Source organism: Pelophylax lessonae, assembly GCF_965119305.1.
Source record: "Pelophylax lessonae genome assembly, chromosome: 8".
Lineage (NCBI taxonomy): Eukaryota > Metazoa > Chordata > Amphibia > Anura > Ranidae > Pelophylax > Pelophylax lessonae.
This window is the reverse complement of record NC_138775.1, coordinates 72,722,363-73,010,720: the sequence shown is the minus strand read 5'-3', so window position 1 is coordinate 73,010,720 and position 288,358 is coordinate 72,722,363.

Below are 288,358 nucleotides of genomic sequence, written 5' to 3'. Positions count from 1 at the left end.
AAGTACTCCAGGATCGACAATGTCTTCATTTCCCAAAACGCTCTTCCGACCCTGATGCACGCTTCCATAGATCCCATGGTCCTTCCGGATCACCACCCTGTTACCATCGCGCTCAGGATAGGGCCTTCGCTCCAGTACATGGCGACTGGACAATTCACTCCTGTCCGACCCAATCTACAGTGCTGAAGTTTCCACCACTTTACGCCAGTATTTTGCTGAAAATGACTCCCCGGAGGTGTCCCCAATCACGTTATGGGCAGCGCACAAGTGTGTAGTCAGGGAGAAATTCATTGCTTTGTCTGCAAAGAGAAACAAGGAACGTCGAATGCGTATCACTTCCCTCACTGACCGTATCCAAACCCTCAAACGTTCTCATAAGCGATCTCTTGCTGCACAAACCCTATCAGCCCTCACTCAGGCTAGACAGGACCTCTTGGAGGAATTGGGTAGGTCCACAAGACGTAAATTCGCCTTGATGCAGCGTGACTTTTATGAATGGGGGGCCGGATTTAAAGAAACTGCAGCTTCAAACCTCTATGACGTGTTTCAGTTTCGCCGCGTTCAAATCAATTAACTGGCGCTGCGGCGAATTGGCGAGTAAAACAGCAATAATGAATTCCGCCGTCAGCGGGATTCACTTACGATCGCGGCTTCGCCAATTCGCAAACTTATGTCTTCGTGCTTATAGCAGTTTCACATAGCGATGTGGGCTAGTGGATTAGTGCACACATCACATGTCTGTAATTCATCTCCCTCTGCTGTAGGTTCGAGGCTTACCATCTCCACCTACTTTTTTTATTTTCTTTTTTTGTTTATATTGCTAAAATGTAACGGATTACATCATATATATTGCTAAATAATGTTACACTCAGAAGCGCTTGCAAGCTTACACCATTTTAAGTGTTTTTTTGATCTTGTCTGTGTGTCGAATCGATCTTATGAAGGAAAGTACCAAAGGCAAGTGACCAAACCCCTACCCTACTTCAGGGCAAGATGAAACCTCACAATTTTACCATGGTCTTCTTCCCACATTCCATACAATGTTTAGTTCTTTAGCTATATGTGCTTTTTAGCCTTAACACACTCCATTTTTTCCACCATACAGCTTTATTCTGCACAATAGCTAAGTGCTTTGCAACTTCACTGCAGTTCACAACGTCATGGGTTCAAATCACATCACTACACTTGGGATCTCTTTTCACTCTCATTTTTTTAAACAGTTTTTTTAAACTATCTTGAATTTGGGGGGGGAGGGGGGTGTCCTACCCAAATTTCAAGCACATCAATGGAAACAACACAATTTTGATTTTATGAGTGTGGTCCTAGTTTTATCGAGATGCAATTCTTTACATATTTACCATGGTTCTTACAATTTCTTGACCAATAAACATAGGTGTCTGATATTGGACTCTCTCCATATTTCAACAACACAGGCCCTCATAGTCCAACACTACATTTGCCTCACACCTCAACACAACACTGTCACATCCCTACTCTACATTACAACCCCTCACATCACCAGTACAAGCAGCATGCAAAGTGCAAAACTCCGGCCTTGGCAGCTTAATGGGCCATACACTAACAATTTGTCTAGACTTTTTCCTGTAGACTTAACCAAACCATATAATAGAAGCTCAAACCTCAACACTTTCAATTTGGATGCAATCAGGCAGGCCCTTGCACTACATAGAAAATGTCAATCGGAAGGATAAAGTCTTCTCTAAATCTTACAGTGTGGATGGCCCTTTTGTCTGTAGGCACCCACACAAAACAAAAAAACACATGTTCAATTCTAATGTATTTATTTATTTGAGAATGACAGCAGAAGGAGGGATGCAGCAAAAGAATATTGTCACTCTCCAGTCCGTGTGCCTTTACAGCGCCAGACCACGATCTTTGCTCCATGGCTACGGGATTCTGATGTCTTCCACAACTTCCGGCAGAGTTCAGAATCCATTCTGCACCTCTACCAGCTCATAGGGGACAGGCATGGCAAGGTTGCTGGGCAGCTTCCAAGCCACTTTCGAAGTTCCAGGGTGTTCATGTTGGTCATTGGCCATGTGCCTTACCAAATATCCACTGACCACAAAAGAAAATGAGTGGAGTCCATCAAGGTGGGTTTCTACCACCTACACCCGCAAGCAGTACCACTCCTGGAAAAATAAAACAAAGGATAAGACATTTCATTATGAAAATCACATCTTAATGCCTGTTTGCTTCATTCTGAACTTCATTTAATTTCGACATCACGAGTGAAATAACACATTTTATGCCAACTTACACAAACCAGAAATCATTAATGTAAACATTTGAATACACACCTGTGACGCCAGACAGCCCATCACCACAGGCTTCCCATGGTACGTGCCATGATTCCAAGATGTTGATGTTCTGGAAAATTACAACACCATAAGATACCAAGCAGCCGTTCATGTTATCAATAACTACACAGGTGGCATAGACACAAATAAACACCTGCCAGCTCTTCTCAGCCCTTTACACTATTCACAATACCAACATGTTTATGGTTAGAGGTGCATGTTTTTGCTCAAGTAACACAATTTTACCAATGTTGACTACACTTTATCTACAATGGCAAGTGTCATTGGCAGATGATAATCACCCTCTGTCTCCCTGTGAGTGGCACCTCTGCTAACTAGCTAATTAATACACATGCCCTATCTTGACCGGTTACAGTACTTACATGTAAAGTGGCTAGCAACCAGGGTATTCCGGGTGGCCATACCGGCAGCGGTGCTCCGCCGCCTGGGGGCCGCCGGCTGACGGACCTCTGGCTCCCTCTCCTCCGTCAGCTCCCAAGAATCATCCCGGGCAACGCACATGTTGTGCAACACGCAGCACGCCAGGATGATCTTGGAAGCCTTTGTAGGAGAGTACAGGAGTTCACCCCCAGGCCGGGCCAAGCAGAGAAACCGGGACTTGAGAAGACCTATGGTCAACTCAATGATACTCCGGCTTCTCCGCAAGGCCCTGTTGTAATTCCTCTCTGCTGGGCCCTGGGGGTACCTGATTGGAGCCATCAGCCACGTCAGCTGCGGGTAACCAGCATCCCCTGAAAAATAAGAAAAATATACATTAGTTCTTCCTATCATGTGACTTTAGATGACTCCTCAAAATGGGAGACAATTAGGCATTTTACTAAACAACCTGCTCGTCTGTTTGCAAAAAATCATATGAAACATCTCAACTCTGTCTAACTGCCTAAATCACTAATACAAATGGGAAAAAGGACACACAAAGTGGTGGGTTTCTCTTGCAAGTTCCAACTTGGCCCCTATTTTGTTCCTATTACATTAGCCTAGGTCTTACTTCTGGAATATATCTGCAACTAGAGTGAGGAAACCAATATTGACTCACTTATGCAAAGTACTTTGGGGATATGGCAATACCATTGGAATCATTTGTAGGTTTTCTTTGGGTGGCTAGAGGACACCATTTACACATTGGTTAACCACCTTCATTGGACTCAAAGACAACTTTGCAAATCTTTCTTTTGTGAGCTGCTAAGCTGCTGATCTGGTTGTGTGTGAACAGCCTGACAACTCCTAACACATCCATTTTAGGTAGGCTTTGCTTAAATCAGGGTGTACACCGATGTAGCTTATTCCTATGTCTATGTAATCTTACAGTTTATGTTGTTAAGACAAAATACTTTACCAATAAGCCACCCTTCGGGCATTTGTCCACTTTCAAACACCTCGTACAGAGTACTTGTTCTTAACATACTGGAATCATGGCACGACCCTGGGTGACCAGTGTTGACACTCATGATGCGCTGTTTGGCGTCACACACTAATTGGACGTTCACAGAGTGGTACTGCTTGCGGTTCCGGTATTCACTTTCGTGGCTCCTTGGGGGCCTAATGGCTATGTGGGTGCCATCGATTGCCCCTAGGATTTGCGGCATGTGTGCCCGCCGGTAGAAACCCAACTTGACTTCATTCCACTCATTTTCATTCTGTGGCCAGTGGATAAAATTGGGCACTATATCCACTATGGCATTAATGACCAACATGAACACCCTTGAAACTGTGGGCTGGCTAATGCCCATGATACTTCCCGAAGTGGCTTGGAAGCTGCCACGCCCTAAAATATACAAAGTGGCCAGCAATCTGGCCATGCCGGGCACCGCATGGCCGCGCTGTGTGTCCGGGTCAATTTTCTCTGCTATGAGCTGGTAGAGGTGTAGAATAGTTCCTCGCTCGAGCCGGAACTTCCTCCTGACATCAGAATCCCGCAGCTTGTCCAAATAGATCCTTGGAGCAAAAATGCGTGGCTGGCGAGGTAAGGGCACACGGACTGGAGGTGCTGCTGCTGGAGGTGCTGCTGCTGCTGCTGCTGCAGCTTCCCCACCTTCTGCTGCCTCCTGTGCCAGGGCCTCCTCAAACAAGGCACCAATAAATGCCAGCATTGCACCATCTAATGCGTCTGGGATATCGTCCTCCATTTTGAACGCGCAAATTCGCGAATGCGCAGATATATATAGAAACGGCCGCTAATTATCACACCTGTGAGCCAGCTATAAAAGGAGCACATGGCCAATATGGCTGCTGGATGTTATAGATCGATGTTTCTTATGTGCTAGCAAGACCCTGTGACCCACAACCTACATTATCTGGAGGTAAGACAATTGTATCTCTCTCTCCCAAAAAAAAGGAAGGAGACAATTTGTACTTATCTTGGGTGTGCTTAAGTTGTCTATGGTGAATCCCCTCCAACCCACAATAGCTTGGGAACCCCTCAAGTGTCTTTTAATCATTGGCAGTTGGCCCCATGTGCATGTGGTTTGGACATGTGTTTTCTCATGTTTGTTAAAGGTGTGCAGTCTAGATTTGGCATCTAAACCTGCCCCCTTACCTTCCCAGCTTCCAAAGACACCATTTTTGCTTTCCTGATAACTGTAATTTATTATGTGCACGTATGTAGGTCATGCGATTTCTCATGTATGTTTAATGTTTGCAGCCTCCTTTTGCCTATAAAGGATTACACCACCACCACCACCACCACTGTGTTTGTGCCATTAGGTAAGTGTTTGGAGGGCCTCGTGTGATTTGTACCCCTATGCGTTTTCTTATGTGTTTTTTTTTTACATTTCTTTGCAGCCTCTTCTGCTCTTTGCCACCACCACCACCACCACCACCACCACCACCACCACTGTGTTTGTGCCATTAGGTAAGTGTTTGGAGGGCCTCGTGTGATTTGTACCCCTATGAGTTTTCTTATGTGTTTTTTTTTTCCATTTCTTTGCAGCCTCTTCTGCTCTTTGCCACCACCACCACCACCACCACCACCACCACCACTGTGTTTGTGCCATTAGGTAAGTGTTTGGAGGGCCTCGTGTGATTTGTACCCCTATGAGTTTTCTTATGTGTTTTTTTTTTCCATTTCTTTGCAGCCTCTTCTGCTCTTTGCCACCACCACCACCACCACCACCACCACCACCACCACCACTGTGTTTGTGCCATTAGGTAAGTGTTTGGAGGGCCTCGTGTGATTTGTACCCCTATGCGTTTTCTTATGTGTTTTTTTTTTCCATTTCTTTGCAGCCTCTTCTGCTCTTTGCCACCACCACCACCACCACCACCACCACCACCACCACTGTGTTTGTGCCATTAGGTAAGTGTTTGGAGGGCCTCGTGTGATTTGTACCCCTATGCGTTTTCTTATGTGTTTTTTTTTTACATTTCTTTGCAGCCTCTTCTGCTCTTTGCCACCACCACCACCACCACCACCACCACCACTGTGTTTGTGCCATTAGGTAAGTGTTTGGAGGGCCTCGTGTGATTTGTACCCCTATGAGTTTTCTTATGTGTTTTTTTTTCCATTTCTTTGCAGCCTCTTCTGCTCTTTGCCACCACCACCACCACCACTGTGTTTGTGCCATTAGGTAAGTGTTTGGAGGGCCTCGTGTGATTTGTACCCCTATGAGTTTTCTTATGTGTTTTTTTTTTCCATTTCTTTGCAGCCTCTTCTGCTCTTTGCCACCACCACCACCACCACCACCACCACCACTGTGTTTGTGCCATTAGGTAAGTGTTTGGAGGGCCTCGTGTGATTTGTACCCCTATGAGTTTTCTTATGTGTTTTTTTTTTCCATTTCTTTGCAGCCTCTTCTGCTCTTTGCCACCACCACCACCACCACCACCACCACTGTGTTTGTGCCATTAGGTAAGTGTTTGGAGGGCCTCGTGTGATTTGTACCCCTATGCGTTTTCTTATGTGTTTTTTTTTTCCATTTCTTTGCAGCCTCTTCTGCTCTTTGCCACCACCACCACCACCACCACCACCACCACCACCACCACCACTGTGTTTGTGCCATTAGGTAAGTGTTTGGAGGGCCTCGTGTGATTTGTACCCCTATGCGTTTTCTTATGTGTTTTTTTTTTACATTTCTTTGCAACCTCTTCTGCTTTTTTTGCCACCACCACCACCACCACTGTGTTTGTGCCATTAGGTAAGTGTTTGGAGGGCCTCGTGTGATTTGTACCCCTATGCGTTTTCTTATGTGTTTTTTTTTTACATTTCTTTGCAACCTCTTCTGCTTTTTTTGCCACCACCACCACCACCACCGTGTTTGTGCCATTAGGTAAGTGTTTGGAGGGCCTCGTGTGATTTGTACCCATATGCGTTTTCTTATGTGTTTTTTTTTTTCCTTTTCTTTGCAGCCTCTTCTGCTCTTTGCCCACTACTACCACCACCACCACGACCAAGTCTGTTTGTGCCATTAGGTAAGTGTGTTCTGTAACTGTTCACTAATTATACTGTATATGAAGAGCAATCTGCAAATCCTGTTTTTTCTGTTTTCTCTTTTGTCATTTCAGATTTAGGAGTTTGGGGCTCTTTGCTGCTGCTGGACAGCCAGATTCTCTGCCCACCTCGTGCTCCCATGGCCCCACCCACTGGAAGGATGAGAAGGGGCAGGGTGGCCAGGGGGGCCAGGGGGGGCAGGGGGGGCAGGGTGGGCAGATCGTCTGGCTCTGGTGTGAGGGAGGCTCCAGCTGTATCCATGAGGGAGTCCACCATCCCCATCCCGGAGGAGGAAGCCGGGGGAGGTGTTAACACACCAAGTGGACAAGCTGGCTCTTCTGACAGTAGTCCTGGAGCGGGTCCGTCCACCAGAGTCAGCTTGTCCACATTACCCCGGCTTCCCCGTTTCACCCACAATCAGTGCTGTGCCCTGGTCCACGCCTATATGGCCAGATATCAGGCGATACATGGGACCAGGGCCGCGTCTTACTCAGTAACAGAGAAGAACAGATTGTGGGATGAAATCCGGGATGCTGTAAATGCACTGGGTGAAGCACCTCGCCACCGTGACAGTGTGCGGAAGAAGGTCAACGACATCTGTGGGTCCGTTCGGAAGAAGCTAATTGCATGGGCTGCGGAGGGTCTTTATGACCGTCAAGGTCGGCTGGATGAACGTGCACGAAGTTCTCTCTGGGATTATCAATTACCTTTCTTGAACATCATAGGACCCGATACCATCTTTCCCAGAGAGGACTTAGATTCGGATGCTTTGCACCGAGGTAGGATATTATCTTGGATGTCAATTGTGTGAGTTGTTTGGAAAAGATTAACTACTATCCTATGTGTGACATTAAGAGAATGTGATACTTGCCCTTCCAATTGTCCTTTTTTTGTTTTCCCCAACCTGCAATTTGTTCATCTGTAGCACGGATCTCAGCCCCTCCACAGCCCATGCAGCTTGGCGAACCAGACGGACTCACAGGTGTTGACATCAGTGCTGACCCTCCTCCTGGTAGGTCCAATATCATACTGTGCCAAACAATGTAGATGTTTTTTTTTTGCCAAGATAGCTCATATTGCTATGTCCTTTACAGAAGATCCGCAGCAGGGAACACACCCAGTGCAGCTAGGCCTGGAGGAAGGTGTTGGTATGTCTAGTCAAATAATGTTTTTTTGAATCTTATTAACCCCATTAACACACATGTTTTTTCTTAGGAAAGAGTGTTGCCTTTTAGATGTTTACCCTGCAAAACACAGTTGACAGCATTAATGGGTGCCGTCATTAGTAGGCAGACCAAGCCTTCTTAACCTTTGGGAGGGTTTAGCAAGTGTCCTATGAGCCCAGGAAAGCACTTTTGAATGTTTGGCCTCAATGCTTCATTCATGAAGCTAGGAGGGCAATCTGGCCATAATCATTACTGACTAAGGTTATGTACTAAACATGTTTTTTTTTTTTTGTTTTTAAAAGAACATCAGGCCCCTCTTGACGTTGCAGCTGGAGTTGGATCAGGAGCTGGCGACGATTCTGCATCCAGTGCTGTGGTATGTGATATAAGGGAACAAGGTGCACATGTAACATTTCAATGGTAGCATTGATTTTGGACTAGATGTGGCTTACATTGTGTGTGTTAAATTAGTGCTATGACATTCTGACGATGCACCAGCACAACAAGAGTTCTATCTTGAACATCAGGGAATTATGTTATAATTTGGTGTGCCACTAATGTTCCAAAAACATCCAGGATCTTTAAAGTCCGGCCCGTCTTTGATTTTCCAGGTCCAAATTCATGGGTATCGTTTGGTTGGGTTGTCCTGTAGCCGATTGATGGCAAGATTTTAGACAACATACGTAGATGTATAAAGTCATTGGTGTAGTAACAGATTTACCAAAAGCATAAACAACCTACCACACCAGGGTTAATTGGGAACACCTTCATGTTGAATCTTTTTTGCCTTTGTCATATTAGTCACACCAATATAATATGTACCCATTATCAGAAGTGTTGCTAGCTTGGATAATCTTACAATGAACAAGTACTCATTAGAAGCACATCAAACTTTTCAACGTTCTGCTTGGGGTGTTAAGTTGTCAAACTAATCTGAAATATTTAGTCATGATGTTTGATAATGATTTGGTCTATTTCTTCTGCTTTCAGGTAGCCTTAGATGCAGAGGGATTGTCACCTACCCAACTTCGTCCATCTATGCTGGATGTAGCCGAGAGGCTGCTTAATGAGTATCAGGTCCAAAATGAGTTAAGGAGGCGTACTCAGCAATCTACTGAGGCAGTACGTCTGCTCGGGCTCATACAGGAATCTGTAGCAACAATGGTACAGGTTCACCAGGATATGTTACAGGTTCAACAGGATATGCGTAACAGCTTGGTAAGTTTAGCAGACCAGCATCAACGGGATCGGCAAAGTGTTGACACTCAGGTGCTGGCCACACGCCAATGCCTGTTTGGATCTGAAGATGCCCCATTGGCAGAGCCCTCCCAAACATCTCACTCACCTGCCACTGCAGGTTGTGGTAGTGGGAGGGTAATGCCAGTGTTGGCCACTTGTCAGGCAGCTGGGGATGGGACAATTCCTCCTGTAGCCACTCCTAGCACTTCACACTCCGTTCGGACTCCCACACCCCTCAATGAGCAATCCTCCTGCACAACCTCAATGCGCACTGGTTCCACAGTACCCCTTCCACCTGACTACATTCCCTCCACACCTTTATCACTTCACTCCTCCCCAGGCCGTTCTTCTTTTTTGTCACCAATGCGACATGTCGTTTGCCCCCGCACCGTGGACCACAACAAACAATCAACCACCACTCCCCACACATCTTCACAACCCTTGCACCACCAGCAGCATCAAATAGCCTTGGAGCAGCAACGATCCCATCTCATGGTAATGGCACACGTTGCCCAAATGCTTAGGCTGACCCCAGAGCAGATGACACTATTGGCCGAACATCTTCTGTCTGGGACATTTCCAACGTTCAACACCCTGCATCATCAGCAGCCTCAGACAGAAGATATGATCCTAATGGGCCACTTGAGCACAACTCTACAGTTAACCCCAGACCAGATGGAACTCTTGGCACACCATTTGATGGCAGGAAACTTAACAATGCTCACCACACTGCTTCAGGCACGACCACCAACTTGATTTTTTGTTTTTTTGTTTAATTTGGTTTAGTTTTGTTAATGATTTACATTGGCCAATTTTTTGGGCCATTTTTTTTTTTAATTTGAGGGTGGCACAATATGATTTATTATAGTGCTTCTTTTGGGGATGAAATAAAATTTTATGCAAAATGATTAGTTTGTGTTTGCTCTTTGGTTTTTTAGGAGTGTTGGTGGCCAAGTAATGGCCCTGGTTAATGTAGGCATTTATACACACGTGCTTCTCTATCTCCAAACATATGATTTCATGTAAATTTAGATAACTCAATGTTCACATAACGACCCAAGAAAAGGTCTCCCTTCAAATGTAGCTTCAAAACAAGTCTCAAGGCTAACATAAACCAAAGCCAACATACTAACAATTACAGACCACACCACTCAAGTAAACAAATACAACACAAAAGACATTCGATGTGTACACCAAAAAGAAAACTTGGGTAATAAAATAAATGTTTTAATAACACATGTGGGTGTCTACCAACTGTAGCGTACAAAAAATATATTACAATATATAATAGAATGAACTAAATTGCCAATGTAACATTTGTGTTGCAAAGAGCAACATACTTAAATTTAATTTAGATAAACATTTTAAACATTTTTTATGTTTTGACATCATTTTTTGGAAGGTTTTCACAAAAACAATTCTTTTTTGTAAACATTTTTGGATTTTTCCGTTGCCATAAAAACAACAAGGCTTATTTGTAAACATTTGTGGTTTTGTCCGTTGCCATAAAAACAACAAGGCTTTTTTGTAAACATTTTTGGTTTAGTTTGTTACCAAAAACAACAAGGCTTTTTTGTAAACATTTTTGGTTTAGTTTGTTACCAAAAACAACAAGGCTTTTTTGTAAACATTTTTGGTTTAGTTTGTTACCAAAAACAACAAGGCTTTTTTGTAAACATTTTTGGTTTAGTTTGTTACCAAAAACAACAAGGCTTTTTTGTAAACATTTTTGGTTTAGTTTGTTACCAAAAACAACAAGGCTTTTTTGTAAACATTTTTGGTTTAGTTTGTTACCAAAAACAACAAGGCGTTTTTGTAAACATTTTTGGTTTAGTTTGTTACCAAAAACAACAAGGCTTTTTTGTAAACATTTTTGGTTTTGTCGGTTGCCATAAAAACAACAAGGCTTATTTGTAAACATTTGTGGTTTTGTCCGTTGCCATAAAAACAACAAGGCTTTTTTGTAAACATTTTTGTTTTTTTCCGTTGCCATAAAAACAACAAGGCTTATTTGTAAACATTTGTGGTTTTGTCCGTTGCCATAAAAACAACAAGGCTTTTTTGTAAACATTTTTGGTTTAGTTTGTTACCAAAAACAACAAGGCTTTTTTGTAAACATTTTTGGTTTAGTTTGTTACCAAAAACAACAAGGCTTTTTTGTAAACATTTTTAGTTTAGTTTGTTACCAAAAACAACAAGGCTTTTTTGTAAACATTTTTGGTTTAGTTTGTTACCAAAAACAACAAGGCTTTTTTGTAAACATTTTTGGTTTTGTCGGTTGCCATAAAAACAACAAGGCTTATTTGTAAACATTTTTGGTTTTGTCGGTTGCCATAAAAACAACAAGGCTTATTTGTAAACATTTGTGGTTTTGTCCGTTGCCATAAAAACAACAAGGCTTTTTTGTAAACATTTGTGGTTTTGTCCGTTGCCATAAAAACAACAAGGCTTTTTTGTAAACATTTGTGGTTTTGTCCGTTGCCATAAAAACAACAAGGCTTTTTTGTAAACATTTGTGGTTTTGTCCGTTGCCATAAAAACAACAAGGCTTTTTTGTAAACATTTTTTTTTTGGTTGCCAAAAACAAGGCTTTTTTTGTTTTTTTTGGTTTTTTTGGTTCCCAAAAAAAGGGTTTTTTATAAATTTTTATATTTTTTTTGGTTGCCAAAAACAAGGCTTTTTTTGTTTTTTTTGGTTTTTTTGGTTCCCAAAAAAAGGGTTTTTTTTAAATTTTTATATTTTTTTTGGTTGCCAAAAACAAGGCTTTTTTTGTTTTTTTTGTTTTTTTGGGTCCCAAAAAAAGGGTTTTTTTTTAAACTGTTTTTGATTTTTTTGTTAGATTTTTGTTTATAATGGGCAACAATTACAAATGTGACATTTCTTTGTGTTGCAACGTGCAACATAAGTAAACAAACAACAAAAAAAAAATACTAGGATCTTTTTAAAGGTGTGACATTCCTAACGAATGGCTCCTTAGGGTCTGGATCCACGCCACAAAGGTGTTCCAAATAGAGAATTCGGTCTCCGCACCACCTCATATAATCCAGGAGGACCTCGTAGGTGAGGTGGGTGTGCCCTGGGTAGAAAAAAACATGACAATTAGTTTTAGGCAAAATGATCCAAACAAGGATTGTAATTAATGTGCCTCAACAAATATGCTTAGGAGTCTATTGGTTGGCTTTTATCAACACTCTGAAGCAAATATGCTAAATTGCTGTTGTAAACCTTAAACTCAAACTTTCACAGCAAATTGTTCAAAAGGTTACATAAGATGGCTTGGAATGTTAGTAGCAGTTCCACCAAAGCTAAGTAAAATGCTTTTCTGCATGTAAACACAAGCAATCATTTTGAAGAATGTAAGGTGTTTTGGGTTCAATTGGTCAACACGATACATGTGCACACATTTATCTCTATCACCATTGGAATCTGTGGAGCGTTCTCTCTCCCTCTTACTGTCTATAGATTGAACCTGACACATAGTAGAGACTCACCCTTAGGAATTTTGAGGGCCAGTTCTGGACGGAGCAGATGTGTCTGCTCCCCTGATCTCCTTTCCGCCATCCCAGCTGTGTTAAGAGAGAAGAAAAAGTTTATCAACAAATGGACTCACGCTAACTGTAGGTTACGCAGTCATGAAAACGCTCTAACACCCACTCATTACCCCTCCACATTTCCCTGAAAGTTTTATTTAGACATTGATATGGTGGTGATGCAGATTTGTACAGTGCAAGCGTCATTCTTCTGGGTGAAGCTTGTAGCGTTAAGGATACGTACTCCCTGCTTTTGTGCTGATTGTGTTTTTCTGATGTTTTTGGTGCCTCAGCCCTGCCTGTTCTAAGTGTTGGAAACATATCATTTTGGGAGGGCTGCGGAAAACTAATCAGGTTAGACTTACACTCTCTAGGTTTTTGGGGACAAGAGAAATAACAATCCTCCTTTTTACATGGCCCCTGTACACACCTCTAGGCACCTCCCTCCTGTTGTTTGACCCCACAGCAGGCAGCTTGCTATGGAGGCACATGAGATGAAGCCAAGCACCCTGTGCCTGTTCAGGCACTAGGCTGTGAGCCAGCCTTGCCCCCCTCCCTTCCAATGGTCTCAATGATTAGGAGTGACAGCATCAGGAGGCAATATTGGCATGCTGTCACCTCAGTTAAGGAGGAGGGGGAGTCTGTTCCAGACAAGTATTAGTGCAAAAATTTGGACCGTAAAAAATGGTCCCAGTAAGTCTTAGGGGGAATATGCACACCTATCACTTGGAATACTAATGCATAGAATGCATTCACATAAAGAACCCGCTGCCTTTAGAACAACTTGAAGCCTGAGCGGGGACATACACAGTTAGCATTTCTCCACTTATTAAGTAGACACATTACTGGAAAAGCACACAACTTACCATCATCAGGTTTTTTTGGGGCCCCTGAAGTGGATGGCGTGGCTGGCTCTGGAGAAACTGCACAAAAAGAACACAAATTGTGAACTGGAATGTGGTACATTACCGAGGAAGAGTATTTATGAAAGATTGACAAACACACATTTTCAGTGTTGACTAAATCAGGACATGATTAAATTACAATGTCCCCTAAAAATTTACAAGTACAAAGCACACCATTTCCAATGTAGAGAAACTAACACCAATTTAGAATAGGGTGGCTTGAGATAACTTACAAAAGATAACATGTCCTGTAAAGCTCCCCAAAACCACCTTTCAAACATGAAGGTTAAGCAAGAGTGTTTCATGACCAACCTTCCTGTCACATATAGCAAAACTACACTTGCTTTGACTCCAACTTAGATTATCCTAGATACACATCATCCTAGCACACACAATTCATGTGAGAATCTAATTTTAGGTACTTACAGACTAGTTCAGGGGAGCCTGGAGTGGGGGAGGATGGGGGAGACCCTACATGGGGGGATGGTGTCCCTTCATGGGGGGATGGCGTTGTATCTCCTAGAAACACAAAGACACAAATACAATCCTTGAACAAAAGCTATTTGATAAAGGCACACAGAAAGTAGTCTGGAAACATTGAAGGTAGTAGTTACAGTGGACTGGGTAAGCAGTGGCCCCTCTTCCCCAGTCCTCCACAACAAACATCCTCAATGTCAGCTGCTACAAAACCCCAATGTCAAAATATATATATTACAGCCCTTATATTTACCAGGACACATTGAACACACAAACACATGTAGAATACTTACTTCCCCTTTGAGGAGAGCCCAGGTCCTCATCCGAGTCGGACCAATTGGCCTCTTCTTGGCCAACAGTTTGTTCCTGGCCCGGATCCAGGCGACTTGGCCCTGCCTGAGGCTCCTCTCTTGCTGAAGTTACATCAACCACAAAAGAAAACAAAACAAACAATCATTCCTCCAAGTTCGACCTAATACACAACACACCAGCACATCCACATTACTTACAGGGGGCCTGAGAAGGCTGAGCCTCCACATCCTGATCACTGGTTTCTAAAATAAAAGAAAAACATTATATATTATTTATGGACACAAATAGGCAGTAACCTCTCATCATGCTAGCACCATACTCAATGCCCCTACAATTCAGAACATAGAAGTGCACTTACACCAATGAGATGCATTGACCATGTTTTAAAACAGGAGGGCACCATGCAAATTAAGCGGGCGCCTAAGGCCTCGCACCTACAGGGGCCTTGCGGCCAGTGGCGGAGCACCAACATTTCGAAGGGCGCAGTCAGGGAAATCTCCCAAGTAAAAGATTGCTTTCAATCCTCGGATCAAAAAGTTGCAGCAGTGTGCTGCAGTCCCTTCACTGCGTCTGCCAGGTGTCTGTTGTCCGCTGACACTTACTCCTCCTTCTCTGCCTGGGGATTGGCCGTCTGATCATGTTATCCTAAGATGTGGAGGAATCGGTAGGTGTGTACCTGCACCAGTAGGAAGTGACTGGCCGGTCAACTCACTCTGCTATCATCAGTTGTTGCTCTGGGAGGAGAGCTCCGCCCTGGACCCGGAACATACAGGTAACCAGGCCCAGACTTGATATTTTGCAGGCTGGTCATAGATTTGTTGTGTCCACTATGCAAAGTGGTTGAGTAGCCCCAGGGAAGTTGGAAGAGTCTGAAAATGGTTGGTGGAGGAGGAGGAGAAGAAGGCCCTGGGTGGCTGGGGGACAAGGAGAGGGCCCCTGGGGGTTTTCTAGAGGAGGAAAGATCCACAATGACGCCAGAGTCAATTGCCAAGGAAGAGAGTGGAGCTGAGCAAGTCCTGCCTATCTGACATGAAAGCCAAACATGGTGTAGATGGAGCCCTTTGCCCTACACAATGACAGCACCAGAGGTGGAAGGTGAGTGGTAGCGGGTCTTTGACATTATAGAGCATATGGACTCTGTCCATTATTGGTAGTTTTGTTTGGAGTTGTCCTTTAGATGTTTAACTGTGTTGTTTTTGACCCGAGCTGTGAGGGACTGAGGTATGACAGCCCACTATGCTGAGACTTATAGTGCCCTAGAATGTTGAGGACTGAGGAATCCTTAGTCCCTAACAGAGGGCACTACAAGTCTTAGCATAGCAGGCAGTATTTCCTCATTCCCCTACAGAGAGGATTACAAGTCCAAGCAGGTAGCCTTCTGCAGTGGGACTTGTTGTGCCCTTGACTGTGGTGGACTGAGGAAGGGAAGTGTAAGAGGGTCTCTGTAAGCTCAGATGTATGGGGGAGCTTTGGGGAACACAGAGTTCCCTTTTACACCAGAGTCCCCAGCTTCCCCCCTCAAATAATGGTTCCCAAACTCTCCTTATATCAGAGTCTTCACACTTCCCTCTTACAGTGTAGTAAGTCTGGAGACTCCGATGTAAAGGGGGCTCTGTAAAATGTGATTAGAGATTAGAAATTTCTAACATTTTTATTTTCTACTTACGATCCACAATTTTCAGCTGCTCAAATGGCTCGCTGCCTCTGACTGCATATTGGAGTGTGGCCGTCCTCCTCCTCCCCTTCTTCACCAAAAGCACAAGAGGGTGCCGTCCGTCCGCTTTGGCTAGAAGCAGAAGAAAAAAAAAAAACATAAAAAATACGAATGTACATAGTAGTATTAAAGGTTGTGAAGAGACACTTGATGGAGGTAGGAAAGGTAGGAGCGAGAGGGAGGGGGGGGGGTGTTGGTATTAGTGTTGTTGCATAGCTAAACACATGTCCACCTACCCAAAAAATTGTAACCTATCTGGTCACATGTAATGTATATTTTTACTTACCGGAGATTTGCTCCACAGCCTTTAGCAGGAGCTTGGGTGAGCGCCTTTTGGCATCACTCCAGGCCCGCTGCAGATCCACTATCTCAGGCAGAAACTGAAATCTCCGCTGCAGCCTCATCCGGAGACGACACATCATCTTGTGCTTTTGGTGAAGATGCGTATAAACTTTATCATACCCCCAGAGGAGGAGGAGCTGTGGAAAGAGCAGTGTATGTTTGAGTCCAAGTATGTCCAAAATAGTACAGTCTTCAAATAACATGCTAGGTCGTCTTTGAGATATTGTAGAACAAAGAATTCCATTTCTGGTGATACATATACATCGATGTCCAAATCTACCTCCATGACATAGGTTGCCCCACACTGGTGATTTCCTCTACATGATATAGCCATTTTCTCAATTGGCCTTTCATGACACACCCAGGGCCGCCATCAGGGGGGGACAGGCAGTCACTGTATTTACAACCTTATTGCTGTCCATTTAGCAGGGTGCAAGTAACTTTACACACATGTAGCATAGGTATCAACTTTTGTCACCATGTTAAAAGGACAGCAGTATGGGTAGCATTACAGTGACTGTTATTAGTCCAGGCTCACTAAACTAGCCAATGCTTGGAAAAGCAAGCCATGCAGATTGCTTTTCAGGTCCCTTTTAACACGAGCTGTCTGATTGGGTGTGGCTGTTAATTTTTGACGCAGACCTGATAAGCCCCTCAATTCTCCTTTATGGAGTGTTATATGTAAATGGGATTGCTTCATTTGAGATGCAGATTTAAACTGTGTATGGCCAGGCTGAAGGTACCCAAGTTGATTGGTCGATCACCTGGAGGACAACGTACAACCAGTCTGTCAGATTTTACACACACTTATCGCTAGCATCTCTTGTAGCCACTAGCAATAATCACTGTGTTTTCCTGGCAGGGGCAGCACCAGGAGAACACAATGGCTCCGCAGGAGGGTTTCCCCTGTCTGTGTTGATGGTGGAATCAAGGCAAAATGTTTTTCCTGCAAGCCACGGGACAAACAAAGATAGTTTTTTAATGAATCCATGATTTTGCCAAAATGGAAAAAAAAAGATGTTTGCTTTGTATATTCTTAAGTTTGCTACATAACTAGAACATGTAACAGTGTTATATCATTGCAGGAGATTTCCCTTCACTTCCTGTCTTGGTGTCACCAGGACAGGAAGTGAGGGAATCTCCCGTGGGGATACAGCCAGCAATTCTTTCCTTTTATATATACTATGGACATTATAAGGCAACAATTGCAAGCTATTTCCCCACAGTGATATTCCCCTCACTTCCTGTCTTGGTGACACTAAGACAGGAAGTGAGGGAAAATCTCATGCAATGATATCACCCTACTAGAAATTGTAGTTCCGTCTAAAAAGTATACATAAAGTAAGCACTTGGTTTCCAAAGTGGCAAAATTATGGAGGAGTTAAAACCCCATAGTGTGATCGGGTAATCTGACGGTGTGTTCCTACACTCCTCAATGTGTCTGTTCATTAAGCTGTGCTGAATTATCCTTGATTCACAATTCCTGCAAGAGTTGCACATGGTATGTGGGAGATGCAAATTTAAGGTGGCATAATTATCCACACAATCACACATAATCCTTTTTAAAGGTCCCCAGCAGAATTTGATGGCATAGTGGTTCACAGCAGTGCCATCATATTCCAGTTAGATCTGTAAATTAACAAAGCAATGTGATCTGGGGGTGTATTTAACTTGCAATGGACACCCCCATTCATTATCATATGGCAGTGTGAGATGGGTGTGTTGGGAATGTGATCCATTGAGACAAGTGATTATACACTCATGTGTTTCTTTTAGAGGTGATTTGTTCAAGGCAATCCTTTGAAGACATGACCATTCCAGATTTTTGTGATCACTGATTCCATCTCAGGTGAACCAATTAGCTGCTGTGTGCAGATCCAGCTTATGATGGTAAGAGTGTCAGACAAGACAAACGGGGCCGAGCTTGCAGTGTGTATGGATGTATGTAAGGCAATAATTTTTGGCATTATGCATTTAGGGAATATAATGTTTCTAATCTTGCATATATGAAAAGGGTCAATACATTTGTCTTTATCTAGATAGATTCCAAAGCGTCAGAGCAATCTGTCACAGATAATTGGGTTTCATTTTGTGTAAAAGTTGAAACGAATCAAATCTATCTATATACAGGCATAGCCCACTTTAAGTACACAATGGGACCAGGGCATGTATGGAAACTGAAAATGTACTTAAAGTGAAGCAATCCCTTTTTTCTTTTCTCGATGCATGAAAATACACCAGCTCCATTGTAAATTTTGGCCACATTGACATAGCCTTACTCCCAAACCATGTGGGAGCATGTTAAGGGGATCCAGGACTATGACATGATAGATTACCTAGGCAAGCTGGCCAGCCACAAAATGGATATGGTGTAGTCCTGGGTACCTGGGTACCCTGTCGTTGCTCCCTAAGTTTGTTATCCCTGTCACTTATGGTTTGTGAGCAGTGTCATGGCAAGCTGAACAAGCTGTGTCCTTACTCACGATTGTATATAAAGTGAGTGTACTTAAAGCAGGGTATGCCTATCTATATCTATATAGAAAGTTCAGAGATGTGAACCTGTTCCCTATTATATACACTAATATATGGTATATAACATATTCTATAATGTATCTAATGTATATATATTGTATATAATATATACATAGTATATATATTGTCTAATATATATATTTTGTATAATATATATATTTTTAGATACACATACATATATATATATATATACATATAATATATACATATAATATATATATATATATATATATACATATAATATATATATATATATATATACATATAATATATATATATATATATACATATAATATATATATATATATATATACATATAATATATATATATATATATATATACATATAATATATATATATATATACATATAATATATATATATACATATAATATATATATATATATATACATATAATATATATATATATATACATATAATATATATATATATATATATACATATATACACATATATATATATATATATATATATACACATATATATATATATATATACACATATATATATATATATATACACACATACATATATATATATATATATATAGGGAACAGGTTCACATCTAGGAAGTTTCTATAACAGGAAGCTTTTAGATCACGTCTAATAGGCAGAAAGTGCATGCGCAGATCAGCAGACCAAAAGTTTCTTGCACACCCGCTAGATAAGCGACCCACCCAGCCACCATCCCCCATCCCCCATCCCGCACCCTGCACATTCACACCCCCTCCTTACCTTACACACAAATGCCACTATTTCGGCTGTAAACAGTGCAGGAGCCATGATGCACACTTACGACAGGGCCTGGACAATTTCCGGAAACGTGTGCACGCACCAAAAGTTTCGTTTCCGGTTTCATGTATAAATGTGAGAACGCGGTTTTGTATATTCGCGAATTCGCGAATAGTGAACATACACAACCATTAAGCAGATTTAACTTAGAAAAAGAAATACAAATACATACATTTGTGGACACCAGAAAACTTTATTTAGACACATGAAGACATTTTAAAAAAAAAAATTGGAAACATGCTGTTTATTACATTTGTATTTTTCAAACCAAAACAACCTTTGTACAACATTTAGACCATATACATCGACAAAGAGCCCATAATCAACAGATGCATGTGCAGATTGACAGAATTATGTTAACAGCAATAAATACTTACAGAGAGTCAACACACAACACAGCCAAATCTCACCTCCATAAATAACAAAGGGCCAAAAATGTTACCCATAAAACATGTGACACACAAATATATTGGACCTCTTCGTAGGTCAAATCTTTCCTGATGTCTGAGTGAGCTATATATAATCCAAGCAAACACACCCAGAATGGTAACGCCCAGTCCAAAAATTAACTGTGTGTATCCTGTGTGTTTTAGAGCATGCTCAGTTGCCAAAACAAGGGAAATAGAAATGAGGAATAGAAATGTATGTAGGTGTGTATAGTATATGTGAATTGAAAAAATTCTCTCTTGAAGTTTGCTAGTCATTATTTAGAATGTTTAGATACAGGAATACATACATATATATACAATTACGTGAGAGAGAGAGAAATATATATTTAGGGAAACAATTGAAACACACCTTTTGGGATTTGAGAAGTGAGATTGTGACGATTGAACAGATATGTAAGCCAACAATCTGACTCATCACTCATGAACATCCCTAAATTTGGCGTGGCAATTATATCAGGCGTTCTTATGTGCATTTTGGCTGGCGTTTTCACAGGCGTTTTGACATGCATTTTTTGGGCAGGCATTGTTATATGAAATCACCTACAAAAGCCCCAAAAACAGACCACAAACACGTACATGTGAACGTAGCCCGTTTGGGGGCGTTTGAGGGGGATTTGTCCAGCTCAAGGATCAGCTCCCAAAACAGGCAAAAAATCCAATCCTATTCAGTTCAATGGCCCCTGTTCCCATGTGAGCATTTTGACGGCATGAGGAAAACACCCAACGCTCACTGAGAAATAGCACAATGATTAGGGAGTCTGCCTTCCTGCTGTAGGTTTGTAAGTTCGAATCCGGAAGGTGCCCTCTGTATGGGCAACACTTGGATATCTCCAATCCTCCAAATGTTGACATCATTAATTTTGTTCATGTTTGAAAAAGGCATGTGTATCAGCAAACTTTTAATCCAAAGACATGAACAAAATACAAAAGATGCCCCATAAAGTCAATATGTAGCAATATTGTGAGCTAAAGCTCTATTTGTTTGTTGGGCATACTTTGCTAATTAGCCAAGTATAAGGGATATATATATATATACCTTCAGTTAAATGTGTAGTAAAATGGTAACACTTGGCCATACCCATATGGAAGAAAAGGTAGTATTTGCAATATATTTCTAAAAACATTCTTTGGAAACACATAAAATATTGTCAAAATTGTGACATTTCCTTGATATGTGTGAAATGCTAATAATCTTTCTTTGAAATATGTTTTACATCTATTTTTTTTCTATCTGACGACCAATTCCCCAATGTAATATTTTGTGGGTTTTTTCAGAGAATGTGGAGGTTCTATATAAACACTGTAGATTTGACTGCTATGATTTCGGAGTTAGCAGGAAAGGTGTATGGAATGTGATGGTGTTTACTAAAGGATCCCTTGTTGGAAGTGTGCATGTTTTTCCAATTCCGCCGGTTTTTGCCATTTTCTATGGGCGAGACAGCGGATTTGCAAGCGGTATTCAAAAAAAAATTGACCCAAAATCGCGCTGGCGAAATTTTTTGAGCCAATTTGGCGTTGCGCATGCGCACATTCGCGAGTTCGCAGCTCGCGGCTGGAGGAGCTGTTTAACCTTTCCACACTTTCGCAGATATCTCTCTTTCTAAGTCAGTTTTTGAGATTTTTTAAACGCAAGTCATCTCCAAATTGACTTCCACACCTTCCACAGTGATTTGGGATTTTTGGGGGTACAGGGGAAAATTTGGCTAAACTTTAGTCGAGCTTTTAGCTGGCGTGGTTTTAAGTCGCGCTCTGACCATATTGCATCTTAATGAATCTCACACTAGGCGCTATTTTCCGCCCGCCGTTCTTTGAATGCCAATTTCAGACTTAAATAATCGCCGCTTCGCAAAATCACGCCGAAACGCCAATTCGCCGTACTATGAATCAGGCCCACAGTAACAAATCAGGCAGCATGTTGGCAAGGGCGCTCGAGTCTAGGAGAGCCGCTAGAATGATCCATTCTATCACTGACTCGCGGGGACGTAAGGTTTCTTCCACTAACGACATTGCAGACCAATTCCTCTCTTACTATCATTCCCTGTATACTTGCCCAAAGACTCCACCCAACACTCGCCCACAGATCGCGCCGACCACATTAGGTCCTTTTTGCAACAATACTCCCCCTCTCCACTCTCTGCCGAGGATATTGAAACCATGGACGCCCAAATATCCTCTGAGGAAATTGCGGTGGCCCTCAAACAACTCAAACCGGGTAAGTGCCCTGGCCCAGATGGGCTCACTGTGGGGTACTATAAGTCCTTTCCGGAGCTCCTCTTGTCCCCGCCGCTGCACTCCTTTAATGCCTTCCCTGACTCCCCTGCTCTAGGCACTGACTTCCTGGAGGCCCACATTGTTGTGCTACCCAAGCCCGGCAAAGACCAGTCATTGGTGACCAATTAAAGACCTATATCCTTACTCAATGTGGATGTAAAGCTTTACGCTAAAGTCCTTGCAAACTGTCTCTTGTCTTTTATCCCCGACATAATTTCCCTAGACCAGGTGGGGTTTGTCCCTGGTCGCGAGGCCAGGGACAACACCATTAAGGCTCTTAATATTCATCACTGGCTCACCTCGTCTCACACACCCGGCTTTCTCCTCTTGCTCGACGCGGAGAAGGCATTCGACAGGGTAGCCTGGGATTACATGACCGCTGCCTTGGAGGCTATTGGCATCTCCGGAAAGGATGCTGAACTATGTCCGGGCCCTATACTCTGATCCCACGGCGAGGGTACGAGTCAATGAACACCTGTCAGATGCCTTCACCGTGTCGAATGGCACGCGACATGGTTGCCCATTATCCCCCCTCATTTTTATCATCACCCTGGAACCTTTACTTCGTAAACTCAACTCGAACCCAGATATTTAGGGAGTGACTATTGCTGCTAAGTCATATAAACTCGCGGCTTACGCCGACGATATGTTATTATTCCTCACGCAACTAATTACCACTTTGCCAAACCTCCTGAAGGACCTAGATATGTTTCGTTCACTCTCGAATCTTAAAATGAATTACTCAAAGTCTGAGGCGCTGAACGTTTCCCTACCGCTGCACCTTCAATCTCTCTGCCAACAAAACTTCCCTTTCCGGTGGAAATCTCAGGCCATTACCTATTTGGGCATTCGAATTCCATCTAAGTTATCTGAACTATTTGCCAAGAACTTCACCCCTATCTTTACAGAGTTCAAGTCTGATTTGTCCAAATGGGAATGGGGTTCCTTCTCGTGGTTTGGCAGACTGGCCATTATAAAAATGAACATTCTCCCTAGACTTTTATATGTCCTTCAAACGATCCCCATCAAAATCCCTCCCAAATTCTTTCATTCTTATCGACGTATATGCTCCACCTTTATCTGGCGTTCTAAGCGCCCTAGGTTATCATGGGATCTCCTAACGGCCCCGAAGACCTCTGGGGGACTGGGCCTCCCTCATCTACAACGGTACTATTAGGCTTGCCACTTATCTAGGATCGTGGACTGGCACAATAAACGCCTCACAAAGGACTGGGTGAACCTTGAGGATTCTATGTCTCCTTTTCCCATACGCTTCCTTCCTTGGGCTAGTCCCGCCTCCACTCCGGCACCCTGCTCGAAACACCCGCTTACACACTCTACCCTACTCATATTTCGTCTGCTTTGTAAAACAACGGGTCCTATGTGTTATACCTGAAGGGTTTCACATGTACTGTTTCTTTAAGGCTGGCTCCACCCAGGAGTGATGACAAGGGTCAAGGGGCAGAGTGGCCATCTTAGAGACATGTAGAGATACATGGATATACAGAGCTGCCCTGTAAGGCATGTTGTAGTGTACAGTGAGTACTAAATAAACATCCGTTGTTCCAGACCAGAGTCCTGTGTCTCTCACAACACGGAGAATATAACAGTGGTGACGAGGATGGGATTTACAAGGTTACTATCCGTGTGAGAAAAGAAAAGGAGAAAAAAAACTCTGGATTGTCACCTGGATACAAACACCCACAGAGCCCAGCAGGAAAATGTAATTGATCGGGACATTAAGTGAATTTGATGGAGAACAGACAACCTGGATTTCCTGGATTGAGAGACTGGAACAATATTTCTGTGCAAATGCCATCCCAGGCGACAGGCAAGTAGCAGTATTTCTGACACTGGTTGGTGCTAGGACATATGACACTCTTAGGGATCTCATTTTCCCTGAAAAACCAGCAACTAAGACTTTGGCAGAGCTCCTGACACTGTTAGGGAATCACTTCCAGCCTAAACCACTAGAGATTGCAGAGAGATTCCGGTTCTATCAGCGGCAGCAGCAGCCGGGTGAAGATATTAAGGCTTATGTGCTCGCTCTTCGCAGACTAGCCTCAACCTGTTCTTTTGGGGAGTATTTACCGACTGCACTGAGGGATAAGTTTGTCATGGGACTAAATAGTGAGTCTAGCCAAAAGAGACAGTTAACAGAGAAAGACCTTACCCTTACAAAGGCAATTGAGATAGCTTCAGTGATGAATGGCTGTGAAAGATACAGAGGCTTTGAACCCCCAGAGCAGAAGGGAAGAGGTTAAAGAGGAAGTTTTCAGAACAGCAGTCAAGCCAACTGCAGCTAACTGTAAATATAGACTCTCACCAAACCGGGAGTCAGCTTGCTACCGTTGTGGGAATGCAGACCATGATCACAAAGTCTGCCGGTTTATGGATCAGCTCTGTCATAATTGTGGTAAGGCAGGCCATCTGAAACGAGTCTGCCGTAGTAAGAAGGTGCGAAATAAACAACCTCTGAACACCAGGACAAAGGCATATATGGTGGGAAGATATACATCGTCATCGGAATCAGAGAATGAGGAAGTGCTCCACAGATTGGACATACATCATATGCATTCCGCACCCTCAGCAATGACTGTAGAGGTAACCGTGGAAGGAAAGAAACTCAAGATGGATGTAGACACAGGAGCAGCAGTTTCATTTATCACCCAGAAGCAATGGAGAAAACTTCTGATCCGAACAACTGTCCGTCCAACACCAATCAAACTGCAGACATACTCAAAGCAGATACTCCACCCACTGGGGTACGTGAAAGTACAGGTATCCTACAAGGGTCAGACGAAGAGAATGCCATTATATATCCTAGAACATGGGGGACCCCCTCTCTTTGGGAGAGACTGGATTGCTCTCCCTCTCTTTGGGAGAGACTGGACTGGATTGCCAGACATCACCATAAACCCCTGCAAACACCGTGACCATCCCATCAGGGGATGAAGAGGGATGGGTGGAATCCCTGAAACAGCGATTCCCACAAGTCTTTGATAACCATTTGGGGAAAATAAAGCATGACTGTGTGAGACTCAGGCTGAAACCCAACACCCAGCCTAGGTTCTTCAAAGCTCGGACGGTACCTTTCGCACTCCGAGCAGGTGTGGAAGCTGGACTAAGCCGGCTGGAGAAACAAGGTGTCATCTCAAAGGTAGAGCACAGCGAGTGGGCATCACCAGTTGTACCAGTAAAGAAAGCGAATGGGGACTTACGTATTTGTGGCGATTTCCGCATGGCACTAAATTCTCAACTGGAGATAGACCAGTATCCCCTACCCAGAGTAGATTACATTTTTGCCTCTCTTGCAGGAGGTCAAAAGTTCACCAAGCATGATCTCAGGCAAGCTTATTTGCAGTTTGAGGTCCACCCTTCGTCCCGCAAGTTTCTAACCATCAACACTCACAAGGGACTGTATGAATACAATCGAATGGTGTTTGGGGTAGCCTCCGCCCCAGCCATTTGGCAACGCAAAATGGATGACATTTTGGTGGACATTCCTTTCACACAGTGCCTGTTAGATGACATGCTCATCACAGGCCTGACGGACCAGGAACACAAGTGTAACGTGGAACTTGTGTTGGCGAGACTCCAAGAGCAGGGTCTAAAAGTGAACTTGGCGAAATGCCAATTCATGGTACCTAAATTGGAGTTTTGTGGCCACCTTGTGGATGCAGAGGGTATACACACCACGGAAGCCAAAGTTGATGCTTTAGTAAAAGCTCCAGCCCCAACCAACGTCCAACAGGTGCGATCATACCTGGGCTTGCTGAACTATTACCACAAATTCCTGCCAGATCTAGCACACACTTTGTTTCTGTTGAACAAGCTTTTGGAGAAACACTCCAGATGGAACTGGTCGGCTGCATGCCAACGTGCTTTTGAAGTTTCTAAGCGAAAGCCTTTGGCGTCACACATGCTCGTGCATTATGACCTCCAAAGGCCTCTCACCTTGGGCTTGTGATGCCTCACCCTATGGTCTAGGGGCTGTGCTATCTCACGTTTTACCAGATGGGTCAGAGAAACCTGTGGCATTAGCCTCCAGGGCTTTGACAAAAGCAGAAAGCAATTACTCTCACATTGACAAAGAGGCTCTAGCGCTCATATGGGCAATTAAGAAGTTTCATCTTTACCTGTATGGTAGGGAATTCACCATACTGACTGATCATAAACCACTCCTTCAGATCTTTAGCCCTGACAAAGGCATCTCCCAGACGACTGCGGCCCGTCTTCAACGCTATGCCCTATTCTTGGGAGCAGATAGCTACAAAATCCAGTATCGCAGCCATGATGCCAATGCTAATGCGGACGCCATGTCCCGTCTGACAAGGACATTAACAGACTCTTCTCCACCAGTCAAGAGTTGTCGTTACACCAGCCTGTCCTTTCTGTCTTCTGGGGAGGTAGCAGCCCATACAGCCAAGGATGCCTTCCTTAAGACAATACTCTCCTGGGTACAGTACGGTTGGCCTGCAACTGCCACACAGGATTATGAACCTTACTTCCGTAGGCGTCTGGAATTAACAGTGGCTGGCAACTGTGTTTTATTGGGAGACCGAGTGATCGTTCCACAGACCCTCCGGAGACACATTCTGGACTTGCTACATACTGGTCATCCCGGGGGCACACGTATGAAACAAAAGGCCCGAGGCTATGTGTGGTGGCTGAACCTAGACTCAGATATCACGACATATGTGAATGCGTGTGCTGGATGTGCACAAACTGCAAGAGACCCTCCTCGAGGGTGCGTCCAGCCCTGGACTTGGCCCACGGTTCCCTGGTTTCGCCTACACTTGGACTTTGTAGGCCCGATCAGAGGACACACCTTTTTGATCATTACTGATGCCCATTCAAAGTGGCCTGAGGTCATTTCTGTTACCCAGCCAATGACTAAGGCGACGATTTCCATACTGTTACATCTCGCTGCTACGTTTGGATACCCCAGAGAAATTGTCACAGAAAACGGTGCACAATTCACAAGCCAGGAGTTTCAGAGTTTCCTGACTGCCCACAACATCAAACACAAGTTGACCGCACCTTACCACCTGGCTACAAATGGTCAAGCAGAAAGGTTTGTACAGACCTTCAAACGCTATTTCAAAGCTACTGTGGCTACAAGTAAACAACAGTCCCTGTCACCCCAGCAGCTGGACTCCTTCCTTTCTGCTTACAGAACCACACCACATGCAACCACTGGGAAAACTCCAGCTGAACTTCTTTTGGCCATGGACTGTTTTGGACATGCTCCGCCCTCAAACGGTCCAGGAACATGTACGGCAGTCCCAAGAAAAGAGGGTCGAGCATGAAGAGATTCCCCGGTTTACAGCCCAGCAAAAGGTATGGGCTCAATCTTATGGCGCTTCCAACACTCGTTGGCTTCCTGCTATCGTCGCAGAGACTTTGGGACCCAAAATGTATAGGGTCTGCCTGGAAGATGGTTCCATTTGCAGACGGCATGTGGACCAATTGCATCCTTGTTCTCAGCTGCCCGAATCCCTGACATCGGCTGCACCTCCAGTGTCTCAAGGATCTGCTCCTACCGGATCAGGAGGCGGAGGCATTGAGACTGATGCTTGGGGGGACTCTGAACTTTTGAACTCAGCTCCAACAGAGCCCTCAAGCCCTGGTCCAGAGGTCAGTTCACCCTCTGAGCTAGGGGATCCCCTCTTGGGCCCGCCGGTGTCCATTCCGGCCAGCCCTGCTTCCTCCAGCCCCGAGGCCCTGGGTGCCCGTCCTCAACGACGCTGTCGCCCTCCTGACCGGTTTCAGCTGCAAGACCGGTTACGAGACTATCGACGGGCCCGCTGAAAGTGATCCGCTGCCATGTTCTCCCCATAGCTTCCCTGGAAATTGTTCTCACATCCGGACGCAGAAGAAGCAATGTAAATCTCCTGAGTTGGAGGACTGCATGGGACAATTCTTAGTTACTGTTTTATGCCTGTTCTCGTTTTATTGTGTTTTTTTTTTGTTGTTGTTTTTTTTTTAGGGATGGATGGAAGGTGTTATACCTGAAGGGTTTCACATGTACTGTTTCTTTAAGGCTGGCTCCACCCAGGAGCGATGACAAGGGTCAAGGGGCAGAGTGACCATCTTAGAGACATGTAGAGATGCATTGACATACAGAGCTGTCCTGTAAGGCATGTTGTAGTGTACAGTGAGTATTGAATAAACATCCGTTGTTCCAGACCAGAGTCCTGTGTCTCTCACAACAAGGAGAATATAACACTATGGTTCCTCTCTGCTATAATCCGGACTTCACTCTGTAACGCTCCTGCGTTTTTATACGGTGTGGATTTTCAGCTGCAGAAATAGTTCCACGTCAGCAGTCATGTAAGAGATATGCTGAGATACCATTCCCAACCTCAATGACTCATCATGTGTGGAAGGTCTTATTTCAGCCAGTAAATACACACAATTAGCAAGCTGGTTCCTAGAGTGACTTTATGCATGTGGTAACACAATGATGAAGGTTGAGGGATAGGTTGAGTGGAGGTGGTAGGTGATAGACACTTGAAGGTGAGACAGTAGCACATGGATGCAGGAAGGTTTAGCAATGTTGTATGATAGCAGATGATAGAATAGCAGGTGGACATACAAAAGAGATCAACCCAGTGCAGAAAAGTAGCAGTAGTCTCAAGAGCTAGCAATCTAGTTTATGCAGATGTGATAAACAGTCTCTACTATGCAGAGCTAGATAGTGTAAGCTTAGTATAAGTTTATAGAGAATTCCCCTGCGGGGTACTTAGCACTATTAGCGATACAGCCGAAGGGTGGTTCAGGAGAGGCGGATGATCCAGTAGTGGGATACAGGGATCAGCGCAGCGAGGTTCCGTCAGCGAAGTAAGCTTGCAAGCATGGAAGCTTCAAGCAAGGTTAGCATCCAGATAAGGGTGTTTGAACGAACACATGTGAGTGAGAACCGACGCCTTAAATAGCCATCTAGTCCAGCCCTGAGTGATGACAGCTCCAGTCTTAAAGGTGTATGCGCACCTTTCCAAAAGTAAATGGCAGGGCGCATACACTTGTGGAAAGTGTAATTTAGGGTACCAAAGGTACCGGAACATTACAATACCCCCCCCTTAAGGCCTGCTCCTGAAGGCCTCTGGAGCTGGTTTGTCTGGGTATCTCGCATGAAAATTGCGGATTAATCTAGGGGCATGTATGTCAGAGGTGTTTAGCCAGGTGTCGTCTTGGGGCCCATAGTTCTTCCATCTAACCAAGTACTGAAGTCTTCTTCTGTAGATACGAGAATCCAGAATCTCTTTTATCTCGTATTCTTCTCCACCTTCAACTTGTACAGGAGGGGGAGGTGGAATATTAGGCCTTATTCCTTGGTCCGGAACATGGGGTTTTAGTAGCGACACATGGAAAATGGGATGGATTTTTAGGTCCATTGGCAATGTAAGCTGCACTGCAGCTTTTCCAATAAGTTTCTTGATTGGGAAAGGTCCCAAGAACAGAGGTCCAAGCTTTTTGCTAGGGATCTTCAGTCTCAAGTTTTTTGTTGAGAGCCAAACGAGGTCCCCGATAGTATACTGTGGAGAAGGTCTTCTACGAAGATCATAGTACTTCTTTTGTTGACTGTGAGCGTGTGCAATGGTAGTATTTAGTAAACCCAGAGAATCCTTTATTTGGGAAAGATAGTCTGAGGCTACTGGGTTATTTGAAGGAAGGATGCGTGGAGGGAGAATAGAGGGATGGAACCCATAGTTCAAGTAGAACGGACTCTGCTTGGTTGTACTGTGAGTTGCGTTGTTGTAGGCAAATTCTGCCAGGGGGAGAAGATCCAACCAATCATCCTGTTGGTAAGAAGTGTAACAACGTAAATACTGCTCGATGCATTGGTTGACTCTTTCAGTCTGGGGATGGTAAGGAGAAGTGAGCTTCCGCTCAATCCGTAGTATGTGAGATAGTTCTTGCCAGAATTTAGAAATAAATTGGGATCCACGGTCAGACAAAAAAGTTTTTGGGATACCATGTAATCTGAAGACATGTTTCATCAGGAGTTCTGCCATTTGTTTGGACGAAGGAAGTCTGCGAATAGCAATGAAATGTGCCATCTTTGTCAGATGGTCCACTGACACCAAGATGGTATTAAATCCTTTGGAAGGAGGCAATTCTACGATGAAGTCCAATGACAGAACCTCCCATGGAGTTTGGGGTATTGGTAGACTGCATAGTAGACCGGATGGTCTCGTAGTGTCAATTTTGGACCTGGCACAGACATTGCATGAAGAGACGAATTTTTGTATAGATGTTTTCATGTCAGGCCACCAGAATTGCCGAGAAATCAAATTGAAAGTCTTTGTCATACCCATATGTCCTGCCATAGGCACATCATGCGATAATTCCAAGATCTTGGTGCGTAGGGTAGGTGGTATGTAAAGTTTGTCGTTGTAGTAGAGGAAGCCTTCTGCATCGGTAGTTAGTTGTGGTGGGGGTGAATCCAACCTTATACCATGCAGAACCTCTTCCTTCAAGGAATGGACAACTCCAATAATGCGTTTGTGAGGTATTATAGGAACGGAAGGAATTTCAAAGTAGTTTTCTTCAGTTAGTCGTGATAGTGCATCCGCCTTTTTGTTCTTATCTGCAGGTGTGTAGGTCACTAGGAAGTTAAACCTTAGAAAGAATAGTGACCATCGTACCTGTCGATGCGAGAGAGTTTTACTAGTCTGAAGATATTGGAGGTTTTTATGGTCCGTGTATATAATTATTGGTAATTGGGTGCCTTCGAGTAAATGTCGCCAATTCTCCAGAGCCAATTTTATAGCAAGCAGTTCCTTCTCACCCACTGGGTAATTTATCTCGGGACTGCTCAGGGATTTAGAAAAAAAGGCGACTGGATGAAGTGGTGAAGTGGGGGTAGGTCGTTGGGAGAGTATTGCTCCTACTGCCAGGTTTGACGCATCTACCTCCAGAATGTATTGGAGGGATGGGTCTGGATGGCGTAATATGGGAGCGGAAGTAAACCTTGTCTTTAACAAGTGGAAAGCCTTATTTGCTTCTTCTGACCATTTAAATGGTATTTTTATGCTAGTGAGCTGTGTGAGGGGTCTCACAATAGCAGAAAAGTTTTTTATGAACTTCCTGTAGAAATTTGAAAATCCCAGAAATCGCTGTAGCGCCTTGCGTGTAGTTGGTGTAGGCCAATCCTGAATGCAGGATATTTTACTCATGTCCATCTCGATTCCCGTTTTGGATATGATGTAGCCTAGAAAGAGTACCTCATCTTTATGGAACAAGCATTTCTTCAGCTTCACATAAAGATTATGTGCAAGCAATCTCGATAATACAAGTCTTACATGTCTTATGTGTTCAGACAGGGTCCGTGAATATATAAGTATATCGTCCAGATATACCACAACACAGACATCTAGTAAGTCTTTAAAAATATCGTTTATAAATCGTTGGAAAACTGCAGGGGCATTGCATAGGCCGAATGGCATCACAAGATATTCGAACAATCCGTATCTAGTTCTGAACGCAGTCTTCCACTCGTTTCCATCACGGATTCGAATGAGATTGTATGCTCCTTTCAGGTCTAATTTTGAAAAATAGGTAGCTCCACGCACCTGCTCAATGAGCTTAGGGATAAGCGGTAGAGGATAGCGATCTTTTATTGTGATAGCATTCAATTTCCTGTAGTCGATGATAGGTCTGAGACTTGAATCTTTATTGCGAACAAAAAAGAGTCCTGCTGCTGTGGAAGAAGTGGAAGGTCTAATAAAACCTTTTTCCAAGTTCTCATCCAAATAGGTTTTGAGATGGGCAAGTTCATCCTGTGAAAGAGGATAAACATGACCGAACGGCAATTTGCTATTTGGGAGTAGATCAATGCTACAATCATAGTCTCGATGAGGAGGTAATGCTTGAGCATTTTTCTCAAGAAAAACCTCAGAAAGATCCTGATAACATAGTGGTGCAATCTCATCTGTCACCACAGACAGAATCTTCCCGGAAAACGGGAGGTTACACGTTTCCTCGCAATAACAAGAAGGGAAGGTCAAGGACCGTTTCTTCCAATCTATGGTTGGTTGGTGTGTGTGCAACCAGGGAAGTCCCAAAACAATGGGAAAGTGGGGTGATGGTATTAAATCGAAGGTAGAAGTCTCCCTATGAGACTCGTTAATAGTGACTAGAAGTGCTTGTGTCTGATCGGTGATCGGACCAGAGGATAACGGAACACCGGTAATAAGACTTACTGAGACAGGTTTGAGTTTAGAAATAATAGGAATTTTATTTAAAGCAGCAAAACATATATCCATATAATTTCCACAAGATCCTGTGTCAATCATGGCCTTAGTAGTAATCCTGTTCTGGTCCCACTGTAATGTCAAAAAAACAGAAATGTAGGGGTTAGTGAATGAAGTTGTCAATCCTCCTAGAGAGACATGTGAACACTCACCCTTCTTTTTGTTGACTAGGGGACAGACGTTTATCTTGTGATCCGGGGATGCACAGTACAAGCAGAGATTTTCATTTCGTCTTTTGGCTTTTTCCATAGTTGATAGCGGTGGGCGTATGGTTCCTACCTCCATAGGAACGGCCAGACTCCGAGAGGAAACGGATAATGGCATTCCCATCTTTTCAGCCTTTCTTTCTCGTAGTCTTCTATCTATGGTAATACTGAGTTGTATTAATGCATCCAGGGTTTTTGGCAGATCCGCTCGGGCGAGCTCGTCCTTAACGGCTTCTGATAGGCCAAGCCTAAATTGGGTTTTCAGAGATGCATCATTCCATTCTGAATCAAGGGTCCATCTCTTGAACTCTGCGACAAAGTCTTCCACAGGCCTCCTTCCTTGTTTCAAGGATCTTAACTGAAGATCAGCAGTACTCTGCCTATTGGGGTCATCATATAGGCTAGTGAACTCTGCCAGGAACAAGGCATAGGAGTTGAGAAGCTGGTCGTTTTTCTCAAAAAGAGAATCTGCCCAGGCTCGAGGATCGCTTGATAGGTAAGAAATAATAGTACAAACCTTAATGTGATCAGTAAGGTAGGTACGAGGTTTTAGCAAAAAAAATAACTCACATGCGTTTTTAAATTCACGAAATTTTTTGCGATCGCCTGTAAATACCAAAGGGGGATTTATCTTGGGTTCAGGGGACTGAGCAGAGGTAAGTTGTGTCAGTCTAATTACCTGCTGCGACAGAGCCTGATTGTCTTCTTTTAATTCAGCAAGTGCGTGTATTAACGCAGATACTTGCTGTTTTAATTGTGTCACCTGAGTGGTTATTTCTGGAACTATTTCTGCTGAATCCATTTTTAGGTTCGTTCAATCTGTAACGCTCCTGCGTTTTTATACGGTGTGGATTTTCAGCTGCAGAAATAGTTCCACGTCAGCAGTCATGTAAGAGATATGCTGAGATACCATTCCCAACCTCAATGACTCATCATGTGTGGAAGGTCTTATTTCAGCCAGTAAATACACACAATTAGCAAGCTGGTTCCTAGAGTGACTTTATGCATGTGGTAACACAATGATGAAGGTTGAGGGATAGGTTGAGTGGAGGTGGTAGGTGATAGACACTTGAAGGTGAGACAGTAGCAGATGGATGCAGGAAGGTTTAGCAATGTTGTATGATAGCAGATGATAGAATAGCAGGTGGACATACAAAAGAGATCAACCCAGTGCAGAAAAGTAGCAGTAGTCTCAAGAGCTAGCAATCTAGTTTATGCACATGTGATAAACAGTCTCTACTATGCAGAGCTAGATAGTGTAAGCTTAGTATAAGTTTATAGAGAATTCCCCTGCGGGGTACTTAGCACTATTAGCGATACAGCCGAAGGGTGGTTCAGGAGAGGCGGATGATCCAGTAGCGGGATACAGGGATCAGCGCAGCGAGGTTCCGTCAGCGAAGTAAGCTTGCAAGCATGGAAGCTTCAAGCAAGGTTAGCATCCAGATAAGGGTGTTTGAACGAACACATGTGAGTGAGAACCGACGCCTTAAATAGCCATCTAGTCCGGCCCTGAGTGATGACAGCTCCAGTCTTAAAGGTGTATGCGCACCTTTCCAAAAGTAAATGGTAGGGCGCATACACTTGTGGAAAGTGTAATTTAGGGTACCAAAGGTACCGGAACATTACACACTCCCGGTCTGGCACACCTTGCTCCACACGACCCCTTGACTGATGTCCCATACAAGGCAGCTCACTTCTTCAGGGAGGGTTCCCTTCTCACACACTCGGACCTGTCACGGAGATTCCCCAAGTATAAACTCCCCTTTTTTAATTACTTACAAATCAGGGACTTTCTATTACACACTAATGATCTCAATGCATGGCACAGGGACCTCACCTCCTTCGAAGACCTTTGCGCTAGTTCGGAACCTCAACGACACTTAATTTCAGGACTATACTCCCTCCTCTCGCCAAGACTCCCCTCTAGGGTCGCACGACTTTGTGATCGTTGGGAAGAAGATCTATCTATCTCACTCTGTGGTGAGGATTGGGACAGTATCTTTACGCACATGCACAAGGGCTCCAGGAATGTGTACGTGCAAGAAAATCTTTTCCAAATGGTATAGGACCCTGAATATCCTGCACAAATTCTCGTCGGACGCCTCCCCTATGTGTTGGAGGTGCCACAAGCAAAAGGGCTCATTGCTCCACATATGGTGGAAATGCCCTCTTATACGACCCTTCTGGCGGGAGGTCCACACTCTTATTGGACATATCACCACTTATTCCCCGTTTTGTCCCCCGGCTCAATACCTCCTTCACCATAATTCTATTCCCCAAAAAGCATACAAGCAATCGTTGACCCTCCATCTAATTAATGCGGCGAGGATGTGCATTCCTTGCCGTTGGCTCTCTCTCTGCTTCGTAGAGTGGGCAAGGTGGCTGAGATGGAAGACCTGACCCATCAGGCCCACGACTCTCCTAACAAATTTTACACCACATGGGCCACTTGGCTCCACTCTTCCTACTTTACTGCTGAACATCGTAAATTGTTGGCTGCAACAGGTTGACTGGCCGTGTCTCTTTCTCCCTGGCCTCGCTGTGGCGAGTTCCCTCTCCTCACACCCTCCCCTTCCCCCCCCTTTTTTTCTCCTCTCCCTATTTCCTTCTCTTCTCTCTCCTTCTCTCTCTCTCTTCCCCTCTCTATGGCTGCCCCTCCTGTTTCCACCGCTCCGTCTCCCCCCTTCCTTTCCTCTTTCCTTCTCCTCCCTCTTTCCTTCCCCTGAGGAGCTATAGTACCATGCTATCAGGTGGACCACGTCCAGCACATGCAGTTGCCACTCTCTCGCCCCTCCCTGCTTGTGTTTACGCACGTTCCCCCTGTTCACTTTGTCCCCAACATGGTTCTCCCTTAGCCCACTCTGACGCACGTTTTGGGGCCTCGGACACAGTGTGATCCCTTTGGGGGGTGTCCGGTTCCCTGGTCGTGTAGCCGAGGGCCGCTTTTGTTACTCATGCATGGACCGCTTTCATCTGCAATATGGTCTATGGGGCCACTGAGTTGATTTTTTTGGGCGTACTTACTCTAGTCTAGCCTCACAATGGTACTCAATCGTTTTTCGTGTAGTACATAACGTTCTATTTCTGTTTTCCTTTTTATAAGCATCAATGGTATACTTGATATTTGTTATTGTTACTATTACTGGTGCTTGTTTATCTCACACTTTGTTTTTACGCATTTAGTGCGATGTTCTTTGTATGCATACAAAAGTTTTCAATAAAGTGTTTATAAAAAAAAAAAAAAGAAACATTGTCAAGTTATTATTGCTGTCTATGCCCCACTGGGAAAATATATCAGTTTTTTTATCGGAATAATGCTCAAAAACCACAGTAAAAGAAGGAGGTATCCTACTAACAATAGGGGGAAACACATGAATAAAAACCTCAATGGAAGGAAAAGAGAAAGGAACCGAAAAGGGGGTAGGGGGAGGGAGGAGGGAGAGAAGGGGAAGCAAGGCATCCCACTGTGGGCAGCACACCACCTTTAGTCCCCAACCATTTACCACCTCAACCCTCCAGTAATCTATTCATCACCAATTGGCGTGGGGCCAGGGCGGGGTCATCTATAATTTTTCAGTTGTCACCAAGAGGTTAAGGTAAGGATTCTAGTAGGGACAATCATTGGAATTAGGCTGGCCATTCAATGAGCAAAATTTAGACAGTTCCTCTTGGTTGGGCAGGAAAGGATTAGAAACATTGTGAATTTATTATTGCTGTCTATGCCCCACTGGGAAAGTTAATTCTATTTATTTATCATGGTGGCCATTCCCATCAAGTGACAAGAAATCCAAATTCTTTTCAGTTGTCACCAAGAGGTGAAGGTAAGTATTCTAGTTGGTACACTCATTGTAATTAGGCTTGCCATTCAATGAGCAATAGAGTTGAGCGGACACCTGGATGTCCGTGTTCGGCGGGTTCGGCCGAACTTGAAAAAAAAAAGTCCGGGTCCGTGTCCCAGACTTTTTCCGAACTTTACCCGGACACCGAACCCCATTGAAGTCAATGGGGACCTGAACTTTCAGGCACTAAAATGGCTCTAAAAAACCAATGGAAAGGGCTAGAGTGCTGCAAATGGCAGCAAAATGTAGTTAAGAGCATGACAAGTGCTCTGCAAACAAATGTGGATAGGGAAATAACTTAAAAAAAAAAAAAAAAAAAAAAAAAAGGCGGCTGCGCTTGTCTGTGATAACGCCCCCAGCCGTGCTAAATATAGATAGATCAGATAATACACTGGCTGCAGGGCAGGCCAGCACCTCCAAGGCGTAAAGGGCAAGCTCAGGCCATGAGCCCAATTTGGAGAGCCAGAAGTTGAAGGGGGCAGACCCGTCATTCACTACATGTAGGCGTGTGCACACATACTGCTCCACCATGTTGGTGAAATGCTGCCTCCTGCTAAGACGTTCCATATGAGCTGCTGGTGCTGCTGTTTGTTGTGGCGTGCTGAAAAAGCTTTTCCACATTTCGGCCATGCTAACCCTGCCTTCTGAGGTGCTGGCGATGCCCTGGTTGCGTTGGCGACCTCTTCCTAGTCCTCCTCCTCTGCCTTGGCCTTGTGCTTCCACTGTGGCCCCGCTGTCAGGTGGGAATGCCAGCAGCATCGCGTCTACCAGCGTGCGCTTGTACTCGCGCATCTTGCGATCACGCTCCAGTGAGTGAATTAAGGATGGTACGTTGTCCTTATAATGGGGATCCAGCAGCGTGGCCACCCAGTAATCAGTACAAGTTAGAATGTGGGCAACTCGGCGGTCGTTGTGGAGACACTGCAGCATGTAATCGCTCATGTGTGCCAGGCTGCCCAGAGGCAACGAAAGGCTGTCCTCTGTGGGAGGTGTATCGTCTGTGTCTTCTGTATCCCCCCCAGCCACGCACTAGTGATGGCCATGAGCTGGCCTGGGTGCCACACTGCTGTGAACATGGTTCCATCTCCTCCTCCTCATCCATCATCCAGCAATTTTTCAAAAAGGTATACAAGTGGGATAGTAACGCTGAGAACGGCGCCATAGGCACTGTCCATATTGGTGGAGTACTCAAAACAGCACAACAAGACGGCCCGCACTTTCTGCAGCAGCTCTGACATATCGGGGTAATTTTTAAGGAACCTCTGCACCACCAAATTCAGCACATGCGCCAGGCAAGGGATGTGCGTCAAACCAGCTAGGGCCAGAGCTGCTATGAGATTTCACCCATTATCGCACACCACCCGGCCAGGCTTGAGGCTCGCTGGCACCAACAACTCATTGGTCTGCTGTTCCATGCTCCTCCACAACTCCTGCGCGGTGTGGGATTTTTCACCCAAACAGGCAAGTTTTAAAACTGCCTGCTGTCGTTTACCCCTGGCTGTGCTGAAGTTTGTGGTGAAGGTGTTACGCTGACCGGATGAGGGTTAAAGGATGAGGAAGAGGAGTAGGAGGAGTTAGGAACAGGAGGCAAACTGAAGCGCCCTGCAATCCTCGGCGGTGGAAGGAGATGCGCCAAACAAATTTAAAAGGTGTATCTCACACGTACCGATACAGACTATGCCGCAATTTAATTTTTTTACCCCAAAAGGGTGTACATTGAATAGCAGAATAGAAAAAAGTATATAAAACAGTGTATCTCACACGTACAAACCCAGACTAGGCCCCGATTACAATTTTTTGTACCCTAAAGGCAGGATGAGGAGTAGGAAGAGTTCGGAACAGGAGGCAAACTGAAGCACCCTGCAATTCTCGGCGGTGGAAGATGCACCCAAAAAATTTGAAAGGTGTATCTCACACGTACCGATACAGACTATGCCGCAGTTTAATTTTTTTTACCCCAAAAGGGTGTAGATTGAATAGCGGAATAGAAAAAAGTATATAAAAAGGTGTATCTCAGACATACAAACACAGACTATGCCCCGATTACAATTTTTTGTACATTAAAGGCAGGATGAGGAGTAGGAGGAGTTCGGAACAGGAGGCAAACTGAAGCACCCTGCAATCCTCAGCGGTGTAAGATGCGCCCAAAAAATTGGAAAGGTGTATCTCACACGTACCGATACAGACTATGCCGCAATTTAATTTTTTTTACCCCAAAAGGGTGTAGATTGAATAGCGGAATAGAAAATATGATATAAAAAAGTGTATCTCACACATACAAACCCAGACAAGGCCCCGATTACAATTTTTTTGTACCCTAAAGGCAGGATGAGGATGAGGAGTAGGAGGAGTTCGGAACAGGAGGCAAACTGAAGCACCCTGCAATCCTCTGCGGTGTAAGATGCGCCCAAAAATTTGAAAGGTGTATCTCACACGTACCAATACAGACTATGCCGCAATTTAATTCTTTTTACCCCAAAAGGGTGTAGATTGAATAGCGGAATAGAAAATATGATATAAAAAAGTGTATCTCACACGTACAAACCCAGACTAGGCCCCGATTACAATTTTTTGTACCCTAAAGGCAGGATGAGGAGGAGTTCGGAACAGGAGGCAAACTGAAGCACCCTGCAATCCTCGGCGGTGGAAGATGCGCCCCAAAAATTTGGAAGGTGTATCTCACACGGACTGATACAGACTATGCCGCAATTTAATTTTTTTTACCCCAAAAGGGTGTAGATTGAATAGCGGAATCGAAAATATGATATAAAGAGGTGTATCTCACACGTACAAACCCAGACTAGGCCCCCGATTACAATTTTTTGTACCCTAAAGGCAGGATGAGGAGTAGGAGGAGTTCGGAACAGGAGGCAAACTGAAGCACCCTGCAATCCTCGGCGGTGTAAGATGCGCCCAAAAAATTGGAAAGGTGCATCTCACACGTACCGATACAGACTATGCCGCAATTTAATTTTTTTTACCCCAAAAGGGTGTAGATTGAATAGCGGAATAGAAAATATGATATAAAAAAGTGTATCTCACACGTACAAACCCAGACTAGGCCCCGATTACAATTATTTGTACCCTAAAGGCAGGATGAGGAGGAGTTCGGAACAGGAGGCAAACTGAAGCACCCTGCAATCCTCGGCGGTGGAAGATGCGCCCCAAAAATTTGGAAGGTGTATCTCACACGGACTGATACAGACTATGCCGCAATTTAATTTTTTTTACCCCAAAAGGGTGTAGATTGAATAGCGGAATAGAAAATATGATATAAAGAGGTGTATCTCACACGTACAAACCCAGACTAGGCCCCGATTACAATTTTTTGTACCCTAAAGGCAGGATGAGGAGTAGGAGGAGTTCGGAACAGGAGGCAAACTGAAGCACCCTGCAATCCTCGGCGGTGTAAGATGCGCCCAAAAAATTGGAAAGGTGCATCTCACACGTACCGATACAGACTATGCCGCAAATTTAATTTTTTTTACCCCAAAAGGGTGTAGATTGAATAGCGGAATAGAAAATATGATATAAAAAAGTGTATCTCACACGTACAAACCCAGACTAGGCCCCGATTACAATTTTTTGTACCCTAAAGGCAGGATGAGGATGAGGAGGAGTTCAGAACAGGAGGCAAACTGAAGCACCCTGCAATCCTCGGCGGTGGAAGATGCGTCCCAAAAATTTGGAAGGTGTATCTCACACGGACCGATACAGACTATGCCGCAATTTAATTTTTTTTACCCCAAAAGGGTGTAGATTGAATAGCGGAATAGAAAATATGATATAAAAAGGTGTATCTCACACGTACAAACCCAGACTAGGCCCCGATTACAATTTTTTGTACCCTAAAGGCAGGATGAGGAGTAGGAGGAGTTCGGAACAGGAGGCAAACTGAAGCACCCTGCAATCCTCGGCGGTGGAAGATGCGCCCCAAAAATTTGGAAGGTGTATCTCACACGTACCGATACAGACTATGCCGCAATTAAATTTTTTTACCCCAAAAGGGTGTAGATTGAATAGTGGAATAAAAAAAAGTATATAAAATTGGTGATTTTTCAATAGCACATGTGAACACAGCAGTGTCTTATGTTTTATGTCACGGTCAGCAGCAGGCTATGAAGGGAAAAAAAAAATTCCCCTTTAAATTTGTAATTTTTAAATAGCAGATTAGAACAGCAATCTGTAGTAAAATATAGCTGAACGCTGCACACAACAGACTGATAAAAATATATTTTTTTCTCCCTCCTCCTCCTCCTCAGTGGGCTCAAGTGAGGGCAAAAAGATTGTTCACTGCACCACCCCCCACACAGCAAAATCGATGAAGATCGATTGTTCTGTCCTGTGTCTCCTATCTGTCCCTGCCTAATCTCTCCAGCCTGTCCCTAAAATGCTCAAATATCTTTCCCTGCCTACACTCCGACCTGTCCCTGCATTCTTTTTGGGCACAATGTTGTTTTTCCCTGTCTGTCCCTAATCAGCAGCAGCCAGCATGTATGATGTGTGCTCTCTCCCTACACTACAGCAGACTGACGCACCGCGCTGTGTCTCTCGAGCTTATAAAGACATGGGTCACATGCTTCAGATGGCCAATCACAGCTACTAATACATTAGTTGGCATGGCTGGCATGGCTTAAGGCACACCAGTTAAATACTTGTTGATTGGCTGTTGAAAGCCCGCCATTAAAAGCGCGCCATTACATACAAAACAGGAAATAAAATTACCGAACACGGATTTTAAACCCGAACATACAGTAAAGTTTTTGGGTCCGTGTCCAGGTAGCAAAAATCCAATTATCCGGTACGGACCCGAATAATACAGTCCGTGTTCGCTCAACACTAATGAGCAATGTTTAGACAGTTCCTCTTGGTTGGGCTGGAAAGGATTAGAAACATTGTCAAGTTATTATTGCTGTCTATGCCCCGCTGGGAAAATTAATTCTATTTTTTTGTCCTGGTGGCCATTGCCACTAAGACATAAGACATAAAGTGACAAGAAATCCATATTTTTTTTCAGTTGTCCCCAAGAGATGAAGGTAAGTATTCTAGTGGGGACACTCATTGGAATTAGGCTGGCCATTCAATGAGCAAAATTTAGACAGCTCCTCTTGAAGCAGCAGAATTTCGCTTAGTGAGTGGCACTGTCTGCACCCTCCCACTCAACATAGTTCAATTTAAAAATGAAATGAGTCGGGTGGAAAATTTCCTGCCAAACAGAAGCAGCATCCAATCTCCAATCAGATGCAACCGCTGTATTCTAACAGCCGCTGCTGGTGACTTTCAGTATACAATAAGCAATGCAGAAGGGCATTGCCTGTGACGTCACTTCCAGCGTCTCCTTTACCCGAAAGACGGTGAGGAAGCGATTTGACGATGATTACTTTTTATCCATTGTACAAAAATAACTGAATGTGATTTTAGTAAATTTTTATTAAAGATTTATATCAAAAACATATTGTGCTATGAGCCTTTTTCTTTCATATATTTGAGCAACCTGGCGGAGCGGAATTTTATCCAAGCAAACTCTTAAAAAGGGGATAATACATTTGAAGGTCACTTAGTTAGATGGATACCAGGTCTGCAAGTCATAAAGGCACATATGCCTCGTTTCCACTGAGCGGATCGGTTCGGGTCGGTTCGGTACGGTACGCTAATTTGAGTGTTTCCATTATGAAAGTGGCCCATACAACCGAACCAAACCGCACCATTCCTGGTCCTGCTTCAGATGTAGGGCCATAGGAAATGGTACGGTACGGTTAGGGCGGAGCTACTGGCGTAACACAATAGATTCCACTGATTGGCGGACAGGAAAACTTCAGTGCTCACGTCAAATGAAAGAGCAAAACAAACCCCTCATTTGGTGTAAACCCCGCATGGTCCCTGGTGGCCCGACTTGCAGTGGAAACGCTCACCTGAATAGACCGGACCATTCTAACCCTTCCAAACTGTACCGACCCGAACCGTTCCGCTCAGTGGAAACGAGGCATTACTGACCTTTATTAGGTCTTCCCATAAGGTAAGTGAGCACTTCCCCCACAGGTGATTGGTGGTGGAAAGAAAAAATATTGTTTGGGTGTTCACCACAACACCAGTTTCTTATGCTTTAAATGTGGACATTTTGTGCTTTAAGGCTATTTTGTCAATGCTCACTGCAGGACTGCTCACATATGGTTTAAAAATTGACCTTTTTGGGACTTTCACTGTCATTATAAATTATGTGGTTTAATACGATCTGTTTACCAAAGAGGATTATTATTTTTTTGTGCACATTTTTATCAATCACTTCTATTGGCTGCCTATGAAAAAAACATTTTCTTGAAGTATTTTTAAAGGGGTGTATTATTAATTTATTTGGAACAGCACACAATTTATGTTGAATATTTTTATTTTTTGAAGTGATAGAGAGGTGGTTGCAGCAGTTCATTAATTAACTATGTATTGTTAGGTGGGGTATTTACCATAGCAGCTCATGAGTTTATTGTCACAATTGTCACAAATGCAGAAGATTTGTCCATCTGTGCTGCATAGTCTGAATGGAGGAATCTGTTTTTTTTTTTTTTTTTGGTTCGTCCTGCGGGCTTGACAAAGAAAGTCTAAAGTGAATGGCCAACTTTACTATACTTTGTGAGACTTTTCTCTAACTTCCTGCTGTGTCTAAACACAGACAGCATTAAATTAACTGTGGGTGGTGGTTAATTCTTTCCTACTCTATTAAAATTAAAAAATTTGGGCAAGACACCTTAACCGCTTCCAGACCGCCCCACATACATATACAACAGCAGGGCGGGCCTTCAGTGCTAAATCATGTAACGGTACATCATTTCCATTTCTGGGTCTGGGGGACGCATGTGCCCTGCCGGCGATCCGCTCCCACTCTGAATGGAAACAGGAGCCAATAAGCGGGACCGCCGGACCCAATGTTCGCCGGCACCCTGCCATTTTTCCCAAGAGAGACAGAACGGCAGTCTGCCTATGTAAACAAGGCAGATCGCCGTTCTGTCAGAGGGGAAGAATAAGATCCTGTATTTCTTCTAAGCAGGAACACAAATCTCTGTCTTCCCACAGTCAAAGTACCCCAACGCAGTTAGAAAGCACTCCCAGGAAACACATTTAACCCTTTGATTGCCCTGATGTTAACCCCTTCCCTGCCAGTGTCATCATTGCAGTGACAGTGCATTTTTTTTTTAGCACTGATCACTGTATTAGTGTCACTGGTCCCCAAAAAGTGTCACTCAGTGTCAGATTTGTCCACCGCAATGCCACAGTCCCGCTAAAAATCACTGATCGCCGCCGTTACTAGTAAAAAAATAAAAAAAATTTCATACATTTATCCCATAGTTTGTAAATGCCATAACCAATCAATATACGCTTAGTGGGATTTTTTTTTACCAAAAACATGTAGCAGAATACATATTGGCCTAAATTTATGACAAATTCAATTTTTTACATTTTTATATTTGATATGTTTTACAGCAGAAAGTAAAAAATATTACTTTTTTTTCAAAATTGTGTCTTTTTTGTTTATAGCACAAAAAATAAAAACCACAGTTGTGATCAAATACCACCAAAAGAAAGCTCTATTTGTGGGGGAAAAGGGCAAAAATTTTATTTGGATACAGCCTTGCAGGACCAAACAATTGTCAGTTAAAGTAACGCAGTGCCGTATCGCAAAAAAAAAAAAAAAAAAAAGGCCTGGTCATGAAGGGGGGGGGGGGGTAAAGCTTCCGGAGCCTAATGCGGTTAAAGCTGACCTATCATGACAGAACTTTTGCCTGCAATTTGCTACCTCTGCAAGAAATAGAGAAAAATAAAAAAATAAAAATGGTATTTCCTGCAGCTGTGGTTGTGTAGGAATGTAACATTTTCTACAGACTCTCTCCCTTTGCTTATAGAGTTAGGGAACCTTAGGTGAGAACTAGTGATGAGTCGAACACCCCCAGTTAGGTTCGCACCAGAACACCGCGAACGGGGGAAAAGTTTGTTAAAACATGCAAACGTCATTGAAGTCTATGTAACTCGAACATGAAAAATCAAAAGTCCTCATTTTAAAGGCTTAAATGCAAGTTATTGCCCATAAAAAGTGTATGGGGGTCTGAGTACTGCCCTGGGGGACATGTACCAATGCAAAATATTTAAAAAAAAAAAAAAATCATTTTTACAGGATCAGTGATTTTAATGATGCTTAAAGTGAAACAATAAAAATAAAAAATTCCTTTAAATATCGTGCCTGGGGGGGGGTCCCCTTAATGTGCCTGTAAAGTAGCACATTTCTATGATGTATATAGCCTGCTGCAGCAATACGAACATTTCTAAAGGAAAAAATGGCATGTATTGTCGGCTCCCAGCAATACTGATAAAAAACATGAAAAAAACAGCGTGGGGTCCCCCCCAGTCCTTACCAGGCCCTTCGTGTCTGGGAAACCCGCCAAAATTGAAAAAAAAAAAAAAAAACGGCGTGGGGTCCCCCCCCCCCAAAATCCATACCAGACCCTTATCCGAGCAAGCAGCCTGGCTAGACAGGATAAAGGGGGGACGAGCGAGTGCCCCCCCTGAACCATACCAGGCCACTTGCCCTTAACATGGGTAGGGTGCTTTGGAGTGCCCCCCAAAGCACCTTGTTGATGGGGACAAGGGCCTCTTCCTGGACAACCCTGGGCTGTGGTTGTCAGGGTCTGCGGGTGGGGGGCTTATCAAAATATGGAAGCCCCCTCTAACAAGGAGGCACTCAGATGCCGCCCCCCCCCCATGTGAATGGATATCGGGTACATCGTACCCGTACCCATTCACCAAAAAAGTGTACAAAAAAAATAAAGACAAAAGCCAGTTTTTGAAAAGTCCTTTATTAACCACTTAAGCCCCGGAAGATTTTACCCCCTTCCTGATCAGGGTTTTTTTTTGCGATTTTTTACTGCGTAACGGACAATTGCGCGGTCGTGCGACGCTGTACCTAAACAAATTTCATGTCCTTTTTTTCCCACAAACAGATTTCTTTTGGTGGTATTTGATCACCTGTGCGATTTTTTGATCGTGCGCTATAAACAAAAAAAGAGCATAAATTTTGCAAAAATAACAATATTTTTCACATTTTTTTATATGAAATTCCCCAAAAAATTTTTAAAAATCTAATTTTTTTAACATTTTCGGCCAATTTGTTTTATGCTACATAGGTTTGGTAAAAAAAAAAAAAAAAAAAAAATCGCAAAAACGTATTTTGATTGGTTTGCGCAAAAGTTATCGCGTTTACTAACAAAGGGAAAGATTTTTGTCATTTTTGGTGTTTTTTTTTTAACGAGTAATTGCGGCGATCTGCAATTTTTTTGCGGGACTGCGACATTGCGGCGGACAGATCGGACCCTTGACTGACATTTTTGACACTTTTGGGGTTACCAGTGACATTACTGCAGTAATCAGTGCTATGCATATGCACTGTTACTGTAAAAATGACACTGGCAGGGAAGGGGTTAACTGTATTGGAGAGGGAGGGGTTAAGTGTGTCTTAGGGGCGTGTTTCTAACTGTGATGGGACATGTGTACTATTGTAAAAACAGAGATCAACGGTTCTACATAGTAGAACCGTCTGATCTCCATTTTTACACAGGGGAGAATGACAGGCGGCTTGTTTACATAAGTTGCCCGCCTTTCTCCCGCTCTACCGACAATCGTAGTGTGACTGGCGGACATCGGGTCTGCCGGTCACACGCGTGGACTCTTCCGTGAACGAGCGGGGGCGGGCACGCGATCGCCCGCTATTGGCTCACAAACCGGTCACAGGCTAGTGACGTATATATAAGTCACTTTGCCTGGCCGGGGCTGACCGCCGCAGTATATCTACTTGCGGCGGTCGGCAATCGGTTAAAAAATAAAAAAATAGTGTCCGCAATGTAAAATCCATCATCAATCACGTCACCCGCCACACCTGAAAAAAAAAAAAGAAGAACCTGCCTCTTCAGACGCCTTCTGCGTAATGAGCTGTTTGAGTTTGACAGCTCTTTTATAGGAATTTGAGGTCACGAGCGCCGCATAATGCACTGCTCTGGTACAGTGAATAACACTATTTTTTTGATAAAGGACTTCTCAAAAACTGGCTTTTGTCTTTATTTTTTTGTACACTTTTTTGGTGAATAGGTAGGGGTAGGATGTACCGGATATCCATTCACATGGGGGGGGGGGGGATCTGGGGGCTTCCAGATTCCGATAAGCCCCCCACCCGCAGACCCCAACTACCACAGCCCAGAGTTGTCCAGAAAGAGGCCCTTGTCCCCATGGCTGCTTGCTCGGATAAGGGTCTGGTATGGATTTTGGGGCAGGATCCCACGCCATTTTTTTTTTTTTTTTAATTTTGGCATAGAGACAGTGCAGAAAAATGTCTTTCCTGAGCATGCAGACAGAAAAAAATAAAAAGAAAAGAGTCAAGCTTGGTACACATGGGTAAAATATCAGCCACTATTGCCCATTTCAACAGACATAGGCCTACATTTGCCCCATGTGTACATCAGCCTGTCCTGCAGAAGGAGACGAGGGCTGGCCAGTGTTTTTCTGGCAGAGGACACACAATGGCTCAGCAGGGAGATACTGTCACAGATCAAGAGCAAAGAAAACCGCTCTGGTGATAAAGCAATCCCAAAGGCATCCACAAACAGGTGCAGGCAAGGATCCGCAATCCAGACAATAGATTTGTGTAGGGAGAAAAAGCCGCACTCCAAGTTGAAGATGAAAGTGAATAAAAATCTGTTTATTTATGTCAAAAAAATGATAAAAACATCTCAAAGTACAGCCTTGTACTCACCTGATTGGGCGTCCTCATTACTGGCTCTCTTTCCCACCTGGGCCCCTAGGGGGTTTGAGATTCCCCCCGGGCGCCTGCTGTTACCTCCCCCCATGACCCTCTCCTACTTACCCTACTTTCTTTCCAACCCTGCCAGACCGCCCCCCCCCCATACGGCCCCCGGCGTACCCCATTGGGAGCTATACCTAGGTTTTGGTTGAGACCCCTTCTGTGTGGGGGTCCATCCACGCAGTGTGGCCTTGGCCACACCCACAGTTTGAGTATACCCTCATTGCTTTTCAGACTGGACGCCGGGTCGATCCCATTGATGTATCACCTAGTTATCTGTTATTTGAATGTTATATGCTGCAGTTTTATATTTTAAAACGCCTTGTTTTATCACGGCATGTACCTAATATTTTCACTGCATAATACTGTGCCATGTTTCTTTTGCCTTTAATAAAAACCGTTTAAAAGAAAAAAAGAAAAAAAAAAACATCTCAAAGTACATCCATGATAGCCAGAGACACAGGAGGGGTGCACAGCAGTTGACACGTTTCACGGAAAACGTCCGCTTAGTCGTAACCAGGTTATGACTAAGCGGACGTTTTCCGTGAAACGCGTCAACCGCTGTGCACCCCTCCTGTGTCTCTGGCTATCATGGATGTACTTTGAGATGTTTTTTATCATTTTTTTGATATAAATAAACTGATTTTTATTCACTTTCATCTTCAACTTGGAGTGCGGCTTTTTCTCCCTACACAAATCAGCAAGGAGATCACTGTACTAACATCACTGCATGTACCAGGCTTAAGAGCCATGCTTTTATCATAAGAGTTGATTTTGGGGTCTGGTTTCCAGAACAGGTAGTATTAGGTGTCGCATTGGGTTTGAAGTTAGGGTAAAGTGATATACAAGTGATATACAAGGCAAAGCAACAGGTTTACTTTAACCTCCCTGGTGGTATGATTCTTTTGGATTTTAGGTGCTGAAAGCTGTACCATTATTTTGCATGTAATTCTTAAGAATGAGCAGCCCAAACCAACTATTTACATATGATTTTATTTTTTACTGTGAATTCTTCTTTATAACATCTCGGGTATGATAAAGTTTGAAACAAAAAATCATAAATTATAATATAATAAAAAGCTATAAATACGTTAAAGTATGTATTTATACATATATATATATATATATACTGTATATATACGTGTGTATATATATATATATATATATATATATATATATATATATATATATACACACACACACCTATATATATATATATAAGTACAGTGAAACTGCAGGAAAGGGCACTAGGGGGCAAACTAATGTGACTATATTTTATTTTGCATTGTATCAGTGTGTTTGGTGTGTTTTACATTTGAATTTGCCTCCGGTTCCACCCCCCTGCGAACGTCACGTCGCAGGAGACGGAAGCCGGGGCACAGAGAGGATCGGGAAGAAGCTCCGCCGCCGCACACCGCCGGGATACATCGCTGGATCCCGGTGACAGGGTAAGTAACCCCTCTACCAGGATCCAGCGATCTTCCTAGTGGTACCCCAAGTGTGGCTCAGGGTTACCGCTTTTGGCACTGAAATTTAACCCCGAGCCACGCTCGGGAATACCGCTAGGAAGGTTAACCCAAGAACAAACATGTTATATTTTTCAGCTTATTGGTTCTTAGATGTGGTGGCTGCATTCATTTTCCTTTTTTTATTTTGTTTTCCTGTTTATTTTAACCTGGTGATCCTGTCAGTATCACACTATCTGCCCTAGGCTGACAAGACTATTACACTGTGGGGGAGATTTACTAAAACTGGAGAGTGCAGAATCTCAGAATCTGGTGCAGCTCCAATCAGCTTCCAGGATTTATTGTCAAAGCTTTTTTGAACCCATTGTAAAGTTGTGTTGTCATCCTAGGCTGCTTACTCTTTATTTGGACTGCAAAACACCTCCCCCTCCTCATCTCCATATTATGGGAGGTGTTCTGTAGTCTAGGTACGGTTGATTACACTGCTTAGGATTGCAGTGTTGTACAGATAGAGTATATGGGAAGCGAAAAGCCTATTGAATTTCAGCCATGATGAATGGGTGCTTTTCATATGTTATTTGCAGCATTTTTAAGGAGGCAAAACATGTGGAAATGTGCATGCAAGGGAAGAAGAGATGTAGTGATTTTTTTTTCCTGATATTCGCTTTAAATATTGCCCTCTTCTGCTTCAAATACCTACTTTCCTTTTGCCCCACTCATGGTATTAAGCTAGCACTGGCTGAGGACTTTCTTGCCTGTAACAGTGCTGGATGTCTGTGGGATCAGTTATCAAGCACCAGTGGTAGGCATATTTCACAGGGGCTTCAGCTTGTATAAGAGCACTGTAAATAGTAAGCTTTTACAAAACATTTGCAGATCTTTCAGTAAGCCCTGTTAAAGCTTTTAAAACACCCTTCAGCTCCAGTTTGTAAATGTTCAATTTAGATCATGATGGGGGTGCTGAACAAGCTTTAAACAAGCTGATAGCAGGCTTCAGCACTACTTGAGCTAGCAGTTTGTGACAATAAGCACTCCCGTTAAAGTGTTACTAAACCCACACCAGTAAAATGAGTCTGTATATGCAGTAAAGCATGCTTGTTATACCCAATGTGGAACCTAATGGGTTAATCCTGTTCATTGTGTAAAAAGGCTGTTTGATCCTGTCCCCCTTCTTCTGCAGTCCCCAATCCATCTCCTGATAGTAACTCTGCACATGCTCAGTTTAGTGTGTATTGCTAGAGAGTTTTTTTTTCTGGGAAGGTGCATGTGTTTAACACAGAGCCAATCAGCACTATCCATACAGAGGGTCAGGGTCCCTGCAGCCAAACAGGACAGTCAGAGGAGAATGAAAACTCCTCCTACAAGCTTTAACCAGTGCTCAGCTGATAGAAGTCACAAACAAGACTGTTATATACTGCTGATAAGAAAAGGTATTTAGCAGTTTATATTTACTAAAATAATTGCATTTCCATGTTCTGTGTACTGTGGGAGACCAGAGTGAATGCAGGCTCCTGGGTTTAGTAACACTTTAGGATCTGAGTATATTATTTCTAAAAAGTAGCTGAAGGATGTGTTAAAGGCTTAGAAAAAGCTGCTGAAAGCCCATGTGAAACAGGCCTTTAAAGGGAATAAGTAACCTGCTTCAAACACCTTGGAGCCATGAGTATTTCCCTTTGTTTCCAGCACAGAATGAATAGGCAAGGGAAGGAAACTAGGTAGAGTATGTGAACTTAAGAGGGGGGGGGGGGGGTCAGTAGTTAAATTGTCCAAAAGGCCAATAGACTGTACACTTTGCAGTTGCCCTCTGCAAGTTCAGTTGCTCCAGAGCTTAGTAAATGAGTAGATGTTCTGCTGACTTCCATCATCCAATCATGTGCAAGCAAAAATGCATTTTTTTTTATTTTTCTTGCACGTGATTGGGTATTTTTTGAGAAGTGTAGCTTTACCTAATTTACTAAGCTCTGGAGCAACTGCAATTGCAGAGTGCACAGTCTATTTGCCTTTAGTAAATCAACCCCCATGTGAATTCCCCCCCATGATGCAGTGCACTGGCTGGAGCAGTCAATCGCCGGGCCCTAGAAGGGAGTGGTAAGGCAATGCTGCCAAAGGTGAGAAGTGGATTGGGAGGATGGGCTTAACAAGAGTCTCTGTTACTTCTCCCTAAATGGGCAAACCTATAGTTACGTTATGTGTTAGGGTCACATCACATGATAACTGTTCATTTGTGGTTAGGTTACATGTCAAATGTGTTTTTCTGCTGTAAAACTTAAGACAAGCCTAGTCTCTAAGGCCTTCATTACTCTGTCCAAAATAAAAATTTACACTCTGGGGTGTACGTTTATGAAACTGTGATTTCTTTTCTCAGTTCACCCGGTTTATGAAGCGGAGAACTTCACTTCTCACAGGGTGAACAGAGGAGAAGTGTTTCCTCTGAGAACGGCCGAGATCTGTGTACAAGTGAATGGGCCGCCTGTAATCTCATGAGACAAAGAGAGATTACAGCATGACAAAATCACTGGTGCCCGTTGTTTGAGCAGTGATAGATTATCACTGCTGAGTACATGTGCATTCAACCCCCACTAATGCTAATAAAAAAATTAGTCCCCCTACATAAATATACATATATACTGTATACGCACACATACATTTTATATACATATATACAGTGGGTACGGAAAGTATTCAGACCCCCTTAAATTTTTCACTCTTTGTTATATTGCAGCCATTTGCTAAAATCATTTAGGTTCATTCTTCTTCCTCATGAATGTACACATAGCACCCCATACTGACAGAAAAACACAGAATTGTTGACATTGTTGCAGATTTATTAAAAAAGAAAAACTGAAATATCACATGGTCCTAAGTATTCAGACCCTTTGCTCAGTATTTAGTAGAAGCCCCCTTTTGATCTAATACAGCCAGGAGTCTTTTTGGGAAAGATGCAACAAGTCTTTCACACCTGGATTTGGGGATCCTCTGCCATTCCTCCTTGCAGATCCTCTCCAGTTCTGTCAGGTTGGATGGTAAACGTTGGTGGACAGCCATTTTTAGGTCTCTCCAGAGATGCTCAATTGGGTTTAAGTCAGGGCTCTGGCTGGGCCATTCAAGAACAGTCACAGGGTTGTTGTGAAGCCACTCCTTCGTTATTTTAGCTGTGTGCTTAGGGTCATTGTCTTGTTGGAAGGTAAACCTTCGGCCCAGTCTGAGGTCCAGAGCACTCTGGAGAAGGTTTTTGTCCAGGATATCCCGTACTTGGCCGCATTCATCTTTACCTCGATTGCAACCAGTTGTCCTGTCCCTGCAGCTGAAAAACACCCCAACAGCATGATGCTGCCACCACCATGCTTCACTGTTGGGACTGTATTGGACAGGTGATGAGCAGTGCCTGGTTTTCTCCACACATACCGCTTAGAATTAAGGCCAAAAAGTTCTATTTTGGTCTCATCAGACCAGAGAATCTTATTTCTCACCATCTTGGAGTCCTTCAGGTGTTTTTTAGCAAACTCCATGCGGGCATTCATGTGTCTTACACTGAGGAGAGGCTTCCGTCGGGCCACTCTGCCATACAGCCCCGACTGGTGGAGGGCTGCAGTGATGGTTGACTTTCTACAACTTTCTCCAATCTCCTGACTGCATCTCTGGAGCTCAGCCACAGTGATCTTTGGGTTCTTCTTTACCTCTCTCACCAAGGCTCTTCTCCCCCGATAGCTCAGTTTGGCCGGACGGCCAGCTCTAGGAAGGGTTCTGGTCGTCCCAAACGTCTTCCATTTGAGGATTATGGAGGCCACTGTGCTCTTAGGAACCTTAAGTGCAGCAGAAATTTTTTTGTAACCTTGGCCAGATCTGTGCCTTGCCACAATTCTGTCTCTGAGCTCTTCAGGCAGTTCCTTTGACCTCATGATTCTCATTTGCTCTGACATGCATTGTGATCTGGAAGGTCTTATATAGACAGGTGTATGGCTTTCCTAATCAAGTCCAATCAGTATAATCAAACACAGCTGGACTCAAATGAAGGTGTAGAACCATCTCAAGGATGATCAGAAGAAATGGAAAGCATTAAATATATGAGTGTCACAGTAAGGCTCGGTTTCCACTAGTGCGACTTGCGGTGCGACTTGACACATGTCAAGTCGCACAGCAAGTCAAAACCCATTGTTTTCAATGGGGCCCGTTTCCACTGCCGCGGCTTCAGTTGCCGCGACCTCAAAAGTAAATCGTGTACTACTTTTGAGCGCGACTTCCCTCTATATATGAGGGAAAAGTCTAACTGAAGCCACGGTTTACTTTTGCTACGAAGTCGTGCTAGAAGTAGCAAGACTTCGTAGCCGCACTAGTGGAAACCTAGCCTAAAGGGTCTGAATACTTAGGACCATGTGATATTTCAGTTTTTCTTTTTTAATAAATCTGCAACAATGTCAACAATTCTGTGTTTTTCCGTCAATATGGGGAGCTGTGTGTACATTCATGAGGAAGAAGAATGAACTTAAATGATTTTAGCAAATGGCTGCAATATAACAAAGAGTGAAAAATTTAAGGGGGTCTGAATACTTTCCGTACCCACTGTATATACACACATTAAATATATGTATATATATATATATATATAAAAAAAAAAAAATTATATATATATATATATATATATATATATATATACACACACACACACACACACACACACACACACACATGTATGTGTATATATACAGCTGCAAGAAAAAGTATGTGAACCCTTTGGCATGATATGGATTTCTGCAAAAATTGGTCATAAAATGTGATCTGATCATCATCTAAGTCACAACAATAGACAATCACAGTTTGCTTAAACTAATAACACACAAAGAATGGAATGTTGCCATGTTTTTATTGAACACACCATGTAAACATTCACAGTGCAGGTGGAAAAAGTATGTGAACCCTTGGATTTAATAACTGGTTGAACCTCCTTTGGCAGCAATAACTTCAACCAAATGTTTCCTGTAGTTGCAGATCAGACGTGCACAACGGTCAGAAGTAGTTCTTGACCATTCCTCTTTACAGAACTGTTTCAGTTCAGCAATATTCTTGGGATGTCTGGTGTGAATCGCTTTCTTGAGGTCATGCCACAGCATCTCAATCGGGTTGAGGTCAGGACTCTGACTGGGCCACTTCAGAAGGTGTATTTTCTTCTGTTCAAGCCATTCTGTTGTTGATTTACTTCTAAGCTTTGGGTCATTGTCCTGTTGCAACACCCATCTTCTGTTGAGCTTCAGCTGGTAGACAGATGGCCTTAAGTTCTCCTGCAAAATGTCTTGATAAACTTGGGAATTCATTTTTCCTTCGATGATAGCAATCCGTCCAGGCCCTGACGCAGCAAAGCAGCCCCAAACCATGATGCCCCCACCACCATACTTCACAGTTGGGATGAGATTTTGATGTTGGTGTGCTGTGCCTCTTTTTCGCCACACATAGTGTTGTGTTTTTCTTCCAAACAACTCAACTTTGGTTTCATCTGTCCACAGAATATTTTGTCAGTACTGCTGTGGAACATCCAGATGCTCTTGTGCAAACTGTAAATGTGCAGCAATGTTTTGTTTGGACAGCAGTGGCTTCCTCTGTGGTATCCTACCATGAAATCCATTCTTGTTTAGTGTTTTACGTATTGTAGATTCGCTAACAGGAATGTTGGCATTTGCAAGTGACTTTTGTAAGTCTTTAGCTGACACTCTAGGATTCTTCTTCACCTCATTGAGCAGTCTGCGCTTTGCTCTTGCAGTCATCTTTACAGGACGGCCACTCCTAGGGAGAGTAGCAGCAGTGCTGAACTTTCTCCATTTATAGACAATTTGTCCTACCGTGGACTGATGAACAGCAAGGCTTTTGGAGATACTTTTATAACCCTTTCCAGCTTCATGCAAGTCAACAATTCTTAATCGTAGGTCTTCTGAGAGCTCTTTTGTGTGCGGCATCATTCATATCACGCAATGCTTCTTGTGAAAAGCAGAACTGGTGTGTGTTTTTTATAGGGCAGGGCAGCTGTAACCAACACCTCCAATCTCATCTCATTGATTGGACTCCAGTTGGCTGACATCTCACTCCAATTAGCTCTTGGAGATGTCATTAGTCTAGGGGTTGATGATCAGATCACATTTTATGACCAATTTGTGCAAAAATCCATATCATTCCAAAGGGTTCAAATACTTTTTCTTGCAGCTGTATACATGTATATATATATCTATATATATCTATCTATATATATATATATATATATATATATACATAAATATGGCAGGGGGACATGTTTACTGTGTTGGGGGGTCTGATCGAGGAATAACAATGGCAATAATCTTCCTTCTTCTCCCTCAGTTCTCACCTGATTCAGTCTTCTCTCCCCGCTTCACCACCTCCAGGATAGTGAATCTGGGAGTGTGAATTCTGGCACAGATGGCCAGTGAAGTGCGGAGATCGCAGCTTCATAAACTGGCCATTTCTGTGTCAGTCAATGACAGATTCTCCGTGTGCGGAAATGATCAGCGGAGAACATGTTCTCCCCCGATCATCTCTGTTTCATAAACCAATAATGATCCAAGATGAGCTGCGATCAGCAGGATTACTGCTCATCTCAGTTTCATAAACAGACACCTAAATTGGCTCCTTTGAAAATGTGAACCCAATGCTCTCAAACAGACTAGTGTCAATGTTAGCATTTTGGAGTTGTTAAGCTGGGTATACACGAGTAGAATTTCAAACGTAAATTCAGGAGAACTCTCAGTACATTCAAATGTTGTTCAAAAACAGATCAAGATTTCATTTGTTTTTAACATTTGATTTTGGAATGAATGGATTTTACTGAACAAAATTCACATACAGTAAAACATTGGATTGAGAGTATCTTGGTTTGAGAGCATTTTGCAAGACAAGCTAAATTTTTTATAAACATTGACTTGATATACAAGTAGCGTCATGTCACAACTGAGTATAAAAGATAAGAGAGGTGCCTCTAAGTGTAGCAATATGGTTACATTTAATGAAGGTCCAACATTTAGCAACTCACATGGTTGATGATTAAAACAGGCCAATCTAAGTATGCAGTAGGCCTGCTGAATATAATCGCCGAATCGATGCATCGCGATGCGACCCTTCGCGAATCTGCATTGATTCGGGGTGATTGAATAATCGATTACCTAATGACGTCACTTCCAGGGGCGGGGACAGAAGTGACATGGTGGCGCTGGCCGGGCTTGTGGGATACGGAGCTCCTCCTCGTGGTGCGGGAGAGGAGGAGAGCGGAGCTATCAGTGCTCTCTCTGGTCCCGGGATACACACGGCACGCCCACTTAGCACGCTGCTGCCCGACCGCCCGCTCTGACAGCCCGGCCACCCGAAGTCGCGGCCTTCCCAGCTCGGTACACTTCTGGTAGCGGTGCGGTTCTCTGCAGACAGCCTGAGTTGACCGCAGGGGAGCGAGGAGGCCCTGCTTTCCGCCTATACCTTGCACTGCACTAGTCCGAGCTTCAAATTCCCGACATGAGGCTCATCACCCGGGACCTGTCTCCATACACCTACCGCTACTTAATCCACAACTGGCTGCAGCTCTGCTTCCTGGTAAGTCGGGGGCACTACAGGGCCCAGAATTCCTCCTTACCAGGGCCTGCTATAATACAACTAGGGGCACTACAGAGCCCAGCATTCCTCCTTAAAAGGGCCTGTTATACTACAACTAGGGGGACTACTACAGACTCTGTAGTCCCCCTAGTTGTTGTATAACAGGCCCTGGTAAGGAGGAATGCTGGGCTCTGTAGTGCCCCTAGTTGTAGTACAGTAGGCCCTGGTAAGGAGGAATGCTGGGCTCTGTAGTCCCCCTAGTTGTAGTACAGTAGGCCCTGGTAAGGAGGAATGCTGGGCTCTGTAGTCCACCTAGTTGAAGTATAACAGGCCCTGGTAAGGAGGAATGCTGGGCTCTGTAGCTCTGTACAGAGCCCAGCATTCCTCCTTACCAGAGCCTGTTATACTACAACTAGGGGGACTACAGAGCCCAGCATTCCTCCTTACCAGGGCCTGCTATACTGCTACTAGGGGGACTACAGAACCCAGCATTCCTCCTTACCAGGGCCTACGGTACTACAACTAGCATCAGGTAACTCTTCTAACCTGATGTGGCCTGCTCTAAAGGGGATCTATGGGGGGACCTGCTCTACTAAAGGGGGATCTATGGGGGGACCTGCTCTACTAAAGGGGGATCTCTGGGGATGCTGGCCTGCTCTAAAGGGGGATCTATGGCGACCCTGCACTAAAAGGGATCTATTCCATAGATCCCCCTTTAGAGCAGGCTCCCCATAGATCCCCCTTTAGAGCTCAGTTCCCCTGGATCCCCTTTAGGGCAGGCCCAGAGCTCCCCATAGATCTCCGTTAGAGCAGGGTCCCCATAGATCCCCCTTTAGAGAAGGGTCCCCATAGATCCGCCTTTAGAGCAGGGTCACCATAGATCCCCCTTTAGAAAAGGGTCCCCATAGTAATCGTGATGCATCGTGATGCATCACGGAATCGAATCGTATCGAATCGTGACCCTAATAATCGTAATCGCATCGAATCGTGAGGTAAGTGAAGATGCGCAGCCCTAGTATGCAGGCATCTGGAATAAAGCTGTCCACATAGGCTGTCTTTCGTCCTTACCACCATCTACATCATCTCTTCCACACTGCGCTCCACGAACGCTACAAACCTTGCTTTTAGATTGCTCTACTGCAGGGTAGTCTTCCTGGTCACGATTGCAGACTGACAGCGGTGAAAGCCGGCGGTGGGGAGGACGGTCTATGTGCATAGCTTTATCCCCGAATGCTTGCATTCTTAGATGTGCCTCATTTATTAATCATCAACCATGTGAGTTGCTAAATGTTGAACTTTCATTAAATGTAACCAAATTACTACACTTCGAGGTGCCTCTCTTCTCTTTTATACTCTGTAGCTCCTGCTGGATTTTGCTTCTAATCCCCTTGTGGATGGACATTTTATGGTTACACAACCTATCACATTGCTATAATCTTTTTATATAGACTGTAAACTGAAAGACTTATGAATAAATGGTTGTGGAACGAATCATCTCAAATTCCATTATTTCGTATGGGGAAATTCACTTTGATATAAGAGTGCTTTGGATTACAAGCATGTTTCCAGAACGAATTATGCTTGCAAGCCAAGGTTTTATGGCACACTGTTAGAAATTTATACATTCCATAAAACATTTCCACCTTGCTCCTTTGCATTTTCTCATCACTGTGGTTGAAAGGGAACATTGATTTGCCCCTACAACTGTAGAGAAAAATGGACAAATGTTCTTACAGCATTCTTCAGAAATAAAAATGTTGAATTAAATTCTATTAGTGCATGCCCAGCTTTATAGGCAAATTATGAGAGTAAATGTCCACAGAGCTTCAAGAATCAGCCACTGATAGGGTATTCAAAAAACTGTAACTTTTTTGAGTAGAGTTCCTAACTGGTGATGAAATAGTATTTTTGGTTTTCAATGGCATGTAAAATCTTTACCCAATAGTAATTCACCCCACTGCATCATATCTCACTACATCTATTTTATTGTGTTGAATTATTGCATCAAGCCAACATTTTCATTTAGTTTTCTGGAAAATTACACCTTTTTTGAGGCAGTGCTACCTAATTATTTCCAAGACTTTAGAAAATACTGGAGATTTACAAAAAAAAAAAAAAGCTAAAAAAAAAACAAAAAAAAAAACAGTGCATGTTTGATTGATCTTCAGGGTAAGTTATGCCTATGCCTATTGTCATTCATTTTAAATAGCACCCCTAGACACATATACAGTAAGAAAAAAATGTTGCTGTGCTATGGTGCATCACAAAAACAATTACTTATTAAACCCAAACAATGTGAAAATGAACTCAGCACTAGCAAATCCCATTATTATTGTGAATTAAAGCGGAGTTCCGGGCACAAAATCTGTATTTTTTTTTTGTGCCCCTCCGCTAGCTACACATAACCTGAAAAGGAATTGGATAGTTATTTTTTTTTTTTTGTATACTCACCTCGTAATCGAAGATCGTAAATACTCACCTCAGGGTACTTTCTCCTCCAGCGCCGAGGCTCACCCCGTCACTTCCGGCCTCGCAATGATTCCTGGGAGCTGAACGTCATCGCTCCCAGGAATCAATGCGACGGCACCGGCCCCGCACGTCACTTCCGGGCGACGCCGCATTCCCCTGCTAAACAGCTTCTGGGCATGCCCAGAAGCTGTTTAGGAATGCGGCGCCGCGCCGGAAGTGACGAGAGGGGCCGGTGCGGCGCATTCTGGGAGAAGAAGACGCGGAAGAAGACACCGAAGAGGACCACGCCGGCTTCAGCTGCCCACAAGAGAGATGGAAACGCTGTGGAAGAAATTTTCAAAGTAAGTATTTCTTCTTGCAGGTAAGTGCGAACCGGGACAGATCAGAGGCTAGCCATTGTGGAATGTGCTAGCCCTGACTGTCCCGGGGGTATGTTCATTAAAAAATGAGATCTGTGCCCGGAACTCCGCTTTAAAGAAGTACCTTTATTCTACATATATAAAAATGACACTCCTTAGCTCCCTCATGTGATCTGGAACCTAGGCAAAGCCATAAGTCCAGAGGCATAACTAGAAACTTCAGGGCCCCGATGCAAGAAACCTTGAAGGGCCCCCCGGACCCCTGGCTGGGGCCTTTCCCTTCAAGCCCGGGGCTCTTCCCACTGATTCTGGGGCCCTTTATTACGGTCCCGCAGCGGGACCCTTTCACAAGTTCTGCAGTGGGCCCCCTTCCTGCCATCTTGGGACCTCCCCACGGTGGTTGAATGGCAGGGCTCGGTTGCAAGTGTGACCTTTGCGATCCTGAAAGTTCACCCACTGGTGTCAGTAGTTTTAATTTTTTGGTATTTTAATTGTATTATTTTTTATCATTTTATTTTTTTACAATGTCACTGACTATGACTCTGTCCATCCAGAAAAGAAAGGAGCTGGTAAATTACATATTTACTGACCCCTTCCTGGTTCTCTATTGTGACACATCCCCTGCAACAGACAGCAGGAGAGGGAAGGGAGCACAGTGTAGGGGGGGGGGGCAGCACAGTGGGGGGGGGAGCACACAGGGGCCCAGAGACAGCAGAACACAAGTGAACTGGATAGAAGGAGTGGCGGGGGCAGCATACAGAGGAACCAATCTCCTCCATTTCCCTCCTGCAGCTACAGGAGAAAAAAAGAGGACAGTGATTTCTCTACATGCTGCCCCCGCCACCCCTCCTATCCAGGTGTACAGGGGAGCCGCACAGGCCCCCTGGAGCATGGGGCCCGGTTGCATTGCAACCCCTGTAGTTACGCCCCTGCATAAGTCTCTGGTTACCAGGAACATTGTGGCTAATTTTATGTCATTATAATTATGTTGTTGTAGCACCCTTCTAGGTAGGTGCTAGTGAGAAAGTATAGTTTTGAGCTCTGTCTGCTTATCAGAGGGGCTGTAGGTAAGTCTATATCACTCTCTGTCTACCAGAGAACAGAATCTGTTAGTGAGGTCAGCTCATTGTGCTTAGGATGCGACTCATTCTGTCTGGAGAGTGTTTCACACTGGTCCAATAGGGAGGCATGTTGGACAGTGGGAGGAAACCTGATGAATGGGTGCATGGGCTTTTGATACAGTCCTGATGATTGGCAGAGGGAAAGTGCCTTGGTGCATGTTGGGATACTGTTTATAAGCCAGGAGCACATGTGCTCGAGGCCTTTCATCTGGATAGCGGAGTCGCGGAGGGAGGGGGCGGCTGCATCCTCCTCTGTAGAGGTGCCATGCGGCCTCAGGGGGTCGTCCTGAGGGCCTGGAGAGTAAAAGTGAGGAACTGAACCTGGAGGTCCAGAGGAGCTGACTGAGAGGGGAGACACTGGAGGATCTGTCTCTGCAGTGCATTGAGTACGGAATCTCATGTCAAGGGGACTGACCTGAGGGGGGCCACCCCTGTGCCTAGGATAGTCAGTGGACGGGTGTCGGTTGAAAGGGATGTTTTTGAGAGTGTCCTGAAGAGAAGTTATCTGTAACGCTCCTGCGTTTTTGTAGTAAGCTGGATTTGCAGCTGCAGAATCTCCACTCAGTAGTCATGTAGAGATGTGTTGAAATACCAGATCCAACTCTCCAGACTCATCACTGTGGGCCTGTCTGCTTCAGCATACAGATATACACACACTCAATAAGATGTTCCTGGAGTGATAGGATGTATATAGCAGTATAGAGGTGATGTGCTGAAGGGACAGGTGTGAGCAGTGACAGTAATGGTAAGCACTTGATAGTAATGTTCAGGAGAGTGGTAGATGGTAGTAGGTAGAATGCAGATAGGTTAGTAATCATATATGGTAACAGGTGGTAAGGACAGCAGATGACATATACAGGATAGACTAACCCAGTGCAAGGATAGATGGTAGTAGACTCAAGAGCTAGCAATCTATGTAACAGTGCAGATGATAGAATTAGTATGCATAGATAGTAACAGTCCTTAATGTGCAGAAGTGGATAGTGTAAGTTAGTTATGGAGGATTCCCCTGTGGGGTACTTATCACTAGTATGGTTAGTAAGTAGAGGGGTCCAGTAGTGAGGGAGTGATCCGGTAGCGAGATACGGGATCAGTAGCGAGGTTCCGGTCTGTTCCAGGTAAAGGTAAATAGCTGGAGGCTCCGGGAGCGAGACGATGCTAGTGAGCATGCAGGCACAGTGAAGGGTGAAAGCAGCATGCCGAGAGTGATCGGGTAGCGAGATACAGGATCAGATATGAAACAAGTTCAGGTAGCGAGATACAGGAGCGAGTGACATCTGGTATGGCTGCTTTGCAGATGGCTTGAACGATCCATTGAACGAACAGCGTGAGAGAGAAAGCCGGCGATTGAAATAGCCGCTCTGCGGCGCTCGGCGATGACGTCATCCGATTTAAAGGTATATGCGTTCCACCTAATTAGAAAGGTGGGACGCAATATTGAAAGGAAAATGGAAAGTAAGGGTACCAAAGGTACCAGAATCTTACAGTACCCCCCCCCCTTAAGGCCGGCTCCGGAAGGCCTATAGCACTGGTTTCTCTGGGTATTTCGAGTGAAACCTTCGTATAAGCCTAGGTGCGTGAACATCAGAAGTATCCAACCAGGTGTCGTCTTGGGGTCCATTGTTCTTCCATCTTATGAGATATTGGAGTCTTCCTCTGTGGATACGAGAATCCAAAATCTCTTTAATCTCATATTCTTCTCCGCCTTCAACTTGTACTGGAGGTGGAGGCAAGATGGTAGGCCTTATTCCTTGGTTGGGAACATGTGGCTTCAGTAGCGACACATGAAAGATGGGATGTATTTTGAGATCTGCCGGTAAGGTGAGTTGCACTGCAGCTTTTCCAATGAGTTTCTTAATTGGGAAGGGTCCCAGAAATAAAGGTCCAAGCTTTTTGCTAGGGATCTTTAACCTTAAATTTTTTGTCGATAGCCAAACGAGGTCCCCAATAGCATATTGCAGAGAAGGTCTTCTACGAAGGTCGTAGTACCTTTTTTGTTGACTATGAGCGTGTGAGATAGTAGTATTAAGTAAACCCAGAGAGTCTTTTATTTGGGTAAGATAATCTGAGGCTACTGGGTTACTTGATGGTAGGATGCGTGGTGGAAGAAGTGTGGGATGAAACCCATAGTTCAAGTAGAACGGACTTTGCTTAGTAGTACTGTGGGTTGCGTTGTTATAAGCAAATTCCGCCAGAGGGAGGAGGTCCACCCAATCATCCTGTAGGTATAGTGTGTCACAAAGCAGATATTGTTCTATACACTGGTTGACTCTTTCAGTCTGTCCGTTGGTCTGAGGGTGGTAGGGAGAAGTGAGCTTTCGCTCAATCCGTAGTATTTGACATAGAGCTTGCCAAAACTTGGAGATGAACTGTGAACCACGGTCGGATAAAAGAGTCTTTGGAATTCCATGTAACTTGAACACATGTTTCATTAGTAGTTCCGCTGTTTGTTTAGATGAAGGTAGTCTGCGAATAGCAATGAAATGTGCCATCTTTGTCAGATGGTCCACTGACACTAGAATGGTATTAAATCCTTTGGAAGGTGGTAGTTCTACTATAAAGTCTAAGGACACAACTTCCCATGGAACCTGGGGTATTGGTAGACTGCAGAGTAGACCAGATGGTTTTGTAGTGTCAATTTTGGACCTTGCACAGATGTCACATGAAGAAACGAATCTTTGTACAGACGTCTTCATATCAGGCCACCAGAACTGCCTGGAAAGCAAATTAAGGGTTTTCGTCATACCCATATGTCCTGCCATAGGCACATCATGTGATAATTCCAAGATCTTGGTGCGCATAGTAGGGGGTATGTAGAGTTTGTCGTTGTAATAGAGGAAGCCTTCTGCATCAGTATTTAGTTGTGGTGGAGGTGAATCCAATCCTATACTGTGCAAAATCTCTTCCTTCAGGGAACGAACAACACCAATAATACGTTCATAGGGTATTATAGGAATAGAAGGGATTTCGGCGCAGTTATCTTCGGTTAATCGTGATAGCGCATCCGCTTTTTTATTTTTGTCTGCAGGCGTGTAGGTCACTAGGAAGTTGAATCTTAGGAAGAATAGTGACCATCGTACCTGCCGGTGGGAAAGAGTTTTGTTAGTCTGGAGGTATTGAAGGTTTTTATGATCTGTATATATGAGTATAGGTAATCGGGTACCTTCAAGTAGATGTCGCCAATTCTCCAGTGCCAGTTTTATGGCAAGCAACTCCTTTTCACCCACTGGGTAATTCACCTCTGGGCTGCTTAGTGATTTAGAGAAGAAAGCAACTGGGTGAAGTGGTGAAGTATTTGTTGGTCGTTGGGAGAGAACTGCTCCTACTGCCATGTTTGACGCATCTACCTCCAGAATATATTGGAGGGATGGGTCTGGATGGCGTAGTATGGGAGCAGAAGTAAAGCTTGATTTTAACAAGCGGAAAGCTCCATTTGCTTCTTCTGACCATTTGAATGGTTTCTTTATACTTGTAAGTTGTGTGAGAGGTCTCACAATAGCAGAGAAGTTCTTGATGAACTTCCTATAGAAGTTTGAAAATCCAAGGAATCGCTGTAATGCCTTACGAGTTGTTGGTATAGGCCACTCTAGAATACAGGATATCTTACTCATATCCATCTTGATTCCGGTTTTGGATATGATGTATCCTAGGAATAATATTTCTTCTTTATGAAATAGGCATTTTTTTAATTTCACGTATAGATTGTGTGAGAGTAGTCTGGATAACACAAGTCTTACATGTTTTATATGTTCAGACAAAGATCGAGAATAGATAAGTATATCGTCCAGATATACCACAACACAGACATCAAGTAAGTCTCTAAAGATGTCGTTTATGAACCGTTGAAAGGCTGCGGGAGCATTACACAACCCGAATGGCATCACAAGATATTCGAATAATCCGTATCTGGTTCTGAATGCTGTCTTCCACTCATCTCCGTCACGGATTCGGATTAGGTTGTATGCCCCTTTTAGGTCCAATTTAGAGAAGTAGGTAGCCCCACGCACTTGTTCAATGAGTTCAGGGATGAGCGGTAAAGGATAGCGATCCTTTATCGTAATGGTATTTAATTGCCTATAATCGATAATAGGTCTAAGACTTGAATCCTTATTGCGGACAAAGAAAAGTCCTGCAGCTGTGGAAGAAGTAGAAGGTCTGATGAACCCTTTTGTTAAATTCTCATCCAAGTATTCCTTGAGATGAGAAAGTTCATCCTGTGAAAGAGGATAAACATGACCGAAAGGCAATTTGCTGTTAGGGAGTAGATCGATAATGCAATCATAATCCCTATGGGGAGGCAATACTTGAGCATTTTTCTCAAGGAAAACTTCAGACAGATCCTGGTAGCATAGTGGTGCAATCTCATCTGACACCACAGACAGGATCTTTCCATAAGATGGGAGGTTACACGTAATCTCGCAATAGTGAGAAGGGAAAGTTAGAGTCCGTCTTTTCCAATCTATGATTGGTTGATGTGTGTGTAACCAGGGAAGTCCCAAAATAATGGGAAAATGGGGTGAAGATAATATATCAAAAGTGGTGGTCTCCATATGAGACTCGTTAGCAGTGACAAGGAGCGCTTGTGTCTGATTGGTGATTGGACCAGAAGATAACGGAATACCGTTAATGAAACTAACAGAGACAGGTTTAGGTTTTGAAATAATAGGTATTTTATTTAAAGTAACATAACGTGTATCGATATAGTTCCCACAAGATCCTGTGTCAATCATAGCTTTGGTGGTAATCCTGATCTGGTCCCACTGTAATGTTAAATGAACAAAGAGATAGGGATTAGAAAAGGAAGTCGTTAATCCCCCTAGCAAGACATGTGAACACTCACCCTCTTTTTTGCGGACAAGGGGACAGACGCTTATCAAATGATCCGGGGATGCGCAGTACATGCAGAGGTTTCTGTATCTTCTCCTGGCTCGTTCAGTAGTTGATAAAGGTGGGCGTATGGTTCCTACCTCCATAGGAGTAGGGTCAACGGCCGAAATCCGAGAAGGACTAGACAATGGCGTTCCCATTTTCTCAGCCTTTCTTTCTCGCAGTCGCCTGTCAATGTTGATACTGAGTTGTATTAAGGCATCCAAAGTGCCAGGTAAATCCGCTCGGGCGAGCTTGTCTTTAACGGCTTCTGACAACCCGAGTCTGAACTGAGTTCGCAGAGATGTATCATTCCACCCTGAATCAAGGGTCCATCTTTTGAACTCTGCTACAAAGTCTTCTACAGGTCTCCTTCCTTGTTTTAAAGCCCTCAATTGGATATCAGCAGTACTCTGCCTATTGGGGTCTTCATATAAACTAGCGAGTTCCGCTAGGAATAAAGGATAGGAGTTGAGAAGCTGATCATTTTTCTCAAAGAGAGAGTCTGCCCAGGCCCGTGGATCACCCGTTAAGTATGAAATAACGGTACAGACTTTAATTTGATCAGTAGTGTAAGTACGAGGTTTTAGCAAAAAAAGCAATTGACATGCGTTTTTGAATTCACAAAATTTTTTCCTATCACCTGTAAGAACACTAGAGGAGGGTTTATTTTAGGTTCAGGGGACTGAGCAGCAGTGAGCTGTGAAAGACGGGTTACCTGCTGTCTCAGTGTCTGATTTTCTTCTTTTATTTCAGTAAGAGCAAGTATTAATGCATTTACTTGTGTTAATTGTGTCACTTGAGTGGGAAATTCTGCTGAATCCATTTTTTGGGTTCGTTCAATCTGTAACGCTCCTGCGTTTTTGTAGTAAGCTGGATTTGCAGCTGCAGAATCTCCACTCAGTAGTCATGTAGAGATGTGTTGGAATACCAGATCCAACTCTCCAGACTCATCACTGTGGGCCTGTCTGCTTCAGCATACAGATATACACACACTCAATAAGATGTTCCTGGAGTGATAGGATGTATATAGCAGTATAGAGGTGATGTGCTGAAGGGACAGGTGTGAGCAGTGACAGTAATGGTAAGCACTTGATAGTAATGTTCAGGAGAGTGGTAGATGGTAGTAGGTAGAATGCAGATAGGTTAGTAATCATATATGGTAACAGGTGGTAAGGACAGCAGATGACATATACAGGATAGACTAACCCAGTGCAAGGATAGATGGTAGTAGACTCAAGAGCTAGCAATCTATGTAACAGTGCAGATGATAGAATTAGTATGCATAGATATTAACAGTCCTTAATGTGCAGAAGTGGATAGTGTAAGTTAGTTATGGAGGATTCCCCTGTGGGGTACTTATCACTAGTATGGTTAGTAAGTAGAGGGGTCCAGTAGTGAGGGAGTGATCCGGTAGCGAGATACGGGATCAGTAGCGAGGTTCCGGTCTGTTCCAGGTAAAGGTAAATAGCTGGAGGCTCCGGGAGCGAGACGATGCTAGTGAGCATGCAGGCACAGTGAAGGGTGAAAGCAGCATGCCGAGAGTGATCGGGTAGCGAGATACAGGATCAGATATGAAACAAGTTCAGGTAGCGAGATACAGGAGCGAGTGACATCTGGTATGGCTGCTTTGCAGATGGCTTGAACGATCCATTGAACGAACAGCGTGAGAGAGAAAGCCGGCGATTGAAATAGCCGCTCTGCGGCGCTCGGCGATGACGTCATCCGATTTAAAGGTATATGCGTTCCACCTAATTAGAAAGGTGGGACGCAATATTGAAAGGAAAATGGAAAGTAAGGGTACCAAAGGTACCAGAATCTTACATTATCATCCACTAAGTCATTTTGCTAGGAAGTGAAGAGCAAGAGACTTAACTCTTTCTAAACTTGTGGCAGTGTGGATTAAGCAGCCTAGCTGCTTCCAATCAACCTAGAAGGCTTAAAGATAGAAGTCCTCAACTAATGTGAATATTTCAAACTGGAGTATCCCACTATTCCCCTTCTCCTATACCAGTTCCATATAAACATAAAAAAAAAAAAAAAAAAAAACACCCCTAGACTGTTTATTTGTTTGACGAGCCATCAAGAACAAGGAAGGGATCCAGGAACTATAGCTCAAGGTAACTGTGTGCTGGTAATCAGGGGAGCCCATCAAGTCATTATTCAGCAGGCCCTGTGGGAACAGTGCTACTCTGTTAAAGACTTTCATTTGGGGAGATTTCACCTCACTTCATGTCCCAGGAAAAAAAAATAAGGGGAGTGGTTGTCACTGGATCAGGAAGACACAGACTGTCATTTTACTGAATAAAGTATTTGTTGCAATCTGTGCCCCCACTAGAGAGATTTTCCAATGGTGTCGCCACTGGAGAGATTTTTTTATTACTTTTTGTCCCAGCAGGAAGCAGAGGGAAATATCTTCAATGGGACACATACTATAACAGAAATAAAAGGTGGCATAGGTTTTATTTCTTCCCCACTCTGTTCAAAATTGAAAAAAAAAAGTTTGGCCTGGAGTGGGCTTCAAGTATAACTAAACGCAAAACTTTATTCTTTAGTTTTGGACAGTGGAGATTTATTAAAACACGTAAAAGGTTAATATTGCTGTCTGTGCCCCTGTTAGGGAGATTCATCCTCTGTTTCTTCCGTTTACCATTTTCATTGAAAGTAAAAGAAAATCATACATTTTGGGTTGTCCCTAGAAAAGTATTAGAGGGGAAATCTCCACTTCCTGTTTTGGCTCTAAGACCGTAAGTGATGGTAAATCTCCCCAATGGCAATGGGACATAGATTGTGAAGGAAAAAAAAACAAAAACATGGGGTTTTTAACCCTACCTTACTCGATCAAAAACAAAGTTTTGCCTATAGGTCTACTTTAACCCCTTAAGAAAAAACCTGGAGAAAAAGCTAACTAAAAAAAAAATTATCTAGAAAAAACTTTGCCAGGACCAGAGATCCCAGCAAGGAACTAGGTCCTTACTCCTAACTAGGCAGATTAAAACTGACATCCTATGCAGGAACAGAGAGGGTATACCCCCTGGGACTGCCCATAGGCATAGCCAGAACCTTTTTTCTGCCTGGTGTCCAATTCCTGTAGGGGGTAGTATAACCTACTGATATGCATCAGAGACTGCGCCCGTCAATGAATGATAGAGAAACAAAAGTGCGGTTTATTTACACTATATACAAGGAAAAAAAGTGGCAACAAAAACAAACATGAAAATAAACCCTTGCCAACTTGGCAACTTATTACGCACATAGGTTCCCTGGCTATTAACTAGGTGCAGCCTTGTGCTTCCCCCAGCCCCTATCTCCTTGTCTAAGAGGATTGCCATACAGGCTGGTATCAAGCTCCCCAGTTTACACAAGCACAAAACTGGTTCTAGGATGGAGCAACTCTTTAAGCATGCTGGGAGCTTTTGTAGAGGCTCTAATGAGCCAACTTACTTCAGCTGGGCTCATTACCTCTACCACTGAATGACTTCAAGCACTTCCCCCTAGTGGAACAAATCCACATAGAGCCTGAATCTAGGACATACATACCTGCCATCCTGGATGCAACCAGGCGATTTTACCTGCCTGCTGTCACAATATATATATATATATATATTATAATATAAAGCAAGGTACCGCCAATATGATAAAAATCAAAAACAATGAAAGTCTATAATACAGTTGAAAGGAAAATACGTCCAGCACCAGTGAATAGAGGTAGAATATAATGCATAGATCACCCCGTGGGTATTCCAAACTGCTTACCAGATGAACATGACCCTCAAATTATAGAGTGGTCATATAAGGCAATTGTAGCAGATATTCAGCAGTAGTGGCACCAGTCCAGATGAATGGGTGACTTTCAGCATTGATGAAGAGTGAATACCTCAGATCAAAAGGCAACTGGAATGGTGTAGTTAGTCACAAATCAAATAACATTTCTTGATAAATGCACTTACATAAAATCAGTTGAAAGCCGGCATGCAAACATATGTGGAAAGACTGCGGTGCAAAGTGTGATGTCATCCGACATAGGGTTCCGCCTTACGCATTTTGTCATTAATGTGACGTCATCAGACGCAATGTACGTAGGCATGCTATGACTGGGCGAGGTGGAGATTGTAATACCCCCACCCTGCCTCTCCACCTCACCCAGTTAGAAAATGCCTTGTATTCATTGATGGCTGTGCTGAGTGAGCGCCCCCTGTATTCACTATGCAGAATGCATGGGACATAGAAGACTGTGGTAGTTGTGATAACTACAGTAATTACCTGTTTCCACAGCAGTCCCACAGGTATGGAATATGTATACTTACATTGGTCTAAGCTGGATCATTGTAACCAAGCAATACAAACCATACCTGGAATTCAGTTTTGTTGTGTTACAGTCTTTTGTTAGAATAGTACATGTCCTAAAGAGAAATCCACTTCATGCGGTGAAATGTGTCAAGGATATGTATCTTAGGCAGCAAGTGGCCCTCTTTCCAGTCTCAAAATTTTAATCAGCTCTCTGCACCCTGTTAGACACCCTTACCCTAGACATCATTACACATTTCTAAGAAACCTTGCATAAAAACAGGGATTTTTGGTTCACATATATTGAAATACATGTTAAAGCTGACCAACTGCGTCAAAGTAATCCCTCTTTGGCCAGTTCCTACTCTACAAAATGCAAATGACTGACTTGCTTATAGCCTACTTCAACCACTATAGTGGCAATATGGGGCAAATAGAGTTAGACACAAGTTGGTGAGCAACAGGTTCAGGTCTGGTCACTGACCTGCACTGCAATAGAAATAACGGAATTTTTGTAAAATCTTACCTGTAAAATTCCTTTCTCTGAGTCCTCCGACAGTCGCCGCCTCTTCATATTCGTCACATATGGGGTATTAGACTTTGCTCCGAAGGAGTAGCTAGGCAACAGAATATGTTAACATTAAAGCTTTTAACATATCCCACCCTCAAGGGGTGGTCCCCTCAGTCAATACCCTCCTACTTCCTGCAACCATATCTCAGTTTCAGTGGAATAGCAGTAGAGTATACAACCAAACCCCAAAAGAGGGGCGGGGGCGGCGACTGTCGGAGGACTCAGAGAAAGGAATTTTACAGGTAAGATTTTACAAAAATTCCGTTTTCTCTTACGTCCTCCGACAGTCGCCGCCTCTTCATATTCGTCACATATGGGGACGTCCCAAAGCAGTGCAAACATGAGGGGTGGGAAACGCATCCGCGCCGAAAGGCAACGCAGTCTCCGCATCAAAGAAAGGAACCTAACCAAAGGAAGGAACCCAGCTGGGCAACAGGAAAAAACAGGTGCTCAACAGGAGCAACAACCCAGGAAAAGACAAATAACCAGGGGATAAAAAAACTTATCCCAACAGCCAGTGGTCCCCAACAAGGGACCCTAGGGAATCGCCGCACTAAGAACCTTGCGGCCAAAGGAAGCATCCGCCGATGCCTGAACATCTACTTTGTAGAATTTTGTGAAAGTGTGCACGGTCTACCAGGTCGCCGCCTTACACACCTGGGCTACAGAAGCCCCATGACGACAGGCCCAAGACGTACTAAGAGATCTAGTAGAGTGCGCCTTCACAGGCACAGGGGGAACCTTCCCCTGCAAAGCATAGGCCTGTTCAATGGTCTGCCTGATCCATTTGGCGATGGTAGAGGCCGACGCCGCCATGCCCTTCCGAGGACCCTCTGGAAGAACAAACAAGGAATCCGTCTTTCGAAAAGACTCAGTCGATTCAAGGTAAACCCTTATCGCCCGAACAACATCCAAAGAATGTAATCTCACCTCATTTGGATGTGTAGGCTTCGCGCACAGCGAAGGCAAGACAATATCCTCATTAAGATGGAATTCCGAAACTCGCTTCGGAAGAAAAGAAGGATTAGGTCGCAAGACCACCTTAACCAAATGAACAACCAGATACGGAGACACTCTGCGAGCCGAAGTGATCGCAACCAAAAAGGCGACCTTTTTGGACAACATAGACAACGAGATCTCCCTGATCTGTTCAAAAGGAGCACGTTGTAACACAGATAGAACGAGATTCAAGTCCCAAGGGGGCAGAGGATCCCTCCTAGGAGGAACCAGATGCCGCACTCCCTGAACAAAAGTGCCAACCAAGGAGTTGGAAGCCACGGGACGTTGAAACAGAACGGCCAGCGCAGACACCTGACCCTTTATCGTAGCCAGCGCCAAACGCTGATCGACACCCGTTTGAAGGAAGGACAGCACTCGGGAAACCGAGTACGTGCGGGGTGAAAACCCCCTGGACTCACACCAGGCAAAATAGGCCTTCCAAGTACGGTAATAAACCTTCCCCGAGGAAGACTTCCTCGCGTTGATCAAGGTATGAACGACCTCTGGGGAGAGACCCTTCTCCTTCAGGACCTCGGTCTCAACAGCCAGGCCGTCAAAGCCAGCGACTGTAAAGCAGGATGGTAAATCGGCCCTTGAGACAGGAGATCGTCTCGAAGAGGCAGACGCCACGGGGCGTCGACCGCCAGATTCACGAGGTCTGCGTACCTGGACCGGCGAGGCCAGTCCGGTGCCACAAGAATCACCGTGCTGCGTTCCGAGTGAAACCTGCGAAGGAACCTGGACAGCAACTGAATCGGTGGAAACGCGTACATCAGCTTGTACCGATGCCACGGGGCCACTAACGCGTCCGACGCGTCTGCCCGAGGGTCGCGCGTCCTTGCCACGAACCTTCTCACCTTGTTGTTGAGACGAGACGTGAACAGGTCCACATCTGGAAGACCCCACTTCGCGCACAACATCTGGAAGACAGCCGGGTGGAGAGACCATTCCCCCTGATCCAGGGTCTGGCGACTCAGATAGTCCGCCTGCCAGTTCTCCACCCCTGGAATGTGAACCGCCGTTATCGCCGGGACATGAGTCTCGGCCCAAGACAGAATGTCGGCCACTTCTCGAGCCGCTCCGGCACTCCTGGTGCCCCCTTGGTGGTTGATGTAGGCCACCGCCGTGGCATTGTCCGTCTGCACCCGAACCGGGCAGCCCCGCACACGGCCCGTCCAGCGATGAAGACAGAGATTTATCGCACGCAATTCCAGAATGTTGATCGGAAGGGAGGACTCCCCCTCCGACCAAGTCCCCTGGGCGGACAGAACGTCCAGAACACCACCCCAGCCCGACAGGCTGGCATCCGTAGTGATTACCGTCCACGAGATAGGACGAAACGACTTGCCCCCGGACACCATCGGGGACTGGAGCCACCACAGAAGGTCTCTTCTGGTGCGATGACTCAATGAGATTTGAAGATCCAGAGATTGAGGTCGCCCGTCCCACATGGACAGGATCTCCGCTTGGAGACCCCGCGTGTGAAACTGGGCAAAGGGAATCGCCTCGAAGGCCGAGACCATCAATCCCAGACATCTCATGCACGTCCGCAGAGACGAGTGCGGAACGTCCCTGAGGGACCTGACTTCCTCCTGAAGAGTTCTGAGTTTGTCTTCCCGCAGGAAGACCTTCGCCTGCACCGAGTCCAGAATCATTCCCAGGTAGGGAAGACGAACCGACGGACTCAGTGTCGACTTTGGAAAATTTATCGTCCAACCAAACTCCTGCAGAGTTCGCATCGTGACAGACAGGTCCTTCTCCAGACCCTGGCTGGTCGCAGACCGAACCAGAATGTCGTCCAGATACCCCAGGACAGAAATGCCCTGGGCCCTCAATAATGCCAGAACCGGTGCAAGCACCTTGGTGAAGACCCGCGGAGCCGAGGCGAGACCAAAAGGCAACGCCACGAACTGGTAGTGATCCTCCGCAATGGCGAATCGAAGGTACCTCTGGTGACCCTCGAAAATGGGGATGTGAAGATACGCATCCTTCAAATCGATGGAGGCCATGAATTCCCCCGGAACCAGGGCAGCCACCACCGACCGCAGGGATTCCATGCGGAACTTGCGAACCCGCACAGAGCGGTTCAGAGCCTTCAAGTCCAGAATTGGACGAACCTTGCCCTCCTTTCTGGGCACGGTGAACAGATTGGAATAAAACCCCCGAAATCTGTCCCGATGAGGCACCGGAACTACCACTCCCTGAGCCCTCAGGTCCCGCACCGCCAGGTGCAGGTCCCGTAAACGCTGCGGAGACAGTGGAAGATTTGAGGGAAAAAATCTGCTCTCCGGCCGAGAGAGAAACTCGATCTTGTAACCAGATCGAACGACCTCCTGAACCCATCTGTCCCGCACGCGGGCCAACCAGGGCTGAAGAAAACCGAGCAAGCGTCCCCCCACCCCAAAACCGGGTGAGGGCGCCCCTTCAGACCGCACTGTTATGGGCTGCGGATCCGGATTGACCGGACTTCTGTTTTCCAGACCAGGGCTTCTTCTGAGAGCCTTGACCTTTGAACGGTTTGCCCTTGTAGTGCGACCGAAAGGCACGAAAGGACCCCTGAGGGGGCCGAAAATTAGCATGCTTCTTCCCAGAAGCCCCCTTAGCCTTGGGGAAATGGGGCAAGAGAGTGCTCTTACCTCCGGTGATCTCCTTAATCAACACATCCAAGGACTCCCCAAAAAGGCGAGACCCATCATAAGGCAGATTGGCTAAGGTCTTACGTGAAGATTGGTCCACCGACCAACATTTCAACCAAACCAGGCGGTGAGACAACACCGCCACGCTGTGCACACGTGCAGCCAACGGGACTAGGTCCAAGTCCGCATCACACAGATACATGACACCCTGGTGGATTTGATCCACCATATTCAGGGTCGCCGGCGGGGCCGAATCGGCCACTAAGACGCGCCTAAGCATCTGCGTCCAACTTGCGACCGCCTGGGCCGCCATGAGAGAGGCAAACAGAGCCTTAAGCATAGAACCCGTAACAGAATAAGTATGACGGGCAAGAGACTCCAATCTCCTATCCGTGGCATCACGGAACACAGGGGAATCCTCTGCAGGAATCGCAGTGGATTTGTTTAAAACCGCAATTGCGTGATCCACTGGGGGTGGCACACACCACCTTTCATCAGTGGAAGGCAAGAAAGGATAACGCAGCTTGAACCTACTTGGTACAGCAAAAGGTTTGCGTAGATTGCGCCATTGTTCCTTAACAGCGCGCTGAAAATCATCATTGCAGGGAAAAACCTGCGGCGTCCTGCGTTTCCTCCGCGTCCCATAAGCCGCCAAGGCAGCGGGGGGACACACTTCATCCTGCAAACGCAGCGTTTGTTTTATGGAAGCAATCAATTCATCCATGATTGCAAGCTCTTCAGGCGAGCCAGGGGGAGAATTATCAACCCCTTCAACTTCAGCCTCCACCTCGGACCCCACTAGATCCAGGGAGGAGCGGGACCCCGATAAGGAGGCCCCCGCCATAACAGCCCCATCACCTTCACCCTCAGAATCAGAGGAAAGAGAAACTCTGGGTCTTTTAGCAGATTGAGCAGCCACCAGCATCTGCACCTGAGCAGCAAGGCCAGCCACAATAGTGGCTAAATCCCCCCCTGGGGGGGGAAACAGCGGTCCCCTGGCTTTCCACCAAGGCGGTAGGAAATTTGCCCTCCTGAGAATCCATTGCCCCTATTACAAATGCCGGATAATAAAGGGTTAACTGCCCCTTTAACAAGCGCGGCGAGCGCAGCCCACCGCACCACACACAAGCACAATGAGACCCCCACAGGGACAATAAAACTGACACAGGCAATGGATAAGAAGGATATAACCTGAGGAGACCCTCGCCGCTGCCTCGATCGGTGTTCCTGGAGAAGAGGAAGAGATGCGGCCAGGGCGCTCTATGAAAGCCTATGGGAGGCTACAAGAAAATGGCCGCCATGCATGTAGAACATGCGGCCGGAGCGAGTGTAGGCAAAATGGCGCCGTTTGGCGCCGAAACCGCCGCTCCACAGTACAGTAATGCACACATGTCATCCATGTATAAAAAAACATGTTAGATCGCCGCAGCGATCGCTGTATAGTGCCCAAACATGCCACAAAACATGCCCCACAGCACACAGCTTCTCACACTGACAAGGCTGACACACACAGTGTCACACAGCTCCCCCCCCCCCCCCTTGCAGCCCACAGCATGCAGCCGAGTGATAGGGAGACAAACAGTGTGAACAGAGGCAGGTTACACAGTCCCAGACTGACACCCCCCCAGACAGACAGGTCTTCACATAGATACACTTACCTCACAATGGCGTGGGGGACCCGCACAGGCGAACAAGCCGCTGCACATGAGGCAGGGAGAGTCGCATACAAGACGCACAGAATGGGGGTTAAGAAACCGCACAGCGTCCAGTGAGGTAGCCACCTCACCAATCATCCCTGCACCGAACAGGGATGGGTCGTTCACTGTGCCAGGAGCGTTACCTGGCTGAACGCTCGATGGCAGGCTGGGAAGCCACTGACCCACGACCTGCGACCAGGGGGATCAGCCCGAGACCCAGCCCGCATGATCCTCTTCATCCGAAGAACTAACTAATGCTGACAAAAAGAACAGCTAAGTAAAGGTAGAGAGAAAACTCAAACAAAAAATCAAAAAAGAAGAAAGAGTCTGGGGCACAAAGCCCCAGCACAGAGAGAGCCAGCCACTCCTGACAAGCTAGACATTGAAAACTGAGATATGGTTGCAGGAAGTAGGAGGGTATTGACTGAGGGGACCACCCCTTGAGGGTGGGATATGTTAAAAGCTTTAATGTTAACATATTCTGTTGCCTAGCTACTCCTTCGGAGCAAAGTCTAATACCCCATATGTGACGAATATGAAGAGGCGGCGACTGTCGGAGGACGTAAGAGAAAAGATATTTCTGTGCTCAAATCCACATAGCTTTACACATAAATATAATCTATCAGGTGCTAAAGGGGTGTGACCACATGTGGGGTGTGAATAACAAAAAATCTGAATCAACACTTATTCACCCTTACACAATTGTATCAAACTTTACATAAAAGCAGGGATTTTTGGCTCACATACATTGCAATACATGTTTAAGCTGGCCAACAAAGTAATCCCTCTGTGGCCAGTCCCTACTCTATTCAACTCTAATCTACCCATAGTTGATCCAGAGGAAGGCGAAAAAACCCCAGCAAAGCATGATTCAATTTGCTACAGCAGGTCCTTCCTGATCCCCTGAGAGGCAATTGGATATTCCCTGGATCAAGTTTATCTATAACTATTAGTACCACTTTATATTATGTACACCTAGGAAAGAATCCGGGCCTTTTTAAAGCAATACCAATTAAATCATAGTTCTCCTCGTGCACCAGAGCTTCCAACGCACCTATTTTGCTTGGCAGACCTCTGGCATTGGTGAACCAACACTTTTTAATTCATTGTCACTTACCCCCTTATTCCCCCCACTCTGTCCTCACTTACCCCCTTATCCTATCCTCACTTACCCCCTTATCCTATCCTCACTTACCCCCCCCCCCCACACTGTCCTCACTTTCCCCCTTATCTCCCCACCCTGTCCTCACTTACCCCTTTATCCCCCCCAACCTGTCCTCACTTACCCCCACCCTGTCCCCTACCCTTATTCCCCCACCCTGTTCTCACATATCCCCTTATCCCTCCCCCCATCCTGTCCTCACTTACCCCCTTCCCCCCACCCTGTCCTTACCCCCTTATTCCCCCCCCACCCTGTTCTCAATTACCCCCTTATCTCCCCCACCCTTCCTCACTTACCCCCCCCCCCACACTGTCCTCACTTTCTCCTTATCTCCCCACCCGGTCCTCTTTTACCCCGTTGTACCCCCCACCATGTCCTCACTTACCCCTTTATCCCCCCAACATGTCCTCACTTACCCCCTTATTCACCCCACCCTGTCCTCACTTACCCCCTTATCCCCCCCATCCTGTTCTCACATACCCCCTTATCCGACCCCCCCCCCACCCTGACCTCACTTACCCCTTTATTCCTCCCCACTCTGTTCCTTCTCAAACCTTTTCTTCTAATTTCTTCTGCCTGTCCCTCTCCTCCTCTGAGAAATGAGAGAGGCAGCATGCTCCTCTTTACTACCTTGCTCTTTCCTCTGCATGTCCCTTTTCCTCTCTGCTGCCTGGATCCTCAGAGACATGACGTAGGCAGTATTTACTCTCACACATTGCTCCTTCTTCAGTCTGTCCCTCTCCTCTTCTGCTGCCAGGGCCCTCAGATGTATGAAAGAGGCGATGTTCTCCTCTCTCCTAAATTGCTCCTTCTTCTGCTTGTCCCTCTCCTCCTCTGCTGCCAGTCTCCTCAGATAATTGATGCGGGCGATATTCTCCTCTCTCTGACATTGCTCTTCCCTCTGTATTTCCCTCTTCCTTTCTGCTGCCCGCATCCTCAGAGACATGACGTAGGCAGTATTTACTCTCATACATTGCTCCTTCTTCTGCTTGTCCCTCTCCTCCTCTGCTGCCAGTCTCCTCAGATAATTGATGCGGGCGATATTCTCCTCTCTCTGACATTGCTCTTCCCTCTGTATTTCCCTCTTCCTTTCTGCTGCCCGCATCCTCAGAGACATGACGTAGGCAGTATTTACTCTCATACATTGCTCCTTCTTGTGCTTGTCCCTCTCCTCCTCTGCTGCCAGTCTCCTCAGATAATTGATGCTGGCAGTATTCTCCTCTCTCTTACATTGCTCTTTCCTCTGCATTTCCCTCTTCAAGCTCTCTGCTGCCTGCATCCTCAGAGACATGACGTAGGCAGTATTTACTCTCATACATTGCTTCTTCTTCTGCTTGTCCCTCTCCTCCTCTGCTGCCAGTCTCCTCAGATAATTGATGCGGGCAGTATTCTCCTCTCTCTGACATTGCTCTTTCCTCTGCATGTCCCTCTTCCTCTCTGCTGCCTGGATCCTCAGAGACATGACGTAGGCAGTATTTACTCTCATACATTGCTCCTTCTTCTGCTTGTCCCTCTCCTCCTCTGCTGCCAGTCTCCTCAGATAATTGATGCGGGCAGTATTCTCCTCTCTCTGACATTGCTCTTTCCTCTGCATTTCCCTCTTCCTCTCTGCTGCCCGGATCCTCAGAGACATGAAGTAGGCAGTATTTACTCTCACACATTGCCCCTTCTTCTGCTTGTCCCTCTCCTCCTCTGCTGCCAGTCTCCTCAGATAATTGATGCGGGCAGTATTCTCCTCTCTCTGACATTGCTCTTTCCTCTGCATTTCCCTCTTCCTCTCTGCTGCCCGGATCCTCAGAGACATGAAGTAGGCAGTATTTACTCTCACACATTGCCCCTTCTTCTGCTTGTCCCTCTCCTCCTCTGCTGCCAGTCTCCTCAGATAATTGATGCGGGCAGCATTCTCCTCTCTCTTACATTGCTCCTTCTTCTGTCTGTCCCTCTCCTCTTCTGCTGCCAGGGCCCTCAGATGTATGAAAGGGGCGATATTCTCCTCTCTCCTACATTGCTCCTTTCTCTGCCTGGCTCTCTCCTCCTCTGCTGCCAGGGCCCTCAGATGTATGAGAGAGGCAGCATTCTCCTCTCTCCTCCATTGTTCTTTCCTCTGCATTTCCCTCTTCCTCTCTGCTGCCTGGATCCTCAGAGACATGAAGTGCCAGGCAGTTTTCACTCTCACATGTTGCCCCATCTGCTGCTTGTACCCCTCCTCCTCTGCTGCCTGTCTCCTCAGATAATTGATGTGGAGGGTATTCTCCTCTCTCTTCCATTGCTCTTCCCTCTGCATTTCCCTCTTCCTCTCTTCTGCCTGTCTCCTCAGATAATTGAGGTGGGCAGCATTCTCCTCTCTCACACATTGCTCTTCCCTCGGCATTACCCTCTTCCTCTCTGCTGCCCGGATCCTCAGAGACATGAAGTAGGCAGTATTCACTCTCACACATTGCCCCTTCTTCTGTCTGTCCCTCTCCTCTTCTGCTGCCAGGGCCCTCAGAGATATGAGGTAGGCAGCATTCTCCTCTCTCACACATTGCTCTTTCCTCTGCTTGTCTCTCTCCTCCTCTGCTGCCCGGATCTTCAGATAATTGATGCGGGCAGTATTCTCCTCTCTCACACATTGCTCCGTCCTCTGCCTGTACCTCTCCTCCTCCGCTGCCAGGGCCCTCAGATAATTGATACGGGCAGCATGCTCCTCTCTCACACATTTCTGCATTCTGCTTTGCTCGGCTATCTCCTCCCTCACACACTGGAGGAATTCTCTGTTCTCCATTCTTCTAAATTCCATTTTTGCAATTGTTAGCAAAACGTAAAAATTTTAAAATAAAACTTCTTTCAGTCTTGTGTGTAGTTTTTCCTCGTCGGAATAGACTAATATAAGACTATAGAGATTCAAGACAGCGCGCCAACGGTCAGCGCTGCTTTTACACGCACTTACTGGTGTGACGTCACCAAATCACGTGACATGTAGCCAATGAAATGAGACAAAAAGGTTGCTAAGCGACTGACCTAGGTGAGTGTAGTCCGGAGTCAGGATGGAGCGCCTGTGATGCGATCGGCTCCTAATGTCTTCTCCCTGCTAGAGCCGCCCTGCTGTCTTCTGTGTGCTGAGAGCTCCTCGCTAGAGGAGGGATGGAACATCTTCCTGGATTACTATTGGCTGGCGGTTTAGGGGGCTGAGCCTCCTCCATTTTATCTCTGCTGCTGTCTGAATGTTTTCCTGATGTGCCTCAGAACCTGTGCCAAGGTATGTTAGAGAGTACACTCCGCCCACACAGGGGTCACTCCGCCCACACAGGGGTCACTCCGCCCACACAGGGGTCACTTATCCCACACAGGGGTCACTCCGCCCACACAGGGGTCACTCATCCCACTCAGGGGTCACTCATCCCACACAGGGGTCACTCTGCCCACACAGGGGTCACTCTGCCCACACAGGGGTCACTCTGCCCACACAGGGGTCACTCCGCCCACACAGGGGACACTCATTCCACACAGGGGTCACTCCGCCCACATAGAGGTCACTTATCCCACACAGGGGACACCACACACACAGGGGTCACTTATTCCACACAGGGGCAGGGCCGGTGCAAGGATTTTTGCCGCCCTAGGCAAAATAAAAATTGCCGCCCCCCCCCCCCCCCCCATATGACCTACCTTCACTACATCAGCCAAGAGCCAGAAGATCTCTGCATTACGCAAGTGTGAGCGCAGTGGTTGATGTAGTGAGGTGGGAAGCAGTTTAAAGGAACACTGATGGGGGGTAATTTCTGCTGTGACCTGTGTACAGTCCCCACCAACCTCAGCTTCTCCTCCCGGTTGGTGGTTGGTAATAATGCAGCTTCACCGCCATCCATGTGAATAAGGTCATGGAGACAGCCAATCACAGATCACCATCAGTCAGACGAGGTCAGCATTTGGGTAGACGGGGACACTGTCCATTATACACAGCCCCCCCATATCACACAATACAGCCCCCCCCCCCATATAATACAGCACACCTCCCATATCACACAATACAGCCTACACAAAACAACCTCCCCATATCATACAATACAGCCCCTCCATATCATACAATACAGCCCCCCCATGATACAATGCAGCCCCTTCAATATGATACAATGCAGCCCCCTCCATATGATATATGGAAGGGGCTGCATTGTATGATATGGAGGGGGCTGCATTGTATGATATGGAGGGGGCTGCATTGTATGATATGGAAGGGGCTGCATTGTATCATATGGAGGGGGCTGTATTGTATGATATGGAAGGGGCTGCATTGTATCATATGGAGGGGGCTGCATTGTATCATGGGGGGGGGCTGTATTGTATGATATAGAGGGGGCTGCTATGATACAATGCAGCCCCCTCCATATGATACAATGCAGCCCCCTCCATATGATACAATGCAGCCCCCTCCATATGATACAATGCAGCCCCCTCCATATGATACAATGCAGCCCCCCCATGATACAATGCAGGCAGCCCCCTCCATATCATACAATACAGCCCCCCCCATGATACAATGCAGGCAGCCCCCTCCATATCATACAATACAGCCCCCCCCCATGACACAATGCAGGCAGCCCCCTCCATATCATACAATACAGCCCCCCCCCCCATGATACAATGCAGGCAGCCCCCTCCATATCATACAATACAGCCCCCCCCCATGATACAATGCAGGCAGCCCCCTCCATATCATACAATACAGCCCCCCCCCCATGATACAATGCAGGCAGCCCCCTCTATATCATACAATACAGCCCCCCCCCCATGATACAATGCAGGCAGCCCCCTCCATATCATACAATACAGCCCCCCCATGATACAATGCAGGCAGCCCCCTCTATATCATACAATACAGCCCCCCCCCCCATGATACAATGCAGGCAGCCCCTCCATATCATACAATACAGCCCCCCCATGATACAATGCAGGCAGCCCCCTCTATATCATACAATACAGCCCCCCCCCCCATGATACAATGCAGGCAGCCCCCTCCATATCATACAATACAGCCCCCCCCCTCCATGATACAATGCAGGCAGCCCCCTTTATATCATACAATACAGCCCCCCCCCATGATACAATGCAGGCAGCCCCCTCCATATCATACAATACAGCCCCCCCCCCCCCATGATACAATGCAGGCAGCCCCCTCCATATCATACAATACAGCCCCCCCCTCCATGATACAATGCAGGCAGCCCCCTCTATATCATACAATACAGCCCCCCCCCCCATGATACAATGCAGGCAGCCCCCTCCATATCATACAATACAGCCCCCCCCCTCCATGATACAATGCAGGCAGCCCCCTCTATATCATACAATACAGCCCCCCCCCATGATACAATGCAGGCAGCCCCCTCCATATCATACAATACAGCCCCCCCCCTCCATGATACAATGCAGGCAGCCCCCTCTATATCATACAATACAGCCCCCCCCCATGATACAATGCAGGCAGCCCCCTCCATATCATACAATACAGCCCCCCCCCCTCCATGATACAATGCAGGCAGCCCCCTCCATATCATACAATACAGCCCCCCCCATGATACAATGCAGGCAGCCCCCTCCATATCATACAATACAGCCCCCCCCCTCCATGATACAATGCAGGCAGCCCCCTCTATATCATACAATACAGCCCCCCCCCCCATGATACAATGCAGGCAGCCCCCTCCATATCATACAATACAGCCCCCCCCCCCAATATCATACAATGCAGCCCCCCATGTATGAAGAGTGAGGCCAGTGTCCGGGTGGGGGAGTGTACTGTGTTGTCTGTGTGAGGGGTGGGAGAGGACGGGACACACATCATCTCACCTTGCATGCTGTCCTCGGCATGTGATGGGGGATGGGAGACTGTCCGGTGTCCAGCAATCTGCTTCTGCCAGAAGTTGAACACGGAGCAGAGGGGGGGGGGCGTCTGGAGAGGCACAAGCCCAGCTCCCTGAGTGTGATTGGAGATCGGCTCCTGATCTTCTTCAAGCAGAAATCAGCTGGAGGGGCGGAGACCGGAGGGCAGTGAGCGCCGAGCTGGATCCCCAGGATTCTATGGAGGGCACTTCTGGCGCCCCGGCCCCCGACTATTCTAATGTGCGCTCTAGACAAGTGGTGTGTGCTGCCTGGGGCTCGCTTGCTGTAGCGCTCAGGCGGCACAGCATGAGGAGTGCCACACCGGCCGGTCCACTACTGATTCGGGGTGCAGAATGGCGGCGCCCCCTGTTAAGCTGCGCCCTAGGCAGCTGCCTTAGTCGCCTTACTGGTAGCGCCGGCCCTGCACAGGGGTCACTCCACCCCCACACAGGGGTCATTTATCCCACACAGGGGTCACTCATTCCACACAGGGGTCACTTATCCCACACAGGGGTCATTTATCCCACACAGGGGACACTCATTCCACACAGGGGACACTTATCCCACACAGGGGACACTTATCCCACACAGGGGACACTCATCCCACACAGGGGACACTTATCCCACACAGGGGACACTCATCCCACACAGGGGACACTTATCCCACACAGGGGTCACTCATTCCACACAGGAGTCATTTATCCCACACAGGGGACACTCATCCCACACAGGGGTCACTCATCCCACACAGGGGTCACTCCGCTCACACAGGGGTCACTCATCCCACACAGGGGTCACTCATCCCACACAGGGGTCACTCATCCCACACAGGGGTCACTCATCCCACACAGGGGTCACTCATTCCACACAGGAGTCATTTATCCCACACAGGGGACACTCATCCCACACAGGGGTCACTTATCCCACACAGGAGTCATTTATCCCACACAGGGGACACTCATCCCACACAGGGGTCACTTATCCCACACAGGGGTCACTTATCCCACACAGGGGTCACTCATCCCACACAGGGGTCACTCATCCCACACAGGGGTCACTCATTCCACACAGGAGTCATTTATCCCACACAGGGGACACTCATCCCACACAGGGGTCACTTATCCCACACAGGAGTCATTTATCCCACACAGGGGACACTCATTCCACACAGGGGACACTTATCCCACACAGGGGACACTTATCCCACACAGGGGACACTCATCCCACACAGGGGACACTTATCCCACACAGGGGACACTCATCCCACACAGGGGACACTTATCCCACACAGGGGTCACTCATTCCACACAGGAGTCATTTATCCCACACAGGGGACACTCATCCCACACAGGGGTCACTCATCCCACACAGGGGTCACTCCGCTCACACAGGGGTCACTCATCCCACACAGGGGTCACTCATCCCACACAGGGGTCACTCATCCCACACAGGGGTCACTCATCCCACACAGGGGTCACTCATTCCACACAGGAGTCATTTATCCCACACAGGGGACACTCATCCCACACAGGGGTCACTTATCCCACACAGGAGTCATTTATCCCACACAGGGGACACTCATCCCACACAGGGGTCACTTATCCCACACAGGGGTCACTTATCCCACACAGGGGTCACTCATCCCACACAGGGGTCACTCATCCCACACAGGGGTCACTCATTCCACACAGGAGTCATTTATCCCACACAGGGGACACTCATCCCACACAGGGGTCACTTATCCCACACAGGAGTCATTTATCCCACACAGGGGACACTCATTCCACACAGGGGACACTCATTCCACACAGGGGTCACTTATCCCACACAGGGGTCATTTATCCCACACAGGGGACACTCATCCCACACAGGGGTCACTTATCCCACACAGGGGTCACTCATCCCACACAGGGGTCACTCATCCCACACAGGGGTCACTCATCCCACACAGGGGTCACTCATCCCACACAGGGGACACTCATCCCACACAGGGGTCACTTATCCCACACAGGAGACACTCATCCCACACAGGGGTCACTTATCCCACACAGGAGTCATTTATCCCACACAGGGGACACTCATTCCACACAGGGGTCACTTATCCCACACAGGGGTCATTTATCCCACACAGGGGACACTCATCCCACACAGGGGTCACTTATCCCACACAGGGGTCACTTATCCCACACAGGGGTCACTTATCCCACACAGGGGTCACTCATTCCACACAGGAGTCATTTATCCCACACAGGGGACACTCATCCCACACAGGGGACACTCATCCCACACAGGGGTCACTTATCCCACACAGGAGACACTCATCCCACACAGGGGTCACTTATCCCACACAGGAGTCATTTATCCCACACAGGGGACACTCATTCCACACAGGGGTCACTCATTCCACACAGGGGTCACTTATCCCACACAGGGGTCACTTATCCCACACAGGGGTCATTTATCCCACACAGGGGACACTCATCCCACACAGGGGTCACTTATCCCACACAGGGGTCACTTATCCCACACAGGGGTCACTTATCCCACACAGGGGTCACTCATTCCACACAGGAGTCATTTATCCCACACAGGGGACACTCATCCCACACAGGGGACACTCATCCCACACAGGGGACACTCATTCCACACAGGGGACACTCATTCCACACAGGGGTCACTCATTCCACACAGGGGTCACTCATTCCACACAGGGGTCACTCATTCCACACAGGGGTCACTCATTCCACACAGGGGTCACTCATTCCACACAGGGGACACTCATCCCACACAGGGGACACTCATCCCACACAGGGGACACTTATCCCACACAGGGGTCACTCATTCCACACAGGGGTCACTCATTCCACACAGGAGTCATTTATCCCACACAGGGGACACTCATCCCACACAGGGGTCACTCATCCCACACAGGGGTCACTCATCCCACACAGGGGTCACTCATCCCACACAGGGGTCACTCATCCCACACAGGGGGTCACTCATCCCACACAGGGGGTCACTCATCCCACACAGGGGTCACTCCGCCCACACAGGGGTCACTCCGCCCACACAGGGGTCACTCCGCCCACACAGGGGTCACTCATCCCACACAGGGGACACTCATCCCACACAGGGGACACTCATCCCACACAGGGGACACTTATCCCACACAGGGGTCACTCATTCCACACAGGAGTCATTTATCCCACACAGGGGACACTCATCCCACACAGGGGACACTCATCCCACACAGGGGACACTCATCCCACACAGGAGTCATTTATCCCACACAGGGGTCACTTATCCCACACAGGGGACACTCATCCCACACAGGGGACACTCATCCCACACAGGGGTCACTTATCCCACACAGGGGTCACTTATCCCACACAGGGGACACTCATCCCACACAGGGGACACTCATCCCACACAGGGGACACTCATCCCACACGGGAGTCATTTATCCCACACAGGGGACACTCATCCCACACAGGGGACACTCATCCCACACAGGGGACACTCATCCCACACGGGAGTCATTTATCCCACACAGGGGACACTCATCCCACACAGGGGACACTCATCCCACACAGGGGACACTCATCCCACACAGGGGACACTTATCCCACACAGGGGACACTCATCCCACACAGGGGACACTTATCCCACACAGGGGTCACTCATTCCACACAGGAGTCATTTATCCCACACAGGGGACACTCATCCCACACAGGGGTCACTAATCCCACACAGGAGACACTCATCCCACACAGGGGTCACTTATCCCACACAGGAGTCATTTATCCCACACAGGGGACACTCATCCCACACAGGGGACACTCATCCCACACAGGAGTCATTTATCCCACACAGGGGACACTCATCCCACACAGGGGACACTTATCCCACACAGGGGACACTCATCCCACACAGGGGACACTTATCCCACACAGGGGTCACTCATTCCACACAGGAGTCATTTATCCCACACAGGGGACACTTATCCCACACAGGGGACACTCATCCCACACAGGGGACACTCATCCCACACAGGGGACACTTATCCCACACAGGGGTCACTCATTCCACACAGGAGTCATTTATCCCACACAGGGGACACTCATCCCACACAGGGGTCACTTATCCCACACAGGGGTCACTTATCCCACACAGGAGTCATTTATCCCACACAGGGGACACTCATCCCACACAGGGGACACTCATCCCACACAGGGGACACTCATCCCACACAGGGGACACTTATCCCACACAGGGGACACTCATCCCACACAGGGGTCACTTATCCCACACAGGAGACACTCATCCCACACATGAGACACTCATCCCACACAGGGGTCACTTATCCCACACAGGGGTCACTTATCCCACACAGGAGTCATTTATCCCACACAGGGGACACTTATCCCACACAGGGGTCACTCATCCCACACAGGGGTCACTCATCCCACACAGGGGTCACTTATCCCACACAGGGGTCACTTATCCCACACAGGGGTCACTCATCCCACACAGGGGTCACTTATCCCACACAGGGGTCATTTATCCCACACAGGGGACACTCATCCCACACAGGGGACACTCATCCCACACAGGGGTCACTTATCCCACACAGGGGTCATTTATCCCACACAGGGGACACTCATCCCACACAGGGGACACTCATTCCACACAGGAGTCATTTATCCCACACAGGGGACACTCATCCCACACAGGGGTCACTTATCCCACACAGGGGTCACTTATCCCACACAGGGGTCATTTATCCCACACAGGGGTCATTTATCCCACACAGGGGACACTCATCCCACACAGGGGACACTCATCCCACACAGGGGTCACTTATCCCACACAGGGGTCACTCATTCCACACAGGGGTCACTCATTCCACACAGGGGTCACTCATTCCACACAGGAGTCATTTATCCCACACAGGGGTCACTTATCCCACACAGGGGTCATTTATCCCACACAGGGGTCATTTATCCCACACAGGGGACACTCATCCCACACAGGGGTCACTCATTCCACACAGGAGTCATTTATCCCACATAGGGGACACTCATCCCACACAGGGGTCACTTATCCCACACAGGGGACACTCATCCCACACAGGAGACACTCATCCCACACAGGGGTCACTTATCCCACACAGGAGTCATTTATCCCACACAGGGGACACTCATTCCACACAGGGGACACTCATTCCACACAGGGGTCACTTATCCCACACAGGGGTCACTTATCCCACACAGGGGTCACTCATCCCACACAGGGGTCACTTATCCCACACAGGGGTCACTTATCCCACACAGGGGTCACTCATTCCACACAGGAGTCATTTATCCCACACAGGGGACACTCATCCCACACAGGGGACACTCATCCCACACAGGGGACACTTATCCCACACAGGGGACACTTATCCCACACAGGGGTCACTCATTCCACACAGGGGTCACTCATTCCACACAGGAGTCATTTATCCCACACAGGGGACACTCATCCCACACAGGGGACACTCATCCCACACAGGGGACACTCATTCCACACAGGGGTCACTTATCCCACACAGGGGTCACTTATCCCACACAGGGGTCACTCATTCCACACAGGGGTCACTCATTCCACACAGGAGTCATTTATCCCACACAGGGGTCACTCCGCCCACACAGGGGTCACTCCGCCCACACAGGGGTCACTCCGCCCACACAGGGGTCACTCCGCCCACACAGGGGACACTCCACCCACACAGGGGACACTCCGCCCACACAGGGGACACTCCGCCCCCACACAGGGGTCACTCATTCCACACAGGGGTCACTTATCCCACACAGGGGTCACTCATTCCACACAGGAGTCATTTATCCCACACAGGGGACACTCATCCCACACAGGGGTCACTTATCCCACACAGGGGTCATTTATCCCACACAGGGGACACTCATCCCACACAGGGGTCACTTATCCCACACAGGGGACACTCATCCCACACAGGAGACACTCATCCCACACAGGGGTCACTTATCCCACACAGGAGTCATTTATCCCACACAGGGGACACTCATTCCACACAGGGGACACTCATTCCACACAGGGGTCACTTATCCCACACAGGGGTCACTTATCCCACACAGGGGTCACTCATCCCACACAGGGGTCACTTATCCCACACAGGGGTCACTTATCCCACACAGGGGTCACTCATTCCACACAGGAGTCATTTATCCCACACAGGGGACACTCATCCCACACAGGGGACACTCATCCCACACAGGGGACACTTATCCCACACAGGGGACACTTATCCCACACAGGGGTCACTCATTCCACACAGGGGTCACTCATTCCACACAGGAGTCATTTATCCCACACAGGGGACACTCATCCCACACAGGGGACACTCATCCCACACAGGGGACACTCATTCCACACAGGGGTCACTTATCCCACACAGGGGTCACTTATCCCACACAGGGGTCACTCATTCCACACAGGGGTCACTCATTCCACACAGGAGTCATTTATCCCACACAGGGGTCACTCCGCCCACACAGGGGTCACTCCGCCCACACAGGGGTCACTCCGCCCACACAGGGGTCACTCCGCCCACACAGGGGACACTCCACCCACACAGGGGACACTCCGCCCACACAGGGGACACTCCGCCCCCACACAGGGGTCACTCATTCCACACAGGGGTCACTTATCCCACACAGGGGTCACTCATTCCACACAGGAGTCATTTATCCCACACAGGGGACACTCATCCCACACAGGGGTCACTTATCCCACACAGGGGTCATTTATCCCACACAGGGGACACTCATCCCACACAGGGGTCACTCATCCCACACAGGGGTCACTCATCCCACACAGGGGACACTCATTCCACACAGGGGTCACTTATCCCACACAGGGGTCACTTATCCCACGCAGGGGACACTCATCCCACACAGGGGACACTCATCCCACACAGGGGACACTCATCCCACACAGGGGACACTCATCCCACACAGGGGTCACTTATCCCACACAGGGGTCACTCATTCCACACAGGAGTCATTTATCCCACACAGGGGACACTCATCCCACACAGGGGACACTCATCCCACACAGGGGTCACTCATCCCACACAGGGGTCACTTATCCCACACAGGGGTCATTTATCCCACACAGGGGTCACTCATCCCACACAGGGGTCACTCATCCCACACAGGGGACACTCATTCCACACAGGGGTCACTTATCCCACACAGGAGTCACTTATCCCACGCAGGGGTCACTTATCCCACACAGGAGTCATTTATCCCACACAGGGGACACTCATCCCACACAGGGGACACTCATTCCACACAGGGGTCACTTATCCCACACAGGGGTCACTCATTCCACACAGGAGTCATTTATCCCACACAGGGGACACTCATCCCACACAGGGGACACTCATCCCACACAGGGGTCACTCATCCCACACAGGGGGTCACTCATCCCACACAGGGGGTCACTCATCCCACACAGGGGTCACTCCACCGACACAGGGGTCACTCCGCCGACACAGGGGTCACTCCGCCGACACAGGGGACACTCCGCCGACACAGGGGACACTCCGCCCACACAGGGGACACTCCGCCCACACAGGGGTCACTCCGCCCACACAGGGGTCACTCATCCCACACAGGGGTCACTCATCCCACACAGGGGGTCACTTATCCCACACAGGGGTCACTCCACCGACACAGGGGTCACTCTGCCGACACAGGGGTCACTCCACCGACACAGGGGTCACTCCGCCGACACAGGGGTCACTCCGCCGACACAGGGGTCACTCCGCCGACACAGGGGACACTCCACCCACACAGGGGTCACTCCGCCCACACAGGGGACACTCCACCCACACAGGGGACACTCCACCCACACAGGGGACACTCCGCCCACACAGGGGACACTCCGCCCCCACACAGGGGTCACTCCACCCACACAGGGGACACTCCACCCACACAGGGGTCACTCCGCCCACACAGGGGATACTCCACCCACACAAGGGACACTCCGCCCACACAGGGGTCACTCCGCCCCCACACAGGGGTCACTCCACCCACACAGGGGACACTCCGCCCCCACAGGGGTCACTCTGAATGACAATTGCGCGGTCACAGAACACTGCGGTACCCAAATTACAGTTTTATCAATTTTTTTGAGACAGATATAGATTTCTTTTAGTTTTATTTAACCACTTGCCCTCCAGGAGATTTACCCCCTTTCATAACCAGGCCACTTTTTTTTTTTGTTTTGCGATACAGCACTGCGTCTTTTTAACTGACAATTGCGCGGTCGTGCAATGCTGTACCCAAATAACATTTATGCTATTTTTCCCCCCACAAATAGAGCTTTCTATTGGTGGTGGTATTTGATCATCTCTGAGGATTTTATTTTTTGAACAAAAAAAGAACAACAATGTGGGGAAAAAACCCCAACACAATATTGTGTGCTTTCTGCTATAAAACATATCCAATAAAAAAACTGAAAGAAATCGAATTTCTTTATCAATTTAGGCCAATATATATTCTGCTACATGTTTTTGGGAAAAAAAGTTTACATTGATTGGTTTTAGCATCTACAAACTATGGGATATTTTTATTTTTGTTTACTAGTAATGCAATATGCACTGTCAATGTACTAATGACACTGGCTGGCAAAAGGTTAACAACAGGGGCGATCAAAGGGTTAACTGTGTGCTTAGCTGGTGTTTTCTTACTGTGGGGGAGGTGCTTGTACTAGAAAGAGGGATAGATCTGTCTCCCTTCTTTGCAGGAACACAGAATCAATGCCTTCTGTACTGACAGAACGGCGATCTGCCTTGTTTGCATAGGCAGACTGCCGCTCTCCCTCTGTCCTGAAGGATCAGCGGGTGGCGGCGGACATTGTGTCCGCGGTACATGCCGATCAGTTCCTACTGTGTATAATTACAGCTGGAGCTGGCTGCTGGTGGCGTGCATGCGCATACTAGGTGCAGGATCTGGCTCAGCCGTGCCACTTTGTCACCGTATATCTAAGTTATACGTTCGCCAAGTGAGTAATCACTGCTGGGTTTCTTTATTTTTGCTAAACAAATTACATTTTGAAAAAAAGTTATTCTTAAGCACTTTAGGACCGGAGGATTTTCCTGCTTTACGTCCAGGCCACTTTTTGCGATTCGGCACTGTGCGAAGTTAACTGACAATTGCGCGGTCATGCAATGCCGTACCCAAACTAAATTTATGTCCTTTTTTTCCCCACAAACAGATCTTTCTTTTGGTGGTATTTGATCACCTCTTCGCTTTTCATTTTTTGCGATATTAATAGAAAAAAGCGACAATTTTGAAAAAATAACAATATTTCTCTTACGTCCTCCGACAGTCACCGCCTCTTCATATTCGTCACATATGGGGTATTAGACTTTGCTCCGAAGGAGTAGCTAGGCAACAGAATATGTTAACATTAAAGCTTTTAACATATCCCACCCTCAAGGGGTGGTCCCCTCAGTCAATACCCTCCTACTTCCTGCAACCATATCTCAGTTTTCAATGTCTAGCTTGTCAGGAGTGGCTGGCTCTCTCTGTGTTGGGGCTTTGTGCCCCAGACTCTTTCTTTTTTTTTTGATTTTTTTATTTGAGTTTTCTCTCTACCTTTACTTAGCTGTTCTTTTTGTCAGCGTTAGTTAGTTCTTCAGATGAAGAGGATCATGCGGGCTGGGTCTCGGGCTGATCCCACTGGTCGCAGGTCGTGGGTCAGTGGCTTCCCAGCCTGCCATCGAGCGTTCAGCCAGGTAACGCTCCTGGCACAGTGAACGACCCATCCCAGTTCGGTGCAGGGATGATTGGTGAGGTGGCTACCTCACTGGACGCTGTGCGGTTTCTTAACCCCCATTCTGTGCGTCTTGTATGCGACTCTCCCTGCCTCATGTGCAGCGGCTTGTTCGCCTGTGCGGGTCCCCCACGCCATTGTGAGATAAGTGTATCTATGTGGGGACCTGTCTGTCTGGGAGGGTGTCAGTCTGGGACTGTGTAACCTGCCTCTGTTCACACTGTTTGTCTCCCTATCACTCGGCTGCATGCTGTGGGCTGCAAGGGGGGGGGGAGCTGTGTGACACTGTGTGTGTCAGCCTTGTCAGTGTGAGAAGCTGTGTGCTGTGGGGCATGTTTTGGGCATGTTTGGGCACTATACAGCTATCGCTGCGGCGATCTGACATGTTTTTTTATACATGGATGACATGTGTGCATTACTGTACTGTGGAGCGGCGGTTTCGGCGCCAAACGGCGCCATTTTGCCTACACTCGCTCCGGCCGCATGTTCTACATGCATGGCGGCCATTTTCTTGTAGCCTCCCATAGGCTTTCATAGAGCGCCCTGGCAGCATCACTTCCTCTTCTCCAGGAACACCGATCGAGGCAGCAGCAGCGGCGAGGGTCTCCTCAGGTTATATCCTTCTTATCCATTGCCTGTGTCAGTTTTATTGTCCCTGTGGGGGTCTCATTGTGCTTGTGTGTGGTGCGGTGGGCTGCGCTCGCCGCGCTTGTTAAAGGGGCAGTTAACCCTTTATTATCCGGCATTTGTAATAGGGGCAATGGATTCTCAGGAGGGCAAATTTCCTACCGCCTTGGTGGAAAGCCAGGGGACCGCTGTTTCCCCCCCAGGGGGGGATTTAGCCACTATTGTGGCTGGCCTTGCTGCTCAGGTGCAGATGCTGGTGGCTGCTCAATCTACTAAAAGACCCAGAGTTTCTCTTTCCTCTGATTCTGAGGGTGAAGGTGATGGGGCTGTTATGGCGGGGGCCTCCTTATCGGGGTCCCACTCCTCCCTGGATCTAGTGGGGTCCGAGGTGGAGGCTGAGGTTGAGGGGGTTGATAATTCTCCCCCTGGCTCGCCTGAAGAGCTTGCAATCATGGATGAATTGATTGCTTCCATAAAACAAACGCTGCGTTTGCAGGATGAAGTGTGTCCCCCCGCTGCCTTGGCGGCTTATGGGACGCAGAGAAAACGCAGGACGCCGCAGGTTTTTCCCTGCAATGATGATTTTCAGCGCGCTGTTAAGGAACAATGGCTCAATCTGCGCAAACCTTTTGCTGTACCAAGTAGGTTCAAGCTGCGTTATCCTTTCTCGCCTTCCACTGATGAAAGGTGGTGTGTGCCACCCCCAGTGGATCACGCAATTGCGGTTTTAAACAAATCCACTGCGATTCCTGCAGAGGATTCCCCTGTGTTCCGTGATGCCACGGATAGGAGATTGGAGTCTCTTGCCCGTCATACTTATTCTGTTATGGGTTCTATGCTTAAGGCTCTGTTTGCCTCTCTCATGGCGGCCCAGGCGGTCGCAAGTTGGACGCAGATGCTTAGGCGCGTCCTAGTGGCCGATTCTGCCTCGCCGGCGACCCTGGATATGGTGGATCAAATCCACCAGGGTGTCATGTATCTGTGTGATGCGGACTTGGACCTAGTCCCGTTGGCTGCACGTGTGCACAGCGTGGCGGTGTTGTCTCGCCGCCTGGTTTGGTTGAAATGTTGGTCGGTGGACCAGTCTTCACGTAAGACCTTAGCCAATCTGCCTTATGATGGGTCTCGCCTTTTTGGGGAGTCCTTGGATGTGTTGATTAAGGGGATCACCGGAGGTAAGAGCACTCTCTTGCCCCATTTCCCCAAGGCTAAGGGGGCTTCTGGGAAGAAGCATGCTAATTTTCGGCCCCCTCAGGGGTCCTTTCGTGCCTTTCGGTCGCACTACAAGGGCAAACCGTTCAAAGGTCAAGGCTCTCAGAAGAAGCCCTGGTCTGGAAAACAGAAGTCCGGTCAATCCGGATCCGCAGCCCATAACAGTGCGGCCTGAAGGGGCGCCCTCACCCAGTTTTGGGGTGGGGGGACGCTTGCTCGGTTTTCTTCAGCCCTGGTTGGCCCGCGTGCGGGACAGATGGGTTCAGGAGATCGTTCGATCTGGTTACAAGATCGAGTTTCTCTTTTGGCCGGAGAGCAGATTTTTTCCCTCAAATCTTCAACTGTCTCCAGAGCGTTTACGGGACCTGCACCTGGCGGTGCGGGACCTGAGGGCTCAGGGAGTGGTAGTTCCGGTGCCTCATCGGGACAGATTTCGGGGGTTTTATTCCAATCTGTTCACCGTGCCCAGAAAGGAGGGCAAGGTTCGTCCAATTCTGGACTTGAAGGCTCTGAACCGCTCTGTGCGGGTTCGCAAGTTCCGCATGGAATCCCTGCGGTCGGTGGTGGCTGCCCTGGTTCCGGGGGAATTCATGGCCTCCATCGATTTGAAGGATGCGTATCTTCACATCCCCATTTTCGAGGGTCACCAGAGGTACCTTTGATTTGTCATTGCGGAGGATCACTACCAGTTCGTGGCGTTGCCTTTTGGTCTCGCCTCGGCTCCGCGGGTCTTCACCAAGGTGCTTGCACCGGTTCTGGCATTATTGAGGGCCCAGGGCATTTCTGTCCTGGGGTATCTGGACGACATTCTGGTTCGGTCTGCGACCAGCCAGGGTCTGGAGAAGGACCTGTCTGTCACGATGCAAACTCTGCAGGAGTTTGGTTGGACGATAAATTTTCCAAAGTCGACACTGAGTCCGTCGGTTCGTCTTCCCTACCTGGGAATGATTCTGGACTCGGTGCAGGCGAAGGTCTTCCTGCCGGAAGACAAACTCAGAACTCTTCAGGAGGAAGTCAGGTCCCTCAGGGACGTTCCGCACTCGTCTCTGCGGACGTGCATGAGATGTCTGGGATTGATGGTCTCGGCCTTCGAGGCGATTCCCTTCGCCCAGTTTCACACGCGGGGTCTCCAAGCGGAGATCCTGTCCATGTGGGACGGGCGACCTCAATCTCTGGATCTTCAAATCTCGTTGAGTCATCGCACCAGTAGAGACATTCTGTGGTGGCTCCAGTCCCCGATGGTGTCCGGGGGCAAGTTGTTTCGTCCTATCTCGTGGACGGTAATCACCACGGATGCCAGCCTGTCGGGCTGGGGTGGTGTTCTGGGCGTTCTGTCTGCCCAGGGGACTTGGTCGGAGGGGGAGTCCTCCCTTCCGATCAACATTCTGGAATTGCGTGCGATAATTCTCTGTCTTCATCGCTGGACGGACCAGCTGCAGGGCTGCCCGGTTCGGGTGCAGACGGACAATGCCACGGCGGTGGCCTACATCAACCACCAAGGGGGCACCAGGAGTGCCCGAGCGGCTCGAGAAGTGGCCGACATTCTGTCTTGGGCCGAGACTCATGTCCCGGCGATTACGGCGGTTCACATTCCGGGGGTGGAGAACTGGCAGGCGGACTATCTGAGTCGCCAGACCCTGGATCAGGGGGAATGGTCTCTCCACCCGGCTGTCTTCCAGATGTTGTGCGCGAAGTGGGGTCTTCCAGATGTGGACCTGTTCGCGTCTCGTCTCAACAACAAGGTGAGAAGGTTCGTGGCAAGGACGCGCGACCCTCGGGCAGACGCGTCGGACGCGTTAGTGGCCCCGTGGCATCAGTACAGGCTGATGTACGCGTTTCCACCGATTCAGTTGCTGTCCAGGTTCCTTCGCAGGTTACACTCGGAACGCAGCACGGTGATTCTTGTGGCACCGGACTGGCCTCGCCGGTCCTGGTACGCAGACCTTGTGAACCTGGCGGTCGACGCCCCGTGGCGTCTGCCTCTTCGAGACGATCTCCTGTCTCAAGGACCGATATACCATCCTGCTTTACAGTCGCTGGCTTTGACGGCCTGGCTGTTGAGACCGAGGTCCTGAAGGAGAAGGGTCTCTCCCCAGAGGTCGTTCATACCTTGATCAACGCGAGGAAGTCTTCCTCGGTGAAGGTTTATTACCGTACTTGGAAGGCCTATTTTGCCTGGTGTGAGTCCAGGGGGTTTTCACCCCGCACGTACTCGGTTTCCCGAGTGCTGTCCTTCCTTCAAACGGGTGTCGATCAGCGTTTGGCACTGGCTACGATAAAGGGTCAGGTGTCTGCGCTGGCCGTTCTGTTTCAACGTCCCGTGGCTTCCAACTCCTTGGTTGGCACTTTTGTTCAGGGAGTGCGGCATCTGGTTCCTCCTAGGAGGGATCCTCTGCCCCCTTGGGACTTGAATCTCGTTCTATCTGTGTTACAACGTGCTCCTTTTGAACAGATCAGGGAGATCTCGTTGTCTATGTTGTCCAAAAAGGTCGCCTTTTTGGTTGCGATCACTTCGGCTCGCAGAGTGTCGGAGCTGGCGGCTTTGTCCTGCAAGTCTCCGTATCTGGTTGTTCATTTGGATAAGGTGGTCTTGCGACCTAATCCTTCTTTTCTTCCGAAGCGAGTTTCGGAATTCCATCTTAATGAGGATATTGTCTTGCCTTCGCTGTGCGCGAAGCCTAAACATCCAAAGGAGGTGAGATTACATTCTTTGGATGTTGTTCGGGCTATAAGGGTTTACCTTAAATCGACTGAGTCTTCGAAAGACGGACTCCTTGTTTGTTCTTCCAGAGGGTCCTCGGAAGGGCATGGCGGCGTCGGCCTCTACCATCGCCAAATGGATCAGGCAGACCATTGAACAGGCCTATGCTTTGCAGGGGAAGGTTCCCCCTGTGCCTGTGAAGGCGCACTCTACTAGATCTCTGAGTACGTCTTGGGCCTGTCGTCATGGGGCTTCTGTAGCCCAGGTGTGTAAGGCGGCGACCTGATCGACCGTGCATACTTTCACAAAATTCTACAAAGTAGATGTTCAGGCATCGGCGAATGCTTCCTTTGGCCACAAGGTTCTTAGTGCGGCAATTCCCTAGGGTCCCTTGTTGGGGACCTCTGGCTGTTGGGATAAGTTTTTTATCCCCTGGTTATTTGTTTTTTCCTGGGTTGTTGCTCCTGTTGAGCACTTGTTTTTCCTGTAGCCCAGCTGCTTTCCTTCCTTTGGTAAGGTTCCTTTCTTTGCTGCGGAGTCTGCGTTGCCTTTCGGCGCGGATGCGTTTCCCACCCCTCATGTTTGCACTGCTTTGGGACGTCCCCATATGTGACGAATATGAAGAGGCGGCGACTGTCGGAGGACGTAAGAGAAAACGGAATTTTTGTAAAATCTTACCTGTAAAATTCCTTTCTCTGAGTCCTCCGACAGTCGCCGCCCCCGCCCCTCTTTTGGGGTTTGGTTGTATACTCTACTGCTATTCCACTGAAACTGAGATATGGTTGCAGGAAGTAGGAGGGTATTGACTGAGGGGACCACCCCTTGAGGGTGGGATATGTTAAAAGCTTTAATGTTAACATATTCTGTTGCCTAGCTACTCCTTCGGAGCAAAGTCTAATACCCCATATGTGACGAATATGAAGAGGCGGCGACTGTCGGAGGACTCAGAGAAAGGAATTTTACAGGTAAGATTTTACAAAAATTCATTTTTTTCTACTTTGAAGGTTAAAAAATATCCAATATATTCAATTTTTGTCATATATTTAGGCCAAACTGTATTTAGCTACATGTCTTTGACAAAAAAAATCCTCAATGAACGTATTTTTAACCGCTTTAGAACCGGAAGATTTTACCCCATTCCTGACCAGGCCATATTTTGCGATTCGGCACTGCGTTACTTTAACGGACAATTGCGCGGTCACGCTGTACCCAATTTAAATTTATGTTCTTTTTTCCCCCACAAACAGATCTTTCTTTTGGTGGTATTTGATCACCTGTGCGATTTTTACTTTTTGCGCTATAAACAAAAAAACAATTTTGAAAAAATAACAATATTTTTCACATTTTTTTTTATATGAAATTCCCCCCAAAAAATGTAAAAATCAACATTTTTTAACATTCTAGGCCAATTTGTTTTCTGCTACATATTTTTCGTAAAAAAAAATCGCAATAAGCGTATTTTAAATGGTTTGCACAAAGGTTATCGCAGCTACTAACTACGGGAAAGATTTATGTAATTTATGTCATTTTTATTGTTTTTTTTATTAAACTAGTAATGGCGGCGATCTGCGTTTTTTTTTTTTTTTGCTGGACTGTGACATTGCGGTGGACAGATCGGACCCCTAACTGACATTTTTGACACTTTTGGGGGTACCAGTGACATTACTACAGTAATCAGTGCTATAAATATGCACTGTTACTGTAAACATGACACTGGCAGGGAAGGGGTTAACTTTTATTGGTGATCAAGGGGTTAATGTATAACTGGTGCATACTGACGTGTGTGGGGGGAGGGGACTGTGTGACACAGGCACAGATTGCAGGTTCAGCTATGCTGAATCCTGTAATCTGTCCCTGCCTGTCACTTAGGAGATCCGCCCGCTTTGTTTACACAAGCCGGTGGATCTCCTCACTCGATCCCCGACGATTGGGGAAGAGCGGCGGTGATCACCGCCTCTCCTCCCCTGGCCCGACTCCCTCTGTGTCTGAATACAGCGGGAGCAAGCCTCTGGCGGCGCGCGCGCGCCGCCCACAAAGGGAGGAGTCCAGCGATGTAGACCTACGTCGCTGGACGATAATGAGCCACTTCTACACTTAAAAGAAAAAAAATGGGCCCTTTAAGGTCGTTGGGAGGAAGTGACGTATGACGTCACTCCAGTCCCCCAAGGTCATAGAGTCGAGTGGGGGCCATCTTGCCCTCACTCAACTTCCTGCCTAGGACCCGAAAGGATCGGATCGGTTTCCCTGCTACCAATGTCTCCGTTAAGTGGGGAAAATGACCGGGAAGGGACAGGGGGGCACCTCTCCCACCGCCCATAAAAGTGATTCCGCTGTGAATCCGCCACTGGGACCACTTTTATGTGAAAGAGGACCGCCTGCCCTGTAAGTAAATACCGAGGTTATGGCAGCTATCTGTTGCCATAACCCCAGTATTTAACATCAAATCGCAAACGTAAAACTGTGGCGGGCGGTCCGTAAGTTTTAAATAAAGAAAATGACTAAATCTGTGTCTGTAGTGCATGTTCAAACCTTAATACCATAAATGATAGGATATTAGATTTTTCACTCCAGGAGTATGAGGTTGGAAATTGTAGAGAAACGCTTAAGGAAGAGTTCCAGCCACCTGTCAAAAAAATAAGTCAGCAGCTGACTTAAAAAACAGCCAATCACCTGTCTCACGGTCCAGCGGTGCACTCAGCCCAGCTGTCTTCATTCTCTGTCCCTCCTCGGCGGCGCCGGCATCTTCTCTATGGGCACCCAGCTGTGACAGTTTGCTCTTTTACAGCCGGGTGCCCACTGTGCAAGACTGCAGGTGGAGGGAGGAAGGAAAACTTCCTTCCATTGCCGAGCGCCACGGAACAGAAGTGGGAAGCAGATCCTGTCAAAATCAGGTACCTGCTTCCCCCCCCCCCCCCCCGCTCCTTAAAAGTGCCAGCCAATTGTGCAAGAGAGAGGAACGGGGGACGAGTCCTTAAAGCGGAACTTCCCCTTTTGAAGGAGTTCCACTGTAAATATTGCAATACAATTTAACTAAACCCATTCGATTTTAGACTAAAATGAGTTTTAGTCGACTAAAAAGATTTTAGTCGACTAAAATGTACTGGAGATTTTAGTCAATTAAATACGACTAAAACAATTGCAGATGACTAAAAATGGGGAGTATTCGGATTGGGCGGTTGTGGAAAGTGGGGTCCCCAAAGGATCTGTCCTGGGACCAATCCTGTTTAATTAAAATGACCTAGAGGATGGGATATCCAGCACAATCTCGGTATTTGCGGAAGATACAAAGCTAAGAAGGCCAATATCTTCTATACATGATGTGGAAACCTTACAGGCAGACCTGAACAAATTAATGGGGTGGGCAACTACATGGCATATGAGGTTTAATAGTGAAACATGTAAGGTAATGCACTTGGGTGTCAGTAATACGAATGCAAGTTACTTGCTAGAGGGGGAACCTCTGGGTGAATCTAAGATGAAAAAGGACCTGGGGGTCCTAGTGGACTACAGGCTTGGCAGTGGCATGCAATGCCAAGCTGCTGCAATCAAAGCCAACAGAATACTGGCATGTATAAAAAAGGGGATTCACTTCAGAAATAAAGAGATTATTCTCCCACTCTACAAGTAATTTTTCTTCATAAATTTTGGCCAAAATTTATACTGCTACATGTCTTCGGTAAAAAAGAACCCAAATAAATATAAATTATTTGGTGTTTGTGAAGGTTATAGAGTCTTCAAGCTATGGTGCCAATCATTGGAAATTGATCACACCTGATGTACTGGATGTACTGACTGCCTATCTCATTGCTTGAGACCCTAGGGCTTTTTCACACTATGTGTCCCTCAAACGGACTCCGTTTATCTCAGTGGGGGATCGATCCGCCGATCCCCCGCTGAGCAGGAGGATGACAGCTGTTCTCCGCACTATGTGCGGAGACACAGCTGTCAGTTCCCCATACATCTCTATGGGGGAATCGATGGGAACGGACCGTCGGTCCATTCTCATCCGATCCCATCCGATCCAATCCGCTGGGCGAATGGAAAATAGGGTTTCCATCCGTCCAGATTTGATGGATCGGATCGGATGTCATGTCAAGATCGGATGTCTCCGCTAACATCCGATGCCCCATAGGGGCGTTCAGATCCGCCAAAAAAACTGACAGGCGGATCTGAAAGGTCCGCTTGTGTGAAAGAGTCCTTAGGGTCCTTTCACACGACCATTCCGATCAGATCCACCTGTCAGTTTTTTAGGCGGATCTGATCGGATGCTCCATGCATCCCTATGGGGCAGCAGATGTCAGCGGAGACATGTCCACTGACACCCGCTGCCACCCGCATCCGATCCTGTCCGTGAAATCCGGACGGATGGAAACCCTATTTTCCATCCGTCCAGCGATCCAGCAGGCGATCCGCTCTCATTCGATTCCCCCATAGAGATGCATGGGTCTCTGACACCTTCCTCTCTACTCACAGAGCGGAGAGGGAGATGTCACCTTCCTGCTCAGCGGGGATCTGTGTTTACAATCCCCTGCTGAGCAGCACAGATCCGCCTACAGAGGCGGACCGTGTGAAAGGACCCTTAAGCATCATAGACAGGATCAGATTATCGGACGATCTTCGTCCGTTTTTTTTTGCATGCTAGTCTGATATGGAAAGTGAAGAGGTTACTTTCATACGAAAATTCCCGTGCGACAGAATTCTACTTCAGAAGTGATGTCATGTGTTGAATTGATTTGTATGTGTTCTTTCTTTGCTGAGCATCCCTAGTCTTGCTCTTACGATTTTTTTCGGACGAAAACTGTACTAATTAAACGAAAAACAGACGTTGTGTTGACGTACGATAAAATTTTTATAGCCTGCACATCCAGTTTTTGTCATCCGAAAATTCATAATCGACTGTCGAAAGCACTATTCTAACAATCCGAAAATCGGCAGATGGTTCGTCGGACAAAATTTTACTTCTGATTTTCGGATCGTGTGTACGGCCTTTAGGGTCCTTTCACACAGGCGATCTAATCCACCTGGCAGTTTTTCAGGCGGACCTGATCGGATGCTCCATGCATCCCTGTGGGGCAGCGGATGTCAGCAGTGACATGTCCGCTGACACTCGCTGCTCTCCGATCCGATCATGTCCATGAAATCCGGATTGGGTTTCCATCCGTCTGGCGGATCGGATCGGATGAGAAAGGACAGGCAGTCCATTCTTATCCGATCTCCCCATAGAGGATAGCGGGGATCTGACAGCTCTCTGCACACAGAGCGGAGACGGAGCTGTCATCTGCCTGCTCAGCAGGGATCAGCGGATCCCCCGCTGATCAGAATGGACTCCGTTGGCGGTTGTGCCCGTGTGAAAGGACCCCAACAAGCCAGTAAAGTACAAATACCCCCCCCCCCCAAACATCCCAAAACATAATCTAGAATTCATAATGCGTCTTTTGAACATGTCATTTTTTTTCCCACAAGTCTTTGGAAAATGTGGAAAAAAAAATTAAAACGCATTTTTAAAAAAAATGTTTACACAAAGTTGTCCATTTATAAGATATTTCTAACACATAGCATGTACATAGTAAAAACAATACCCCAAAATACATTATGCTACTCCTCCTGAGTATGGCGATACCACATGTGTGACACTTGTACACAGCCTGGCCACATACAGAGGTCCAACATTCAGGGAGCACCTTCATTTCCTGACTACCCATTACAATTTTGTGAGGCACTGTAGGGCACTGATAAGCACTCTAGTGGTACTGATGTGGCACGGATGAGCACTGATGTGGCATGGATGAGCAATGATGTGGCACAGACATGGCAGGGATGAGCACTGACGTGGCACAGATGAGCACTGACGTGGCACTGACATGGCATGGATGTGGCACGGAAGAGCACTGATGTGGCATGGATGTGGCACGTATGAGCACTGACGTGGGATGGGTGTGGCATGGATGAGCACTGACGAGCCCTGAGGTGGCATGGATGAGCACTGACGTGGCACGGAAGAGCACTGACGTGGCATGGATGTGGCATGGATGAGCACTGACGAGCCCTGAGGTGGCATGGATGAGCACTGACGTGGCACGGAAGAGCACTGATGTGGCATGGATGTGGCACATATGAGCACTGACGTGGCATGGATGTGGCATGGATGAGCACTGAGGTGGCATGGATGAGCACTGACGTGGCACGGATGAGCACTGACATGGCATGAATGAGGCACAGATGAGCACTGACGTGGCATGGATGTGGCACGGATGAGCACTGACATGGCATGTATGAGCACTGATGAGCCATGGATGAGCAGGGATGTGGCATGGAAGAGCACTAAGGTGGCATGGATGAGCCATAGATGAGCACTGAGGTGGCATGGGTGGGCATGGATGTGGCACGGATGGGTATAATTGGGGTATGGAGGAGGCAGAGGATGGGTGAAGCTGCAGTTTCTCTCCTCTCCTCACACACTGTACCGATCGTTGTGTACAGTGTGCGAGGAGAGGAGAGAAATGAACCGGACATGCGCTGTGAGTATAAGGGGTGGGGTGGGGGGAGCTGCATGCAGAATGGGGTTTACCATCAGTCAAGGTTTACACCGAATGCTGCTTTGAAATCATGCAACTTCATTTGAAATCGCACAGTCAGTACGACTTGGCTAACATCTGTGCGATTTCATGCATAGATGTCTGTGCAAGTCGCACCTGAAATCACCAAAAGTAGTGCAGTAACTACTTTTTCGAATCGGTGTAGCACCACAAAGTCGGCGTAACACCGATTTGAACAGTTCTATTGCCAACAATAGAGTGCGACTTGTCATGCAATTTGACCTGTGAAATCACATGACAAGTCACACCGGTGTGAACCCAGTCTCATGCATAACGGTAAAACACCTGCTGCCTTTAGAATCGCTTTAATCCTGATCCCTGAGCTCTGTATTACTTAAAGTACAGCTAATGGCAAAACTTTTTTTTTTTAGTTTTGGATAGAATGGAGATGGATTGGTGTCTGTGCCCCCATTAACCACTTTAATACGGGGCACTTCCCTCCCTTCCTGCCCAGGCCAATTTTCCCCTTTTAGCGCTGTTGCATTTTGAATGACAATTGCGCGGTCATGCAACACTGTACCTACACCAAATTTATGTCATTTTCCCCCCACAAATAGAGCTTTCTTTTGGTGGTATTTGATCACCTCTGGGTTTTTTCCTTTTTGCTAAACAAATAAAAAAAGACCGAAAAGTTTGAAAAAAAAAACGTTTTTTTGTTTTATGTTATACAATTTTCTAAATAAATATTTTTTTTCCTGCACTGATGAGCACTGATGAGACTGCATTGACAGGCACTGATGAGGAGGCACTGATGAGGAGGCACTGATGGGGTGGCACTGATAGGCGGCACTGATATGTGGCACTGATAGGTAGCACAGATATGCAGCATTGGTGGGCACTGATAGGCGGCACTGCTGGGCACTGATAGGCAGCATGGATGGGCACTGATAGGTGGCACTGATGGGCACTGATAGGCGGCACTGATCGGCACTAATGGGCACTGATAGGCGGCACTGGTGGGCAATAATGGGCACTGGTGGGCGACACTGAAAGATGGCAATGATGGGCACTGGTGGGCAGCACTGATAGGGAGGGCACTGGCGGGCAGCACTGAGGGGGAGGGCAATGGGGGGCTCCCTGAGCCCTGATTGCCATCCCTGGTGGCCATAGTGGGGATCCCTGGGATCATAGGTGGGCATCCTTGGGGTCATGGGTGGGCATCCCTGGTGGTTCTAGTGGCACCCCCCCGAGGGTCTGCACTGGTAATCAATGATCTGATTACCAGTGCTGACCCCCCCCCCCCCCTGTCAGGGGAGCCGCCGATCTGCGCTCCTTTACTCGTGCCTGTCAGGCACGAACTAAGGAAAGCCGATCAACGGCTCTTCCTGTTTACTATGTGACCAGCCATGATTGGACACGGCTGATCACATGGTAAAGAGCTACGTCAGTAGGCTCTTTACCGAGATCGGAGATGCAGAGTGTCAGGCTGACACCTCGCATCACCGATCGCCGCTCTGACCCTACCATCTGAATGTCGCAGCTGAAATCGAGACTTCTCAGACAAGGCAACGTTTTTTCAAATCTTATGTTATCCCTTTTGGTGAGTCTGTGTGACTTGTAGCCTCAGTTTCCTGTTATTAGCTGACAGGAGTGGCATCCGGTGTGGTCTTCTGCTGCTGTAACCCATCTGCTTCAAGGTTCCATGTGTTGTGTTCTCAGAGATGGTATTCTGCATACCTTGGTACCTTGGTTGTAACGAGTGGTTATTTGAGGTACTGTTGCCTTTCTTTCATCCGGAACCAGTCTGCCAGGTCTCCTCTGACCTCTGATATCAACAAGTCATTTTCGCCCACACAACAGCCGCTCACTGGATATTTTCTCTTTTTTGGACCATTCCCTGTAAACCCTAGAGATGGTTGTGTGTGAAAATTCCAGTAGATCAGCAGTTTTTGGAATACTCAGATCAGCCCGTCGTGCCGTGCTCAAATTTGCCTAAATCCCCTTTCTTCCCCATTCTGATGCTCGGTTTGAACTTCAGCAAGTAATTTTTACCACGTCTAGATGCTTAAATGCATTGAGTGGCTGCCATGTGATTTGGCTGATTGGCAATTTGTGCTACCAAGCATTTGAACAGGTTTACTAAATAAAGTGGCCGGTGACTGTATAAAGATCCAATAAAAAAAGACTTTCAGCCCAAATTTACAATAATAGCTTAACCACTTAAGCCCCGGAAGATTTTACCCCCATTCTGACCAGGGCCTATTTTGCGATTCGGCACTGCGTGACTTTAACAGACAATTGCGCGGTCGTGCGACGCTGTACCTAAACTAATTTGACGTCCTTTTTTCCCCACAAACAGAGCTTTCTTTTGGTGGTATTTGATCACCTGTGATTTTTTTGATCATGCGCTATAAACAAAAAAAGAGCGTCAATTTTGCACAAAAGTTATTGCGTTTACTAACAAAGGGAAAGATTTTTGTCATTTTTGTTGTTTTTTTTAACGCGTAATGGCAGCGATCTGCAATTTTTTTTGCGGTGCTGCGACATTGCGGCGGACGGATCGGACCCTTGACTGACATTTATGACACTTTTGGGGTTACCAGTGACATTTCTACAGTAATCAGTGCTATAAATATGCACTGTTACTATAAAATTACACTGGCAGTGAAGGGGTTAACTTTTTTTGAGAGGCAGGGGTTATGTGTGTCCCTAGGGGTGTGATTCTAACTGTGATTGGCTGTGGCTTGAGCTGTATGAACAGAGATCAACGCTCCTACATAATAGAACCGTATAATCACTATTCCTACACCGGGGAGAATGACAGGCGGCTTGTTTACATCAGCCGCCTGCCTTTCTCCCTCTCCACCGACGATCGCCGAGTGACCGGCGGACATCGGGTCCGCCGGTCACACGCGCAGGGGGGTCCGTGACCGCGCGGGAGCGCGCCTCTGGCGGCGCGTGCTCGCTCCCCAGAGCCTCACAGGCTAGCGACGTAGTACTACGTTGCTCTGCCTGTGAGGGGCTGACTGCCGCAGTAAATATACTGTAAGCAGGCGGCAAGTGGTTAAAGGTGTATTTAACCATTTAAGCCCCGAAAGATTTTACCCCCTTCCTGACCAGGGCCTATTTTGGGATTCGGCACTGCGTGACTTTAACGGACAATTGCGCGGTCGTGCAACGCTGTACCTAAACGAAATTCATGTCCTTTTTTTCCCACAAACAGAGCTTTCTTTTGGTGGTATTCTATCACCTGTGCGATTTTTACTTTTTGCGCTATAAACAAAAAAAGAGCGTAAATTTTGAAAAAATAACAATATTTTTCACATTTTTTATATGAAATTCCCTCCCCAAAAAAATGTAAAAATCAAAATTCTTTAACATTTTAGGCCAATTTGTTTTCTGCTACATATGTTTGGTAAAAAAAATTGCAATAAGAGTATTTTGATTGGTTTGCGCAAAAGTTGACTAACTAAGGGAAAGATTTCTGCCATTTTTGGTGTTTTTTTTAACGAGTAACGGCGGCGATCTACGTTTTTTTTTTTTTTTTTTTTTGCGGGACTGCGACATTACGGCGGACAGATCGGACCCTTGACTGACATTTTTTACACTTTTGGGGGTACCAGTGACATTTCTACAGTAATCAGTGCTATACATATGCACTGTTAGTGTAAAAATGACACTGGCAGGGAAGGGGTTAACTTTATTGGAGATGCAGGGGTTAAGTGTGTCCCTAGGGGCGTGCTTCTTACTGTAAAGGGGTGTGTTTTTCATGTAACCACAGAGATATACGATCCTACATCCAGACCGTATGATCTTTGCCTGCAGTTACACAAGGGAGAATGACAGGCGGCTTTGTTTACATCAGCCACCTGCCTTTCTCCCTCTGCAGCTGACGATCGCGGGTCACCCACGCGGACATGTTAGGTAACGAGCCAGGGCAGGAGCGCGCCTCCGGCGGCACACGCTCACCCCCTAGAGGCTCTCAGGCTAGCGACATAGTCCTCCGTCACTTTGCCTGTACGGGGCTGACCGCCGCAGTAAATAGTCGTGCGGCGGTCGGCAAGTGGTTAACCACTTGCCGACCCTATATACGGCGGCAGGTTTCCGCGAATCGCGGTACCTGTACAGCAGTTCGCAGGAGTCCTGGGGGGGAGGGGGGCGCGCACGCCCACTCGCTAGCGGGGAAGCCGATGCACGGGGCTGGCAGGCACCCGTGATCGCTCCACGTGAATAGAGTACAGCTGTCTGCTGTTGTAAACATAGCAGACTGTTTTTCTCTCAGGAATCACTGCAGAGCGCCTGTGTTACTCCTGTTTAGGAACAAAGGTTTCTGTATTGGTTCCATAAGCCCATCCCCCTCACAGTTAGAAAACACTCCCCTAGGCTCACATTTTAACCTTTTGATCGCCTCTGGGTTAACCCCTTCCCTGCCAGTATCATTATTACAGTAACAGTGCATTTTTTTTAGCACTGATTACTGTAGTAATGTCGCTGGTCCCCCCAAAAGTGTCAAAAATGTGAGTTAGGGTTTCGATCTGTCCGCCGCAATGTCGCAGTCCCACTAAAAATCGCTGATCGCTGCCATTACTAGTAAAAATTAAATAAGTAAAAATGACATAAATCTTTCCCCTAGTTTGTAAATGTGATTGCTTTTTCACAAACCAATTAAAATACAGTTATCTGGATTTTTTTAACCAAAAATATGTAGCAGAATACAAATTGGCCTAAAATGATGAAAAAATTTTATTTTTACATACATATATATTTTTTTTTTATTTTTTTTTTTTGGAATGTTTTTTAGCAGAAAGTGAAAAATATTGCTTTTTTTTCTGAATTGTCTCTCTTTTTTTTTGTTTTATAGTGCAAAATTATTATTTTATCTATTATTAAATTTCACACGTGATCAAACACCACCAAAAGAAAGCTCTATTTGTGGGGAGAAAAAGGACATCAATTTTATTTGGGTACAGCATCGCATGACCGCGCAATTGCTTGTTAAACTAACGCAGTGCTGAACCGCAAAAAATGGACTGGTCATTAATGGGGAAAATCCAGAAGTGGTTAAGGTACAATACAGTTTCTATTTTAAGGAGGTTATTTGACTACCAGCAATTATGATCATTTAAAGTCATTCTTTTTTCTCCCTAGAACAGATTATTGTTGTCTTGGATTTCAGCACCTCCTATAAATACCAGGGGAGTGGAGTGTTCAACCCTTGTGAAGCCGCCCCAGGCTGGACCTTCTTATATTCACCGTTAGGTAAGGAAATATCTGTATGTTCTCATGTACACTTTTTGTAGACCGGAAGAAATCAGATTCCAGTAGCTGGAAGGGATCTCGGTTCCTGGTGGTGGTTTCACCTGAGATTTCTTTAAGGCTCCTTTCACACAGCAGTCCGTCAAACGGACTCCGCTTTTCTCAGCGGGGGATCGAGCCGCCGATCCCCCGCTGAGTAGCAGGAGGACAGCTGTGTCTCCGCGCTGTGTGCGGAGACACAGCTGACAGTTCCCCATGCATCTCTATGGGGGAAATCGGATGGGAACGGACCGTCAGTCCGTTCTCACCCGATCCCATCCGATCCGATCCACTGGACGGATGGAAAATAGGGTTTCCATCCGTCCAGATTTGACAGATCGGATCGGGTGTCAGCGGACATGTCTCCGCTGACATCCGATCCCCCATAGAGATGCATGGGGGGACCGTTCAGATCCGCCAAAAAAATGGACAGGCGGATCTGAATGGTCCGCCTGTGTGAAAGGGGCCTTTCAGGGAAACCGTGTTTACTAAAAGCAATCAATCTTTATACCCTAACAGCCAACTATTAATTAATGTAGGCTGATGCAATATATTAACTGTTATTACAAGTTGTTTTCTTTTCGTACATCACGGGACACAGAGCCATAAATCATAACATATGGGTTATATAGCCACCTATAGGTGAAGGACACTGGCAACCAATCGGAATTGATGACCCCCTATATAACCCCTCCCATACAGGAAGTACATCCGTTTTTTCGCCAGTGTCTAAAAGGTGAAGGTCGCTGTGGAGAGGTGCTCCATATGTTTGTTATGTTTCAAAGAAGAAGAAAGAAGATTATGCTATCATACCCCAAACAAAGATCATTGAATCTAAGGGGTTAGCTATTGGATCCATCTAAAACAGTCAATGGACTAAATGGATGGTACCCGAACCTTGGGAAGCAGATACGAGGTTTTGCCTGTAATGCTGTCCTTTTGAGGCGCTGGACCCTGGGATTCGGACCCTTGGAATACCAAACCCCAAAGGCACTCCGTGCAGGTTGCACTACAGGTCCAAGGCCGTGGCCCCTCATATAGGGGACCCAGTCCTTGAAGGTCTTTAAGACCATGCTCACCGTGAAGAGTGAAAATTGGATTCTTGCTTATAGCAGTTTCCTGCGACAGGACTGGTGAATCCATTTTAAATATTTACACAGCAAACAAAAGACCTTAAAAGGTTAAAAATTGCAAAATTGTAAATATCTTATGCACTGTTCCCTTTAATAAGATTACAGAGACTTGTGCCAAGTGTATTTCTGCTTGTATTTACATTGTAGCAGGTTTATGCAAAGTATGTTTAAAGCATATTGTTACACTGTTTCTTACTCTGAGCTAATTACCTGAAAGGTTTCAGCTGTGACAAACAAGATTCAGCCTAAATTGCTCTCTGCCCCATTTGTTTGTTGTGTTAGCCCTGGCGCATAAGCGTTCGCATGTTCGCCTCTGCTGGATCCCGTGTCACGTGTCTATGGTGTACGCCTTTGTGCACAAGAAACTTTGCATTTAAGTACAGGCGTACGCCGCATGGTGGGCGTGTTCTAACGCAATTTGCCGTGCACAGGGACGCCACGCACCACGCCGCACATGCATAAAGTGGTATGTTCTGCGAGGAACTGTTTGCAACACACTAGCCTCTGTCACAGGCTGAAAGGGACACAGAGCAGCAGCAGCTGGGTTGCGTGAGTCACTGTGGGTGTATGTTACTGGCACTCATAGGTCCTGTATCTTAGGTAATCAGTGTTGTGTGCTTTAGGCTGTATAAGCTTGGCATAGACCTTGAGTACACTTTAAAGGTAGTACCTCAAGTTTGTCTTGCTATAGTTGGAAAGGGCACTGTGATGCCACTGTCAGGCCCTGAAGGTCCTAGTCGTGCTTCCACTACTCCTCCTGATAAGCCAGAGGCAATTAGCCAATCTGAACCATTACAGTTGTCAGGCATAGTAGCTACTCTGTGTACTTCTGCCACAGCCTATGTTACCAAGGACGATTTGGCATCGACATTAGCCAGCCTAGAAGGGTAGGAATGCTGACATGATTGCAGCACCACATGGAGGAAAGAAGTGGGCTAGATCCCCCTCTTCTGAGCCACCCCCTGAATCATTTCAGGATTGGGCAGAGGATGTGGAAGATGTAGCTGAGGGTGACCCTATAGAAGGTCAAGCTGAAAGTTCCACTTCTGGGGAGTCAGAGTTTAAACTCCCGCCCCTAGAAACAACTGAAACCTATTTTTTCCTCCCTATGCTCATTACGCCCTCCTCAGAGTCTTCAGTCATTTCCCAGGCATCCACTCTTGGAGCAAGAAGTGTATAATGATTGGGATCATCCGGATAGGATGTTTGTTCCTCCTAAAAGGTTTTCATTGTTATATCCTATGGAGGATAATTTAAATTCTATATTTCAGACCCATCAAAAGTTCCTTCGTTTTGCGATTGGAAACCATAATTTCCAGTTTGTGGCCCTGCCCTTCTGGTTGGCCACAGCACCAAGAGTGTTTACAAAGATCCTTGCTCCAGTATTGGCTGTTCTAAGGTCCAGAGGGATATCAATAATAGGATATCTGGACGATCTATTACTAATAGATCAATCAACGTCGGCTCTAAGCCAAAATGTCCTTCAGACTGTACATTTCTTTAAACGTCTGGGTTGGATACTGAACTTAGCAAAGTCAGCATTACAGCCAGTCCAGCGTCTAGAATACCTGGGGCTTCTTTTTGACACGGTGCAGGCAAAGATATTCTTGCCAGCAAGAAGGGTCTCGGACCTGAAGGGTCAGGTTCGGTCTATAGTAAGATTGAGATATCCGTCTATACGTCTTTGCATGATGTTACTGGGGAAGATGGTGTCTACATTCAAAGCAATTCCCTATGCTCAATTCCATGCCAGACCCTTGCAGAACAACGTTCTTTCTGCGTGGAATGGAAAAATTCAGTCCTTGGACCGGTTCATATCTTTGCTACCAAGAGTATGACAGAGTCTGAATTGGTGGTTGTTGACCAGAAATCTGGAGATGGGGAAATCCTTTCTTCCAGTGACCTGGAAGGTGGTGACTACGGATGCCAGTCTCTCCGGCTGGGGAGCGGTTCTGGAGGAAGCCACTGTCCAGGGGAAATGGTCTTGGGTAGAGAGTCGTCTCCCCATCAACATTTTGGAAAATCGTGCAGTCAGTCAGGCTCTGAAATTCTGGACGCCCAGACTTCGGGGTCACCCTGTTAGGGTGCAATCCGACAATGCCATGGCCGTGGCTTATGTCAACCATCAAGGAGTTACAAGGAGTCGATCAGCCCAGAAAGAGGTGGATATTCTCCTGTCCTGGGCAGAGAAGTTTGTGCCATGCCTGACAGCAGTGGTTATTCCAAGAATAGAGAACTGGCAGACAGATTTCTTGAGTCGTCAACAGATGCTTCCGGGGGAATGGTCTTTACATCCCAAGATTTTTCATTTGATCTGCCTACGCTGGGGGTCCCAGACTTAGATCTGTTGGCATCCAGGTTCAATAACAAATTGGAGAGATTTGTGTCCAGGACCAGGGATCCTCTCGCAGTCAGAGTGCATGCTTTGGTGACTCCTTGGGAGCAGTATTCCCTGATCTATGCCTTTCCTCCTGTACAGCTGATATCGCGTTTGTTGTGCAGGATCTAGCTGGAGGGGAAACCAGTAATTCTGGTAGCTCCGGCTTGGCTGAGGAGGATTTGGTATGCACAAATCCAGAGGTTGGCAGTGACGAGGCCTTGGGCCCTTCCACTGCGCCCGGACTTGCTCTCTCAAGGTCCAATATTCCACCCTGCTATACAGTCTCTAAATTTGACAGCTTGGCTATTGCAGCCTTAATCTTGGAAGAGCAGGGTGTGTCTAGCCCCACAGTTTATACACTGATAAACGCCAGAAAGTCAGTCTCTAGAAATATTTATTACAGGGTCTGGAAATCCTACATTGCCTGGTGTGAAGCCAGGAAATGGCATCTCCGGACATATATTATCGGGAGAATTCTATCCTTCCTGCAAGCAGGGGTAGATATGAAATTAGCCCTGAGCACGATTAAAGGGCAGATTTCAGCTTTATCGTTTGTTTTTCAGGAACCGATCGCTTCCCATTCGTTGGTTCAAACCTTCGTCCAGGGAATATTGCGTTTGCTTCCACCAGTGAAGCCCTTGGGACTTAAATTTAGTGTTGGCAGTTTTGCAAAAACAGCCTTTTAAACCTCTGGGGCAGGTTCCCCTGGTTCTTTTGATCAAGAAACTGGTCTTTTTAGAATAGCGATAACTTCGGCTAGAAAGGTATCGGAACTAGCAGCTCTTTCTTGTAAAGAGCCATTCTTGATATTTTATCAAGATAGGGTGATTTTATGTCCTCACCCAGATTTTTTGCCCAAGGTAGTGTCCACCTTTCATTTGAATCAGGACATTATGCCACTTTCTTTTTTTCAAGATCCTCACTCAGAGGAGGAAAGGTCATTACATTCACTTGATGTAATGCATGCACTTAAATTTTATTTACAGGAAACAGCTCAGATTCGTAAGAATCGAGAGCTTGATTGTGCTGCCAGAAGGCCCTAGAAAGGGGTTGGCAGCATCTAAATCTACGATTTCCTGTTGGATTCGCCAGGTTATTACCCAGGCGTATGGTTTAGTAGGAAAGGTTCCACCTTTTCCTGTAAAGGCACATTCTACCTGCGGAGTAGGTGCCTCTTGGGCATATCGCCATCAAGCCTCTATGGCTCAGATTTGCAAGGCTGCGACCTGGTCGTCGGTGCATATGCTCACTCGTTTCTGAAGAGTGGATGTTGGGACCCAGGACGAGTCTGCTTTTGGGCACAATGTACTGCAGGCGGCAATGTAATCCTTCTGTTAAAAGCCAGATGGCGGTATTTTTTTTGGTGTCCTCCCGCCCCTCAGATGCATTGCTTTGGGACGTCCAATATGTTATGATTTATGGCTCTGTGTCCCATGATGTACAAAAAGAAAAATGGATTTTATATTCATACTTACCTGTAAAATCAATTTCTTGAGATACATCACGGGACACAGAGGTCCCTCCCTTCTTCTATGGGGTCTTTTATTTTACTTCCTGTATGGGAGGGGTTATATCGGGGGTCATTAATTCTGATTGGTTGCCAGTGTCCTTCACCTATAGGTGGCTATATAACCCGTATGTTATGATTTATGGCTCTGTGTCCTGTGATGTACTTCAGGAAAAGTATGAATTAAAAATAAATTTTTCTGTGCACTGCAAGAATGTTGTATGTGTGTTTTGAAATGATCAGTCTTGACTGATCAAATATCTGTTGCCTTTTTTTCACCAGAATTTCCCCAAAAACACAGACTGGTTTATTTTATTTTCTTAGAACATAATGGGTGATAGTTAAATATATATGCTGAGCTCTTCATGATCGCATATCCAAATGTGCCTTCTGTCTCCTTATTACAGTGCTGATTGACCTGTGCTTTACAACCCCACTTTCTGCCACTTTCAAACCGCATATTGGATTTGTCTTCTTGTATCTCTTTTGTATGTTCATTTATAATTTTTAATAAAGCTTTAATGGAAAAAAAAAAACGAAAAAACTGACTGTGTGACATTTAATAGGCCACAACAGCCATTTCGTTAAATCCTGATAATAAAAAAAAAAAAAATTCAAAACCTTTACATTTTACCCATTTGGCCTCCAGAAAAGATTTACCCCCCTTTCTGACCAGGCCAATTTTTGCGATATGACCCTGCGTTACTTTAACTGATAATTATGCGGTCGTGTGACACTATACCCAACTACAATTTATCTCTTTTTTCCCCACAAATAGAGCTTTCTTTTGGTGGTATTTGATCACCTCTGCTGGGTTTTTTTTTGCGCTGTAAACAAAGAACGACTGACAATATTGAAAAAAAAAAAAACAATAAAAAAAACAATATTTGTTACTTTCTGTTATAAAAAACATCCAATAAAAAAAATGAAAAAAATCAAATGTCTTCATCAATTTAGGACAATATGTATTCTGCTACATATTTTTGGAAAAAAAATCCCCCCAGTAAGCGTTGATTGGTTTGGTTTGCGTCTACAAACTATGGGATATTTTTATCTTTTTGTTTCACTAGTAATGGTGGCAATCAGTGACTTATAGCAGAACTGCGATATTGGGGTGGACAAATCGGACACCTGACACTTTTGACACTATTTTGGGGGCCAGTGACACCAATACAGTAATCAGTGCTAAAAATATGCACTGTAGTGTAGTGTGGGAGGTGCTTTTACTAGTGGAAGGCATGAATCGTGTTTCTGCATTACAGAAACACAGGATCCATGTCACCTGTACTGACACTTTACATAGGCAGACTGCCATACTGTCAGTGTACCAAACGATCAGCGGGTACCGGCGGACATCAGGTCCACAGGTCCCAATGTGTAGATTCACAGCGGGAGTGAGCCGACAGTAGCGAGCACTTGCGCCCGATACCTGGAAGTTCAGGATCACGTGTACATGTATATATACCCGATCCTGCGTAGCACAGCTGCCCTGTAGCAGTAACTCTGCTATGGGGCAGTCGCCAAGTGGTTAAAGCAGAACTTTACCCATAACAACTTGATAAAAAAATAATTTCCTTTAGCAAGGAATATACATTTCCCCTTAATAATTATGCTACAAATAAGATTTGTATGTTCTTTAAATTTCCTCCAGCATTGCTCCTGTTTTTTCTTGCTGGGGGCATTCTATGCAGTAAAAAAACCTTCTGCATGCGGCTTTCACCGCAGCCCCCCTAAATACATGCCTGAGCCCAATCTTGATCCAGCGTTTTGCACAAGAACAGAGGCTCTCTCGGGTCTCTCTTTGTCCTTATTGGCTCAGATACAGCAGGGGGAGCCATTAGCACCTTCTGCAGTGAATCACAGCCAGTGATGAGGGGGCGGGGCCAAGCCTCGCTCTGTGTGTCTTATAGACACACAGAGCAGTGCTCGGGAGGGAGCACGCACGAGTGCCAACCGGCTTGCTATGAGGGCACTCGGCGGGGGGGGGGGTGGGGTCGAGCCAGGAGCGATGGCAGGGGACCCCAGAAGAGGAGGATTGGGGCTGCTCTGTAAAAAAACATTACACAGAGCAAGTAAGTGTGATATGTTTGTAATTTTAATAGAGAAAAAAAATATCCCTTGCAATCATTTTACGAAAATACAATATATATACAACCTTGCCAGAGGAATCCAAAAATTCCCCCACTGTGCTAAACAAAGCTGGTTATTTTTCTGCCTGGCTTCTTTGATTTCTCAATCGAAGTTTGGCAAGCCAGGTGCTGTCAGCAGATCAACCTACGGCTTGAACTTCAGCTGATTCCTGTGAATCAGCAGAAATTCAAGACATGGGTTGTTAGCGTAAAAGGTAACTAAGTTAAAATATAGCGAAAAAACAAAAATATAGCATTTACAATTGCTACACAAGCCATTATGCAAATTAATGGTACTCCTGCAACTTTTCTCATCAGAACAGTACACCAGGTGATTATAATGAATCACACCCTCCCAATCAGAATCGGAATCCGAAGCCCATGGTCAAACAAACAGCGATTTCTTCAGAGCAAAAACAGGTAAGAATCTGTAACAAACTTTGGTAAAAACCTTGCAATGTACATACAGTATCTCACAAAAGTGAGTAGACCCCTCACATTTTTGTAAATATTTTATTATATCTTTTTATGTGACAACACTGAGGAAATGACACTTTGCTACAATGTAAAGTAGTGAGTGTACAGCAGTCGTTATCATGTTGGAATACTGCCCTGTGGCCCAGTCTATGAAGGGAGGGGATCATGCTCTGCTTCAGTATGTCACGGTACATGTTGAGATTCATGGTTCCCTCAATGAACTGTAGCTCTCCAGTATCGGCAGCACTCATGCAGCCCCAGACCATGACACTCCCACCACCATGCTTGACTGTAGGCAAGACACACTTGTCTTTGTACTCCTCACCTGGTTGCTGCCACATACGCTTGACACCATCTGAACCAAATAAATTTATGTTGGTCTCATTAGACCACAGGACATGGTTCCAGTAAGCCATGTCCTTAGTCTGCTTGTCTTCAGCAAACTGTTTGCGGGCTTTCTTGTGCATAATCTTTGGAAGAGGATTCCTTCTATGACGACAGCCATGCAGAGCAATTTGATGCAGTGTGTGGCATATGATCTGAGCACTGAGAGGCTGACCTTCCACCCTTCAACCTCTGCAGCAATGCTGGCAGCACTCATACGTCTATTTCCCAAAGACAACCTCTGGATATGACGCTAAGCACGTGCACTCAACACCTTTGGTCGACCATGGTGAGGCCTGTCCTGTTAAACCGCTGTATGGTCTTGGCCACTGTGCTTGCTTGAGGAAGGAGCATGCATGCTCCGAACGCGAGCACCCGCTGCTACTATTGGATTTAAGCCTGGATACTGAACACTGCCAGAAAGACAGGTAGTGTCGGACTCCACCGGCACAGCCAGGACCAAGGCCGGCACAGTGTACTTCCCTAACATCCCTACAGTGTTGCAGATGAACCATCCCCATTTGCTGCTCAACTATTTCCTCTGTGTGTGTTACTACATTGTTTTTATGTAATAAATAACCTTTTAATCTACACTGAGGTGGCACTGCTTTTCTTCTCCTACCCCTTGGCCACTGTGCTGCAGCTCAGTTTCAGGGTCGTGGCAATCTTCTTAAAGCCTAGGCCATTTTATGTAGAGGAACAATTCCTTTTTTCAGATCCTCAGAGAGCTCTTTGCCATGAGTTGCCATGTTGAACTTTCAGTGACCAGTATGAGAGAGTGAGAGCAATAACACGAACTTTAACACACCTGCTCCCCGTTCACACCTGAGACCTTGTAACACTAAGGAGTCACATGACACTGGGGAGGGAAAAGTACTAATTGGGCCCAGTTTGGACTTTTTTACTTAGGGGTGTACTCCCTTCTGTTGCCAGCGGTTTAGACATTAATGGCTGTTTGTTGAGTTATTTTGAGGGGACAGCAAATTTACACAAGCTGTAAACTCACTACTTTACATTGTAGCAAAGTTTAATGAGACATGAAAGGATATAATAAAATATTTACAAAAATGTGAGGGGTGTACTCACTTTTGTGAGATACTGTAGATCACCCAGAGGGCATTGTCTTTTTCTCAACAAAGGTGACGTTAATCTTTATTTCGGGAAATATCCCTATGTTCACTCTCCTGCGCTGTTCGATAAGTCTCAACGTGGTGTCAAACTCCTATCTTGACATATTACTGCCTGTTGATAATGTGCTCCTCGCTGCTCTCAAAAGACTGGGGATATCCAATTGGACTGTAAGTATAGGAAACCAAGAAAGTGCGTAGGCCTAGCGCATTATCCTCAAAAAATGTTTTATTGAATAGTATAAAACTGAGGTGAATGTACTGACAAACCAATGCTTGCATCATAGCTTTGACATCACATCATCTGCTTAACTACTTGCCTACTGTGCACTTAAACACCCTTCCCATCCAGACCAATTTTCAGCTTTCAGCGCTGTCACACTTTGAATGACAATTGCGCGGTCATGCTACACTGTACCCATATAAAATTTTTATAATTTTTTTCACACAAATAGAGCTTTCTTTTGGTGGCATTTAATCATCTCTGGGTTTTTTATTTTTTACAAAAAAAAAGAAAAAAGACAGAAAATTTAGAAAAAAAAAAAAGTTTTTCTTATTTTTTGCGAGTAAATTTTGAAAATAAATACATTTTTCTCCTTCACTGATGTGCGCTGATGAGGCGGCACTGATGGGCACTGATAGGCTGCACTGATGGGCACTGATGAGGTGGCACTTATGGGCACTGCTGAGGTGGCACTTATGGGCACTGATGAGGTGGCACTGATGAGGAGGTACTAATATGCCGCACTGATGAGCACTGATAGGCGGCACTGATGAGCACTGAGAGGTGGCACTGCTGGGCACTGAGAGGTGGCACTGACGGGCAGCACTGATGGGCACTGGCAGGCAGCACTGATGGGCACTGGCGGGCGGCACTGATGGGCACTGGCGGGTGGCACTGATGAGCACTGATGGGCGGCACTGATGGGCAGCACCATCAGTGCCCACAGTCAGTGCCCATAGTGCTGCCAGTCAGTGCTCATCAGTGCCTAGATGAGCAGGCACTGATGGGCACTGACTGGCAGTACTATGGGCACTGATTGTGTGCACTGATGGGGGGCACTGATGGTGGGCACTGTGGGCATTGAAGGTGTGTTTGGTGTACCTCTAGTAATCAGGGCACTGGTGATCGGTGCCCTGATTACTTTTTTCTGTGTCCCCGGCGCTGTGCAGCTCTCCCTCCTTCCTCACACGCAGGCTCTGTGTGAGGAAGGAGCGCCGGCGATGAGAGATGATCTCATATGTTTACATATGAGATCATCTCTCATTGGATGGCTTGATCACGTGGTGAATGGCCGCTGTGATTGGCCATTCACCACGATCTGTGATCGGCTGTGTCCAAGGGACACGGCCGACACAGATTCTCCCCGATGCGCGCTCGCGGGAGCGCGCAGGGGGCGTGTCACTGGGAGGCCGTTTAAAAACGGCCTCCCGAAAATTCGAGTCCGCGCTGCAGCCGTATATAGGCTGTAGCGCGGATGGCAGGAGGTTAAGTACATATACATAAATTCACAATGCTTGTAGACACATTGGCTAACACAGTTCGAGGTTACCCTCTGTGGCGGAAATTAGTGGGGTTTGGAGCATAGAAATTAGCTCGGTGCGCTGAAAACTTCGCTGTGCTGAAAAGCGCACTTGTGGATATTAATACGCGCTAAGCGCCATTAATCCCTCGTACTGAAAAAGTACAAAGTACAGCTCTTTTGTATAAAGAAATCCTAGCGCGCTCACCATCCCCAGAGACACACAGGCTGTTTCAGTTTGGATGCTTTCAAGTTTGTCCTGTGTTGAACAATGGGCTTTGTTTATTTATAGGACAACAAAAGAACAAAGACAGGAAGTGATGGCTACACCACATCAGCCAATCAGTTCCAGATGTACAGTCACATGACATAAGTTACTCACAAAGAATCAACCAATGACTTGATTGACTGTTTGTGAAAAAACGCTCGCGCCAAGAATGGTTAAAACTATGTGTGCAAAGCTCCGTGTATATAAACGAAGGACTGCTGCTGTAGACAACCCACAGGGGTATACAATGGGAATAAATGTAATATAGATATTACCAACAGCGCATGTCTGAAAAAGAAATAGTATAGTATCTGTGGTGGTGGTCTATTGAGTCAAATCAAATCAAATACTGGAATGTGTTGCATATACAAGAAAACTATTATTCATATAAATGGTGCTTGGTAGCCTGTCAGCTACCAATCCCTGTTAACTAAACTTGCAACCTCAATCACCGTACATTTTTAAAGTGCATTCACATGTGAACAGTGCATAAAATTAGTGCATTTCTTTGCAACATATACCAAGGTTAGCATGTGATATTTTTAACAACAATATTTAAATACCAGAAAAAAATGTTTTTGTTTTTATAGAAATGAATGTCTGTAAAAAATGGACATATGTGAAATTTAAACTTCTTGGTTTCCTTAAAATTCGTAGAAAAAATGGCGAAGGATGGTGATATGTGTCCAAAGAGTCCAAACAATAAATACTGTGATAGTGTCCGATAGAAAAACGGTCAGAAGGGAATCGTCAATTGTGCAGTAGTGGTGTCACCCTCCGTGCTTGTGCAATATGATGTAAGCAATTCAAACTCACCAGAAGGTGTTAACCCCTAGTACCTTACGGCAAGTGGGTCAGTAAGGCTTAGTAGTAGATGTCCAGCGGGGTCCTATCCGTCCGCACCCAGGTCGTCCTGGATTTCTCCTAGCAATGGGTGCAATGGGGCAGAAAAATCGCACTTCTCACGGTGTAGTATGAATTAAAATTGTGTTTATTTAAAATGGCTTAAAACAAATAAACAAATAAAATAAAATAGATAAAGGTACGTTGGGGGTACAGCTAATGCAAGGCATAAAAATGGGAATCACTCAGAGCACTGTCAAGGAAGCCGGCTAGGACGCCAAACAGCCCGCTTGCCTGTAACGCGGAGCTTCCTGGTTAGTGTGCGGTTTGCGTTCCAAGTACCACTGAGAGTGAGACTACGTGCTTTTCAGCTTGACACGTTTCGTCATCAATGTGTGACGTCTTCGGAAGAATTACAACAGTTTGTATATGTGCCTCCCACTTTTTAAGAGACCAAAAGTAATGGGACAGATTACCAACCATAAATCAAACTTTCACTTTTAATACTTGGTTGCAAATCCTTTGCAGTCAATTACAGCCTGAAGTCTGGAACGCATAGACATCACCAGATGCTGGGTTTCATCCCTGGTGATGCTCTGCCAGGCCTCTACTGCAACTGTCTTCAGTTCCTGCTTGTTCTTGGGGCATTTTCTCTTCAGTTTTGTCTTCAGCAAGTGAAATACATGCTCAATCTGATTCAGGTCAGGTGATTGACTTGGCCATTGCATAACATTCCACTTCTTTCCCTTAAAGTCTTTGGTTGCTTTCACAGTATGCTTTGGGTCATTGTCTATCTGCACTGTGAAGCGCCGTCCAATGAGTTCTGAAGCATTTGGCTCAATATGAGCAGATAATATTGCCCGAAACACTTCAGAATTCATCCTGCTGCTTTTGACAGCAGTCACATCATCAATAAATACAAGAGAACCAGTTCCATTGGCAGCCATACATGCCCACACCATGACACTACCACCACCATCCTTCACTGATGAGGTGGTATGCTTTGGATCATGAGCAGATCCTTCCCTTCTCCATACTCTTCTCTTCCCATCACTCTGGTGCAAGTTGATCTTGGTCTATAGGATGTTGTTCCAGAACTGTGAAGGCTTTTTTAGATGTTGTTTGGCAAACTCTAATCTGGCCTTCCTGTTTTTGAGGCTCACCAATGGTTTACATCTTGTGGTGAACCCTCTGTATTCACTCTGGTGATGTCTTCTCTTGATTGTTGAGTTTGACACACATACACCTACCTCCTGGAGAGTGTTCTTCATCTGGCCAACTGTTGTGAAGGGTGTTTTCTTTAGAGCCAAAAGATTAGAATTGTGTCGATGTCCCAATATTTATGGACCTAACTGTATACAAGTGTGCCATTGGTTGATTCTATGTGAGTAACTTATGGCATGTGACTGCACATCTGAAAATGATTGGCTGATGTGTTGTAGCCATCACTTCCTGTCTTTGTTCTTTTGTTACCAATATTTATGGACCTGACTGTACATTCAAATGTACGATAGAAATGGGAGTGCATGTAAATCAACCAACTGAGCCGTCTGCAGGAGTCTCCAGCTGTTCTGTGACAATGAAACTAGCATGGATTCTCATGAACTTGGCCATGCCAATACATATGCAAGCACTCCCGTCATTCAGGAGATCAGACGAGTGGTATGCAATCTCCATTTGATGGAAGGTTTCCACAACTAACAGTCTTTCATCAATGCTAGTTAAAGCCATATTCGCTGTGCATAGCGACACTGGGAGACATACTGGCAATTTAAATAAAATCCTTCCCGAAAAATGTCCACACAAATATTATTAAAATTTTCACAACAGCCCCTCCTTATTGTCATATGCTCCCATGTGTCCCTCAATGAATCTTGATGATCTTCTTCCAAATAAACAGAACAGTTCTTCTCATACATAAAAACAATCCATTTCAAAAAGTAAAAAGAAAGATAACGGTTCAAAAGGAAACACATGTTGACATGTAGGTTCCGTTCTTCGGGAGGTGAGGGAGGACATGAGGTACTGGGACGTCAGGCTGGGATACTTGGCATCTGATGCAGGTTTAAGGTTTCGGGGCGTCTTGTCTCAGCGATAAGGATGTGGTCATCTGCTTCGGCTTGGGTGACTTGGACGACCAGACAACAGGATAATTTCACCATGGCATATAGGGGAAATAGAAACAAAAACAACATAAGTAGAGGATTACGTCACTGACTTCAGGCGTTGGAGTACGGTCACTCACTGGAACGACGCAGCCTTGCAACATCAGTTCCGCCTGGGTCTTTCAGAAAACTTGAAAGATGAACTGGCCCGAGTGAGTATACCCGAGACCTTGGAGGCATTAATCACCCTGGCCATACAGATAGACCGCCGGCTCCGTGAGCGTAGAGCAGAGAGGTACACGCAGCAGACCCGCCCAGTCTGGATGTTGCCACGGGTTCCTAATTCCGTCCACACCTTCTCCTCCGGTGCCCGTTCCAGCAACACTGCTCCGGTTACTCCTGAATCAGATACGTCAGAGCCGATGCAACTTGGGCTTATGCATCCTTTTTTATCAACAGAAGAACGCTCACGATGACGTCAGAACAACCTGTGTCTGTACTGCGGAGAGGCCGGACTCTTTGTACACTCATGCCCAGCAAAGATGCGTAAGTGTCTTTCTATATCCCCCTCAAGTTATCCAGTTTCTGACAACAATACCACTCACCTGGCTCTCTCTATCTCAATCCAGCTCCCAGAAGGCCCGATCCTGGTCACCGCTATTATTGATTCCGGGGCAGGCAGCTGCTTCATTGACCTTACCTTTGCTGCTCATCAACGCATCCCACTTCGACCCAAGTCGCAGGGACTCTCCATCTTCCTAGCGGATGGGTCCCACATCAAGTCTGGGCCAGTAAACCAAGATACCCCTCCATTGACTGTGGCCACTCTCGAAGGGCACAAGGAGTTGTTGTGCCTGGATGCCATCTCTTCTCCCTTGTTTCCTGTTATTCTGGGGTTACCCTGGTTGCAGGCACCCAACCCGCAGATTAATTGGACTTCTGGAGATGTCAAGTTCCAGTCCCCTTACTGCCAGAATCATTGCCTGCCGGTACGCCATAGTGCTCCTAGCACCCTACTCTGTATGGACGCTGATAAGGAGATACGTTCCTCTGTCCCAGTATCTTATCACAAATACAATTACCCCCCCCCCCCCCCACCGCCCCTATGATTGTCCAATTGAATTGCTTCCGGGGGCCGAGATCCCTTTCGGACATATCTTTCCTTTATCGGAACGAGAATTGGGTACCCTTAAAGACTATGTGACGGAGAATCTAGAGAAGGGATTCATCCGACCCTCTACTTCTCCGGCAGGAGCTGGGATCTTTTTTTGTGGAGAAAAAAGACCATTCACTTCGAGAACCGCCTCTTTATTCACCAAACTGGACCTGCGGGGAGCCTACAATTTGGTCCGTATTAGGGAGGGGGACGAATGGAAGACAGTATTCCGCACCCGATTCGGGCATTATGAATATTTGGTGATGCCTTTCGGGCTCTGCAATGCCCTGGACACCTTCCAGCACTTTGTCAATGACATCTTCAGAGACTATCTGGACATCTTTGTAATTGTCTACCTGGACGATATCTTGGTCTTCTCTTCCTCCCTGGCCCAGCACGAGAACATGTTAAAAACGTACTCCACCGACTCCAGCTACACAGGCTCTACGCAAAACCCGAGAAATGCGAATTTGAACAGCAGAGTATCCAATTCCTCGGGTTAATAATCTCCTCTGAAGGGGTCAAAATGGACCCTCAGAAGGTCTCCACCATCCTGGATTGGCCCGCACCGGTGGATAAAAAGGGGATTCAGCGTTTTCATAGGATTCGCAAATTTCTACAGGAAATTTATCAAGGGGTTCTCTTCCATCATCGCCCCTATTACCCTGCTCACCAAACAAGGTACCCGCTTCCACTGGTCTCCCGAGGTGCAAGTCGCATTTACAGCCCTGAAGGAGCTGTTTACTTCTGCTCCTATCCTCAGCCACCCGGATCCCGCCCTGCCTTACATCCTCGAAGTAAATGCCTCGGAAATCGCAGTAGGAGCAGTCATCTCCCAGCGTCAACGTCTCAAGGACCTGATTCATCTGGTAGCTTTCTTCGCCCATAAGCTTTCTCCTGCGGAGAGGAACTATGATGTAGGGGATCCGGAACTCCTTGCCATCAAGACCGCCCTGGAGGAGTGGAGGTATCTATTGGAATAAGGCAAAGAGATGTGGGACTTTAAATGAGGTTTGCAGTCATAGATAGATATTATCTAATAATATGAAATGTTATAAAAAATTGATAATTTATGGTCTTGGTCGGACACATATGATCACTATTATTATCTCACCTATTTCCCTTGATCCTTTTCTTCATATGTTTTATATATTTGAATACAACCCTTACTTAATCACATAAGAAATATGATAAGTATATAATTAAATTATTATTTTGAGATACACTCTGCAAATATTCTTTTTCAGTCTCCCCCCTTTTTTTTCAGACTTTTCTGGTCACGATGTGTCCCCTCATTAATATTTATTCAAGTGATGTCCATACCCATATCCTTTTTTTGGAACCATCATAGCTACCCCTTCATTTCTCCCTCCCCTCGCTCTCCACCTCGGTCAATTTACCCGCCTCAGCCCCGGGTGAGACAGTTTGCTGTGTGTTGGGAGATGACCCCCTTCCTTCTCAGAAGTCTCGCCTCTTTTAACTACTGTAGTAAGTAGGATTCTTTATTTATTCTGGAGCATTGGTTATTTTTTCGTTATTATTTATTTTTCCTGTTATTTTTCCCATATTCATTATACATTTAAATATCAATTTACATTTACAGACTCAAAGTCTCAAACTAGCTCCTGATGAGTGGACATAGAGCCACGAAACGCGTAGAGCCTATTAAATATGAAGATATACTATTTGAAGGCTGACTACATGTTGTTTATATATAAAATGTATTGACGGATTTTTTTATTCATTGATTATGATGTAAAGATATATTTTTATGAATTGATGTACTTCATGTCCAGCTTTTGATTTGTATAATGTTTATATTTATTTTGATATTGCTGTACCCTTTATGAAATATGTAATAAATTATCAATTTTTTATAACATTTCATATTATTATATAATATCTATCTATGACTGCAAACCTCATTTAAAGTCCCACATCTCTTTGCCTTTTTCCATATGTATACTAGGGATGGAGGTCCAGTCATTTAATTCATTGCAGATCATGAATTCCCCTCCCCTTTCTTTCTAGATATATTGGGTGGAAGACACCCGTTTTTTCATGATCTGTGGGTTACCTATTAGGTTAATACTCAACCTTGCTCCTTTTTCATAAATGTTTTTTACTATACACATTTAATCATCAACTATTACCCCCTTTTTAATTTGTTTTTCTTTCTTTGACAGTTACTCTCATTAGATTATAGATTATCATACATACAGGGAGGCTCCCTTGCCACCAGCCTGCCTACTCCCGGGGCTGCGATGCACGATTTTGACGCATCCTCCCCCGCCCCGTCTCTGATATCATCCGGGATGTCAGGTGGGGTGCGTCATAGGCTGCATCGGCGCCATGTTCGGTTGCCCCTCCCCGCTCTCCTTCGAGATCGGGTTGCTGGGGCAACCCTCCTAATCCACTCTGACGCTTGGCGGTGTGGGTGTGTCTCGCATCCGGCGCTCCATGCCGGATGTGAGATCATACCTCCCCGACCCATATAACGGCGTCTTCCACATGGCGTTGGCGGGTAACAGCCGATGATAGTGGGGTGTTGGGACATGGAGGGGCTAAGAAGCTACCCACTTGGTCATCTGTAGTTTGGTTCCAATCCAGCAATTATTTGCACGATACTGTCTATCATTCCATTTGTTTATTGGTAAGACACTTATTGATATATTCTTTACTTTCTTTCACCTTGTTATACACGTGGATTGTTTCCTTATCTTTTTAATTTTTTTAATTTTTCTTTCACTACTATTATTCCTTTTGGCAACATTGGTACTTCACATATCTTTTTTGTTTTCCTGGCACATGGCACTTTTATTTCATCTTTATTTCACATTATATGGGTTTTTGTGTTATTTTTTCTCTATATTTACTTTTTTCTTGGCACACTATAGCATGCTCTTATATCTTGTATATACCCAACACATAATTTGATACACTTTGGTTACCCCTATACATCTCCCTGGTATTCTGATAATATCTTGGGTCTTGGTCGGACACATATGATCACTATTATTATCTCACCTATTTCCCTTGATCCTTTTTCTTCATATGTTTATATATTTGAATACAACCCTTACTTAATCACATAAGAAATATGATAAGTATATAATTAAATTATTATTTTGAGATACACTCTGCAACTATTCTTTTTCAGTCTCCTCCCTTTTTTTTCAGACTTTTCTGGTCACGATGTGTCCCCTCATTAATATTTATTCAAGTGATGTCCATACCCATATCCTTTTTTTGGAACCATCATAGCTACCCCTTCATTTCTCCCTCCCCTCGCTCTCCTCCACCTCGGTCAATTTACCCGCCTCAGCCCCGGGTGAGACAGTTTGCTGTGTGTTGGGAGATGACCCCCTTCCTTCTCAGAAGTCTCGCCTCTTTTAACTACTGTAGTAAGTAGGATTCTTTATTTATTCTGGAGCATTGGTTATTTTTTCGTTATTATTTATTTTTTCCGTTATTTTTCCCAAATTCATTATACATTTAAATATCAATTTATATTTACAGACTCAAAGTCTCAAACTAGCTCCTGATGAGTGGACATAGAGCCACGAAGCGCGTAGAGCCTATTAAATATGAAGATATACTATTTGAAGGCTGACTACATGTTGTTTATATATAAAATGTATTGACGGATTTTTTTATTCATTGATTATGATGTAAAGATATATTTTTATGAATTGATGTACTTCATGTCCAGCTTTTGATTTGTATAATGTTTATATTTATTTTGATATTGCTGTACCCTTTATGAAATATGTAATAAATTATCAATTTTTTATAACATTTCATATTATTATATAATATATAAGTCCCACATCTCTTTGCCTTTTTCCATATGTATACTAGGGATGGAGGTCCAGTCATTTAATTCATTGCAGATCATGAATTCCCCTCCCCTTTCTTCCCTGTATCTATTGGAAGGGGTGGCACATCCCATACTCATCTACACGGATCACAAGAACCTGGAGTATTTGAGGACGGCCAAACGCCTGAGACCTCGCCAAGCAAGGTGGGCACTTTTTTTTTCCAGATTTACGTTCCATATAACGTACCGACCGGGTTCCAAAATACGAAACCCGATGCTCTCTCTCGAATGTACGACAGTTCTAAAGAAATCCTTGTACCTGACACCATCTTAACCCAAGGTAACTTTCTACTATTATAGTCTGACCTTCTCACCGCTCTGAGACAAGCCACAGTAAATGCTCCCCATCCTGCTGGAACTATACTGGTACCCAGAAATGGACTGCTATGGAGAGGGATCAAATTTTCATTCCAGAAAGTGCTTGTGTGTCGATCCTAGGACTGTGTCATGACCACCCGATGGCTGGTCATTTCGGGATCCATAAGACCCTGGATCTTGTGCAGCGCACGTTCTGGTGGCCCGACTTGGAGAAGTGTTGTAAACAATATGTTTCCTCCTGTACTGTCTGCACACGAAGCAAGGCAACCCGAAATAAGGCATGGGGCCTGCTCAGACCACTACCAGTCCCTGACAGACCATGGAAGATGATTATACATGTATGGTAAAAAGGCACTGGTAATCTCTAAAGTGCTGTGTATGGATGCTTATTTAAAATAATTTAAAACATTTTTCACCAGGTGTAAAGACTTCAATAAAAACAATTGTCTTAAATAATAAAGTGCAAGTGCTCACAAGCTTCTGTGCAAAAATTTAGATAAACCTTTTATAAACCAATACTACTTGTGCATCCGCAAATAATTATTATTGCATAACTGGTGCATCTATTGAATTAATAAATTAATGTGCTCACAAATTTTAAAGTGATTAAAGTGAAAATTGTGCTCAATAAATATTTATATTTTAGTCCAAGTCAATTCATGCAAAAAAATGGTATAATCGCTTGGATCTTTGGTGCTTCAGGTGTAGGGGAGTGTCACTCGTTGCCTCTTACCGGATAAGGGCAGGTCGCAAGGACCCCCAACGCCTGTGATCCCTTTCTCTAGGTGGATCAGACCATTAATCGGCTCCTGTCTCCAGAGTATCCTGCTCCTTACTCCTATTCATGCGTTACTCGTACATAGGGTATACGATCCGTATGTGCATGTATAAAGATATATAAGATAGCCGGACAATAGTGTAATACTGTTGGTTTTTTAATGGAAATACACAAAAAACAAATAGATGGCTTCTTACATTTTGTTGTGCCCTCCTGGCACTGGGAAATTTGTATGGATTGCTTGCGGGTATCAGGAAAAGAGTCCTCCAAGGATCTGCAGTATCCCCTTTGTGTCTCCTATTTCCCTGTTTGCATACAGCAATCGGCTTGCGTTTCAGCCAGTGTGTCAAAAAGCCCTTACTTCCTGTTTCCGGGTATCAGCAGTAACCACAATGCATTTCGCTTGTCTATGCGTCATCAGGCGGTGGGCGGCACATCCCATACTCATCTACACGGATCATAAGAACCTGGAGTATTTGAGGACGGCCAAACGCCTGAGACCTCGCCAAGCAAGTTGGGCACTTTTTTTTTCCAGATTTACGTTCCATATAACGTACCGACCGGGTTCCAAAATACGAAACCCGATGCTCTCTCTCGAATGTACGACAGTTCTAAAGAAATCCTTGTACCTGACACCATCTTAACCCAAGGTAACTTTTTACTATTATAGTCTGACCTTCTCACCGCTCTGAGACAAGCCACAGTAAATGCTCCCCATCCTGCTGGAAATATACTGGTACCCAGAAATGGACTGCTATGGAGAGGGGATCAAATTTTCATTCCAGAAAGTGCTTGTGTGTCGATCCTAGGACTGTGTCATGACCACCTGATGGCTGGTCATTTCGGGATCCATAAGACCCTGGATCTTGTGCAGCGCACGTTCTGGTGGCCCGACTTGGAGAAGTGTTGTAAACAATATGTTTCCTCCTGTACTGTCTGCACACGAAGCAAGGCAACCCGAAATAAGGCATGGGGCTGTAAGATTCTGGTACCTCTGGTACCCTTAATCACTACTTTCTCTGTAATGCGTCCCACCTTTCTCTTCAGGTGGTACGCATACACCTTTAAGAACGATGATGTCACTGCTGAGCGCCGCAGAGCGGCTATTTCAACCGCCGGCGGTCTCACTCACATGGTTCGTTCAACCTGCCTTGTGCATCCACATGCTTTCAAGCCTGACTCACGATCGGAACCTCCAGCTATTCCCTTTGCCTGGAGCAGACCGGAACCTCGCTACTGATCCCTGTATCTCGCTACCGGATCATTCCTTCTCTACTGGACCTCTCTACTACTAACATTACAAGTGATAAGTACCCCGCAGGGGAACCCTCCATAACCTTACTTACACTGTCTACCTATGTACATTAAGGACTGTTACTACCTATCCATACTATCCTATCATCTGCACTGTTACATAGATTGCTAGCTCTTGAGCCTACTACCATCTATCATCTGCACTGCTGCATAGATTGCTAGCTCTCCTGTCTACTACTATCTATCCTTGCACTGGGTTAGTCTATCCTGTATTTGTCATCTGCTGTCCTCACCACCTGTTACCATACTCGATACTAACCTATCTGCATTCCTAATACCATCTTGAACTCTCCTGAACAAACCTATCAAGTGCTTACCACCCTTGTCACTGTTCACACCTGTCCCTTCAGCACATCACCTTCATACTATCATATACATCCTATCACTCCAGGAACATCTCATTGAGTGTGTATATATCTGTAGGCTGAAGCTGACAGGCCCACGGTGATGAGTCCTGGAGAGTTGGATCTGGTATTCAACACATCTCTACATGACTACTGAGTGGAGATTTTGCAGCTGCAAGTCCAGCCTATAACAAAAACGCAGGAGCGTTACAGATTGAACGAACCTTAAAAATGGATTCAGCAGAATTACCCACTCAAGTGACACAATTAACACAACAAGTAAAAGCGTTAATACTTGCTCTGACTGACGTACAAGAAAAGAATCAGACTCTGACACAGCAGGTAACCCAGCTCTCACAGCTTACTGCTGTTCAGCCTCCTGAACCTAAAATAAACCCTCCTCTAGTGTTTACAGGTGATCGGAAAAAATTTTGTGAATTCAAAAACGCACGTCAATTGCTTTTTTTGTTAAAACCTCGTACATACCCCACTGATCAAATAAAAGTCTGTACCGTTATTTTATACTTGACGGGTGATCCACGGGACTGGGCAGACTCTCTCTTTGAGAATAATGATCAGATTCTCAACACCTATTCCTTATTCCTAGCGGAACTCGCTAGTTTATACGATGACCCCAATAGGCAGAGTACTGCTGATATTCAGTTGAGGGCCTTAAAACAAGGAAGGAGACCTGTAGAAGACTTCGTATCTGAGTTCAAAAGATGGACCCTTGATTCAGGGTGGAATGACACATCTCTGCGATCTCAATTCAGACTCGGGTTATCGGAAGCTGTTAAAGACGAGCTTGCCCGAGCGGATTTACCTGGCACCTTGGAGGCCTTGATACAACTTAGTATCAACATCGACAGACGACTGCGAGAAAGAAGGGCTGAAAAGATGGGAATGCCATTGTCTAGTCCTTCTTGGATTTCGGCCGTTGACCCTACTCCCATGGATGTAGGAACCTATACGCCCACCTTTAACGACTACTGAACGAGCTAGAAGAACATCCAGAAATCTCTGCATGTACTGCGCATCCCAGGATCATTTGATAAGCGCCTGTCCCATTGTCCGCAAAAAAGAGGGTGAGTGTTCACATGTCTTGCTGAGAGGATTAACGACTTCCTTTTCTAACCCCTATCTTTTTGTTCATTTAACATTACAGTGGGACCAAACTAGGATCACCACCAAGGCTATGGTCAACACTGGATCTTGTGGAAACTATATTGATACGCGCTTTGTTACCTTAAATAAAATACCTATTATTTCAAAATCTAAGCCTGTTTCTGTTAGTTTCATTAACGGTATTCCACTGTCTTCTGGTCCAATCACCAACCAGACACAGGCACTCCTTGCCACTACCAACGAGTCACATTTGGAGACCATCACCTTTGATATACTATCCTCACCCCATTTTCCTATTATTTTGGGACTTCCCTGGTTACATACACACCAACCAATCATAGATTGGAAAAAACGGACTTTGGTTTTCCCTTCTCACTATTGTGAGAATACGTGTAACCTCCCATCTTATGGGAAGATTCTGTCTGTGGTGTCAGATGAAATTGCACCACTATGCTATCAGGATCTGTCCGAAGTGTTCCTTGAGAAAAATGCTCAAGTGTTGCCTCCCCATAGAGATTATGATTGCACTATCGATCTACTCCCTAACAGCAAATTGCCTTTCGGTCATGTTTATCCCCTTTCACAGGATGAACTTTCTCATCTCAAGGAATACTTGGATGAGAATTTGACAAAAGGGTTCATTAGACCCTCTACTTCTTACACTGCTGCAGGACTTTTCTTTGTCCGCAATAAGGATTCCAGTCTCAGGCCTATTATCGATTATAGGCAATTAAACACGATTACGATAAAGGATCGCTATCCTTTGCCGCTCATCCCTGAACTTATTGAACAAGTGCGTGGGGGACTTATTTCACCAAATTAGACCTGAAAGGGGCATACAACTTAATCCGAATCCGTGACGGGGATGAGTGGAAAACAGCATTCAGAACCAGATACGGACTATTCGATTACCTTGTGATGCCATTCGGGCTATGTAATGCTCCCGCAGCTTTCCAAAGATTCATAAACGACATATTTAGAGACTTACTTGATGTCTGTGTTGTAGTATACCTAGCCGATATACTTATTTATTCTCGATCTATGCCTGAACACATAAAACATGTAAGACTTGTGTTGTCCAGACTGCTCTCACACAGTCTATACGTGAAATTAAAAAAATGTCTATTTCATAAAGAAGAAATATTATTTCTAGGATACATCATATCCAAAACTGGAATTAAGATGGATATGAGTAAGATATCCTGTATTCTAGACTGGCCTATACCAACAACTCGTAAGGCCCTACAGCGATTCCTTGGATTCTCAAACTTCTATTGGAAGTTCATCAAGAACTTTTCCGCTATTGTGAGACCTCTCACACAACTGACAAGTATAAAAAAAACATTCAAATGGTCAGAAGAAGCAAATCAAGCTTTCTGCTTGTTAAAATCAAGCTTTACTTCTGCTCCCATACTACGCCATCCAGACCCATCCCTCCAATATATTCTGGAGGTAGATGCGTCAAATATGGCAGTAGGAGCAGTTCTCTCCCAACGACCAACAAACATTTCATCACTTCACCCAGTTGCTTTCTTTTCAAAATCACTAAGCAGCCCAGAGGTGAATTACCCAGTGGGTGAAAAGGAGTTGCTTGCCATAAAACTGGCACTGGAGAATTGGCGACATCTGCTCGAAGGTACCCAGTTACCAATACTCATATATACAGATCATAAAAACCTTCAATACCTCCAGACTAACAAGACTCTCTACCACCGGCAGGTACGATGGTCATTATTCTTTTTAAGATTTAATTTCCTAGTGACCTACACGCCTGCAGACAAAAATAAAAAAAGCGGATGCGCTATCACGATTAACCGAAGATAACTGCGCCGAAATCCCTTCCATTCCCATAATACCCTATGAACGCATTATTGGTGTTGTCCGTTCCTTGAAGGAAGAGATTTTGCACAGTATAGGAATGGATTCACCTCCACCACAACTAAGTACTGATGCAGAAGGCTTCCGCTATTACAACGACAAACTCTACATACCCCCTACTATGCGCACCAAGATCTTGGAGTTATCGCATGATGTGCCCATGGCAGGACATATGGGCATGACGAAAACCTTTAATTTGCTCACCAGGCAGTTTTGGTGGCCTGATATGAAGACGTCTGTACAAAAATTTGTTTCTTCATGTGACATCTGTGCAAGGTCCAAAATTGACACTACAAAACCATCTGGACTACTTTGTAGTCTACCAATACCCCAGGTTCCATGGGAAGTTGTGTCCTTAGATTTCATAGTAGAACTACCACCTTCTAAAGGATTTAATACCATCCTAGTGTCAGTGGACCATTTGACAAAGATGGCACATTTCATTGCTATCCGTAGACTACCTTCATCTAAACAAACAGCGGAACTACTGATGAAACATGTGTTCAAGTTGCTTGGAATTCCAAAGACTCTTTTGTCCGACCGTGGTTCACAATTCATCTCTAAATTTTGGCAAGCACTTTGTCAAATTTTTTACGCATTGAGCGAAAGCTCACTTTTCCCTACCATCCTCAGACCAACGGACAAACCGAAAGAGTCAACCAGTGCATTGAGCAATATCTACGTTGCTACACATCATACCTGCAGGATGATTGGCTGGATCTACTTCCTCTAGCGGAATTTGCTTACAACAACGCAACCCACAGTACTACGAAGCAAAGTCCGTTCTACTTGAACTATGGGTTTCATCCCACTCTTCTTCCACCACGCATCCTGCCATCGAGTAACCCAGTAGCCTCGGATTACCTTACCCAAATAAAAGACTCTTTGGGTTTACTCAATACCACTATATCACACGCTCACAGTCAACAAAAAAAATACTACGACCTTCGTAGAAGACCTTCTCTTCAGTATGCTATTGGGGACCTTGTTTGGCTATCGACAAAGAACTTAAGATTAAAAATCCCTAGCAAGAAGCTTGGACTTTTATTTTTGGGACCCTTCCCAATTAAAAAACTTATCGGAAAAGCTGCAGTACAGCTCACCCTACCAGCAGATCTCAAGATCCATCCCATCTTCCATGTGTCGCCCCATGTTCCTAACCAAGGAATAAGGCCTACCATCTTGCCTCCACCTCCAATACAAGTTGAAGGCGGAGAAGAGTATGAGATCAAGGAAATTTTGGATTCTCGCATCCATAGAGGAAGACTCCAGTATCTCATAAGATGGAAGAACTATGGACCCCAAGACGACACCTGGCTAGATACCTCTGATATTCATGCGCCTAGACTTATATGGAACTTTCACTCGAAACACCCAGAGAAACCTGTCCTATAGGCCTTCCGGAGCCGGCCTTAAGGGGGGGGGTACTGTAAGATTCTGGTACCTCCGGTACCCTTAATCACCACTTTCTCTGTAATGCGTCCCACCTTTCTCTTCAGGTGGTACGCATACACCTTTAAGAACGATGATGTCACTGCTGAGCGCCGCAGAGCGGCTATTTCAACCGCCGGCGGTCTCACTCACATTGTTCGTTCAACCTGCCTTGTGTATCCACATGCTTTCAAGCCTGACTCACGATCGGAACCTCCAGCTATTCCCTTTGCCTGGAGCAGACCGGAACCTCGCTACTGATCCCTGTATCTCGCTACCGGATCATTCCTTCTCTACTGGACCTCTCTACTACTAACATTACAAGTGATAAGTACCCCGCAGGGGAACCCTCCATAACCTTACTTACACTGTCTACCTATGTACATTAAGGACTGTTACTACCTATCCATACTATCCTATCATCTGCACTGTTACATAGATTGCTAGCTCTTGAGCCTACTACCATCTATCATCTGCACTGCTGCATAGATTGCTAGCTCTCCTGTCTACTACTATCTATCCTTGCACTGGGTTAGTCTATCCTGTATTTGTCATCTGCTGTCCTCACCACCTGTTACCATACTCGATACTAACCTATCTGCATTCCTAATACCATCTTGAACTCTCCTGAACAAACCTATCAAGTGCTTACCACCCTTGTCACTGTTCACACCTGTCCCTTCAGCACATCACCTTCATACTATCATATACATCCTATCACTCCAGGAACATCTCATTGAGTGTGTATATATCTGTAGGCTGAAGCTGACAGGCCCACGGTGATGAGTCCTGGAGAGTTGGATCTGGTATTCAACACATCTCTACATGACTACTGAGTGGAGATTTTGCAGCTGCAAATCCAGCCTATAACAAAAACGCAGGAGCGTTACAGGGGCCTGCTCAGACCACTACCAGTCCCTGACAGACCATGGAAGATGATTACCATGGATTTCATCGTGGAACTTCCTCCATCAGACGGTTATTCTGCAATCTTCGTGGTAGTAAACTGTCTGTCGAAAATGGCTCACTTCATACCACTAAGAGGTACACCCTCCGCGCTTGAGACGGCGCACGTCTTCATCAGAGAAATTGTAAGACTCCACGAGGTCCCAATGAACATTCTGTCGGATAGAGGTGTCCAATTTACTTCTCGCTTCTGGAGAGCTTTATGTGATTCACTGAAAATCAAGCTGTCAATGTCCTCCGCATACCATCCCCAGACTAGCGGGCAGACTGAGAGGACCAACCAGACCCTCGAGCAATATATCCGATGCTTCACCACCTTTGTTCAAGATGACTGGGTCTCGCTACTACCATCAGCAGAGTTCGCATACAAGAACGCCAAACACTCGGCTACAGGTCAGTCTCCATTCTACGCTAACTATGGGTTTCACCCATCTTTCTTGCCCTGCTTTATTCCTGAACCTACATTGCCAGCAGTCCGGGATATCTTGGAGTTCCTTAAGGAGAACAACAAAGTCTTACAGGATGCCATGACCAAGGCTCAGACCTCCAATAAAGAGTTCTCTGACAAAAGAAGGAGAGGTGAGTTGGTTTTCCAGCCTGGCAACCTGGTATGGTTAGCCACCACCAATCTCCGATTGGCATGCCCTTCCAAAAAACTGGCACCCAAGTTTATTGGCCCGTTCCCTGTGAGGAGAAAATTAAATGCGGTATCTTACGAATTGACGCTTCCCGATTTCCTCAAGATCCATCCAGTCTTCCACGTTTCACTCTTGAAACCTACAGTACCCGATTCCTTTCCTGGAAGAAGTTCGGAACCACCTGCTCCTGTCACCATCAACAGGGGACGAAGAATTTGAGGTGGAGGCCATCCTATACTGCAGAAGGCGGAGGAACCAGCTACAATACCTGGTTAAGTGCAGGGGCTACGGCCCCGAAGAAAATTCTTGGGAACCAGTACAGAATTTCCATGCCCGGGACTTAATCCGGAATTTTTTCCGCAACCATCCCCACAAAAGGAACCTCTTGGGCACCCAGAGGTTGCCCTTAAGGGGGGGGGGCAATGTCAAGGACTCAATACCCGGCGCAGGTGCACTGGCGTCGCTAACCGGCGAACACCTATGCGCATGCGCTGAGGCTACCTTGGTAGAGTTCGGGGCTACCTTGGTAGAGTTCGGGGCTACCTTGGCGGAGTTCGGGGCTACCTTGGCGGAGTTCGGGGCTACCTTGGCGGAGTTCGGGGCTACCTTGGCAGAGTTCGGGGCTACCTTTGGCAGAGTTCGAGGCTACCTTGGCGGAGTTCGAGGCTACCTTGGCGGAGTTCGAGGCTACCTTGGCGGAGTTCGAGGCTACCTTGGCGGAAGTTCGAGGCTACCAAATTTGCGCCTATTTAAACACAGCTGTCACTCTAGGTGATTGCTGTGTTGTCTTCAGCTCTCCTGTATCCTGTGCCTGTTATATCTGCTGTTCCTGTTTACCTGACTCGGCTTGTCTTTGGATTCTGATTACCTGCTGCCCGCCCTGACCTTGGCTTGTCCTGACTATCCTCCTGTCTCGTCCTGATCTGTTTACCTGCTACCGGCTATTGGTCCTGGACCTGTTCCTGTCTCTCCCAGGGAATCGGGGGGGGGGGCGCGACCTGGTGTTAGCAAGCAGCCAAGTCCATCCCCACCATCTGGGGCCCTGGTGAAAGCCAGCTAACACTTAGACTCCACGCCTCTGGTGAACCTGTGCCACGCCAGTTACCCGGTAAGCCACTCCTTTTATGTCAGGCTCTGCCACGTTACCCCGTGACAGTGGTATTGGCAGTGTGAACAGGCCAAGCCTCTAGCCACCCAGAAAACATATCCACACAGACCAAGACATGCTCGCACTTTCTGCTTTTTGGCAAAGTGATGTAGTCTATCTGAATGCACTGAAAGAGATATTCTGGTTTTGGTGAGTGCCTTCTCGGTACTGTTACCCTTCTACTTACATTGTACCGTGCGCAAACTAAACAGGTAGTGGTAAAGTGAGCAGCTGCAGTAGTAAAGCCAGGGGGGGAAATCCAATGCTCCTCCACTTGTGCACACACAACCCTCTTTGATTGATGCCCAGGGTAATGAGCCGAGTGGGCCATCATTGGAAAAAGTTATCTGGGTAAACACCATTTACCATCAAGACCCCTGATGTCCCCTGGACCCTGTGTAGACCCCAAAGCCATCCATCTCTTTTCCTGCATTTCTGCTTTGGACTGCAGTTTCTTAAATTCCTCTAGCTACATGTCAGAGGGGATGGCTAGTATCAGGGTCTCTGCCACAGGGCTCAGTGCACCTTCCTTAGCAGCTCTATCTGCCAAGGCATTTCCATTGGCTTCCATAGTCCTCTCAGTAGTATGAGCCTTTACCTTTAGAATGGCTATCTCGTGTGGCAAGCAGAAGGCAATGAACAGTCTGTCTATTAACTCTGCATGTTTCACCGGCTTCCCCTAAATAGTCAACAACCATTTTGCCTTCCAGACAGGACCAAATCATGTGCCACCCCAAAAGCGTATCTTGAATCTGCATAGATATTGATCCTCTGATCTTTATGGATCTGACAGGCTCTTGCTAGTGCCCACAACTCTGCTTCCTGTGCGGACATATGGGAACCTAAAGAACCCTCTACCGAAATTGTAATGGTTGTAGACACTGCATAACCCATGTGTGGCTTACCATCTGGTGTTGTAGTAGTACCTGGAAATATTGACAAAAAGGTTCTTAACATCTGGAATTGGGTCTCCTTCACCGGAATGACAGCGGCTGATTCCCACTCCAACAAAGAAAGAAAGGTGTTGTTCCTCGTGTCCTACTAAAGTTGGAAATTGATCAGAGACAGAGATTAGTAAAGTTATGAAAATTGTCATTTTCCGCACCACCTTGTCCCCCCTTCTCTTCCTCCTTAACTGGAAGAAAAGATGCAGGGTTCAAAAATAGTGCATTGTTTAAGAGTGAAGTTAGTAGGTGTTAGGAGGGCCACTTTGTACCTAGTCAGTCTAGCAGCAGAGGGTTGTCTTGTTTGGACCTGATTTAAAATCTCCAGAACCGAATGGGGAGTATAGAGTTTCAACAGGGAGTTCAAAACAATGTCACCTACCTTCTGTAACAATACAGCACAGGCCGCCACAGCTGGTCATTCAGCTAATTGGCACCGATAAAGAATTATCTGAGAACCACGATGACCCATGAATAACTAGGTGCTCTGTGCCTACTGGCTGTCGAGAGGAGTGCCCTCAAGATGATACAGTTTGATGAGTTAGTTAAAGATTTTGCAGATGTTAAGTGCAGGAAGACTTTTTGCAAATATTGTAGTGTGATGCATAACTGTGATGTTTGACTTGCTAGTTCCAATTACCTGTGTAATGTGTATTCTTACAGTCAACAAAATTGAGAAACAAAAATCAAACAAGTATCTTCTTCGGAAACCTAACTTAAATGTATTTAGAACAAATTTAGTTTATTATTCATTTCAGTTTACTTTTTTATTTGTCATATAATTTAATTCCTGTAATAATTTAATTCCTTAATTAATGTTGAGGGGCCCCTGAACTTGAAATGCTCTGGGCCCCCCAAGGTCTGTATCCGGCACTAGTTATTTTTTTTGTTTGACAACAGCTTACTTATTAGCCCTATAAATAACATAATTTGTCCCCCTCCCTCGCATATACTTTAACCTCCCCCCGCCCGCGCTATAGCTGAAAGACGGGTACAGCGCAGGCTGAAATTGCAGAGAAGGCGTACTTTGATGTCCTCCCGTGCACGAGCGGCCATGAGACTCGCCTGATCACAGATCAGAGTAAGGGGTGATCCGCCCCCTTACCACACGATCAGCTGTCAGCCAATGACAGCTGATCATGTGACGTAAACAGCAGCCGGCAATCAGCTGTTTTTTTTCTCCTCACATTGTCAGTGTGAGGAGAAAAAAAAAAATGATCGCCTGCTGCTGTCAGAGGGGCATCGGTCTAGAAGAGGAGAGGGCAAATTGTGCCCACCAGTGCCACCTATCAGTGCCCACAAGTTTCCACCAGTGCCACCTACCAGTGCCCACCAGTGCCATCTGCCAGTGCCCACTAGTGCCACCTACCAGTGTCCACCAGCGCCACCTACCAGTGCCACCTATCAGTTCTCACCAGTGCCACCTACCAGTGCCCTTCAGTGCCACCCATCAGTGCCCATCGGTGCCACCCATCAGTGCCACCTATCAGTGCTGCCTTATCAGTGTAGCATATCAGTGTCCACCAGTGCAGCCTATCAGTGCCTAACAGGGCCCATCGGTGCCGCCTCATCAGCGCACATCAATGAAGGAGAAAAATTACCTGTTTGCAAAATGTTATAACAAACTCTAAAAACTGTTTTTTTCCCCCAAAAATTTCGGTCTTTCTTTTTTTTTTTTGTTCAGCAAAAAATAAAAATTCCCAGTAGTGATTAAATACCACCAAAAGAAAGCTCTATTTGTTTGAAAAAAAATGTAATTTGGGTACAGTGTTGCAGGACCGCTCAATTTTTTTTCAAAGGGCGACATCGCTGAAAGCTGAAAATTGGCCTGGGCAGGAGGGGGTTTTAAGTGCCCAGTAGGCAAGTGGTTAATGGCATTCAAAAACTTGAAACCTTGTGCAATATTCACAAAACTGTTTGCAAACTGAACCATGGTAGATTTGATCGCTCCCAAATATAATGTACAATATTTGTGTCTGTAATATCCTAGTTTGAAAAAATGCTTTTATTTGTGCCATTACTAATACATTTTCATCATTAAATAAACATAATAAAATTGATCATTAAGCATATTAAACTTAAACAACCTTGTAATATTTGATAGACCCAGAGGAAAAATGTCTACTAGAATATGAGTTGTAATTTATTTATGATGATGTAGGTGCACTAAATGCACTTACCATAACAGATTAGTCATTGGATGAAACTTTTAATGTAAGTGAACACAAGTGTGTAATGTCACTTTCCATCCCACCACTTGAATTTTCCTCTCTATGAAGAAGCACAGCTGTGTTCTTCTATCATGGACACGTATTTTCAGACACTAAAGAGGAAGCTGAACTGAGAAGGCCCTAGCAGAACTAAGCCATCTGTCTGCATGCAGTATCAGCACATAGTCCATTTGCCCATGCTGTCCACATAAAACTGAATGACATCCATCAAAACAATAGGATCTGAGTATCTGCTTGTAGTTGTTATCCTTGTGTACTGCAAATCCTACATAATTTCTTCTTTGAAATGGTGGTGATGGATTCCCTTCCATTAGCCGAGAGATTATTAATAACATTCCACAAACTCAGAGATAAAATGCTCCTAAAATGTTATGGTAATTGTGAAATTAATCAAGTCTCCCTGTGCAGTAAGTACTTTTGCACATTATGCATCTTGGCATTTTGTGTATAATAAAAGCCTAAATAATGGATTGTAAACTTTAATGTTTTGGGCGTACATCAAGGCTGTGCTTGGATTTTAAAACCTGCTTCCAGATTGCGTCTGGAGAAAGTTACTGCAGTCACCACTCTTAGAAATATCTGTATAATGTTTAAGTGGTAATTTTCATCAGAAATATATATACATTTATACTTTGCTACTAGTTATGCATGTTACACTAAAAAACAACCAGATACAGTAACTTGTTTACTTTGATGTTTAGATGGGGCAAAAATAATGATATTAAAAGTAATAACAATAATAATAATACGATAATTATTGATACTACTAGTTGTAGTAGTGGTAGCAGCAGTAGTAGTTATAGCATTAGTAGTAGCACTTGTTGTTGTAGTAATAGTGGTAGTAGAAGTAATAATAGTAGTAGTACTGGCAGTTGCAGTAGTAACAGTAATAGTAAAAGTAACAATGGCAACAACAGAAGAAATTGTAGTAGAAGTAGTAGCAGCAGTAGTAGTAATAGTATTAGAAGTATCATTTATATTAGAAAACGTAATAGTTGTAGATAAACATATGCAGTTCATTTTATTACAAAAAGAAATTCAGACTTTACTTTAATTTTTTCAGAGATTCCGATGTATCCGAACCTCCAAATCACAATAGTAATGAATTACAACTAATCTGAAATAAATTATAACGGAACAATAAATTAATTTGAATTAATTTGTTTCATTTAGATGACATGATGCAATAGTTTGGGCCTTTTGTTAATGTTTGAAGCCTTCAAAATAAGGTAACAACATGAATAATGATCCAGATTAATTTTCATTCATTTCGTTTTTATTTTGCATTAACATTTTTTAGTATTATAAAAAATGCAGTACAACTAAATTGAAAACTAACTGCAATAAATACAATAAAGTATAAAAGTGAAATAAGATGATTTGTGCTTATTTTGTTTGGGTTGGATGGAGGTGGATCCAGCAGAATTTCCGAATCATAACATTTTGTTCTGTTCATTACTTTCAAATGCACGCGGCTCCAGTTGATATTGTCAGCTCATTCCATTTCTCTTTGTAGGTTGGACTAGCATGAATTGCTCACAGTGCAAAAGTAATCTCCCGAAATAATGAATTAACACGTTAAAACAAATATAGCCAATCTTCCAACATAACTTCTGAAAATACGAATAGATTCAGAACAACAAATATTCAAAATGAATCCGAATATATGAAACTAATTCTGAAAATAAAAAAATTCTAACAACGGATATGACGAAACGAAATAATTTATTTAACAAATGAATGCAAAACAAATCTGTTTCCGTTTTGCACATCTCTAGTTGAACTGCCTAAAATGCTGTCTGCCTGGCTGTTATTCTGTTCCTTTGGTTTCAATATATTCTGAGTCACTTGCCTAGAATGAATATACAGACAAGGAAACTCCAAACAAAGTCAGGAAACCTGATCTGCATAGCTGCTCTAGCTTAGCTTCTAAAAGCACTGAAGCCAAGAGGGTCAACATTACAGCCAGGTAAGTTGTTTTGCAGAATGAGAAGTTATTATTGGCACTTCCATGTTTTTCTGAGGAAAGGTTTCATTTATATACAACATAGATAAAAGCAATAGACATGCTCTAATTCTGTCATTATCAATTTTGAATGCTTATATGCTGTGTCCAGACATGGAGTGCCATCAAGGGCCCCCAACTCTATACTAGAGGACTCCCCTCAAAATCAATGCTTTTTGAAGGGGACCCCTGCAACTATTTATTTTAAAGGTGGGTACACATTGTTTACAAAAATATGTATTGAGAAAATATACCAAGGTATATTCCCCGCGCCAGGGAGTTTGTGTTACCAATAGATGTAAAAAAATAGAAAATATATTAAAGTGATTGGTGCAGCAGCAGCTATAGAATGTAAAAGTAGGTGATAATGATAGCCTTAGTCCCGGTTCACACTTGTGCGATGCGGGAAGGCTGCGAATTCGCAGCCTGTTCCCGCATCGCAAACGCACCCCTGGCAGTTCACACTGCCATATGCGATACGCAGGGGGTGTCAATTAAATGTTAACGACACCCCCAGTTTGATCGCATATCGCAGTGCGATCTGACAGTTCGCACAGGATCGGATCGCACAAGTGTGAACCACTGTGCGATCCGATCCTGATGTGGCTGGAAAAAAGGGTCATGTGCGCGTTTGGTTCGGATACAGTGCGAATTCAGCCATACAAAGTGTATGGCTGAATTTGCATCCGCACCTCCGATGGCATGTAATGAAGGAGCAGTGCGCTCCGAATTACATGCGATTGGCGCACTCGCAAAAGTGTGAACCGGCCCTTAATAGTAAGGCCAGCTACAGTACTGAATATACCCCTAACATGTAAACAATAGTGGTTCAAGTATATATCAAATTCTTATAAATAACCAATATATAGATGCAGTAAGTGCCCTAATTGCATAAATAATTGATTAAAAAATTAAATCGCAGTACAAAATAATCGGTAAATATTGATAAAATAATGGAAGTGCACGTGATAAGTATGCAATGTAAAACAATCGAGTCCAAATATGTGACTGTTACACAAAAGAAGGGGTTTCCCTAAATGGGACTTTTTAGGCACAGAAAGATCTAATAACGTGATAATCAAAGATTTTAGATCAAAAGTGATAATTTTATTAAATGCGTGAAAACAAAATGTTTAAAAACATATACAAGCTGGACCAGATGACACAAATAACAACCAAAACATAGAACTTTGTCCTGACATGTTTTGAAGATAGTAATAACTTTTTCTTCTTCTTCAGGGGAAGCTCAAGTAAGTGTTCTATTAACAGAAAAATATGTATATAAGTATTATATATATATTGAAATACACAAGAGCATATTTAGAAAATATTCTATTGGCAACACTTACAAGGTTGGTAGTGTCTGGACTCAAATAGCTTGTATCAAGGATTAAAACCAAAGGAGCTGGGCTTAATCTGACTGGCGGTGTAAGCTGCAGATGTATATATGCAGATGGGATGGTATGGCAGGATGGGTTGACCTTGGGACTCTCACTGTGGGCATCTGAAGTCCAACAATGTTAGGAAGCCAGGAAAGGTGCCATGACCAGTCCCCTCCACTGGTGGTGTCTGAGCCAGACAGTTGATAAAAGGAATCAGAAAAAGGGGCTAAATTTGAGGTTCTAATGATACAAAATGTAACAAAATAAATGAGCACATAAGTGCTCAGACTTTGAGTTACCATCTAGTATTAAAGATGGTTAAAACAATGAATCAATAATTCAAATTTACCTTAAAGGATGTGTGGAACAGTATATCGATCCTCTCCAGCGAGCAGACAGCAGATACTGTGCTGCCTGGATGCTGGGAGGAAGTCTATAAGAAGGCCATAATAATTGGGGAATAAGCACCAGGTGGCGTCCAGGAATGGGCTTCCTGGATCGCCAGGGCCGGGCCCGCCCTCATCCAACGTATGTGCCGCATAGCGGCGTGACGTGGAGTGGGCGGAGCCGGCGCTTGCGTTCCACCGGCACGGCATACGAAAACCGGAAGTTCGGGGGAACATCCGGTCTTCGGTTGGTGCGCACAAACCCGAAGGATGTGCAGATGTAAAGCTAGCACCAATAGGAGACATCGCATTAGCGATGTGTCTCTACCGTGCCGGGATGTCCACAGAGGGAAACCCAGGAACCAACCTGCATGTAAATAACTACAAGAGATCAAAAATAGTTAGTTAGTTATTTACATGCAGGTTGGTTCCTGGGTTTCCCTCTGTGGACATCCCGGCACGGTAGAGACACATCGCTAATGCGATGTCTCCTATTGGTGCTAGCTTTACATCTGCAAATCCTTCGGGTTTGTGCGCACCAACCGAAGACCGGATGTTCCCCCGAACTTCCGGTTTTCGCATGCCGTGCCGGTGGAACGCAAGCGCCGGCTCCGCCCACTCCACGTCACGCCGATATGCGGCGCATACGTTGGATGAGGGCAAGCCCGGCCCTGGCGATCCAGGAAGCCCATTCCTGGACGCCAGCTGGTGCTTATTCCCCAATTATTATGGCCTTCTTATAGACTTCCTCCCAGCATCCAGGCAGCACAGTATCTGCTGTCTGCTCGCTGGAGAGGATCGATATACTGTTCCACACATCCTTTAAGGTAAATTTGAATTATTGATTCATTGTTTTAACCATCTTTAATACTAGATGGTAACTCAAAGTCTGAGCACTTATGTGCTCATTTATTTTGTTACATTTTGTATCATTAGAACCTCAAATTTAGCCCCTTTTTTGATTCCTTTTATCAGCTGTCTGGCTCAGACACCACCAGTGGAGGGGACTGGTCATGGCACCTTTCCTGGCTTCCTAACATTGTTGGACTTCAGATGCCCACAGTGAGAGTCCCAAGGTCAACCCATCCTGCCATACCATCCCATCTGCATATATACATCTGCAGCTTACACCGCCAGTCAGATTAAGCCCAGCTCCTTTTGGTTTTAATCCTTGATACAAGCTATTTGAGTCCAGACACTACCAACCTTGTAAGTGTTGCCAATAGAATATTTTCTAAATATGCTCTTGTGTATTTCAATATATAACACTTATATACATATTTTTCTGTTAATAGAACACTTACTTGAGCTTCCACTGAAGAAGAAGAAAAAGTTATTACTATCTTCGAAACATGTCGGGACAAAGTTCTATGTTTTGGTTGTTATTTGTGTCATCTGGTCCAGCTTGTATATGTTTTTAAACATTTTGTTTTCACGCATTTAATAAAATTATCACTTTTGATCTAAAATCTTTGATTATCATGTTATTAGATCTTTCTGTGCCTAAAAAGTCCCATTCAGGGGAACCCCTTCTTTTGTGTACTATTCATCAGGGATGTGGCACATCTGAACACTGGTCATATACACCCCCGTTTAAATATGTGACTGTTGTGCCAAAAGTTAAAATAATAAAAGTCCTTGTGCAAATGTGCTTATCCAGTAGATTCAAGGTGCAGGTGCTCAAAAGTGGATATCCATATATTCTTGTGACATCGGTTTTTTCACCGTGGTGTGGGTAAATTAAATGACTTACCAGATTCAATGGGTCCTATTTGCCATATGGCATTAGGACCACTCACGCTTACTTGGCCCCCTGGGCCGCGATGGGTTCCCCTTTAAATCTCCTATGGACTGGTGTAGGGCTCCTCCTCACGCCAGGGTGTAAGTCAAATATATGTGGGAAAAGGAAAGGCTCCAGATGGTGTAGTAGATTTAAAGTTTTTTATTACCCCTAAATGGGTTAAAAGCAAGTGGTATTATAAAACAAGTGGTAAAAACGACTGGCCGGCAGTCAGATAACAATCTGCACGTCCCCTCTGCAGAGTGGAGAGGGGAGCTTCGGATTGCGTTCCACCTGACGTGACGTCGTTACGCTATGCATTCCAATCCTACGCGTTTCGTCACTTCCTGTGACATCTTCAGAGATCCGTCTATGTATGTGTGTGTATATATATATATATATATATATATATATATATATATATATATGAGTATCTCACACACAAAAGTGAGTACACCCCTCACATCTACATACAGTATATGTTATTTATTTATATATATATATATATATATATATATATATATATATACAGTATCTCACAAAAGTGAGTACACCCCTCACATTTTTGTAAATATTTTATTATATCTTTTCATGTGACAACACTGAAGAAATTACACTTTGCTACAATGTAAAGTAGTGTACAGCTTGTATAACAGTGTAAATTTGCTGTCCCCTCAAAATACCTCAACACACAGCCATTAATGTGTAAACCGCTGGCAACAAAAGTGACTACACCCCTAAGTCAAAATGTCGAAATTGGGCCCAAAGTGTTAATATTTTTTTGTGGCCACCATTATTTTCTAGCACTGCCTTAACCCTCTTGGGCATGGAGTTTACCGGAGCTTCACAGGTTGCCACTGGAGTCCTCTTCCACTCCTCCATGACCACATCACGAAGCTGGTGGATGTTAGAGAACTTGCGCTCCTCCACCTTCCATTTGAGGATGTCTCACAGATGCTCAATAGGGTTTAGGTCTGGAGACATGCTTGGCCAGTCCATCACCCTTACCCTCAGGATCTTTAGTAAGGCAGTGGTCATCTTGGAGCTGTGTTTGGGGTCGTTATCATGTTGGAATACTGCCCAGTCTCGGAAGGCAGGGGATCATACTCTGCTTCAGTATGTCACAGTACGTGTTGTCATTTGGGGTTCCCTTAATGAACTGTAGCTCCCCAGTACCGGCAGCACTCATGCAGTCCCAGACAATGACACTTCCACCACCATGCTTGACTGTAGGCAATACACACTTGTCTTTGTACTCCTCACCTGGCACACACACTTGACACCATCTGAACCAAATAAGTTTAACTTGGTCTCATCAGACCACAGGACTTGGTTCCAGTAATCCATGTCCTTAGTCTGCTTGCCTTTAGCAAACTGTTTGCAGACTTTTTTGTGCATCAGGTTTAGAAGAGGCTTTCTTCTGGGATGACAGCCATGCAGACCAATTTGATGTAGTGTGTGGCGTTTGGTCTGAGCACTGACAGGCTGCCCCCAACCCCTTCAACCTCTGTAGCAATGCTGGCAGCATTCATACATCAATTTCCAAAAGAAAACCCTTGGATATGACGCTGAGCTTGTGCCCTCCACTTTGGTCGACCATGGCGAGGCCTGTTCTGAGTGGAACCTGTCCTGTTAAACCACTGTATGGGTATGGTCTTGGCTACCGTGCTGCATCTCAGTTTTAGGATCTTGGCAATCTTTTTATAGTCTAGGCCATCTTTATGTAGAGCAACAATTCTTTTTTTCAGATCCTCAGAGAGTTCTTTGCCACGATGTGCCATGTTGAACTTCCAGCGACCAGTATGAGAGAGTGAGAGCGATAACACCAAATTTACCACACCTACTCCCCATTCACACCTGAGACCTTGTAACACTAACAAGTCACATGACACAGGGGAGGGAAAATTGCTAATTGGGCCCAATTTGGACATTTTGACTTAGGGGTGTACTCACTTTTGTTGCCAGCGGTTTAGACATTAATGGCTGTGTGCTGAGTTATTTTGAGGGGACAGCAAATTTACACTAGTATACAAGCTGTACACTCACTTCTTTATATTGTGTCATTTCTTCAGTATTGTCACATGATAAGATATAATAAAATATTTACAAAAATTTGAGGGGTGTACTCACTTTTGTTAGATACTGTGTGTGTGTGTGTATATATATATATATATATATAAAACATATACTGTGTATATATATATATATATATATATATATATATATCCAAGATTGAAACTGGGAAGGAAAAAATGTGAGGGGTGTACTCACTTTTGTGTGTGAGATACTGTATCGCTCACGTGACCCGCCGGCTCTCTCCTCTCCCTGTCTGACAGCTGCCTGAAGTGGGTAGGGCAAACGATTCCCCGCTGACTGCAGTCAGAAGGGGAGGAGGAGGAGAGGCTGAGAGAGGCGGCGGGACACGTGAGCGAACTGGTAAAGAATGGCTGTTTTTATAAACATAGACACAGGCTTACACAGGGTTATTAAACAGACTGTAGACAGGATATGAAACTTTAAATGAAACTACAGCAGCAGGAGGGGAGGGGAGGGTGTGGGCACTGACACAGTAGCAGACAGGCAAGGAGGGGAGGGGGGAGAGAGGACAGAGGAGGACAGGAGAGCTGCGGATGACGGAGGCACATAGACTGACCATGGTGTCGGGGCTCAGCAGCCATGGTATACCGTGGTCAGTTTATAGAGGGGAGGACATAACCAAGCTGGATCAGCCAGGTATTTTAGGTGATAGAAGGGGCCAAAGTACACAGCACAAGCACTATGTTGTATAACATGCTTTAAGGGAACAGGATCAGTTTTTTTTTTTTTTTAGGTTAACAAACGCTTTAAAAATAAATTCTGCTATTTCCCCTTTAAAAATAAATACTTGTGAGTCACGGTGATTGACGTTGCCTTGTCGAAAAAAGGGTGGAGCATGGGTGACCTTAAAATGATGCCCCCCCCCCGAAAAAAGTTCTGTGGACGCTTATATATATATATATATATATATATATATACTGTATATCCACTTTAAATTAATACGCAAACATTTTATTTTAACTAATGCAGTACTTTGTGACATTTTAAATGTGTTTTTTGAAACACTTCAGCATTGTGTTGAAAGAATTGGCAGTGTGTGAGAAGCTCCCTATAGGGTGGTCTATGGCGTTTTATCACACATGTGAAATAATGTTTTCACATGATGTATTTTGCTGATTCCATTTTGCTAACCCAGCTGTTTTCTTTCTCCTTACCCTGCTGACAGACAGATGTGTATACCAGAAAGCAGTTATGGAATTATTAATCTGGGTTCTAGTGGAAGAATTTGTTTAAAACATAAGACAATCTGCCTGGGTGAGAAAATAAAACAAAGGTATAATGCCTTTTTTTTTTCTTGAATATATTTTTATATAGTTAAAATACCTGAAGTTTCTGATTTGCATTTGCGGTAACATGGAATGCTGCTTTAACCCATAGTCCCATCTAATTAAAAGCTAAATCCATGTTTTACAGATATGTATATTACTTAGTATACTAGAGAATGGCAGTTCTTAATATACCACTCACTAGGCTTGATTTGCTGAAAAACTGTTTACCTATCAAAATCAGTGATCACTGACCTTAGTAATGAGGACAAAACTGTACACTTCAGTCAACTCAATATGATTTTTATTGCCCTTGCATACAACTGGATACTCACAATGAACACAGGTTCAGTTTATTTAGGATATATATATTTTTTTTTTACATTTTTCAGTTCTTGATGGGACAAAGTAAATGTGGAATATTAGTCTATAGGGATGAGCAGAGTGATTTGGGGAAAAATAATTTGATATTTTATTATCAGTGAAATTTTGACAAAGTGGAAACTCTCATCTTCATTATTGGGATACCAAGGTAAATTTTGAATTAAAAAAATAGCTTTTGGATTTTTTTTTGTGTTTTTTTTTTTTTATGGTGAAAAGGAGCATATTTAGGGTAGTTTAAGTTGTTTTGTTTGGTGTTCTTTATATTTGTCCCCTCCTCTCCTTTTTTTGTGTATTTAATTGTTCATGTGCTGTCTCTTCAAAATGTATGTTTTTGTTTCTTTCTCTGAATAAAAAGTAAAAATAATAGGCTAGTGAAGGGGTATATCTTAGAACACATCCAACATAGTAGAAAGAAGCTTGCACAACTTTCAGGAGCCATTAAAAGCTTGGTGCACCCTTCAAAACCAGCACAAACCACCTTCATTTCTCCTGTTGACTCCAATGCACTTTGCCAAAACATCAAAATGTTATTTACAGGAATTTTAGGGAAAAAAAATAATCTCAAATTTGCTCTTCCCTTGTAGTATGCTGTTTTTCTGTACATACCTAAAAGTATGCTTTGATGTAGGGATGAGTGAATCGTCCTGCGTTTAGTTCACAGGCTGTTCTTCAAAGTCTGAAAATTGCAAACTTTATTCTGAATCCTGCTGAAGTTTATTGAGGGCGAAACCTGCAAATCAATGCCAGGCATTTTCAAAGTTAATAGGCAAGGGGTTGTCAAACAAAGGGCATGAAGAGATAGGCACCACCATGGGGGAGATGTGCAAATGTAAATAAAAAAAATAATAAATTCCGTACTGCAGGGAGAAAGTCTTTTTATGAGACTTTAAAGGCGACATGAGAAAAAACACAAATTCTTGTTATTACATGTTTGGGAGAAGCCTTTAGGCTGTATATGGAACAGTACATTTCTATTTCTCATATACAGTGTTAGTGACTCTGTATTCTAGCATCACCTATTTTACATGTATAATTGTTTTTTTTTTTTATTTTGCATGATTGTTTGGCCTACAGTATGTACAGCAGCAGCACCCATATCTGATTTATTACAACTTGAAAGAAAAGGATTTTTTATCCAGCGGTAATAGGCCTCATTGATTGGTGGAAGTAGGAGACACAACAGATCTAAAAACTATACACTTAAAATAAAGCTAAAGCCCTCAACTTGTACAAATTGTCCAGTGGCACAACAGTTTCAAAGTTTTGTTTGTGAGCTTCTTATTTCACAGTACAAAATACAATGCATTATCTTAAAAAGTGAATAAAAAACAGAAGAGAGTGCACAAAAAACACTTCAAAAACTATGACCCCCATATTCCCTAAAGCCCCTCATGTCCTATCTCCAATTATTCACAAAATATTCAAAATATAGACTTTGGGTATTTGGTGACAATTAACTAGTGGCCGGACAATAAGTATTTACTAGATTAGGCAGCACACTTATGGCACTTTTCCACTGCAAGTACCGGCTCGTACCAGCTCGGCTCTACTCGTCCTGCTTGGCCCGGTTTGCTTTTCCACTGCTGGTACCGCATGGTATAGTGTCGGAACGGTTCGGTACGGTACGGTATAGGTTTGCTTTTCCACTAAAGTAGTACTAAAGTTAAGTGGGTGGGATAACAACGGGGTGGGTGGGATTCTCTGACCAATCAGTGGCTAGTAGTGACTGCATGCAAAGGATTGTGGGATATGGTACCAGTTTGGTACCTGTTGGAACCACAATCGAGTAGGTACTGTTTTTTCAGAGCCATACCGTACCGTACCGTTCGGTTCCATGCAGTGGAAAAGCAAACCTATACCGTACCGTACCGAACCGTTCCGACCCTATACCATGCGGTACCAGCAGTGGAAAAGCACAAAAGCGTGCCGAACCGGTACGGTTCCATGCAGTGGAAAAGCGCCATTAAAGAACTCTGCAGGGTGGCCTTTTTTTATTGTTTCTGCTGCTGACAGCACCATTGCCTGCATCATATCAGCCATGGTAAAAGTACTAGCCATTTGGGCACCTTATGTACGAGGAACACATGGCTATGTACCATCAGTTAGGAGCAACCTTCTCCTCAAGGACGCATAGCAGCCACTTGTTTTTAGTGCTGCTAATCTGCCCTTTCCTCCAACAGCCAAAATGAAGTGTGCAATCCTATGCCCATAGGCGTCCTGTCCTTCTAAAAATCAGGATTTATTAATTGTGGAGATATATTTTATTCTACTATGGACTTTATTTTTTCATTGACACAGATCATTTCTATTGCCACAGCATCTATTGAATTTATAAAAATGTTTCAAAGAGTTTCCACGGGGCGGATGTGAAAAAGGTAACCCAGGTCCAATGGTGGAGGATGCCAATCCACCCTATGGTAAATGGGCCATCGCATCCGCAACGCGGAAGGTCAAAGAAACCGGTAGGAGGGGCAAGCAGGATTTTTATGGTGTCGTACAAAACACTTATAGAAACAAATGTATAAAAAATAGAAAATTTATTATTAGATCAAGACAGACATTTCATTAAAAAAATATTCAAGGAACGGAATAGATACATTCATTCAGAGAACACGTGATACAGGAAATGAAAATGTGTTATAACAGATAGGACATGGAGAGGTGCAAATTTTCAAGAAACCAGAACATCCGGTAAGTTGGTAGTAGAGGGGGTCCATGTCTATCCACAAGACTTTACATGTTTCGTGGTATTGGGACCGCTTCTTCAGAAGTTAATTGTATAAATGGATATAGATACTATAATTACAGATAAAACAGATAACCGCGTCAATAACAAGAATAATACATATATAGTATAAGACATCAGCTTATTGATTGTGCCCCAAAGACCGGCACCGGTGTCAGCACCCACCCCAAGCCACAAAGCCACAGATGGAAAAGTGATTGAAGGGAGCCCCCAGCCGTATCAAAAAAGGTCCCCCGGGCGAGTGCGGTGACATGCAAAAAAGAGACTAGCCCTGTGGTAGAAGTGATGAGTGGAGGAGGATAGTAATGAAAAGAGATCCAAATATACTCAAATGTATAGCCCACCTATAAATCGGCAGGCAGGGTAAATGCCTCCTATATACCCATAAATCCTCTGAGTTCTAGTATAAGATCAGAAGGATGACCAATATCTTGATGGAATAACATCATCAGTTATATCCTATACCTAAGAGAGAGATATTGGGGATAAGAGTTATCACAGAAATATTTGTGATAAACTGTATATGACAGAGCAAGAAAAAATAGTATATTCCTACCATGAATATGGTCCTTAAGATGTGCGGCCATCAACAAGCTATACGGTTCAGAAAGAATGGCCACTTATATTGATGGTAGGTGCCACCAGATAACTCTCAATAGAGACTATAGCCACTTGTAAATGGTCAAAAATTCCCAATGAAGTGACTAAATAGATAAAAAATACCAAAATAGTAAGTCTAAAGTCCCCATATTGATATAAAAAATGACTTCAAGGTGACAAGTGTAAGGAAAGAGTTCAATACCTGGTGTCTGGACCGCACAAGAGTAATGGCCGCCTGAGTCTACCAGCACGCTAGGGCAGCGTCTTAAATCGCGCCACAATCTGGGCATCATCCAATCCAAGAGGACCGGAAGTGATGCGCTGGACCCGCTTTCTAAGTGCGCACGCACGCAATGCGCGTGCGCACTGCACGTAACAGGCCGAGTGGAGTGGAGCTCCACAGCCCGACAAACCAGGGGAGGCGGCGGCCGCGGGCGGGACCCGCCCATCAAAACACTGCCCCCCCTCCTGACAGCGCACACCCGCCTAAGGACCAATGCACGGCCACGGTGCGCCCACCAATCAGTGGGAGGCAGGGATAGAGACACACACAGCGGCGCCGTATCGGGGGGCAAAAAGCAATGAGCTGAAAAGAAAAAGCAAATACAACACCAATACATGTATCATGCGAGAGAGAATAATCAAGAGCAGTATGATGCATTACAATAACACCCACTATTCGGATGTGTATAACAGACCACTAGAAGTGATGCATACAGATACACAAAAAGAAAAAAACACATACATTCCAATTATATCTCTCCCTATTGCACATACCCAAAAAGGAACAGCTCAGGAAATGATGCGCGCACACAGATCTGCTTAGATATTCACGGATAGAAAACCAACAGTGTATATTGAGATATGAGACCTCAAGAAGGAAAATAATCAAATTATTAGTTGCTGAATTAATTGATCGTTCCCAGACCAATTGAATTTAAATAATGTACTAATCATCATAGAAAATACTTGTATGTCAGCATCTCATTGATGCCAGGGGGAGAAGTAGCATTAAGGCGTTCGATCCATAATGTCTCCCTTTGCAAAATGCGTCTATCCCAGTCACCCCCGCGGGGGTCCTGGGGGACGACTTCTAAAACAAAAAAGGATACAACTTCATTATTATACCTATGGTGTAGACCAATGTGTCTGGTGACACTCGTGAGAGTCTTACCACCTCCAGCACAGTAGAGGTGGTCAACGATACGTTGGCCAAATTGTCTGATGGTCTTACCCACGTAGAAGGCCTTGCAGCAGCAAGTCATAAGATAAATCACTCCCCGTGTAGTGCAGTCTGCGAAGGATTTACAATTATACCATTCCCCATTTGGCAACCGTATGCCCTTGGCTTGGTTCACCCATGGGCAACGTGTACATGAACCACATTGGTACGTCCCCCTTGGTAGTTTCTGGGTAGGAGGTTCTACAGTGTAGTGGCTGTTAGTAAACTGATCCCTTAGAGTGAGAGCCCGTCTAAAAGTTATTTGAGGGGTATCTCTAATATATTTCTTAAGTGTAGGGTCACTGGTTAGTAGGTGCCAATGTTTGTTTAGGAGGTTACGTAAAACTCCTTCATTGCCAGAAAATTGTGTAATGAGTCTGACCGTGTTGGATGGTGTTGAATTAGGTTTCTTGTATAATAAGGAGGCCCTCGAATGACCTGACGCTTTGTTGAATGCCTTCCTGAGGGTTGATCGTGTATAACCATGATCCAGTAACCTGGACCGTAGTTTGTTTGCCTGATCCAGAAAGTCTGTATCTGAGGAACAATTCCTACGCACTCTTAAGTACTGTGCATAGGGTATACTCCTAACCAAGGGGGCGGGATGGGCACTTGCTGCGCACAACTGTCAGGTAAACAGTTTGGCTAATCAGCGAAATCGCGCATTGGCGCGAATACGCAAGTGCGGCCAACTCCGGGCAAGATCAGTTAAGAACGTGCGTGCGCCAATTCGCACACACGCACGCAGGACGTGACGGCGCTCGGCGCCAAGCGGCCTATCTAAACTCAGCAGTGACAGGTACTAGTTGCTGGATGATCTTCAGCTCCCTGTGTCCCTTGAGCCTTGTTTACCTTTACCTTGGATATCCTGTTGCCGAACCGGATTGCTTGACCATCGTCTCTTCTTGATACCTCTGGCTTTTTGACTCTTTGGCTTGTCCCTGGACTTTCCCAGTTTTCTCCAGTGTCTGACCCGGCTTGGCTATTTGACTCCGCTTCCCGTGTTCCTGCAGCACACCTGCCTGGCTTATCAAGTCTTCCAGATCCACCCTGGACCTACCATCCATTGGCCTCAGCCACCATCTGGCCATCCCAGCCGGCAACCCGTGCTACTTCGGGCACAGCACTCCCTGTCTCACCTCCAGGGGTGTTCTGCACCTAGCCGCAAGGGGAGCCCTCTCTACACTCCGGCTTCGGATCAGGTACGTGACAGTATCATCCAGCCATGTCAGAAGCCGAGAGAGGTGCCTCCCCGCTGGAAGCCTTATGCCAGCAAGTTGCAGGTTTAACCCAGGCTGTGAAGAATCTTCAGGAGGGCTACTTCCAACTGGAAGGTCGCCTACAGTATCTGTCTACACCGCCTCCGGCGGGCCCTGCAGATCCATCTACTGCAGCCTCTAACCCTGCTCCTTCAGCTTCGGGACTACCAGCTGCTGTCCCCACCATGATGGCTCCTTCTCCTGAACCCAGAGTACCTCTGCCTGAACGTTTCTCTGGTGATCGCAGGAAGTTTAAATCCTTTAAAAACGCCTGCTCATTATATCTGGCTCTGCAACCCAGAACTTTTTCCTTGGAAGCAGTCAAAGTAGGGTTTATCATCTCCCTGCTGTCTGATGAACCCCAGTCCTGGGCCCACCATTTGCTGGAACAGAAGGATCCTGCTCTGGACTCTGAGGTCTTCTTTAAAGCAATGGCCCAGCTATACGATGACCCACAACGCACAGCCACTGCCGAGGCAACACTTCATAAGTTACAGCAAGGCTGACGCCCCGTGGAAGATTACACCGTAGACTTCCGTAGGTGGTCCGCAGACACAGGCTGGAACGAGGCCGCCCTCAAACATCAATATCGGCTAGGCCTGTCGGAAACTCTCAAGGATGAGTTAGCACGGGTTGAAACCCCCGCTACTTTAGAGGAGCTCATTCAACTGGCCATCCAGTTAGACAGACGTTTTCGGGAATGCCGATCTGAACGTGCTCAGTCTTTTCGGCCTGCTTGGATGCTACCCAGGGTGCCACCACCTCCTACACCTTTACCGACTGCTGCCAGCCCAATGCCACCCAAGGAGCCTATGCAGATCGGGGTGGTTCGTTCAGCCTTAACCCCTGCAGAAAGACTTAGTCGCAGGCAACAGAACTTATGTCTGTACTGTGGGGACAATGGACATTTCCTTCGTGACTGCCCAGTCAGACCAAGTAAGTCTTTCATTTCCCTTCATATGCATCTTCAAACCCCTGGGTCTTCCCCCACTCACCTGGTCCTCCTTGTTTCGTTGCAGGTGGCAGGAGGGGAGATCAGGCTGCCAGCCATTATTGACTCTGGAGCCTGCAGTTGTTTCCTGGATATCTCACTGGCAAGAGAACATCACTTACCTCTCCAGACCAAGAACCGTAAGCTTGAAATCCACCTTGCAGATGGCACAACTCCCCGATCCGGGCACATCATCCAGGAGACCTTACCTATTCTTGCCACAACCGGCCCTGGCCATCACGAACTTCTTCACTTTGACGTTCTTCCTTCACCCATGTTCCCTGTTATTTTGGGAATCCCCTGGCTCCGGGCACACAACCCATTGATAGACTGGTCAACAGGGGAAGTATCCTTTAAGTCAGCATACTGCCTACAACATTGTGTGGCTCCTGAGACCCCGTCTCCTGCTGGTTGTTTCTCTATTCAGCCGGTTTTCAATACCAGCCAAGAAGTTCCTTCTGTATACCACCACTTCCTTGATGTCTTTGATAAGAAGAAAGCGGACTCATTACCACCTCATCGTCCCTACGATTGCCCGATAGAGCTGCTACCTGGGGCCGAAATTCCTTTCAGCCGTATCTTCCCGCTCTCAGAGACTGAGCTTGAAGCCCTACGGCAATACATTGACGAGAACCTCAAGAAAGGGTTCATTCGTCCCTCTTCCTCTCCGGCCGGAGCCGGCATCTTTTTTGTAGAGAAGAAGGACCATACCCTAAGGCCTTGTGTGGATTACAGAGACTTAAATAAAATCACTATAAAGAACCGGTACCCACTCCCTCTTGTGCCTGAGCTTTTCCAGAGGTTCCGCTCCACTCAAGTCTTCACCAAATTAGACCTACGAGGTGCTTATAACTTGGTACGGATCCGTGAAGGCGACGAATGGAAGACTGCTTTTCGAACCCGTTTCGGGCACTTCGAGTATTTGGTTATGCCCTTTGGGCTCTGCAATGCCCCTGCCACCTTCCAACATCTAGTAAACGACATCTTCAGAGAATTCCTGGACAATTTCCTTATTGTTTACTTAGATGATATTTTGATTTTTTCTGCCAACCTGGATTCCCACAGAATACATGTGCAAAAAGTATTGGCCACTCTCAGAAAACACGGGATTTATGCAAAGGCGGAAAAGTGTGAATTTGAGAAGTCATCAATACAGTTTCTAGGTCTGATCATTTCCACGAATGGAATCGCTATGGACCCTCAGAAAGTGTCTGCCATCCTGGAGTGGCCTGCTCCCACGGACAAGAAGGGTATCCAGAGGTTTGTGGGTTTTGCGAATTTTTATCGCAGATTTATTAAAGACTTTTCCCGCATCATTGCCCCCATTACTCAGATGACCCGGCAACACACTCGCTTCCTCTGGTCCTCAGAGGCTCAAGAAGCCTTTGACAGACTTAAGGCTGTATTCACCAGTGCCCCCGTGCTACAACATCCGGACCCGGCCTTGCCTTATGTCCTTGAAGTTGATGCCTCAGAAGTAGCCACGGGAGCAATCCTCTCGCAACGCCAGGGACCTAAAGCTCTGCTCCACCCAGTAGCTTTTTTCTCCCGAAAACTCACTCAGCCTGAAAGAAATTATGATGTAGGGGACCGAGAACTGCTGGCCATCAAAGCAGCACTTGAGGAGTGGCGGTACTTGTTGGAAGGCGCAGCCCATCCAATTATGATCTTTACCGATCATAAAAATCTCGAGTATCTCAGATCTGCCAGACGCTTGAGACCACGACAAGCCAGATGGGCCCTGTTCTTTTCTAGATTCAATTTTCATCTTACGTACCGGCCAGGATCCAAGAACGGGAAAGCAGACGCCCTCTCACGGATGTTCCCGGAAACTCCTATTGATGTCACCCCTAGCACAATCTTGTCTGCCCAAAATTTTTTGTTAATCCAGCCAGATCTCAGGACTACCCTTGAACGGGCCTCTGCCCAATGCACTGCCTCTGAGACTTCTTCACTCCAGAAACAGGGTAATTTTTTTTTACATAAAAATAAAATGTTTGTTCCCCAGGAAGCCAGACTCACGGTCCTTAAAGCATGCCATGACCATCTATTAGCCGGTCACTTTGGGGTCCGTAAGACCCTGGATCTCATCCAACGGTCCTATTGGTGGCCGAATGTCAGACAAGACTGTAAGGAGTATGTGAGTTCCTGCACAACCTGCCTTCGGAGTAAGGGCAGCCATGTCCAAGCCTGGGGTCTATTGAGACCACTTCCTGTTCCTAAGCAACCTTGGGAAATGCTATCCATGGACTTTATAGTGGACCTACCTTCTCCAGAGGGATTTTCTACAATTATGGTGGTAGTAGATCACCTATCTAAAATGGCTCACTTTGTGCCCATGGTTGGCACTCCTTCGGCCGTAGACACGGCGCATACCTTTATCAAGGAAATTGTGAGGTTACATGGTTTGCCCAGCAGCATCGTGTCCGACCGAGGAGTACAATTTACCTCCAGATTTTGAAGGGCTCTTTGCAAGATCTTCAATATCGAGGTCTGTCTATCATCAGCATACCATCCGCAAATAAAAACCAAAATAAAAACCAAATACCATCCGCAAAGTAACGGCCAGACAGAGAGGACAAATCAAACCCTTGAACAATACCTCCGCTGTTTCTCTACATTCTCACAGGACAATTGGGTAGCTTTGCTCCCGTGTGCCGAGTTCGCATAAAATAACTCCATTCACGCTTCTACACATCAGTCTCCGTTTTTTGCGAACTATGGGTTTCATCCATCTTTTCTGTCCAGTCCGATGCCTGAATCTACGGTACCTGCTGTGCAAGATAGGATAACATTCCTCCAAGAAAATTTCCTGCTCCTACAAAGGACTATGCAAAAGGCACAAGAAGACTACAAACAGTTTTATGATAAAAGGAAGAAGGACAGTCCTGCTTTGAAGGTAGGAGATAAGGTGTGGCTGTCCACCCTTAACCTCAAGTTGCCCTGCCCTTCTAAGAAGTTGGGGCCAAGGTTCATTGGTCCCTTCCCTATCAAGAAAATAATTAACCCTGTGGCCTTTGAACTGTGCCTCCCTAATACGTACAAAATCCATCCAGTGTTCCACGTATCCCTGCTCAAACCAGCCAATCCTGGTCCCTTTCCAAATAGAGACGATTTGCTTCCACCTCCAGTCCTAGTTCATGGCGAAACGGAGTATGAGGTTGAATCCATTCTGGATTGCCGTAGAAGGGGGAGACAAACCCAATATCTGGTAAAATGGAAAGGCTACCCTCCGGAGGAAAGTTCTTGGGAACCTGCCCAAAGCATACATGCTCCCAGGCTGTTATGGGACTTTTTTAAAAGATTTCCTGGAAAACAAGCCCTCTTGGGCATCCGGAGGCTGCCCCTCAGGGGGGGGGCACTGTCAGGTAAACAGTTTGGCTAATCAGCGAAATCGCGCATTGGCGCGAATACGCATGTGCGGCCAACTCCGGGCAAGATCAGCTAAGAACGTGCGTGCGCCAATTCGCACACACGCAGGCAGGACGTGAGGGCGCTCGGCGCCAAGCGGCCTATTTAAACTCAGCAGTGACAGGTACTAGTTGCTGGATGATCTTCAGCTCCCTGTGTCCCTTGAGCCTTGTTTACCTTTACCTTGGATTTCCTGTTCCCGAACCAGATTGCTTGACCATCGTCTCTTCTTGATACCTCTGGCTTTTTGACCCTTTGGCTTGTCCCTGGACTTTCCCAGTTTTCTCCAGTGTCTGACCCGGCTTGGCTATTTGACTCCACTTCCCGTGTTACTGCAGCACACCTGCCTGGCTTATCAAGTCTTCCAGATCCACCCTGGACCTACCATCCATTGGCCTCAGCCACCATCTGGCCATCCCAGCCGGCAACCCGTGCTACTTCGGGCACAGCACTCCCTGTCTCACCTCAAAGGGGTGTTCTGCACCTAGCCGCAAGGTGAGCCCTCTCTACACTCCGGCTTCGGATCAGGTACGTGACAACAACACTGTGTTCCCAGCACTGGGTTTTCTATACAAGTTGGTGGAAATGGTACCATTGGATTCCAGTTGGACCTCCAGGTCAAGGAAAGAGACTGTTCGGGGATGAATGGAATGCGTGAACTTTAAATTAAGTTCGTTGGTATTCAAACTGGTAAGAAAGGCATGTAGGTCTGGTAGAGTTCCTGTCCAAATAATGAACAGTTCATCAATATACCTATACCAACAGATGATTTGAGAAAGCCAAAATTCCATTCCATCATCCGAAAACAGCCGTCTCTCCCAGCCTCCCAAGTAAATATTAGCGTAAGAGGGTGCGCAGCAAGTGCCCATAGCTACCCCCTGGGCTTGGAGATACAGATGATCATTGAACGAGAAATAGTTACGGGTCAATATAGTATAGTAACTTTATCACAAATGCCATCAGAGGCCAGGTGTATCTGTCCTGTTCTTTAATGAAGGATTCAGTCATCCGGACGCCCTGCTCGTGAGGGATACTGTGGTACAAAGCCTCAATATCAACTGTCACGAGCAGGGCGTCCGGAGGAACATGAATCCCCTCTAAGTGTCGCAGAAAATCAGAAATGTCCTTAATATATGATGGTAAAACAGAGACAGGCAGACCTAAAGTCAGAGGCAAGGGTTCTGTATGTGGAGGTAGTACTTTTTTTTTAATGCTATTCATACTGGAATGATGTGGTTACTACGGTGTACTCCGCATTTCAGATTTCCATAGACATGGATCCTAAACACTGTATATAGGCTTGCTTGATGCTGTAATACCAGATAGGTATGTTAAAGAGGCCGCATCCAGAGCATTGTTTCAGGCTCAACTAAAATTTTAAAGTATCCGTGCTAAGGAGTAAAATGTAGGTGAGAAATGATTGATGTTGGCTGCTGCTGACGACAAAGGTATATTCCTTTAGATAATAGTTGTGTAGGTATCAGCGCTGCTCCACAGTAAAACTAAAAAAATATGTGAATAAAGTGCTAAGTGCAGATATTGTGTTCCTAATTCAGTGGTTACCAAACAATCAAAGGTCATTTACATATACAATAAATAGATATAAATCACAAATAGATTACATGAAATATAAAAAAGTAGATAAAATAGAGTATTGGCACTGACACTATAATCATATATGATTTGATATATTTGCACATCCTTTAACTGTGAACTATAAGGACTTTTTTTTCTCACTTGGCACTTTTATCCACTTTTTTATAATTCTATCATGCAATCTATTTCTGATTTATATCTATTTATTTTGCAATTGTGATCTATTTATTGTATATATAAATTACCTTTGATGGTTTGGTAACCACAGAATTAGGAACACAATATCTGCACTTAGCACTTTATTCACATATTTTATTCGTTTTACTGTGGAGCAGCGCTGATACCTACACAACTATTGTTTCAGACTCGCAGGCTCATTTTACTTCATTTGACTTCTCAAACGTGGCTTGCACAGATGGGCACAACATTGTGGTTAGAAAAGCTGATGTATCAGCATAGGGGCAGCTTTTCCAAATTTGAGAAGGTATGGGGTAGTTGGTTGGTTTCTATTGGTTTGGCCCCAGCTGATTTAGTAATGGACAGGTTATTGTTGTAAAATAAAAACAAAATAATGGATATGTTTAATTTAGCTGGTAATAGTATGGCTGAAATTTGCATGCTCTTGCTTTCCAAATGTTTAATGCTTGTCTACCTGCTTTGGTATGGTGGTCCTAGTGTCCCGGTTGTGCGTGGCCCTAGATACGGCTCTAAAGGGCTCTTAAAGCATTCCCGTGATGTGAACTACAATACTGGTATGCTGAATGGATATCTGATGTGAACTACATGTACTTTTAATGTCTAGTTGTACAAATTTGTGACATCTCAATAAACCTTTACCTGATTTAAAAAAAAATTAATTTAAAGATTTACATTCTGTTTATAGCTAACACAGACAAGGACAGGAGTGCAAAAAAAAAAAACAAAAAAAAACAGGCCTATACACCCCCTTGTCTCTATGCAGTAATAAAAAAGCCTGCCTGCCCTTCTACAATGCAGGTTAAAGAGGTTGTAAACCCTCTCTTGGAAGTTGTACCTATAGGTACGCCTTTAATAAGGTTTACCTACAGGTACTGTAAATATCTCCTAAACTTGCACCGTTTAGGAGATATTTACTTTTAATGCAGCCGATGACGTCATTGGCGCATGCGCTCTGAAGGAACGGCCACCCATGCCGTTCCTTGAGAGCTCTGTGCCGTGAACGGCGGCTCACGCATGCACGGGAGTGATGTAATCGCGCCTCCGGCCAATCAGATGGCCGGTGGACACAAACCAAGAAGCAGGACGGCCGAACATGTCGGCCGTCCTGTCGATGTGCGGGGGCTTCATCCTAAGGTAAGTATTTCATAATGAGCTAGTATGCGATGCATACTAGCTCATTATGCCTTTTGTCTTACAGGTTTTTTTTCTCTCATTTTTTGTGCAGGGTTTACTTCCTCTTTAAGGGGCAGGCAGCAGCAAAAGGAATATAAATTCTATGGCCAGGGAGAGGGACAAGCAGTAGCAAATAGTTAAGTGTTGAGCAAATAGTTAAGTGTTGAATCTTGCAGCCGTGGGTTCCAAATCTTTCTTTGAGGTTGCACATATTATAAAGGTGGAAAAGAGAGGCTCTGGGTATCTGGGGTTTTTTTCACCCTGCCAGTGGTGAATGGCACAGGAGGTAATAAACTGGCCAAAAAAACAATCCTCTTTTTAATCCACCCAGGTACAGAGCAGCCACTTGCCAGCATGTTCTGCTAATGTGCCCTTTACCTTCTCCCCAAACACACATATCAGCCATTTTTCTGGCCTTCTAATGCGGGCTGATCCTCCTCCTCTACAAGGCAACATAGCAGCCAATTTTTATTGGACTGCTAATGTGCACTTTTGTTGTGGCCTGTGCTACACCACCGTGGCAGGTACCCAGCCTCTATTGTTTGGACTAAAAGGTCCAGAAGAGACATGTGCACTGATAAAACATTTGTTTCATTTAGTTTTAGTTTCATTCGCTTTTTTTTTTTTTTTCTGGTTATCGGATCATTGGTTATGATCAGCATTTGTTACTTCGGATCATTCATAACTTCAGACACATTCGTATTCAGACTCGGACCATTTGTTCATTCGGACATTGGTTGTATTTGTAACCTTCATTAGTTCAGATTTTTCAGTTTTATACGTTTATTCGGTCATTCTTTATTTCAGATTTATTTGTTGATTCGTTGATTATTTAGTAGGCCTCAGCTACCTACTAGCACATGTATTCAAAGAACAAAACTGACAATCAACAATTATTAATTGTATTAGACTTGAAAAATGTGTATAGTCACTTTACTGCAGTGCAGCCAATCAGGTAGCATGACCAGCATGCACCACCTTCCTAAATAAGCCCACCCACGTAACTAATCTTTGTGGGAGTTTAGAAGAAAAAAAGAGAGGATTTCAACTATATTTAAATAGTACTAATAAGTTATTTAACTTTTTTTTTAACCACTTCCATACAGAGCAGTTACACCCCCTTCCTGCCCAGACCAATTTTCAGCTTTCAGCGCTCTCACACTTTGAATGATAATTACTCATACAACGCTGTACCCAATAACATTTTTTATCATTTTTTCCACACAAATAGAGCTTTCTTTTGGTAGTATTTAATCACCGCTGGGTTTTTTATTTTTTGCGATATTTTGAAAAAAAAAAAAACATTTTGTTTTAGTTTCTATTATAAAATTTTGCAAATTTTTTCATAAATTTGGGCCAAAATTTATACTACTATGTACATACCTTTGGTAAAAATAACCCAAATTAGTGGATATTATTTAGTCTATGTGAAGGTTATAGAGTCTACAAGCTATGGAGCCAATCATTGAAAATTGATCACACCTGATGTACCGACGGCCTATCTCATTTCTTGAGGCCCTGAAATGTCAGGACAGTACAAATACTCCCCATATGACCCCTTTTTGTAAAGTAGACATTCCAGGGTATTTAGTAAGAGGCATGGTGAGTTTTTTGAAGTTGTAATTTTTTTCCCACAATTCTTGGGAAAATTAAGAAATCATTTTTTTCTCTTACGTCCTCCGACAGTCGCCCGCCCCTTCATAATCTTCACCAATGGGTATTGACCTTTGCTCCGTAGGAGTAGCTAGGCAACAAGATTTGTTAATATAAAAGTTTTTAGCATATCACACCCCTAGGGGGCGGTCCCCTCAGTCAATATTTCCCTGCTTCCAGCATTCTCAACTCAGTTTTCAATTGCCTAGCTTAGGAGTAGCTGGCTGTTCCTGTGCTGGGGCTTTTCAGTCTCAGCCTTCTATCCTTTTTTGATTTTATTTCAAGTATTTTTCTCTTTCTTTTACTTAGCTGTTATTTTATCAGCTTTAGTTTAGTTTTCTTTGGATGAAGAGGATTGTGCGGAGCTGGGTCTCGGACTGGTCTCCCTGGATCCCAGGGCTGAGTGCCAGGGGTTTCCCCAGCCTGCCATCGAGCGTTCAGCTTAGGTTTTACCCTGGCTTATTGAACGACCCATCCCTGTTCGCTGCAGGGATGCTGCCTGTGAGGTGGCTACCTCACCGGACGCCATTTGCGGTTTCGCACCGCAGTCCACTGCGTCCTGGCTGCGACACTCCCTGTCCTCAGTATAGCGGTTTGGTCGCTAGAGAAGGCTCCCCACGCCATCCAGAATGGTAAGTGTTTTTCTATGTGGGGACCTGTCTGTTTGGGTGTCAGTCTGTGACTGTGTGACCCGCATGTCTGTGTAAGTGCTGAGCTCCCTGTCAGATTCCTGTGTTAGCTGCCTTTCTGTGGGCTGCGGGGGGGGGCTCTCCCGCTCTGCTGTGTGAGATGTATGGGGCAGACTGGGCTCAGACATGCTGTGCGGCGACCGCTGATGCGGCCCGCCATTTTTTTCGGCAAACTGTGGTGAACGGCCCTGTGTGGTACAGCGCGGTGTTTTGGTGCCAAACGCCGCCATTTTGGCGGCGATCGATACAAGCACATGTCGGTGCCATTTTCTTATTGCCTAAAATCCCTCAGCCGGGCGGCCATGTTTGTGAAGCCTTCATAGGCTATATAGGGCGGTCAGTCATTGCATCACTTCCTTTTTCATTGAAACAGCGATCGGTGGCAGCAGCCTGTGTGGTCTCTCCAGGTTTTTACCTTCCTTATCCTGTATTTCCTTGCTCAGTGTTGCTTATCCCTGCGGGGGTCGGTACATTCAGTAGTGTGCGGTGGGCTGCGCTCGCCGCTGTGTTAAAGGGGCAGTTCCTTTATATCAGTTTAATACTGGGGCATGGATTCTCAGGATTGCAAGTTTCCCCCCGCCCTGGTGGGGGGCCAAGGGGCTGCTGCACCCCCCGAGGGGGCTGATCTGGCTGCTATTGTAGCGAATTTGGCTTCTCAGGTGCAGATGCTAATGGCTGATCGATCCGCAAAACGGCCCAGATTATCCATTTCCTCTGATTCAGAGGGCGATGGGGCTGCTATGGCTGGAGTGCCCTTCTCAGGGTCTCGCTCATCTCTGGACCTTGTGGGGTCTGAGGGGGAGGCTGAGGTAGAAGTGGTTTATACTTCCCCCCCCCCCCTGGCTCGCCTGAAGAGCTTGCACTCATGGATGAGTTGATTTCTTCTATCAAGGAAACGCTGCGTTTACAGGATGAACCAAGTCCTCCTGCTTTACTGTCCTCTTATGGGACGCAAAGGAAACGCAAAACGGCACAGGTTTTTCCCTGCCCTGCGGAATTTCAGCGCGCTGTTGATGAGCAATGGCGCAATTTAAAGAAGCCTTTTACTGTGCCAAGTAGGTTCAAACTGCGTTATCCATTTACGCCCGCCACCGATGAGCGTTGGTGTGTACCACCCCAGGTGGATCACGCGGTGGCAGTTTTGAATAAGTCTACTGCGATTCCTGCTGAGGATACCCCGGTGTTCCGGGACCCTACGGACAGGAGATTGGAGTCTCTTGCCCGTCATGCTTATACGGTTGCTGGTTCTATGCTGAAGCCTATTTTTGCTTCCCTTATGGCAGCCCAAGCTATTGCAGATTGGACGCAGGTGCTCAGGCGCACCCTGGTTGCTGACTCTGCCCCGCCGACAACTTTGGCTATGGTGGATCAAATTCATTAGGGTGTCATGTATTTGTGTGATGCGGACTTGGATTTGGTCCCTTTGGCTGCACGCCTCTCCAGTGTAGCGGTGTTGAACTGTCGCCTGATATGGCTGAAGTGTTGGTCGGTTGACCAAACTTCTCGCAAGACTCTGGCTAATTTTCCCTACGCGGGTTCTCTCCTTTTTGGCGAATCTTTGGATGCTCTGATAAAAGGAGTTTCCGGGGGTAAGAGCACTCTCTTACCCCACACTCACAAGAGTAAGTCTTTTCGCGGTAAGAGGAATTCCTCGTCTAAGCCCCCTCATGGGTCCTTTCGTGCCTTTCGGTCACAATACAGGGGCAAGCCCTTCAAGGGCCAAGGCTCCCAGAAGAAGCCGTGGGCGGGGAAACAGAAGTCCGGCCAGTCCGGGTCCGCTGCCCACGCCAATTCGGCCTGAAGGGGCGCCCTCACCCGGTTCTGGGGTGGGGGGACGTTTGCTCGGTTTTCTTCAGCCCTGGCTGACCCGTGTTTGGGACAGATGGGTTCAGGAAATCGTTCGATCTGGTTACAAGATCGAGTTTCTCTCTCGGCCGGCGGGCAGATTTTTCCCCTCAAACCTTCAGCTATCTCCGGAGCGCTTGCAGGATCTGCACCTGGCGGTGCGGGACCTGTGGACCCAAGGAGTGGTGGTTCTGGTGCCTCATCGGGACAGATTTCGAGGGTTTTACTCCAGTCTGTTCACTGTGCCCAGAAAGGAGGGCAAGGTACGTCCGATTCTGGACTTGAAAGCTCTGAACCGCTTTGTGCGGGTTCGCAAGTTCTGCATGGAATCCCTGCGATCAGTGGTGGCTGCCCTGGTTCCGGGGGAATTCATGGCCTCCATCGACTTGAAGGATGCGTACCTTCACATCCCCATTTTCGAGGGTCACCAGAGGTACCTTCGATTCGCCATTGCGGAGGATCACTATCAATTCATGGCGTTACCTTTCGGTCTCGCTTCGGCTCCGCGGGTTTTCACCAAGATGCTTGCGCCGGTCCTGGCTCTGTTGCGAGCCCAGGGCATCTCTGTCTTGGGGTATCTGGACGATATCCTACTGCGGTCGGCGACCAGTCAGGACCTGGTGACCGACCTGTCCTCCATGATACGGTCTCTGCAGGAGTTCGGTTGGACGATTAACTTTCCGAAGTCAACACTGTGTCCCTCAGTTCGTCTTCCTTACCTGAGGATGGTGCTGGACTCTGTTCAAGCGAGGGTCTTCCTGCCGGAAGACAAGCTCCGGACGCTTCAGGACGAGGTCAGGTCCCTCAGGGACAACCGACACTCGTCTCTCCGGACATGCATGAGATGTCTAGGTTTAATGGTCTCGGCTTTCGAGGCGATCCCCTTTGCCCAGTTTCACACGCGGGGTCTCCAGGCAGAGATTCTTGCCGAGGGGGACGGGCGTCCGCAGTCCCTGGATCTGAGGATCTCATTGAGCCAATGCACCAGAAGGGATCTTCTGTGGTGGCTCCAGTCCCCGGCGGTGTCGGGGGCAAATCTTTTCGTCCATTGTTGTGGACGGTGATCACCACGGATGCCAGCCTGTCGGGCTGGGGTGGTGTTCTGGGCGCGCTGTCCGCCCAGGGAACTTGGTCGGAGGAGGAGTCCTCCCTTCCGATCAACATTCTGGAATTGAGAGCGATAAAACTTTGTCTTCTGCGATGGACGGACCGGCTTCGGGGTCCTCCAGTTCGGGTTCAGATGGACAATGCCACCGCAGTGGCCTATATCAACCATCAAGGGGGCACCAGGAGTGCCCGAGCGGCTCGGGAAGTGGCCGCCATTCTGTCATGGGCCGAGACGCACGTCCCGGCATTAACGGCAGTTCACATTCCGGGGGTGGAGAACTGGCAGGCGGACTATCTGAGTCGCCAGACCCTGGACCAGGCAGAATGGTCCCTTCACCCGGAAGTCTTCCGGATGCTGTGCGCGAAGTGGGGTCTTCCAGATGTGGACCTGTTCGCGTCTCGTCTAAACAGCAAGGTGGGAAGGTTCGTGGCAAGGACGCGCGATCCGCGGGCGGACGCCTCGGACGCGTTGGTGGCGCCCTGGCATCAGTATCGCCTGATGTATGCTTTTCCTCCGATTCAACTGCTGTCCAGGTTCCTTCGCAGGCTGACCTCGGAATCACATGCGGTGATTCTTGTGGCACCGGACTGGCCTCGCCGGTCTTGGTACGCGGACATCGTCAATCTGGCAGTCGACGCTCCGTGGTGTCTGCCACTCCGAGAAGACCTTCTGTCTCAAGGGTCGATATTCCATCCTGCTTTACAGTTGCTGGCTTTAACGGCCTGGCTGTTGAGAGCCAGGTCCTAAAGGATAGGGGTCTCTCCCCTGAGGTCATCCCTACCTTGATTAAGGCTAGAAAAGCCTCTTCCGGTAAAATTTTCTACCGTACTTGGAAAGCGTACTTTGCCTGGTGTGAGTCCAGGGGGTATTCCCCTCGCTCATACTCGGTGTCGAGAGTGTTGGCTTTCCTCCAAACTGGAGTGGACCAGCGTTTGGCGCTGGCCACGATTAAGGGTCAGATTTCTGCGCTGGCCGTTCTTTTTCAGCGCCCGGTGGCGTCTAATTCATTGATTCGCACTTTTGTTCAGGGGGTGCGACACTTGGCCCCTCCTAGGAGGGAGCCTTTGCCTCCGTGGGACTTGAACCTTGTTCTGTCCGTGTTGCAACATGCTCCCTTTGAAAAGATCAGGGAGATCTCGTTGTCTCTGTTGTCCAAGAAGGTTGCCTTTTTGGTGGCGATCACTTCGGCTCGCAGAGTGTCGGAGCTGGCAGCTTTGTCCTGCAGCTCTCCCTATTTGGTGATTCACTTGGATAAGGTGGTCTTACGACCTAACCCTTCCTTTCTTCCGAAGAGGATCTCGGAATTTTACCTCAATGAGGACATTGTCTTGCCTTCGCTTTGCGCGAAGCCTAAGCATCCGAAGGAGGTGGCTTTGCATTCCTTGGATGTTGTTCGGGCGATCAGGGTTTACTTGTCATCGACTAAATCCTTTCGCAAGTCGGATTCCCTATTCGTCCTTCCAGAGGGACCTCGGAAGGGCATGGCGGCGTCGGCTTCTACCATCGCCAAATGGATCAGACAGACTATTGTGCAGGCCTATGCTTTGAGAGGGAAGGTTCCTCCTTTCCCTTTGAAGGCGCACTCTACCAGATCTCTGAGTACGTCTTGGGCCTATCGTCATCAGGCTTCTGTGGCCCAGGTGTGTAAGGCGGCGACTTGGTCGTCCGTTCACACCTTCTCAAAATTTTACAAATTGGATGTTCAGGCATCAGCGGATGCTTCCTTTGGCCGTAAGGTTCTCAGTGCGGCAGTGCCTTAGGGTCCCTTGTTTGGGTCCTTGGCTGTTGGGGTGGTTTTTCTTTTACCTCTGGGTTACTTGTTTTTCTTGGGTTGTTGCTCCTGTTGAGCACATTTTTTCCTGTTAACCGGTTGGTTCTCTTACTTTGGTAAGGTTCCTTTCTCTGATGTGGGTTCTGCGTTGCTTTATGCGCGGCTGCGTTTGTTCCCACCCCTCATGTCTACACTGCTCTGGGGCGTCGCATTGGTGAAGATTATGAAGGGGCGGCGACTGTCGGAGGACATAAGAGAAAATTTAATTTTTGTAAAATCTTACCGTAAAATTCCTTTCTCTGAGTCCTCCGACAGTCGCCGCCCCCGCCCCTCTTTTGGGGTTTATTTATGTACTCTACTGCTATGCTACCAAACTGAGTTGAGAATGCTGGAAGCAGGGAGGTATTGACTGAGGGGACCGCCCCCTAGGGGTGTGATATGCTAAAAGCTTTTATATTAACAAATCTTGTTGCCTAGCTACTCCTACGGAGCAAAGGTCAATACCCATTGGTGAAGATTATGAAGGGGCGGCGACTGTCGGAGGACTCAGAGAAAGGAATTTTACGGTAAGATTTTACAAAAATTCTGGTTTTTTTTACACATAATTGTCATAATAACAAGTTATTTCTAACACACTGTATAGGCATACTTGCAATTACATCCCAAAATACATTCTGCTACTCCTCCTGAGTATGGCGATACCAAATGTGTGAGACTTTTACACAGCCTGACCACATACAGAGGTCCAACATGCAGGGAGCACCGTCCGGTGTTCTAGGAGCATAAATTACACATATAATTTCCTGACAACCTATCAGACTGTTGAAGGCCCTGGAGCACCACGACAATGGAATTTCCCACAAAATGACGCCATTTTGGAAAGCAAACACTGCAACGTATATTCTATATGAGACATAATGAGTCTTTTGAACATGTCATTTTTTTCCACAAGTTTTTGGAAAATGTAGAAAGAAAATGAAAACGCATTTTCTCTTATGTCCTCCGACAGTCGCCGCCCACTCATACAGTCTTCACCAATGGGGTATTGACTTCACCTCCACAGGAGTAACTAGGCATAAGACTTGTTAAAAAACAAAGCATTTACATAGACACACCTCTGGGGGCTGTCCCACTGGTCCAATACCCCCCTGCAATCAGCCATCCCAACTCAGTTTGTCTTCTGCCTAGTTAAGGAGTAAGATAGGCTTCCCTGTGCCGGGGCTACAGTCTCAGCCTTCTTCTATTTTATGATTTTATGTACTGCAAATGTGTTTTTTTTCTTTGCATTACTAGCTGTTTATTTTGTCAGCGTTAGTCGGATCTTCAGATGAAGACGACGTTTGCGGAGCTGGGAGTCGGACTGATCGCCCTGGTTCTCCAGGACAGAGGGTCAGATGGAATCCCAGCCCCCCATCGAGTGTTTAGCAGGCTATGTGTTTGCCCTGGCCTCGCAAACGACCCATCCCTGTCCTCAGGGATGCAGCCTGTGAGGTGGCTACCTCACCCGGACGCCTCATCCACGGTTCTCCGTGCACTGTTAGCATCCTGCGTTTTTTGGTTGACGGCACCCCTGCCATCTGAGGGTGGGCGGTTTCCCGTTTGATGTGAGGCACCCTACGCCATCGAGTACAGGTAAGTACTTTCTGTGTGGGGCCTCTGTCTGGGGCTGGCAGTCCTGTGTGTCTGTGTTATCCCCTCATGTCTGTGTGTTTTTGGGCTCCTTAATCCCAGTCCCTGCGGGGGTTTTCTTTCACAGCCAGTGTGCTGTGTGGGTTTATGGGGGTCCCTCTCCTATGTCACTTTAGGGTGCTTGGAGGTACAGACACGTGTGGCGACCGCTGTGGGTTTAAACACCGCAGGTCCGCCATTTTAGGTGTGGGCAGCATGTCTGGCTTCACTATGGGCGCTTATACAGCATGTATGTGGTGTGTTTTTGGCGCCTTGCGGCGCCATCTTGTGTGTGGCAAAACATTCATTCCGAGCACATGTCGGCAGCCATTTTACCGAAGCCTCCCATTACTTTCTATTGGCAACCGTTTTTCTTTAGCCTGAAGCCTCAGTTCAGTCTCTTGCGGTGACATCACTTCCTCCTCTCTCTCAGGAGAGCTCGGCTGCGGTGGTAACACTTGTGGGGGTCTGTCTGCTGTCCTTTTCCTTGTGCAATCCTTCTGGCTATCAGTTTATCCTGCTTAGGGGTCTGTGTTTCACAGTCAGTGTAGCGGTGTGCTGCGGGGTCCACTTCGCGCTTAAAGGGCCAGTACCTCAAAAAAAAAAAAAAAACTTTTTTACCATGGAATCTCAGGACAGCAAATTTCCTCCAGCTTGATTCAGGTTCCTCTGAATCTTCTACCCTAACTACTTTGTCTGCTACAGTGGCGACTTTGGTGTCAAAAGTGGATATTCTGATGACTGAACGAGCTGATAGAAAAAGGCCTAGGCTTTCCTTTTCTTCTGATTCTGAATCTGACATGGTTGCCGTGGGTGGCGTGCCCCTTGAAGGGTCTCGCTCTTCTCAGTCTGAAGGGGAGGCGGAGGTTACTGGGGTGGATGATTCCCCCCCTGGGACGCCCGAGGAACGCGCAGCTATGGATGCGCTGATTCTTGCCATTAAAGAAACACTACATTTAGAGGATGAGCCCAATCCTCCGGGCATTGTGTCCTCCTTTAGTACACACAGGACCCGCAAGGTGGCGCAGGTCTTCCCTTGCCCCGCTGAGTTCCATGCTACAGTGAATGAGCAATGGCGCAGTTTGAAACGCACCTTTGTGGTGCCAAAAAGATTTCAACTTCTTTACCCTTTTGTGTCCCCTACGGATTCGCGCTGGTGTGTGGCTCCTCAAGTGGATCACACTGTGGCCAGATTAAACAAGGCTACTCTGGTACCCACCTTAGATCACCCGGTGTTTAGGGATCCTACGAATAGGAGGCTGGAATCACTTGCCCGCCATGCTTACTTGGTGGCCGGTTCCATGCTGAAACCTATTTTCGTCTCTGTCATGGTGACTCAGGCTGTGGCGGATTGGACGAAGGTGCTTAGACGCACTCTCGTGGCTGATTCTGCCCCCCCTACTACCGTGGAGATTGTGGACCAGATCAAGGGGTCATGTATTTGTGCGATGCGGCTTTAAATGAGGCACCATTAGCTGCGCGCCTGTCTAGTGTCGCGGTGATTAACCGTTGCCTGATATGGTTAAAAAGCTGGTCAGCTGACCAGACTTCTAAAAAAACGGTGGCTGACTTTCCCTATGCGGGGTCTCACCTTTTTTTGGAAATTTTGGGGAATCCCTGGATGAATTGGTTAAAGGGGTCACTGGGGGCAAGAGCACTCTGCTGCCCCAGAATCCTAAGGGTAAGTTTTCCGCAGTAAGCGGGGCCCTTCCTTTAAACCAAATCAGGGGTCCTTTTGTGCCTTCAAGGCACAGAACAAGGGGAAACCTTTCAAGGGCCAAACTGGCCAGAGAAAGCCCTGGGCGGGCAAACCAAGAACCGCCCAGGCTGGTGCGGCGGCATAGTCCACTTCTGCCTGAAGGGGCGCCCTCACCCGTTTCAGGGGTGGGGGGACGTTTGCGCGGTTTCCTCCAACCTTGGCTGCTCCGGATCCCGGACAGGTGGGTACAGGAAATCATTTGATCGGGATACAAGATCGAATTCCTTTCACGGCCGGCGGACAGGTTCTTTCCCTCATATCTTCATTTGACCCCAGGGCGGTTACAAGACCTGCATCAGGCAGGAAAGGATCTCCTCGCCCAGGGGGTAATCGTCCCGGTGCCTCATCAGGACAGGTTTCGGGGGTTTTATTCGAATCTGTTCACTGTCCCCAGAAAGGAGGGCAAGGTGTGTCCGAGCCTGGACTTAAAAGCTCTGAACCGCTTCTTGCACGTTCGAAAGTTCCGCATGGAATCGCTCCGCTCGGTGGTAGCCTCCTTGAGTCCAGGAGAATTCCTGGCCTCTATCGACCTGAAGGATGCGTATCTGCACATCCCCATTTTCGAGGGTCATCAGAGGTACCTCCGTTTCGCTATCGCGGAGGAACATTATCAGTTTGTGGAGTTACCTTTCGGTCTCGCTTCGGCTCCAAGGGTGTTTACCAACGTGCTGGCTCCCGTTCTGGGCCTGTTACGGGCACAGGGCATTGCAGTCTTGGGATATCTGGACGATCTTCTGTTAAGATCAAGTGCCAGTCAGAGCCTGCTGCGCGATCTGTCCACTACAGTTCAGACGCTCCGGGAGTTCGGATGGACCATCAACGTTCAGAAGTCGACCTTGTCTCCTTCGGTTCGTCTCCCATATTTGGGAATGGTTCTGGACTCTGCTCAAGCAAAGGTGTTCCTGCCGGAGGACAAGCTCTGGACCCTGCAGAACGAGGTCAGGGCCCTCAGGGACAACGACTCCTCGTCACTCAGGACCTGTAATGCGGTCCCTGGGGTTGATGGTGTCAGCCTTTGAGGCGATACCGTTTGCACAGTTTCACACGCGGTCTCTCCAAGCGGAGATTCTGGCCAGATGGGACAGACTGCCTCAGTCCTTGGACCTGAGAGTATCTCTGAGTCGACAAACCAGAATGGATCTTTTGTGGTGGCTTCAGTCCCCGGCTGTGACGGATGGAAAATCCTTCCGGCCGTTACTGTGGAGAGTAATTACCACGGATGCCAACCTGTCAAGCTGGGGTGGCGTCCTGGGCAACCTGTCTGCCCAGGGCAATTGGTCGGAGGAGGAATCCTCCCTTCCCACAAACATATTGGAATTAAGAGCGATCAGGCTGTGCCTGCTCCAATGGTCGGATCGTCTTCTGGGACGCCATGTACGGGTGCAGACGGACAATGCCACTGTGGTGGCTTACATCAATCACCAAGGGGGCACCAGGAGTGCCCGGGCAGCCCAGGAAGTGACCAGAATTCTGTTTTGGGCCGAGAAACATGTCCCGGAGATCTCGGCAGTTCACATTCCAGGTGTAGAGAATTGGCAGGCCGATTATCTGAGCCGCCAGACCCTGGACCAGGGGGAATGGTCCCTGCACCCGGAGGTGTTTCAAATGCTGTGTGCGAAGTGGGGATCCCCGGATGTGGATCTGTTCGCATCTCGGCTAAACCAGAAGGTGGAAAGGTTCGTGGCAAGAACGCGCGATCCTCTGGCGCCTCGGATGCGCTGGTGGTGCCTTGGCATCAGTATCATCTGATATATGCCTTTCCTCGGATTCAGTCATTGTCCAGGTTCCTTCGCAGGTTGGCCTCAGAACAAACACTGGTGATTCTGGTGACGCCGGACTGGCCACTTCGGTCCTGGTACGCGGACATTGTTCACCTGGCTGTTGAGCCTCCATGGCGGCTGCCAATGCGAGAAGATCTACTGTCTCAGGGACCGATCTTCCATCCTGCTTTACAGTCGCTGGCTTTAACGGCATGGCTGTTGAAAGCCAGGTCCTGAGAGACAGATGTCTCTCCTCAGAGGTCATTCCTACTTTACTCAAGGCTAGGAAAGCCTCATCTGATAAGATTTATTACCGTACGTGGAAAGCTTATTTTGCCTGGTGTGAGTCCAGGGGCTTCTCTCCTCGTTCCTACTCGGTGGTGAGAGTGTTTCCTACAGTCTGGTGTGGACCAGCGCCACACTGGCTGTCCTTTTCCAGCGCCCCTTGGCGTCTAATTCTTTGATTCGCACCTTCATTCAAGTTGTGCGTCACTTGGCCCCTCCTTGAAGTGCGCCTTTACCTCCATGGGACTTGAACATGGTTCTGTCCGTGTTACAACGTCCTCCCTTTGAAAACATCAGGGAAATCTCATTACCTCTACTGTCTAAAAAGGTTGCCTTTCTAGTGGCGATCACTTCTGCTCGCAGAGTGTCGGAGTTGGCGGCTTTGTCTTGCCGTTCCCCTTATCTAGTGGTTCATAGAGATAAGGTGGTCTTGCGACCTAACCAGTCCTTTCTTCCAAAGGTGGTCTCTGAATTTCACCTTAATGAGGACATTGTTTTGCCTTCGCTCTGTGGGAATCCTAAGCATCCTAAGGAGGTTGCTTTGCATTCCTTGGATGTTGTCAGGGTGATCAGGGCTTACCTGTCGTCGACTGAATCCTTTCGGAAATCTGATTCTCTTTTTGTCCTTCCTGAGGGACCTTGGAAGGGTATGGCTGCGTCTGCAGGGACCATTTCAAAATGGATCAGACAGACAATTGTACAGGCCTATTCGTTGAAGGAACGGGTTCCGCCCTTCCCTGTCAAGGCGCACTCTACCAGAGTGGTGAGTGCGTCATGGGCTTTCCGGCATCAGGCTTCGGTGGCCCAGGTGTGTAAGGCTGCGACTTGGTCGTCAGTACACACTTTTTCCAAATTCTACAAAATTGATGTTCTGGCATCAGCGAATGCCTCCTTTGGCCGCAAATTTCTCTGTGCAGCAGTACCGTAAGGGCACCCTGGTTTTATTGCGGGTCCCTGGCTGTTGGGGTTGTATATCCCCTTGCTTATTTGCTTTCCTGGGTTGTTGCTCCTGTTGAGCTTTTTTGTTACCCAGAGGATCACCTTTCGGTTCACGTGAGGTTCCTTTCTCTGTTGTGGGTACTGCGTTACCTTTCTGACGGTTGCGTTTCCCACCCCTCATGTCTACACTGCTTTGGGACATCCCCATTGGCGAAGACTGTATGAGTGGGCGGCGACTGTCGGAGGACGTAAGAGAAAACTGAATTTTTGTAAAATCTTACCGTAAAATTCCTTTCTCTGAGTCTTCCGACAGTCGCCGCCCCCGCCCCTCTGTTGGGGTTCTTATACACTTAACTGCTTGCTACCAAACTGAGTTGGGATGGCTGATTGCAGGGGGTATTGGACCAGTGGGACAGCCCCCAGAGGTGTGTCTATGTAAATGCTTTGTTTTTTAACAAGTCTTATGCCTAGTTACTCCTGTGGAGATGAAGTCAATACCCATTGGTGAAGACTGTATGAGTGGGCAGCGACTGTCGGAGGACTCAGAGAAAGGAATTTTACGGTTATATTTTTTTACACAAAGTTGTCAATTTATAAGATATTTCTAACACATAGCATGTGTATAGCAAAAACTACACCCCAAAATACATTCTGCCACTCCTCCTGAGTATGGCGATACCACATATGTGAGACTTTGTAACAGCATAGCCACATACAGAGGCCCAACATGCAAGGAGCACCGTCAGGTGTTCTAGGAGCATAAATTACACGTATAATTTCCTGACGACCCATCACACTTTTAAGGCCCACAAAATGACCCCATTTTGGAAAGCAAACACTGCAACATATACTCTATATAAGGCATGATGAGTCTTTTGAACATGTCATTTTTTTCCACAAGAAAATGAAAACCCATTTTTTTTTTTTTACACAAAGTTGTCAATTTATAAGATATTTCTAACACATAGCATGTGTATAGCAAAAATTACACCCCAAAATACATTCTGCCACACCTCCTGAGTATGGCGATACCGTATGTGTGACACTTTTCCACAGCCTGACCACATACAGAGGCCCAACATGCAAACAGCACTGTCAGGTGTTCTAGGAGCATAAATTACACATATAATTTCATTACAACCTATCACACTTTTGAAGGCCCTGGAACACCAAGACAATGGAAACCCCCACAAAATGACCCCATTTTGGAAAGCAAACACCCCAACACATAATCTAGGAGGCATGGGCTGCATATAGGTACTCAGGTACTCTGATCGGCTTCAGAAAGGTACTCGGGTACTCTGATGAGCTTCAGAGAGGTTCTTGGGTATTCTGATGAGCTGCAGACAGGTACTCGGGCACTCTGTGCTGGAGACAGGTACTCGGGCACTCTGTGCTGGAGACAGGTACTCGGGCACTCTGTGCTGGAGACAGGTACTCGGGTACTCTGGGCTGGAGACAGGTACATGGGTACTCTGGGCTGGAGACAGGTACTCGGGTACTCTGATGGGCTACAGAGAGGTACTTGGGTACTATGATGGGCTGCAGAGAGGTATTCGGGTACTCTAATGGGCTGCAGATAGGTACTCAGATACCCTGATGGGCTGGAGACAGGTACTCAGGTATTCTGATGGGCTGCAGATAGGTACTCTGAAGGGCTGGCGACAGGTACTCGGATGACAGGTACTTGGGTACTCTGATGGGCTGGTGACAGGTACTCGGGTACTCTGATGACAGGTACTTGGGTACTCTGATGGGCTAGTGACAGGTACTTGGGTACGCTGATGACATGTTCTCGGGTACTCTGAGAGGTACTCGGGTACTCTGGGCTGGAGACAGGTACTCGGGTACTCTGATGGGATACAGAGAGGTACTTGGGTACTCTGATGGGCTGGGGACAGGTACTCAGATACTCTGATGGGCTGGTGGCAGGTACTCGGGTACTCCAATGGCAGGTACTTGGGTACTCCGATGACAGGTACTCGGGTACTCTGATGACAGGTACTCGGTACTCCGATGACAGATACTCAAAGTACCCGAGTACCTGTCATCAGAGTACCCGAGTGCCTGTCATCAGAGTACCCGAATACCTGTCTCCAGCCCATCAGAGTACCCGAGTACCTGTCACCAGCCCATCAGAGTACCCGAGTACCTGTCATCAGAGTACCTGATGGGCTGATGACAGGTACTCGGGTACTCTGATGGGCTGGTGACAGGTACTCGGGTACTCTGATGGGCTGGTGACAGGTACTCAGGTACTCTGATGGGCTGGTGACAGGTACTTTGATGGGTTAGTGACAGGTACTCTTTATTGGGGGGAGCAATCAGTGTGTTTGGGGTGCACTATAATCGGTAACTAGCTGTTACCGCAATCTCCTGCTCACACAGGATCACTGTGTGAGGAGGAGAACAGGGTAACAGCTAGTTACCGTTTTCTCTGACATTTTGTGACCAGCTGTGATTGGACACAGCCGGTCACGTGGTAAAAAGCCAATTTCATTGGCTTTTTACCTAGATCGGGGATGGGCTCTGTCCAAGGGACGAGCCTCGTCCCTGATCACCGACCTGTGCGCCCCCGGGGGCGCGCATTGCGGAGAGAACGAGCAGCTCGCGCTGGAGCCGCTCATGTGATGGACTGTGATTAACACAGCCGATCACGTGGTAAACAGTCAATTTCTAATGGCTGTTTACCTTGATCAGGGATAGGCTCTGTCCGAGGGACGAGCCTCATCCCTGATCTAGCAGCTAGAACGGGCGGATGTCATATAACGCCCGCCCGGATCGAGAGAGCCTTCCTGCTGGCGTCATTTGACTATACGTCGGTATGGAAGTGGTTAAACAAATAATAGAATAAATAAATAAATTCTATCAGAAAAAGAAAGGGATAAAGAAGGAGTATACTTGCCCGGTCCTTAGAATTGTCCGGGATTAACATGTAAACAAAGATCTATCGATAGTGCAGGGGTGGGGAACCTACGGCCCATCAAAAGTCATCTGATCCGGCCCCCTGTGCTTGGGTGACCAGACGTCCCCAGACTGAGGACACGGTTCCCACTTTGCATGGCCGATTCCTGGGCGGGGGCGCCCAGGGCCGGCCCTACCATCAGTGACGTAGCGTGGGGGGTGCGGTGCAAAATTTAGGGGGGCGAAATCCCGCACCGCCGTGTCACTCCTGAGCCGCTATGGTGTCCCCGCACTCCAGGCCGCCATGTCCCCTGTCAGTCTGCACCCTGTTATCGGGCGAATAGGGTCATGTGCGGCAGCAGGGGGCCTGGCCTGTCTCAGATCCCGGGTGGCACATGCACACGGGATGCTCCTGGAGTCCCGCCTCTGCCTCTGAATGTGAACTGCGAACGTCTCTTCTCCTCCTCCTCTCCTCAAGCCTGGATCTCATGTAAGTCAGCAGCCAGCCACACAGCCAGACAGAGTGAGTTAGGGGAGAGCAGTTTGGGTCACGCTGTGTAGTTCAGTATAGGAATACTGTAGGTAGGACAGTGTACTGTAATGGTTAGTGTAGTGGGCAGTGTAGAGTAGTGTAGGGGACAGTGTAGTGCAGTGGGCAGTGTAGTGCAGTATAGTGGGCAGTGTAGTGCAGTGGGCAGTGTAGTGCAGTGGGCAGTGTAGTGTAGTGGGCAGTGTAGTGTAGTGGGCAGTGTAGTGTAGTGGGCAGTGTAGTGTAGTGCAGTGGGCAGTGTAGTGTAGTGTAGGGTAGTAGGCAGTGTAGGGTAATAGGCAGTGTAGGGTAATGGGCAGTGTAGTGTAGTGGGCAGTGTAGTGTAGTGTGATGGGCAGTGTAGTGTAGTGTGGTGGGCAGTGTAGTGCAGTGTGGTGGGCAATGTAGTGCAGTGTAGTGTAGTGTAGTGTAGTGGGCAGTGCAGTGTAGTGGGTAGTGTAGTGTAGTGGGCATTAATCACTCTGCATTAAGGGGGCACTAATCACTCTGCATTAAGGGGGGCACTAATCACTCTGCATTAAGGGGGGCACTAATAACTCTGCATTAAGGCGGGCACTAATCACTCTGCATTAAGGGGCCACTGATCACTCTGCATTAAGGGGGGGCACTGATCACTCTGCATTAAGGGGGGGCACTGATCACTCTGCATTAAGGGGGCACTAATCACTCTGCATGAAGGAGGCACTAAGATCCAGCAGTACCAGCCAGAGCCTGCAATACCCACAGCAGAACCAGCCAGAGCCAGCAGTACCCACATCAGTACCAGCCAGAGTCAGCAGAACCCACAACAGTACCAGCCAGCAGCACCCACAGCAGTACCAGCCAGCAGTACATACAGTATCAGCCAGCAGAACCAGCCTGAGCCAGCAGTACCCACAGCAATATTAGCCAGTAGTACCAGCCTGAGCCAGCATTACCAGCCAGCAGTAGCTACAGCACAGTACCAGCCTGAGCCAGCAGTACCCACAGCAGTACCAGCCTGAGCCAGCAGTACCCACAGCACAGTACCAGCTTGAGCCAGCAGTACCCACAGCATTAGCAGCCAGCAGTACCAGCCAGCTGTACCCGCCAGCAGTTCTTTTCAAAACTTACCACCATAAAGAGTCGACTGCGCTCAAGACTGACCGACGCAAACCTGGTAAACCAGTTGCGAGTACCAACATCATCAATACCAGCTAACATTACACACCTCACCAAAGAGAAGCAGTTACAGCCATCACATTAGGGGTGAGTTAATTAAATGTTTGACCAAATATAATAGGCGCATTTTTAAGTTGATAATTTTGTACGGCCCCCAAATTATTTTATAAATACCCAAATGGCCCTTGACAGAAAAAAGGTTCCCCACCCCTGATCTAGTGGATGGCTAACAACAACATAAATCTGCAGTGCAGACAGACAGCAAAATAATAATACTCACACTGTCTCACTAAAGAAAACTGCAGGAAAAATAACTCTTACGTCCTCCGACAGTCCCCGCCACTTCATATTCGTCACTATGGGGTTAATGACCTTTGCTCCGTAGGAGTAGCTAGGCAACAGAATATGTCAATATTAAAGCTTTTAACATATCCCACCCCCAGGGGGTGGTCCCCTCAGTCAATACCCTCCTACTTCCTGTATCCATACCTCAGTTTCAATGTCTAGCTTGTCAGGAGTAGCTGGATGTCTCTATGCTGGGGCATTTTGTCTCAGCCTTTCTCTTCTTTTTTGATTTTATTTGAGTTTTTTTCTCTTTCTTTACTTAGCTGTTACTTTTGTCTGCGTTAGTTAGGTCTTCTGATGAAGAGGATTGTGCGGGCTGGGTCTCGGGCTGATTCCCCTGCTCGCAGGTTGTGGGTCAGTGGCTTCCCAGCCTGCCATCGAGCGTTCAGTCAGGTACTTTTCCTGGCACTCTGAACGACCCATCCCTGTTCGATGCAGGGATGCTATGGTGAGGTGGCTACCTCACTGGACGCCATGCGGTTTCGCACCGCAATTCTCCTGCGTCCTGACTTGCGACTCTCCCTGTCCCATGTGCAGTGGCTTGTGCGGGTTCCCCACGCCATTTAGAAGGTAAGTGTATCTGTGTGGGGAACTGTCTATTTGGGGGGTGTCAGTCTGGGACTGTGAAACCCTGCCTCTGTTCACACTGTTTGGTCTCCCTGTCTGCTTGGCTGCATTCTGTGGCCTGCAAGGAGGGGGGCTATACTGCACTGTTCTGTGTCAGATTATGTGCTGTGATTTACTGTGTGACAGGCTGTGTGCTGCGGGGCATGATTGTATCGTGTTATGCACATTTGCGGCGACCGCTGCGGCGGTCCGCCATTATTTTACTTTACTGCATGTGTTTTTGGCGGTTTCACTGTGTGTGGAGGAGCGGCGTTTCGGCGCCAAACGCCGCCATTTTGGCGGCGCTCGCTCCGGCCGCATGTTAGCACTGCAGGCGGACATTTTTTTGTAGCCTACCATAGGCTTTAATAGAGCGCCCTGCGTGACATCACTTCCTCTTCCCTGGGCGCACCGATCGAGGCAGCAGCAGCAGCGGTCTCTCCAGGTTTTTACCTCTCTATCCCTGTATCCTTGCCTGAGTTGTACTTTTTCCCTGTGGGGGTCGGCTTGCGGTGGGCTGCGCTCGCCGCGCATTTTAAAGGGGCAGTTAACCCTTTATTCTTCCACATACTTGGGGGCATGGATTCTCAGGAAAGCAAATTCCCTGCCAACTTGGTGGGAGGCCAAGGGACTGCTGTGGGTGATTTGGCTACGGTTGTGGCTAACCTTGCTGCTCAGGTGCAAATGCTTGTGGCTGCTCAATCCACTAAAAGGCCCAGAGTTTCAATTTCCTCTGATTCAGAGGGTGAGGGTGATGGGGCTGCCATGGCTGGGGTGTCCTTATCGGGGTCCCGTTCCTCCCTGGATCTTGTGGGGTCTGAAGGGGAGGCAGAGTTTGAAGGGGTTGATAATTCTCCCCCTGGCTCGTCTGAAGAGCTTACACTCATGGATGAATTGGTTGCTTCTATCAAACAGACACTGCGCTTACAGGATGAACCATGTCCTCCTGCTGCCCTGGCCGCTTATGGGACGCAGAAAAGATGCAAGACATTGCAGGTTTTTCCCTGCACTGATGATTTTCAGCGCGCTGTTAAGGAACAATGGCGCAATATACGCAAGCCTTTTGCGGTGCCGAGTAGGTTCAAGCTGCGTAATCCTTTCATGCCCGCTACTGATGAGCGTTGGTGTGTGCCACCTCCGGTGGATCACGCAATAGCGGTTTTGAATAAGTCCACTGCGGTTCCTGCAGAGGATACCCCCGTGTTCCGGGATGCCACGGACAGGAGGCTAGAGTCTCTTGCTCGTCATACTTATTCTATTACTGGCTCTATGCTAAAGGCTCTTTTTGCTTCACTTATGGCAGCCCAGGCTGTCGCAAGTTGGACGCAGGTGCTTAGACGCGTCCTGGTGGCTGATTCTGCCCCACCGGCGACGTTGGCCATGGTGGATCAAATCCATCAGGGTGTCATGTATTTGTGTGATGCGGACTTGGATATAGTACCGTTGGCTGCACGTGTGCACAGTGTGGCGGTGTTGTCTCGCCGCCTGGTTTGGTTGAAGTGTTGGTCTGTGGACCAATCTTCGCGCAAGACCTTATCCAATCTGCCTTATGATGGATCTCGCCTTTTTGGCGAGTCCTTGGATACACTGATAAAGGGGATCACGGGTGGTAAGAGCACGCTCTTGCCCCAATCCCACAAGGCTAAGGGCGCTCAAGGTAAGAAGCATGCCTCTTTTCGGCCCTCTCAGGGGTCCTTTCGTGCCTTTCGGTCGCACTATAAGGGCAAGCCATTCAAAGGTCAAGGCTCCCAAAAGAAGCCGTGGACAGGTAAGCAGAAGTCCGGCCAGTCCGGATCCGCTGCCCATAACAATGCGGCCTGAAGGGGCGCCCTCACCCAGTTCTGGGGTGGGGGGACGCTTGCTCGGTTTTCTTCAACCTTGGCTGGCCCGTGTTCGGGACAGGTGGGTTCAGGAAATCTTTCGGTCTGGCTACAAGATCGAGTTTCTCTCTCGGCCGGAGAGCAGATTTTTTCCCTCAAATCTTCAACTGTCTCCGGAGCGTTTGCGGGATCTGCACCTGGCGGTGCGGGACCTGCGGGCTCAGGGAGTGGTGGTTCCGGTGCCTTATCGGGACAGATTTCGGGGGTTCTATTCCAATCTGTTCACCGTGCCCAGGAAGGAGGGCAAGGTACGTCCAATTCTGGACTTGAAAGCTCTGAACCGCTTTGTGCGGGTTCGCAAGTTCCGCATGGAATCCCTGCGGTCGGTGGTGGCTGCCCTGGTTCCGGGGGAATTCATGGTCTCCATCGACTTGAAGGATGCGTACCATCACATCCCGATTTTCGAGGGTCACCAGAGGTACCTTCGATTCGCCATTGCGGAGGATCACTACCAATTCGTGGCGTTACCTTTTGGTCTCGCTTCGGCTCCACGGGTATTCACCAAGGTGCTTGCACCGGTTCTGGCTTTGTTGAGAGCCCAGGGCATCTCTGTCCTGGGGTATCTGGACGACATTCTGGTTCGGTCTGCGACCAGCCAGGGTCTGGTGAAGGACCTGTCCGTCACGACGCAGACTCTTCAGGAGTTTGGTTGGACGATAAATTTTCCAAAATCGACGCTGTGTCCGTCGGTTCGTCTTCCCTACCTGGGAATGATCCTGGACTCGGTCCAGGCGAAGGTCTTCCTACCGGACGACAAACTCAGGACTCTTCAGGAGGAAGTCAGGTCCCTCTGGGACGTTCCGTGCTCGTCCCTCCCGACGTGCATGCGGAGCCTGGGATTGATGGTCTCGGCCTTCGAGGCGATTCCCTTCGCCCAGTTTCACATGCGGGGTCTCCAAGCGGAGATCCTGTCCAGGTGGGACGGGCCACCGCAATCTCTGGAACTCCAGATTTCATTGAGTCATCGCACCAGAAGGGATCTTCTGTGGTGGCTCCAGTCCCCGACGGTGTCGGGGGGCAAGTCTTTTCGTCCTCTCTCATGGACGGTGATCACCATGGATGCCAGCCTGTCGGGCTGGGGTGGTGTTCTGGGCGTTCTGTCCGCCCAGGGAACTTGGTCGGAGGAGGAATCCTCCCCCCCGATCAACATTCTGGAATTGCGAGCGATAAATCTCGGCCTTCGACTTTGGACGGACAGGCTGCGGGGCCGTCCGGTTCGGGTGCAGAAGGACAATGCCACAGCGGTGGCCTGCATCAACCACCAAGGGGGCACCAGGAGTGCCCGAGCGGCTCGGGAGGTGGCCGACATTCTGTCTTGGGCCGAGACGCACGTCCCGGCAATAACTGCGGTTCACATTCCGGGGGTGGAGAACTGGCAGGCGGATTATCTGAGTCGCCAGACCCTGGACCAGGGGGAATGGTCCCTTCACCCGGATGTCTTCCTGATGTTGTGCGCGAAGTGGGGTCTTCCGGAGGTGGACCTGTTCGCGTCTCGTCTGAACAACAAGGTGGAAAGGTTCGTGGCAAGGACGCGCGATCCTCGGGCAGACGCGTCAGACGCGTTGGTAGCTCCGTGGCATCAGTACCGACTGATGTACGCATTTCCACCGATTCAACTGCTGTCCAGGTTCCTTCGCAGGTTAAACTCGGAACCGCACGCGGTGCTTCTTGTGGCACCGGACTGGCCTCCCCGGTCCTAGTACGCGGACCTCGTAAATCTGGCGATCGACGCGCCGTGGCGTCTGCCTCTTCGTGAGGATCTCCTGTCTCAAGGACCGATATTCCATCCTGCTTTACAGTCGCTGGCTTTGATGGCCTGGCTGTTGAAACCGAGGTCCTGAAGGATAGGGGTCTCTCCCCTGAGGTCATTCACACTTTGATCAACGCGAGGAAGTCTTCCTCGGGGAAGGTCTATTACCGTACTTGGAAGGCCTATTTTGCCTGGTGTGAGTCCAGGGGGTATTCACCTCGCACGTACTCGGTGTCTAGGGTGTTGTCCTTCCTTCAAACGGGTGTTGACCAGCGTTTGGCGCTGGCTACGATCAAGGGTCAGGTATCTGCATTGTCCGTTCTTTTTCAACGTCCTGTGGCGTCTAACTCCTTGATTAGCACTTTTGTTCAAGGGGTGCGACATCTGGTCCCTCCTAGGAGGGAACCTCTGCCTCCTTGGGACTTGAATCTTGTTCTGTCCGTGTTACAACATGCTCCTTTTGAACAGATCAGGAGGATCTCGTTGGCTATGTTGTCCAAAAAGGTCGCCTTTTTGGTGGCGATCACTTCGGCTCTCAGGGTGTCGGAGCTGGCAGCCTTGTCCTGCAGGTCTCCGTATCTAGTCGTTCACTTGGATAAGGTGGTCTTGCGACTTAACCCTTCTTTTCTTCCGAAGAGAATTTCGGAATTTCACCTCAATGAGGACATTGTCTTGCCTTCGCTCTGCGCGAAGCCCAAACATCCGAAGGAGGTGGATTTGCACTCCCTGGATGTTGTTCGGGCGATCAGGGTTTACCTGAAATCGACTGAATCTTTTCGCAAGTCAGATTCCTTATTTGTTCTTCCAGAGGGTCCTCGGAAGGGCATGGCGGCGTCGGCTTCTACCATCGCCAAATGGATCAGACAGACCATTGAACAGGCATATGCTTTGAAGGGAAAAGTTCCTCCTATGCCTGTGAAGGCGCACTCTACCAGATCTCTGGGTACGTCTTGGGCCTGTCATCATCGGGCTTCTGTGGCCCAGGTGTGTAAGGCGGCGACTTGGTCGTCCGTTCACACCTTCTCAAAGTTCTACAAGGTGGATGTTCAGGCATCGGCAGATGCTTCCTTTGGCCGCAAGGTTCTTAGTGCGGCAGTTCCTTAGGGTCCCTTGTTTTGGGCCCTTGGCTGTTTGGGATATATTTTTATCCCTAGGTTATTTGTTTTTTCCTGGGTTGTTGCTCCTGTTGAGCAAGTTTTTTTCATGCTACCCAGCTGGTTTCCTTCCTTTGGTAAGGTTCCTTTCTCTGATGTGGAGACGGCGTTGCCTTAGGCGCGGCTGCGTTTCCCACCCCTCATGTTTGCACTGCTTTGGGACGTCCCCATAGTGACGAATATGAAGTGGCGGCGACTGTCGGAGGACGTAAGAGAAAACTGAATTTTTGTAAAATCTTACCTGTAAAATTCCTTTCTCTGAGTCCTCCGACAGTCGCCGCCCCCGCCCCTCTTTTGGGGTTTGGTTGTATACTCTACTGCTATTCCACTGAAACTGAGGTATGGATACAGGAAGTAGGAGGGTATTGACTGAGGGGACCACCCCCTGGGGGTGGGATATGTTAAAAGCTTTAATATTGACATATTCTGTTGCCTAGCTACTCCTACGGAGCAAAGGTCATTAACCCCATAGTGACGAATATGAAGTGGCGGCAACTGTCGGAGGACTCAGAGAAAGGAATTTTACAGGTAAGATTTTACAAAATTTTTTTACTATAAAAAATAAAATCAGCAGTGCAGACTGTTGCAGATGCACAGCATGATAATAAAACCCACATTGTCTCACAAAAGGAAAAAATAGAACTGCATGAAATCCTATTTTACTACTAAGAAGAAATAATAGTAAGCTTAATTAGAAATGAATAATTTCTCTCTCACTCCACAACTCACAAGACCACTCGCACTGCACTGCAGTGCAAACTGCTGCAGACAGAAGGGAATAAGGGATAAGCTCATTGGTCAGAAATAACACGACATCACTAACACTGCCCAAACAGAAATCAAATAAATTTGCATAAATACAGAAATACAAATGCATTCATTATTTCTTTGTATTCAGCGATAACGAATAGTTCGAATGAAAGAAAATACTTTATTTAAAACCACTGTTTTGCATTTAAATGTTTATTTTTTAATGTATCTTTTCTCTAACTTGTTTTTTTATTGCAAGGCTGTGAGTGAAAGAACAACAGGTTTTATCATAAACTGAAAGTTAGACTAAAATACAGATGCAATGCACAGTATGTAAGAAGTTTTACTAGGCTGAAGTTTAGTAAACACAGAAAAAAGCTAGAAACATTGTACAGTTGATGCACACTATGTACAGTAAGTAGAACTAGTAGACTTCAGTTTCAGAAGGAGAGTCCAGGCAGATTTTAATCAGAAATCAAATTAGAGCCTAACATTTCGGGGACAACAACCAGAAATATTGTGCAGACTCACTGCACAATATGTAGACAGTTTTATTGGGCTGCAGCATAAAAGGGAGAGACCAAGCAGATTTTTCTCATAAATAAAAATTAGAGTGTATAATATCAGAGACAACAGCTACAAAATATTGTGCAGACTCACTGAACAGTATATAAGCACTTTTAATATATAAATCAAAAAGTGCTGTGCCAGACACTACATAAAATCAAAAAAGTGATTTAAAAATTCAAAGTGAAATGCATCAAGTGATCTATTCAATAAACATCATGTGAAAATAAATATGAAAGTCCCAGTGATCACATGTTATCCTGATATTGTACACCGCCGTGAGCATGCTCCTCAATCCACCACCGAAAAAATAAAGCCTCTCACCTCACTATCTGACCCAAGAATCACCAAGGATCAGATACAGCAGTCCCCTCAGGTGTTAACGGGTGGAAGACCCAATCACATTAGAGAAAACGGTGCATAATCCAGGACCAGGCTTCACTAATACTCAGGCAAATCACAATAGAGAGAACGGTGTATAATCCAGGACCAGGCTTCACCAATTCTCAGGCAGACCCCAGGCATATAAGACATACAGTAGAAGCAAGAATAATCTAATGCTCTCAGTTTGATACAATAGATGATTCATTAAACAGTATAAACCCTTGCAAGAGCGGCACTCGATAGTGCAATGTAGCTCACAGTTCCACAACTAGACTGGAGAGGATGTGATGTCTGACAGACAGGCTCCGCCCCCTAATACGCATTACGTCTGTGCATCCAGGGTTGACTTAGTCGGTAGAAGTCCTTTTAATAGGCTGCAGTTTAAGAGTGAGAGACAATACATGTATATGTTTAAGAAATTTTAATTAAAGTGTATTATTTTGTAGGAAAAAAAAAAATTAAAAAAATTAGAAATATTGTACAGACTCAATGAATACTTGTAAGCAGCGTAGTAGGCTGTTTAGGAATGAAAGACCAGGTTACTTTTATTGCGAAGTAAAAATTAGAGTGTCTTACTGTATTTTTGAGATGAGACAGAAATATTGGTGAAAAAAATATACAAGATAAATTAGGCGCCAGCTATAAAATCACGTGATGTTGATAACTGAATACAATATATATAGTATGCAACTGCCCCTTTAAGAGAAAAAAATTCACTTTAACACACAAAAACTGAAAAAAGGTACGGTGCTACTATAACACAAATTAGATACGAGTCCAAATAAAGTGAAAAGTGATAATCAAAAACAGAATCAACAAAATACCAGAAAATATCAAAAAATTGTGAAGAAGTCCTTTTTAAGTATCCTCTAATCACCGTGCTGTATAGTGCTTAGTGACTCCTTACCCTTTATGCGTTCTCTACCACAGTGTGGGTAAAAATTGTGCACTCACCAACCATTCACTTTTATAATGCCCCAAATATTGTTGGATATTCAGATGGAATCCCTCAGATCACTTGCTCCCAAGCGCACAGGCAATCCAAATATGATTATCTCAAATCGTGGTAGTCAGGTGGGTCACGGAGCAGGAAATGCAGGAGGTGTGCCAGCGGGCCTCCAGTCCCTCTGAAGGGGCGGCTAGAGCATACAGTCCTGGCTCACACAAGAGGGGGGGGAGCAGGAGTTTTTGGAAAAAAATGTTTCCAAAGATTGCTCCCCCCCCCCCCCCTTCTTGTGTGTGACAGCTGCGGTAGCCAGGTGAGAGTGGGAGCATCATACATGGAGCGCCTGTGCGCTTGGGAGCCATCACCCCACCAAATCTATGACTATCTAGAGAGGGAACTGAAGGATTCCATCTGAATATCCAGAAATAAATGTTTGGGGCATTATAAAAGTTTATGGTTGGTGAGTGCACATTTTTTACTCACACTGTGATGGAGCACGCATACAGGATAAGGAGCCACTAAGCACTTTACAGCACAGTGATTGGAGGATCTTTTGAAAGGACTTCTTTACAATTTTTTAATATTTTTTGGTATTTTGTTAATTCTGTTTTTTCGATTATCACTTTTAACTTTATTTGGACATGTATCTGTAGCACCGCCCCCTTGAGGGCTGCTGGTGAGCGGATGCTCCTCTGCACTCACCTGACCCTGAGAATTATATAACCCACTGGACACTTTAGGTTCCAACATTGTAATTGTAATCTTTAAAGACACACTGACACTAGGAGAATACAGATCTTATTGTTTTACTGGAAATAGGGTAAATCAATAGAACTTATTGATAACAAATAGAATTCAACAATAACAAGTGTAGCAGTGTCAGTCAAACCCCACTAAACACAATGGGGCTCAAGGAACCGACACTGTAAATGTAAATACTCAGCAGAAAGGGTGTTATATCCATGAATAATGTAAACTGACTATATTATCAGCTCTAACTGTCAAAGTCATTGCAGCATGTGGCTGAATCCCTCTAAAATCAGGGCTAGCAATATCTAATTCTAGTTATATATGCAGATATAATATATATATATTTTTTATATTTTGGATCCAAAATATATAACTGCTGTTAATCTGACTTGTTGTCATATTGCATATGTGTGACACAATTGTATACTCTTTATTTATTTTCCTCTTATATTTATCTTTTTGTTCCAAAAAGAATTAGGCATAAATGTATTCTGTACTTTTGTAAATGTCGAATCCATTCAAGCAAGGCCCCACCCCCTTTTCCAGTTGCTCCCGACACAGAAATTGGAGCCAAAGGATGGTGTTCGCACCTCCTGCATTCCCCGCTCCTCGGGACTGCTCGGACTCTCTCTAACTGTGTCGGCGGCCTACGTGGCACGACTGGACAGCCTCCCAGATGCGCTACAGCCTATGGCGCCTGCGCACTAAGGAGGGCTGCGTCACGATCGTGTCATGCGCCGTCACGCAGCGCCGCTGTGCGCATGCGTGACCCGCATTAAAAGTCCGGGGAACTCTCACAGGCATTCATTCCCTCTCCGCCTGAGGGAGAGGACGCGCTTGGAGTCCCGTGCTGCCACAATCTCTTTCCTTTCCTGCGATACCAGCCTGCTAATGTAAGTCCAGCAAGAGACTCTAGTCTTTCATTTACTACTAAGAAGTTTTGCAATACTTTGTGAGCAAATGATTATGACCCACTACTCCCAAAAGCTTTAATTTGAATACATTATCCATAATTTTTTCCTCAAACTTAAACTGCACCATGGATCTTCTTGACAAAAGAATAAAATCTATTCCGCAGATAATTAATCTCTTAGATTTAAAGAAAATAATATTGCTGCGCCAAGTCTTTCATTGGAGATAAATAAATAAATATGTTTGGTGTACAAAATGTTATCACAATAACTCTAAATCAGTCCATCAACTGTGATAATAAAGTGATAAATCAATTTCTGAGCCGTGATTATAAAATCAATAATATTAATAGTCCCAATCCTCAGTGAAAATAGTGACTGAAAGAAAATCAAAAAATCTTCATCCACAATACACACTCTGGGATAATCACTGCAGTCTGGTTTGCCTTCCCATCACCACCTCCTGATAGTCCCTCCAGGTTTATATGGCATCGGTGTGGAAAAATAAAAGCAAGATCTAGTGCTCTCTGATTTTAAGGCTATTTATTAAATCATAAATGGTGAAATCGCACTTACATTTCAAAGCACTTCAGCAGTGCGGACTTAACATAGCATCAAACGCTGCCTGTGGTCTCCGGGAATCGACGTGATGACGTGCAAGCTCCTCCTCTCTTGGATTGACTGCAGCTACCGAGGTCCTGTACCCTAAGGGAACCGCATTGGATCCCAGGCTAAACGCTATTGGTCTAGCCAAAGTAAACGTATGATTTGAATTATTTATTCTTTTTTACATCAACATATCTAATTTGCACCCCCTTTTTACAAGTTTTATGGTTTCAAAACCTTATTCCTTCCTCCAAGCAGGAGGATTAAAATAACTCATATTATACTCATACTTCAGAAGCAGCGCAAGTTCCCGTAGCATCCTTAGGAATCCGGGGAAGGCATACATGCATGAAATGGACAAAAAAAGACGTACAGTATGTAATACACAAAACATGAATCTAATTTGAGTTTATGCAAGATTTATCATCCATACTATTTGTCATTTATAGAAATGGTGATACATCCTTGAAAAAGGCCCTGTTCGGCCGAAACGCATAGGATAACTTATGGGACCTCTCCTCTGAATGCAGTTCCAAAGATACATGGAACGACAGAGCAGAATGTCCTACTAAATGTCACCTATTTTCACTTGTCACTTACCTTTCTATACTTTTTTCACCGTCAACACAATGGGCCTTCACCCATTCGCCAAAAACCTTGTATGATACTGTTAATATTATTTTAATAAATTGTTTGATTTACACCATATTATTCTTATTACTTTATTAATGCCCTATTTGTTCCTATACTAACGCTCACCATGAATCGCTTTAGAATACAACCTGATGTTTTGGAGTGTTTTTTATTGTTTTTTATTGTTTATTTTAAGTGATAATGATGTCTGTGACAGATTGTTTCTGTCTATTATTAATTATTAATAATTATAGGCAATTCCTTTTGCTTATGATTTTTAGACTGTTCAAATGCCGTAATGGGTAGTGGTATTTTAATCCCAAAGGATTTTCTTGGAAACTTAAAAAATCTTCTAAGGAATTTTTAATACCTATTTAATGTTTTAATAGTCTTTTTATAATGAGGATTTTATTCAAGAGCAGAATCCATAACCGGAATATCCCATTATATATATTTAGTCGATTCTTTTTTTTAATTAAGATTATTGTTGCAACCCACATTTCGCTAAATTATTTAATTTATTCTGTTACATTGAGTCTTCCGCACATTCTGATGGTCTGTGGGAAGCCCGGCCCTCCTGGCCTATGGGATTGCACTATTAGCAATGTTATTGTTTACATCTGCCATACCCCATTTTACATCCTGTTCCGGACTATGATAGAGGCTTCCGGTTCCGGGTTACCTTAATCAAGATGGCGGTAAGGGAACTTCCGGTCATCGATTCAATTGATGTTTTGGACTATTTATAGGTGGCGTCAGCACGCCGCCCTCACCTTTTGAGAATATCATCTTTGATGAAACGCGTCAGATCACGGCGTGCTGACGTCACCCCTACGTATCTGTCTATGAAGGACGGGCGAGCGGAGCCATCCTGCCGGCGGCTGTTATCCCTCTCCAATTTATGCACCTGTCTTCTGATGCTTGTAAGTGTCTCTCTTGTTATATAATAAACTATCGTTGGGTTTTACGCTATGGCTCTCTCCTCTGTGTTCCCTGGGTAATCCTTACAACTTTATCCTGAGCCCTATGGTGGAGTCTTCAGCGGAGGTAACAGCTGAGTGTCCATCTGAACCCCTGCTTACTAAATATCTGGAGCTGGTAAGAGTACCCACATCTACTGTTGCCCCTTGGTTTGCATGATCGGGACCCCCTCTTCTCCCTACGCTCTCTATTTAGGTCATTCTGGTAAGCGGCTAATCCCACTGGGGAAGTTGTCTGAATAATCCTCTTGCTATCACCTGTAATCATTCGGTAAGGGGTACCTATCGAGTCTGGTGGTGTTTGTGATTCATCCTATCTACACCTATTCACTATACTTTTTAGCACTGGAACCTCTGTGTTCCTTATCACTTCGGGTGTTGCTTTTTGTCTTTTGTTTTTTGGTTTTACGCTATGGCGTTTGCCTTTTTCTATTTCATATAATATCCCAATTTGGAGATTTACACTGGAACCGTGAGGTCCACTTGCTACATCTTCTGAGGCTTGTTGGAGTCATCTTTCATTATTTGGCCATCTAATATGTTACTTCTGGTAAGCGGTACCTGCACAAGTTACTCATCAATTTTGGGTGTTATTCCAAATCTATTATCGGTTTTACACTATGGCGTTTGTTTCTTATTTTTTTATAACGTCCCACTGAGGAGATCCACACCGGAGCCGTTGAGGTCCACTGTGTCACACTTTCTGAGGATAGTTGTAGTCACCCACACTTTTTGGCTTTCCTTTATTCAGATTCCGGTAAGCGGTACCTGCACCAGTCTCTTCATTCCACAATTTTTATCGGACATTTATATGGAATATTTCAATTTATGATTCAATCTATAGCGCAACTTGTTTTTTATATATTTTTTTATATATTTGTCTTGGGGTGTCGGTCGCACTTGAAGTTGCTGCTTTTTTGTTTTGTTTTGTTTCTTTTGAATTAGCGCAGTTGTTCCCCTCTTTTTACCATATTATTCTGCCTTACTCTTGCCCATAAAGTCCCAATTACCTGGCATGAGGCACCAAAACCACAAAGGAAACAAAGGGCAGCTTTTCTTCTGTCAGGAACAAGTTAACAGTGCTGCTGCCAAAAAAAATAAACAAAAAGACTCTACGAAAAATGTATTAAAATGAAATAATCCTTCCCTTTTGCCCTTCTATTATTGGCCCTTCTAAGCCACCCGACCCAGTTAGGAGGCCAGAAAGTGCCCAATTGGTAATTAGTTGCTATAGCAGTGATTGGCCACATTATGCCACCAATTTCTCAAACTGAATGAATTTGGGTCAATAAAAAGGTTCAAACTAATCCCAAAACTCGTTCCTGCTTTGTTGATGCATTTTTCTTGCTTCTGACTGTGGTACCCATCTACATAAACGCTAAAGACTTGCATACAAAGGACTAAAATCAAAAGCAAGCAAAATTAACATAAGCGTGAATTCCAGAAAAATGGATCATGGTTATAATATGTTTTTTTTTTATTGCGCACCTGTTTAGAGGTGGACTAGGGCTCAGTTCTTTTACTTATACCATTGGTTGGGTTATATACTCAAAAACCGCAACATCAGCGTTCTTGTCTTTACCTTTTCATTGTCACAAGCTGCTGTTTCATACAAGATCATGGTTAGCAAATCAGTTTTTTCTGTATGAGAGTATGTCTTTTACTTTTTGGCTGAAACAGCATTGTTTTGGTCACTCTGCTGTACATTTGCAAATGATACCTGCAGCTTCTGTTACAGAATTGCCTGCTATTAACACAGCCTCTCATCCCCGAGGCTCCATCACAAAGCAGAAAATGAGCCACTTCTGCTTGGAATTAGCCAAATCTATTCAAAACAGATTATCATCAATAGCTCGGAGGAGGTGATTATCAGTTTCAATGGTCTGACAAGGAGCAGGAGGGTTTAGTCTTTCCATCCCTTAGTCATTAAACACATGTTAGACTAAAATCAGTAGTGGTAATTTCTCCAATTAGCTTCCCCATCATTGTTTCCTTTTCACAAATTGTCAGCCAAAAATTACAGCCACTGGCTGAACCTCACACACTCCAGTTTTGTGTATGCAGGATTTACTAAGGCACTGTGGATAAATTACTCCCTTAATAATATGAAGGAAAACACAGATGTTGCAGGATCTTGTGCTGGACCATGTGCGGTAATTGTTGATCCTAATGCACTGAGTCTAGCTAAGTGGACTAGGATTTATGATAGGAGTTTACTTGCACCTCATCTTTTAAATTGTTGCATCACTATTGTTTCTGCCAGTCCCTCTGCTTCCCTTTCAAAAACTGATCACATTAGGCATTAGAGCAGAGCCTGGTCAGTTCTCTAGCTCTGCTGAGAACTCAGCCTGCTTTCCTCCAATGATTAGATTTGTCCTGACAACCCCCCCCCCCCCGCTCTGACATGCAGTGGGAAGACCAGTATCCTGTTGTTTCTCCTTCCCCAGCTCCCTGAGCTCCATATGCAGTCTGTGATCACAAAAAGGTATTTATGTTTTTATATATATATATATATATATATATATATATATATGCACAAATGTTTTACCCTTTGTTTCTATTTTAAACACAATTTTATAAAATGAGGGTTTACATATACTTTAAATGTATCATATATATATATATATATATATATATATATATATATATATATATATATATACTTTAAATTTATCATACACACAATTACATAAATTATATATATATATAGTATACAGTGGTGATCAAAAGTTTGGGCACCCCAGGTAAAAATTTGTATTAATGTGCATAAAGAAGCCAAGGAAAAATGGAAAAATATCCAAAAGGCATCAAATTACAGATTAGACATTCTTATAATATGTCAACGAAAGTTAGATTTTATTTCCATCATTTACACTTTCAAAATAACAGAAAATAAAAAAATGGCGTCTGCAAAAGTTTGGGCACCCTGCAGAGTTAATATCTTGTACTGTCCCCTTTCGCAAGTATCACAGCTTGTAAACGCTTTTTGTAGCCAGCCAAGAGTCTTTCAATTCTTGTTTGAGGTATCTTTGCCCATTCTTCCTTACAAAAGTCTTTCAGTTCTTTGAGATTTCTGGGCTGTCTGTCACGCACTGCTCTTTTAATGTCTATCCATAGATTTTCAATTATGTTGAGGTCAGGAGATTGTGAAGGCCATGGCAAAACCTTCAGTTTACGCCTCTTGATGTAGTTCCCCGTGGATTTCGAGGTGTGTTTAGGATCATTATAATTATCCATTTGTAAAAGCCATCCTCTCTTTAACTTCAGCTTTTTCACAGATGGCATCAAGTTACCATCCAAAATTTGCTGAAATTTTATTAAATCCATTTTACCTTCTACTCGTGAGATGTTCCCTGTGCCACTGGCTGCAATACAACGCCAAAGCATGATTGATCCACCCACATGCTTACATGCGGACAGAGGTTCTTTTCATTAAATTCTGTGCCCCTTCTTCTCCAAACGTACCTTTGCTCATTCCGGCCAAAAAGTTCAATTTTAACCTCAGCGGTCCACAGACCTTGTTTCCAAAATGCATCAGGCTTGTCTATATGTTCATTTGAAAAGTTCAAACGCTGATTTTTGTGGTGAGGACGTAGAATAGGTTTTCTTCTGATAACTCTTCCATGAAGACCATATTTGTACAAGTATCTCTTTATAGTGGAATAGTGTACCACAACTCCAGTGTCTGCCAGGAAACAGAGAGCAAGGTTTGTGGGACTTTAAATGAGGACAGTTATTGGTAAATATTGAAGGTAATATGCAATCTCAAAAAGAATAGTTTATTCCATAATACATAAAAAGTACATTGTAAATGAATAAAATAATCCACATATAAAAACTGAACATGAGGTATTGAAATTCATAAAATACAATACATATATAGTGGTCCATCAATAGCCACATAATCCATCAAAACACTGTATAAATAAATAATTAGACATCATGTAACTCAGTCTTCAAATGTTTAGGGTTTTCTTCATATTTTTTAGAGGCTCTACGCGTTTCGTGGTTCAATGTCCACTCATCAGGAGCTAGTTTGAAAATCTGGGTCTGTTAATATAAATTAACAGTGAGATATAGCATATATATATGGGCATAGTATATATCCATTGCTCCAAAGTTAATAGAGATAAAAGCCACTTACTGAGGTAGCCAGAAACAAAAATAAATATAAAAGAGTTCCAACCAACAGGGAGGTTAGCTGGACCCAGCGATGTCTAACCCGGGGCTGAGGCGGATATATGGCCGAGGTTGGTGCGTGGGGAGGAGGAGATGGAGGGAATACATGGAATTGTCCCAAAGGGAGAGAGGACGGTGCATCCCAGAAATCGGTGGTGATGGAGAAAAATTCATGACCAGATCGATCTAGGAAAATAATGATAATTGTTGATGTATATATATTCTCATAATTGCCCGTGTATTCATCATATTTCATGGTAATTATGTAAAGATTAGATATGCTCAAATAAGAGATAAAATGAGGAATATATATCATAATGAATATGATCAAGTATACCCAAACAGGGGCATCAGAAAGATCTGCTAGGATACCAAAGAAACCACAGTGTGTGAGGATGGAAAAAAAAAAAAAGGTGAGACCAAAATAGCAAGGTGTCACTGGGATAGTGAGAAGTAGGAATGTGAGAGCGAGGATACCCTTAATGTGACTAATGAATAGAAGGTGCTGAATAAAAGGGGAATAGGCACCCTGTGAGTCGTGAAAAGAAAAAGAGAGAATGAGAGTGAGATATATTGCACCAACCAAAGGTTAGTCAAACAGTGAATAAACCAAGGAATAATGTGAGAAAGTGTCATCAAACAATTTACCTAGAACTTGGTGCAATAGAGAGAAGAGAAAATTTGTGCAAGTGAATACAGGCTAAACGTTACCCACAAAGATCAAGTGGCGTCCTGACTAGTCCCAGCTCCTCAACTCAAACCCCTTCCGACAGCGGCAAAGATAACCGCCAACGCCATGTGGGGACACCGTTATATGGTCGGGAGGTATGACCTCATATCCGGCGCATAGCGCCGGGGACGGGACACACCCACCCAGCCAGGCGTCAGATTGGAAAAAGCAGGTTGCCCCAGCAACCCGATACCACAAGGGGAAGGGGGTGGGGCAGCCAAACATGGCGCCGATGCGTGCTATGACGCGCCCCACCCACACCCCGGATGAGGACAGAGGCGGAGTGGGGGAGGGAGCGGCAGAATGCCGCATCGCAACCCCGGGAGTTAGGAGGCTGGAGAAGAGGATCTCCCTGAAGTAAGACAATGTGTAGCAATTGTCCAAGATAAAACAAAGAGTGGTTAAAAAAGGAAGCCATAATAATTAATCCCAAATAATTAGCAGAACAGACAAACAGTTAATAATGTCATGTTCTAAAATAGGAGCAAGGTATAATATATGCCTAAAATAAACCTTACAGATCATGAACAAAGCGGGTGTCTTCCACCCAATTATTCAATAATACTAGAGGAGGGAAAGGGGAAGGGGGAACATGATCTGAGGTATGACTAAATAACTGAACCTCCATCCCTGGTATACATAGAAACAGAGAGCAAGGTTTGTGGGACTTTAAATGAGGACAGTTATTGGTAAATATTGAAGGTAATATGCAATCTCAAAAAGAATAGTTTATTCCATAATACATAAAAAGTACATTGTAAATGAATAAAATAATCCACATATAAAAACTGAACATGAGGTATTGAGATTCATAAAATACAATACATATATAGTGGTCCATCAATAGCCACATAATCCATCAAAACACTGTATAAATAAATAATTAGACATCATGTAACTCAGTCTTCAAATGTTTAGGGTTTTCTTCATATTTTTTAGAGGCTCTACGCGTTTCGTGGTTCAATGTCCACTCATCAGGAGCTAGTTTGAAAATCTGGGTCTGTTAATATAAATTAACAGTGAGATATAGCATATATATATGGGCATAGTATATATCCATTGCTCCAAAGTAAATAGAGATAAAAGCCACTTACTGAGGTAGCCAGAAACAAAAATAAATATAAAAGAGTTCCAACCAACAGGGAGGTTAGCTGGACCCAGCAATGTCTAACCCGGGGCTGAGGCAGATATATGGCTGAGGTCGGTGCGTGGGGAGGAGGAGATGGAGGGAATACATGGAATTGTCCCAAAGGGAGAGAGGACGGTGTATCCCAGAAATCGGTGGTGATGGAGAAAAATTCATGACCAGATCGATCTAGGAAAATAATGATAATTGTTGATGTATATATATTCTCATAATTGCCCGTGTATTCATCATATTTCATGGTAATTATGTAAAGATTAGATATGCTCAAATAAGAGATAAAATGAGGAATATATATCATAATGAATATGATCAAGTATACCCAAACAGGGGCATCAGAAAGATCTGCTAGGATACCAAAGAAACCACAGTGTGTGAGGATGGAAAAAAAAAAAAAAAAAAAAGGTGAGACCAAAATAGCAAGGTGTCACTGGGATAGATCTGTCTGCCAGATCTTTCTGGAGGGATCGTGCAGTCAAACGTGGGTTTTGAATTGTTTTTCTCACAATCCTGCGAGCTGTTCTGTCTGATATTTTTCTTGGTCTTCCAGATCTTGCTTTTACTTCCACTGTTCCTGATGACTGCCATTTCTTAATTACATTCCGAACAGAGGATATTGACATCTGAAAACGCTTTGCTATCTTCTTATAGCCTTCTCCAGCTTTGTGAGCATCAACTATTTACAGTTTCAGTTTTCTAGACAACTGCTTAGAAGATCCCATGATGCTGATTGTTGGGTCAGATGAGTCTGGGCATTTAAAACCTTTGAGATTGACATCACCTGGTCTTTCCAGATGATGATTGAGAACAATCCATGACCCTAGCAGGTCTCAGCCTCGCAAAGGGGGCAGTGCATGCTATAAATTCTGCAGGGTGCCCAAAATTTTGCAGACACCATTTTTTTGTTTTCTCTAATTTTGAAAGTGTCAATGATGGAAATAAAATCTAACTTTTATTGACATATTATAAGAATGTCCAATCTGTAATTTGATGCCTTTTGGAGATTTTTCCATCTTTCCTTGGCTTCTTTATGCACATTAATACAAATTTTTACCTGGGGTGCCCAAACTTTCGATCACCACTGTATATATACATTTATAAATGATATACTGTAACTATAAATTATATAAATATATATATATAAATTTAAAGTATATGTAAACCCTGGCAAATACTGGGTTAAAGTGGAACTGTCACCTAGCTCTTCCTTGAAAGCTCACCCTCCATACACTCCCCTGCATTTCAATTGCTCTATTAGAGTCAGAAGGTAGCTCTGTGTAATCCCCGTGCCAGATAGTGGCGGAACTTCATAAGACTGACATAGTCGTCCTTCTCCACATTTTGGTGATTGCCCACCCAGGCCAGAGCAATGCATCTTGGGAAGAGGACACAGCCTCCTCTGCATCAGTTTCAATGAAGCACCAGAGCAATGAGGAAATTCGGAGAAAGTGAGCATAAGTTGGAAAGGGGTGGGCTGGGAATAAAATCCATCACCTTGCATTGTATGGGTGAAGCGCAAAAGCCTCTTTAAAGGGGTTTTCTTCTTCACTTGACCTTCTTAACAGTTAAAGTTAAAGGTTCTTACCTTAGCATGATATTTTTATGTGATCACCCAATAAGAAGGGATACAATAATTATGACCATGCTAAAACCAAACTTCTCCTGCTTGTCCTGGCCTTTGCTAGCAGCCAGCCAGCTAAAAACCCTATGAACTCTCCCAGACTAATAATTGGTCACTGAAAGTTGTTTTAGCTTTACTTTGGAACATAAGATATAAAATGGGAAAACTAAACATTGGCAATCTATGATGGATAAATACATTAAATGGAACAATACCCAGGCGTTTTAGTGTGTAATTTAACTTGTTTTTATTTGCCTTAAAGTTAATTTCATTTTTATTTTTCCCAGAACAGGAATAGATGGATAGAAACAATATAAAGTGCAGTGCTTAATAAATCTGTTATCCTCAGGATAAAAATTAAGTAAAAGTCCAAAAAACAATTGAAGTGAATTAAACAAATACTGTGAAAGGAATGTCCACAATGTGTGAAAAATTTGTCTAGTGTATGCATTCTAGAAGCTCACCAGGACATTAAACAATCTAGTAGTGAGTAATAACCAACAGGATCCATGAAGTTGTGAAAAAATCCAGTGCACGTGAGCTTCCACCCAAGCAAATTACTCCCCAGAAATAAGATAAAAAAACGGCTTCAATCAATGCCCCTTAGACACTTCTCATTATTTCTTGTTAGCAGTGTAAACTCCTTCATCCAGGGATCCATTAACTTCATAAAAAAAGCTTGCCAACACCAAGAGCCCAAAAGTATAGTGCAGTAGTTTATTGTAAAATGTTAAAATAACATATAGATATATGCTGCAGCACTTAAAGCATAATAAACCTGCCCTGAAGTGTCTTCCCTTTGGATAGCCGTTTTCTGGTTGATCAATCACATTTTCAGGTTGATAAACCCAGTGTTAGCAGGAACAGCACTATTTTCCTTAGACTTAGACTCTCTACCACACAAACTCAAAATCCCTGTAAATCAAATGTTACTGGCAGTTCGATTGTCTTTTTTTAGACAATGGAGAGACCTCCAAACTCAATCAATAAAGGAAATAATACAAATAACCCACACACATGCTACTTACTAGCTGCTTTTTGCATCCTCTATTGGGAGATACAAGGATGCTAGCCGCTCTTGGAAACCATGGTTTGACTGGCACAAAATCAATACAGAATTCATAATACTGGTTGAATGAACATAAGACAACTTCATTTAACCATATTGGCTTAAGGTTCAAGTTCTTTTTTGTTATGTTTATTTCCTTATCCATTCCTTTCATTGTATACTTAATTTTATAGTATTTTACTCAATAGGTGCATTACAATATAGTTTTTATAACAAATTGTTACCAATATACACATGTTCCCTTTTCAATCTTTTACGCCTGTTGGCATATTGTCTGTTATTATCTCTATATTGCAACTTCAACAAAAAAAAAAAAAAAACATAAAAAAACCAAACAGCCAAACTTACAATGGCAGCTGCCACTCCAAACACATGGACGCGACGGCGTGACAAAACACATAACCCCCTCCCAACGCATTTCATGCACAACCACATTATCAAGGGATACGCCTTTAAGGATCAAGGAAAGGAGGTAAAGAGAAATCTCCCTAGTAGGACACAGATATAAACAGTGTAGGGGTTTTAATTATCCCCTACACTGTACTAAATGAAAAAAACTGTTTTTACATATACTTTAGTTAAATAAACATTATCCACTTGAAGATTTAGTAACATTTATACTTTTTTGTTGTTTAATACACATTCAGCTGTGTTTAAAGAAACAACATGGTATAAACAGGAATGCGTCTTTAAGAAAAACATGGCGCTCTAAGCTGTAGTTCTATCTGTTTGACATGAAGGCCAAAAATAAACATTTTCCAGCTTTCTTGTATTTTGAAGTGTTTACAACAGGTTTGGCTCTTATTTGCACAAGCTAATTATTCAGCAAAAACCTGGAATTTCAAAGTTATGTTTAAATTAAAAAGATTTTGTCGGTCATGTTTTCACATTGAAGAGTTAATGCATTAGCTCACTTTTGCTCTATTTTTGTATTTAAGGAATGTAATCACTAGGACTGTCATACAATGTGTAAACATGCTGCATTCCGTTCTACCAATTATCCTTCATGCAAATTCTAGGGACAAATCACAATTTGACTTTGTAGTGTTTTATTTGGTTCTAACTGGATTGTGATTACATCAATATACTGGGCAATACATAACTTCTCATCAAACAGTTGAATTATTCCAGCTATCAAACATTTCACTTTTTGATATGGAAATAGCTCTGTCTTGCTACTCACAGTGGTGGAATGCATTCATATTTTGTTACTGAACTTACTGTAACTATAAGATGAATCAGGACTTTTTATAGCACTTTCAAATGTTCTTGCAATAGGTGCAGACACTGAAAAAATACATCAGTTGTGCAATGGAGTTGATTTAATGAAAGGAGTAGCAACTGTTCATTTAGCAAAGAAAACATTTATTGAGCTTAGTAAATAAGAAGAAATTGATTTCCTTTACTTCTTTAATACGTAAACCCCTCAGAATGCCATCATACCAGATTTTTTTTTTAGCACATGGAAGGCTGGTAGCAGATGTTTTCACCTAGAGAACATCTAAGGCAAAACATTTTTTATAAATAAAGGAGGGAAGAGCTAGAATCGTTGTGACTAGGACTGAAAGTGACGGGAAATCCAAAATGTTTAGCTTTCCCTAGAACAGGAATAGAGGGGCAATCTTCCAATAGGAACCTGTGTCCCATTGGCAACTGTATAAGAGAAGATTTTGTTTCCTTTGTAGAGATCTCCTTTCCCTTCCTATTGTGTTTTGAGACAAGAAGTGAAGCAGCAAACAATAATTCAACCTCTTAATCACTTGAAGACCAAGCCTTTTCTGGCACTTTTTGTTTAAATCAGTATTTTTTTTCTAGAAAATTACTTATAACCCCAAAACATTATATATATTTTTTTTTTTAGCGGAAACCCTAGGGAATAAAATGGCAATCGTTGCAATTTTTTGTCACATGGTATTTGTGCAGCGGTGTTTCAAATACAATTTATTTGGGAAAAAAGATTTTAATGAAAAAAATATAAATAGGTATCCCAGTTCTTTAGCATAATATGAAAGATAATGGTACGCTAAGTAAATAGATACCCTGACATGTCACGCTTTAAAATTGCGCACGCTCATGGAATGGTGACAAAATACAATACTTAAAAATCTCCATAGGTGATGTCTTAAATGCCTTTTCAGGTTAACTGTTTAGAGTTACAGAGCAGGTCTATTGTTTTCGCTTTAACATTCATGGCGATATCTCACATGTGTGGTACAAACACGGTTTACATATGCGTGTGTGACTTACGTATACGTTCACTTCTCTGCGCGAGCACGGTGGGATGGGGCACTTTAATTTTTTTTACACTGTCCCTTTAATTTTCATCACTTTTATTCATATTACAAGGAATGTAAACACCCCTTGTGTTAGAAATAAGGATGGCAGGTCCTCTTTATGAAGAGATCTGGGGTCAAAAAGACCCTAAATCTCTTCTTTACCTTTAAAAGCAAAGGATTTAAAAAAAAATGTTCGGAAGTGACGTCACTCCAGTCCTCCAAGGCCATAGAGGCGACCAAAGCCAATCTACTCTTAGATCGCCTTTGTGACCAGCCGGTGGTATCGTCGGATAGTTTCCCGGGTGAGCCGTTGGAAACAGTAAGCCCAAGAGACACAAGTGAACAGCGGGAAAAAGGACGTCCCCTCCCGCCGCTCTGTTCCAGCAGTTCCAGAGAAAGCCAGCCACCGGCTAAAAATAAATAATACCAGGGTTATGGCTGATATCTTCAGCCATAATCCTGGTAAACCACTTACAAACCGCAACGTATATAGACATATTGCTGTTGGCAAGTGGTTAATCTCTAATGTGAACACAGAAAAGGTGCTCTTAGGAAGGAGTTAGGGATCAGGGTGAGCAGTGCTGCTGAGCTGATGACTTAATTAAATGATTCTTGTACAAACTTTAGGAATTAATTGTTTCACAGTACCAGCAACTATATATGTCAATGAGGACTTCTGTTAAAGTGCACTTGTGCCCAGACTATGAACAATAAAGTTTTTACAAATTATTTGCAGTTAGTAATTGGCTTTAAAATAGGTAAGCTTTGACCTCTTTAGTTGTATCTACTGTGAAGTAAGTCATCCTCAAAGATCAAGACAAAGACTCGTAAAGTCAAGATTCAGCTGGTTTCTAACACCTGATGTGTGTTTACATTAGAAGTCTAAAAGGCTGCCAAGTTTATTCTCTCTAAATAGAAGTAGAAGGAGCGAAGCTGTGATTTCTGTTCCTCTTTTGCAAATTTTGAAGATTAGTTTTTCCAAAATGTCTAGAGCTAATTGGGGACTTTTTAAGTCTTTTTATTTTCAATATTTATATATATTTGTTAAAGTTTTCAAGACAGATAAACATTAAGGAATTTAACAACATTCCATAAACCTGTGTCATAGTACAGTAAGTATTACGGAAAGAGTATATTGATATCTTCTAACCTGCACACCTGCTATTGCTCATTTCTCAACAAGCCACATCAGGGTATACTACAAAGTAGCATTCGTGTAACTTCAAAACAAAACAGGTACATTTTGGTTTCCCCATCACTCCTCCAAAAACAGTATGGGGGGGATCATGTCAGCATGGCCGTAAGGCCGATATTCTCTTTCCCATTCATTATGAAATCAATGAGATTGAGAAATCTATTCCATAAATTAGAACCTTGAATGGGTTACTATAGCCTCCCCTTTATTACTAGAGATCTCCTTTTGTCTTTGAATAAAGGAAAGGAAAGAGAGGAAAGAAAATGAGGAAAGGGTATGGACAGAAAGGAAGTGCACTCCATCAAATGAACCTGTCTGATCTCTGACGCTTCACAAGGGATCAGACAAGTATTTGAACCAGGGTTCCCAGGCTTTATCAATTATGGCTTGTTTGTCAAGTAAGATTGCCGAGAGATGCTAAGTCTTTTTAATTCCTGCTGGTTATATAATTATTCTAATGTTTATTGTCTGCATACATGTTCTCTTTAAAGCTCATTTACCGCTTCTTAATACCGTACTACAATTCAAGTTGCCAAATGCTAAATGAAGGCGCCCACAGATAGTGGGAGTGTTCATTAAACAAAGACAAAGAACTATGGCTTGTGAGTTGTAATTGAATAGCCTATTTATATCTATGTCCTTGTAGATGTTTATAGATCCTGGCCATTAGAGACATGAGAAAACCAAATAAAGCATTTTTTGCAAAAGTGATCTGCCGCTTTTCCAAAAAATGTGGTTAATGTATGTGGCCATTAAAGAATAGTACACGTTAGACTTAATAGAATACATAGGCATTGCCTGCTGCAGACAGCAGTTTAATTCATCAGAATTGTACAACAACCCTAGTAGATGTAAGGCACAGACATGCAAAGGGCCTTGTAAAACCATAGGTTGATAAATTTGCAGAGTTGTTTTGATTACTGATCATGCTTGCATGCGTATTCTATGCTTAAATCTGTTTTCATTGTAAACACCAGAAAATATTTCCACATTGCCACAGCAAAGTGCGGAACTGCAATTATGTTTCAACTTAATGATTCAATTACATAGCAGCCGTTTAAAGTGCAGTTTGTTATATATTACTTTAAATACTTCCTTTTTTCATCCTAATCACACATGATATTAGACAGAAGGTTCTCAGGTACTGTATATCTTTTCTCAGAAATAAAAGGCTAATTTAAGCCTCTTAAAGCTTTTTTACATTGCTAATTTCTTGACTGTGTTTTATTGGGGGATTGAAACTCATCACTACTACTGTAAGGGACTAATTATTGTTCCCCCTTCTGTTTCATAGACGTGACCATTTGAAACAAACTACTGTAGGAGGGCAGATGCCCTGTCCTCTTGGTATTAAATGTAGAGAAACACAATAAAATAAAATCAATACATTTGTGGTCATTCTAATACAAGCAAAGAACTAAGAAAATAATTGCAATAAAATAATCACAAAGTTGCAAATTGCCTGACTGCTGGTGTTCTGCTGAAAACTCCAACTCACCAAAATCTACAACCACGTCACTTCGGGTGACTGTACAGCAGTAATAATTGGAGATTTTGACCAGTTGGTTTTTATTAAAGAACAACGGCAGCGTATACACTATGGTACATGCTATAATTAGTGGACATTGTTAGTCCACCAGCTAGTTGTCACCATCTTGGAGGCGGCCATGTTGTTGGCTACTAGCTGGCGGACCAACAATATCCACTCATTATAGCGTGTACCGTCATGTATACGCTGCTGCCTTATCTGTGAAAATACCAACTGGTTGAAATCTCCAATTATTGCTGCTGTACAGTCACCGGAAGTGACGTGGTTGGAGATTTTGGCGAATTGGATTTTTCAGCAGAACACCAGCAGCTTTGCTTATTTAGGAAAACTTGTGAGGTTTGTGCTGAAGAGAACCACATTTTATCAGAATTGTTTGGATACCCTTTGTTCATATTACAGTGTGTATTGTTTCAGGCAGAGATGTGCTTCAAGTTTGGGTCATCTCGAAGCTCATCCCTACTTTCTACAATAAACAGATTAGAGAAAGATAGCAAGATTCAGCTCCCATAGACTTCAATGTGTTTCTGGTGCTATGTTCAGGGTTTGCAAATTTCAAGCTGGGTTTGGCAAATGTCCTGCTTAGTGAACCCAGGCCAGTTTACTAAACACTAGCGGTAATCTGAAAATAAGGCAGTCCAATCCCTAAAGTGACCCAGTGGCTAGATTATGGGCAATCAAACATTTATATATTATAAACAAGCTGTAAAAGAGCTTTAATATAAGTCCTCACTGACCCTTGCAGCTGCAGGTATTGTGTATATTTTTTTCCATAATTGTATTATTATGTTAAAGTTAAAACTAAATTTGTTTTATTCAGGTAAGAAATTAAATATTGCCTAATAGTATTTCATAAATACAACTTTCAGCCAACAGGTGTTGCCGTTTATGAAGAATTTTACAGTTAATACTAAATTGTAATTTGATCCCCTGTTCAGTTGTATTTACAATATACACAGTAAAGCCTAGTACACACGATGATATAATCGGACGAATGATCGCCATATTTATTTGCTTGCTAGTCTCCATATGGAAAATGAATAGGTTACTAAAGTATGAAAATTCTTGTACGACAGAATAAAAATGAGGACATGATGTAATGTATTTGTAAAGTATTTTCAGATGAAAACTGTACTGATTACACAAAAATCATACGATCTGGTATTGTTCGAGAGAAATTTTTGTGTTTGTCCCTTTTGGAAGAAAGGTGTGTGCGATTGATCAGATTATTGTACGATTGCTTAGAAAATTTTTATTTTTTTGTACAGTATTCTGATCATGTGCATGGAGCTTTAGAAGAGGCAAAAGAGTAACAGCCCACCTAATTTTCCAGCTCAGATTTTCAGATTTTTGCAAGCAAAGCGTAAGCTTTATTTTAAAAAAGTGTGTGTGTATATGTATATATACAGTGCCTTGTGAAAGTATTCGGCCCCCTTGAACTTTGCGACCTTTTGCCACATTTCAGGCTTCAAACATAAAGATATAAAACTGTAATTTTTTGTGAAGAATCAACAACAAGTGGGACACAATCATGAAGTGGAACAAAATTTATTGGATATGTCAAACTTTTTTAACAAATAAAAAACTGAAAAATTGGGTGTGCAAAATTATTCAGCCCCCTTAAGTTAATACTTTGTAGCGCCACCTTTTGCTGCGATTACAGCTGTAAGTCGCTTGGGGTATGTCTCTATCAGTTTTGCACATCGAGAGACTGAAATTTTTGCCCATTCCTCCTTGCAAAACAGCTCGAGCTCAGTGAGGTTGGATGGAGAGCTTTTGTGTACAGCAGTTTTCAGTTCTTTCCACAGATTCTCGATTGTATTCAGGTCTGGACTTTGACTTGGCCATTCTAACACCTGGATATGTTTATTTGTGAACCATTCCATTGTAGCTTTTGCTTTATGTTTTGGATCATTGTCTTGTTGAAAGACAAATCTCCATCCCAGTCTCAGGTCTTTTGCAGACTCCATCAGGTTTTCTTCCAGAATGGTCCTGTATTTGGCTCCATCCATCTTCCCATCAATTTTAACCATCTTCCCTGTCCCTGCTGAAGAAAAGCAGGCCCAAACCATGATGCTGCCACCACCATGTTTAACAGTTGGGATGGTGTGTTCAGGGTGATGAGCTGTGTTCTTTTACGCCAAACATAAAGTTTTGCATTGTTGCCAAAAAGTTTGATTTTGGTTTCATCTGACCAGAGCACCTTCTTCCACATGTTTGGTGTGTCTCCCAGGTGGCTTGTGGCAAACTTTAAGTGACACTTTTTATGGATATCTTTAAGAAATGGCTTTCTTCTTGCCACTCTTCCATAAAGGCCAGATTTGTGCAGTATACGACCGATTGTTGTCCTATGGACAGAGTCTCCCACCTCAGCTGTAGATCTCTGCAGTTCATCCAGAGTGATCATGGGCCTCTTGGCTGCATCTTTGATCAGTCTTCTGAAAGTTTAGAGGGACGGACAGGTCTTCGTAGATTTGCAGTGGCCTGATACTCCTTCCATTTCAATATTATCGCTTGCACAGTGCTCCTTGGGATGTTTAAAGCTTGGGAAATCTTTTTGTATCCAAATCCAGCTTTAAACTTCTCCACAACAGTATCTCGAACCTGCCTGGTGTGTTCCTTGTTCTTCATGGCTCAAACAATAAAAAAAAAAAAACAGTAATGAAAACTCAACCATACAATCCCATATACACAATCCTATACCCACAGTTGATCCAGAGTAAGGCGAAAAAACCCCAGCAAAGCATGATCCAATTTGCTACAGCAGGGGAAACAAATTTCTTCCTGATCCCCCGAGAGGCAATCTGATATTCCCTGGATCAACTTTACCTACAAATATTAATACCCACTTATATTAAGTACACCCAGGAAAGAATCCAATTTTCTAGATAGTACTCTATTTGTATGATCTGCAGAGGCACTGAAAGCCCAGGAGCTGGTTGTTTCAGCTTCTAGGCTTAGTGTTGAATGCTGGCTGTAACATACAGCTGGTGGTTTCAGTCCAAACGCCCTCTTTACGCCCTCCTGCAGAAATTGCTGAATACCATTCCCATTTTGCAATTGTGCAAGTAATAATAGCCACCACCCCAGTATAATTTTAAAATAGTCACTGGAATGCAATGGTTAAAGCCCACATCCTGGCTCAAGGTTCCCCAAATGTGTATTTTAAAAGAGGACAGTCCTGGACTAAAGGTCATTTTTTCACTAAAGGTAACCTGTGCTTTTACATTTTTTCATCATGCTCTGTCAAGTTTGAATCGCCTATTGGAGGTTGCAGGAAAGAAATTTGCTCCATGTATGCCCCGCCTTAAAATACTTTATTTTTCCCTATTGGGAAGATAACATTTACTAGCTGTCTCACTAGCAAGACATGGAGGGATGGGACACTACAGTATCTAGTGGATAACCACATGTTGCCCTGCCTAGAGCAGAATGATGGCCGGGCAGTGGTTCAATTATCCTGACTGGGTGTCATATGTCATCCAGCAGAATAAGCCACTTGGCGATTGGTAGTGTGGTATGTCGCTCTGACACACCGCATCTCCGATCTTGCTTAAGAGCCTATGACGTAGGCTCTTTACCATGGGACCAGCTGTCTCCAATCACAGCTGATTACAGCATAACCAGGAAGTGCCGGTGTTCCGTGAGAATTACCTACCCCGTGAGAATTACCTACCCCCCGTCACTTCCGGCCAGGAACAGCTGAGCAGCGCAGCAGTGCGCATGCTCACAGGGCCGGATACCTAAAGGGACAACAGAGGAGCAGACTAGTGCGCATGCGCACTAGTATAGAAATAGCACAGTGTAGCGTTGAAAAAACCTACCCACGCGGCGGTTAAATAAAACAGCGGGGCTGCAATACGAATCATCTCCGCTCGTGTGCCTGTCACTTCCCTGATCTCGGCAAGTAAATATAAAAGCGGCTGGCGTCTCCGTGATTTATGTTTACATACACCCGCCGCCGCTTTTATATTTAGTTGCCGAGATCAGGGAAGTGACAGCCACACGAGCGGAGATGATTCGTATTGCAGCCCCGCTGTTTTAATATAAGCGCTGCATTCCATACAGTGCCGTGAACCGGAAGTGACGAGGGGTAGGTTTTTCTCACGGGTAGGTAATTCTCACGGAACACCGGTTATCGGCTTTCCTCTATTTGTGCTGACAGGGAGCGAGTAGAGCAGAGCCAATAAGTAGCTCTCCTAACACAGGGGGTCTTCACTGATAATCAGCACATTGATTATCAGTGCAGCCCCATTAGTGGTACCCACCAGGATTGCCACAAGTGCCCATCTGGGATGGCTACATGTGCCCAGCTGGAAAGCCAATCCGTGCCCACCTGGGATGCCAACCTGTGCCCACCTGGGATGCCAACCTGTGCCCACCTGGGATGCCAATCAGTATCCATCAGTAATCAGTAATGTTGGTCAGTGCCTCCTAATCAGTGCTGTCTATCAGTGCCATCTATCAGTGCCCATTAGTGCTGCTATCAGTGCCCATCATTGCCAACTATTAGTGCCCATCAGTGCTCCCTATCAGTTCCTATCAGTGCCACCTATCAGTGCTTAATATCAGTGCTGCATATCAGTGCCCACCAGTGCTGCATATCAGTGCCACCTATCAGTGCTGCATATTAGTGCCTTCTCATCAGTGCCACCTCATTAGTGCCACTTCATCAGTGCCTCTCAGTGAAGTCTTTTCAGTGCCCGTCAGTGAATGAGAAAACCTACTTATTTACAAAATTTTATAACAGAAACTAAGAATAACTTTTTTCCCCCAAAATTGTCTGTCTTTTTTTATTTCTTTAACCACTTAAGCCCCAGGCCTATTTCGGACACTTTTTGTTTATTCAGTTAAAATCAGTATTTTTTCCTAGAAAACTACTTAGAACCTCCAAACATTATATATATATTTTTTAGCAAAGACTCTGGAGAATAAAATGGCGGTCATTGCAATATTTTTTGTCACGCGGTATTTGCGCAGCGGTCTTTAAAGCGCAATTTTTTTGGAAAAATATGAAAGATCACATTTCCATTCATTTAAAAAAGCTAAACAGTAAAGTTAGCCCATTTTTTTTTTTTTGTATATTGTGAAAGATGATGTCACGCCGAGTAAATAGATACCCAACATGTTACGGTTTAAAATTGCGCACACCCGTGGGATGGCGACAAACTACGTTCAATAGAGATCTCAATAGGCGACGCTTTAAAATTTTTTAACGGTTACCAGTTTAGAGTTAGAGTGTAGCTCTTTTTTTAAATTATTGCTCACTCTCTGGTGATCGCGGCAATACCTCACATGTGTGGTTTGAACAGCAATTTCATTCGCGGCTCGACTTCCATATGCGTTTTCTTTCGTGCGCGAGCTAACGGCGATGGGGGCAGCTAAATTTTATTTATTTTTTCCTATTTATTTATTTATTTTTTAACTTTATCACAGGTTTTAAAAAAAAAAAAATCTGATCACTTTTATTGCTGTCACAAGCAATGTAAACATCCCTTGTGACAGCAATATGCAGTGACAGGTACTCTTTATGGAGGGATCGAGGGTCTAAAAGACCCTAGACCCCTCCACTACACTTCCATGTAGTCAAAACGCCGCAAATGGCATTTTTGAATACACTGTTTTTTTAAATTTGCCGCCTTTAGCAGCAGAGGAACCCGGACGTGACGTCATGGACGCCGCCTCCGGGTTACATCATCGGAGACCCGATCGAAGCCGGCTTTGATCGGGACTCCATCCAGCCGGCGGACGTGCCGGCTGGGTGCTCGGGTCTCCCGGTGGGACGGGAGACCCGGGCAAAGCCGTGGAAGGCGGCGGGAGGGGGGGGACGTCCCCTCCCGCTCGTCTAGGTAACGATCGAGCTGCTCCCGAGCCACATCGGTCGTTACCGCCGGAAAGCGGACCGTTGGCTCTAAACAACGGTACCAGGGTGATGCCTCTAGCTAGAGACTGATGGCGGAAGGCCAGAGGCATCACCCCGGTATAACCACGCAAAGTTTGCCGACGTAGCCCTACGTCACTTTGCGTTAAGTGGTTAACAAAAAAAACCCCAATGGTGATCAAAACTCTATTTGTGAGAGAAAAAAACGTTAAAAATGTAATTTGTGTACAGTGTTGCATGAGCACGCAATTGTCCAAGTGTGACAGCGCTGAGAGCTGAAAATTGGTCTGGGTAGGAAGGGGGTAAAAGTGCCTTCTATTGAAGTGGATAAGGATAATAAATGCAAATAAACTGACAATGGCTTTAACCCTTCCCAACTCAGCTCAGCACTAAAAATATCAAATAAAACTAGCAGAATCACAATAGATGTGCTACAGTATATGCGCCTGAGCATTTGAAACATGATGGAAATTGAGCCTACACACGCTATGGTTGTGTGGTTGAAGTCCAATAAAATCGTGTGCCTTAATGAAATGAATGTGTTGAAAACCTCCATCTCTGTATACTCTGAGCAGTATATAGTGTGAGCATCTGATGTAATGTGTGGTTAAAGTGGTAAGCCAAAACCTAAGTTCGAGAAAAGTTTCAAACCATAAGGTGATTCGTCCTCAGGACGGGGTATTTCTACAACTAGTGTGTCCTTTCACACGGACCAGTTTTTCTCAGCAGGGGATTCATCTGCTGATACCCTGCTTAGTTTTGACAAAGATAATATGGGATTTTGCAAGTGCCATTTAAGTCCACCAAAAAGGTAAATATAAAAACATCTATATTTTATTTATACAAAGATTAAGAACAGTAAACAATAATAATATGCATGTATGTAACTGGACAGTACGTTTTTACATTATACTGAGTCCCAAGCGCACGTTCATATTCTACATGTTTCGCCACATTGGATTCTTCAGAAAGTAATAAAGTGCCACTTTGTATCCACATAAGACCTGGACCTGAGACAAAAGGGTTGAACAATCCAAGACAGCCGTGGAGCACGAAAGGGAAAGTGGAGGCCCACTCTTTTAATTTGGGGTGCCCCCATGGCCCACAGCTGTCTGTTCACTCCCTTTGTCTCTGGTATGTTATGTTAATCTGACACATTATATAGACTGATTTATTTGTATTTCTCTTACGTCCTCTGACAGTCGCCGCCCACTCATACAGTCTTCACTACTGGATATTGGTCTTATCCACAGGAGTAAGCTAGGCAGAAGATTTTTTTAGAAAACATTCACAAAACCTTGTATAGACACACCTACAGGGGGCTGTCCCTCTGGTCCAATACCCCCCTGCTAGAAGCATTCCCAATTAAGTTTGTCTTTTGCCCAGTTAGGAGTAGGCAGGCTTCCCTTGGCTGGGGCTGCAGTCTCAGCCTTTTCTTCTTATTTTTTATTTCTGAAAAAGTGATTTTTCTTTACAGAGTCGCAGGGTTTCCATCCTCGCTCCTTTTCGGTGGCGAGGGTGTTATCTTTCCTGCAATCTGGTGTGGACCAGCGTCTTGCGCTGACCACTATTAGGGGTCAGTTATCTGCGCTGGCCATTCTCTTCCAGCACCCCTTGGCATCAAATTCCTTGAGCCGGACCTTTATTCAAGAGGTGCGTCATCTGGCTCCCCCTAGGAGGGCACCCTTGCCTCCTTGGGACTTGAATTTGGTTCTGTCCGTTTTGCAACGTCCTCCCTTTGAGAAGATCTGGGAGATTCCTCTGCCTGCACTGTCACGGAAAGTTGCCTTTCTGGTGGCGATCACATCTGCTCGCAGAGTGTCGGAGTTGGCGGCCCTGTCTTGCCGCTCCCCCTATCTGGTTGTTCATAGGGATAAGGTGGTCTTTCGACCTCATCAATCTTTCCTTCCAAAGGTGGTGTCCGATTTTCATCTTAACGAGGACATTGTCTTGCCTTCGCTGTGTGCGAAACCTAAGAATCCTAAGGAGTTTGCCTTGCATTTCTTGGATGTAGTCTGGGCGATCATGGGTTTACCTGTCGTTTACTGAATCCTTCAGGAAGTCGGATTCTCTTTTTGTCCTTCCTTAAGGAACCTCCTAAGGGTATGGCTGCGTCTGCGGCAACCATTTCTAAATGGATCAGACAGACGATTGTACAGGCTTATTCGCTTAGGGAACAGGTTCCTCCTTTCCCTGTCACGGCGCACTCTACCAGAGCGGTGAGTGCATCTTGGGCCTTCCGCCATCAGGCGTCGGTGTCCCAGGTGTGCAAAGCGGCGACCTGGTCTTCCGTGCACACCTTTACAAAATTTTACAGACTTGATGTTTTGGCATCCGCAGATGCCTCCTTTGGCCGCAAAGTTCTGACTGCGGTAGTGCCTTAGGGGAGACATGGCGTTTTTTAGCCTGTCCCCTCCTGTTGGGGTTTTTTTCCCCTTGGTTATTTTGCTTTCCTGGGTTTGTTCGCTCCTGTTGAGCTTTCCTGTTACCCAGTGTTTTACCTTTCTGGTTCAAGATAAGGTTATTTTCTCTGAACTGGGTGCTGTGTTGCCTTTTAGACGGTTACGTTTCCCACCACTCACATCTACACTGCTTTGGGACATCCCAGTAGTGAAGACTGTATGAGTGAGCGGCGACTGTCAGAGGACGTAAGAGAAAATAGAATTTTTGTAAGAACTTAGGAGGGAAACACATTAGGAGGGGAACCCTTGGGGGAATCAAAAATGGAGAAAGATCTGGGAGTCTTGGTTGATGATAGACTAGGCAACAGCATGCAATGTCAAGCGGCAGCTGCCAAGGCTAGCAGAATATTAGCATGCATAAAGAAAGGGATGTATTCCAGAGATAAGTCTATAATCCTTCCACTTTATAAAACTCTGGTCCGACCGCATCTGGAGTATTCTGTCCAGTTCTGGTCGCCAGTCCTCAGGAGGGATGTGTTGGAGCTGGAGAGAGTCTCTACCACAAGAATTCTCTACCACAAGAGGTGGTTTCTGCGGGTAGTATGGTGGCTTTCAAAAGACTCTTAGACGTACATCTCAAGGATCAGAACATTCAGGGGTATGTGAGATGATTACAGCCACGCACACCTACACAGGTTGAACTGGATGGACTGTTGTCTTTATTCAACCTCACCAACTATGTAACTTACCGTAAAATTCTTTTCTCTGAGTCCTCTGACAGTCGCCGCCCCCCCCCACCCCTCTTTTGGGGTTCCTATGGACCTATATACGGTTTGCTACCAAACTTGGAAATGCTGCTAGCAGGGGGGTATTGGACCAGAGGGACAGCCCCCTGTAGGTGTGTCTATACAAGGTTTTGTGAATGTTTTTTAACAAAACCTTCTGCCTAGCTTACTCCTGTGGATAAGACAAATACCCAGTAGTGAAGACTGTATGAGTGGGCGGCGACTGTCAGAGGACTCACAGAAAATAATTTTACGGTAAGTTCTTACAAAAATTCTATTTTTGTGTATGCATTTTTGCTAATTCTAATTTTTTCTAAGTATGTTCATTTCTCTGTCGCTCATTGACAGACGTAGTCCTCGTTGATTAATAACAACTCGGGTTATACTGCCCCCTACAGGAGTAGGACTAGACAGGAAAGAAAACGTTCTGGCCACACCCTAGGGGCAGTCCCAGAGGGTATATCCTCTCACTTCCTGCTACAGCAAATCAGTTTTTTTCTGTCTAGTTAGGAGTAAGGACCTAGATGCCTTGCTAGGATCTTCGGTCCTGGCAGGATTTTTTTCTTAGAAAGATTTTTTAGACAGCTTTTTTCTCCAGTGTTCCTGTGAGATCTTCAAGCAAGAAAGCTGGAACTGGACGACGGGCTGGATGTTGAGATCCAGTGGTCACCCCAGTTCAGCCTACGAGCGCGTGCAGGCCATAGCTCCGCGCTGGGTCAGCCGCGACATAGTCCCACTGGACGGGGACTGACCCTGCGAGTTAAACGTCTCGCTTAAACGCCAATGACCATGAGTCACGGCGTCCGTATTGGTCGACAGCCCTCCCACCCCGGTGGAGAGGGGTACTGTCAGGAGTGGGTGCCCGCCTGGTTCCGGTATGGTGAGTAGTATGTTCCCCCTTTTCCCCCTGACGGGTTTGTGGTGAACGCGGGCCCCTCTCTGAAATGGTAAGGATGGGTCTCCCCTCTATCCTATAACATGTCACAGATCCCCCTATGTGAGTGTGATTTTTGTGAACAAGAAACCAGGAGGCTTGGTTTGGGAGCTGACAATCTAATGTCATTTCAAAACTGTAATGATGACTGAAGTCAGTGGCAGTACTAGAATATTACTGTGGTAGCATAAGGTATCCTACCTGTCAGAGGTGTTCACAGGGCGATGTCTATGCATGTATAACTGCAGTCCAGATCGCATTCCTCCAGCAAGGGCAGGCTGCCTTCCGACGGCCCACGGACCGCATGCGACCCACCAGGGTCCGGTACCGCCGGCCAGGCTGATCACCATCCAGGGTGAAGTTTGGGGGGCCGATGCACTCCCGCAGGCCGCTAGGCCGAACACAGCATCCCGCAGGCCACTGCTAAGCCGCCGCTATCCTAACAGGCCGCCGCCATTGTCTTGCAGAGCACACGAGGCCGCCATATTGGCGTAGCCTCGTGTCTCCAGCATGGGGGCGATCATGTTTGAGGTGACCAAACACCTTGTGGAGCCAGGGGGAGGCGCCGGAAGGCGTGTTAAGGGGCGGAGCCGCCTCCTTTACCCAGGAAAAAGGGCCAAAGACTTCCTGTCTGTAACAGGACAGCACTGAGCAAGCTGATGAAAACTTCTGTGCATCAGGGATGAGCCTTGGGGTCTCTCTCTCTCTTTGTGGGGTCCAAAAAGGCAGGTAACACTGAGGGGTGCTGTTGCGACTGGGGGATACAAAAAAAAAAAGTTTTTTACTTTGTCATTTTTTGTCGCTGGCAAATGTCTTGTATAATCATTGACCCTGCCGCATAGGTATCCCCACCTGATCCCCTCAAGGTGGCCGCAGGACCCTCCAGTACCCCACTTGTTTTTAATGCATTATCGGCAGTTTTGGAGTCTTTGGTATCCCGGGTGGAGGTGGCCTGTCAGGGACGGGGATCAAGAAGCGACCCCCGCCTACCCCTATTTTTTATCTGATACTTCAGATACGGATTCGGAGCTGGTCAATGCAGCTGCAGGTCCCTCTTATGGGGCTGTTGTCTCAGGTAATGTCTCCTCAGCAGTGAGGAGAACGTTTCTGCCTCCGCCATAGCACAAGAGTGGTGGATGCACTAGTTGTGTCCGTCCGGGAAACCTTTAGTCTTGAGGTTACACCGGCAGAGGTAGCTGAGACTGAAATTCCTTTTTGGTACTTGTTAGCCTACCAAAAGGGCGAAGGATTTTCCTTTACCCAAATGGGGTCGTTTTGAAACGAACCCCTGTTATTTCCTAACGCATGGCTAGGCGCTATCCGTTTGAGGAATCCCTCTTTAAAGGATAGACGGTACCACCTGCTGTCTTGCCACAGACTGTTAGGATAAAGAGGACCTCGTAACCAACGAGGACCTTCCCTTTCTGCTCATAAAGAGTTTGTTCGTTCCGCGAGGGCGGGCGATAAGGCGAAACCCTCCAAAGCCCCTTCAGAGGGTTTTCAAAGGGCGCTGGTCGGCTAAACAAAAAGTCCGGCTCAGCCAAGCCTGAAGAATACAGCCTGATGCGCCCCTACCCATCTCTGGGGTGGGGGGATGTCTTCACCGGTTTCCGGATCCATGGCTTGCCAGAACCCCGGACGAAGAGGTTCGCGAGATCATACGGTCAGGATACAGGATCGAGTTTCGATCACTTCCACCGGTGCGATTCTTCCCTTCTAACATTGAATGGTTTCAGGGGTTCTATTCGAACCTGTTCACAATGCCCAGGAAAGAGGGCAAGGTGCGTCCAATTTCTGGACTTGGGGAAAAATGGAGTCCATCCAAACAGTGGTGGCCTCCCTGCATCAGGGGGATTTCCTGGTGTCCATAGACATTTAGGATGCCTATCTTTATATCCCCATCATCGCAGGACATCAGCGTTTTCTTCGCTTTCCCAAAGATCATCCCTGGTTCCCACCAGGAGACTGAACTATCTGGGCCTAATGTTGGATACATCCTGGGCAAGAGGGTTTCTCCTTGTGGAGAAACTCCAGAAGGTTCAGTCAACGATTCGGATGTTGCTGTCCGTCAATTGGCTGGGACGGATGGTGGCCTTCTTAGAGGCAGTACCGTATACCCAGTCTCATACCCGAATTCTCCTGAAGGAGATTCTTTTCTTATGGAATCAAAATTCTGATTTCCTGGACAATCGGATCCGGTTGAGCGAGCGGACCAGGGAGCCTCCGATGCTCAACCAGGGGAAGTCATTCCTTCCGATAGTATTCAGGTTACCAATAGGGTATCGGAACTGAGAGCGATCAGATTTTGTCTGATCTACTGGACCGAGCAGCCTGATTCGGATCCAATCGCACAATGTCACAGTCGTGACTTATGTCAAGAAAGGGGCACTTAGAGTGTCCTGGTGGCCATCGAAACGACTAGCATCTTTCGTTGGAAGGAACGTTTTGTTCCAGATCTCCCCGCAGTGTTCACTCCGGGGGTGGGAAATCGGCAGGCAGATTATTTCAGCCGTCAGATTCTGGATCAAGGGGTATGGCCTCTTCATCCAGAGGTTTTTCACTAGCTGTCCCTTCATTGGGGCACCCCGGATGTGGATCTGTTGGCACCTTGGCTCAACAGGAAGGTGCGGAGGTTTGTAGCTCGCACCCGCGATCTTCTAGCGGACGCAGCAGAAACGCTGATCGCCCTGTGGGGGCAGTATCAGCTATGGCATGCCTTCCATCCTCTCAAATTACTGCGGGAACTTCTTCGCAGGATAGAGGTGGAGGGAATTCCAGTTATTCTGGAAATTCCGGACTGACCTCGTCTAGCCTGGTACGCCGACTTGGTGAGGCTAGTCGCGGACGCTTCTTGGAGACTTCCTCTCAGGGAGGATTTGCGGTCTCAGGGACCGATCTTCCATTTTGCTTTACAATCGCTGGCTTAATGGCCTGGCCATTGAGACCCAGGTACTGAAGGACAAGGGAGTGTCAGCTTCAGTTATTCCTACCTCTAGTTAAAGCAAGGAAAGCGACTTCCAGCACATGGAAGTCTTATATTGCGTGGTGTGAATCTTTTGGATTTCCCCTACATACCTATTCGGTGACCCGAATCTTGGTCTGTCTGCAACAAGGGGTTGAGCAGAAACTGTCCTTGAGCACTATCAAGGGTCAGGTTTCAGCGTTAGCAATCTGCTTTCAGAAACCTTTGGCTAATCATTCCTTGGTGCGGAATTTCATCCAGGGGGTGAGACATCTGGCTCTGCCAGTGCGCGCACCCTTACCGCCTGGGATCTTAATTTAGTGTGGTCGGTTCTTCAGAAACTTCTCTTTGAAGATATTAGGGAGATTCCCTTACTTACATTATTCCAGAAGGTGGCCTTCTTGGTGGCCATTACTTCTGCACGCAGGGTGTCAGAACTGGCTGCATTATCTTGACGTTCCCCATATCTGGTGGTTCATAGGGATAAGGTGGTTCTTCTTCCAAATCTATCCTTCCTTCCTAAGTGGTTTTCAGAGTTTTCATCTGAATAAAAATATGGTGTTACCTTGCCCGTGTCCTAAGACTAGCCATCCTTGGGAGTTTGCATTACACTCCTTGGATGGGGTTCAGAAGGATACACTTGACTACTACGAACTTGTTTTCGTAAGACGGACTCACTTTTTGTGATCACGGATAGCCCTTGAAGGGGGTTGCCTGTGTCTGCCGCGACCATATCTAGATGGACCAGTCAGACGGTGGTACAGGCTTATCCTATTAAGGGTCGGAATCCTCCGTTCCCTGTTAAGGCGCACTCTACTCGGGCGCCTAGTGTCTCCTGGGTCTTCCGCCATCAGGCGTCAGCGATCCAGGTTTTCAAGGCGATGACTTGATCGTCGGTTCATACCTTTACAACATTTTATAAAGTTGATGTGATGGCATCGTCAGATGCCTCTTTTGGCCACAAGGTTCTGCAGGCCGCAATCTGAGGAGACTGTTGGTCTACCTCAAGGGTTTGTTGGGTGTTTCACTTAGGTCTCATCTTTTTGCTCGATGAGTCCTTGATGCTTCTGGTTGGCTCCGGTTGGGCCTTCTGGATTTTGATTTCTGTTATCCCACCCCTCATTTGTGGTACTGCTTTGGGACGTCCCGAGTTGTTTTTAATCAACGAGGACTACGTCTGTCAATGAGCGACAGAGAAAAATGGATTTTTGTAAAATCTTACCGTAAAATCCTTTTCTCTTAAGCTCATTGACAGACGTAGTACCCGCCCCTCTGTTTTTGAGTTGGGTTGGGTTAAATTCTCTAAACACTGCTTTGTGACATAACTGATTTGCTGTAGCAGGAAGTGAGAGGATATACCCTCTGGGACTGCCCCTAGGGTGTGGCCAGGACGTTTTCATCCTGTCTAGTCCTACTCCTGTAGAGGGCAGTATAACCCGAGTTGTTATTAATCAACGAGGACTACGTCTGTCAATGAGCTTAAGAGAAAAGGATTTTACGGTAAGATTTTACAAAAATCCATTTTTTTTTCACATAGTTGTAGTGTAGCACTTTAATACTTCTTGAAGAAGCCAATGTGGAGAAACATGTAGGAGAAAAAGGTGCCCTTGGGAATCTCCTGTTGGTGGATTTCCAGCAGTCGGGTCCTCTCTTATAGGCTTTAATCTATTGATCTATTACAGTGCAAGTTGGCTTAGGAAAAGGAATCAAGACTAAGTAATGTGATGCCTGTACACCGTACATTGGCGGGATACGGTTTATTTTATCAATTCTGTATGGCACCCAGATGTACCTTGACAACAGACTTGTGTTGCAGCATACTAACTAGCATTGCGTTGAGGTGCACTGAACATGGTACAAGCACCATTTTGGGTGCTTTTTGGTGTGTTGGCAAATCATTAAAGCGGAGTTCCGGGCACAAAAACGATATTTTTTTTTTGTGCCCCTCCGCTAGGTAGACCTCACCTGAAAAGGAATTGGATAGTTATTTTTTTTTTTTGTTTACTCACCTTTTAATTGAAGATCGTAAATACTCACCTCAGAGTACTTCCTCCCTCGGCGCCGCGGCTCACCCCGTCACTTCCTGTCTCGCTATGATTCCTGGGAGATGAACGTCATAGCTCCCAGGAATCAATGCGACGGCACCGGTCCCGCTCGTCATTTCCGGGCGCCGCACCGGAAGTGACGAGAGGGGCCGGTGAAGGCGCATTCTGGGACAAGAAGACGCGCCGGCTTCAGCTGCCCACAAGAGAGATGGAAACACTGTGGAAGAAATTTTATAAGTAAGTATTTCTTCTAAAAGGTAAGTGCGAACCGGGACAGATCAGAGGCTAGCCATTGTGGAATGTGCTAGCCCTGACTGTCCCGGGGGTATGCTTATTGAAAATTGACTTCTGTGCCCGGAACTCCGCTTTAATTTCGAATGGGCTGCCTAATGCAACACATGTTGCTGTATGGCATAAGACTCATCATCGTGCATGCCTAATGCACTGCAGCAGTGTGAATGGACTCTGGGTGTTTCACAATTATTGAGGATTTATAAGAGGCACAGAATAAGAATAATATTGTTTCTAAAATTAAGTTGATATTGGGTGCAATTTTAATTGATCAGACCTGAGTTTAAAGTTAACACAAAACAGCCACTACACAGATAAAATACATACAGTCAGGTCTATAAATATTGGGACATCAACACAATTCTAATCTTTTTGGCTCTATACACCACCACAATGGATTTGAAATGAAACAACCAAGATGTGCTTTAACTGCAGACTTTCGGCTTTAATTTGAGGGTATTTACATCCAAATCAGGTGAAAGGTGTAGGCGTTACAACAGTTTGTATATGTGCCTCCCACTTTTTAAGGAACCAAAAGTAATGGGACAATTGGCTGCTCAGCTGTTCCATGGTTAGGTGTTTGTTATTCCCTCATTATCCCATTTACAAGGAGCAGATAAAAGGTCCAGAGTTAATTTCAAGTGTGCTATTTGCATTTGGAATTGGTTGCTGTCAACTCTCAATATGAGATCCAAAGAGCTGTCACTATCAGTGAAGCAATCATTAGGCTGAAAAAAACAAAATAAACCCATCAGAGAGATAGCAAAAACATTAGGTGGGGCCAAATCAACTGTTTGGAACATCCTTTAAAAAAAAAAGAACGCACCGGTGAGCTCAGCAACACCAAAAGACCCGGAAGACCACAGAAAACAACTGATGGATGACCGAAGAATTCTTTCCCTGGTGAAGAAAACACCCTTCACAACAGTTGGTCAGATCAAGAACACTCTCCAGGAGGTAGGTGTATGTGTGTCAAAGTCAACAATCAAGAGAAGACTTTACCAGAGTGAATACAGAGGGTTCACCACAAGATGTAAACCATTGGTGAGCCTCAAAAACAGGAAGGCCAGATTAGAGTTGGCCAAACAACATCTAAAAAAGCCTTCACAGTTCTGGAACAACATCCTATGGACAGATGAGACCAAGATCAACTTGTACCAGAATGATGGGAAGAGAAGTGTATGCGGCAAGAAAGGAACTGCTCATGCTCCAAAGCATACCACCTCATCAGTGAAGCATGGCGGTGGTAATGTCATGGCGTGGGCATGTATACCTGCAAATGGAACTGGTTCTCTTGTATTTGTTGATGATGTGACTGCTGACAAAAGCAGCAGGATGAATTCTGAAGTATTTCTGGCAATATTATCTGCTCATATTCAGCCAAATGCTTCAGAACTCATTGGACGGCGCTTCACAGTGCAGATGGACAATGACCCGAAGCATACTGCGAAAGCAACCAAAGAGTTTTTTAAGGGAAAGAAGTGGAATGTTATGCAATGGCCAAGTCAATCACCTGACCTGAATCTGATTGAGCATGCATTTCACTTGCTGAAGACAAAACTGAAGGGAAAATGCCCCAAGAACAAGCAGGAACTGAAGACAGTTGCACTAGAGGCCTGGCAGAGCATCACCAGGGATGAAACCCAGCGTCTGGTGATGTCTATGCGTTCCAGACTTCAGGCTGTAATTGACTGCAAAGGATTTGCAACCAAGTATTAAAAAGTGAAAGTTTGATTTATGATTGTTAATCTGTCCCATTACTTTTGGTCCCTTAAAAAGTGGGAGGCACATATACAAACTGTTGTAATTCCTGCACCGTTCACCTGATTTGGATGTAAATACCCTCATAATAAAGCTGAAAGTCTGTATTTAAAGTACATCTTGTTTGTTTCATTTCAAATCCATTGTGGTTGTGTATTGAGCCAAAAAGATTAGAATTGTGTCGATGTCCCAATATTTATGGACCTAACTATATATAGGATCGATTTTTCCTAACAAAGCATTTTTTTGTCTGTCTATCCAATTGTAAAATTTACAGAGCATTGACACACAGCTCGCTTCTGTCCAGTAGGAAATGGGAACCTTATCTTTCTCTGCGGCTATTTTTACTTTTATTTACAGAACTACTCCCCACCCGGAGGGTGAACAAAAAAGCAGAAGCAGCACACTTGAGGAGTTTATCTCTCTGGCAGTTGGTTCTCTTCTCCTATCAGTAATCTGTTTGCACTCCAACACACCAGGCTCCTTGTGCTGCTTCTCCACCCTCTGCTGTACAGTGACTGCAAAAGGCCGATACCTACTTTCTGCTCTAAAAACTATTTATTGATGAATACAGAGCTACATTAATCTGTGCCTTTTATATCTGCCTCAGGTTCAGCATTGCTTTTCAATAGATTTTACTATTAATAGCCATGAGAAAATGAGTGACCTTGGGTTGCCAATATCAGGTAGTCAGTGGCGGCCCGTCCATTAGGGGCGCAGGGGCGCCACCCCTGCATCCGGCCCCCTAATCTACATGCAGGGTGCCGGATGCATGAATTCCAATGGGGTTTTTTTTTTTTGTTTTTTTGAAGCACATGATTAGAGCCGGAGGCTCTAATAGGCTTAAAAAAAGGGCGGGCTTGGGGCGAAGAGCACTGCGCCCTGAGCCCACCCAGTTGTGTGACAATAGCAAATGAATACTCGCTATTGTCACACGGATTCTCCTCCTGGCCAATCAGGAAGTGGGTCCTGAGACCCGTTTCCCGATTGGCCGATAGGAGAAGCCATGCTATTGGCCAAGGAGGAGGGAGGAGACGTAGGGGAAGCTTGACCCACGGAGGAGAATAAGGGGGAAAACGACGGGGGGGGGGGGTATGGTGTGCGGGCTGGAGCTGGTGCGGTCTGTGGTCCGGGTGGGGGGGTATGGTGTGCGGGCTGGTGTGGTCTGTCTGCCGCCCCCCCGGCCCATGGAGCACCAGCCGACACTGCAGATAGTTATACCATTATGGAGTAAAACTCATTCAGATCAAGGCCTTTAGGAGACATCTTCCATTTTTGAGTAACTTTCACCATTACATTATGCAAAATAAACATTTTTGTAGTTGATATAATTATTTTCGTTTAATCTGATTTATAGAAATTGATGACCTTCAGCAAATACATTTTATTCTGACTATAAAAGCCTTGTAGAAAGTCTGTTTGTTTTCTTTTTATTGGAAAAAAATGCATCTAGAAAACTCCAAAGTTTAAGCAATCAAATCAGACGTTAAGAGAAATGGGAATAATGTAATGATGTAAGAATGTTAACATTGCTTTGTTTTGTAAAAAGGAATACAGTTTACCTATTTATAGTGAGTTATAATGACATTTGACATCTTTCCACATTAGGGATAGCTGGAATGTATAAGGTTCCTAGTATGGTTTTGGCTCAGAAAATTGTTTGAGTTTTTTTCTTTGATTTGGTACAGGGGAAATTTGCTTGTTTGGTTTGTGTTTAAGTAATGATTTGATTTTGTCCGGCAAGAATTGAAGTTACTGTCATCTGTTCTTAATAAACCTCATCAAACAGCATAATTGGTGGATACTTGCAGAAAACCGATGCAGCAGCATAGATCGACAACCTAAGAAGTTATATTATGGGGAAATGTACTCAGTTGTGAAATTGCAGTATTTGAGGCTGTCATGTCAATTATTTTTTGATACTGTTTTCAATGAAGTGAACTAAACAGGTATCTACTACTGTTGCTTTACATAAGGTTGACAGACATTTTTTTTAATCATGAAAAAAGCCTGTTTTAAAGCAGTTATAGTGTTAACTGATTATTATACTATTATTTGTGCTGAGAAGCCATCTATTGGTTATAATGCTTAATAAGGGCTAATGGCCCGTACACACGTACCGATTGTTGGCCGTGAATTTTCAGCTGCCGCCCAATCGACCGATTATCGGCTTGTTAGTATGATGATTCCGACAACCGACTGCGACTTTTCGGCCGAACAAAATCTGGTGTGCATGCTATAAAATTTTTGTTGGCCGTCAGCAGAACGGCCGATTTTCCGTCAGTCAGTACAGATTTCGGCCGACAAAAATCAGTTGAGCAAGACTGGGCATGCTAAGAGAAGAAAAAACACACGAAAAGTAGACCAGAACATGACATCACTTCTGCAGTTGGTTGTTGGCCGACAAAATTCGTGTGCAGTCTAGAGCACATTTCAACCAACACAACAACACTGGACAAAAGACGGCCGATCAGTCGGCCAACAATCGGTACGTGTGTACGGGGCTTTATTCATAGCACCAACAAGTTATATACACCATATTACCAAAAGTATTGGGACACCTTCCTTTATAAGTACATGAACTTCAATGGCATCCCAGTCTTAGTCCATAGGGTTTAATATTGAGTGTGAGTTATGGACCTTAGATTGTAAGCTCCTTGAGGGCAGGGATTGATGTTAATGTATACTATATACACTATATTACCAAAAGTATTGGGATGCCTGCCTTTACACGCACATGAATGGCATCCCAGTCTTATTGAGTTTGCTCACCCTTTGCAGCTATAACAGCTTCAACTCTTCTGGGAAGGCTGTCCACAAGGTTTAGGAGTTTGTCTATGGGAATGTTTGACCATTTTTCCAGAAGCGGATTTGTGAGATTAGACACTGTTGTGGGCGAGAAGGCCTGGCTCGCAGTCTCTGCTCTAATTCATCCCAAAGGTGTTCTATCGGCTTGAGGTCAGGACTCTGTGCAGTCCAGTCAAGTTCATCCACCCCAAACTCGTTCATCCATGTCTTTATGGACCTTGCTTTATGCACTGGTCAAAATCATTTGGTGGAGGGGGGATTATGGTGTAGGGTTGTTTTTCAGGGGTTAGGCTTGGCTCCTTAATTCCAGTGAAGGGACCTCTTAAGGTGCTCAGCATACTAAGACATTCTGGACTATTTCATGCACCCAACTTTGTGGGAACAGTTTGGCGATGGCTCCTTCCTGTTCCAACATGACTGTGCACCAGTACATAAAGACATGGATGAGCAAGTTTGAGGTGGAGGAACTTGACTGGCCTCCACAGAGTCCTGACCTCAATCCGATAGAACACCTTTGGGATGAATTAGAGCGGAGACTGCGAGCCAGGCCTTCTTGTCCACATCAGTGCTTGACCTCACAAATGCGCTGCTGGAAAAATGGTCCAACATTCCCTTAGAGACACTCCTAAACCTTGTGGACAGCCTTCCCAGAAGATTTGAAGCGGTTATAGCTGCAAAGGGTGAGCCAACTCAATAAGACTGGGATGCCATTCATGTGCGTGTAAAGGCAGGCATCCCAATACTTTTGGTAATATAGTGTATATAGTTTAGTTTTCTTAGGGCCGGTTGTTCTCACGCACTTCATTCAAAGTCCCAACTTTTTTTTTTTCTCTTTAATTTTCATCTCCGGGATGGAGACACACAGCCTTACCCAGCTGGTGTCTCATCTTAAGTCCCAAAACTGCCCATACTTAACATAGACACGCTTTAAACCTTGTGGACAGCCTTCCCAGAAAAGTTGAAGCTGTTATAGCTGCAACGGGTGGGCCAACTAAATATTGAACCCTACGTGCTAAAACTGGGATGCCATTATAGTTCATTTGTGTGTAAAGGCAGGCGTTCAAATACTTTTGGTAATATAGTGTATATATATTATGCATTCATATCAGTCCCTGCCCTCAAGGAGCTTACAATCTAAGGTCCATAACTAACATTTAGCTACCAGGACCAATTACCCTTACCACCATGTCTTGAGTGTGTGAGGAAACTCTGTGCAGAGGGTGCCATGGTTGGGCTTCAAACCAATGACCCTAGCCACTTTTTTGCTCGATGGTAAAGTTCCCCATCACATAATTTTTTACCTGTGGATCCTGGCAGTTAATCTATATTTACACATGCTACTGTCACTGCAGTGCCTCTGAAAAGCAATCCATGGGTTTCTTATTGGAGGATTTTGACAGACCTGGTTTAAGCATGTAAATACCTCTCCATCCTGCTGCAACCAAGTGCATTGTCATGCGGCCCTATTTGTTCTAATGGGTCATGTACGGGGGCAGTACTGCTTTCAAAAGACATTTGCCTTGACATGAAACCACTACTGTAAAAATATCTTTCTCTATCGTTCATTGACGGACGCAGTTCTCTCTGATTCATATCAGTAGGGTTATACTGCCCCCTACAGGAGTAGGACACTAGGCAGGAAAAAGTTCTGGCTACGCCTATGGGCAGTCCCGGAGGGTACACCTCTCTCTTCCTGCATAGGATGTCAGTTTTAATCTGCCTAGTCAGGAGTAAGGATCTAGTTCCTTGCTGGGATCTCTGGTCCTGGCATATAAATTATTTTTTTATGTAGAATTTTTTTAGCTAGCCTTTTTTTCTCTGGAACTTTTTTCCTGTGAGATCTTCAAGCACTTATGCCGGGCTGGGCGACAGACTGGAGCGAGCGCGTGCAGGCCTTAGCCTTCCTAAAAAAACGATGTATACTCAGCGATAGGTGATGATAAACAGTACTAAGTTTGTCCGGATGAAAAGGGACACATAAAAAAGGGAACAAAAAGCGACGGAACAAGGAATCTAGTACTAAATAAATACCCCCATTATATCTCCGAATAGATTTTTTAGGAATGAGAACCATCACCTAGCTTGCTGACAGTTCCGGGGATGGTTTAACCAATCGGAAATCCCCTGTGCAGTGAATATCCTCACCACCTACTGAATGAGCCAATCTACATCAGTACTTCTTACCCAGTAACTGATGACAAAGGATAAAGGTTTTTTCTGATTGGCCCACGGACTAATACATATTGCATTAGTATGTTTTACCTAGCGACAGATGATCATAGTCTAAGCCTTTTTTCTGATTGGTTCGCTGACCAATAGGCGTTCTAGTTGAGCCGGGTTGCCTGGCAACCACTCTACACTTAAGGAAGCGGAATGGATGCGGCCAGCGCTACTCCTGATGACGTCATACGACGAAACATGTAGAGTGCGCACCGCATCACTTCCGCTTGCATTGTATTGATCGGCTTGGGACGCAGCTCCTGTCGGGAGAATGCTTACCGTTCATTTCCCCACCGCCAGAGAGGACCTTGCGGCTCCTAAGTCCTGAGTGATCGTTAACATTGTTTTTATGTGAGTACCTGTTTTTATTTTGGATGTTTTAATAAAAAGTCTAGCGGTATTTCACTATTTGGAGGCATCCTTTTTTTATATATACACATGTCCTGGGATGGCTTGTTTGGAGCATTAATGTTGGGACACCCCTACTAACACGCCAAGCAGTTGTGACTCGGGTAATTGGAAGATTTGAAGTGGACCAGGTGACCGAACCCCTCTGCTTTGGGAGCGATCCCTACAAATATCGACCTGCGCTCTACCCCTGTAGGGGTAGTACTTTCTGGTAAGCTCGGTATTTTACTAGAAAGGGGAGCACCGGACCCATTGAACAGGGGAGCACCATAGTCTTCACTCTAGAACCATCCAACCCGTCGCACCTGTGATTTTGGCACCTCATCACCACTTTGGACTGTTACACCTTTATGCGCTTTCCAAGGACTCAGTGGATGCTTTTTTCTATGCATTTTTGACCACATTCTTTTGCGCATTTTTCCACCAGCACATTATTGATCTTGAGATATTCTGTGTAATAACCACTTAGTCACCATTTTTTGCATCATTTTTTTGGCATTCATTTTTTCATTTGTGGTTCACCCCACTGTCATTTTGGGGAACCATATTGGGCACTCTCTCTTCCCAGTTTTGGGACTGAGATTCCTTTTTTGCACACGTCACTTTTTGGTCACCCAAGTCACTGCAAATTAATTTATATATATATTTATTATTTCTTTTACTATACCTTTTTATCACCACTTATACACCTGTGTTATATACCACCAAATATTCACTGCACTATAACACGATTTCTGAATTCATATATTTAATTTTGTTTTAACATCACTACTTCACCCTCACCTGAAGGGCACTATATATATTTTTTTTACTGGAGTATACTGAAGATATTTTATGTCATTATCTATTTATTAATTTTTTTGCATATTTATTTCTCTGCATATATATTTTTAAAAATTGGTTTTTAGGATATAAGCCTTTGCACCAGTGTTCATTTTGGCAGCAAATTTCAATTTAGTTTTAGTCTTAGTCTTAGGACTAAAATGGCATTTTAGTTTTAGTCCTATTTTAGTCTTCTGCAAGTGTTTTAGTTTTAGTCGTATTTAGTCGACTAAAACTCCAGTATATTTTAGTCGACTAAAACACCCTACATTTTAGTCGACTAAAACTAATTTTAGTCATCTATAATCAAATGGGTGTAGTTCAATTGTAATTTGTAATGCATTATTTAAGCATTTCTCTACAATTTCCAAACTCATTATATACTACTGCTGGTCCTGGAGTGAAAAATCTAATATGTTATTATTTATGCTTTGAGCATGCACAAGTGTTAATTTTTGGCAGCAAATTTCGATTTAGTTTTAGTTATAGTCTTTTGACTAAAATGCCATTTTAGTTTTAGTCGTATTTTAGTCTTAAGACTAAAATGCCATTTTAGTTTTAGTCGTATTTTAGTCATCTGAATTGTGTTAGTCGACGAAAACCTTTTAGTCGGTTTTAGTCGACGAAATTAACACTGCTTTGCACTATATTCTTGTCTTCATCTTTTGATTATTTATCATCCAATCTATCTATCTAACATTCACCACCTTTTTCAACCCGTGCATAATATTTGTGTTATTTATACTAGTTTCTACCTTCCACATTTTTAACGCATATATTGGCAGCGCCAAGCACTTCTTCCTTTTTCCTCTACACATTTAATATAATCTCTAGTAGATTATATTCTGAAGTGGGCTGCAGCCGATTGGTTTTTCCTACCCCCTCCCTTCTTTATTATCCTAAGCGCGGATTCTTTTCCACTCTGCATTTGGTGGTAGGTGCGCTAAAACGTTTCTCCACCAACCCCTGCTTCTTCTGATGTCTCAGAGTCTGAGTCTGGCTCAGGCGTCGCAGGCGTGGGCCTGATGTGGGCCTCCCTGCCGGGTCTGTTACCTTGCGCCCTGTCTCCTTGGATGAGGAGGATGACATTTCCACCTCCCCTGCCGCGACAGGCGCTGGTGGACGCACTGGCTGTTTTCGGTGCGTGGCACCCTGCAATTTGGGGGTCGCAGCGGCGGCTGCGCCTAGGGCGCAGGTGGCATCTGGCACTCGTATGCCACCCAGAGCTGCTCATTTTGTTGGCTACTCATGTAGGAGTGGAACTTTCTGAGTCTCCGGTACATAGGACTGTTTCCGCCTTTGGTGGACGTACGGTCTCTAGCTGAATAAGACTACCGTTGTACCGGTGGAGGAATCCCCGTCCTTTAAGGACTTAGGTGATAGGATGGCCCGGGCTGTGGCCTGCGCTCTGTGCTCCCTGGCGTAGCTGCACTGGGAACAGTGTTCATGTTTGCCCTTGCCACGCAGACTCTGCCTGATGGGCGGAGTCCCAACACCGCAATTTGGTGTGGGGCATGTCCCTCTTGCTCTGGGGGAGCTGTTGGACCAGCTGGCACAGGGGCTGCATTTTGTTTGCGATGCCGCGCTGGTCGAGGCTCCCTTGTATAACACGTACTTACGTAAAAAGTCGTTTTTGGCGGTATTTGACCGGAGTCTACTTGACCGGAGTGTTGGTCTGCGGATCAAACTTTTAAAAAGGTCTTAATGGATCTCCCTTTTCAGGGGGATCGCCTGTTTGGCGCTGTCCTGGATGACACAGGCTGTCAGGGGTGAGGGCCTTCGTCGCAGTCGGGGTTCCTCCCTTTCGGCTTGCAAACAGTTTCTTCGTCCCTTGGGGACAGTCGATGTGGCGAAGTCCTTCCAGACTCCTGCGTGGGTTCCAGACGACCCTGGTCTGGCGTACATGGGTTTGGTTTTTTCCAGACCTGCTGACAAGGTCTACGTGGCCTGAAGGTGCTTCCTCTCCCATCTAGGGGGTCAAGGACCTGCGGCTGGCCCAGATCCCAGGCGGACTGGGTTCAGGAGGTCATGTAGTCCAGTTGCAAGATCGAGTTTCGATCCGGTTATCTCCGGTAAGGTTTTTTCCCTTCCAATGTGCGGCTGTCTCCGGATAGCTTACAGGCGCTCTTTGGGGCAGTTCAGGCTCCGGTTCAACAAGCTGGACCTACTGGTCTTTTGTTGGTTCCATGCGGATTACAAATTCAAGTTGGTATTGGTTCGCTTGGTGGTGGCCTCCATAGACATCAAGGTGCCTACCTTCACGTCCCGTTATGTTCTGGACAGCTACGGGTTCTCCATTTTTTGCAGTGGGGAAGGATCTCTTGGTTTGTGGCGTTACCCTTTGGTCTCGCTTATGCTGCTAGGGTCTTCATGACGGCGTTGGCTCCGGTCCTGACGCTGTTGTGGCAGCGGGGCATATCGGCCCTGGTTTCCTGGCTGCTCTGCTTCTCCGTTTGGAGTCCCCTACGGTGCTGACAACCAAGTTGGTTGTCACCGTGGGAACTCTGGTGGAGTTCAGGTGGGTTCTGAACCTTCAGAAATTATCCCTAGTCCTTTCCATGAGACTGGATTTTCTGAGTCTGACTTTGGACTTGTCCTTGGTCAGGGTGTTTCTCCCTCCGGGGTCAAAACTCTTGACACTTTAGACTGAGGTCAACTGTTGCTGTTCCGCACATGGTCTTCTCTTTGGACCTGCATGCAAGTTCTGGGACTGATGGTGTTGTTTTCAAGACGGTCCCTTTCGCTCAGTCCCTCTGGGGATCCCCCAGGAGGCACTCCTTCTCGATGGCGACTGGAATCCAAACTCTCTGGACTTGCGGATCCGGCTGGGCCGGGTGCCCGGGGAGTCTTGCTCTGGAACCCTTCCTTCCCATCTACTGGACAATTGTCACCACGGATGCAAGCTTGTCCAGGTGGGGAGGAGTCCTCGGCAGGTTTTCTGCTTCGGGAGTATGATCCCTGGAGGATCCAGGTTACCGCTTATTGTCCTGGGGCTTAGAGCATTCCAGCTTTGTCTAGTTCACTGGATCGGGCACCTGCAGCTGTCCGGTGCACTTTCAATTGACTACGCCATGGGGGCACCATAAGTGTCCTTGCTTCCTTGGAAGTGATGTTTCTTCGTTGGGCAGAGCACCTTGTTCCGGCTCTATCCGCTGTTCCCTTTTCAGGGGGGAAACGACACAATTGGTAGGCGGTTTGTCTCAGTCGACTGGCGAGTGCAATGGTGGCCTCATGGGTTCTTTCATGGGCAAGAACATTCGCTAGGTTCAACATGTTCAATGCTGAGATGTTTGGCGTGGTCACCTGTGCAAGGCTGACGCCGGCATGGTCGTACGAGAGTGCTCGTGGATGGGCCGAGGTCAGTGTCAGCTGCTGTCTGCCTTTCCTCCACTCCTGTTGCTGCCATGAATCCTTCGCAGGATCGAGGCGGCAGGATTTCAGTCATTCTCGTGGCACCAGACTTGCCTCGCCGAGCTTGGTACGCCGACCTGGTCAGGCTTGACGCTGACGCTCCTTGGGTTTTCTTCTCTCCGGGGCCGATCTCTCGTCTGGCTTTACGTTTGATGGCTTGCGGGCTTGGCTGTTGTAAGCCAGATGTCAAAGGACGGGGTGTTGTCTGCTTCTGTGATTCCCACCCTGCGTAAAGCATGGGAAGCATCTTCTATGATGATTTTTTTCATCATATGAGAAAGTCGCGTATTGCGTGGTGTGAGTCTTCTTGGGCCCCCCCCCCTCGCTCTTGCTCAGTGGCCGAATCTTGGTTTCCTTCAACGGGGATTGATCAAAAGTTGACCTTGAGTACTGTCAAGGGTCAGGTTTCGGCTTTGATCATTTTTATTCCACAGGCCGCTGGCCGCCAGTTCCCTGGTGCGTAACTTTTTCCAGGGGGTGCGACACTTGCTTCTTCCGGTGCGAACTCCATCGCCAACTGGGGACCCTGGTTGGTGCAGTCGGTTCTTCCAGACCCTCCTTTGCGAGTATCGTGGGTATCTCCTGCTTACCTTATTGTAGAAGGTGACCTTGGTTGCTGTCACTCTGCACACGGACGGGGTGTTAGCACTGGCGACATTGTCCTGTCATTCTCCCTATCTGCTGGTTCATGGGGCCAGGTGGTACTTCGTCCGGATCCGTCCTTCCCTCCGAAGGTGGTTTCTAGTGTTCACTTGAACGGGGCCATTGTGTCCTGAGCCCCCTCATCCTACAGAATGTGCGCTGCATACTCTGGATGGAGTTCGGTACTCGAGAGGTACTTGGCGACTACTGAGTCTTCTTGTAGTCAGGTTCGCTCTCTGTGTTCACGGATGGCCCAAGGACAGGGCTGCCTGTGTCTGCTGCGACTATTTCCAGGTGAATCGGACAGTCGGTGGTGCAGGCTTCTTTATTTATGGGTCAGGTCCTACCTTTCCCTGTTTCCGCGCTTTCTACTTGGGCGCCTAGTGCCTCCTGGACTTTTTGCCATACAGGCATCTGTGCTTCAGGTTGTAAGACGACTACCTGGTCGTTTGTTCACACCTTTGCTATGTTTTATGAGGTGGATGTGCTGGCATCTGCAGATGCCTCCTTTCGGCCAAATTTTTTTTTGCTGGCTGCTGTTTGTAGGGCTTTTGGCCTTCCTTGAGTGTGTTTATTGTTTGTTTTCAGGTGGGCCTCATCTTTTCTGATGAGTCCTATGTTGCCTGGTTGGCTGTTTTTGGCCTTGAGGACTTGTTTCTTTTCTGCTGTTCCCACCCCTCATTTTATGGCACTGCTTTGGGACATCCCTACTGATATGAATCAGAGAGAACTGCGTCCGTCAATGAACGATAGAGAAAACTGGATTTTTTACTTACCTTAAAATCCTTTTCTCTTAAGTTCATTGACGGATGCAGTACCTGCCCCTCTATTTTGAGTTGGGTTGATGTTCCTTTCTGACACTGCTTTGATACAAAACTGACATCCTATGCAGGAAGAGAGAGGGTGTACCCTCCGGGACTGCCCATAGGCGTAGCCAGAACTTTTTCCTGCCTAGTGTCCTACTCCTGTAGGGGGCAGTATAGCCCTACTGATATGAATCAGAGAGAACTACGTCCGTCAATGAACTTAAGAGAAAAGGATTTTACGGTAAGTCAAAAATCCAGTTATGTTACAGGGCTACTATAGAAGTTTAGATTTAGAAAGAAAAATTAAATGTATATAACTCTTACGTATGCCAATGCTTAACAAATTTACACTGCTCAAAAAAATTAAAGGAACACTTTGAAAACACATCAGATCTCAATGGGGAAAAATATCATGCTGGATATCTATACTGATATGGATTGGGTAATGTGTTGGGAATGAAAGAATGCCACATCGTTTGATGGAAATGAAAATTATCAACCTATAAAGAGCCGAAATTTCAAGACACGCCAAAAATTAAAATGAAAAGACCATTTTGATGAAATTTCATTGCAGCAACTCAAAATGGTAGTTTGTATGGCCCCCACATGCTTGTATGCATACCTGACAACATCGGGGCATGCTCCAAATGAGACCACAGATGGTGTCCTGTTGTATTTCCTTCCAGATATGGACCAGGGCATCACTGAGCTCCTGAACAGACAGAGGTGCAACCTGGCGGTGTCGGATGGAATGAAACATAACGTACTAGAGGTATTCTGTTGGATTTAGGTCAGGCGAGCGTGGAGGCCATTCAATGATATCAATTCCTTCATCCTCCAGGAACTGGCTACATACTTTCACCACATGAGTCTGGACATTGTCATGCACCAGGAGGAACCCAGGACCCACTGCACCAGCTTAGGGTTTGACAATGGGTCCAAGTATTTCATCCCCATTCCTAATGGCAGTCAGGGTTCCATTGTCTAGCCTGTGGAGGTCTGTGCATCCCTCCTATAGCAGATTGTTGGCCGGGCTGGAAGGTGCACTTGCAGGCCGCCCACTGTACATTTACTGCAGCAGGGCAGTGCTCGGTCACGTACCTTCTAGGTGATCACACACAGCATGAGCCCAGCGGCGGGTACTGCGGACTCAGTGTCCGCTTGCAACCGCTGATTTTACAGGACACAGGCAGAATGACAATCTGCCCATGTAAACAAGGCAGATTGTCGCTCTGTCAGAAGGGAAGGCATTGACCCTGTTTTCCTGCAGGGCAGGAACATAGATTTTTGCCCTCCCCTAGTTATAGCACCTCCTCCGCAGTGAGTAAGCACAGTTATGTACCTCCTGAAGTCTGGCCAAAAAACTCTCAGAGATTGCATCACCCCATTCCGCCTTGTTGCTAAGACATTGCCAAGACGCTCCCAAACGCTACTGCTCAAGCCCACCATCACAGGAATGAGCACTCAAACCTCCACACAGGTGTGGTCCACACTTCCATAACAGCAACAGTAAACTCAGAGCTACTGCGACAGGGGAGAGAGCATCTGTGAGTGGGTTTAAATCATCTGAGAGTGTCTTTGCAAAGTCCTACCAACAAGGCAGGCTGGGATGATTCCAGCTCTGGGAGCTTTTTGGCCAGGCTTAAGGAGGCACATAAATGGCCTACACTTATAGCAAGAGCATTATTTAACATAGGTCAATGCTGCACATTTTATTTCTATCTACAGGTGCCCCGTATCTGCATAGGCAGTTTTTTGTTAAAGGTGAATAACCTTTTAATTTGTTATTCACTTATGTAATGTCCATTTAAATCGACTAGTGCATCTAACATTACACTCTCCAAAGGTTCACAGTGGTGCTGATGCTGATCCAAGAGTGACTGATTTCTCCTTCATGGGTACAGTGAAGGACTGATTGAGGCTTCCAGGTAAAAATAAAGCAAGAAAAGCATAAAAAAAGGAAAACCAATGCAGTCACCATTTCTAAGGATTGGTAAGCTGCAATATAGTACATCTTTGTTTTTTGGTTTAGATACTTTAAAGTGTATGTAAAGCCTACTGTAAATGTTTTTCGTTTTGAAAAAAGTAGGAAACGATTAAAACCCTTGTCAGTTTTTTTTTTTTTATGATGTTTGCGTTTGGGAAATTTCTTTCATTTGCTGTACAAGCAAATTGAGCGCAAGTTGATATCCCAAGACAGGTTTCCACATTCAAGATTTTCCTCGCATCTCCTGTTTTTGTGACAACTCAAACATTTTGAATTTCCCAAAACTTTATATGCTTAAAGTGATTGTAGACCCTTACATACTGTATGCCCAGTAGAGTGACTGACCTCAGGTAATACCCACAGATGAAACAAATTCTCCTACATATGTTGTACCTGATTATCTGAAGTCTTCTCTTCTGTACAGCCCTTCAAAGTCCAGTAGTTATACAGCTTGTCTGAGCTTTCAGAAAGCAGGGGGCATGGTGCTGAAGTTACACTCTGCAGAGCTCAGTGAGGAGCGACATCCCTTGCACCCTTCACACAGCACAGAGGAACAGAGATGAGGCTACAAATACAGGCTGTGTCGGAGCTCATTCCCATGTCACCTTTTTTCTCTTGGTGTTAGGAAAATCTGTCAGAAGTGACACATGCAGCTAGCAGAGGAATGGAGCAGCAGACAGAAATTACACTTAGTACTCTCTAAGTACACACTTTAGAGGCATATGCTTTGTTTAGATTTCATGTGTGAAGTTTACACCCATTTTAAGACAATGGTTGCCAGGACAGTTAGAAAGGGTAAATCTGTCCAGTGGATACACAGTGTAACGCTCCTGCGTTTCATGTATGGTGTGGATTTTCAGCTGCAGAAATATTCCACTTCAGTAGTCATGTAAGAGAGATGCTGAGATACCATTCCCAACCTCAATGACTCATCATGTGTGGAAGGTCTTAATTCAGCTAGTAAATACACACACTCAACAAGCTGGTTCCTAGAGTGACTTTATGTATGTAGTAACACAGTGATGAAGATTTAAGAGACAGGTTGAGTGGAGGTGGTAGGTGACAGACACTTGAAGGTAAGACAGTAGCAGATGGATGCAGGTAGGTTTAGCAATCATGTATGGTAGCAGATGACAGAGTAGCAGGTGGACATACAAGAGAGATCAACCCAGTGCAGGAATAAGTAGCAGTAGTCTTAAGAGCTAGCAATCTAGATATGCAGATGTGATAAATAGTCTTTACTATGCAGAGCTAGATAGTGTAAGCTTAGTATAAGTTTATAGAGGGTTCCCCTGCGGGGTACTTAGCACTAATAGCAATACAGCCGAAGGTTGGTTCAGGAGGAGCGGATGATCCGGAAGCGGGATGCAGGGATCAGCGCAGCGAGGTTCCGTCAGCGAGGTATGCTTGCAAGCACGAAAGCTTCAAGCCAAGTTAGCATCCAGGTAAGGGTGTTTGAACGAACACATGTGAGTGAGAACCGGCGATTTAAATAGCCATCTAGTCCGGCGCTGAGTGATGACAGCTTCAGTCTTAAAGGTGTATGCGCACCTTTCCAAAAGAGAATGGTGGGGCGCATACACTTGTGAAAAGAGTAATTTAGGGTACCAAAGGTACCGGAACATTACAATACCCCCCCCCTTAAGGCCAGCTCCTGAAGGCCTCTGGAGCTGGTTTGTCTGGGTATCTCGCATGAAAATTGCGGATTAATCTAGGGGCATGTATTTTAGAGGTGTTTAGCCAGGTGTCGTCTTGGGGCCCATAGTTCTTTCATCTAACCAAGTACTGAAGTCTTCTTCTGTAGATACGAGAATCCAGAATCTCTTTTATCTCATATTCTTCTCCACCTTCAACTTGTACAGGAGGCGGAGGTGGAATATTAGGCCTTATTCCTTGGTCCGGAACATGGGGCTTCAGTAGCGACACATGGAAAATGGGATGGATTTTTAGGTCTATTGGCAATGTAAGCTGTACTGCAGCTTTTCCAATAAGTTTTTTGATTGGGAAAGGTCCCAAGAACAGAGGTCCAAGCTTTTTGCTAGGGATCTTCAGTCTTAAATTTTTTGTTGAGAGCCAAACGAGGTCCCCGATAGTGTACTGTGGAGAAGGTCTTCTGCGAAGATCATAGTACTTCTTTTGTTGACTGTGAGCGTGTGCAATGGTAGTATTTAATAAACCCAGAGAATCCTTTATTTGGGTAAGATAGTCTGAGGCTACTGGGTTGTTTGAAGGAAGGATGCGTGGTGGAAGAATAGAGGGATGAAACCCATAGTTCAAGTAGAACGGACTCTGCTTGGTTGTACTGTGGGTTGCGTTGTTGTAGGCAAATTCTGCCAGAGGGAGAAGATCCACCCAATCATCCTGTTGGTAAGAAGTGTAACAACGTAAATACTGCTCGATGCATTGGTTGACTCTTTCAGTCTGTCCGTTGGTCTGCGGATGGTAAGGAGAAGTGAGCTTCCGCTCGATCCGTAGTATGTGACATAGTTCTTGCCAGAACTTAGAAATAAATTGGGATCCACGGTCAGACAGAAGAGTTTTTGGGATACCATGTAATCTAAAGACATGTTTCATCAGGAGTTCTGCCGTTTGTTTGGACGAAGGTAGTCTGCGAATAGCAATGAAATGTGCCATCTTTGTCAGATGGTCCACTGACACCAAGATGGTATTAAATCCTTTGGAAAGAGGCAATTCTACGATGAAGTCCAAGGACAAAACTTCCCATGGAGTTTGGGGTATTGGTAGACTGCATAGTAGACCGGATGGTCTCGTAGTGTCAATTTTGGACCTGGCACAGACATTGCATGAAGAGACGAATTTTTGTATAGATGTTTTCATGTCAGGCCACCAGAATTGCCGGGAAATCAAATTAAGAGTCTTTGTCATACCCATATGTCCTGCCATTGTGGTGGGGGTGAATCCAAACTTATACCATGCAAAACCTCTTCCTTCAAGGAACGGACAACTCCAATAATGCGTTTGTGAGGTATTATAGGAACGGAAGGGATTTCAAAGTAGTTTTCTTCAGTTAGTCGTGATAGTGCATCCGCCTTTTTGTTCTTATCTGCAGGTGTGTAAGTCACTAGGAAGTTAAACCTTAGAAAGAATAGTGACCATCGTACCTGTCGGTGCGAGAGAGTTTTGCTAGTCTGAAGATATTGGAGGTTTTTATGGTCCGTGTATATAATTATTGGTAATTGGGTGCCTTCGAGTAAATGTCGCCATTTCTCCAGAGCCAATTTTATAGCAAGCAGTTCCTTTTCACCCACGGGGTAATTTATCTCGGGACTGCTTAGGGATTTAGAAAAAAAGGCGACTGGATGAAGTGGTGAAGTGTGGGTTGGTCGTTGGGAGAGTATTGCTCCTACTGCCATGTTTGACGCATCTACCTCCAGAATGTATTGGAGGGATGGGTCTGGATGACGTAATATGGGAGCGGAAGTAAACCTTGTCTTTAACAAGTGAAAAGCTTTATTGGCTTCTTCTGACCATTTGAATGTTTTTTTTATGCTAGTGAGCTGTGTGAGGGGTCTCACAATAGCAGAAAATTTTTTAATGAACTTCCTGTAGAAATTTGAAAATCCCAGGAATCGCTGTAGCGCCTTGCGTGTGGTTGGTGTAGGCCAATCCTGAATGCAGGATATTTTACTCATGTCCATCTCGATTCCTGTTTTGGATATGATGTAGCCTAGAAAGAGTACCTCGTCTTTATGAAACAAGCATTTCTTCAGTTTCACATAAAAGTTATGTGCAAGCAATCTCAATAGTACAAGTCTTACATGTCTTATGTGTTCAGACAGGGATCGTGAATATATAAGTATATCGTCCAGATATACCACAACACAGACATCTAGTAAGTCTTTAAAAATATCGTTTATAAATCGTTGGAAAACTGCAGGGGCGTTGCATAGCCCGAATGGCATCACAAGATATTCAAACAATCCGTATCTGGTTCTGAATGCAGTCTTCCACTCGTGTCCATCACGGATTCGAATGAGATTGTATGCTCCTTTTCAGGTCCAATTTTGAAAAATAGGTAGCTCCACGCACCTGCTCAGGGATAAGCGGTAGAGGATAGCGATCTTTTATTGTGATAGAATTCAATTTCCTGTAGTCGATGATAGGTCTGAGACTTGAGTCCTTATTGCGAACAAAAAAGAGTCCTGCTGCTGTGGAAGAAGTGGAAGGTCTAATAAAACCTTTTTCCAAATTCTCATCCAAATAGGTTTTGAGATGGGAAAGTTCATCCTGTGAAAGAGGATAAACATGACCGAAGGGCAATTTGCTGTTTGGGAGTAGATCAATGCTACAATCAAAGTCTCGATGAGGAGGTAATGCTTGAGCATTTTTCTCAAGAAAAACCTCAGAAAGATCCTGATAACATAGTGGTGCAATCTCATCTGTCACCATAGACAGAATCTTCCCGGAAGACGGGAGGTTACACGTATCCTCGCAATAGCAAGAGAGGAAGGCCAAGGACCGTTCCTTCCAATCTATGGTTGGTTGGTGTGTGTGTAACCAGGGAAGTCCCAACACAATGGGAAAGTGGGGTGAAGGTATTAAATCGAAGGTAGTAGTCTCCCTATGAGACTCGTTAATAGTGACTAGAAGTGCTTGTGTCTGATCGGTGATCGGACCAGAGGATAACGGAACACCGGTAATAAGACTTACTGAGACAGGTTTAAGTTTAGAAATAATAGGAATTTTATTTGAAGCAGCAAAACCTATATCAATATAATTTCCACAAGATCCTGTGTCAATCATGGCCTTAGTAGTAATCCTGTTCTGGTCCCACTGTAATGTCAAACAAAAAAAAATGTAAGGGTTAGTGAATGAAATTGTCAATCCCCCTAGGAGGACATGTGAACACTCACCCTTCTTTTTGTTGACTAGGGGACAGACATTTATCTTGTGATCCGGGGATGCACAGTACAAGCACAGATTTTCATATCGTCTTTTGGCTTTTTCCATAGTTGATAGCGGTGGGCGTATGGTTCCTACCTCCATAGGAACGGGGTTAACGGCCGGAATCCGAGAGGAAACAGATAATGGCATTCCCATTTTCTCAGCCTTTCTTTCTCGTAGTCTTCTATCTATGGTAATACTGAGTTGTATTAATGCATCCAGGGTTTTTGGTAGATCCGCTCGGGCGAGCTCGTCCTTAACGGCTTCTGATAGGCCAAGCCTAAATTGGGTTTTCAGAGATGCATCATTCCATTCTGAATCAAGGGTCCATCTCTTGAATTCCGCGACAGTCTTCTACAGGCCTCCTTCCTTGTTTCAAGGATCTTAATTGAAGATCGGCAGTACTCTGCCTATTGGGGTCATCATATAGGCTAGTGAGTTCTGCTAGGAACAAGGCATAGGAGTTGAGAAGCTGGTCGTTTTTCTCAAAAAGAGAGTCTGCCCAGGCTCGAGGATCACCTGTTAGGTAAGAAATAATAGTACAAACCTTAATGTGATCAGTAAGGTAGGTACGAGGTTTTAGCAAAAAAAGTAACTCACATGCGTTTTTAAATTCGCGAAATTTTATGCGATCGCCTGTAAATACCAAAGGGGGATTTATCTTGGGTTCAGGGGACTGAGCAGAGGTAAGTTGTGTCAGTCTAATTACCTGCTGCGACAGAGCCTGATTGTCTTCTTTTAATTCAGCAAGTGCGTGTATTAACGCAGTTACTTGCTGTTTTAATTGTGTCACCTGAGTGGTTATTTCTGCTGAATCCATTTGTGGGTTCGTTCAATCTGTAACACTCCTGCGTTTCATGTATGGTGTGGATTTTCAGCTGCAGAAATATTCCACTTCAGTAGTCATGTAAGAGAGATGCTGAGATACCATTCCCAACCTCAATGACTCATCATGTGTGGAAGGTCTTAATTCAGCTAGTAAATACACACACTCAACAAGCTGGTTCCTAGAGTGACTTTATGTATGTAGTAACACAGTGATGAAGATTTAAGAGACAGGTTGAGTGGAGGTGGTAGGTGACAGACACTTGAAGGTAAGACAGTAGCAGATGGATGCAGGTAGGTTTAGCAATCATGTATGGTAGCAGATGACAGAGTAGCAGGTGGACATACAAGAGAGATCAACCCAGTGCAGGAATAAGTAGCAGTAGTCTTAAGAGCTAGCAATCTAGATATGCAGATGTGATAAATAGTCTTTACTATGCAGAGCTAGATAGTGTAAGCTTAGTATAAGTTTATAGAGGGTTCCCCAGCAGGGTACTTAGCACTAATAGCAATACAGCCGAAGGTTGGTTCAGGAGAGGCGGATGATCCGGAAGCGGGATGCAGGGATCAGCGCAGCGAGGTTCCGTCAGCGAGGTATGCTTGCAAGCACGAAAGCTTCAAGCCAAGTTAGCATTCAGGTAAGGGTGTTTGAACGAACACATGTGAGTGAGAACCGGCGATTTAAATAGCCATCTAGTCCGGCGCTGAGTGATGACAGCTTCAGTCTTAAAGGTGTATGCGCACCTTTCCAAAAGAGAATGGTGGGGCGCATACACTTGTGAAAAGAGTAATTTAGGGTACCAAAGGTACCGGAACATTACACACAGACAGCAATAACAACAGACAGGGGTTCTAACCTTTCCACAGTCTATCTAACACTAAAAAAATGGCTTTACATACATATTAAAGCAGAACTAAACACTTTAACTCAACAGGGGTTCTAACATTTCCAAAGTCTATCTAACACTAAAAAATGGCTTTACATACACATTAAAGCAGAACTAAACACTTTCACACAACAGGGGTTCTAACCTTTCCAAAGTCTATCTAACACTAAAAAAAATGGCTTTACATACATATTAAAGCAGAACTAAACACTTTCACTCAACAATAACTATTTTTAAATCTTAAGCTGTTAGCATTAGTAATTTTCCTGAAATCTAGGAGCCAGCTAAAAAAGTTAGGAGCCAGTTTTTATTTTTATTTTTTTTGAACTAACAACCAAGCTTTATTTAATAAAACGGATACTAAATTTACACATAAATACGACTAGAACCCCACTCTCCTCTAGCGCAATTGAGAATCAACCCAGATGCTGCATGATAAATGTAAATGCTAATGATATTCTGCACTAAAGTTCCACCAGCATATCAATGTGCTAATTAAAAAAGTGGTACTTTAAAGTGCTGAATATGCATCTAAGAGTGAACATTCTTTTATTCTGAATTTAAATAGGAATCTGATCAGAGGTGTCATGATTGGGCCTATGGTGACATTGAGATGTGTTCAAGATGGTGGATGTAAAGACCGGTATGTTATGACTCTATCCAAGAAGTGCATGTTTTGATGTTGCACTCAAAATTAAGAGTACAGCAAGCCATCCACGTAGGAGTTACACAATGAGAAACAAGTCATACAGACATGAATGGAGTCTTGTGCAACAACCATTCAGGCAATAAAAAATTTACACTAGACGACCACACTCTGGAGGCCTTGGGTCCACATAAGTTCCCTAAGCCCAGGGTTTAGGGTTATACCATATGGAAACCTGAAAGGTGGATCAGTGAGCTGGTCATGAGAGAAGGTGAATGAAAATAGAGAGAGAACAAAACAAAAAAAAAAAAAGGGGGGAGGGGTTAAGGAAGGCCCTGCAGGCGTGGGCGATAGCCACAAAAATTATAAAATGCCCAGGCTGGTCGGATACAGGGTGGGGAGAGCATATGATCACCAAGGAGCCCATACTTTCATAAATTTAGCACGGGAGTCATGTAAGATGCTGGACCTTTTGGTTGATCATCAAGGTCAGGTTGCTCTTCACTGCTGCAAATGGCACCAAAGGTGACTTCTAGGCCTTGGCAATGGCACATTTAGTCACAATAAAAAGGGAAGTTGCAAGCTTCTGTTGATAAGGGAATAGGCCTTGAATCGGGCAATGCATTAGTGCCATAACCCCCTTAAATGTGGGCATGGCGCTGCGGTCTCCATGAGGGGACTCTCTTTCACATTTTCTGGGAATGCCCCAAGATTAGACCATTCTGGCAACAGGTACTACATATTATACATAAACTTACTGACTACTCTCTACTAGATGACCCTGCTGCGGTTCTCCTCAACTTGACACCCATGTCAAGCAAGCGGTACCGCAAATCGCTACTGAAACACTTGCTGACCGCGGCTAGGGCCTGTGTACCTAGCATGTGGAAACAACAAACGCCCCCCCCCCCCCCTATTTCTTACTGGTTTACCAGAGTGAATGATATACGGCAAATGGAACAGCTCACGGCAACTCTACGGGACAAGGCGGAGGAACACAAGACACGTTGGATTCACTGGGACCTTTTTCACTTGTCCGACGATTATCTAACTTACTCTTAACCGGCTTGCCATGCCTGCGGGTGGGACGGAGCGGACCCCCACTCTTCACTTTTCTGTCTATCTTTTTCTCCCTCCTCCCTCTCTCCTTTTCCTTCCTCCCTTTCTTTCTCTCCTCACTTCCCCCCTCTCTTGCATTTCTTCCCCTCCCTCTCTGACTTAGGGCATTGTGTTTGCCCTATCCCTTCTATTAAGTCATAAAATGCCACTAGGTGTGCTCCAAACAAAGGATGGGGGGCTGGTCCCGGGGTCTTCCCCGCTTCGGGTGGGGGTTTTGGTGGACCCCCTTGCCGGCCAAGTGGTAGATGCCGGCGGGGATTCCTATCCCCCTCCACTCGGGTGGGTGTCACTGGACTATCCTCCACATGGACTCTTGTATACTGCAATGCTGCACATGAAGGAATAAGTATGGCAGATAAGACAACACACGAACCCAGGTTATGCTATATGTCTATGTGATAGTATGTTTTACACGAGGTTGTTCACTGTACTACGTAGTCCACATTTCTATTACCATCATGCAAATGTTTGCAGCATTGTTGTTCCTTATTGTTCATGGCATACCTTTAAATAAAGAATTTAAAAAAAAAATGTGGGCATGACTACTAAATGTGGACCACATCACCACATTTGTCACAACCCCTGAAGCACCTATCTCTGTAAGAAGGGTTCAAACCTCCAATATGGGCCTGGACCCAGTACCACCATAAAAGGACCTTGTATGCTGCTTCCAGCGTGGGCGTATTGAAGGAACATTTTGCTATGAAAGACCAGGCCTTGCTTGACTCTTCAGGGTCAATAGAAGTGCTAAAATCCTGATCCCAGCTAGACTTTTAGGAATCAGAAAAGGAAGGGCCAAAAGCATTCAGAGAGCAATAGATCAAGAAGATAGTGCCTGGGGCCCCAGGGTGTCGGACCATGAAGGAAAGGTACAGGAGGTGAGAAAATGGCGGACTCCAGTAAAGCCATGGGATGCCCACCAGCAAATGCACCCAGCTGGTACAGGCCCAGAAAAAAAGAGGATTACTGAAGAGGGGGAGCAGAGGCAAAAAAGGATGAATAATGGACAGAGTCCCATTATTCAGTCCCATTAAATTCTTAAGCTATGAAGCATAAGGGGACTGAAGTAAGAAGGACGGAGCCAATGCGGTAGCCACAGTAGAGCCACCATGGGGATCAGCATGCAGTTGGGAAACTCCAAAGTACCCAAAGGGGAACATCCGTGGTGGCATGAGAGTTGGGAGTTTTGAGCCCCCATGTAATTTTTTAGGAACCCCGAGTCCACCTCGCAGTCTGTGGGCATATAAGGTGCAGCCCGACATGCAGGGACACTTGCAAGCCCATATTAACTAAATTAGAATGAAAGAATCTTATTCTGTAGTAAACGCAGAAAGAAGGAGGGCACACGAATAGGCAGAGTTCTGAAGTAATATAAAAGTTTAGGGAGTTTAGTCATTTTAACCGTGTGGATTCGGCTGATCCAGGACAGGGAGGGAAACTACCATGATTGCATAAGGTAGGAGATAGTTAAAAGGAACTGTTAATAATTAGACGCAAAAAGAGTGGAGTATGAGGGAGTTATTTTTACATCCAGATAGTCCAAAGAGGAGGTGGCCCACCGGTATGAAAAGTATGTTTGGAAATGATGTATGACGATGGAAGAAGATAGAGAGATATTTAGCGCCGTTGTTTTACAGGTGTTAATCTGAATAGCCGAAAGAGCTCAAAAATATGAAAGAAGGCAGGTTGGGGAGCATAATCAGGGGTTTAGTTAACGTCAAATGCGCGTCTTCCCCAAATAAGTTCACCATGCAGTGTACGCCAGCTTACTGGATACCAGAGATGTTGGTATCATCCCAGAGTGCTGTGGCCAGGAGTTCAAATGCCAAGATAAATAGAATAGGAGAGAGAGGGTACCTCTGTCTTGTACCGTGAACAATCGGAGAGGGGGCATAGAGGTGGCCAGCATATTTAACACAGGTGGTGGGGGAAGAAAAGAGAGCAGGAATCCATGAGAGAACAGAATCTCCAAAGCCCCATCTCCCTAAAACATAGTGTACTTCAATGTTTCACAACTCCAGTCCTCAAGTACCCCCCACAGGTCATGTTTTCAGGCTTTCCATTATTTTGCAGAGGTGATTTGATCAGTTTCACTACCTTAGTAATTACCACAGCCATTTCATCTGAGGGAAATCCTGAAAACATGACCTGTTAGGGGTACTTGAGGACTGGAGTTGAGAAACATTGGCGTAGTTAATCCCAGGAAAGGGAATCAAATGCTGGGTGCCTTTGAGATGCAGATAGACTTGATAGCTCAAGCCACCTCCAAGTCAGAAATATCAGCGTTACTCTTAGTAAGAGAAGGGAGGCAGAGGTTTTGGAAAAATTGGTCCGCAAGATTCATGGAAAAAGGAACCAGTTTTTTATAACTCGAAGACAGAAAATCAGCAAAAGAGGTGGTGAACATGACAGGATCTGATGTCAGGTCCCTATTAGCAGTGCGTAGGCTGATCGATTTGTAGGAGCATCCCACTGAGTTCAGTTTCTTGGCAAGCATATTACCTGGCTTGTTAGCGCAGGTAAAAAATTATGTATGGCCCATCTAAAACCTTTCTCGGTGGGCAAAAGGTCAAGCTCTGCTGCTAAGGAGTCACGCTTGTGCTTGTTGGTGGCTGAGGGATGGGACTTCCACAGTTCATCCAAAGACACTAGCTGCAAAGCCAACTCCTTAAGCCTCATTTCTCTTACCCATTTCCTTGCGGAGGCTAACTTGATCAGATGTCCCCAAAGTGTGGCCTTGGAATTAAATAGCGTCTTCAATTCATGGTGCTCAGATACAGTTTAGTTCCCAGCTGTGTCACTAGAAACTCAGAAGGTCAGTGCACACAAAGGTTATACCTTTGTGATAGGTGGAGCAGGGTGGACTGCATCAGCCTCTGGATTTTTAAACTTGAATATTCCAGTAGCACATCTCTCAATCAGGGAAGGCAGACCTGATGGGGAAACTAGTCTCTCATCAACATCAGGTCCCTTCCACCCAACTACAGAACTACTAAGCCATGCACCTGTCTATTATGAGTGCAGTGGCTGAGGAGGGAGCGCTCTGTGGAAAGAGTGTTTAGTATGGACATTTCCACCTCAGTGCCAGCCACTGACAGATTCATAGTTACATAGTTAGTCTGGCTGAAAAAAAAATGAAGTCCATCTAGTTCAACCAAAACATTTTAAACAAAAAAAATGAATATACCTGTTTCTGACAAGTACATGAATCGGGTGCAAGCACTGACAATTTTGGTGTGGAGTCCTGACGGAATTCTAAAGAGTGACAGTGAAGAAATTAGGTGCGCTAAACTCATACAAAGTGTTCCCTAAATAGGGATATAGATCACAACGTGATTAAACAAATATAGAATAGTGACAAAAATGTTCATAACATAACATCAAAGTGTATATAATATGCGTGCCCTAGTGTATCAACTGAGCAACAAATAGTGAAATAAATACACTCTTCAAAATAATGGTGAAACTTGAATAAAAAGTCCAATCCAAATATAAGTCCAGTTCAAGAAGACATCGCTGGGAGTGGCAGCAGAGGAGGTAACCTCGAGCACCGGAGGGGACACATCCAGACCTAGGGACCAGAGAAGGGATACCAACCACTCCCGGGAAAGTGTATGATTAAGCCCATATCCAAGAATTTTTCTGGTAAGAGGCACATCCTCTCCTTAAGTGTGGTTTCAGGGATCCATCGTGGGTTTCTTACATCTGGATTTGTGCTAGTTACGCCCTTACATGTCCATCCTTTTGGTAAGGAGCCAATCCAGATCTGGTGGTGGGATTATTTGCACTCTTATTTGCTGTGGATTTCTTCACTAAGGAGTTCATCTTATTCACTACATCACTTGGACTTATATTTGGATTGGACTTTTTGTTCAAGTTTCACCATTATTTTGAAGAGTGTATTTATTTCACTATTTGTTGCTCAGTTGATACACTAGGGCACGCATATTATATACACTTTGATGTTATGTTATGAACATTTTAATCACTATTCTATATTTGTTTAATCACTTTGTGATCTATCTCCCTATTTAGGGAACACTTTGTATGAGTTTAGCGCACCTAATTTCTTCACTGTCACTATATATATATATTATTTCAGGTTTGCAGCTTTACCATACTGTATCCTGCGCACTTCTCACATAACGGAATTCTAAAGAGTGTCTGTGACACTTTTTATCAATTCCCCCCCTATGTTACACTAGGGATGAGAACTGCTTTTCTGACCCATAACTATCAGGAATCATGATTAGGGTTGAGCGGACACCTAGATGTCCGTGTTCGACGGGTTCGGCCGAACTTTAAAAAAAAAGTCCGGGTCCGTGTCCCGGACTTTTACCGAACTTTTCCCGGACACCGAACCCCATTGAAGTCAATGGGGACCCGAACTTTAAGGCACTAAAATGGCTCTAAAACACCAAAGGAAAGGGCTAGAGTGCTGCAAATGGCAGCAAAACGTAATTAAGAGCATGGCAAGTGCTCTGCAAACAAATGTGGATAGGGAAATAACTTAAAACAACAAAAAAAAACAGAAAAATAAAACAATGTTCTTCTTCATCTCTGAAGGACGAGGCCCATATGGAGTAGGAGGGAGGTTGAGGTGGTGGTGGATGTGGCGGTGACATAGGCGTGCGCACAGGGTGTGCTGGGTGTGCCTGGGCACACCCTAATCACCTAGGGCACATAGCATTGCCAGTGAGGAGATGGGAAAGATCTCCCTGGGACCTGCTCTGCTCTATTTCTCCTTGCCTACAGGTACATGGCCCCGATACATTACTCTCCCTGCTGGCAAACACATGCATGTGTATTTCAACTTTGGGGTGCACACCTTAATGCAATAGGCTGCGCACACCTATGGGCGGTGTAGGTGGAAGCGGCGGTGGAGGAGGACCAGGGCCGGATTAACAGCATCATGGGCTTGGTGCTGAGGATTTTGAAGGGCCTTAAGGGCCGTGCCTTGCCATGCACCCAGAGGAGGAAGGGTGCAGCCATGCATGCCTAATTCAACATGGGATGCTGTCTCTGAAGCCCATAAACACATCCATGCATCGCCAACTGTCCCTCCTTGTCCGGCCTTCACGCTGTGTGGGGAGGTTCTGAGGGTGCTGCCTGGGGAAGCGAGCATAGAAGCCAGACTTCTGTGTTTACAAGTGACAGAAGAGCGGTAACAGTGAATATGGCCAACCCGGGGCCTATATAAAAGGTAGGGGCCTGGAGCTGCAGCTCCAATAGCCCCTACATTAATCTGGCCCTGAGGAGGAGGACGAGGTAGCCAACACTGCTTCTTTTCAAAAATTTTAAATGAGGGTACACCCCAAAAGAGTGAGAAAGAGCAAAAATGGAACAATGGGTGGGTAAGGTCGGTATCCATTGCTATTCTGCATAAGGTACGGAAAAGTCCCGTGGGATCCATGCCTGGTTCATTTTAATGAACGTGAGCTTGTCCACATTGTCTCTGGACAGGCGGCTGCGCTTGTCTGTTATAACGCCCCCAGCCGTGCTAAATACCCGTTCAGATAATACACTGGCTGCAGGGCACGCCAGCACCTCCAAGGCGTAAAGGGCAAGCTCAGGCCATGTGCCCAATTTGGAGACCCAGAAGTTGAAGGGGGCAGACCCGTCATTCACTACATGTAGGCGTGTGCACACATACTGCTCCACCATGTTGGTAAAATGCTGCCTCCTGCTAAGACGTTCCATCTGAGCTGCTGGTGCTGCTGTTTGTTGTGGCGTGCTGACAAAGCTTTTCCACATTTCGGCCATGCTAACCCTGCCTTCTGAGGTGCTGGCGGTGCCCTGGTTGCGTTGGCGACCTCCTCCTCCTCCTCCTCTGCCTTGTGCTTCCACTGTGGCCCCGCTGTCAGATGGGAATGCCAGCAGCATGGCGTCTACCAGCGTGCGCTTGTACTCGCGCATCTTGCGATCGCGCTCCAGTGAGTGAATTAAGGACGGTACGTTGTCCTTGTAACGGGGATCCAGCAGCGTGGCCACCCAGTAATCAGCACAAGTTAGAATGTGGGCAACTCGGCGGTCGTTGTGGAGACACTGCAGCATGTAATCGCTCATGTGTGCCAGGCTGCCCAGAGGCAACGAAAGGCTGTCCTCTGTGGGAGGTGTATCGTCCGTGTCCTCTGTATCCCCCCAGCCACGCACCAGTGATGGCCATGAGCTGGCCTGGGTGCCACCCTGCTGTGAACATGGTTCCATCTCCTCCTCCAGCTCCTCCTCCTCCTCATCCTCCTCATCCTCCAGAACTGTGCCCCTGCTGGACAATTGCGTCCCTGGCGTTTGCGTGTGCAGGAACCCACCCTCGGAGCCCCTTGCGAATGACTGCCCTGAAAGCCTTGGAAATGTTACCTCTTCATCCTCCTCCTCCTCCTCATCCTGTGCCACATCCTCTTCCATCATCGCCCGAATTGTTTTTTCAAGGAGGCATAGAAGTGGGATAGTTAAGCTGAGAACGGCGTCATTGCCACTGGCCATGTTGGTGGAGTACTCAAAACAGCGCAACAAGGCACACAGGTCTCGCATGGAGGCCCAGTTAAATTAAATAGCGGAATAGAAAATATGATCCAAAAAAAGTGTATGTATATCACACGTACACAACCACACTGGGCCCCAATTACTATTGTTTGTACCCCTAAAAGGCTAGATGAGGAGTAGGGGGAGTATGGAACAGGCAGCACCCTCAAACCTTCAGAAGTATGAGATGAACCCCAACAACTTGGAAAGGTGGATCTCTCTCACATGTACCAACACAGACTATCCCCCAATTTAACTGATCCCCAAAGGTTTTTGATTAAATAGCGGAATAGAAAATATGATCCAAAAAAAGTGTATGTATATCACACGTACACAACCACACTAGGCCCCAATTACTATTGTTTGTACCCCTAAAAGGCTAGATGAGGAGTAGGGGGGGTATGGAACAGGCAGCACCCTCAAATCTTCAGAAGTATGAGATGAACCCCAAAAACTTGGAAAGGTGGATCTCTCTCACACGTACCAACACAGACTATCCCCCAATTTAACTGATCCCCAAAGGTTTTTGATTAAATAGCGGAATAGAAAATATGATCCAAAAAAAGTGTATGTATATCACACGTACACAACCACACTAGGCCCCAATTACTATTGTTTGTACCCCTAAAAGGCTAGATGAGGAGTAGGGGGGGTATGGAACAGGCAGCACCCTCAAACCTTCAGAAGTATGAGATGAACCCCAACAACTTGGAAAGGTGGATCTCTCTCACACGTACCAACACAGACTATCCCCCAATTTAACTGATCCCCAAAGGTTTTTGATTAAATAGCGGAATAGAAAATATGATCCAAAAAAAGTGTATGTATATCACACGTACACAACCACACTAGGCCCCAATTACTATTGTTTGTACCCCTAAAAGGCTAGGAGTAGGGGGAGTATGGAACAGGCAGCACCCTCAAACCTTCAGAAGTATGAGATGAACCCCAACAACTTGGAAAGGTGGATCTCTCTCACACGTACCAACACAGACTATCCCCCAATTTAACTGATCCCCAAAGGTTTTTGATTAAATAGCGGAATAGAAAATATGATCCAAAAAAAGTGTATGTATATCACACGTACACAACCACACTAGGCCCCAATTACTATTGTTTGTACCCCTAAAAGGCTAGATGAGGAGTAGGGGGGGTATGGAACAGGCAGCACCCTCAAATCTTCAGAAGTATGAGATGAACCCCAAAAACTTGGAAAGGTGGATCTCTCTCACACGTACCAACACAGACTATCCCCCAATTTAACTGATCCCCAAAGGTTTTTGATTAAATAGCGGAATAGAAAATATGATCCAAAAAAAGTGTATGTATATCACACGTACACAACCACACTAGGCCCCAATTACTATTGTTTGTACCCCTAAAAGGCTAGATGAGGAGTAGGGGGGGTATGGAACAGGCAGCACCCTCAAACCTTCAGAAGTATGAGATGAACCCCAACAACTTGGAAAGGTGGATCTCTCTCACACGTACCAACACAGACTATCCCCCAATTTAACTGATCCCCAAAGGTTTTTGATTAAATAGCGGAATAGAAAATATGATCCAAAAAAAGTGTATGTATATCACACGTACACAACCACACTGGGCCCCAATTACTATTGTTTGTACCCCTAAAAGGCTAGATGAGGAGTAGGGGGAGTATGGAACAGGCAGCACCCTCAAACCTTCAGAAGTATGAGATGAACCCCAACAACTTGGAAAGGTGGATCTCTCTCACACGTACCAACACAGACTATCCCCCAATTTAACTGATCCCCAAAGGTTTTTGATTAAATAGCGGAATAGAAAATATGATCCAAAAAAAGTGTATGTATATCACACGTACACAACCACACTAGGCCCCAATTACTATTGTTTGTACCCCTAAAAGGCTAGGAGTAGGGGGGGTATGGAACAGGCAGCACCCTCAAACCTTCAGAAGTATGAGATGAACCCCAACAACTTGGAAAGGTGGATCTCTCTCACACGTACCAACACAGACTATCCCCCAATTTAACTGATCACCAAAGGTTTTTGATTAAATAGCGGAATAGAAAATATGATCCAAAAAAAGTGTATGTATATCACACGTACACAACCACACTAGGCCCCAATTACTATTGTTTGTACCCCTAAAAGGCTAGATGAGGAGTAGGGGGGGTATGGAACAGGCAGCACCCTCAAACCTTCAGAAGTATGAGATGAACCCCAACAACTTGGAAAGGTGGATCTCTCTCACACGTACCAACACAGACTATCCCCCAATTTAACTGATCCCCAAAGGTTTTTAATTAAATAGCGGAATAGAAAATATGATCCAAAAAAAGTGTATGTATATCACACGTACACAACCACACTAGGCCCCAATTACTATTGTTTGTACCCCTAAAAGGCTAGATGAGGAGTAGGGGGGGTATGGAACAGGCAGCACCCTCAAACCTTCAGAAGTATGAGATGAACCCCAACAACTTGGAAAGGTGGATCTCTCTCACACGTACCAACACAGACTATCCCCCAATTTAACTGATCCCCAAAGGTTTTTGATTAAATAGCGGAATAGAAAATATGATCCAAAAAAAGTGTATGTATATCACACGTACACAACCACACTAGGCCCCAATTACTATTGTTTGTACCCCTAAAAGGCTAGGAGTAGGGGGAGTATGGAACAGGCAGCACCCTCAAACCTTCAGAAGTATGAGATGAACCCCAACAACTTGGAAAGGTGGATCTCTCTCACACGTACCAACACAGACTATCCCCCAATTTAACTGATCCCCAAAGGTTTTTGATTAAATAGCGGAATAGAAAATATGATCCAAAAAAAGTGTATGTATATCACACGTACACAACCACACTAGGCCCCAATTACTATTGTTTGTACCCCTAAAAGGCTAGATGAGGAGTAGGGGGAGTATGGAACAGGCAGCACCCTCAAATCTTCAGAAGTATGAGATTGTGTTCACTGTACCCCACAAAGATTGAGTTCACTGCACCCCACAATGATTGTGTTCACTGCACCCCACAAAGATTGTGTTCACTGCACCTCACAAAGATTGTGTTCACTGTACCCCCCAAAGATTGTGTTCACTGCACCCCACAAAGATTCTGTTCACTGTACCCCACAAAGATTGTGTTCACTGCACCCTAAAAGGATGTTGTTCACTGCACCCCACAAAGATTGTGTTCACTGCACCCTAAAAGGATGTTGTTCACTGCACCCCAAAAAGATTGTGTTCACTGTACCCCCCCAAAGATTGTGTTCACTGCACCCCACAAAGATTGTGTTCACTGCACCCCAAAAAGATTGTGTTCACTGTACCCCCCAAAGATTGTGTTCACTGCACCCCAAAAAGATTGTGTTCACTGTACCCCCCAAAGATTGTGTTCACTGCACCCCACAAAGATTCTGTTCACTGTACCCCACAAAGATTGTGTTCACTGCACCCCAAAAAGATTGTGTTCACTGTACCCCCCCAAAGATTGTGTTCACTGCACCCCACAAAGATTCTGTTCACTGCACCCCACAAAGGATTTTGTTCACTGCACCCCAAAAAGATTGTGTTCACTGCACCCCAAAAAGGATTTTGATCACTGCACCCCAAAAAGGATGTTGTTCACTGCACCCCAAAAATGATTTTGTTCACTCCACCCCAAAAAGATTGTGTTCACTGCACCCCACAAAGATTGTGTTCACTGCACCCCAAAAAGATTGTGTTCACTGTACCCCCCAAAGATTGTGTTCACTGCACCCCACAAAGATTCTGTTCACTGTACCCCACAAAGATTGTGTTCACTGCACCCCAAAAAGATTGTGTTCACTGCACCCCAAAAAGGATGTTGTTCACTGCACCCCAAAAAGGATGTTGTTCACTCCACCCCAAAAAGATTGTGTTCACTGCACCCCACAAAGATTGTGTTCACTGCACCCCAAAAAGATTGTGTTCACTGCACCCCAAAAATGATTTTGTTCACTGCACCCCAAAAAGGATTTTGTTCACTGCACCCCAAAAAGGATGTTGTTCACTCCACCCCAAAAAGATTGTGTTCACTGCACCCCAAAAAGATTGTGTTCACTGCACCCCACAAAGGATTTTGTTCACTGCACCCCAAAAAGATTGTGTTCACTGCACCCCAAAAAGGATGTTGTTCACTGCACCCCAAAAAGGATTTTGTTCACTGCACCCCAAAAAGATTGTGTTCACTGCACCCCACAAAGGATTTTGTTCACTGCACCCCACAAAGATTGTGTTCACTGCACACCAAAAAGGATTGTGTTCACTGCACCCCAAAAAGATTTTGTTCACTGCACCCCAAAAAGATTGTGTTCACTGCAGCCCAAAAAGATTGTGTTCACTGCAGCCCAAAAAGATTGTGTTCACTGCAGCCCAAAAAGATTGTGTTCACTGCAGCTCACACACAGAAAAATGGATGTGGATCACTGACACCTGCCTATCTCCAATCCCACACCACACAGCAATATCGATTGTAGTTTGTAGAACACAGTTTCCCTAAAATTCAGCAGACTCTGTCCCTAACAGGATTGAGAAGAGATCGTAGATCAGGATTGAGTGCAGATTCACCCCACCCCCCACACAGCAATATCGATTGTAGTTTGTAGAAGACACTGACCCTATAATTCAGCAGACTCTATCCCTAAAATGCCTACAACTCGCCCTGCCTAAACACTCCGACCTGTCCCTCAATTCTATCCGGACACAAATGGTTTTTTCCTGCCTATCTTTCCCTAATCAGCAGCCAGCACATTGATGTGTGCTCTGTCCCTTAGCTAAGCAGCAGAATGACGCTGCTGCGGCGGCTGCCTCGAACTTATAAAGACTTGGTCACATGCTTCAGACGGCCAATCACAGCTACTAAGACATTTGCAGGCATGGCTGGGATGGCTTAAGGCACACCAGTTAAACGATTGTTGATTGGCTGTTGAAAGCCCGCCATGAAAAGAGCGCCAAAGCATGCAAAACCCGGAAATAAAACGACCGAACACGGATTTTTACCCGAACATACAGTAAAGTGTCCGTGTCCGTGTTCGGGTAAAAAAAATCCAATTATTCGGTACGAACACGAATAATACAGTCCGTGTTCGCTCAACACTAATCATGATAATATTATGGTCAATTTAATACAATGTATTATTTTTTAAAATGTGTTAGTTATCTTCCAATAACAATCCCATCAAAATGCTCAGTTCACAAAAATTTAAATTTCCCAAATATTTCTGCTTTTCCCCTCACTTGGTATAATTATTAAAGCCCAGCTGCAGTCAAAACTGGTTACTTTGGGGAGGGGTGTCCTTGCTATGTGCTGGTGAAACCGTGGCCTCTTATGGCTCCCATTCTACCTGCTGCTTTCAACTTGAAAGGTCCAAATCCAGCCTGTCACAAACCTCCCAGGCAGACCAGGACAGCTTCCTCTCCCATCAAAGGCACAGAGCGCTGGTCACATCCAAGATCCAAACAACAGCCAATACACAGAGAAACCTCTCTTTAAAAAGATTTCCCACAGCCCTCAAATTAGTGAAGACCCTATGGACCTGGGGGGACAGACAAGCCAACATTTCTGCCTAAATCCTCTAGCTCCCCTTCCCTGGGGTAAAAGGCTGGGGAGAAACTGAATGGTACATTAGGGCTTATAATAAAGTACAACTAAAAACTTTTTTTTTTCAGTTTTGGATAGAATTGAGAGGGATCAGAACACCATTCAGTTTTTTTTTTTTTATTGCTGTCTATGCCCCCATTTAGTGAGACTCACCCTGTCTATTTGTCGTGTTTACCATTATCATCAAAAGTGACAGTAAAAGAAAATCTCAGTTGTTGGGTTGGGGAAAACTTCCAATGGGGTTACTAGTTCTGGAGACCCTGGTGACACCCTGGGATTATCTCAGTTATGTTTTGGCTATGGGACAGGAAGGGAAATCCCCCCTATGGGACACAGATGGTAAAAAAAAAAAAAAGAAAACTGACAGGGGTTATAACCATCCTTTACTCTATCCAAAATGTAAAACAAAATTGCCTTTAGTTACACTTTAAGGCTCTCTCCACCAATAATGACCTAGTGCAATTCCTAAAGAGCTGCAGACATCCTTTAAACAGGAGCTGGACTCTCTCAAAACTTTTGGTCTTAGTACTAGTTCTGCACTCCTGACCCCCAGTGTCTGTGTGTTATGCACACCTGACCCCTGCATTCTGTGCATTGTGCATTATGCTCTCCTGACTCCTAAGCGCTGTGCATTTTGCACTCCTTTTCTAACTCTGCAATACATATAATTAACTAAATAATGCAATATGCATTCTAAGATTCTGCTTTTAAAAATTAAACAAAAATTTGAATATAACAATCACCCTTATAGCTCATTAAAAAGGAACTTACTCTTTATTATAAAAAATCAAATAAAGGCACCTTGAGAAATGTACAATGACAATCTTCAAACAGATAGTTAGATAGATAATTGTTGGTGTTTTATTTTTTCCATATTTTTTTTTCTTTTCTCCTTATTCTTCTCACAGTGGCCATCTTTACTAGAGGCAGATGAGTCCATCTCCCTTTACTACCTGAAACTGCATAGAACTTTGGGTACCCTCCTGGAACATGTAACAGAACTTTTACAGGATGCAGTTGTGAGGCCAGGGTTACATCATCAGTGCCTCACTCAACCAGGAAGTAGAAAACTGTAATTGTAGGAAAAAGCAAAAAGTGTTTTCTTAACTAATAAATTAGATGATTACTTAAAAGCATGTAGATCTGTATGCTGCTTTATGTTTTTTTTTTTGTGAAAGGGGGAAATGTCCTCATTAAGAACCTGTACGTAGTTCTATTAGAACAAATATGGCAGTGTATATTTTGGGTATGTATTATTACAACATGCATTTTCAAGAAGCAATGTACGAAACTGTGTATGAATACTTTGTGTTCATGCATGCCCACTGTGGTCTGTAAAATTGCCTTTAGTGATAGCAATTCACACTTAATGCACCTACAGTATTCTAACTCTATGATATACAAATGCAAAATAGCTAACGGTTGTAACATAGCCCCAAAAATACCATCCAATTTTATTTTAGATATGTCACCATTTACCTGGCATATATTTAGACTCTAGAAAGTATACTATTTAAAAAAACAAATACATTAATGAGTTTGTTATATGTATACTGTACCTGGTGTGCACATCTGCGTGTTCCTTGTACATACTCTGTAATATGATTGAGTTGTTTAGCCTGGTTCTCTCATATATCTTTTTGAAAGTGTGCACGGTTCCTATTTAAAAGATTAGGGCCAGTATTTCTGTTTGCTACAGTATGCAGGAATCCCAAGCAAAGTACAGAATATTTAGTTATCATGAATACTCCCTTAAAAAAAAAAAAAGGCCATAAATCTTGTGTTATCTATAATAAACCAAAAGGAAAGCAGTCAAACAGCTCTACAAAGAATGTTCAAAAACAGCAATTTAAATTGTATTTTGATTCCGAATTATCCCAAGTCTTTTGTTCCATTGCTTGGTAAAGAAAAAAAAAATGTTCTTTAAGAAAAAGGGAATCGGTGTTGGGCGAGAAACATATGATAGCAATCCAAGTATGTGACATAGTGCAGACATAACAGTGCACTCAGACACTTGTTACAAGTACATAAACACTTTGCTTTTTTTAAGATTTAAAAAGGAGCAGCAGCTGAGAGAGCAGTCTAAATCACAGGCACCCTGGTTCTGCCATATATCATCTCCTAATTAACTGTTAATTTGCCAGTCTTTAACTTAAAGCATGCCGGTCATTTATCACATGCGGGTGTCAGAAATTAGCAGCATAGATTGCACAGACCCCTCAGTTGCATGGGTTTCATTCCTTGTATATTGTGGCAGGTTAGAAAATAAATACATCCCAAGATCAGTTTCTGTAATTCTCTTACAGAAAAGATAATTTAAATGCCTGTTGCTGACTAGCGGCAAAATGATAATGCAACCTAATCCCATGAAGGCAATGTACAGTGTTTTGTATATTAATTTTTTTTTTTTAAATATTTTAATCAGGACATAAAAATAAAATTGCTAAAATTATGTTCCACTTTTATTTACTTAGGTAAATATGAAATATTGAATAAAGGTTTTGGTATTTATCATTTCCGACCAGCAGATGGAGTTAAAGACTCCTTTTGACATGTAATTTTAACTGCTTTGCAAAACAAAAAAAGCTGTTTAAATTGTGTAGGCAGGTGCAGTTAGCCTGCCTGCCAGTAAGTGGCTCTGTTTCCATTATGGAATTGTAAAGGGAAGATCTTAAGCAGATGTTACCTTCCCCTTTAGAAAAAACCCTCCTGTAATATATCATGGGTGGAGATAGTGGCCAAATAATACATTGTGAAAGCTGTGTGTGGGGCCCGGGTAATACAGGGTATGGGAGCTGGATAACCCTGGGGTATCAAGATATTATCCTGAGTTGTAGCTGCCATAAAGAGGCCCTGGCAGGACTGTACTCTTAGGGAGAGGGGTACAGAATACATGGGGACTAACTGGAGTAGACTTGTTGACCCCTAACCTTCTTCTACGGCCTCAGGGCCTGTGTAAATGTCCACTATTAGATGTGGGAAGAGACAACCTAGGAGCATATAATATCAGGAAGTGTGCTCAGCTAAGCAGAACGGGAGAGGGGACATTGTGAGAGTAGCAGTATGCTACTTTGAGAAGTTGTTCCATCTCTGTGGTGCTTTCTAGAAGATGTATAGAGGGAAGTTGGCTAAAAAGAGGTGTAATTGTGTTCTGCACTGATAAGACTGCTGCATGATAAATGTAAATGCTAATGATATTCTGCACTAAAGTTCCACCAGCATATCAATGTGCTAATTAAAAAAGTGGTACTTTAAAGTGCTGAATATGCATCTAAGAGTGAACATTCTTTTATTCTGAATTTAAATAGGAATCTGATCAGAGGTGTCATGATTGGGCCTATGGTGACATTGAGACGTGTTCAAGATGGTGGATGTAAAGACCGGTATGTGGTGACTCTATCCAAGAAGTGGGGTGGGATGGTGCAGATTGCTGTCCAATCCAGGTTTCCCACAAGTGTTTGTCAAACCAAAACTACTTGGGGAAGGGAAGGGTCAAAACCCCTTTACAGGTTATTTTTTTTTTGCTACTTGCATCCTGCTGGGGATAATTGTCATTACTGCCTGTCTTGGAGACACAACAGAAAATGAACATAATTTTAATCTTAGACAATTGTTACAAGTGTCCCCATTGAAAGATTTACACTAACCTCTTGCTTTGATAAGAACTCAAACTTTTGGATTTCCCATTACTTTCTGTGACAAAGATAACCAAGCAAATAGAAAGCTTCATCTTTCTATTCTTTCCATAACTAAAAAAGATGCCTTTACATACACTTTAAAGTAAACCTATTTTGCACACGCCGAGCAAAGGAATATGTTTATTTTGAAATTCCCTTACCCATCATCACATGCTCACCTTTCCTACATTTTTTCTGTTCAGCCTTCAGAAATGTGGAAGTAAATCATGTATAAGCTCAATGTTGCTCTATTCAGATCTTACACAAGGATAAAGGCCCCCATTTGCAAGACTAGGCAAATAACTATGTACCAGCACTGTTACAAGAAAGCATGGGGAGTGAGTCACATGCTATCCTTATCCAGAGGAACTGATATATTCTGCATGGTTCAGTGGGCAAATAGAGGAAAATAGGTATGCATGGCTGGGGAGTGGGACAATGGCAAAGCACAGGTTTGCCTTAAAATTATCTTGTCTCAGCATACACTTTCATTGTATAACATCAGTATTGTAATAAAAATATGAACAATAGCTATTTTTGACAATCCAATATAAGCTTACTTGAAAGCTTACTTGCTGCCATCTGCTTCCACAACTATCTGGATTCCCTGCATGCTTTGCAGCTTTGCCTCTGTTGTTTACTTTTAATTTTTAAGGACTAAATATCTAAAGATACCTTGCTGTGATTTCATTACTGACTATGCCTCCTGAAACTCATCCTTTTGGCACCTCTGTAGTTCACAAGGCAGGCTCTGTAAATTCTGTGGCACAGCAGTGGCTATTCACAGGGCATAGTCAGTGTGACGAAACTGACCCACGCTGTGCTTGAGTGCTAGATATCAGATATTATAGCCGCCTATCTCAACCAAGAACTAGGCAGAACTCGTTTTAGCTGCAAATCTGGAACTGTCTAATGAACAAACTATGTACCCCACCAGGTCAGGTGCCAGATTACATTATCGTATGCAGATGAAATTGTATACAGAAATATAATTAACATATTTAGGGAACAACCAACACAAACAGTTTACTACTTTCCCACTTGAGCTAATTAACTAGCCACCTGGACACTCAGAGGTCCCATTTCAGCAGACTTGTCAGCATCGAGCTCATGAAGTACAATACACATTATTACAAGTGTAAACACATCTCTTAGCAGACAATTGGTGAGTTAATTAGCACAATTAACAATGTGTGGAAGATAGGCGGTTGAGCTGATGATATTAGCATCTGCTATGAGTCTGACTGTGTGGAGCAGTCCCTATTGGTAATGGGCAGCTAGGCCCTAACAGGAACCCCGGGCCTAGAGTCCCAGAGCCTGTGTGTCTTGGGGAGACATGGACTTGAATCCAAAGTAACATTACTCCAAGGGTTCCCCCAGCATACACCTCACAAAAAGTAGTTTTCCAGTAAAAGCCAGGGCCCATAGTCAGTAGGCAAGAGGCTAGCCTGCAGACCCCTCCAAAACCCTTTGTCACAGGTGAGTCTATCACATTTCTCCCCCATCAAAAGTCAACTAATAAGGTCCCAGACCTCCACCTGGTCTGGACATCTGTTAGTCAGGCAGAGTGAACTCACATAGTCAGTCTGCATGATCTCCATTCTTGTGGTCAGAGAATAGTTGTCCTCGGTAGGTGTGGGACAGAGGTCATTAACTATCTGTCTGGCTGCCAGCACTTCAGCTGGGTGATTTTTATCATTCCGGGGCTTGGTCTGCTGCTTGGGAGAGGGGTCAAATGTCCCAGTTCCCTGAAGCTGTGGAGACACTCTAAGTACTACATCAGATTGTCCCTGGGGGAGAGGGGCCGACTGCCCCAGCTCCCCCAACTGGACCTCTGTAGTAGTTGGAGGTACTGGGCAGAGGTTGGTAGCCCTCTGTTCTGTTGTCAGCTTTTGTGCTGGGGATGCCACATCATCTGCTCCAGCTAACTGCCTCCACACTTATACTGTGGATCTACCGCTGAGGAGGAAGGATGACTTTCTTCTCTCACAAACGGTGTAGCTGCCATTGGGGAGATGAGCCGACTGCTTCCTCTCCCATTCCCTCATCTGGCTGCTGGGATGACAGTTCTCTGTCACTGTCTTCCAGGTGCACGGATCCTTGCTGGGGAGGGAAGACCAATTTCTCTGCGTTGGCTGACTGTAAGGGAGGGAGGACAACCACATCCTCTCCTAAACTGGGGATCTGCCGTTGAGGAGATGAGCTAATTGCTCCCAGACTCCTGTACTCCCGCTGTCAAGGATGACTTCCTTTGCTCCTAAGTCACTACACTGCTATTGGGGAGGGAGGACAAACACCTCCTCCTTCTCCCCCTGGATATCGATCTGCTGCTGAGGAGTGACCACCATTTTCTCAACCTGGGACTCCAGAACTACCACAGGTGTGGGGCAGAAGTCCTGGACCCTCTGTCCGGTTGTCAACATTTCAGCTGGATATGTGTCTTGTACCTCCATAGATTGCTGCTGGCAGGAAATCCCATGTCCATGTCAGTGTTGTAGGAGAAAGGCCAACTGCCCCTTCTTTCAGGGAGGCTGAAGCTGCTGTTGGGCAGAGCTCAGTGATGTTTGACCTTGATCCCAGATCTTCTGCTGAAGGCTCCCCAGGTAGTTCTACCTCAGCAGAAAAGTCTATTAAATCCCCAGTCTCTGGAAATGCTGAATGTCTAGGGCATGGGCTGGTGGCCCTTGGACCCATTGCCAACACTTTGGCAGGTGACTTATGATCCATAACATCCTCCGATGAAAAGTCAATTAAATCCATGCTTTCTGTGATCTGTGGCTGGGGAATGAGAACAGCTACCTTTTCTCCTGACCCCTTGAACTGCAGTTGGGAAGATGAGCCAGCTGCCCCATCTCCCGTTCCCTTATCCAGCTGCTGGGCAGATGCATTCCTCTTTCCAAGAGCGCCCCATGCAGAAACACAAGGTCAGTAAACACTTGCTGCATCTGCCATAAGACCTACGCAGTCCAAAACTGTGGGCGGAGATGGGCAAAGCACACTGTTACTCTGCCTCATTGCCGACACTTCAGCCAGGCTTTCAGAACTGTCGGCTGGTACTTCTCAAAGGTCCCAGGCAAAGGGAGCCCAGACTCGCTGCTGAGCAGAGTCTAGCAGCCATCTATAGGCAATCTCCAGCTCCCATTCCTGATTGGCTAGAAACTGCAAATCTTCCATTGCCTAGTGTACTTCGAAGACTTTCAGCATCTCTTCTCTGTATTCAAAGATTTCCTCCAAACGCCACTCCAGATCACTCCCAAAGTCAGGGTCCTTGGACAGCCTCTCTAATAACAGCCTCAGGCTGCCGCAGCCAAAGCCTTCTGTTGGGGTGTAATCCGCTGTCCAGGGGCACACTTGGGTTACATACCAGCGGAGTGCTCTGTAGCTCTTGTCCAACCGCACCAATCTGCTTAACTCAGCTTTTCATTCCTTGGGTGGTTGTTTCCCCAAAAACACCATTCTCACTTCTTACTGGGACCAGTACCTTTCCTTTCCATGCTATGAGTCTGGCTGTGTGGAGAATTCCCTATTGGTAATGGGCAGCTAGGCCCTTACAGGGATCCCGGGCCAAGAGTCCCAGAGTCTGTGTGTCTTGCGGAGACATGGACTTGAATTCAAAGTAAAATTACTCCGAGGGTCCTCCCAGCATATACCTCACAAAGAGTAGTGTTCCCTTAAAAGCCAGGGCCCAAAGTCAGTAGGCAAGAGGCTAGCCTGAAGTGCCCTCCAAAAGCCTCTGTCCCGGTGAGTCTTTTACAGTGAGTACCTGTCCCAGAACCCAGGGAAGTGAAAATGTGAGATTCTTTACAAAGTAAATTTACAAATTTCAAGATCATTCAGCCTGATAGATGTAGGATAATAATAACTGAAATACAATGTGGAAATTAATATATGATTTACACTGGGCCAAGCTAGCCCAAAACAAACTATTTTCTTTTTTCATTTATGAGGCCTTTGTCAGTCTTGTATAAACTGTATGTTGCATCAGCTTGTGGGCTACACTAGGCACTGTAGACTGGGTCACTCACCCTGCACATGGGGCACCTTTACTCATATCATGCTCATTAATGCCCGGGGACACGGAAGAGGCTACTCTTGGGGATAACTCAACCTTAAGGCGGAGCTCCAAATTAGAGATGGCAGTACACCGTATCCAAATATTTTGGACTCCATGTTTGCACTTAGTTAACTCTTTCTCTTCCATACCTAGTGGCTAGCCCGAGGACCTGCTCTCATTGCTATGGGAGACAGACCACTTGGGGAGAGGGCGACAGATTGGCGATCAGTGCTGCGGTGTGTCACTCTGACACACCGCATCTCCGATATCGGTAAAGAGCCTACTGACTGACGTACGCTCTTTACCATGTGATCAGCTGTGACCAATAACAGCTGGTCACATAGTAAATGGGAAGAGCCATTGATTGGCTTTCCTCAGTTTGTGCCTGACAGGCACGAGTAGAGTATAGCTGATCTGCGGCTCTCCTGACTGGGGGGTCTGTGCTGGTAATCAGAGCATTGATTACCAGCGCAGACCTTTGGGGGGGGTGCCACTAGAGCCATCAGGGATACCCACCCATGGCCACCAGGGATGCCCACCCATGACCACCAGGGATGCCCACCATAGCCACCAGGGATGGCAATCAGGGCTCAGGGAGCCTGCCAGTGCCCTTCCCATGAATGCTGCCCACCATTGCCATCTATCAGTGCTGCCCATCATTGCCATCTATCAGTGCCGCCCACCAGGGTCCATTATTGCCCACCAGTGCCGTCTATCAGTGCAAATCAGTGCCGCTTATCAGTGCCACCTATCAGTGCCGCCTATCAGTGCCCACCAATGCTGCATATCAGTGCCACCTATTAGTGCCAATCAGTGCTACATATTAGTGCCACCCCATCAGTGCCCATCAGTGCTGCATATCAGTGCCACCTATCAGTGCCTATCAGTGCTGCATATTAGTGCCACCCCCATCAGTGCAGCCTCATCAGTGCTAATCAGTGCAGAAAAAAACTTATTTACAACATTTTATAACATAAACAAAAAAAAATTTTTTTTCAAACTTTTTGGTCTTTTTTTATTTGTGAAAAAAAGAAAAAACCTTGTGGTGATCAAATACTACCAAAAGAAAGCTCTATTTGTGGGGAGGGGAAATGACCTAAATTTGGTTTAGGTACAGTGTTGCAATTGTCATTCAAAATGCAACAGCGCTAAAAGCTGAAAATTGGCCTGGGCTGGAAGGGGGTGTAACTGCCCTGTATTGAAGTGGTTAAACAGTGTAGAAAGCTGAAGACAGCAGATATACAAATAAAACGTATGTAGGGAGATTTGTTTCATCTCTGTGTATCGTCCGAGGCTGTTCTCTTCACTGGGTATACAGTATGTAGCGTAATGGACACTGAGAGTGTGGTTTGTGTTGAAAGAGTAAGGGACTCTTCCACTTGGGACCATAATATTTCTGAGCAGTGTCCCTCAGGAGACGTGTGGGGATGTATTGCAGATTGCTAGAATATGGCAGAAGTGTTTCATAGACCCATGCTAGTGAGGTGGGGTTTGTTATTGTTGAATACCTGCATTCCATTGTCCTATTGTTCCTGTCTGCCTTGAGTAGATTATTATGGGATGTGTATGTGTGTGTGTGGAATGGCTCGAAGAGGGAGGGGTTTTCCCATAGTGTAGATCTCTTGTGTTTTCAATAAACTGAGGCAGTCTAGTTGACTCCCAGAACTGTGTGTCGTCCAGTTACTGGGGGGGGGGGGGGGGATTTTGCCTTGGATATTTTAGTACTTCCTCAGCTTCAAGGATTATACAGCGGAGATACCTAGGCAGGTTATTGGAGCTCCGATACTTTGTGGTGGGTGGTGGCAGTGGTGGGATACAAACCTTGCAGCAAGAGGAAGCAGCATTCGTATGGATTTGGATACACGAACGGCAACGGGAGAACAGCAGTTCGTACAATTTCAGTTACACGAATAGAATTTGGAATGGAGACGAACTAGGCTGGATTAAAATGAGCCACGTTAAAGGATTTGCTGGAAGTGAGAGGGGGGATCGCCAGCAATAAAACCAAAGCCACGCTGATTGCAGAGCTGACCGAGGAGGATCGGGCACGCAGTATGGCTACGGAAGCCATGGATACAGAGTTTGAGAAAAAAGTGAAACGCAGGCTAGCGTTTTATGGAGAGAGCTGATACAGGCAACGTTAGCCCAAGTGGATGCCTTTAGCATGGCAAGAGAAGACCGGTAGATCCAACTCCGACTGGCGGAGCAGCGTGCCTTGGAGAGACGGCCAACTACTACACAGGCACCAGAGACAAGATTAAAGGTACCACATGATGCCTTTAAAAAGTTTGTGGAAGCAGAGGAAGAGATCGATGGCTTCCTGCAAGATTTTGAACGGCAATGCAGGTTGTACCAAGTACCCCTGACAGACTGGGTACGGATCTTAGCTGGTAAACTATCAGGCCGTGCAGCAGAAGCCTACAGAGCCATGTCAGGGGAAGAAATCTCAAGCTATAGCCGGGTAAAGGAAGTGATTTTGGCAAGATATGCCATCACCCCAGAAGCGTACAGGAGACGCTTCAGGGAAACCAAGAAACTGGAGAAGGACTCCCACACCTAATGGGCTTGCCGTATGCAGAGTTCAGCCATAGCCTGGCTACAAGCCAGTCAGGCAACCATAGCAGAAGCGATCACCCAGCTGATTTTGCTGGAACAATTCTATAATGGACTAAACCCAGGGGTACAGGAGTGGGTAAGGGACCGCAAACCAACCACTCTCCCTGAAGCGGCCAGGCATACCGATGAATATCAGGATGCCCGTAGGCAACCACAGATTAGCTTCAGACCAAACCCCAGACCACTGAACAATAACCCAGGGTCACCAGCACCACAATGATCAGGACTAATCCCTAACCCCCCAGCAAATCGATACCATGGGCTCAACGGAGTGCAGTGCCATTTGTGCAAGAAATTTGGGCACTATCAGAGAGATTGCACTCAGAATCGGAACCACGCTTCATGGATTCAAACAGGACCCCCACTACCACAGAGCTGGTGAAACTCCTCCAGACACCCAGATACCCATCCTGCAGTGGGGTACAGTGCCACAGGTGCAAGCAGTTCGGGCACTATCGACAAGACTGTACCCAGAGCAGAAGCTGCATGGATCTGACCAGGGTCACCCCCCCTACAGCACGGACAACGGTCCCCTACTATCCCGCAGAGGTTCCCCCAGTCATACCCAGGTTCAAACCCACCGAGGAGCAATTGAGTACCCTTCACAAAGCTAACCCAGTGCAAGTCGCTACGGAGAACAGACAGCACCATCTACAATCCGTTCAGTTAAATAGAAAGCCCGTGCAAGGTCTGAGACACGGGAGCCCCTCTCACCTGGTCCCAGATGCCGCCCGAACCGGATGCTCAGTAGTGGTACGGATGGCAGGGGGAGCAGTACACCGGCTACCCACTGCGAGGGTCCACTTGAATTGGGGTTTCCGGGTCAGGTCTGATTGATGTGGGGTTGATACGGGAGCTCCCCACCAACATCTTACTGGGGAACGACCTAGGCCAGTTGCCCTCAGCGTAAATGTCAGTCCAGATCCCAGGCCCAAGACCTACTGGCCTTCTGAGGTCCAGATGCTTCAATGTTTGGATTGGGAGCAGTATTGAGCCAGGTTGGAGAAGATGGCAGAGAACAACCTGTAACCTACTTGAGCAGGAAGCTTCTCCCCAGGGAAGTGAGCTTCAGCCCTACTTGTTCGGACAGCAGTTCACCCTACTCATAGATCACAACCTGATGGTATGGCTAAACCGAGTGGCAGGGGACAATGCCCGGTTGTTGTGCTGGAGTTTGGCATTACAACCGTATTACTTTACTATTCACTACCACCCCGCGGCATCGCGACAAACTGAATTGGAAAAATGATCTGTGAGTTCTCCCCGGACATCCCCAAGCCGATCCGTTATGGATCAGACTGTGTATGCCGGCTTGTGGTTAAGGGGGAGCAGTGTAGCGGAATGGAAACTGAGAGTGTGGTTTATGTTGAAAGAGTGAGGGACTCTTCCACTTGGGACCATAATATTTCTGAGCATAGTCCCTCAGGAGATGTGTGGGGATGTATTGCAGATTGCTAGAATATGGCAGAAGTGTTTCATAGACCCATGCTAGTGGGGTGGGGTTTGTTATTGTTGAATACCTGCATTCCATTGTCCTATTGTTCCTGTCTGCCTTGAGTAGATTATTATGGGATGTGTATGTGTGTGTGTGTGTGTGTGTGTGTGGAATGGTGCGAAGAGGGAGGGGTTTTGCCAGAGTGTAGATCTCTTGTGTTTTCAATAAACTGAGGCAGTCTAGTTGACTCCCAGAACTGTGTGTTGTCCAGTTACGGGGGGGGGGGGGGGATTTTGCCTTGGATATTTTAGTACTTCCTCAGCTTCAAGGATTTTACAGCAGAGATACCTAGGTAGGGTATTGGAGCTCCGTTACACAGTATGTGAGAGTTTACATCCACTTTAAGCTCATGGTAAGATAAAATATCTTCCCAGCATTCAAAGATCCTCAAAGGTGGTAAGAATAAGATTCTTAGTTGACTGCATATGCAACAATACAAAAAATTTAACAATTTGTAATCAAACATTTTATAAAAATTTGCAGTACTATAGTCCTGCTGTAAAGGATAGCTATACGTTTCTGATGCAATAGATGGCTCCAAAGAATCTATAGAATTCTACTTAGCAGGCATGATCATGGGGGGGGGGGGGGGGGGAATTCAGACATAGGCACTGAAGATCCTAGTTGTTCCAAGATGAGGATAAATCTGGGGCAGGGGATGAGTAAGTTAGGGCCATTGACTGAGGTAAAAGGATAACTACTCTTTCTCAGAAGAATTAGTATTCTTCTAAAGAAGTATTAAAGTATCATTCTTTGCTGGTAATTGTTTGAGAGTTATTGCTATTGTTATACATTTTATTGTGAACAATTGTTTCAAGATGTCATCTATCCCCCCAATTAGATTTAAAAAAATGCAGAAAGAAAAAGGTGACTCTACACAAATATTTTCATTACAGATAAAATCTATTATAAATAATTATTATAGTTTGCCTTTGGGTAATATGTTTTTTGCTAGCATCACCTGCCATGGTCTAAGGTAAAGCATATGGTCTTTGTTTTATTCCCAGCAACACAAATGTTTATTTATATGTTATTAATCTAAGTTTTTTGGAAACAATCTGAGGTCCATTTTTAGCAAAGCTGAAGTTTGGCATGAGAGATGTTACAATCTGCATGAAAATGAAGTAAGGAAAAAGAAAATGGGTCATTTTAATAAAACCTTAGCGTGTTTTGAATGTTTTTAATATGAATAGGGAACGGTCACAAGTTATGATTTCTACAAGCAGAAAATCATCAAGATCATATATGCCTCGTTTCCACTGAGCGGAACGGTTCGGGTCGGTACAGTTTGGAAGGGTTAGAATGGTCCGGTCTATTCAGGTGAGCGTTTCCACTGCAGGTCGGGCCACCAGGGACCATGCAGGGTTTACACCAAATGAGGTGTTTGTTTTGCTCTTTCATTTGACGTGAGCATTGATGGTTTCCTGTCCGCCAATCAGTGGACTCTATCGTGTGACGCCAGTAGCTCCACCCTAACCGTACCGTACCATTTCCTATGGCCCTACATCTGAAGCAGGACCAGGAATGGTGCGGTTTGGTTCGGTTGTATGGGCCACTTTCATAGTGGAAACACTCAAATTATCGTACCGTACCGAACCGACCCGAACCGATCCGCTCAGTGGAAACGAGGCAATAGACCCAGAGGTTAATTTCTGGTAACCAAAATACATTTTAGAGAATTGAAGAATTTTCATTTTGTTTTGCTTAGCTGTATCTGTGACTAGGAATGACATTAGATAGGCTTTTACCTACCATTTGTAGTTGATAAGTGACTATTAGTGATGGGCCGAACACCCCCCTGTTTGGTTTGCACCAGAACATCTCGAACAGGGAAAAAGTTCTAGTGAACATGTGAACTCTATTAAAGTGTATGGGACACGAACATGAAAAATCAAAAGTCCTCATGTTAAAGACTTATATGCAAGTTATTGCCATAAAAAGTGTATGGGGACCTGGGTACTGCCCTGGGGGGCATGTATCAATGCAAAAAAAAAATGTTTTAAAACAATCGTTTTTATAGGAGTAGTGATTTTAATGATGATTAAAGTGAAACAATAAAAATGAAAAACACCTTTAAATATTGTGCCGGGGCACACCGTTATGGAATAACCCTACCCTGCCGCACATTTTTTCCCCTCCCTGACTCAGTGGCATGGAACAAATACAACATTAAAAAAGTCTCGAATGTGACCTCGGACCTCTCCTTCCCCTCCTTTGAGCACTTCACCACTACCTTCAATATCCCCTCCTCCTATGTGTTTCGGTATCTCCAGTTCTCCCATGCCTTCCGGTCCCAGTTCCCCTCCACAGGTGGTACAGCCGGATCTGGAGCGGGTCCTGCGATATGACTGTTCGGAGCGGGTGGTCTCCGTCCTGTATGCGCATCTCCTCCTGGTCTTCTCTCCGGAGCTCTCTGGCCTACGTGCTCGCTGGGCTCGGGATGTTGGACTTGGACCCGGAGGACTGGATAAATATGTGGGAGCTTCCCTTCAAAATACTGGTCTTCCTTAGAGACAGGCTCATCCAATACAATAGCCCACAGAGCTTACCTCACCCCGTATCGCCTCCATAAAATTCATGCTTCCCACCCCCGGCATGTGGGCACTGTGGTCAAGAGCTGGGCAACTTCCTTCATATATTTTGGTCCTGCCCAGAACTTTCTACATTCTGGTCTTCGGTGCTCCTGGTGATCGGGGGGGGGGGTCTCGCAGGTTGCGCTCGACCCCTCCCCCAGGATCTGCCTGTTGGGACTATTTGATGATTTGGTGCCCCGGGTGGCCAACCGGACGCTGCTGGGCCTTCTGCTCTTTTATGCTAGGAAGACTATAGTGCTTCATTGGAAACAACGGACCCCACCCACGGTGTTACACTGGAATAAATTGGTAAACTCGGTGATTGCTCTTTATAGGGATACCTATGCACACAGAGACTGCCCAAAAAAACATGACATAGTCTGGGCCAAGTGGCTCTCTGACCCCTCCACCACCATGAGTGATTATTATGGGCCCCACTTCCTTACCCCAGTTAACCTGTGTTGTGCCATCTTGTTTTATGTGCCCCCCCCCCCCCCGGTTTCCCGCCCTCTGGGCCCATGGGCTGTCATTGGTTCCCCCCCTGGTCTGGTTACTTGACGTTTCAGATGCATTTTTTTTGTGTTCTGTTTTGCCTATATTACGCTTTCCATTGGACCTCTGCGTGGGTGATGTGCCTTATTCTTGTATTCCTGGTAACGTTGTAATGTTAACCGAATGCACCTGTGTTTGTTGTTTTTGTTTGTTGTTTGTCGTTTTCAAAATCAATAAAAAGATTTTCCCAAAAAAAAAATATATATTGTGCGGGGGGGGGGGGGGGGTCCCCCGTAATGTGCCTGTAAAGTGGCACATCTGTACAATGTATGGAACCTGCTGCAGCAATACTGACATTTCTAAAGGAAAAAATGTAATTTAAACTTGCTCGCACCTGTAATGTATTGCTGGCTTCGGGTCTGGTATAGATTTTAACAGGAACCCAACGTCAAAATTGAAAAAGAAAAACTGCGTGGGGTCCCCCCCAAAATCCACACCAGACCCTTATCCGAGCATGCAGCCTGGCAACTCAGGAAAGGGGGGGACGAGTGAGCGCCCCCCTGAACCATACCAGGCCATATGCCCTCAACATGGGGGGTGGGTGCTTTAGGGCAGGGGGGCTCTGCTTTGGGGCAGGGGGTGACGTAACCTTCTGCCATCACATGATGGCAGGTGGCTTCAGAAGGGGGCAGTGCCGCCGGGTGACGTAACCGGGTGGCCCCGCCCCTTGCCTATAAAAGAACTATCAAAGCTTAAGATCAGGCAGACGGCAGGCAAAGCGCTTTTTAATTTGATTCTATTTTTCGTGTCCAGCGGGCGGCGTGATTGACGATGGCTATACATTTTTTTCTTTTTAATAAAGGACTTGTCAGAAACTGTGTTCCATGCTTTTTACTTTTTTACACTTTTTTGGTGAATGGGTAGGGGTACTATGTACTCAATACCCATTTGCATAAAGGGGGGTTGGATCTGGAGGCCCCCTTGTTAAAGGGGGCTTCCAGATTCCGATAAGCCCCCCCCACCTGCAGACCCCCACAACCAAAGCCAAGGGTTGTTGGGAAGAAGTCCTTGTCCCCATCAACATGGGGACAAAGTGCTTTGGGGGGCACCCCAAAGCACCCTTGCCATGTTGAGGGCAAGCGGCCTGGTATGGTTCAGGAGGAGGGGGGTGCTCGCTCGTCTCCCCCCTTTTTTCTGGCCTGCCAGGCTGCATGCTTGGATAAGGGTATGGTATGGATTTTGGGGGGACCCCACATCGGTTTTTTTTTTCATTTTGGCGTAAAGTTCCCCTTAAAATCTGTACCAGACCCGAAGGGCCTGGTATAGATTTGGGGGGGGGCGACACCCTTTTTTTAAAAAAAATTTGGAGTGGAGTTCCCTTTAAAATATATACCAGACCCAAAAGGGCCTGAAATAGATTTTGGGGGGGACCCCTTGCATTTTTTTTTGTTCTGTCATAGGGTTTCTTTTAACCACTTAAATACTGGGCACTTTCACCCCCTTCCTGCCTAGACAAATTTTCAGCTTTCAGTGCTCATTGGCATCTATGGGAAATATTGGTCAGCTTGACATGGCACTGCTCCCTGCCTTTGTCTTTTTTTACAAGGTGAGCACTAGTTTACTGGTTCTTGGATGCCCCAGGATTTAAGGTGCAGAACTGTATTCAGAGAACTGAGACTCTCTCCAGCAACCCAGAGAAAAAGAGTAACATTCTGTGTCTGATAGCTTCAACTGCAGAGAAGGTCCAAGGCTGGTACAGAATGCAGGAGTGACCAGGACTAGTGCCCACTGGCAATCAGAGAATAATCTGTTATCTCCATGCAGTAGTCAAGGACCAATGCATCATCCAGGCAAGGGAGTCAGCAACAGTAGACTAGAAAGTCAAGGCACAGATACAGAGCTAGGAAGCAGAATGCTATCACAAGCCCGAGCATAAAGGGTCTGGATTGGGTGGCTATTTGTGCCACACTGGCGCATGTCCCTCCCTGCTTCTTTTCCAGATGGGAAAGTCACATTCCTGCCCTTTTGGAGATTCTCCACCATATTGTGTCACTCGCTCTCCTGTCTGTGACCCACCTACTTGCATATTTCCAGTCTAAGGCCTGTTACCTGAAATAAAGAATGTCCAGTCCAAAAGCATTTTCAACACTCTACTGCTTCAAGTCAGCTACATTTAACAGTACTTATACACAGCACTATTGTCATCCATCATCTGGATCTCTGGATCTTTCTGGATGTTACAAGTCACTCCACACATAGGATGTTCCTCAAACTTAGGCTCCGAAGGCCATCCTGAAGCAAGTCACAGGACCTGCTAAATGAAGGTCAGGGGTGGCAGACTTCCTCCATCTTCCCCCTATGTGTCCTTCTGTAGTCAACCTGGCAGTTAAGCCTGGCAGAGAGCTCTCTTTCTCTCCACCAGACATGGATCTACATGTTGCTGGTCAGGGGTGTCAGCTAGTGTAAAAAGGGCATAAATTCCACCCACTGCATCACCACAGGAAGAGCTACAAATAAAAGGCACTGCACCTGCCAACACAGAACTCTGGGTTTGTGATAACTAAATATAGCTCTATAGCACCCTAGACATTCAAAAGAGAGTTGCATTTGGCACAGAGCCAGGGGTTTGAGGTTGCTGAGCTAATTAAAGCGGAGTTCCACCCTGGGAATACTTTTTTTTAATAAAAATACCCCCGGGACAGTCAGGGCTAGTACATTCCACAATGGCTGGCCTCTGATCTGTCCCGGGTTGCACTTACCTTTTAGGAGAAATACTTACCTTGAAAAAGTATTGTCCAGCGCTGCCATTTCAGGTGTGGGCAGCTTGAAGCCAGCGCGATCCTCTTCTGCGTCCTCTTCCATCTTCTTCGGTCCCACGATGCACTGCACCGGCGTCACTTCCGGTGCGCGCGTCATCCCTCCACAGCTTCTGGGCATGCCCAGAAGCTGTTTAGAAGGGAATGACGCGCGCGCACCGGAACTGACGTCGGGGCCGGTGCAGGCGCATTGATTCCTGGGAGCGATGACGTTCAGCTCCCAGGAATCATTGCAAAGCCAGGAAGTGACGACGGGCCGTGGCCGCCGAGGGGAGGAAGAAGGAAGTAAGGTAAGTATATTTCTTCTATACGAGGTAAGTAAAAAAAAAAAAATTGCGATTATCCATTTGTTTTTCAGGTGACCCGGAGCGAGAAGATGGAGGTAAGTATAAATTTAGGGTGGAACTCCACTTTAATGAGAAGAGGGTTGAGCAGATGGAACTGACCCACTGCTCAGCAACATGGACACCGTCTGAGCAGTACTGTTCAGGAACAAGTCCTAAGATCAGGAGCAATTAGCTGGGCAACAGCTTCTGGGAGTGAGGTGGAAAGAGCGCCTGCAGGAGTGCTGCTTTCTGTATCATTATGCTGTGTATAAAGTTCATGCCAGTGGTGTCCTGCACCCATAGTTTATTTGCAGTATTTAAGCTGGATGACTGGGTGTCATGGAACCCAGAAGACATTGAACATTTTTTAGCAGGGAAATTGTATTGTAGGAGAAAATCCCAGAGTGAAGTTGAGTTTTTTGCCTGAGCTGTGTTTTGTAATACTGCCCACGGGGACCTAAAATTTAGTCTAGAGTTAGGTTTTAAGATTTAGGTGGATAACTTGTATAATTACTTTTCCAAAGTGGTTAAAACTGACAGTTTTCTTGGGCAAGCAAACCTTTTAAATGAGTCATGGTTTGATTTTTACCACAGGCACAGGTGCTTTATGTTATTCATAAAACTATATTCAATATTGTTCATTGTTTGGGAAAGTTTCGTAACATTTTTTATACTTCCATCTCTCCGACTGAATACACATCCAATATTAAAACAGAATAGTTTAAATACTTTGGATCATGCACACCTTCTTATCAGTATTCTGTCTGAGTCTGCCATGAGAAGTGAAGACATTTCAGTAGGCCAGTTCCTGTGAATGGCGGGAGGCTTGTTTTGTATTGTGTAATGTAATCTAAGCTGACATGTAGAAGACAGATTTTTTACAGGTGTAAGGGGAACCTGTCCCGTACCATACTGCTAAATGGACTGGGATACTTTTATTTACAGCTCAGACAATATCCTCCTGTATAAACTCTACACCTTTCCAGACTCCCACTCCCAACACCGTGGAATGTGTAAAGAAAAGTTGTTGTATATGTGGTTTCAAAGTTGTTTTTAAAGTTTATCTCCCACCTGCACAATAAGGAGACAAGTAATTTCTGGCTGGAATGAACATTCATGAGATTGCAGTTTCCATAAGCCATTACCTACACTAAAACATGCTATTTAAAGCTTTAATGGAAGGCTGATGTTGCCATTCTGATCAAACATAATTACCCTTTGAAAGTACAATCCTCCTTCTCTGACCCCCATGGTCTATTTGAATTGTTAGACTGTAAATATACTGAAACACCACTCAGTTTGCTGAATGTCTACTCCCCTATTTCAGGTCGAATACATTTCTTGACTCGAGTTTTTGCAAAGCTTCACTCTGCTCCTTGGTTGTTCATGGTCATGGGCGGAGATTTCAATTTGGTCATGTCCCTGCCCAGGGACAGAAAGACGTTGTTTCAGAATTCACCCTCCAAACAGGTTAATAAACTATCTATATATTTTCATAGGATATTAAGGAGCCTTGTCTCTTTGATGCTTAGGGAATTAAACATCCCCTTCATCAACAGTTCACCTTTTACCCTGTTCCCCACAAGATGTACTCTCGTTTAAATATTTTTCCAGTTAGGCACCCTAAACATGTAATTGGCGTTTGAACAAATATGTCATTCAAGTTAGCACTGTCTGACAGCAACTTTCCTGGGATTTGATAGAATTCTTTAGGCTTAATAAGGGCTCAGTGCAAAGTTCCTCTACATTATGGGAAGCTCATAAAGCTTACATAAGGGACCAGTGCAATTCTGCTGGCACCCAATTCAAGGGAGATATAAACCAGGCTAAAGCCTCCCTGCTAAATAAGTTACTCAGAGCTGAACAGCAGCTTCTCTGTGTCCCTTTAGTGACTCGTATGAAGTTACTTTACCTAGGGACCAACTTAAAGCCATTGATATGCAAATAGTAGCTAAATTATTTCTGTGGGCTAAACAAAATATGTATGAATATTCTAATAAACCCCACAGAATGCTGGTGAACAAACTTAGAGCATGTCCTTTTCAATCTATGCCTGATTATTTGTTTCAGCCAAATGGTATCCCAACCAACTGTCCTCAAGCCATGGCAAAAACTTTTGGGGACTTCTATAACAAATAGAGATGGACTCACGCGATGGGCTCATGTTCAGGATCCTAGTCCCAACCCACCTGCCCGATCTCGCCTGGAAGCTGACACTGCTAATCTGCGGCAGTGAAACATTACCCAGTCCACAACTGCACAGACTGGGAAATGTCTCAATGTCTGTGATTATCAGTGTGCAAGGTACTTTCATCACACCTACATACTTCACTCTACTCTCCACACATACTCTCCACACATTTTAAGATGTCTATCTTACCTAAATTACTGTTTTTGGATCTGTATGTTGAATGCGTTGCCATATGGCAGTGACTGCCTCTTAGAAGAAGTCTGTTAAGAGGAAACATACGTCAGGCAAGGCACCGAAGATAGCGGTGACCTCATCATGCCTGTGGAGGATGTAGGACAGATTGTGTCTATTTCATCGCTTGTTTTTATCCTCGCTACTGTAAGTAGATTTAAGATAAACCCTCTTTTATTTTACTGGATGTTGCACAATGAGCTTCTTTTCTCTTTGTATGTGGAATCATGTGGTCTGAGACTGTCTTGGATGAGCCTGTGAGGTGTTTCCCAGCATTGCTATCTTAAAGGACAATTGGAGAAGGGAAAGCTAGCCCAAACTTAAAGTGAGAGGTGAAGCTCACTAAGGCAGTTATTGACCTTGATAGGTTTAAGTTTCTGGTAATTGGCTATGTGTGTTTTAACTGGAAGAGGAGCACTGGGTGTTAATTCACTGAAGATGGAATAAGATCCACCTGCCACTGTTTGGACCACTACCTAATGGACCTTTTTTTGGACTCAATTTTTGTGTGATTAACACTTTTTCTCATCTTGTGCACTATATTCTTGCATTCATACTGCATGATTATATTTGTTTTGTGGTGTTTGAATGAATGTTATTATTATTGGTTTTTACATTTATACACAATTGAGTTGTGTATTATACACATATGACAGTGCAACACTGTTACATTTCTATTTGCTATTATTGGTGAGTACAATATTGTAAGTGCAGCTGCTTCACCTCACCAGTTATTAATCATTATTTATAATAATTTTTTTGTAATTTTTCAGCGTAGGTATTTTTTTTTGTCAATTCTGTATCTGTATGCTACTGTATCTTTTTGAGACACTCCCAGTCCCAATCCATGGTAAAATGCAGAATTTATTTATCAATTTTACCTGGCAAAACAAATTGCATCACATAGCACATTCAGCACTCCTTTATTTGAAGTCTCAGAGAGTACTGTTGCAGGCAGGTTGCCAATGAGAGCTGGGTTGTAGTTAGTGCCCCCCCCCCCCCAGGCTTGGGGGGAAATTAATGTGTGTGCTGCTGTTCTCTGACGTTTTTGGATCCAGCCTACCCACTGGTGATATAAATATGGAGGAAGGCTGGGTTCAGGGAGTTTCTCAGATCACATTGGGTAGAACATGCTGTGATTTCTGTGGAGGAGGACAAATGTTTATATTTGTTCTTGACCCCTTTGATTGGGAGGTTTGGGGCAGAGTCTCATTGCTCCTTATATATCAGTCCATTTTATTGCACCAGCTGTACTTGTCACATTCCGACAAGATAAGTGCTTTCAAGTTTGTGATATTCCTCTTTTTTATGGTCTGTTATTTTGCCTATTTGTATTACATGTCCTATGCATTATGTACTGGACTTAGTTTCCTCTTCGTTATATTAAAAAAATCTTATTAGACATACAAAAAAAAAACAAGCTGGGAATGTGGCATTTAGTGGTAGTAGCACTATCACAGTTGCATATCTCTGGCTGGCTTCTGTTTATAAAAAAAAGCATCCGTGTCCACATTTGGTCAATGACATCATTCAGCATTCTCATTTGGTTTGTTTAGAAACAGAAACCCCCTAGGGATATGTATTTTTATGGCTGAAGTGCAGTTAGGCAAAATCATGGTGCTAGATCTAAATGACTAGACAATGTACAGTAATTGAGAATGGCTTTAATTTGTGGTGCATTGTTTACTTTTTTTATTGTGATGTAATTAACCACTTCCGGCCCGACTCGAATTTCCGGGAGGCCGTCTTTAAACGGCCTCCCAGTAACAGGCTCCCCGCACGCTCCCGCGAGCGCGCATCGGGGAAAACCTGTGTCGGCCGTGTCCCTTGGACACAGCCAATCACAGATCGTGGTGAATAGCCAATCACAGCGGCCATTTACCACGTTATCGGACCGTGCAATGAGAGATGATCTCATATGTAAACATGTGAGATCATCTCTCACCGCCAGCTCTCTTCCTCACACGGAGACTGCAGTGTGAGGAAGAGGAGAGCAGATCACAGGTAAGGGGACACAAAGGAATGTAATCAGGGCCCTGATCACCAGTGCCCTGATTACAGAAGAGGGGAAAAAAATGCCACAACTGCCCACAGTGCCCGCCATAAGTGCCCACAGTCAGTGCCCATAGTGCTGCCAGTCAGTGCCCATCAGTGCTTGCTCATCTAGGCACTGATGGGCACTGACTAGCAGCACTATGGGCACTGAGTGTGGGCACTGATGGTGCTGCCCATCAGTGCCACCCGTCAGTATCCATCAGTGCCGCCTCTCAGTGCCCATCAGTGCCGCCTCTCAGTGCCCAGCAGTGCCACCTCTCAGTGCCCAGCAGTGCCACCTATCAGTGCTCATCAGTGCCGCCTATCAGTGCCACCTATCAGTGCGGCATATTAGTACCTCCTCATAAGTGCCACCTCATCAGTGCCCATCAGTGCAGCCTATCAGTGCCCATCAGTGCCGCCTCATCAGCGCACATCAGTGAAGGAGAAAAAAGTATTTATTTTCAAAATTTACTCACAGAAAATAAGAAAAACTTTTTTTTTTCAAAATTTTCTGTCTTTTTTCTTTTTTTTTTGTAAGAAATAAAAAAATACCACCAAAAGAAAGCTCTATTTGTGTGAAAAAAATGATAAAAATTTCATATGGGTATAGTGTAGCATGACCGCGCAATTGTCATTCAAAGTGTGAGAGCGCTGAAAGCTGAAAATTGGCCTGGGCAGGAAGGGGGTATAAGTGCCCAGTAGGCAAGTGGTTAAAGAACTGTGTCTAAGGCCCTGTTCACACCTGAGCATTTTTAAGCTTGTAAAACGCTTATCTCTGAAGTCTCAAAATGCTCAACAAGCAAAATCCCATTCATTTCAATGGCCCGCTGTTCAGGTATGAGCGTATTGTCGCCTGAAGCAAAACACCTGAAGCTCAAAAACATACATGGGCTTCTTTTTTGGCAGATTCCAAGCGTTTTTGTTAGATGTCAATGCCTGCCTCTAAACACCTAAAAAAAAACCCTGAAAAAAGCATGGAAAATGCTTGAAAAATGCCTGAAAAAACGCCTAAAAATGATACGCTCAGGTGTGAATGGAGCCTAGGTATTAATTTTTGTTTATTTTTAACTGTTTGTGGGAATGAACACACATAGGTGTTTAAAGCGTAACACTTTTGTTGAGAAAAAACATTCCCCTCTCGGTGCTCTCTGTACTTTGCAGGTATTTTAACAAACTTTGTTGCAGATTCCTACCTTTTGTTATTTGTTAATGACATTTTTGTTGCAGTGGATGCCAGAAATCTGATTTGTATCTTAGGCAGACTTCTGGGAAATTTGGTGAGCTAATCACACAAGCAGGAAATGATGTTTCTGGGGTGTGGTCAGTACACATTCTGTGTACAGAACACCTCCAGGTTGCCATATTGCATTGCAATTTCAGAAAATACAACAGCTGCAGATTGAAAAGGAAAGGTCATTTTTAATAACATTCAATTACAATATGATTTGTGACGCAATTGTATACGCTATATTGTTTTTTCTTTATTTGCTATTTTTTCCCCACGAAAGTGGAGTTACCCTTTAAGGGATGTTTAGAAGCAGGAGGGTTTAGCAGTAGCAATAAACCCCAATCGCTTGCAGTCAGAAAAAGAGCATTTGGGGGGAAAAAAATGCCAAATGCACCCAAGATGCTTTTAGGAGTGTTCGCAGATTAATGCATTCTAATTGCCAGAATAAATTATTCCAGCCAAAAGAATGCATTGACGTCAAATGCATGAACTCACATAAACGCGCATACAAAATGCGCCTTTAGGCACTTTTTTTTTAAGCTGCATTTTCCACCCCTGGAGCAAAGGCATTTAGGACAGAAAAAAAACATCCTGTGTGCATGAGGCCTAAATCTACATAATGTTAGACATTGTGCACCCTAGCAGCTAAAGATACGTTTCTGATCTTCATTTCACTGCTGAATGTAACTGTACTGTGTGTAATATCTCATTTGCAGTCCAGTGAAACAGGATGTTACCTGTTGTAGGCACAATATTCACTTTATATAAAAAAAACAAAAAAAAAAAAAAAACGCAGAAGCACCAAAAAAAAAAAAAGAAAAATGTAAATTATAATGATTATAATGACAATAATAATAATGATTGTTCTTAAATATAATCAGCAAAAAATTGTGGTTTCCCCTAGGAGGGGACTTTATTGGCACAACATGAATTGTAGACAAATATGTTAAAATACTATAATTTATTGACATATAAAGTATACAAAAAATTGTGATATCCACATTAAAAACATGTGCAAGCATGGATACATGTGCCAGATGTAAGACTGAACCAACCAATCCAAAGTTAAGCCCAACGCGTTTCGAGGTCACAGCCTCTTCATCAGGGGTGACTCTGGATAATTTTCTGTTGGTATTGACAAAAATATATATGTAACAACATTTAAACATTCAATTTATTCATATATTTTTATAGAATGTAACAATATGACATATCAAGCACTTTAAATGATCATAATAAAAAATGTTTGACTTACATAGTTGATTGTACAAAAGGTAAACAAATGCAAAATTGTACCTCTAAAGTCTCTGCTGCTACCTTACTATAGCCCTTGCTATAAACACAAAAAGAGCGACAATTATGAAAAAAAAATTGTCAAAAAAAAAAACATTTAAAAATCAAAATTGTTTAACATTTTAGGCCAATTTGTTTTCTGCTACATATTTTTGGTTAAAAAAATCGCAATAAGCGTATTTTGATTGGTTTGCGCAAAAGTTATCACATCTACTAACTACGGGAAAGATTTATGTAATTTTTTATTGTTTTTTTTTTTACTAGTAATGGCAGCGATCTGCGATTTTTTTTGCGGGACTGCGACATTGCAGCGGACAGATTGGACCCCTAACTGACATTTTTGACACTTTTGGGGGTACCAGTGACATTACTACAGTAATCAGTGCTAAAAATATGCACTGTTACTGTAATAATGACACTGGCAGGGAATGGGGTTAACCCTGTTGGTGATCAAGAGGTTAAATGTGAGCCTAGGGGAGTGATTCTAGCTGTGGGGGGGGGGGGGGGGCATGGCTTCTAAAATGACCATAGAGACATGTGATCCTATATAGAAGGATCACATGGGCTCTATGGCCATTCCAGGGAGAACGGTCGGCTGTGTTTACAACACCTCTCTCAGCGGGGAGCGATCGTGGGTGTCAGGCGACAATCGAAGCTCGCCCCCTAGCTGCCACCAAGCAAACAACGTATCCATACGTGTTTTGCCTGTACGAGCCACCCTACCGCCGTATATATATAGTAAGCGGTGGGCAAGTGGTTAAAAGGAAACTCCACTTTCCTGGGGGAAAAAAATAGCAAATAAAGAAAAAACAATGTAGCATATACAATTGGGACACAAATCATATTGTAATTAGAATGTTAAAAAAAATTACCTTTCCTTTTCAATCTGCGCCTGCTGTAATTTTCTGAAAATGTAATGCAATATGGCTACCTGGAGCTGTTCTGTACACAGAATGTGTACTGACCACACTCCAGAAACAACATTTCCTGCTTGTGTGATTGGCTCATCAATTTTCTCAGAAGTCTGCCTAAGATACAAGTCAGATTTTTGGCATCCCCTGCAACAAAAATGTAATTTTTGGTGGGATACTCCCAATAGGAACATGTCTAAAGGGATGCAGGCCCAGCAGCTTTCCTCATTAGAGCCCTGCAGCTGCCACAGCTGATAGATAATTATGAAACCACTACCATTTGACCCACTCAGCACAGAGGCACAAACAGGGATTTCTTCAAAATAACAAAAGGTAGGAATCTGCCACAAAGATTGTTATAATCCTTGTAATGTACAGAGATCACCCAGAGGGAAATGTTTTTTTCTCAACAAAAGTGGAGTTACGCTTTAAGTAACAGAGGCTTTCCTTGAAATATTACAATAATGCTGAATATTTAGGTATTAATGAAAGTCTATATGTTTTTGTAAAACAATATTTAGGCAAGGAAGGGCTGAACATTGTGTGTAAGGGTGTTTTTCACCAGCCATCATTAATAATGATACTGTTACATTCATTTGTGTCAGTAATAATCAGACTAGTGTTTAGCTATCACAAAGCCATTTCAAACACAAAAAGAAAAATCTTTATTTTGCAACCATACATCTTTCACTCACGCTAATGAAACATGCTCTGTAACACAGTCTTTACGCTCATTACTGCACTCCCCAGCTGCTGTTATGCACCTTTCCCAGAATGCTCTACACTAATGTTCTGGCTTGACAATGGCCCGCGTATTCTGGAGACAGAATCTGAAAGGAAGTTATGGTCAGCTAAGCCTATAACTCACAATGGTGACAGATGCCATCATTTTAACGACTACAGCCAACTTAATGCGGCTGTTGACAGTCAACAATTTTCAAAAAGAAAACTCCCCTGCCTCGTCGTATCTGCTTATAATCCAGTAGCTGATTGTATAAATGTTATTCAGTCAGACTTTTCCATACAGTCAACTGATGAAAATCTCGCACGTAGAGGCCTTGTAAATCCAAAATAATAAAGGAAGTAGACTGTTTGCTTTCATGCATGAAAAATAACAGTAAATGGCAACATTAACACATAAAAAACAATTGAAGTATAGTTAATCATTGGGGATTTTATCTTATGTGCAAATGAAATCTCTGAAATAAAATTTACCAAGTATTTTCCATGATCTACAGTGAAAGTGTCAATGGCATCTGGTGTTTATCTCATGTAAAAACCTCATAACTCACAGCCTGAGACAGTCTATACAGCCAGAAAATCTCTATGCAAGTTAAATGTCTACCTCATGTCAAACAAGAAGCATGCCAGACTACACATACAAACTTTATAAAGGGATAAAGTAGTTTGTATACCTTAAAGTACTTAGCATGCAAATAGCATAAAAAGATTAATACACATAAATATACAAATATGTAAAATAATGTCATCACATGCTGCATAATTCTGTTTTTTTTTTATGTCTGTAAAGATTCTCATTTACCTAAGTCATGGTTTACCTAGTAGTTAGTTACATTCAACCAGACTTTTTCTGTAAGGTTCACCACTTCATCCCCAGAAGGTTTTACCCCCTTAAAGTGAAGTTACAGTACCCAAAACTTTTTTTTAACCTCTTTCGGGACCGCCCGCCGCAGGTATACTGCGGTAGGCTGGCCCTCCTGCGCGTACCGACGTAGCCCTACGTCAGTCGCGCGCCTGCAGCTACGGGGCGAGCACTCGGGACTCTGATGCACAGGGCAGGTGGCTCCGATTGCCGACAGCCACCCGCGATCGCTCCCCGCTGAGAGAGAAGGACGGGCAGCTGTTGTAAACATAGCTGACCGCTCTTCTCCCTGCAATGATCACAGAGCGTCTATGATCCTGCTATATAGGATCACAGGTCTCTGTGATCATTTCAAAAGCCCAACCCCCATACAGTTAGAAACACACCCCTAGGTACATATTTAACCCCTTGATCACCCACAGTGTTAAACCCTTCCCTGCCAATGTCATTATTACAGTACTGAGGGTGGAGGTCTTGTAGGGCTCCATGGGTGAGGAATGAACCACTTGTGCTATATAAACTGGTGGTCTAGACATGGTCCTCTGGCTCTGAGGAAGAGGTGAAGCTTCGAAACGCGTTAGCCGCTATTCTATCAAAGATAGTGGACATTGCAACAATGGACTCCGACGTTTGAATTTGATATGCTGGTTTACTACTTCTGTTTGTAAGTAGCCATTTTTATTTTGTCCCAATAAAGCCTTACTGAGGATAATGCGCTAAGCTGGTGCACCCTTTTTTTTGTTTTTTATTTACAGTACTTTGTTGACCACCCTGGTCTTAGAGGGTAGCAAGGCCTCAGCCATTGGGGAAGCCAAGTAAGAGTTCCGTGATAGGAGTGGTCAGTGGGAACCCTGTTTCTGAGCGCAGGAGTAAGGTACTATGCATTGCATATTTGTTTTGGAGTAGCCATTATTACAGTAACAGTGCACATTTTTAGCACTGATTACTGTAGTAATGTCACTGGTCCTCCAAAAAGTGTCAAAAATGTCAGTTAGGGGTCCGATCTGTCCGTCTGTCCACTTTGATGACCAGGCCATTTTTTTTGCGATACACCACTGCGTTACATTAACTGACAATTGCACGGTCGTGCAACGCTGTACCCAAATAAACTCTTCCTGTTCACGTCATTTGTCGTCTGGAAATAACATGAGATTTGGTCACTAGGTAATTCACATGGACTCCTGGGATATATGACGCCGATATCCCAGAAGTCCTTGCGAATCGCCTAGTGATGACATCGCCTAGGCGGCCACAGCCAGAAGTGCTGCTGAAAATAATAAGAAAAAAGGTATTTACTTTAAAAAAAATAAAAATAAAATTAATTCCATTTGTAAGAGCATTCTTAATGGCCATTATATAGATTGCACATGTAGAAAATGGGTGGAATTCCACTTAAATGACCAGGCCATTTTTTGCGATATGGCACTGCATTACATTAACTGACAATTGCGCGGTCGTGCGACGCTGTACACAAAAAAAATTGGTGTCCTTTTTTCCCCACAAATAGAGCTTTCTTTTGGTGGTTTTTGATCGCCTCTGCGGTCTTTATTTTTTGCGCTTTTAACAAAAATGTGCGACAATTTTGAAAAAAAAAAAAAAAAAACAATATTTTCTACTTTCTACTATAAAACACATCCAATAAAAAATTTACAAAATCTAATTTCTTCATCAATTTAGACCAATGTGTATTCTGCTACATATTTTTGGTAAAAAAAAAAACCCAAATAAGGGCCAGTTCACACCAAAGAAATGCAGTCTGCATGCGTTCCAGATGCTTTTCTGCATGCGCGTTTTTGACATGTTTATGATGCGTTTCAGTGCGTTTTTGATGCGTCTTTGGTGCAGTCCAGTGCATTTTACCCTCCTTTTTTCTTAACCTTAAATAAGCCTATGTGTGTGCATATTCAATGTCTTTAGGTGCGTTCCGGCACGTTCCAGTGCATTTTTCATGCGTTTTACAGCGTTCCAGTGCAGGAAAAATGCAGCATGATCTACTTTTTTTCTGGAAATGCAAAAAAATGACTTGACTGCATGTTATGTGAACTGGCATTTAGCGTATATTAGGGATAGACCGATATGGTTTTTTCAAGGCCCATACCGATATATTGGTCACAATGTATCGATATGGGCCGATATTTTGTACATCCTATGTCAGGGTCCGAGACTGTCTACTCCTCCTCCAACCATTAGGTGGTGATGCTCATGTGGGGGTAAAATTATGTCACATAGCATATATGGAATATCGGTAATATCGGCCAGTTCCAGGGCCGATACAGATATATCGGCAAAAGTGAATATCGGCCCTCCAAATAATCGGCTTTGCCAATAATCGGTCGATCCCTAGCGTATATTGAACTGTTTGCGCAAAATGTATCGCGTCTACAAACTATGGAATTTTTTTTCCGCCATTTTTATTTATTTTATTTTTTTACTAGTAATGGCGGCAATCAGCGATATTTAGAGGGACTGTGACATTGTAGCGGACAAATTGGATAACTAACTGACACTTTTTTGGGGGAACCAGTGACACTAATACAGTGATCAGTGCTA